The 286,558-nt window shown below is 41.4% G+C and overlaps 10 protein-coding genes and 1 long non-coding RNA gene across 25 annotated transcripts; 7 read left to right on the plus strand and 4 right to left on the minus strand.

Annotated features, from left to right (window-relative positions):
• Positions 1–12,604: 12,604 nt before the first annotated feature.
• CHAC1 (ChaC glutathione specific gamma-glutamylcyclotransferase 1) lies at positions 12,605–15,140 on the plus strand. The gene is made up of 3 exons (XM_087746231.1): positions 12,605–12,922; positions 13,017–13,052; positions 13,313–15,140. The coding sequence occupies exons 1-3, from the start codon at positions 12,659–12,661 to the stop codon at positions 13,742–13,744; spliced, it is 732 nt and encodes a 243-aa protein (XP_087602357.1). The 5' UTR covers positions 12,605–12,658; the 3' UTR covers positions 13,745–15,140.
• Positions 15,141–28,148: 13,008 nt separating this feature from the next.
• Positions 28,149–96,232, minus strand: INO80 (INO80 complex ATPase subunit). Of its 2 annotated transcripts, none has more exons than XM_087746233.1 (36): positions 95,699–96,232; positions 87,263–87,448; positions 86,222–86,388; positions 86,046–86,113; positions 84,391–84,552; positions 82,512–82,632; positions 81,006–81,220; positions 79,905–79,958; positions 78,124–78,327; positions 76,645–76,840; positions 76,381–76,448; positions 75,847–76,056; positions 75,175–75,255; positions 73,833–73,928; positions 71,125–71,184; positions 70,365–70,507; positions 69,205–69,289; positions 68,691–68,808; positions 66,737–66,822; positions 65,571–65,738; positions 64,994–65,127; positions 64,102–64,169; positions 62,537–62,630; positions 61,223–61,400; positions 55,583–55,723; positions 50,302–50,527; positions 44,536–44,663; positions 40,332–40,426; positions 37,332–37,404; positions 35,529–35,687; positions 34,686–34,788; positions 34,025–34,113; positions 33,000–33,155; positions 31,849–32,008; positions 30,823–31,041; positions 28,149–30,207 (listed from the first exon to the last, which is right to left on the minus strand). In XM_087746233.1, the coding sequence occupies exons 2-36, from the start codon at positions 87,403–87,405 to the stop codon at positions 29,990–29,992; spliced, it is 4,686 nt and encodes a 1,561-aa protein (XP_087602359.1). In that variant the 5' UTR covers positions 87,406–87,448; positions 95,699–96,232; the 3' UTR covers positions 28,149–29,989. The 2 variants fall into 2 exon arrangements, with proteins under 2 accessions (XP_087602359.1, XP_087602360.1); XM_087746234.1 differs by lacking the exon at positions 95,699–96,232 and adding an exon at positions 94,789–95,288.
• A 113-nt stretch (positions 96,233–96,345) lies between these two features.
• Positions 96,346–97,809, plus strand: LOC148057138 (uncharacterized). The gene is made up of 2 exons (XR_015701929.1): positions 96,346–97,031; positions 97,577–97,809. It is a non-coding gene; the product is annotated as an uncharacterized LOC148057138 (long non-coding RNA).
• A 50-nt stretch (positions 97,810–97,859) lies between these two features.
• Positions 97,860–122,222, minus strand: EXD1 (exonuclease 3'-5' domain containing 1). Of its 5 annotated transcripts, XR_015701928.1 has the most exons (13): positions 122,096–122,222; positions 121,822–121,986; positions 120,162–120,213; positions 118,744–118,886; positions 118,508–118,638; positions 117,190–117,257; positions 115,848–115,934; positions 114,630–114,734; positions 114,424–114,504; positions 110,172–110,315; positions 107,068–107,259; positions 101,757–102,818; positions 99,674–99,812 (listed from the first exon to the last, which is right to left on the minus strand). XR_015701928.1 is itself a non-coding variant. In XM_087746235.1 (12 exons), exons 2-12 carry the CDS (start codon positions 121,884–121,886, stop codon positions 99,477–99,479), a joined length of 1,404 nt encoding a protein of 467 aa, XP_087602361.1. In that variant the 5' UTR covers positions 121,887–121,986; positions 122,096–122,222; the 3' UTR covers positions 97,860–99,476. The 5 variants fall into 5 exon arrangements, 4 of the variants coding, with proteins under 4 accessions (XP_087602361.1, XP_087602362.1, XP_087602363.1 ...); XM_087746235.1 differs by lacking the exon at positions 101,757–102,818 and having other exon boundaries at positions 97,860–99,812; XM_087746236.1 differs by lacking the exons at positions 101,757–102,818; positions 118,744–118,886 and adding an exon at positions 121,252–121,320 and having other exon boundaries at positions 97,863–99,812; positions 122,096–122,221.
• A 125-nt stretch (positions 122,223–122,347) lies between these two features.
• Positions 122,348–143,698, plus strand: CHP1 (calcineurin like EF-hand protein 1). Its single transcript, XM_087746239.1, has 7 exons — positions 122,348–122,547; positions 127,827–127,899; positions 135,431–135,511; positions 136,829–136,956; positions 137,842–137,903; positions 138,951–139,073; positions 140,382–143,698. The coding sequence occupies exons 1-7, from the start codon at positions 122,481–122,483 to the stop codon at positions 140,433–140,435; spliced, it is 588 nt and encodes a 195-aa protein (XP_087602365.1). The 5' UTR covers positions 122,348–122,480; the 3' UTR covers positions 140,436–143,698.
• A 187-nt stretch (positions 143,699–143,885) lies between these two features.
• Positions 143,886–160,937, plus strand: LOC148057139 (uncharacterized). Its single transcript, XM_087746673.1, has 4 exons — positions 143,886–144,192; positions 144,605–144,753; positions 150,132–150,168; positions 151,851–160,937. The coding sequence occupies exons 1-4, from the start codon at positions 143,886–143,888 to the stop codon at positions 152,018–152,020; spliced, it is 663 nt and encodes a 220-aa protein (XP_087602799.1). The 3' UTR covers positions 152,021–160,937.
• A 682-nt stretch (positions 160,938–161,619) lies between these two features.
• OIP5 (Opa interacting protein 5) lies at positions 161,620–168,206 on the minus strand. 2 transcript variants are annotated; one of them, XM_087746245.1, is made up of 5 exons: positions 167,804–168,206; positions 167,519–167,585; positions 166,420–166,542; positions 165,795–165,876; positions 161,620–164,384 (listed from the first exon to the last, which is right to left on the minus strand). In XM_087746245.1, exons 1-5 carry the CDS (start codon positions 168,198–168,200, stop codon positions 164,226–164,228), a joined length of 828 nt encoding a protein of 275 aa, XP_087602371.1. In that variant the 5' UTR covers positions 168,201–168,206; the 3' UTR covers positions 161,620–164,225. The 2 variants fall into 2 exon arrangements, with proteins under 2 accessions (XP_087602371.1, XP_087602370.1); XM_087746244.1 differs by having other exon boundaries at positions 167,519–168,206.
• Positions 168,207–168,272: 66 nt separating this feature from the next.
• On the plus strand, positions 168,273–182,503 carry NUSAP1 (nucleolar and spindle associated protein 1). 3 transcript variants are annotated; one of them, XM_087746241.1, is made up of 12 exons: positions 168,273–168,589; positions 170,060–170,125; positions 171,207–171,398; positions 172,490–172,664; positions 174,421–174,510; positions 175,237–175,349; positions 176,078–176,143; positions 176,331–176,518; positions 178,689–178,876; positions 179,906–180,016; positions 180,597–180,708; positions 181,189–182,503. In XM_087746241.1, the coding sequence occupies exons 1-12, from the start codon at positions 168,497–168,499 to the stop codon at positions 181,274–181,276; spliced, it is 1,482 nt and encodes a 493-aa protein (XP_087602367.1). In that variant the 5' UTR covers positions 168,273–168,496; the 3' UTR covers positions 181,277–182,503. The 3 variants fall into 3 exon arrangements, with proteins under 3 accessions (XP_087602367.1, XP_087602368.1, XP_087602369.1); XM_087746242.1 differs by having other exon boundaries at positions 178,689–178,864; XM_087746243.1 differs by having other exon boundaries at positions 168,458–168,589; positions 170,064–170,125.
• A 575-nt stretch (positions 182,504–183,078) lies between these two features.
• Positions 183,079–192,112, minus strand: NDUFAF1 (NADH:ubiquinone oxidoreductase complex assembly factor 1). 5 transcript variants are annotated; one of them, XR_015701930.1, is made up of 6 exons: positions 191,799–192,112; positions 189,544–190,169; positions 187,430–187,615; positions 186,094–186,168; positions 185,061–185,215; positions 183,420–183,539 (listed from the first exon to the last, which is right to left on the minus strand). XR_015701930.1 is itself a non-coding variant. In XM_087746250.1 (5 exons), the coding sequence occupies exons 2-5, from the start codon at positions 190,051–190,053 to the stop codon at positions 183,399–183,401; spliced, it is 912 nt and encodes a 303-aa protein (XP_087602376.1). In that variant the 5' UTR covers positions 190,054–190,169; positions 191,842–192,112; the 3' UTR covers positions 183,079–183,398. The 5 variants fall into 5 exon arrangements, 4 of the variants coding, with proteins under 4 accessions (XP_087602376.1, XP_087602372.1, XP_087602373.1 ...); XM_087746250.1 differs by lacking the exon at positions 185,061–185,215 and having other exon boundaries at positions 183,079–183,539; positions 191,842–192,112; XM_087746246.1 differs by lacking the exon at positions 185,061–185,215 and having other exon boundaries at positions 183,079–183,539.
• A 214-nt stretch (positions 192,113–192,326) lies between these two features.
• On the plus strand, positions 192,327–226,169 carry RTF1 (RTF1 homolog, Paf1/RNA polymerase II complex component). Its single transcript, XM_087746251.1, has 18 exons — positions 192,327–192,460; positions 195,163–195,273; positions 205,590–205,737; positions 207,259–207,463; positions 209,585–209,699; positions 211,350–211,461; positions 213,427–213,562; positions 214,175–214,352; positions 215,266–215,348; positions 216,532–216,619; positions 216,706–216,813; positions 217,380–217,457; positions 218,668–218,789; positions 219,161–219,218; positions 219,786–219,863; positions 221,025–221,120; positions 221,410–221,521; positions 223,350–226,169. The coding sequence occupies exons 1-18, from the start codon at positions 192,383–192,385 to the stop codon at positions 223,454–223,456; spliced, it is 2,013 nt and encodes a 670-aa protein (XP_087602377.1). The 5' UTR covers positions 192,327–192,382; the 3' UTR covers positions 223,457–226,169.
• Positions 226,170–266,928: 40,759 nt separating this feature from the next.
• Positions 266,929–285,581, plus strand: LOC104020356 (carbohydrate sulfotransferase 9). 3 transcript variants are annotated; one of them, XM_087746252.1, is made up of 4 exons: positions 266,929–267,089; positions 277,539–277,649; positions 280,491–280,638; positions 281,094–285,581. In XM_087746252.1, exons 3-4 carry the CDS (start codon positions 280,545–280,547, stop codon positions 281,942–281,944), a joined length of 945 nt encoding a protein of 314 aa, XP_087602378.1. In that variant the 5' UTR covers positions 266,929–267,089; positions 277,539–277,649; positions 280,491–280,544; the 3' UTR covers positions 281,945–285,581. The 3 variants fall into 3 exon arrangements, with proteins under 3 accessions (XP_087602378.1, XP_009472047.1, XP_087602379.1); XM_009473772.2 differs by lacking the exon at positions 266,929–267,089 and adding an exon at positions 268,365–268,468; XM_087746253.1 differs by lacking the exon at positions 266,929–267,089 and adding an exon at positions 268,366–268,473.
• Positions 285,582–286,558: the final 977 nt, after the last annotated feature.

Below are 286,558 nucleotides of genomic sequence, written 5' to 3' on the forward strand. Positions count from 1 at the left end.
CAGTTTGCTCCCCCTGCTCGTTTAGGCTGAAATGCATACACACAAACCTGCCAGCAGGTCTGGAGGGGCAGTGGCAAAAAGCTGGGACAGACCGAGTGCAGTGAACTTTCCCACCAGCTGGATCTAGAATAGAAGAGTCGTCCACAGCCTTCATTCAAGGAGATTTCATATTATAGGCTCCCATTTCAGCACAGAAGTTAATGAAGTGGGGGATAGGAGAGAAATAGGTGGCCAATGATTCAGCTAGAGATGCAGCATTAAACAGTGCCTGGACAACAGTTTGATCACCACAGCCATCTCCAGGATTGGAGACAAAAGGCACTGGCAGGTTTGGAGGGATTCTTCATGCCTCTGACGGCATCTGTTATGCATAGACTTAGACTCAAATTAAAGGAATCACTAACTGCTTAATCTTAAGCACATGATTAAGTTCAGCATCAAGTGATTTAAACACATTCTTAACAGTCTTCACCCAGGAACCTCTGGTAATTTTGATTGAGTCTTGCTTTGGTAAGATCCTTAGTTTCTCGTGTAAGCTTTAAAACATAACAGGGTCTGATACTAACATTATACATGCAGATGGTCAGTCCATGAGTGGGCAGCACTGTGACTGCCCATTCCTGTTTGAAGCAGTGGAATATGGAATCAAGCTAAAGATTCTGGCATTAGCCTGCAGTGACAGATTTAGGAATAAGCCTCTGCCAACCAAGATCCTAGAGAGCAGAACGCTACTGCCCTCTCACCCTGCATCCACCCCCGCATTAAGCCTCTCTGCCCCAGACAGTGCCCAGGTGCTCCAGCTGACATGGCAAGCTACCTGCTGCTAGAGGCTGGGGTCTTGGCAGGTTGTAGCCAAGCGCTATGGGATTGGAGGTTGTGAGATTAGAGGGTGATTTAAAAAAGAGAAAATGATTATCCTAAAGAATCATTAGCCTCTTAAAGGGCTATAAGGCAACAGCCTTCCTATCTTAGCTGGCACAGATTTCCTAAAATGGGACTTCTACTAGAGAAGACTAAAATATATTGGAACGTTCCCACTGTACTGCAACATGACATGTGTGTGTACCCCACAAAATTAAGAATGGGCTGTGCATGTCCCAGCACTGCCAAGAGCAATTTCACATTCATCAGAAGCTGGAAGGCAAGCAGCTGTACAACCACTTTGTTATAATTGTCTGGGGGCTCTGGGTAAGAGTTTATTTATTTTCTTACAGGGAAGATGAACTCAAGGAACTGGTTTCTATCCAATACACACAGGTAACAGAGCGTCTTTCCTCAACAGTGCAATCTGTACCATGGTGGGGTTTACACATCTTTGACGGTTTGAAATACATGTGTTAGCTGACAGTTGTGAAATCTTATACCAAGGATACCATCAAGGGAATGTTTCAAGGCTTTTCCTTGAAATGAGAAGAGGAAAATACCTATCAAAAAAAGCTGACATTTTCAGCTGTTGTCCTGGCACCAGTCACACCTCACAAAAATCTGGCTGTGCTCTCCTTAGCCTGATGTAACCTCAGGCTATGTGTAACACCAGAGTTAGTAAACAGGCGGTGACGATGCCTCTGCTTGTGTACAGCATTCCAGTCCAATCATTACATCATGTACCAGTCACTCAGGTTATGACTTTGATATTCCACTGACACACCAGTCATCAGCCTCTAGCATCTGTGCGACCAGAGTACCCACAGGTTTAGTCTGCCTCAGGAGAAGATTCCCCACAGTCAGCACTGTACAGCTCACTGCCAGATCTCACGCTGGCCATTAAACAGGGTGCCCTGGTAAAATCTGGATCCAGATTCATCCAGACTGCATCGTACTTCACCCTGTGTTGTTATGCCTGGCTGGGTGGGTGGCTCTGGGGGATGAGTGCTGCAGTTGAGGTACAGGGATGCAGGTGGAATTCAGACTGGATTAATTTAAGTAGATTACTTGTAAAAAGCACGTAAGCCACATCAACCTCACTTCTCTCTCTTCTCCACCTCCCCTCAAAAAAGTCCCATTGTTTTTCAAGAGCCCAGTAGGCCCAGATGTCTGCATCCCTGCACTCACACTACCCTTTACTCCAGCCAAGGCAGATAAACTGCACTTATATTCTGATCTGGTGACATTGTCACTGTCACCATGCACAGACAGACACAACTAGGCAGGGTATTTGGCACTGGGAAGATACCACAGCACCTCGAAAGAGCTGCTGAGAGCTGACATTAGAGGGGGAAGAGGGACAAGGAAAATTCTGGCCTTGGTATAAATAGATGAAGCTACTGAATTCAGCATGGCTAAGTTTAGCATCTGCTCCTAGGTCAGTTCCAAAAGGCTCAGCATGCAGCAGGGTCTGAGATAAGACAAGGTTAGGAACACGAGAAGAATTAAAACTGCAATGGAGAGATGTCATGGCAGAACTGGAAAAGGTTAGTGCCAGGTCAGGATCAATAGCAGAACCAGAGCAGATGAAAAGAAACAGTCTCATAGGGAATATTGATAGGTCAGAGTCAGCCAAGAGAGGAGCAACATCAGGACATAGTCAGTGAGCCCAGGAAAAAGTTCAGACTATGCCACTGCAGCTACATGTGTGGAGGAGTTACCCAAGCAGACACGAGAACAGGCTAGCAGTAAATACCTTGTTCTGTCAACACTGGATGCTGTTTTCGGCCACAGGAATTAAAACACTGGCAAAGTATGACAGCTCTTGATGGAGCAGAACTCTACTTGCTGGTGCCCACAGGTCATTGATAGCTGAGGAACTCCTAAGCGGAGCTCAAATGCCTTCACTAGTGATCTTAACCAGCCAAGAGCTTGGTCACTGCCAGCCTCTATCATTTTGCCGTCAATCTCACAGCTACTGTGTGGCCCAGCGCCTGTCCCTCGAGTCACCATGTTCCCTGCGCAGAAGGGGATGCAATGTCACATGAGTCACCTTCCTGTTGCCTCCCCAGTAGCAGCATGGACCACAGAACTGCACCGTCAACACTTCCCACACACAGCTTACATAGTGAGGAGGTACAGCGGGAGTATCTTCCCTGCACCTAGAAAAGCTGTCAAGTTACCCTTCCTTACTGTGCATTCGACTAAAACGCTGGCAGTGGCCTTCTCACATTTGCACTGGGAGCAGGGAAGCTGTAACTGGTTAACGGACTGGCTGTTCAGGGCTGCAGGAGCCCTGCTGGCTTAGGCATTCAGGCACAGCATGGCAACACAGGTACCATTTCATGCAAAATGCACCTGCGCTGCCTTATGCCCAGGGAACAAAAAGCAAAGGACACCGCCTCTGGGTAGTGACTTCTTGTTTCTGCCTGGAGAGGGGAGGTGAAGTCAGTGCTTCCAGGTACAGGCATCTCTAGATGACACAACGCTAGGGCAGAAACACCAGCAATCACAGTAAGCCCAGCTGGTCCAGGCACGCAGATCAAGGCTCTTTGCGCTGGCAGCGCCATGAGTCATGAGCAGTAGAGGTGAAGCAGCCCAGCAGCTCCCGGTCTTCGTACGTGCCCGCAGTCAGCTTCCCTGAAACACACCCCCTTGCACAGTGCAGCCACAGGGAATTCACCCCAATTTATCCTAATGCTCTGACTCACCCTGTTGATCAGCCTCTCTCTTTGCAGCCACTACAACAGCAGTCTTGGCCAGGCAGTCAAGTGCCTGAAGCCTGGCCACTGGTGTTCCTCCTACCTGCCTTCTGTTACCACCACAGCCTGTGACTTGATGCAATATGCCCTCACAAGCCTTCTGTTTCCATCTTAGTGCAGGACAGTACAACCGTTCTGCCACATGGCCCAGGTTTTTCATACCGGGCAGAAAGGAAACATTCCCTCCCCAAAAAGAGCACAGCAAGACACACGTATGGCTGTTTTTCTTTTTAAAGCCAAACCCAGATTTCAAAGAGGCTGCAACCAGAGCCATTGCCAGTCTGGTAACAGACCACAAAAATCATGACTTCTCTTAAAAAGAGAATCCTTTTTATTTCACTTGAAAAATTCTGTTCCCACATGGGATACAGCTGCACTTTCTGACCTCTCATTCCAGAGGGCTTGGAAGCATCATATCTCTTAAACTGAACTGAAAGAGGTTTAATGTTGAAATCATTTTATCTTCATCATCTTTAATAGTTTTTAAGTATTTGAGAGTCACGATATCCCCATGGTGGAAGTGATAACACCCAGCTTTCAAATGCTGCTATAGTGAACTGCCACAAAGGTTATGAAGCGTGGAATGCACCAGGACCACCCAGGACAGGTCACAGCCAACACACACAACAGCTCCGTCCAGACGCTTTTCCTGTTTTGATCTTGTATGTGGTTGAGCGTAGGAGGACAATGCCCATTACTGGCCATACAGAAAGTCCAACAGCTACTGATTACTTTTGAGTACTCTCAGCTGTCCAGCCACGCAAGTTCTGGCTGTCCCCACGTGCAAGAAGGCAGCAGGCACTTGACTTCACAGAGCAGCATGACTGGCACCCAGGTTACAGGCAGGTGCATATCCAACTTTGAAGAGATGCTGAAGAACTAACCGCTGGCTCACAGCATGGAAAGGGTGGTCTGGACAAGACTGCTGGGCAGCACGTGTTACTTATGCATTTGTGCTCCAGGCTGAACGAAGGCGTTTCTGTGGAACCTGCACGTATTCACACGCAAGTCCTCCGTGCCTGTTATCCTGGCACTCAGCTTTGTCTTCTGGGGCAGAGAGACAGCCTGATCTGACACACAGATGCTCTCTCTGAATTAAAGAGCTGGCAGAACTTGCTTATCACACTTGCCAGGGCACCACAAGGAAGACAGGCAACGCTTAGCAGGTGTGCGAGTCATTTCTTGGCTTATTAAGTGTTTTTTCCATAACATTTTGTTCTAAATAAATAGCATTGTGCTTTAAGGAAGGTGGTGATCATTGGTGCATTCTGCTCCTTGTCTTTGGGAAGAGCACCTGTAATTAGTAAGGACAGATCTTCAGATCTGGTGGGCTAAGCACAAAAAGATTCGGCAAAGGAAACTGCAGATCTAGATTACCAAACTAAAGGGAGAAGAAAGCAGGGTTTTATTTTGAGACAGCTGAGAACTAAGGGCCCAAAACCTAAGCAGACATGATTTAGGAAATCACAAAAGGAGTGGAGTTATTGTTGAGCCAGAGTCTGTCCTATTAATACCACAAAATCAAACACATTAGCTCACATACAACACATCTACAGCTATTTTTCAAACAGTTCACAATATAGGTGCCAGAGGTACTAAAATATAAAGACAAATATTTTCAGCTGCTTCTTATAGGAATTCTCCCCAGGACTGCAAATTCCCTTCAGACAGAGATATCAGAGCACAACGTTCTGCCCAGTATGGCCATGTTTAAAGCAAAGTCTTTCAGTATTTGTCACTAACGATAATCTGCTTGGTACGAGCCGCAACTTCAGGACCGTTTGAGGGTTTTTTTTGTCACAGCAACCAGACTTCTAGCAATTCTAGAAATAAGCAAATCTCATTTGCCGATACAACAGCATAAAACATTTTGTCTTCCTCTGCATTAAGCATCATGTTAGCTAGCTCAGTTGCTTGCAGCAACACGCAAATGTTCAAAAGAGTGAAATGCAATGTGAGTGAGGCATACTTACGCATTAGAAACTGTAAAGGAGAAAGGATCCAGTGTAGGAGCAGCTTCTTATCAAGATAGCTACTTATCTCTCTTTTGCCACACTGATCCGTCAGTCCCACATGGTGAGTGGTTCGTTTAGTGCTTTGATGGGATGGTCAACACACACATCTTCCTGCCTTGGAGCAATCAAGCGTCTAAACAAAAGCACTGTTACTATCCTCCTTTTTTGCTTGATAAGGATTTGGATGAGTGGGTAGCAGGTGGATTTCCTTTCTCTCTCCGATGAAGACCATTAGTGACTGCTGCAGGTGCAAATCCTTCCCTCTGGCCACAGCAAGGAGGGGTAGGGCTGCTGGGGGACTGGCTGCCCTCCTTACAGGAGGGCATGCTGGGCTCTACCAGCTGGCTGGTAGAGGGAGGATTTGGTCCCTCTTTGTGCCGCTTTCCAGCCTTACTCTCTCTTTATAGGCCTTTCTCACATCTCTCTAGCTGTGTGGTTTATGGGCTTTGTTCCCAAGGAGAAGCCTCTTGTGCTGTTATTACACTTGGGAACCTGTGGCTTCTTCAGAAAGCGTGCTGGCTAGTTCTGGTCCTTTCTTAAAGCTTGGTGACAAACCTTGCAGCTCCCTTCTCTGTTAGCAAGTAGAACATGAGTTTCAACCTCCTTCTACTCTTCAAAATTCCAGATGATGCTGTAATGTCTCCTCGTTTTGGGTTTCTCAGTAGTCAGGGAATGAGACGGTGCTTCAGGGTTTGCATTTGTTCTGCAGCTCTTGCTTTGCTGTTAGTACGTCAGTCGGATATTTGAGAACTTTCTGTTTGTGCCTGTCTGGGGCTTTGGGGTCATCCTCTAGCTAGCGGTGTCTTGGGTTTAGCAGAAAATGAATCCACAACATCTAGGCCACACAGAAGCAAGGCTTGTTATGAAGACGCTGTGATGGTGTGGGCAAGAACAGCTGCAAGCAAGTCAGGACAAAACCTTATCATTGCAAACTGATGAAGCCTTTCCGACAACAGAAATCTGTGGAAATTCTGGAGCTTGGCTCCAACTGACTGAGGCTACGCTCCGGCTATTTCCTGTGATGCTCCTGAAATGGAAGCTTTCTGCTCCTCAAGCAAGAGCACTGGATGGAAACGTACTGTAGGTAATAGATCTAATGACGTTACAGAATCTCTGTTGCAGTGAAATCTACATACAGTAGTTATTTTTCTGTTACTGGTTCTTCGTCTGGAGGAGTGGGGGGTGCAATTTTAAAAATTTGTTGCTCTGCAGGTTAGGATATTCTTTTCAATCTCCAGTCTATGCCACTCGTGTCTAGTTAATGCTCATATGCTTTTGTGCCAATTCAGTTTGAATAACAGCTCCCTTCTCCTCTTTCCCCCAGTCACCAGGATAAAGCCCATGATGTAAACCAGTCCTATTTCCCTGTTTACATAGGGCCTGACTGAGCAAGTCCAGCATCCTCAGGGAGGGACGGAGGGCTCTTCATCTCCTCGATCAGCCTAATAGCTCTTCCCAGTTCTGTCCATGCTTTCGTCTTTCTTTTGAACTGTAAACAGTCTTTCAGTTGCGGCTTCAGCAGGGTATTGTGCAACAGCATTAAATCGTGTTGATTTGGCAGGTGTTCCCCTCATGCAGCCTGGAACCACTCTGGCGTGTCTCAAAACAACAGTACCCAGTTAACGCCCCCCAGTTTTCCTCTCTTACCCAGTGCAGTCATCTCCCCTTTAACAGTTCCCGTCTGCCTCTCACCTAACGACTTGTCATGCATTGCCCTATTAAATACTTCGCTGAAGCGCAGACAAACTACATCTGCACATTCTCTTCTCTGCAAAAGTCAATTATTGAAGACAGCTGTGAAGTCAGTCTGCAGTGCAGTGTTTTGCTAAGCCCACTGTGTATTTCAACTGTATTTGCATCCTGAGTTGTTCTTTCTGTCAAAGCACATAATAGAAAGATTTGTGTGTTATTGAGGTCAGACTAACAGGTCTTCAGTTTGCTACATCACCTTTTATTTTTCATGTCTCAAATACAGGCACTGCTTGCTATTTTCCAGTCATGTGGTACCTGCCCCACTTAGATATGTTTACATTCCTTGCTAATAAACTCTTGGTTTGTGTCTGTTCTTTCACCTCCCTTGACACGAGCACCAGGAGTTCTTAGAACTGTGCTTTTTCTTCAGATGTAGTAATTTTTTTAAAGGCCTCATAATAATCACCATCTTGCCTTTTACTGGTTTGCATCTAAGCTATTTTTAGTCTTGACAGCCATATCGCTGCCTCTTATCTCACTTCTTTCTTGATCCTCTTTTTATTTGACTAGAAAGCTTCTTACTGAGTTTTAAGCTCTTTGCAATGTGTAAATTACCCCTAACTTCTGCAGCTCTTGCTTCATTCCATAGCAAAGTGCCAGAACAGAGGCTTCTCTGTTGCATTATTCCTTTTCCGTCCTGTATGAGCTCCCTATTATCTCTTAAACCCTTTTTGAAATCAACTGGTTACTTCCCTAAACACTTTTCCTTCCCTGCTTAGGATGCAAATCGTAGATTGCTTTCTACCTTTGACTTAGAATTCTGAGGATCTTCCACAATTCTGTCATTGGACTCTTCAGTCTACCTGCTTGTATCAACCAGCTTCTTCAGGTTTTTTGCAAATCGGCTTTGCTAAAATTTTAGCTATAAACCCAATTTTCTTCTCCTTATACCAGAAGTGAAACTAAATCACCTCCTGAAGTGAAACTAAATGACAACACTAAATCAGCCCGGATAAGGTGCTGATACTTACAGGCAAGGCTGAGGTTCCCAGCCGAAGCCATGTGAGCCCATTCCCCCTCCGTCTGTGTCCCACCTTAAAGCTGCCAACGTGGACATCCATACGACTCCTCAAAGTGCCCTTCTAGGTGTCAGCGTAGTGTCCGGGCAGCAGAGTAAGGCCATGGGGGGCGAAGAGCAGGGAGTTACGCTGCACTGAGGGATGAGCCAATCTAGTTCACGGCTCACAGCCTGGCACTCGGATGAGCTCCTAGGCCTGGGACGCTACGGGCTCAAACAAAATGGGTTTCCAGCAGGTCTGTTCTCAGCTTTCATGTTCAGTATCCAATTTGCTCATCCCTCAAGCTGTACTAGTAGGAAGTGTTTGAGTTTCTTTCCTACCCTAAAGGAAGAAAAGACAAAATTCCCTAAGCTCCTGCTACAGCCTTCCACACCGTCTCCTCAGTCTCTGCTCACCATGTCTGCCTTTAACCAAGATAAAATCCAGTCTCAAACTGGAGTTCTGATTCTTTAGACAGACATTTAGGCAGACATTTGTTTTTCAGGCTGGTGTACTTACAGTACTGTATCCACTAGAGTTTAGGGTTGTTCTCTTTAAAGTACCGGTGTTCACATCTAGAGGAGATTTGCAAATGCCATAAGAATTGAATTCCACAAACAGAAGTAAGACCCTTGGTGATGCACATGGATATGGCATTGTGAATATCAGGGTAACGTTACTGATTTACATTGCTTTAAAATGCCTGTGGCGTTGTTTTAACCTCACCTCCAATTGCAGTAACTGTAGTCTTTACTGAAGCCCTAAGGAAAAGGGGCTGGTTTATTTTTTAGATTCTGCTTGCTATAGAGAGTCCAAAGCAGTGCCAAGCTGTTGGAGGAAGATGTGGTGGTACCTGGAAACGAACTGGTAATGCTCCTGTCCCCAGTCGGTATTTGCTGAATAGAACAACTTTTGGTTGAAACAAAAGATAAAGCTAATGACAGTTTCAATCCACTGCTACGTGTCATGCCAGCCCTGTTGTTGGTTCCTCTGGCTCTGGGGTGATTCACCACTATCCTGAAAAACAGGCAGGTCTGGCACTGTTAGTCACCCGGCACTAACATGGGAACGCTCACTCTGGGGAAGCAGAGCATATACTGCCAGAGAGAAACTAGCTCCTCCTTTTCCCAAAACCTGGAAAAACTAGTTTCAGGATGTAACAGATAAAGCTACGATTGTCTTTTTCTCCTTCCTAAAGGTTTCCAGGCCAAAATAAAAATTCTTACTGCTGTTAAGCATTTTTTTAATTAGAATTACCAGAGTATGACCACTTTCTTCCATTCCTTTTCCCCTTACTCGCTTTTAAACTGTTGAAGTCCTATGTTTTTTTTCCCTCTCCTTTTGTTGTACTCCTGAATCTACATCATGTTCCTTAACAGCTAACTCCATTGCCACTCCACATCCTCCTTCGCACCTGTTTGAGCATTCCTGTGGTTTAGTTTGGCAAGCTGTTCTCCTTGCCTTATGAACACAAGCTCCAACAACACTAACAGACACTAAATCCTCTCCTTAGTATCCACCTGCTTTACCTGCATAGCTGCATCTATACCATCTGCAAGATACTTCTGCTCGGCCCTTCACCCCTGGTGATCCTCATGCCTTCTGGTTTATTTAACCAAAGTACAATGAAGGTACAGTCAGTAACAAGAAATGGATTAATGAAAGCTTGAAACCAAAAAAAATTCTTAACCTCTTGCTGTATATGCCACAACTTCAATAACAGTCTTTCCCCAGGCTGTGCTCCTAATGAGGAGCAATATCCCAATGTTTTTACACAAGAAAACCAGGGACTTGACTTCAAAAGGAATTTCTAACCTCACACTTAATTGATCAGGGTGTAACAGCACTGAAGGGAGCAGAAATCCACAGCGTTTAACTGGTGCGGGATCTGAAGCTGATCCCCTACGGCTTTAGGCGCTAGCTCTCCGTTGCAAATCTGGCCTAGCTATGTAGCAGAGCCTGTTAGCAAAGACAGACATACAGTTGAGACAGCTCTGCAATGCAAAGGAGCAGTTTTCCTCCCCTGTCAGCAAGCATGCAGTCACTTCACAGTAGCGTATTTTTTATTTCTCAATCCAATTTTCCTTAGCTTGTACTAGCAGATAAGATACCTAGTGCTTCATTTGCGAGACATGCGTAATCCAGTGCATTTCTCAGATGGATAAAATTCACATCCTGGAGAAAGCTGAAGAAAGAGACTAGATTTTTTTTTTTTACTGTTATCACTAAGACCAGAACCTAGCAAGAGCTTCTTCAGCTTATCTTTTAGACACTGATTTGTCTGTCACTGTCCCCTTGCTTGATGAGGATGATGCAGCTACAGCCAAATGTTTTAATGCTTTTATTAACTACATATTGGGGTTTTGCTCAAATTTCCTTGATTTTAGCAGGAAAAAAATAAAGAACTAGATATGAAAAATATACACTTGCTGCAATGGGACACAGAGGACTGGTTTAATTCCCATATGAAACTGGTTTAATTTGATTGAAAGGCCACATTATTTTAGCATTGACAAACTGCACGCCTAAGGCAGGAGTCTTGTATCTTAGGAGCCAGGATCTACAAGACTGAAAATGTAAGACTAGACATTTATTTCTTGTTTTGCCAAGCAGAGCTTTGATACAGACAGCTGCTAAGAAGAACACTTTCTAGAGCACTTCCGTGTCTGTGACTAAGACCTCCGAGTACAGCAGCTGTACAAACAGGGGATGGATTCACATTCTATGGAGAGGGACAGGCGGGGAAGGAATAAGAGGCTGCAAGCCTGTAACAGCATGGGTGTGCGGTGTGGAGGGCTGGGAGGACGCAGCGCCGACTCCATACCTTTGAGCCTGAGTAAGACAGAGAAGGTGACTGGGAAAAGTGCAAGTGGAGAGGAAAATTAAGGAGCTTTGGGCTCTGTTAAGGCTGACCTTGTGAAGGGTCATCCAAGGTGACGAGTCGGAGAGTCGGTCACGCAGGGCAGGAGAGAAGCGCATGGCGTGTAAGGCATGGCACGGCAGGACCGATGCGAGAGCCATGCAGGCTGTTGATGTCACCCGGGATGAGTGTGCCAAGGTACAGGGAGCACCCACCACAGTCTGTGTGCAACGCCCTGTTAAGTGGACTGGAAAGGTGGGTGCCGGTTGGATGGGACCCAACAGGAAACTAAAGAAAAGACTGTAAATAGACTGTTTGGAGTGATTAGATGCAGAGGGCAAGAACAATAATGAGAAATACTTCTATAAAAATATCTCAATGGTTTTGCTTCGCATTCTTTCCCCCCCTTCTCTCTCCTGCTACGAAAATGAACAACTTTGTAATGTGAGCCCACCTCTATAGCCAGGCTCTTTAGCCGTCACAACCTGCTTAAAGCTGATTTACAGCCGGGTCTCCATCTCATACGCAGACAGCTCTTGGACCCATCCACATCACAAATGTTACGTATTACAAGCCCACACTCCAGCCTGGATTGAGTACAAGGGAAAATGCACTCAGCTGCCCGGATTCAGCACCATTTCCTTGCATTTGTGTGGATTTCATTGCTCTCTTTCACCCATGTGCCTTACGCCTCAGCTCTGTTGACAGTGGGAGCTGCCACTTCACCCAGTTTAATATTAACTGCTTGGCTTTCCAACGCCGCAGCTCACGTCCTCGGATGAAGCCTAGCCCGTGAGCGCGGCGCCGGCGCCCGAGGAGGGCTTGCCCGCTCCTTCCACCCCAGATTCTCCCTTTTGGGCACGGCGCAGCCTGCTCCATCCGCCCCAGGACGGCGGCACCGGCCAGGGAGCCTCGCCGGGGATGCGCAGCCGCCCATCCCTGTGCGCGGGGGGCTGACGGCGGGTGATCCCCTGGGATCACCAGGCGGGAATCTCGCAGACGCCGCCGCGTTCCCCCGGCAGCTTTCACCGAGCGCTGACAGAAGAGGCCGACCCTTCAGCTCCCACCAGGCCCCGTCTCCCGCCGCGGGTGCCTCCCGCCCTGCCCCAGCCGCTTCGCCCTGCCAGCGGGCCGGTGTCTCCTCGCGGCGGCATCCACGCGCGGGCCGGGGCTAACGGCCGCCCCCCGCCCCGCCCCGCCCCGCCTGACGCAACCCGCGCCCCGCTTTGCCCCACGCGCGGGGCGGCGAAACATCCCGCCCTCCTTGCATCACCCGGCGCGAGCCGCGCCGCCCCGCCCCGGTGAGGGGCGGGGCGGGCGGCCCGCCCGGCCCTTTAAAGCCCCGCGGCGGCGCGTGCCGCCCCACGAGCGCCTGCTGCCGCGCCCCGCCGCCCCAGCGCCGCCGCCATGAAGCGCGACCCGCAGCGCCCCGAGGAGTCCCCGGGCCATCCGGAGCCGCCGCCGCCTTCCCCTCCCCTCCCCTCCTCCTCGCCCGCCGGGGAGGCGGAGGGCGCGGTGGTGAAGCCGGCGCCGCCGGTGTGGATCTTCGGGTACGGCTCGCTGGTGTGGAGGCCGGGCTTCGAGTTCACGTCGCGCAAGGTGGGCTTCATCCGCGGCTACAGCCGCCGCTTCTGGCAGGGCGACACCTTCCACCGCGGCAGCGAGAGGACGGTAAGGGCGGGGGCGGCCGTGGGGAGGGGGTCGTTGGGCGGCCGTTGGCGCGGGCTCGGCTTCTAACGGCTCTGCCCTTGCCTCTCCCTCACAGCCCGGGCGGGTGGTGACGCTGCTGGAGGACTGCGGGGTGAGTACCGGGGCGCGGGGCCTGGGGCGGGCGGCGAAGCTGTCCCGGGTGGCGGTGCCCCCATCAGCAGCGGGAAACTGATGTCGGCAGCCGAGCGCTCTTCTGCCCTCCCGGGAGTGCGAGCGGTGTGGGTTATCCTCCTCTGCCCCGTTATCGGTTGTGCGGAGACCCCAAAGCAAGGCAGGCTTGCTTTGAAACGTTTGTGGACTTGTCCGCTGCAGTTAGAGCATCCCATAACCACCTTGCTGTTTCACTTCTAGGCATGCACGTGGGGTGTAGCCTACGAAGTCCGTGGGGAACAAATTGCTGCATCACTCCAGTATCTGAACATGCGTGAAGCTGTCCTGGGAGGCTACGACACCAAGTTGGTGAAGTTCCACCCTCAGGAGAAAGATGTGGAGGAACCCATCCAGGCTCTTGTTTACATTGCAACACCCCAGAACCCTTCTTACCTTGGCCCAGCATCTGAAGAAGACATTGCAGCTCAAATCATTGTCTCAAGTGGTTGTGCTGGTCACAACATTGAGTACTTGCTGAGACTGGCAGACTTTATGCGCTACTTTTGTCCTCAAGCAGAGGATAAACATCTCTTCTCCATTGAAGAGGCTCTTATTTCCATCCTGCCGTGCCTATGCTGCACAGAGGAGTCTCTAGAGGAAACTGCAAGTGTCCCTCAGAAGTCTAAGGGCTGAAATGCAAAATTTTTTTTGCAGGGTCCCAGTAGAAGGGACATAAGGGAGAAAGCAGTGGGGACAATCTTAACTCTGATAAAATATACTGGACTGAGTGAATAAAGGGAGAATTAGCAAGTAGTAGGGGAGGGAGGAAGTGGAGTAAAACATGCTTGCTGTAGGACTTCCAATTAGCACCTGTTACACTCCTTACCTGTAGCACCACGATAGCCATCACTGCTTTCCAGGTGGGGAACAGGGATCTTTGCTGGAACTTCACTCTGCAAGACTTGCTTCCAAGGGTCAAACCCGAAGCACTTTCCTTAGAGAAAAGGCTTGTCTATTCTGTGCACTTTTTTCTTCTTTGAAGACTAGTTGAGCAGGACTTGACTAGGTTTATGCAGTATATATGTAATTCTACCTCAGGCTGGCAAAAAGCTGTTTGTGTGGTGGTGGAGACTTGGGCAGATTCTGCCAAATAAGACACACACCCCCCCCCCCCCCATGTCCCACCTCCAGTACAATGACTACAAAAAAGTACAGAATCCTAGAACCTGACACTAAATTTCAGGACTTCTGTGCAATATTAAGTGAACTGGCCTCTGTAGGCTCTTTGGATCCTACTTCTTTATGTTGTGAAGGATCACAGTAATGCACTTATTTTCTAAAATGTCGTATTTTATTTATTGCGTGTTGTATTTCCCTTTGGGAGGGGAAACTGCTCACGTGCCACAGTGGTATGTAGCCCACATTCAACCTTGCATTTGTGCCTTCTAGTTTTAAATCAGTTTTCTGAGGAGCTAAGCCTGCTTTAATGACAGCAGCTTTTCTCCAAGCTTCACTGACCTTGTGCTGCTACAGACTTAACCGACTCCGTAAGAAATGGTCCCGCCTGCGTGGGAAGTTTGTGCTGTCTGCAGGAACGCTGTCTGGATGCAGCAGCACTTTAACTGGCCCTGTACTGGATAAACCTCTGGTGCTTCAGGACAACGTGGGTTTCTGTAGAAGCGTTTGAGGGTTCTAGTTCCATACCTGGGTGTCTGTCTGGTGCAGTTCTGTTTGACTGCAAACGACCATAACTGAGCATATTTGCAAGCCTTTGAGCTACTGAAAAGCCTGCCTTGATTGTGTTAAGCAGAGGCACTGCTGCAAGCTCAAACTTTTCAGCTTCACATATTAACAGCATGGAAACCCATAGTATTTTGTAAGAAAACTGCTGCTACTGCAACTGCAGCAACGTAGCTCTCGAGAGCTGACCCCTGGGACATTTGACTCCTCCCAAATGTCACGTGGTTTTTTTATAATAAAAAAAAAAGGGATAGGGACTGTTTGTATTACTGTGGCTTGTATGTATATGAAGTGGTAGGGTGCTGTGCCCAGTAATAAAACAAACTGACAAAGTTGTTAGTCTTCTGTACTTTGGTGTTGGTCTTTTTCATTACTGACTTAAAGTTCAAACTGATCCTTCTTTTTTAAAAATTTTTTTTTTTGGTTGTTTAAAAAAAAAAAACCAAACCCAAAACCTTACCTGGTAATGCTGCTGTAGTTCTTTCCCCCCCCCCCCCCCCCCCCGCCCCAAAAAAAACCCCACCAAACCACCTCACTGCTGAGCAGCTTGCCTCTGCTGGATCTCCTGGAAGACACCCATTGACCCTTTCCCTTTGAGGAAAGGGGATTCAGCAACTTTCCCTTCCCAGCTTCCAGCTCTTGTTGACTCCAGAGTGCTGGTGCTGACAACAGACACGAGCCAGCCCTCCTGACTGTACAGGGCAGGCACAGAAATTGAATTCTCCCTTGGCAGGCTGAAGGATTCTTGTTCTGAGTGCAACTTGGCATTGCTGTTTCCAAGAAGTAAGAGTGGAAGGACAAGAAACCGCCACCCGCAGCCAAGTCTGCCGGCTGCAGTAAGGGAGACAGTTCTTTCTCCGCTGCCTTGGGCACAGTGCGCTGTGCACAGGGGAAACGCGCGGCTGCCTGTCTGATTCCTCCAGTTACCAGCTGCCTCAGCACTAGCAGATCACTGTACCTATCAGTGCTACCTGCCTCAAGACTTGAGTGATGGAGTGAAAACTAGTTGAAGCAACAGAATTTACCACTAATTAAAGGCAAGTGCATGTTTCAGGGATAACAGATGAGAAAACTATGCTTTCCCTGTTTCGTGGAGGTTCTCACTTCAACTGAGCAGCTGCATCTCCCCATGGGGGCTCTATCACCCAGCTGGAAAATCGAAGCGTTAAAGAATCAACTTACGGGCAGGGGTTATTCCTGATATTGTCCCTTACTAGTACAATACTGGGGTCAGATACCAAAATATCTCCAGATAAAACAAAAACATCACACCTCTCACATTTTCAAAGGCACAAAGATGCCACTGACAGGCGTTAATGGCGGGTGTGCACTAAGCAACCTGCACGGCCATTCGCATGGAGAGCCCCTTGCCTTGCTCAGCCTGGGTTGGCCCCACGGTCTTTCACGTTGCTGGTAAAAGACAAGCAGTGAGTGCTTGTGAACAACCCATCAGCACTAGGAATGTGCCTTCAGCTGCTGTTTCTTCTTCCTTGAAAAACTAAAAGTATTTTAAGCACAGATAAACCACTGAACTGCCGTTTTCTTCCCAATGCGTTCTTTGCAGTGGACTTCCAAAAAAAGGACCCCATTTTCTTTCCAGGAGTGGTGAATATGGCAGCTTGCTGCTGTCACCCTGTTGCTGCATCTTCAAGTCACTGAGACAGACAATGAGGTGTCACGTAACTTGTTTCTCCCGAGGCTTTTATTGTGTCCTGTGAGTCTGGGAACTGGTCACGTTTTGGTCAGTTGAAGAATTTAAAAGGTTAACATCCCAGATTTGAACTCTGGCCATGTGAGTACGGCGAGACGGCACCCTGCAACATTTGCTATAGGCCCAGCTGATGTTTGTGCTGCTCCCGAAAGACGGGGGACCACGGTGGCTTGCCTCTGACGAACCAGATGCGAGGAAGATCGCCGCTGCTTGGAGGCAGTCATACAACCATGGCGCTTGGGAGTGCCAGGCCAGCGGTGACACACAAGGACCGTGTCCTACCCCATACGTGTTTCACTGCAGGTTTCCTCTCCCCGTGCCATGACTTGCCAGCCCAGGTGAAGCAGCAGGCTGTGGGCGCAGCTCCAGCTTCTGGCAGCTGCACCGCTGGCCTGATGGCTGGCCTGGGAGAGAGCACTCGTCTTGTCAGAGGGTGAGACAACTGCTCTCATTTGCAGAGTGCTGCCAGACGTTTCTGGAGATGCTTCCCTATCTAGTGGCTTTCTCTCGCACGTGCAGTTTTCTCCTCCCTGGCTTCCCTATGACAAGCTTGTGCCTATGAGGTCACTTCACATTAGAAACATGCTTACAAGTGCTATCAACCTCGTACTTTCCAAGTCTAAAACCAGCACAGTTCACATGATTTCAGTCCCTTCTTCACCCTTTTCCATTTTCCTGCCCAGCAGTTCCCACACAGCCCTGCAACACGGGCCTGAGTCACCATTTCCTTGAGTACATTAGGACAGGACCTACCCAGCTGGTTTGCAGGGGCACAGCCTGCTAAATAAAGTACATGACAGCAGTTAATCCAGCCCTGGCCTTCATATGTGTCAAACGCTCCTGAGGGCACGTGGTCCTTAATAGGGCAGGAGAAAGGATAAAGTAAGCTGGAAATGTTAAAAGGATTCAGAGAAGACAAAACCAGAAGAATAAGTCTCTGTTAGGTGCTACAGTATCATCTCAGTTTCAAGGTGGAGTGTTGAGAACTGAGGAGACTTCACACAAGTAAATCTCTACCAAGATGATTCCAGCTTTAGTAAAAATGTAGTTTAAATATAGCATCACCAAAGTGTGAACTTACCTGTGCTTGGTGTACGTTTCTAGATGAGACGCCAGGTCAGAAAATTAGTGAGACCAAACCTGTGTTTGTGGTTGATGGCAATACAGGCACGCAGCTCAGTGAGGGCAGGAGCTGCTAGGAGAGGACGGTGGCCTAGGAGAGGGGTAGGGAACAGACCAGCATTCCTCAGCTGGGTGCAAAAGTAGCCAACAGCTTGGTTGAGTCTACCTGAGGAGAACGTATGCTTGAGCATCCAGAAAGCGGGGCCAGCACAGACTTTGAAGGCTATCGAGGAGCCAGAGTGGGATCTCAGTCCCAGGAGGAGCTGAAGGGGAGAGGCGCAGCTCTGCACGCGTACCCGCAGTCTCGGAAGGGGTCCCTGGGGCTCTGCCATGTGTGGCGGGGAGAGGCTTGCAGGCAGCGCGCAAGTCACAGGGGATGGCACATGCTGGAGTTAGCAGCTGTTACAGGAGCGGCAGCTGGTTGTACGTAGCACGTGTGTTATTCCATATGTGTCTGCTTGCTGCTCAAGAGACAGGCTGAAATGTGGATTTAATTACCTACAGATGTTTCACAGGCAGAGGAAAAGCAAAAGATAAAAAAACCAAAGAATGCTTATCTCGGCTCCTGGACAGCCTCTGCAGCGGTACACGGGCTGACTGGCAGGTGCAAGCGAGAGAGCAGACCGTGCTCTTCTGTTACGGAGTCTGCAAAGGCTGTGCTCTGAGAAGCGCTCCCCTCTGCAGCAGAGGCTGGACAGCACTTCGTGCACACTCTGTACAGAGTGGATGTGTCCAGAAACAACGTCTGGCTTGGTAACAGCCCGTTCTTCTGCTCCTGCTACCAGGAAAGTTTGGATGGTGAAGCAGGGGAAAGAAGGAGGGTCTACTGGGTGTACAGCTGCACCAGGACAAGTGAGACTGACTTTGCATAAGATATCCAGCACAAAACACGCAGATGTGGTCACCTGTGCGCTTCAATGCTTCTCCGTATAACACATTGCAGATAGTTCAGTGCCAGAATGGTAGCACTGCCAACATGTGCCAAAACCTGGGAGTCAATCTAGGCCTGGAAGTCCTTCGTGAAACTTTAAATCGGCTTATACCACATTCAGCTCATTAACCTCATCCCAAAGGCAGAGGGGAAAATGAATGAGCAGCATTTGGATGGGAGATTTTCCCCGACTCAGACTTCTTGCTTTCGCACTGCCAGTTTTCACAACATGGCACATACTTCAGTAGCACCAAACCCAAAGAGTTTTTCAGAACTCAAGGACAGACGTGACATAAAAAAGTGCAGTCCCAGCGCAGGAGCGGGCAGCGATGTGCCGCCGGCACGCAGCCTAGCTCAGCACGGCATGGTTCCCCACGCACGGGAGGAACAGGAAGGGATAAAAAAATAGATTTACAGTGAGGCTATGGAAAAACTACACTTGCAGAAAAAATAGCAGCCACTCAGCGGACTTTGGGATTTCCTACTAAATAGTTGCCTTGGCTTAAGTGAAAACCTCCCTAATTTATATGCTGTATTAAAGTTATGAGAGAAGTCCTGTACGGCTTTGAAAGAGCCCTGGGCCCGGGAGGGAAGGGAGGGCGGAAGGAAGCGGGCATTCTGGGCAGCACTGGGGAAACTCTACAGGCTTTGTTTACAAACCCTGTACACTTTTTGTTTGACTTTTGGATGTGTTTTATTCTTTCCCAACTCCCTTTTCATCTCATCATAGTGCCAGCCACACTGATGAGTGTTTATGCTTGCGAATTCCTGAAGCACAGCCAGTACCTTGAACTCCAGAGAATGAGACTGAAATAACGTAAAAGGTCAGGGAAGTTCAAAGACAGAGAGGTGCCGTTTTCCTAGCTGGGGACACCACACTGTTCCCAGACCACGCTGGGCTGCTCTGGGGACACCAGAACAAAGACTTCTCTCTTATGTCCTCCTGTTTACGCTGCTTTTTGTCTCCCTCACCTCACTGTTTTAATGGGACTCATTTCCATCAAGCTTCAATGAAAACCACCAGGGATCAGTTTGGCCTGAGCCTGACAACTGAAGAGACACCTGATAGCTACTGGCGCTTAAAACTCCTGTCACCAAAGGAAAGGGGAAGTTTTTATCCCAACTGCTCGAGCCCTGCTGGCTTGCATAGTAGGAGTGAGCCCCAGAGCGCTGCTTCATCTGCAAGCATATATCAGCTATAGCAGCACCTGGAAATCTGTAAGCACTTCACCCAGGGGAAGACACGTCAGGGGATGACTTTTGGAGAGGAGAGGTTTCATTCAGCCTTGCTGGTTAGCGAGCCTGTCCTTCAGAAACATGACAAACACGCGCCTGGGCTGACCGGGCACGTGCCGGGTGCACGCAGGTCAACTGTGCCGTGCAAGTAGATAGCGTGCAGAGCGACCACAGACGGCCTCCAGCACATCAGGCACATCGCCCCACGCTCTGCACGAAGCCGTTGCTCATACTTCCAGCTGCAGATTTCTGCAGACCAGGTTCATCAGCACATGCACACATACAACGTGACGTGCTCATTTGCACAGCGCTGCACCTGCCCCATGCACCCTCATTCACAGGTGGAGGGAGGCTAGGGAACGGTCCAGGCTAACGTGAGCACTGGGTTTCACTAGCTTATGGCCTCAGCGATCTGCCTTGCCTTGAACTGGAGCTATGGACCGAGCGACAGCAACAGCACAGACAATATTGAAGTCATTTCACAGACTCGCATCCAGCCCGCTTACAGCAATTATAACCTCATCTACAAACAAACTGCCTCAGGGGCAACCACAGCCAGCTTGCTGATATTAAACTGTCTACGCAAAGCCTATGTGACATTTGAAAACATTTAGAAAACACACTAAAAAAACAGCCTTTTATCCCCTCCTTGTCTAGACGGCACACCAGCCTTTCCAAACTGCAAATCGGCACCGATGAAGTGCGTGATGCCGAGGGAGGGAGGGAGCAGGCCCTGCCCTGGCCCCCCGGGACAGCGAGGAAAGGCAAGGGCTGCCCGCAGATGTGTTTACGTTACCTCTGCTCACCCCGCAGGCACCGCGCACCGGGGCAGCGCTGGTGGGTGCGCTTTCACGTGTCGCCACAGCCGCCAGCGCTGCAAGCGACCTCCCAGGACCGCAGCTGACACGTTGCTGAGCAGCCGGCGGTGCGCAGGGGTGGGAGATACTGTTACAGACAACTGAGGTCAGCAGCTTTGTCCTCGGGATGCTTCTACGGACATCATGGGCTGAAATCTCTCACTTATTTTGTTTTCCAGTGAGGTACCCATTTCTTTAAGTAAAATTGAGCCAAAAGTATATTTCAAACAGTGAGCGGGTTTGTAGATTACATATAAATCCATTTTAGATTATACATACATTCGTTCTTTTGGTGTGCTTTATAAGGGTGTGTTTTTCTCCAAGACGTTCCTCTCCACGAACACACAATCCCATTTTTAGAGAGGGAAAAGAGCAGGAATGCCCAGCTCCCCGCGGCCATGACAGACGCTGCTTTTCATCTTCCCTTTGATAGCGACTGCTAGAGACTCGATTACCTCTGGACCCGTTAGGCAGGTGCAAGATGAAACCGTGCCTCTTGTTGCTGCACAGTGCAGTCAATTCTGGCAGAATTTGTGTCTCTAAACTACATATATATTGAATCTATTCCTCGAAATAGATCCTATAATTTGAGGGAAGATAAGTTCAGGACTGAGGATAAAAAGTAACTGTGGGACTAGCCTCATTCAGAGTAACTATCCACTATTTTTTCCCGGAGGATTCTTGCCTCATTGCACTTGATGGGAGGATGCTAAAAATGAGCAGCAGTTCAATTCCTTTTTCTCCTCTATGGTCCTGTATTTGTTTATGCACACCTTGCTCCAAATACAGGGGGACCGTTCCCTATTTTGACTTTTCTCTGGCAAATCACTGTAGCACCTTTGCAAACTTTAATTCCTCTTCACAAGACCTTTGTGAAGAGGTATTATTTCCATTATACAGAGGGGAACTGAGACGTCAAGAACATGGTTTGAAAAGCATACGGCAACTCTGAATGCACAATGTGAAACATTGAGGGATGATGTTTTTCGGTGTACTTGGAACTGTACGCTAGGTATTCAGGAGGTACTACGTTGGAAAAAAGATAATGTGTGCTCATGTAATCAGCGCTAGATTATGATGGAAACATGCGAGAGTAATCTGAAATTTTCATGGATACCCTCATGTTTGCCATTGCCCAATGAGGATGGTGTGCTCGCAAGTTTAGTAATTTGCTCTCAGAGTATTCTTAAGCCTTCATGTACCTAAGCTTGCACGATATTTATTTGCCAAGTAAAAATTAAGCTCAACAGAGAAACATTTTTATATAGCTTGAGGTGGTTTTGTTTCACGTGCATCACTCAAATTTGTTGCAGTCCCTCAAGCTTTTTCAGCTCACGGCTGAGGCTCACAGCTGCTGGCAGTTACAAACTTCCCACGTGTTTATTCCTGTAACATCTCAGACATGAGATCTGTTTTAAATTAAAAATTTAAACAACATTACTTTTCTCATTTGCTATCAATTATATCACTGCAAGGAAGGGCTGGGCTTCTCTAATCTGTCTGTGAATATTCTACCAAACCAGCTCTCACTCTTTAAGATTTAGTTATTTGATTCCAGACAGACACAATGATACATAGCTAAGGACAGCAAACCGCAGTGTAACCAAATTACATTAATTACACAATACATACCTCTGATTGCATATGCTAATAGCAAGTTATCAAAGCTGGGGAAGCAAGTCTCCTCCTGCAAAAAATCACTCGGGGTTATAGCAGCCCACAAAAAGAAATCATCATGATTTCCAGTCCCAAATTAACACCGTGTTTAAAAACCTACTAGCCCTTTACAGATTCAGCATCACAATGTCAGTAAGATTTCAGCTAGTTGATAGGAATTGAGCTGAGTGGCAAATTACTAAAGAACTAGACAGCAATTATTTTTTTCTTGTTAACCAGATTAAATATATATAACATTAAAATTATGACTACAGGTTACAGTAAAATTATGAACACAAGTTATATATAGTAACTTCTTCCAAACTCTGAACATGATAGAGAATGATGAAATGCAATCTTCTGAATGATGACTACAATCACCTGGACAAACAGACATCACGAAGCTGAATTACTCTTTCAGGAGCACTTGAAATCCAGAGATTGAAATTGTACCATTACGCATCTTTAGATCTATTTCAAGCGTTACCATTTCAAAGAAATACTGTATGGCTGCAAATAAGATTAAATCTAAGAAAAATCTGGATTAAACATCAAGAAAAGAGAGGTCTGAAGGAATGCAGAAGTTGTCCACAAAAGCGTTCATGTGAACTCTATGGAAGGAGCAGGGGCAACAAGAAACAAGATGCAGAAGAGCCCCCACATCAGCACCTGCCAGATGCATGGAGTGACCAAAAAAAAAAAAAAAGAAAAAGAGAGTTTTTTGGATGTTTATTGTCAAGATTCTCTAAAAGTTCATGTAGTCTGAACATCTTTTCTGTTTCCTCTGCTTGCAAGGAAAACCCTGGAGCTTCGTCACAGGCAATGAAGAGGCATTCAAGGGTGTGTCCAGTGGCGTGCCATTGCATTTACTGGGCAGCATCACGCTCCACTGATCAACACGTAGCTTATAGCAGTCAGGTGCCAAAAGCTAAATATAGTTTAAAAAAAAAAAAAAAGAAAGCAACATTCAGCCAACTACATGTGAAATTTGCTGAGTATTCCGTTCTTAAAAACCCCACAGCGTTCTATAGGCTGAGTGAAATACAGGCAATCACTGTGCACTGCCATTTAAGACTGACCGTGGCGAGGACAAGGGCTACCCAAGGTGACCGCTTTGAAGACGTCCGATCGTTACGGAGCAACACATCCACGCTTCTGTGAGAAAGTTTGATGGTTTTTAGTGCTACTTTGATACAAGTTTAGGCTCGTCTATGGAGAAAAGTTACTTGAGTTAAAGAATGATGTGAATTAGAGAAGAGTTTTTCCCAGTTAACCCTTAACGCAAATGATCTTTTTCCACAAAGAGCCTACCTAGGAGGGGAGTTATTCGGGAATATCGTTGTAGAGTAAGCATCATAAAACTGCTTGTCCACACAGTAGCTGTAAAATTCTGAAATGCACTCACTATCCTGAATACAAACTCTAACATGATATTAGGGGAAAATTGTAACACCAGAATTAAAAGAAACCTGAAAGACAGACACCTTAAAGACAGACGACATCTTCTCACGGTACGGAGAGAGGGCTCCTGCCTGTGACTCCTAGAGGAAGGCCCAGAATGGAAGTTAGGATGTAAGGATATATCAGGGGAACTGTAAGAGGTGAGGTGATGAGAGGTGAGATAAACAGGAATGGCTTCTCCTAGTAGGATAGCATTTGTTAAATACATCTTGAGAAGAAAGCCACTAGTTTCTTATTATTAATAAGAAAATTTGAATAAATTTAACAAATAGTCTGATCCTACACATCGGTTTTGTGTGACAGCCCAAACCAGTAGTAAATTTCCAAATAGGTTCTTCTAATCTCTGAGCAACAATAACAGTTTTTCTTGATTTTGAAAAAGTTGGTGAAGCACTCAGGGTATCAGTGCCCACAAAATACATGTAATGCTTAGCTTTATCTTAATTCACAGTTCTCATAACGCTCAGATGCAAGGCTATGAGGATCGTGCGTTTAAAAATTAACACCTTTAAACAGAAACATTTCTCCTGCCAACCAAAAGCCCTGAAGACAACACATGGGTCTTGACAAGAATTGGGCAAGGCTAAGGGGCAGGGAGGCAAAACCAGGTGCTTGCAAACAAATGTCACAGAGACAACAAGGGATACTGTAATCCCTGGGTGCTTGGAAGCTTACATCATACTTGCCTCCTGTTAAGTATGGCGGACTTAACACAACCAGCAATACCGTTGGAGAAGGAAGAGACAGTCCACAGGGAAACTCAAGAAGGCACAGAAGTGGCCTTTCAATGTTTTCCTCCCCTACCTCATTCTATCAGTGATGCTCATCAACTAAGGAAGGAAAGAAGTCATCGTTTCATACCTGAGCACTGAAACACTTCCTCATGCCTGGGATGCAAATGAATTCCCTCCTATGTCCCTAGAAGAAAATTATGTAAATACAGTTCGGTACAAAATGCCTGGAAGACCCATTAGCTTTGGAGTAACTTCACTTTCCTGAGGGATGAGGTAGGAGCTAAGCAGAGGGTGAAGCTGGAGGAAACCCGACTCATCTTATCATGCATTTCTCCATTTCATAAGGCATTTGTTGCAGGATTTTCGGAGGAGCAGATGCTAATCTGAGTGCTACAGGAAAGACTTGTTTACAATACAGACCTGCTGGCTGAATCTGAGAGCTGGGCCATCTATCATCCTAGTAACGATGCTCCTGAGAGAAAGGATGAATCGTCCCTTCCCCTCTCTCATTCACCGCTACGCACCTGGTGCAGGCTGCAAATCAAAAAAAAATCCTTCACAATTCAGTGAGTGCTTACACCTAGGAGCACAAGATGCGATTGCCTTTATTTTAGTATATATGTCTCAGTTATACTTCACATGCAAGCAGCATCTCTTTGGGGAGTGAGCTACAAATTGTTTTTTCTGGCCACTCGAGCAGACATTTCCAAAGGGCAGCATGGAGCGCATCACCGTCCCTTCCTGAGCAGGAAGGGGAGCACCAGACATGCCTGTAAGGCCCCTTCACAGTCAGAATGTGCGTTTCAGACTGAATCGTGCACAAAAAGGAAAGACGGAGGCTGAAGTGAGAAGCTGAGGAGCCCCTAAGTGTATCCGGGAGCAGAAACAGGCCGGCTCACTCCACGGAGAGCAGGAGATCAGGACTGGCAGTGCAGTGGTCATAGGGCAGCATTTCCCAAATTACACTGATCCACATCCGGCCCACAAGTGATTTTATCAGTTGTGCTCTTCCTCCTCCCAACTGAAACTCAGCTGTTCCTGAGCTATGATCAAAGTAGTGCAGATCCCTATTCCTTCTGCTCGGAGCTTTTCCCACTGAGCTTTGTGTGCCTCCCCCACTGGGAAATGCTGCTAAAGGAAATATTTTGGGAATATGGAAATAAAGCAAGATATAGCCCCGAGGCAGACAGAAGGCTTTCCACAAACAGAGCACGCGACAGCAAGGAACAGATACACTGTGGTGGGGAAAGCATGCAACAGAAAGGGGAGAAGGCATGGAAATAACACTACATTTGGACAGTGCAGTATTAATATCCCGAAGTTAAGAATTAAAGCAGTTCTAGGTGAAAACCCTCCTGCATTAACCTGTTTAACTCTTTGCAGAATAGGAAGAGGAGATCTAGTGACTGATGAGGACAACAGACTTGACCCATGATAGAAAGAGAAAATGGCTTGTAGGCTAATCTAAATCAAGGGTAGATTAATGAAGTGGACTTCAGTTGATCACAGAATAATTAAAAAACAGAAGTTAGAAGAATTCTGAAGACTACCACACAGTCAAGGAACCAAACCATTTTTAAGAAGCAGTAAGAGGTTGTTTGGAAGGGGCTGCACAGTGAATGTACAGCTAAATAGGAGAATTTCTGAGGACAGTGTGATGCAAGGCCCTGGCTATCTGATATATATGATTTTGAAGAGAAGCTGAAAGGATACTGGAGTGCTCTATTTTTATAACGTCATAATCCTACATGTTGGCTTTCACAACCTGTCTGTGGTGAGCAAGGAGCTCTTCTCTCGCTCCTCTGATACATAATTTGGCTTCTGGTTTTTCGTTTGTATTTTTTCCCCAGCTTTTTTGCCTGGTTTTGCCATCCTCTAGGGTGCTGACAATCAACCGCATCCAGAGAGAAGATGTAAGTCAAACTGCACTGGTGCTCATAATGTTGCATTTATCAGTGGCCTGACTGGTATGTTCTGGCCACACGCTTAAGGGTTAAATTCAGCATTAGAGGTCAGAAGGAAGTCCCTTTCTCCTGTCTCCAAGTACCCTGCAATATTTTTTCAGAGAAGGTAATGGTTTCAATCACTCTTGCTTTCTTCCAAAGGAATATTGCAGTTGCAGTTTTTGGTCTTTAACTATAAGACTGAATTTTGTCACTGCTTGGGAAGACTTTGTTGACCATGTGTGGCAGTGGGAAGAATGGGTGTTCTGGGGACCCTTCTGAACTAGACATCCCTTGCAGGCTGAACTACAAAAATGTGTGTGAGGGTGGGACACGACAGCACCTTTTAGTCCTGACTTCCCAGAGGACCCAAGAAAACGATCACCTTTAAATGTCTTCAACGGTAGTATTGATCAGTGAACTGCACTGAACAGTTTCGTAGTAATTGGTGAGTAAAATGCTATAATCAAATAGCATGAGGAATACACAGCATTCCCAACATCCCCCAAAACATACTGACATCTGTTTCACCATTCCAGCTTAAAACACAAACTCAGTTCATTCAATATTTTGTTTCTGCCACTAACAAATACCTTGATCCCTCAAAGGAAAGTGACTTTCTCTGCCATTAATCCATAAGACAAGTGTACAACACAGCAAGTGAAAAGATGCTCAGACTGAAACTTCAAAGAACAAAGCTTCAGTGTGCATGTCCATTTTACTCACTTCAATAGAAGTGTTCCCCATAGTGTTGATCACAAAACTACCTCCACCTTCTTAAAAAAATTCCCACACTCTGTCTTTCTACCACTACTTCCTTCCCCAAATCAAGTAACTAGAATAGAATTGTCGTCACATGAATTCTTCCTAATTCCTTGATTGATATCACAGAATCTCAGCTCTCCTATGATTCATAATACAAAGAATCCATCTGTTTAAATTTAACTTTTTACAGAAATTGAACTGGATACATTCTAGCAGTTCATTTACTTTACTGCTACATTAGATGTTCCTAAATTTGTTAGCCTGAGGCATGTTTCACAAGCAGATAGGCTACCACTACTTTTGCCACAACTTGTGATGTCATTTGGTATTTTGAAGATTAAATTACTTTAAATATATTTTTTATATTATCAGTTTTTAAAACATAAATAATTTAATCTTCCAAAAGTATAGCATGCAACAGTACATATTACATTCGTGCAATCTTTTCAAGTTACAAATTATTTTTTTTTCTCTCCACTTTGGATTACAATTGATGCAACTGTCTAGCAGTTTGAAAATCAAGACTGCACACAAAAAAGTCCTTTCAACTCCCACTGGAAAAAAAAACGGGAAAAAAAAAAAAAAAAGGAAAACCTGTAAAGAATGATGGCCCAAAACGATCAACTGTATTGAATTCAACCATCATAGTTCAGGTACTATGTAATTACACATATTATACTTGCTTCTCTTTTCTTGTGATCTTCTGCATACCTACTCCAAAATAGATTACAAGATAATCAGTGAATACAGACATGTGATAAGTGTACAATTGTAATTGAAAAAGGTTACAAACGTGACACTCGGAAGAGTGCAGATGCTGTAGAGCATTATATTGAGCAGCATGTGTCTCTAGATGCATTTCCAGGTGCACACCCTCCATGTTCTCTTCCCTAATCCTCTCACTCGTACAGCTATATGCATAAAAAACACAAAGACACTGATTTACATAAAATTATCTCACTCCATTTTATTTAAGATTTTCTTTTCCAGTTAGTAAAAGAAAGATGTCTCTCTCTTTATACATATGTACAAGTTCAGTTATAAAAATAGACAGCACATTCAAAGAGAAAAAAAGGCTTGGCATTTGTCTGATTCCCTCTAAATATCATATATACATGTGAATAAGAGGGGCAGGGGGAAGTCTTCATGAGTTAATTAAACACCACTTCCCCCTCAATTATCCCCTGCAAATCTGTTTAAAAATCAACCTAACTAAGCTCAGTTCTGCTATTTTCAGGTGTGCAAATTAGAGGCAGAGCCAACAGGAAGCACTCGCTCCACACTGTAGGACGCCAGGCAAAGGATTTGGGGTTGGAAAAAAAAAACAAACAACAAAACAATAAAAAAAGTCATCTTCCGCTGTCACAGCCCAGACCTGCAACTCAACTTGCTTCTCTCTCAAGGGATGAAAGTGCCCCGGCAGAACAGCCTTTTAATTCAACGTGTCAGACAGAAGAACTGCCCCACGCCTAAATCTCAGTGCAATGCAGACAACGCTTACAGCAAAGCAAGGGGCTATGGGGGGGTTTGTGCATTGAGAACAGGGAAGGAGCAACCAGAGAATGAGAACACAGATGGGCACTGGCAGCACTGCCTTCTATCAGCCTTATGGGACACGGCTGCTGGTACCCGCACACCGCAGTAACTCAACCAAGCTAGTATGTGTGATGATCACAGAGACGAAGGGAAAACACACTGGAAGAACAGTCAATGGATGGCTGGGATACGAGACAATTTTTTTCCCAGGATTTGGCTGGAAGGGGGAATGGCACAGTTCTCTCTCTCTCTCTCTCTCTCTCTCTCAGGACTGCTTTTCATTGCTCCCCTCGCAGCCTACAAGCTACAGAACCACACTCTGCTATGGCACAGTGAGAGGAACAGCAGCAAACTCTTCCTCGGCACTGCAGCTTTCCCTCTTCTTGAGATTTGTACAAATAGAGCCTTACTTTGTTTCTAAGCTTTTACGAGTTCTGCACATCTCAAAAGTGAGAGAAATCATTCGCAACACAGGAAGTGCTCGTGCCGATGAGAACTCTGAAATGTAAACTAAACCACAGGCTTGTGGTTTCATCCACTGCGTGAAGCAGAGGCAGAGCTGTTGCTCTCACTCGGCCTGTCAGTGCTCTCTGTATTCTGCAGCTCTAAACCTGTCCTGACAGATGGTGCTGAAAAGAGTCCACTCCCTGGAAACCACCTGAGACACCTTCCTTCGCATTTCAAACCTTTAGAGAACCCAGAGGCCGACACTAGAAGAATCCAAGATTTTTTTTGATCACACAACATATCTTCAGCTTAGCCCCCAGTTACCCCCACATGTACACTGACCAGCTGCCAGTACAGAAATGTCTTCTGACTCTACAGGGTACTCCTGGGTTTCAGATACTGATTTCGTAGGATAAAACTAACGCTGGGTTCCACCCCAAGCTACAAGAGAGAAAGTATATTGGTGTGACTTCAAGCACACACAGCTGCAGGATATTCCATGGAGTAGCTGGATGCTTTCTTGGGAATCTTTGTCAGACGTGTCAATAAAACACAAGCTGACACTCTCCCAGTTACCCCAGACTCCTTTCCCTCCTTCTCGCAGTGTCTGCAAAGACAGTTTTTTGGAATACACATAATCAAAGTGCTCACATAAACCACCCACTCCCATTGTGCTTTGATTTTCTTTTCACACACGTGCTGGACAGCAACAAGGCATTCGTTTGCATGCCTTAACCTGGCAGGGTGGTCTACTCTGAAAGCCAACGCAGTTCAGACAAGCTTTGGGGGTTCAAAATTACTACCGACCACCTGAGCTGTGGGCACCTTTGCTTTGCTTCCGAATTGGAGTTTCTGATATGAGACTGCTGGTCAGGTTTAAGCTTTTGGGGGTCCCACAAACACTGTTTCCTTTGCTCAAAGGGGAGCTCAAGGGAGAAGAGGCGCTTGAAGGTCCAAAATCTGCAAGTCCAGAAGGCCGAATAATTGCTGTTTGTAGAGGGCTACTTGCAGACATACCTAGCAATGGAAAAGAGAATCAAATGCCATGTGAGCATATTATTCCACTTGTGGTTCTTCAATAACAAGCAATATACTAACAATCAGTCCTAAGACCAGCCTGTGTTCATCATTTATGAGAGTTTAATGAAGAGGGATGTCCTTAATATACAAATCATCTTGCAGTTATACCCTGGGCACCTTCAGCTGGTGTAAAGCTGAAGCTCCATCACCATCAGTTTAGCAGATTTTGGAACCTGATGCTGTAACTTCAATGTGACAGCAGTATAGGAAAGCCACAGCCATGCCCATGGGATAAACAACACTATCCAATTTGTCGGACACCAAAATAAAAAACAAGAAAGAGGAAAAATATTTGGTATGAGATGATTCAAAGGGCAGATGAAAATTCTGCAGGACTAGCCTCTCAAGGTCATCTGCGGTGAAACTGGCTATCCTCTCACACCATTACCATGTCATATTGTGTATTGCCTGGATCTCAAAATATAATGGACAAGCAATACCAACAATACACCACCTTTTATCTATTTTTTGACAGGCCGTAAACAACAATCACCCAAATTCATGTGGCTGGTTCTGCTCTGGATAGTCTGCTGCCTCCCCTTCCCCACATACCTTTAGAGACATTGTACCCGTACGCTGCGTATGCCGCTGCAGAGGCTGCTGCTGCCCCTGCTTTGGCACCTGCCATTGCAGCTGCACTTCCTGCTATCGATTTCCGGCTTCTGCCTTTCCCAGTGCCGCCTTTTGATCCACTGCCCGAACCTTTAGGACGACCTCGGCTCCGACCTGACTGGCCTCTCCCAGTGAGAGGTGTATCTTGCATTGAAACACCTTAACAAAAAAAGAATGTTAAAACAATAACTGCTATAGTATTTCTGCCTACTCACGAATGAATACAGCATCAGAACTACCTACCATTTACATTAATACTGTTCCTATTAACTGATACTGTTCATTTACATTAATATGGACACTGTTAGCAAGCAGTGATCCCATGAAAAGCAATTATGTATACAAAACTTCACTCTTCATTAACCACATCTTATTAACTCCAACTATTATTATTACAAATCCAACCCATAAATAAGTGGAGGATTCTGGGTTCTAGTTCAGGATGAAGCATTTTCTTACTTGAAGATAGATATGAAGTTTCTTCCATTTGCTATCTCTAAAGAAACTCGTCAAGAACTATGGCTCTACTTATTTCAGTGTAGAAAACTATGGTAGTTAAAAACATTCACCATTATTTAGAATTACAGCTGCTCCAATCACCCATTGGAAATAGAGAACTGATTATTAGCCCAACAGCAAATCCAAGGAAAAGCTTAGAGATTAATAGTTCTATGGTTGTCTGTAATTTGGTAATATGGACATAATGGAAGGAGAGCCCTCTATAACACAGGAACAAAGGAAAAAACTTTTAAGAGTAACTAACACAGAAAAGAGGAAAAGTGGGGTGAATGACAGACTACAAACAGATTTCCTATCAAATCAGAAGTAATTTCTCAATGAAAAGGCAATTTTTTCCCCAAATCTTGCCAACTATGCATATACTTTGGTTAAAACGCAGAAATGTATCACCTAGCCAAAGTCAACATTTAGTAAATCTTAGTAGTAAGTCAAGGCAAAAGTACTGACCATTCATGGTATCTGAAACTGAGCCAGTAATGGAAGCAGGAGAGTTTGTTGCCCTTGACTGAGGTGCTGAAGAGGCTGGATCATCCACAATCACAAGCATATCACTGCTGCTCTCGTCGGGAGGGATAGAGCCCATATGTAATTCACTGCTGATGGATATCTAAACATGACAGAGAACAAAGCCGTTAGCTTCTCAGGTTAGGGTACAAACATAGTAAGATCTTTAGAAGACACAATCACAGGCAATTAATTGGTACTTGTTCTGTTCTCTCTCGTTTTCTCTATGTGAGACTAGCAGCATGATACATAATCTGCCTAATCACACCACAGCCTCTATTTACATGCTGAGCAGCAGTAAAGACCTCCAGGAGCTACTTAACATCTGCTGTTCAACTGTGCATCTTCAACTGCAAGGGAGAAAACAATAGGATTCTTAACCTACTACCACTGCTAATGAAAATCTTTGTCAGTAAGGGAACAACACAACATAGAAATCTATAGAACAGAATATATGTGCTGCCAAAACTGGTTTGCAGTTCTTTGCAAAAAGATGAAGGAAAAGAAGATGTGTGCCACTGAGAATTTACAATATAAATTCCAGAGAAAAACCACACTAATTCAGAATCAGAAGCAAAGAAGGAAGCAGAGAAGGAGATGTAGATGAGACTAGTGAGGAGTATTTGCAAAGAAACTGAATGCCAAGGAGCTATTTGAGGGATACTGTTTGGTTCAGGAGCAGAAAGAGACTGTTCTTGCTATGGAAGGTATTAGCATGGAAGAAGGCACATGGTTATAAATGTGAGCATGACAAAGGCAGGAAAAGGAGAAGAAAGTAGGAAGAAAGTAAGTGGAACTGCAGGCAGGAATGGAAAAACTTCAGGGGCGTTTCAGGAGGAGAGTCAGGGCATGAACTCGCTGTAAGAAACGGGAGGCAGAGAGCAAATGAAGAGGGGAATAATGGAATTTCAAATAACGTGAGGAGCTGTAGGGCAGCTTATTAGCAGCTGTTATGTTTTCAATAAATTATTTTCATTTCCATGTCTCACCTTTAAGACACCTCACTTCCCCACATACTCAAAATTCTACACTAGCTACAGGATGCAAGGCCACAACTGAAATAGTATATAGTTTGAAGCAGCAGTGAGTCTTACCTCACTGAAAGGGCTGGGCATGGCAGAGTCTACACTAATGAAAGAATCATCCCCATCAGCAGACAGGTTGGAGTTATCAGCTGAGGGAACAAATGGGATCACAAGGTTCACGCCCTCTTTCTTTCTTTTCCCATCCAATTCATCTTCCTTCTTCTTCTGAAATAAATAAAACAATACCAGGAATGAAAAAGACAATAAAACAGAAAAAAGGGAATAAGCAACCCAAAATCACAACATGCAATACAGTATTATAACTGAAGGAACACCATGTCCAGAATTTCCCAAAACAAGTTTCTGAAGGACACAGTAACAGATCCCTTAAAGGCTCCTTCTTTAAATTTAAGTAGAGTGGTTTTTTGTTTTTTGTTTTTTTTTTCCCCCTTCCTAAAATAGCTGGAATGATGGAGAATTACTCTTACAGAATTACTTTGATTTCCACTACATTTTGGAACGAGCTTGAAATTCTTTACCATTACACAAAATTCCAATTAATTAATGCAAAGCCTCCCTGTCTCAGAAATTCAGAATTTTCATAAACTAGTTTTAAGGATCTTTTTTAAACAAACTGATCTTCCCTTGTTCCACAGAAGCCGCATAGCTATATGGGTTTTATCTATGTTTGGTGCTTCATTTACACTCCCTTTTTGTCCTTGCAGAACAAAATCTTAAGTCACCATTTTATATGCTACAGAATGATCAGTTGATCATTTTGTTTTTTTCAAGCATGAGTCCTCAAATTGCTGTCTGTAGGCTACTGGCGATCTACAGTGTTGTTTGGGTATGCAGTACTTCCTTATTTTTCAAGTTGGTAATGGTATTAAAATACAGATAACCATGCACTACGTATTTTGTAATATCCCTCTTCTGTGTAAGGAAGTGCCACAGATTGATGTTCAATGGTGAAGGGAAGAAGGCTTTGCACATTAGACTGCCTTTGCACAAAATGTTTCCACACCACATCATAGTGACCCTGAAGCTCTTCTGGCTCTATCACTGACACAGGCAACCTCTTTGCATCAAAGTACCTTTTCAGCATATTTTTCCCTTTTACGTTTACGTTCCTTCACACGATTTGTTTCTTCTTGCTGTCGCTTCTCTTCTTGACGCTGGCGCACTGTTGGAAAAGAAATACAAAGTTGTCACCACTGGAAAGATATTTCATATCCTTTTGTGAATCTTACACGAATTTCTAGTTCTAACAGAACTGTGAAGAAAAGTCATCTGTATTAAAACTAAAACACATTGAAAACACTATTGTCTTAGAACTATTTGTATCCAAATTACTAAAAAGTCTTACAGTGAAATTCTTCTTTCAAGCAACATAAAAGCATATACCTCTAAGACAGCTTCAAAAGTATGATGAAATACAGCATTTTTACTAATACTTTTCTTGTCATGACCTACATAATTCTTGTCAAAGCTCTGTCATTCAGGAACAATGTAATGATCCTGAATGAGTGCCAATAAAAACTTTATCACATCATCATGTCTCTCTTGCACAACTTCATCTTCCAGCTCAGCAGTGATATGAAACCAGCTTGTACTAAGAAGAGTTGGCAATACAAAAAGAGCCAGGAAACAGAAGTTGTTATCAGCAATACATGTGTTTGTAGAGATAAAAACACAGATTTCATAAGCTAATGAAGTGGAAGATGGGGAAAATGCTGCAACACAAAGTTCACATACATTTCTTTTCTAGTTCCTCATCATCCAGCAGAAGGCTGACTACCTCTTTTGGCTTCAAAGTGTCAGGTTTGAAATTGCCACCTGAAATCACCATTCGTTGGATCTAGAAGGAAAAATCGAGAGGAAAAAAAAGGAAAAATTACTCAAAGCAGCCATGAACCATTCTCACTACCCTTCACTGAAAGCCAGCCAAAAAAAGATGCCAGCGCATCTGTTTAAGTCAGAATTGATTCAACTTCTCTATCATACCAAAGTTAGTAGCAAAATTTCAGGGAAGATTTATTAAGAGTATAATTAAGAGTATAAAATATGAGAAGCAACCAAGCTAGAAAGCAGAAAATTGCCATCCCTTGTGCAAAGTTGCACTTCTTCTAAAGCACCATGTAATAAACAACAAATGATAATAGTATTAATATACTGCTGAACAAAAAGAAAAAACACAGCAGTATTCCTGTCAGATATAAATTGCCAGTCCAATTTTTCAAGTAATCTGCACAGAGGATCATGAAGATCACATTCTTAAAGGATACAACATTTTTAGTCTCCCTGACTGAAAACTAGATCTCCATATTGAGTCAGTGTCTCAGTTTAAGCCATTCACTCAACCTCTATTACTGCAACTATATTAAAGAAAACAAAACAAAACAAAAAAACAAAGAAGAGTTGTAACGTAGCAAAAGAGAACAAGCTTTAGCAGATTTGTTTATTTGAACAAAGACATTCCCTTTTGGCTTCTCTTCTGTCTCCCTGCAGATACTTTTTCTGTTTCTTCATTCATTTTGATACGTGTTTTCTGATACTGTTTCTGTAACTTCTTGTTCCAGATGATTTCTTTGTTCTTACCTCACTCTTTTCCTTAGCCCTTTGTAAGATGCGCTCCTCAATGGTGCCTTTACATATCAACCGGTACACAGTGACTTGTTTTGTTTGACCCAGCCTGTGTGCCCGGTCCATGGCTTGCTGGTCTACTGTTGGGTTCCAATCACTGTCATAGAAAATTACCTGCAAGAGAACACCAGAAGAGAAACGATTAAGTAAAGCCATACATTTAGAGCACATGGTGACTAAACAAACAAAAATCTAGTATACTGATAAAAGTTCTGCTATACGCCCCACAGAATTACCGCCCCACTGCAGGCTGTATTAACCTAGCTTTGCCCAGTCCTATGAAGTCTTTTCCATTGCATTTCAGATGAATTCAAACTAACTGACACTGTGAATGTTCCAACTTCCACAGAATGTCTTCAATATCTTCTTCAACAAATCTGCTTTGGAGGCACAAAATTCCTAAGTTTGTCACCATGTTAAATCAGCGTCATGTAATTAATGATAGGCTAACCACATCATGAACCCATTTTAGTGTTACTTGCCTTAAGAAGAAAAAGCTCATCAAATTAGAATTTCACATGAAAGGGAATACTCCAATTTTTTTTTTCTTTCAAACCTGGATAAAGTCTAGTCTAGTCTAGTGCTTTTACTACAGAAAACTGAAATGCCACGTTACAGTCATATTGCCCTATCATTCCAACAGTACTTTATGCACAGTAAGCATACAAAAAAACATTGAAAAAAAACTTAAGACAGCAAAGTATTCAGAAAGTTACAAAAACACAGAACTAAAAATGCTGGTGCAAGGAGCCTGCAGGAGCATGCCTGTGCTTCCATCTGTTTATTTCCTCTGTTGAAGCAACTTCAATCAAGAGAACTTTTCAACCCTGAAAATCCCACAGACACTTGCTTTCTTCCAATTTCTTTTAAGTGACAGCAAGATATGATGGGGTATTTAAAAAAAAAAAAGTAATATTTTTGATTCAGAGATCTTTGGTTTTCTCTGGCTAAGGATTACAGTCTGTCTTGGGGTCAAATCTGCATGCACACAAGGTATTGGGTTAGAAGCACAAGAGTGGCTGTTAGTGAAGAGATAAGTGGTTCATGTACGTCAGTATTCCTTCCCTAGTCATTAGTGGCAGCTGCTCCAGAGTGCAAATCCTTGCAATTCACCTAAATCAGTATGCCTTTACACCTTGGGTGAGTAGGGGGGAAGCAATTTATCCTTCCTGACCAGATGAATCACAACTACAAATGACTTTGTACTTTTAGAGGCATTGCTTCATTCTTCTGTGCACAGAAAAAAGGGTAACCGACACCTGTTCTACTGATTCCTTTGCAGCTGAACCTTAAGAGCAAACAGTCATACATGGAACAGCGTTCACCGTATGAAAGCACCATTTGCATCTGTAGACCCCTTCAGTCATCCAACTCCTTTCTAGACTCTGGTAATAAAGTATGTAGGGAGAAGGAAGAAGTTTCCAACTGCAACCAAACACCATGTACCAAGTGTCCAATATTCTAGAACTTTATCATCGAGGTAATACTATATCGTAAATACAAGGTTATGCAACTTCGTGATGTGAATGGCAGTACTAAAAAATATTGATCAGCATGGCTAAGAGAGTGCCAACTTTCACACAGACAGACCAATTTTCCTACATAAATTGTGAGGCTCGGAGGCAGGAGTTGAGCAGCTTAGGAAAAACGGTGGTTGGAGGCATATGAGGCTGGAAAAGCAAAGAAATATTTATACTGAAAACTAAACATCAGTAAGCCAAGATTTTATTCTGTATTACCTTACCAAACTTCACCTACCGTATCTGCAGCTGTAAGGTTAATGCCCAAGCCTCCAGCTCTTGTGCTTAACAGGAACACAAAAATATCATTCCTGTAGAGGAAAGAGATTAAAAGCCCATTATTTTGTGCATGATGAAAAAGAAATAACCACAGAAGTAAACTTTTTGACCCATATAAAGTAATCAGGGCTATTTCTATTACTTGAACACTTCAGAACATTTTGTACTGTTCATTCATGGTCAAGAAAAAAAAAAACCATACGATTGAGTGAGAGAAGTTAATCTACAAATCAGGACTGTCGGAACATGCAAACATTCAGTTTGCAATAGCAGCTTATTAATCTCTATCAAAACAAACCAGGGCTTATCTTGCCTACATTGGAAATTAAGATTTCATACGGACAAAGAACAATTTATTGTTTCACAGAACTGACCAATGTTAAAAAAGTCTTGCCTTAACAATGCTCAATTGATAAAAAAAGAAAAATAAATGTTGGAACTGCAGAGATGCAAGTTTTGCTCTAAATTTGGTGCTTTGAACAGAACAAACAAGGAGACAGGTCTATACGCAGGATGACCAAGTACTGATGAAAACTCAAATGGTAACAGCGAAATCAGGATTTCTGCTAAGGCTGTGAACATCACTAGTGCCACTGGGGGGTCAGCAGTATTTGAAAGTGTTTAACACCGTACGGATCTGTGAACAGGTTGATGCAAACAAAGCAGACAGTACTAGTAAGGACTCCAAAGAGGTTGACATGCTGTCCTTTGACAGTGACAGAGCAAGGCCCTCTGCTTACGAGAAGACACCCTGCAACGCCACGTCCTTTTGGTACCACACTGTCTGTATGCTAGTGCATGCAGAATTAGTAAAGCACCAGAAACTCTTGCTGCATGAGCAGCATGGGACATTTCCTTCTTGACTAACTATGTGTAAGCAGTCTGGCCTTGAAAGTCCACTCATCAAATCTAAAGGGTCTTTCTTGCCCTTCCTGGAGGAAGCGTGGGTGTATTGCAGGCTATTACGCATATGCTAGTACAACTCAACAAATGTAAAAAACTAAGGGTTTTGGAATCCATATCCTTGAAGGTCAAGTAGAACTGACTCTTTTCGCAGGACTCAAACTTCAAGACATTCACAAGTACCTGGCAAGGCTGTATCATAAAAAGAGACTCTCACAGAACCCGTTCTGGTCCAAGGTAAGATTTCCCCCCACCCCCCCAAGGAAACTGCCAATAGACAACAGAAATAATTATGAAAACTATGAATTAACACACACACACAAAAAAGTGCCCAAAACTCTAAAATTAGAAATAGAATGTTTCTGGCAGTCCAAAATCTAAAAGTACAAAAATCCACCCTGAGCTATGGACAGCTGGGAGGAACTGAAGCTGAGCTGTCAGTCTCTAGACTTTATCTTGCAGGTGCAAAGCCAAAGGGGTCAGCAGGTGCCTCATCGCCGTGTAGGTAATCCTTGGCCAGGAAATCTTTTCAGTCTTGTAACAATAGTGGAACGTGCATATAGATAGTCACCAGAACATCCAGCTGTGAAATGCTTCTGGAAATGCCATATGGGAAGGAAAAAGTGGACAGTGCCACAGACTACAGGAACAAATTATCATTCCATAGCTATATCTTTTCAGCACCCTGCTAGGATATCCTGCAGGATAGTTTAGTCTCAGTCAGGCTTTTTTTCCTGGAAATACTTCTCATAAGTAAATCATGTATAAGAGGTACTCAACTAACATTTCAATAGGAATTCTTGTTTAGACTGGCTGACCTATATTTCAAAGGGATTTCCTGCTGAAATGATGATTTTTTTTCAGCTGTTCTATTCTTAATAAAACCAAATTCTGTTCATTAATAAAAACAAATTTCTTCACTTCTTTTGGCTAAAGGACCTTACAGGAAGCAGAGTCAGGATTCCAGGAAGACCTCATAACCTGCAAGGAACCTGTTTCTGACACCTGGAAACAGGCAGAACGCTACTGCATGGTCCTCTCACTTCAGGTATGTGGCACACATTCTTTTCACGTTTTATCACTCTGAGGAGTTCACTAGAAGACTCATCTTTGCACCACAGTCCTTCAGGTCTTTAAACCTCATGAACCAGTGGCCTGAAAGGCTGTATTTGGCTTCCCCTCCTATCTTCAGCTATGATACCTTGGGACCGCTAATGCAGGGACTATTCTCTAGTCTAGAATGTTGCTTTCACCCTGCAATAAACAACAATCTAAGAACCTAACTCCTCTGAAAAAGAAAAGTGACCTTCTTACAAGCTCACATCAACATCCAGGAAGGATATCCTTACTGTGAACTACCATACCAAAGTGACATCATATCAAGCCATATCCCATGATTAAAGGAAAACTTAATAACCATAAATTCAATCATCATAAATAATGAGCCCTAGTGGAGACAAATTAACTTATAATACAATGATTACATACTCGTCTTTCCTGATGCATTTGTAAAAATTGCAAGAATCCATTTTGGTTTACTAAATGAAAAGGGTTAGCATATCTTACTATCTAATAAAATCCCCATTTTATCACTTGTGTATTAGTTTAAGGTTTCTTAATAAAACATGCTTAAATGGTTTGTTTTGCAGAAAATTAGGTCACTTTCAAAGCTCTACACTACGCAAGACTTTCAGTCTCATCTTTACAGTGTCAATTATCAGAGCATACAATAACCAACAAACATTTGCTGCCTTTCTACTGAGCTTCTTTAAAAGCAATAGCATATTTCAAATGGCAAGAAGCACGATAGGTGGGTACACTAAAATTGCTTCCAATACTGTTTCACAGATGACAAATTCCTAAATACAGCTGGGTTCCATTCAACACCAGTGATTCCTGGTCAGCAAACCACCTAGAAGCTGCTTAAGATAAATGAGGTCCATTTGATATCAGGAAAGATAATTTAAGTGCAAATTTCACTTATTTCCATTACATCTTATACCAACTCTCTATGTACACACAATTTAGCACAGAAACACCTTATAAAATATATTACCTGTTCTGAAAATCTGCTACCATATCCCTTCGTTCAGAAATCTTTGAAGAACCATCCAATCTCATGTAGGTATGTTTCCTATAAACCATGTATTCCTGCGAAGAACACACACCAGAAAAATATAGTTGCTCTTGAAACAGTTCAATCTTGATTCTTCCAGAAAAAAATAATAAAAGCAGAATTGCTACTTAGAAAAAAAAAATTTCCCTAAATGTCACCAATAAATATTCTATTAGCAATCTTATGTTAGCAATACTTTATAATAATAGAAATTCAGAAATTAAAGCTACTCAATCATATGTCAGTTTTTGCATTTCATATAAGACATAAATAACGATGTCAGTTCCGAGTTGGGGACACATTTGCTGCACTGCAGACAAGGATATGGTACATGCCTTTTTCTATAAATAAATAAGTAAATAAAAATCACTAATATAGGAAGTTTGTTTTCACAAAGTCTAAATTTTTACTAAATCCTGAGCTTTCACTGTATAAGCAAACCTTTCCTAACAAACCAACTGTATCTGCTCCCTGTCAATTTTAAACCATTTGACTAGTGGTTTTAAAAACCCGGTACTGTACACTAACGTCTGTCCAGGCTTTATCTTGCTAGTAATGAGCCTGTGAATCTCACCGCATACAAGAACGCTCGGAACATTACATCGGTGCATCAGCCCACAGCTCATGCCAGCAGCAGAACTGAAACCATTGCCTGGGATGCAAATCAAATGGCATCAACCAGGAATGCTGTAGGCAAAGGCTTTTACCAGTGAGAGACATTTTTCATGCTCGAAGATACTCAGCATTTTCTGATACCTGTGCAACTATCAATAAAATCTGAATTACATAGAAAGCTCTTCAGGCTATACAGACATCCATAGAGTTTCTCTGGAAAGACACCCTCTGGTATTTTAACAATGTGATCCTTGGCTGATGAGATGCAACTCCTACTAGTTACATTCATTAGATTTAACCCTACTAGTGCACGTGTCCTTTTGAGATGCTGTGACTGCAAATGAAGACAGAAAGGAAACAGATGGCGCTTTAACAGCAAGAACTATTGGATTCATTTTGCTCCAAGCTGCAGTGTTCAGCACATCCAGAACTGATGTCCTGAGAGAAGCCATGGCAGTGCTTCCACTCTAATGAACCTCCTGACAGTACCATGCTCAGCTCTCCTTTTCACTTATCCCTCAGGGCTCCTGCTCCTTTTTTGCTCTTCTTCACTACTGCAGAAGAGGTGAAAGAGCTGCTACACTATAAGGAACCCGGGAAAAAGACTGTTGTAATGGAAAGAAGCTTCAATGTATGGCAGATGAAAAACAGGTAAATAAAACTAATGTAGAAATGGCCAAAGTCACACTTGGTCTACCTCTACTAAACAGTGCTCATGGCTAGTATGATTTCTGGAGTACAACAACAGAAGTTTAAAGCAGAGAACAGCTACTTCACCATACAGACACTCAAGCCCTAATTTACTATTGATTTATTCCATTTCTATGACAGGTTCCTGTCACAAACTAAAACCAGAGAGATACAGTGGTCAATTAGGCACTATGTGACCTTTTCTCCAGATTTGACCAATCCTATTACCACAAGGGCCTTTTCCTTCCATTTCTTAGTTACGGTCTTTATCTGCGTTTATGATGATTCAACCTTTCAACATCTTGATTTAGTCTTCCCTCATCTCACTACTAACCATCTCTTCATTAGTGGCTTCTAAATAAACTTCAGCACAAATAGAAAACAACTTCTTCCATTCCATCAGGTGCATTTATCCTTATCCAGACGTTACACATTTCCACTAAGGCACAAATTACAAAAGAATAAGCTATTCTACACCTGTAATAACTGGCATTCATGGGTTGTTCCTCCCCGCCCCGCAAACTAGCTTAGTACTAGCCTTTAGCTAATCGTCTGTTCAACATTCTGCTTAACAGGTTCTGGTCTGCCTCCATCCACCTTCCTTTGATCAAGAAGGATACTTCACAGTAGTGTAAGAGTGCTTGTATGAACACCGTTTTTTGTGAACTGTTTTTATCCAGGATTTTTCCAAATACTAACAGTACACTCTTTCAATTCAGAAGAAAGGAAAAAAAAAAAAAAAAAGACATTGCAACTTATACTACACTTGTCAGCAGTTTAGTGCTTTGATCAGTTGCAGAAATGGCACACTTTTAGCTTAAAAAAAGAAAAAAAAATAGAGAGTGTACTCTGATGGCAAAGAAACTATTTAAGTAGTAATATACCTGGTATCTACCATAATTGTGGAAGGCACTTGATGACTGCTGAGTTTTCTAGTTCCCACAAGGAATGACGGGATGGGGTGGGGGAAGCCTCAGGGGGAGGCTTTAATCTCATATAGGGATAGTTATACGAGACCTGCTTGAAAAATCTACCTGCCGATCTTGTTTAGTGTAAGGGGTCACCAAGCCACCAGAAGTATCACTCTCGGGAAAATAATGAAAGTGGCCCTGGCAACAGAGTGCCTATGCAGGAAACGAACAACCAGAATGACTCAAGCATGGTGAGAATGCAGTGCCGTGAAAGTCAGTGCTCTTCTGGGCTTCAACACTGATACTTTCTCAGAAACTATAAAATGTTTTCCCCTTCATGTTATTTCATAGTCCAAAGTGGTGTGCTCCCACGCTTTTAAAATGGAATGCTAACAGAAAAGACAGAAGCACTGAACACTCAGCTTTATGAGCTTCATGGTGTAATGCAGGGTGTCAACAAACCTGCACCATGTGCAACGTTTGCAAAAAAAAAAAAAGAAAAAAAAAAAAAAAAAGAGGGATAGGAAGCAATGCTGGGCAAAGAGCCAAAATACAAAATTGCAACCATGCAAGTTCTGTTTTTCCTGACAGCAGCAAAACCAAAATTCAGCCTGTGATTTGTTAACAACCTATTAAGTGCTGACCTTAAAATGCACTCCTGCTCATACAGGACTCATGATTTAGGCAGCTATTGCTTCAGGCTTCTCGCTTTTTCTCTTCACTGTATTGTGGAGAAGACAGTATCCCACGCCAAACACTGCTGAGGAAGCCCTTGTACACCTAGGACTAACGGCTGAAGGATCATAGGATCTTGATGTTTTAGTAGTACTGTAATTATACTGCCAAATGCAAATATTTTCCCACCTACTATGTATTCACAGTCAGAAAACTTTATCAGGATTGCCTCTTTGAAACTAATGCACATCAAGTCTCCTGTTTTCTTACTCAGAATTAGATAGTCATAAAAGTTATTACTACTAGTCCTTCACTGATAAGGGACAGAGGCATTGTGACACAAGATACTCCTTTTTTTCAGATCCGGCCGAAAACTCAAACTTCGCTGTCTTCAACAGAAGCCCAGAGAAATAAAAGTATTTATTTCTAAGCATTTTAAGTATTACCAATGGGAAACCAAATTAATAGTTCTCCTACTAATGTCTCTTCAGACTAGCTCTTTGGTGGCATGGTTGCTAATCAAATACAGATTTATTTTTTTTTTTCTTCTGAGGCAGACTGACTATTTAAATAACAAGTAATGACTTAATTCCCAATTTCTTTCTTATTGTATATGCCAGAGAACCTCTTATCATTACTGTCTACCAAACTTTTGCACAGGAATGAGATGATAGAGGGAAACAGTAAAAGTCTGAAATTACAAGCAACATAAACAATGTAAAATTAATCACCCTTCTCCCTCTTCCTTCCAATAAAAGGACACATGGGCATCAAATGAAAATAGAAGGAAGCAGTTCAAAACCAGCAAAAGAGGATAATTAAGCTACGCAACTCCTTGCCACAGGGCAGTGCAAATGACAAAAATTTACAAAGACTCAAGATGCAACTGAACAATTTCATGGAAGAAGAATCCATTTAGGACTACTGAATATAGGGAAGACACATCTGGCTCAGAAAGCCCTTGAGCTGCAAACTTCTGGACACTGAGAGACTAATTGTGAAGTCTGTTCTTGTACATTTTCCCCATACCATCTGCTGTTGTACACTGGTGGAAGCGTGACACTAGGCTGGACCTTACGTCTAACTTTGTATGGCAGCTCTTACATACTCATATTAATGCATTTACGGGGTATCCTTCAGTATAATAATTTCACATCAGGTTTGCTACAATCAAATTATACTATTTTCTCCAAAACATTCTTGCTAAATCTGCATCTTCAGAATTTGTCTTCTGTAGGCTATAGCTCTCCTACCTCCAGTAAATCAATCATCCGCGTCATCTGGGAGTAGATGAGAACTCTGTGTCCTTGAGATTTCAGCCGTGTCAACAGAAGATCAAGAGCATGAAGTTTTCCACTGTCAGTGATCAGACTCTCTTTGTCTAAAAAGAAATGGAAGAAAAACAGATAACTAATAAAGCTGAAACAGCTACATGCAACAAGTTAACTTCTAAGCTCTCCTAGCTCCTCACTGCATTATAATCCCTGAAGTAATGAGTTGTGATGGAAGAAACTGCAAGGTCCCTCCTGGCTGACACTTACAATCACACTGGTAACAGTAACTTCTGTTTGCTGGGATGGGTGTATACGAGTAAAATCTCATCACAGATTGTTCTCCTCACAAGTATGGACTCAGTCCTTTTTTGGACAGCCATTTCCCTCATCTAAGGATTCATTCTGACCAGATAAACAACCACAACACAAGAATTTTTTCTCCACTTCACACATTAAAATGCTGTCCTTTGAACATTTGCTGCTACCTGCTGCTGAGCTTTAGACTTATCCTCTACAGATCTAGTTTGAAGATCAAACCCTCACCAACATAGAAAGCGAAGAACAGTTCTCTAGGTCACTGTAAAATAACAGCCCCTTCACAGCACTGCCTTAACTTTTTTTTTTTGTTGTTGTTTAAGAAATGTTTCCAGATGGCAATCTTTTAAGTCCCTTCAGATTTTATACCTCATGTCCTCTCTATTTCAGCACTGCTCATGAAGTATTTTTCAGGAAGGAGATCTTCCTGTTTGTACATTCTGTACGTAAACTTCAGTAAACAATACATTACTGTTGAAAGAGGATGAAGAGAAATTTTCTTCCAAAAAAATTATCTGTTGGAAAGGCTACTGATGATTCTTTATTCTTTGGGATGTCTGAATTTAGGTTTACAGCCAAAACGGAAAGTTGACAAATGCAGATGGTGCAGGCTAGTACAGAACGCAAATATTTGACAGGTCTAGCAGGTACCATTCTCTAACATCTAGCAGGTAACACACTTCTGCAGGCTTCTCATTGCACAGAATGAATTAACTGATGGGCTGAAGAAAATCCAGCTTCCTGTAAGGCAGTTAACTGTCTTGCACAATATTCCAATTAAAAAAAAAAAGGTATGTACAAAAATTAATTCACTCCTCTGAGCACCATGCATTTTAATATAGCTAAAAACAAGTTAATACTAGTGGAACAGAGAAGTACAGATCACACAACAGCGCTCCTAAGAAGATCTTACGAGCATGGCAGGCAACACAGTCCACGAGTGCCCAAGTGCAGTGGCGTGGCACAGAGGGCTAAGTTTGATTCTTGCATGTGCAACCAGGGGTTTGCTGAGAAAAGCAGGAATGTAGTTGCTGTTCTGTACTTAATTCAAAAGATTATTTTGAAATAACATGCCTGGGTTTAGTACACCTTTCAGAAAAGGTGTAGAAACCAGAAAGTGTTCAGGAAAAATCTCCAAGATTTCAGTGTGTTAAAAAACTTTTCCTGCAGTGAGGAAGTTCAGAAACTTGATCCATTTCAATTTTTCTAAGAGCAATTGGCACTACTCAAGGTTCTTCTTTTGGACAAAGGTTTTTAACAACAGAAGAGAACTTTATACTAGCAGAGAAAGGCACAGTATCCCGTGACTTGTTAAAATTGCAAGAACAAGGCACACTTCCTTCTTATCCTTCCAATAGTGAGAAAAAAATAGTCAGCAACACTTCTATCCAGAACCATGGTAGATTCTTCATCACTTTAGTATTTCAGTCAAGATCTCTTTCAAAAATACCCTTTAGCTTAAATATAAATAATGGACTTGATGCTGGAATTAGTGGGATCTACATTAGGACATCAGAAGATGCAGCCAACAGTCCTGCTTTCTGCAATTAAAAAAAATTGAGAGTTGTCAATATTGCCTAAAATCATTAGCCAATGCTGTGAACACTCTCTTCTTTGGTAAGTTTAGAGCCATGCTCCTGCAATTCACTAGCTAAGAATTCGAGACAAGAGACCTCTGCTCTTTCTTGCCTGTCTGCCTGTCTAGATAGTCACTTTTTCTCCAATTTGCTCTCCCTCTTGATGGTGATCTTGTTGCTTTGCCAGGAGCAAGTGCCACATCATTGCTTGAATTGTTAGCAACTACCTTAGGGAATCCGTCAACTAGAGAGCCAAGCCAAGGAGATACTGTGAGGAAAACTCAAGACCACAGCTCAGGCTGGCATTTGTTCTAAGTGCAACTTAATGTATAATGATGCACTCATCTCTAGCACAGAACTTGGTCTCAGTTTCACGCATTCTTCTAAACTTCTAAAACTTTGAACTTAGGCAATTAAGTAAAAATGGAAATTACTTACGGTTATTTGCTTTTAAAATACATCTATGTAAGTCAAAAACTCTGCACAGTAGGAATGTTTACTCTTTATACAACATGTTATTCTTTCCTTCAAATCCATACAGCTGTGACATTCTGCTTTTATTCTAATTGGTCAGCGTGCTATTTCAGAATGAATTGAGTGAAGCAACATGAAAAGTCTAGCTATACATGATAAACTAATACGATTATTAACCAAAACCCATCTGACTGGAAGGAAGCTGAGAGAACAAACAGGGTCTGTTCAAAAGTCAACCTCGACTGACTCAGATTAACACATTAGTTTCCAAAAGCAAAATGCTACTGTTTTTCTCACACAGGCATGAATAGGTAGAATTAAGTTTTGGTAACTGGAAATGATGCGTGTCCTTTTCTGCTGGCTCCTTAGGTCTCCATTGTGTAAGTTACTATTTTTAAATAGCAATAAAATGCGAATTACAAGTAAAGAACTTATTTGCAGATGGTCTTACAGTCTGAAAAGTTAGCAACTTGTTAACAGTTCATAATTTGTCCAATATCTCAGTACCAAAGCAGACTGCACTGCTGAGAAAGGTAGGTTTTTTTAGGAAAGAAAAACAGAACTAACAAAAAAGATTTATCATCTCTGGAAGAGAAAACCATTTGACTTTAACCTGGCATCTTTAAGCATGCTATCTTGATACCATTGTGTTTTCCAAGATCAAATATTTTTGCATGCTTAAAGTCTGCCACCTAGTGCTTCAAAGGACAAATTCTGGAAAGTTGTAACAGAAAACGTACTTCTTTATTCATGCCATCTTTGAAAAAACATCACAATTACTCAAAAGAGAAGAAAAAAGAAAAAAAAAAAAAGGTATTCCACCTCTAGTTTCTCTTGCTTCTATTTCTCATTCCCTTTTACCCTGGGGGAAGAAAAAGGCAGTTTGCTTCTTTTTTAAATGGGATTTCCAAAATTTGCAATTCTACATTTTCCATTTTTAATGAACAGTGAAAACTTACAATGACAATGTATTTGGAATTTTTTTTTTAATTTATTTTTTTTTTAGTTGCAAAGGAACTTTTTTTTAAGCCAGTCAGGAGATAGAGGACCTGGACTGCACAAAGAACTCTCCCTAGGACGCAATGTTTGGGTTCTTCAGCACTGTATGAAATAAACAACAAAAGAGAACCAGACCAAAAAGAAAGTAACTGTAAAATCATACCGTGTGGCTTTCAGTCTGGAAAAAAAAAAAAAAAAAAAAGAGTCCCTGCCTCCAGCCATGCAGGGATATGGACATAAGTTATCTACAAGGCGATACAGTGGGATCCTATGGCCTGGGAAAAACAGTTGCAAATGATTATGACTCAAAATAACCCCAAGTCAGGAGCTCTGGCCGATGACTGTAGCTGGGCTCACCGCTCTCTGGAGAATGAGGAAAAGTGCCTCTGGACATGCAAAAAGCAGAGGAAAGAGAGATAAAGTCTGGGTTCCAGTTGACACCCCTGGTTCCCCTCCCGACAGTCTGCACGGCACAATGGGGTCAGTGAGGAGCTAGCTGGCTCTCACAGTAAACAGCCAGTGAGGCCAGTGCTTTTTATCGATGCTAAAAGGACTCAGACACTTCCTGCCATTTAATCCAGGACCATTTTTCTTTCAAAGAACAGGAAAAGCCTCAAGAGATTCCCACAGTGATCACAGCTGAGCCTGCTGCCAGGGTACTGGGAACGCCGAGTCTGGGAGAGGATAGATCAGGGTTAGGAGAGGTATACCCTTTTCTTCTTGTCACCTATTTACCGTAAACCTTCACACCTACTGTTCCATTCAACACTTGCTAGGCTTCAGCCTCGCAAATGGCTCCTTCAGCACATCTGTCACTTTCCACAATGCACTGTGCCTGCTCCTGCACGTATAACAGAGCTGTCCTGCTGTGGTATGTGTCCTCTTAGAATAAGTTTAGGTTTGAATGCTACTTTCCAACTAATTAAAACACAGCAGCGCAAAACTACTTTTTTTTAATCCACTTCTAGCTCCAACACCTTCTAAATTAAGCCAGCTTTACGTAACACACTCATCCCAACCACCTTCTCAGCCAAATTCTTTGTTGTGCTTTGACAACAATTTGCCTAACCTTGCACCTATTCGCTCACTCCTGTAAGCTTGTTGTACCCCATCTTTATTCCTCTACAAATTTTTGCTGATGACAAAGTCATCAGCTTAAAATGGAAGTATTTTCAAGAGAGTGCAGCCCTCTCTCTATTCTACATTGGCTACTTTTCTTTATTTCTCTATCCATGCCTTCTACCTTAATTTATCCCTTTACTATTCCCCTCCTTTCTGCTCCAGCAATTCATTTTCTGTTCCCAAATAATTGATAAAAAATTCAATGAATTCCTGAGGAAACTACAAAAATCATCAACTGTCATTGAATATTAATCTAGTGCAAGCTCATAAAAATGGTTTCTCCGTTACATAGGTACAAATGTGCATGTGCTTCAAATGACTCCAAGTACTTAGGAGGTACCTTCTTAAACCGGACTGTAGCAAGCAAAAGGCCATTTTCCTTTTACTGTACTAACTTCCCCTGCCAAACATCCTTGACCCAAAAGGGTCTGGGAATAACTTAGCATCTGGCAGTGTAAGCTGTTTTTCCTCTTGGCTATCTCTCAGATCTCTAGTACTTTCTGCAGAACTCTGTTCACTGCTCAGGACCATCTTCCGACAGCTAGTGTGTCCGGCCCATGAAAGTCACTGAAGTATTGGCAATCAAATTCTAGCAAATCTTGGATTACTTTAGTCTAATTCTAGGAAAAAATTAAGTGCATTTACTTCACTAGTACACTGGTACCTTTTCCTCACTTTACCAAGAAATATGAATAAGTCTTCCTCATTCCAACTGAAACTCAGTAAATCCCTCATGCCTCATTTTCCAGGCCTATTTCCTCTGAACTTGGTCCCCAAATCCATCCCTTCCATGGTAGACTGCTACAAGTAATGTTTATCCTTTCACTGGGAAGACCAACAAAAGATCTCTTAGGTCAATACAAAGGTCTTCCAACACACTAGGAGGCAAGGTATGACTGTTACTCTTCCTGCAATCTTCCTATCTCTAACCTCCAAATAGTATTTGGTTGTGAGAGTGGACTGCTTTAGTAAGCAAATCCATCTCTTTACAGTCATTTGGAGGGCTGACATGCTAAGAGAGGTTTGTAAGCGTTAGAAAAGTTTGTATTAGACTTGTTGAGTATCCATCGACAGCTTTACTCCAGAGGATGTGAAATCACAGTGTATTTTAAGATACCAGAGTTAACTTTCACTCAGGAGGAAAAACAAATGCACAACCACCACCCCCTCCAAAAGCCCATAACCAAGCATAATTACCACCAAGGAACAGATGTCCTTATTTATCTCATCTCTGTTCCATGATAACCTCCAAACCTACCTGGTATCCTGATGAAAGACCAGCCGTTCTGAGGCCTGATCCCTAACAGCCCTCCTGGATACTCTGGGAAGAACTGGGAGCATTGCTTCAGCCAGTCAGCTGCTAGCTCAGGGGCTCCATTGAGTACACACTGCTTTGCTTCAAGACTTCCTCCTTCCTTTAGCGCCCTGCGCTCGTATTCTGCACTTCGGTCATTGCAGTAGAACTCCAGTGGCACAGCTGTTACCTACAAGTAAAATAATAATCAATATTCTTGTTCAGATTTCCCCTCATCCCCAGGTACCTTCCCACAGGATCAAATTTTAAAGGTCAAATCATTACTGACATGTACAAACATAAAACAAACATTACTGACATGTACAAACATAAAACAATCTTAGGCTGGGCTTAAAAGAAGCAAAGATGCAACAACTCCCCACATGACAAAAGTAGTACTACGAACAACCAGGCATGGACTACTTGCCTTTTGATAAACAATGCCTTGTGCCAATTGCTACACAACTGGTAGCAAAGATGAGAGTAAAAGAACAATATCCTTGCTGCACTTCTCCTTTTGCCTAGATTTCTTTTTCTGAATTTTTTTTTATTTTTATTTTTGCCCTTCACAATCAAGTATTCACCTAGCAGAGATTAATTTCTGTTAAGGATGATATGTAAATCTCATGATAATTTAGAGTTAAGAAGATACATAAATTAGAAAAGAAAAAAAATGAACAGGAAAACAGCCCCTTTTTGGAACAGCACATTTCTTGGGCTTGACAGCCAATTTGAACAGAAGTGGACCACAGAAACAGAGCAAGTGAGCACAGGATGATCTTTTTTTTCCTGGCCATTCTGTGAATCCCTTGCCCTATTACCTGCTTCAGTACATACAACACAGCTGGACAGACCAGTGTTGCAAACACAGGAACTCTGATTTCATGCCATGTGAGCTATTCTGGAATGGCTTTTTTACTCCCCCTGCTCTGCCCCATCCACCCAAATCTGGACAGAGAGTAGAAGGCCCACGTTAGCCAAACAGCTCTATGCCCAATGGCTGGAAGGTCCTCGAGTGAAGAGTTCATTCCAGCAGATAAGGCTGTCCTTCTTATAGTCTATAGCTCTCTCTTACCTCTCCCTTACCAGGGTAAGGGGCAACTTCAAGATACTGAAGTAATAAAACCCAAAAGCATTAACTGAGCCACGGTGCATACCAGGACAGCCTACTCTGCCACGTTTTTCTTTAGATACCTCACCAAGAGTTAAACTACATGATCCCAAGCAAATACAACAATTACAACACTTTCACGCAAATATAAACACACAACAGTTCACTATCTAGCACAAGAATCTTTCCAATAAAATGCAGATTGCCAACTTCTTCCTATCTTTTCTGAATACAAGTCTGTTCTGGGCCAACGTTCTGGGGTAAGTGTTTCCAAAAGCTATTTATAACCAAGTTTACAAAAGAAAGCTAGTAGAAACTTTCACATACTATCTAGAGACTTTATAACGTGTTGTAAACTCACTTAAAAATGAACCTAAAATTTAATATTAGACAATTAACCTTACAGTATGGGCTTATAACAGAGAGAAGTTATAAATTTGCAATGCTTTATAGGTTTCTTCACCAATATAGGACACAAATATATCATTACTCTAGAATTCATTGTTGCTTTTATTTCAAAAGCACAATTAAAAAAATCATCCATGTAATTCAGGCAGGTTAAAAACATTCTCATGAATCCTAACACTGTGCAAGATGACATTACCTATGGGACTATGAAAACCAATGTAACAAACAAAAACAAACACAGAGGAAATCAAACTTGTTAAAGTTTTCACATTTTAAAAAAAGGAGGCAGTGCTGCGCAAGAAGAAACAGTACGGGAGTCTGTAGGGTTTGATGGTGAACAGTAAGCAGCGGAGTATCTGGAGACTTGAGTAGGGGTGGGAATTAGTGTGATAATGGGACAACTGAAAAAAAAAAAACTATCTTTGTATTGCAGATGAAAAGCTTTTATGTATTTCAATGGGTTTTAATTTTTTGTTCCAGCTTACTCTAGCGTGACATAATTAACTGCTACATATTGAGAATTATATATATATATATATACACAAAAACATTATATCATGCAAATGAAAATATTTTAATGGCTTAACTAAATGATAAGCAATAAAACAGTTTAAACACCCACAGTTTTAAATATCGTACTTTAGAATTGTACGGTGAAGGGAGCAACCCGTATCTCAGGACAGACTGCCTGACATCTTAGATGCTGGCTGCTCCTCTCTGAGCATTTACCAGCTAACTCAAAGTAAAAGGTATTAAGCAAGATCTGGGTGGACGCCTGTGGTCCACTCCTGTTATACAGGAGCTGCTCTTATAGGAACAAATTCATCTCACAAACAGAGACTTCTGTTTGCAAGGGCCAAACAATTGCTTAAACAGATTCATGAGCACAATTATAGTACATATCAAAATAAAACCAAAAAAGCGTACAAAATCTTAGCAATAATGGCAAAGCCATTGTTTTGCAAGATGCCAAGAGCTATTTTTAAACCGAACTGGCTTACAGGTCTATACACACAGCCACATGAAACACTGCGAAGTGAAAGAGACTGTCTTAAGACTTTGTACACGTTTCTACTACTTAAAAATACTGTTAGAGTTGATGCTATCTTGTACTGCCACCTGCAGTCACAGCACAGGACTGACTTTTGTGGGAGAGGGCAAAACCTCTCATTTCAAAATGCAAGCAAGTTGCCTGAACACTGATGTACACCACAAACGATGGTACAGACAGGTTGTTTAAGGGACACTACTAACCACCACATTTCAGTTCATAACTCTACACTGGATAGACTGGAACAAATACTCTTTCAATCACACACAACTTGTCATATTTATTTCCAGGACACCTAGGACAGGCAGCCACTATACACAAAACAGAGCAGACTAATTTCTGACACATAAACATGGCTTATCTACTGAAATCAGTATGGAGATTCATACACTAGGATTTTTAAAAGAAAAACAAAAGTCACATCATAAAATTCTACAAGCTATATTTCAGTAATACCTCACCTAAAGGAAGAGCTAGTAGGAGACAATTTTGAGATGAACTCTGTGTGTGTCTCAGTGCAATTTCTACATTCACAAGAACTAATCTTCCCATGTAGCCTGTGTAACACTGACTGACATCTGAGGACATAAGACTATCTTTACTGTCAGGTCCACACTTTTTTAAATGCATACACACTCTTCCAGTGTAGAGCTCTGCATCTTTTACACGGCCTTACAAGAAAAAACAACACATTTCTGAAACCGATCAAAAAAATCTTCCATTCAAGCTTGTTCACGCTCCTCTTCTCTCCTTTTTGTTGTGGTGCAGTTTTTTAAGTTTTTTTTTTCCAGGTTTGTTTTTATGGTTTTACTTGTAACAAAAGGTAGGATAGTCCTTAGTACTAAGCCCTCCTTTGTCAACACATTGTTGTCAAACTGATTGAATGTAACAGTCATAGTTCAGAAATACATAAAAAAAAATATAGTGACAGGGATATATGAATGCATTGTCACCTTAAATTCAATAACCTAGTTTAGTTAGGGTAACTGTTAAATTTCTTCCTGCATTTATCTCCGTGCAAAGTTAACCTTTCAGACATTGTGAGATGCCTAAAACCATGTCTCACCACAATACCTCTGGCACACTGGGATCTACTGAAATTAAACCAAACAATATTACTCTCAACTGAATTAATCAGCTTCTTAATGAGAATGCAAGATCCATCCTCCAAGCTACTTTTTTGTGATTGCGACTTATCTGTACCTCAGGAAAATTGCCTGCATAGAAAGAAAACTACAACACTACCCCCCCCCCCCCCCAACCCATAGCTGCTACATAAACATACGCTCCTATTTCTATCATTCGCTCCATTAACTTCCCAAAATTCATCACAGGTCAAACAACAACAGAAGGCTATCGTTTCTGAGAACATATGTGCTCTTTCTGCTGTTTCAGGCCTTCTACACTCCTGCCAAAAGTTTCTAACAAGCGTAAAATTAAGTCTTTGTATTCCTAGAAACAAAAAGCCATGCCTCCACTTAATCATTTTTATACACCAGCCAAGCCAAAACAAGTAACTTTTATTCACTAGAATAAACTTCAGATACGATCTCTCCTCGCCTTTCCCTTCCCCTTCATATGCAGCCTTCTAAGCCCCCCTCTCCTCCCTTCGTGATGTAGGGGAAGTATGCAACATATTCTTCATCTGTAATGCAGATTGAGGTACAAAGAGTGACAAAACAAAGGAATCTGAAGGAGAAGTGTTTTTCACAATTTACTCTCAGAATAACTGCTTGTTCTTAAAGCAGGTAATACGTTGTGACTGGGAGATGATATGTGACTTTCAGATGTTCAGTTGGATTTCTGGCCCCTAGAGCTGCAGGCACAAATGAATTCAGCTTGAGCAGTAGTGTGTAGCTAATAAGCAGAGTCCTACTTGCCATCCACTCTTCTCCAGATGTGAATCTATAATTGCACATGCAGCCCTATTTGATCAAGCCTACAGCAATAACATCAACAGTGACTAAAGAATATAACATCTGGATGGTCTGGTAATAAAAGTACATTTTGTCCAGCTTTGTCAAGTTCCAACAACATGGAATACAATAGCTATAGACTTATGAAAGTCTCTCGTGTCAGCCCAGGAAACTTCAGCTAAAGTAATTTCAAACTTCAGTTAACAGATGACAGACAATCCCAAGCAGTACCACTTAATAACCAAAAGATTTAGAAAATGCCAACTCGAGTAATCCTTCTGTATTGCAATTTTGTGTTTCCTTTTTGGAGCATAAGCTGAGGCAATGAGAGAAAATGAACATCCTTTTCAAAAAAAGATTTGCTCGTCAGCCCCCTTTTGTCAGAGTTGACCAAATGATCACCCCAGTCTGTTCATATCATACCTATATCTCCCCCTTAGATTACTGGGGAATAATCTACTTGACTATCTCTTCTATAATTTCACTGCTTTTGGTATTAGGAGAGAAAGTGAGATCTACGCATCTCAGAATAACTCCTGTTGGGTGCATCTTGCAACTTTCCTTTTCCCTTCAGTACACATTACAGCCACTTCCCCTGTGAAAAAAACCCACTATTGAATACAGTAGCAAAAGGATATCCTCACAACAGTTTTACCCAACCAAAAGAAAGTAATAGATCATCCTGTTCCTAAGACATAATTCTAACAAGACTTAAAACACAATAGAAAATACATAATTTACAACTTAACTTGGACTTACCCGTGGACTGGCTATGCACAGGAAGGACGGCAGCTCAGTCACCTGGCAGCACCGTACACATGAGGTAGCGGATCTCCTTCGATGTATGACATGATCTGAATAGCCAGTAACTGCTTTACAGTGGCTACTGAACACAAGGTTCTGAAAACAAAATTAAAATTAAGAAGTTACTATGTCTGTAAAGAAAAAAAATCTTAAATCTTGTAACCACCCATGAGAAAGACAGACAAAGGAAAAAAGAAACTCTACACATCTGCTGCAGTGACAATGTACAGATCTTTGTGTAATTATCAGAACATTCAAATCCTGAAATGGTTGAAATCAGGATAGCTCGTATCAATACTTGCCTTTACGCTCAGTTCAAACCAGAAACAAGTTTTTCCTTCTTTGAACCTTCTGACCTTAGCTTTTATAATGAAGGAAGTACGGGAGTATTCTAGTAGATCTGACCTGCAAGCTGTTTTGTAGCTACTCCTTTATGTATTCTGAAGCATGGGTAAAATGAAATTTGGCAAAGAAAAAAAATAAGACTCCAAACGAGACTGAATTGGCATCTTCAGACTTTCACCTTTTCCAACCTTTTCTTCCTTTCCTGTGCAAAATGGCTCTGAACTTTATCCTGAAGACTTTCAAGGTGCTAGCGTGGTTAATCACACACATGAACACACCCATGTGTAAAACCTGGAATTTGCCACAAGTGTATCAATGTCCTTTTGATACAGAAAAATATATTGACTCAAAAGTGGGGGCACTGAGATGACACTGCAGTTTAAAGAAAGGAGAGCTCTTTGAAGATGCTCAACTCCATGCAGAAAAACAATAGAAAAATTTTCTTTGCTTGCATCAGTTGTTATATTTCCTTTTTTATTGTAAATATCTGCATCAAACAATGAAATAAACTGCTTATAGACTAAGCTTTTTTTTGTTACTTAGTTTTCATTCTGACTTTTCTATATCCATAGGGACCAATTGTTTTATATTGTTATGTATAATTGTTTCCTATATATAGTATGCAGAGCATTATTCTGCATACTATAGGAAACAAGCAACAAAAAAAGGAACATTAAGAGGTATACCTCTCACTGCCACAGGATCACAGGATGTGCCCTCCTGACAATTCTAGCAGTTCACTTCAGTAAAATGTAAACAGTATCTGAGGCTTTGGCATCGTTCTGCCCCAGTTCCTAATGCATCAAAATTAACTGTGTGCTACTTTTATTTTACATAGCCTCCCAATTTTCTAAAATCCCAGCGTCTGAAGTTCTAAACATCAGGGTACATCATAGAAGCAGACACACTGTATATCATGTCATAGACTGGATACAGGCATTCCTACATATGTCAAAAAATGCTGGAAAACATCCACAGCAGTAGTCTATTATGGATCATGCATTCTGGGCCCTATTTCCAGATGTAGCTGCACTGGGCAAGATGCAGATGGCTAGCATATATAATTTGGAACCTGCTGACAAGGGAGAAAAATTGTCTTACTGTACATAGGTGCTAGCACTCCCTAAGAAATACAATCAGTCAATCCTACTGTACATAGGTGCTAGCACCACCTGAGAAATACAATCAGTCAATCCTAGCATGTAAGTGGGTCTTTTGGCTGCTACCAGTGCGACTCGTGCTCTGGAGCTGGCAAAAAGAAAGTTCATACTCTCTGAACATCTGCTCCTCTATATAAAAGGTGAGAATAGAAAGAGCTGACAATAGCCTTTCACTGACACTCAGCAGGGCTAAAAAGCACAGGTCAAAGCTTGGGCCACACTGGATAATGTGAAGTGATCCCAAAACCAGGCTCTTACTCAGCTGGCAATTCTTTATCAGTAATGCTAGCTTAAGCAACAACTGCTTCACATGTTCACTCCTGTCCCCGCAGAGCCCCTTCTTGTTGGCCTAGCTGTCTGTAATCATTAAGATGCTGATCAAGATGAAAACAAACCCTCCACTCCACTTAGTTTTGTGATGCGTTTCACCGCCTGGTAAAACAGGCCATGTGCTGAAACAGCAGAGTGGGCAATGCAAAGCTGGGAGTACATGGCTGTGGAGAACAGATGCGAACGCTGTCTTACTCATCTGAGGACCAGAAATGGTGGCAACAAAGCACAAGCACTGCTGTCGAAAAGGGGGAGTCCCCTCCCATGACACAGTTGTGCCACTTCTTGTGCTAGTTTATCACCCATCACACCCCTCCACAAGCGTATGTAGCTACCCATCTAAGCAGAGAACAAATTCAACAGATATGAAAATAGCAAGTTTTCCATCGTCAGCTCATGCAGGGATGTGACAGTACAAGCCCACATCAGCAGAGGCAGGATTCAGCGCCTGGGAGTGATGAAAGGACAGCAAGGGTCAGAGAGAAAGAGTGACTTCTCTCAGCAACCGCAGGCTGCTAGACCGACTCAGAACAACTGCTTTAGCTCAAAGCCCCTGTCTTCCCTGCCCCTGGCCCAGACACTGGGAGTACAGCGGATTTTACGATGAGCGATCAGCATTGCATACAGCCACAAAAGGTTTCCAGTAAGTCTTACGACAGCAAGCACTGGCATACTGATTGTGGTCTGGTCATCAGAGGGGTTCGTTAACTTTATTTCCTGGAAAGTGAAAGTACAAGAAATGGATAGAGAGGAAGCTAACAAACTGTAATTCCAAACCTATGCAAGTTTGTTACTTAATTATCTTTTGGAAGCCAATATCGAAGAGCCATAGAAGATGGCTTTAGCCCAATTAGAAGTACCCAGGAAGAAACAAAGGAAAACTTCCAAGAAGGTATCCAAAGTAAGAGAAAAATATTATTTTTGTATACATGCAGTATTAGAAGTAGGTCTTGTACACAGGCATTAACCTGGTTTTCAGCACCATCCTTCCTGTGTACAAATTAGGATCCGGTCACATAAGAAACATCCCCCTCTGAATTCCCTGACATATGCAGCCATTAAGTATTCATGAACAGAGCAGACACCAGATACAACAGTGGAAACCAGCTTCCCATCGGTCACATATGTGGAAAAGACCGGGTAAGGTTACAGAACTGAGTGCAGCCACAGCTCTGAAATGGATCAAATACCTTAGTACAACAAGGCCAAGAACCAAAGAGGAGGACTGTTAAAAAATAAGAATGTACACATCTACCGCAACCATGCAATCCAAAGTAAGTGTTGAAAGAGGCTTTCCTATATTGCAAACAGAGCTGCACATAAATATGGGTGATTGCTACTAGCACCTTAAGCTCTTTAACACTCCTGACTTTTTTATAGGAAGAAAATTAGGAAAACAAAGGACAAAAGGGTTCATCTCAACAGATCAGATTTTATATTAATTTAAATCAACATATACAAATTAATACCCATGTTGTGGAGGCGTGGAGTAAGGGGAATGAACAGACCTTCACATTGCAAGGGATTTCTGTGTTTACATGAAGAAACTCATACTATCTTTAGACAGATGTTACCTCAATTTCAGAAAGATCCATTAAAAATAAATGTGTTTTTTTGTCTACTGACTTATTTTCATAGTTTGCCTCTTATATCGGAAATGCTGATCTGAGCAGTTAAGAAAAGCCTTTCCAGATTTATACCATTTCCTTTTTCCTCTGTTTCTCCCCCTCCTCACTCCCTGCATGTTACTATTTTATGAAGCCCTAGAGGAAGCCTTGGGGAATTTTACATTGAAAGTTTCTCAAATTTGGGCTAAGATAAAAAAAAGTGAGTTCATTTTCACTCATGATGATGCATGGTGCTAAAAGACAGGCATGTAAAGGGCAGTCTGTTTTTCAACTCTCCCTTTGATTTTGAGCTTTTTTTTTTTTTTTTTTAAGATGTTCTATATGTAAGCTGTGGAAAAAAAATTCTGCAAACGTAGCTTATTTTAAAGCGCCTTTAGGTGGTAATTTGTGTAACATGCAGGTTAGGAAACAGTTCTACACAATCTGTCATAACTGTAGGGCTAAACTTCCTTTAGATTCACTGAGGTTATCACAAGTGCGTTGTATTGCACAGACTGATGAACTTTGCTCCTCAGCTTGCTGTTTTCTGTGTAAAAGGCACTAGTTACACACAGTCACAGCACTGGGACGCCCCAAGACACCAGTAATGACTTCCTTGAAGAACAGAAATAATTTGGAGAAACCAAATTATATGTTTAAGTCTTGCCAGGTTGTGGTACAGGTGGGTGGGTCTGTAGCCTATCCAAATGCTTTACATTTCATTGTTAATATTAAAACCTACATGTGCATATTCCACATCTCATATTTAATACGTACCTCACCTTCTGTTCTTTAAGAAACTAAACCGACTTTCATTTTAATATTTATACACGCTAACCCTAAGGCTATGTAAAAATCTATATTATCTTTCTACATATGTAAAAATGAATGCTACCTTCTCTAAGTGCATACAACTTCTGATACCATCTTCTACTCCTTTACTGTTAGGCTGCAACATTTATGACACCATGCAAGTTTTCCTTAACTGTACCAATGAGAGGACAGAGCTACAGTATAGTTTCAGGTAAGTATTACACAGTCAGTATACAAACAGCTGAATGTAATCTTAAAAAAAAAATAACTGAAAGCAAATCCACATAGCATAGACATTTTAGCAAGCTAGACATGGAAACACAGAATATTTAAACACCAGCACAGCCAGAGTTAACTGGCATACACGCTCAGTTGGCTTGGTCTTTGTTTGATAACTAGGACGACTCATTTTGTTGGCTTTGCTGTTAACGCTGCAAAACATGACACCAAGCCCAAGGTTGATTTCCTACTGCTTATGCGTCTTCAATTTCAACTTCCTCTACACGCTATTCAATTGAATTCTGGCTATCTCCTTTCCCCTTCCACACTCATGAACAGAAGCAATATTCCCTAGAGAAATTTGGCACAATCTCACTGTTTCAGAAAAGATTTTTGTACTGTATATCTGCTAACTGGCCTAAGATGCTTTCCTGACTCTATGCTAGGTGAACTTATTTCCTAGTGAAACAAATGAATGGAACTATAACCTAACTCAGGAAATCAAGAGCAATTTAGTCATAAAAAAGACAAAACCTTCACACACATCCCAGGCAAAAGATTAGAGAAAATGACCTTACATTATACAGCAAGATGAACACATTTAGAGTCTACCAGACAGCAGCAGAAGCAAATTTCAGGGTAGAAAGACACCAGTGATAATGTTTGTCCACCAACTCTGAAACACTGCTAGGCTGAAGACTCTGCTTTCCTCAGTTGCTACAGCAATGTATTGAATTTGAGGAGAAGAGAGTTGGTTTCAGTCAGAAAACAAGCATCTTACATGTAGAAAAACATTACAAAACTCTTAAGCTTACATGTAGAATCCATCCCTGACAAATCATGAGTCTAGTTCTGTTGCTCCAGTAACATTTTTAAGACTTCTAATTCAACTGATTTATTTTTTAGCAAGTTTTGAAATGTATCACCACATGGGAGAAAGCAGTCAAACTATTTTTCTGTTCAGCACTCTGAACTTTATTAACTATATGTAATAAAGCAGATAATAAAGTCATCTTGTTTCCAAGTTTGTTTTCCTCTGTTTTAGAAGGATAGAAAGGTTTTCATCATTTCTCACTTATGAGGATTTGCTCCCATCTCCATATCACAGAAATTTTGCTTACCTGCAGCAAAGTGCAGCTGTGCAAGTTAGGGAAAGACAGCGGGAAATTTACATCAAGCAAGAAATCCCTGTTTGTCAGACAATGTGACCCCTGCTGTTTCTCCCCTTCAGTCTCCATCCAGGAACGCATGTGATGGAGCCTGTAGGATGCTTTCAGAGACAGGAAAAGAGCTAACCATCTGAAACAAAACACAGTAGATACATTTATTCACTGCTTTGTGAAAGAAAGGCTTGAGTATATTTACAACATAACTCTATTTAACACAAATGTTTTTTTCAGAATTTGAGGCTTACAGTGTCCTAACTTCAAGGAAATATTTTTTGCTAGACATCTTCCAAGTATATTACTCTTATTTTCATTTTTTCTAAGGTGGCTTAAGTGAATCTAAATGATTAAATCAGAATACGCTTTGAAGCACTTCGTTTAAAAGGCTCAAGCCTGAGTTAGCCACTACTACTTCAAATTGCGCTCTGACTTCTCTGTAAATTGCTCCATATATAAATTATTCATAACAACCTGCACAATGAACACAGAATTTATCATAAAGATCATTCAGATAGATCAAGAAAAATTTGTATTGTTACTGAAACACAGACAAGAAACAGTGATCCAAAATAACCACAACAATAAAATATTACACTTACAAAGCCCTAAGCAAAACACCTTTATTTATTAATAAAGACCTACTTTTAATCTCAGTTTCTCACAGACACTATCTAACTTCAGTCAGAGTACTGTCCGTTGCGGAGTACACTATAACTTAAACAGATCACCTCCCTTTCCAAGATAATACAGTTCACGGTGCTAAAAAATCCATTATCCTAAGCCTACGCCTTGGAATTCCATTCCATATTAAAAACAGGACATGTGGAAAGTAGACAATGTAGCCTGGAGCTGAAGAACAACTATCACAGCACAAGTTTATTCCATGTGTGTTAAAACATATGCTCAAGTGCAACTGATAAGCATTGCAATAAATCAGCCTTCAAAAGTCTGGATTTTGCGCTTGATAAAGCCAACAACCTACAGTGTGATCCTAAGCAAAGTCTTCGGTTGCCCTTTGACCATCTTGTGTATTTACAACGTCAAATGTTTGTGACAGAGGTTTTCTTTTGACAGAGGCATAAAAATTGCCTTGCATAATGGTGCCCTATACCTGGAGGAACACTCTGGAAGTTGCTATATTAGATAACAATAGACAAATGATAATATTAGGAGGCACAGAAAACACAGGTTTACAGAGAGGTGCCTCTAACATCACCTGTACTTTTCCTATAATTACTAAAAGAGGAAAAAAAAAAAAGTTGTCCTCACCTGGCTAAATGTCCCTGATTCATGAGGTTTGCCATTTCTGCTGGAGAGACATCAATAAACCGGAGGAAAGAAAAACAGCTTTCTTCATTGATGCCTATGTCACAGAAATACTGAAGTTAGGCCAACACATTTCACAGACACTCATAGCTGAAAACAATAAATTTACTTCATCGATTCAAGATACACATTCTCTGACATATGACAAATACACAGGAGATCCTAATTTAACCTAGATCTTTTAGAAATACTGAAAATTTAATCTGAATTGCTGTTGCCTGACTCCAAGTTCCAATTCATTTTCCAGTCTGGGCAAGAGAAGGGCATTTACCAAGAAAGACAAATTCGTTCTAGGCCAGAAAACCATGCAGCCAGTAAGGACATTGATTTCACCTACTACGAATCAACAGGCAGCGTGCATATTTGTGAATCCAAACACGTATCTGCCAGTTGGCTGACCAGAACACGCATACCTCAGGATGCCTGCCAAACATGCTCCCTCTCACCCAGCCAGCCAGTCAAACAGGTTGGAAGGAGATGTAGGAATTGGTAGGGCAATGTGAGTATGGGCATAAGGATGCAACAGATACGGTGAGGGTGATGGATACACTGCAGTGAAGGGTGGGGACCAGAAGAGGTATGTTTCACTGCTAATGAAGAAAGCCTATCAGGCCCACCCATGTGCACTGCGTATCCCCAATACCATTCATATCTTTTTATTTTTTAATTTTTACACAAAAATTACATTCCCAAAATGATTTTCCTTTTAGGGTATGCCAAAAAGGGTCCCCAAGAAAAAGCCTATTATGAACACCAAAACAAACAGAAACCTGAATAATCAGCAAGACATACAGAAGTTAGAGAGTTACAGACAAGTGCAGACTCCTGTAGCTGCATCTGGTTCTTCTTACTTGAAAAGGGTTTTGCGTAGCTGAACAGGTCCATGCTAACAGATTTCAGCATAGTAATGCAGCCAGTATTTCTCTTGCTTTTTTCTCCCACCCCAGCGGCTGCGCAATCTAGTTAGCTCTTTCTAGCAAAAAAAATTCAATCATCTATAATAATAAATTGTATTTGTCAATATAAGAAGCTTATGTGGTTTTTTTGCTCATTGATTAGATCCTGGGTCACTTGCGTCTCATCTACTTTTTACTTGAAAGAGAAGTTGGCAGTTTAACATCTAATACAGAACGTACTGAAATGAATCCAAGACTTCTCTGAATTGAATCTGTGAAAAATTCACATTAGAGTAAAAAAGCAGCATTAATCCCTTGAAGCAAGTTAAAACAAGAGAGCAGGAACGGAACAAGAGACTGCAGCAGGATTAAGCAGTGATTAAATAACAAGTTGTCCATAGATTATTCTTCCAGCTGCTTCCATCCTTTCCTCATTGATTAAATGAAACATATGTATAAGTACAAATGCTAACAGAATCCTCACAAGTTCTAATTAGATTATTTCAGAGGACTAACTGATCTGGCCTCTCAGTCCTTCCTCCTGAATAAGACATATCACAACATCACATGCAAGTGTGCAACCCAACTTGCTTCCCAGGACTGTAAACCTACCCTTCCTATGGAAGAGAGACTGCTGGATGTGGTCTGGTGCAAATGGCGAAAGTAAAACCCGTAACCACCTGAAAATGAAAGCAACAAAACCAAACAAAATCACTAAGAAGGTGTTAACACATGCAACGTTCAATCACACAATCAGCAGAAAATGCAGAGTAACCATTCATTTCTTCATTGTAAGTATTTCAGCACTCTGGATATCTGGAATTGCATGGCAGTAAGAGAAAAGCATCATCAGTCCACATGCACTACTGTTAATTCAACACTGAGACACACCACTGTTCTGGAATTGCATTTTATGCTGTAGAACAGTTAGTCTCATCTTCAAACATGACTTTCTCATCTCTGCCCTAAGCATTTCTCATAACTGAATGCAAACAAAATTAATCAAGAATTGCCACAGTCAGAGAAAACAGCAAACTATACTCGGGCAGCTTCTATTCATCCACGGTAAGCATTAAAAGCTGTCAAGGCACTAGTAGATGCTCACAATATACCATGTCACAACAGACAGATACTGATAGCTTCCTTAACATGAAAGCTCACTGAAGGGAAACCAGGTGGGTTTTTTGGTTTGGTTTGGGTTTTTTTAAGAATTCTTTTAAAGTTTCATTCTATTACACATCTTTAGCAACAACTCTAAATTCCTTTTCCTGACTTTCTTATTCCATCAAAGGGATATTTGATGATCAGGATTCCACCAAGAAAGAGCATCAGATATCAGATGCTTAACAGCTGAATGAATGAAAGAAAACTAGGAATGCATTGCTTGATCAATGTCATTTAAAGTACATCAGGTAAGGCAGTTAATTACCACTTACAAAGCTAAAATAAGTCTAAGTAATAATACTCAATATGCTAAGCTGGAGAGGAAGTGGAGTAGGCTTGCCTGTCCCGTGAGTGGTTAAAGACCCTGATCTGTCCATGACGGTAGATGAACTTTGAAATCTGGTATGGCTTTAGGGAGATGTGAAATGGAGACCAAGTTTCTTGTCGCTCAAACAGCTCTGGGTGATTGCAAACCTGTAAGAAAGAGAGCATGTCAAACACTGGGAGGAATTAATTTAGTCCAATGCAGCATTTACATCCCAAATCAACTCGGACTATTGATCACTAAAACTTTAATATTGATTAGTATGTCACAGCTATTTTAGTACATCTACTCAAATTTGAATACTGCATCATATCTTTTCCTATTCACATAACAGCTATTGACTTTTCTTCTCAAGTGAATGATTTCCTTCAACAACCAATTTAGAACCAAAGCAGATCGCAGATGCATGCACCATTTGGCTAAAGCTCTTCTACCCCAACATCATGCTATGCTGCATCAGAAACACAACTGAACGGCATGCAAATTTGCTTGCCTATGCCAGAAATCTTTTTATATGGTGTTTTCAAGAAGCCATATTTTAGTTCTGTGCTAATGAATACTTTTTTAAAATTATTATTTAAAATAGCCTTACCTTCCTGAACTGCATGACTAGATTCATGAGACTACTAGTGGTGGTCTGTGCTTGCTGAGTAGTGCCCATTGAGGACTGCAGGAGGTCATCAATAGAGATTTTGTTTTTCAGAGCTTGGTACAACAGCTTCTGTCGACTTGTCTGCTGGCAGTACATAAGAATTTCAATCTGCAAAATAGCAATGAAGATTTAGCCTTTTCTACCTCTGAAACGGAGGATGACCACATCAGTACACACAAAGCAGCAAGAAACATATCTTAAGGGAAATGTAACTTTCTCAAAAAAATACATATATAGGCAGTCGCATTCATATCTGTATTTCAGGAAGCAACCTGGGAAGGACTTAACCAACATGTGTGTTTTTTGGAAGGCTTAGGTAATGATGTAGGAGACAGACCTTTAATAGTATGCGAGCACAACTAAGTAAACAGATAGATCCTTAAGAAGCTCTGAAAACATCACATCTGCAACTGATCAGCTTAAAATCTGACCTCGACTCTACTATCCTACTGTTAAAATGCTACCCATTTAGAGCCATCTTAAACAGGTGTCAGGAACCCATGATAAGACAGATGCATCACATAACAACAGTGTCTGTGGGAAGTTCTAGTTTTGAAATTAATAAGCACATCAGAACAAAGTAGATGCCTCTTAGACAGTGGTCCCAAAACCTGGGGACACATTGACCACAAGATCATCCAGTATTGCTAACATACACATGAAATTAAGAGACTAACAATAAGAGTATGATATTACCACATATCATACATTTCTTATTCTTTACAAGCAAGCAAAAAGAATCCTCAATCCATACCAAATCCTTCACAAAGGTAATTGGAGATGCTTATCACCCAATCGTCGTATCAATCTCCTTCACTTCCATTAGTGATACTTCTGTCAACTTAATCAGGCTTAAAGATTTTTTTGTTTCTAAGTTAACAAAACGCTTTCCCTAGAAGAGAAGTTTATTAATTAGGGGTTCTTCAGTTACATTCACATCTAATGAGATTGCTGGGACACGGTGGCAGAAACTGAAGGTCCGTGAAAGTTCTACAATCAAATTTCAGGTATGCAGACTGACAAGCAAGTTTGCAAAAACCAGATTAGAGAATGGAGCTATGACAATAAAGTTGAAATACTCATTCTAGATAAATACTTTTTCTCACCTTATCTGACAGCTCATTTTCCACATCCTTCTTGATTCTTCTCAACATGAAAGGCTTCAGGATCATGTGCAAGCGGGACAGCTGGTCTGAAATACAGGGAATGGGGAAGAAGGAACAATTACTTCACCAAAGAAGAACACTATATGGTGTTCTACTACAAATTAAGTCCCTTACTGCTCAGCCATTTCCCCCCATATGAGTTCTTACAACACAGAGCTGGCATTTCTCTGCTGATTTTTCTTTTTTTAAATGAATGCCAAGCTACACTCTTTAAGTTATGAATCTAAAGATCTACTTCAAAGAATGAACTTCTGAAGTTCATTTTGTGTGTTCTATACTCCTCTGGGCTGACCAATATGGGCTTAAATTTATCGCTCACTAATAGTGAAGAAGAAAGTTTCAGATGAGACATTGCTAGTTCAATAAAAGAGATCATTACAGTTTTAAGTCTCGCCTCCCAAAATTAGACCAGCACAAAAACAGGGCATACTGCATTGACAGACAACTGCAGTCTTTACAACAACCTGTAAAAACAAAGTTCTGGATATTTGAGAACTCTTAAAGCCTTTACTTTTGTGAAAAGTTCCAACTGTGCTACGTTCTACTCCCATTACAAATCAGCTATTTTACCTAGCTAGATTTTCCTACATAATTATCCCCTAAAATTTACTGTGAAGATTTAAAAAAAAAAAAAAAATTATGCTTTTCTTCTGGAGCTCAAAAGGTGTTTAGTGCTTTGTGTCATAAAATTTTTATGTCTAGAGCTTGTAACACACCCAGGAGATCACCAAGATTATGTGCTCTGTAGAAACTTACAAATATTTAAAATATTTGTATTACTTATAATATTAATATTATAATAATAATTTAAAATATTTAAAATATTTGTTCTCCTGTGTTTGGGAAGGGGGAGGACTGGAGACAACTAGCAAATCAACATTTTCCCTACATGTTTTTCTGTTCACCACACACACACAGAATCATAGAATCACAGAATCGTTAAGGTTGGAAAAGACCCTTAAGATCATCGAGTCCAACCGTTAACCTATCACTGCCAAGTCCATCTATACCATGTCCTCGAGCACCACGTCTATCCATTCTTTAAATGCCTCCAGGGATGGAGACTCAACCCCTTCCCTGGGCAGCCTGTTCCAATGCCTGACCACCCTTTCGGTGAAGAAGTTTTTCCTAATGTCTAACCTAAACATCCCCTGGCGCAGCTTGAGGCCGTTTCCTCTCGTCCTATCACTCGTTACTAGGGAGAAGAGACTGACCCCCACCTCGCTACAACCTCCTTTCAGGTAGAGAGCAATAAGGTCTCCCCCTCAACCTCCTCTTCTCCAGACTAAACAACCCCAGCTCCCTCAGCCGCTCCTCAAAAGACTTGTTCTCTAGACCCTTCACCAACTCCGTTGCCCTTCTTTGGACACACTCCAGCACCTCAATGTCCTTCTTGTAGTGAGGGGCCCAACACTGTACACAGTACTCGAGGTGCAGCCTCACCAGTGCCGAGTACAGGAGCGCTATCACCTCCCCGGTCCTGCTGGCCACACTATTCCTGATACAAGCCAGGATGCCATTGGCCCTCTTGGCCACCCGAGCACACTGCTGGCTCATGTTCAGGCGGCTGTCAACCAACACCCCCAGGTCCTTTTCAGTCAGGCAGCTCTCCAGCCACTCCTCCCCCAGCCTGTAGCATTGCATGGGGTTGTTGTGACCGAAGTGCAGGACTCTGCACATGCTACATTACAGTCAGAAACACAAACCTTGACATAAACTATGGACAACAACCCATAACATTCCAATCCCATTACACACCCTCTGCTTTAGATGACATTTCTCATACAAAAAATAAGAGATAAAGTTTACCCATTAGTAGTTGGAAAAGGCAACAGATTTTTAATATAAACAGATTTTTAATATAAAAACTACTGCAGTTACACACTGCACTCACTCTCATCAATGGCGGATTTGTTCTCTGCATGGCTCTCTATGTCCTTAGAAAACCACTCATTGAACTCTTCATGGGAATCAAACAACGTCGGCATGATAAAATGCAGCAGGGCCCACAGCTAAAAGGAGAGGAGAAAACAGTAGATCAGCAAAAAGTCACCCTACTGTGGACAAGGTAATTGGGGATCCTAAACCGTTGCAGCTCTTTATGAGCAAAATCACTTTACTGTATCATGAGACATGGCAAAATTAAACAAAAACCCAGCCGCATCCTCTTCCTGCTCCCCCCAGACAAATGCCAGATATATCAACTGAACAAAACACCATTAGAAAGCAGTGAGAAACACAGCACAATGATTTCAGCCAACAGAATGATTCCATGTTTGTTTGCCAGTGGTTTGCTACAAGCATGATCCCACAACCACACAAACACAGAAGGTTTCTCAACTGTTCACATATATTTAGTATATATTCTTGTTATAAATAAAAGTCCACTGTTTTGAGTTCCCGAATACCTCAGCCATCGTGTTCTGGATTGGGGTCCCAGTCAATAACAATCTGTTTCGACACTGGAACTGTAGTAGGATCTTCCAACGAACACTGATGAATAAAATTAAGAAAAGTCATTATAACTGTTTTTTGTAGAAGGATATGAAACATAAGGTACTGTAAGGCCAACTGCTTCCAGTGACCTTCCCAAATGATTTTTGGAGGTCATTGGGTAAAACTGTCACAGGTACTCCCCAGTCTTTCATAAGACAATTACAGGAAGAAGTAGCCTTTTACAAATTACAAAGGAACGTGCAGAATTTCTTTTCTTTTTCTAGGTATATTTTTACTCATTTTTAATACAAATGCTTGGATACTAATAAAATCTCATAATCGGAATAATTAACTTCCCAAAAGAAACAGTTATTATGAATCAGAATGTCATGTATTTTTCAGACTTTACAATACTAAGTGTATGGGCCACTGTGGCAGGAGTGCTGAGCTATGGATTACAGTCCTCTTGGAGGGGCAGTTTCCAAAGAACACTGAAGGGACAGACTTCGGTCAGAATGAGTCGGCATCTAAAGCAGTCTTTAACTTACTGTGTACAGTGGCAACTTGGGCAAAGGTTATGGGAAAGCAATTACAGAAGTAGAGACGGACAAATCTATTACTTGAAAACAACCAGAAAACTTTCTGGCACAGAGTCTTATGACAAGGATTGGGCTTCACTGCAGCCAACAGTATTCACAGGGTTCTGACCTTCATTTGTGTCTGGAAGTGCCACTGAAGAAGGAATCAAAATAATGCCTTTAATAGAGCCAATAAAAGCAATACACACTAAAGACTACAGACTGTTCACTAGGCAGAATTCTGTGAGTAGTCAGGAAAGAACGTGAACAGCACTCCACACTGTTTTGTTTAACTGTCCTGTACTCCATCTAAGTTCTGCTCCACAATTACTTTTTAATTACATTTTACATATTTGGAGAAGGAAAACCTCAATGCAGAAAACTAGTGGATCAATCCAGTGTCACAGAATCATACAGATACTTAGCTAGGTTAGGCCTTAAAGGGTCTTATGTGTGTCAATTTTAACTTCTATCGATTTCTGTAATCTTGATGTTTTCTTGATATTCAAGAGGTTGATACAGAGGGAAGATTTTGTTTTCAGTTAATTTATTACCTGGAGCTACTCTTGAGGGCTTGCGCTTCATCCAGCACCATATATTGCCACTTCACTCGCTGGAAATACTTCACATCCTGTACTACTAGCTGATAACTGGTAATCACCACGTGGAAAGGAGCATCCTGAGTATATAATGTCTTCTATAACCACAAAAGAAGAAACAAACGTCCACATAATGTAAATACATTGTGAAGAGTTCACTTGTGTATACTGTAATTTCAGACTTCTGTTTCATAATCTTTTCTCATTATTACTGCATTTTTCCCCAGCTGACTTTTTTAATTACTTACAGAAGGGTTATTCAACTGTGGATCTGGACTTCAGCCCATTAGTCCCTGAACAATTTCAGATGTTTCTTAATGTGCCAAGATAAGACCCAGGCATTGAATCCTACAAAATGCTGTAGTTAAATCAGGAACAATCTGACAGGCCTGCAGGGATGCTAGACTTGGGCATCCTGAGTTAGGTTACTCAAGCAGAATAAACAGTCCTTGACACTGAAATTTCCTGCTTTATTTACAGAGCTCTAGTTTCTTCAACCAAACTCCATACTGCCCTGAATTGCCCTGTACTGTATTGCTCTCCAGCGCAAGAGAAGCCTTCTACCTCATTCTCCTAATGAAAATGCTACTATATGGATGAAGACACAGAACTCTGTATCTACACATCATTTAGCTTGGTGGGTGTAGCAACAGTTTCTGGTTTAGTCTTCACAAATAGCAAAAACAGTCGCAGCACATGGGCATGCCAGTATTACCTGACTCCAGAACTTCCTGATCACCTTTCTATCATGAGGATTTCCCCAATAAGGTAGCACCTGGAACAGCATAAAAGTAGAAGGACATTACTTTCAAACAAAGATATACCTGCTCTAGAATTTTATACTATGTATTCCACGAAATGAGAAAGACAGACTTCTTTCTCCAAAACAATGAGAAGGAAAATTCTCGTTCTTAACACAGAGAAAAATCAGAAAGCACTTAAAAATCAGAAACAGAGCATTCCAGGCAAATGCATCAAGAAACTTACACCTAGTACAAAGACTAGATCAAGCTATGGTGAGGATCTCAAAATGCCCAGTAGCATGTTACGCCTTCTAGTCAGGTTTTTCTAAAAATTAGGAATGATACTTTGCTTATGGCAGAAACAGGTCTGCCCTCAACTACTACAGTCAACCCTACAGGACTAGCGGGCTCGTTCTTCTGTTTAATGTTCCCGGTTGTCCCGTTGGTTTTGTATTCCAGAACTGTCCCCAAAAATCGGAGATAAAGTTAAAACATCTGGCTTGGATATATTTAATATAAGAATTTTAAAAAGTAAGCACTACTGCCAGAGAAATCTGTTAATCCATTTGTAGCTCAGAATTTCATGGCTCCTATGACTCAGATCTTTGCAGTGCACTGAAACCAGAGTTAGTCGTCAATAATATTGTACTGCCATCTTCTGTCTGATGGAAGGACTACACTCAACTAAGACTGAAAGTGAGGAATACGGGTTTCTGAGGTTGCAAAAGGTCTTTAACATCTCCATCCTCCAACTCACAAGCTTCAAATTTCAAAGTGCCTTTAGCTGAATATTCTTCCAACTGTTCTGAAATAAGGGTGCTAGTAAAAAACCATCAGACTAACCAAAAAGGTGATTTGCCTTTTAGTTTACATATTCTGCCATGGACCCAAAGACATTAATTCACTGTGACTGACTACAAGCATGATTGACTACATACTTCTGTATGATTAGAAGCATTTGTGTATGATTAGAATCAGGAACAGAACTGGCTGAAAAAGATTGATCAAAGTTGTAAACATGTAACAATTGTAAGTTTAGAAAACTTTTTTTTAAGAAATACTCTGTTCCATGGATGAGGTAAACATTATTACAAAATAAACCCAAAGAACAGCTATATAATGACAGAAACAATTTTTTTTTTAATCAAAAAAGGGAAAACTATCTTTTCACAAGTATCCTGACTGCATTTTTGAAACGTTTTCTGTATTTCATTCATGAGAAGGAGAAAGCATAAACAGTTGCTTGTCATATATATATATTATACATACACATACAATGAGCTGATTAAAGGAAATGAGAGAGTAAGTAGGTAGAACGGCCAACTGCTCTAATGTTTTCCACTCCATGGTTTTTCATCAGGGCCCCTACTGTTATGGGCTATGCAAATACATAAATGGATTATTTTTATTTTTTTTTTAAAGTAACTCCTCACTATCTTAAACATTTCTATTTCTTCATCAGTTTCTTTGAGGTCTCAGTAATCCCAATTTATCCCAAAATATAAGTCACTCGAATCATCCAGTACTGAACTATGTTCTAGCACAACTTCCCCTCATATAGATACCTCAAACTATACACAACCATAACCAACATATGGTCTCATCAGGGATCTGGCAGAGCAAGCTATCTGGTAAAAGGCAAGTCCTTTAATACTGCCCTACCCCAGATCAAGAAATCAAATATTACTTATAGTAATACTTCCAAGTCTTTTCCTCCACCTTATTAAGTAGCCAAGAGATTCAAACAATTAGCCTGGATGTTACTGGCATACTGGTTACTTATAACTAGGTGTCTTTTACTGTTCTTACATGTTCTCTGTAAAAAAGAAAAACAGATGTTTTTAAAAGAAAAAAGCCAATCGAAACCTCTTATCAAAGGTTACTACGTTAACAACTCAAATATTTAAACTATCACCTATTCTTTGCAGATGTAATTGCAAGCTTCTGACACTTTTGTCTCTCTTTAATTCTAAAATTTCAGCACTGTTACAGCAGTACACATTCTTTTCAAACCTTCCTTTGCAATACTCCAATGTTTTCCAGTGGGGGACATGTAAGCAGCTTGTTTTTCAGTAAGCGATCATTCCTTGCTTTCTACCTTACTATGTTTTCACATTGACAATATACCTGAAGAACTCCATTTATTTTCTTCTAATCTTTTTGTTCTTATCTATTTGTGCCTCACTTCTCTCCTTCTTCTTGATGACTGGTTGTATGTTTATGGTTCTTCTATTTTTCTGTAATAACAACTGCATTCTCTCTCCCTCTCATCCATTGAGTTCAGTTTTGTTCACATACAATCTTTATCTTACCTAAATTGATATGAATGACTGAAAACATTGCTCTCAATAAGGCTGAAATATTATTCTTGTATCTGCTGCCAGGCCCACACATTAGAACTCCACTCCCTGCCCTGCTTCAATTACTCACTGAAAAGGTGTCTTCAAGCTGTTGCAAAAGGAAAGTCATATGATTCAAGTAAGAACATTTTTAAACACTAGATAATTGAATGCTCCAGAAAAAAACAGGATGACAGAAAAAAAAAATATCAAAATCAGGCCCATTACAGGGTTTCGAGATACAAGGTAATTAGGCATCCAGATGTGGCAAAGAACTCATGATAACAAAACAGTTTACTTTTGAGAAAAACAGAAGTAACTTTCTTGGACATGCTTATTACCTTAAATTTAGGTACAAATCTTGCAAACTCCTGGTGCCAGTTGTTAAGAGTAGAGGCAGGTGAAATTATTAAAAAAGGTCCCCAGATGTTCTCTCTCTGGAATATACAAATTTTAAAAAAAAAAAAAAAGACACACAGAAATTAATTGGGGGAAAGGGACACAGAGTTTGATACAGCTTTACACCTATTAAATGACAGTGGCTACATAAGAGAGAGAACTATATGCAACATAAGAAAACTTCCTCCCAGCACAGCAAGGCGATACAGAATCAAATAGAGCAGATCTAATGTTTAACTAACACTTATTTCATAACAACAAACCAGAATGAGCACTGCTGTTTCAATCTAGCTCAATCCTTTGTTTCTGAAAGTTGCCACCTTCGCATTGCTAATAGTCTCTGTCATTTTGGGGAGGAAAAGAACTTCAGGTGGCACTGGCAAGCTTTGCTCCATCACATCACATTAGAATGCCCTCTGGTGAATAACAAAGTTGGACCATTAGTGCATTGGTAGTTACAAGCTGGCCCGCAGAAGGGAGAGCCAGAAAAAGTAAAAGCCCTGTGTAGGCTTCCAAAACTCTCAAGCTGCAGTGCAGCAGGGAGACAAGCCTATCTGTTATCCCTTCCATACAGATGAGCTTAAGAGCCTTTGGCTCCACACACTCTTCCACTATTGTGGCTGATAGTGCCAGTGAACTGGTATCAAAAGGAACATAAACAAATGCGTAATTGTCATTTGGTCACTACTGCAGCTAGTTCTGCTTTCAGTATCACTTGGTTGATATCTCCTATTTAAGGCAAGTGACTGGATGCCAATCAAGACTTTTTTTTTAAATAAAGATATCTATTTCTGCATAAAGAAGTAAGCTCCTGTTGCCTTTTTCTGTTTTGTTTGTCTGCCCTGGCACAGAAGAATAATGATGCTTCCTGAAAACAACCCACAAATACAGAAATCCACGCTGATTGCCACAGAGCTCAGGATTTGGACTTCATTTCTACACGTCTCTATGATTTGTAAAAGTCAGTGAACCATGAAGTCTACAACTTGTTCTCTTATCAGGCTTTCACATTAAGTGCAAATGAAAAGATATTACTCTGTGAACAAATGAAAATTCTGGTTTTATTTATATATATACACTTAAATATACATACACAAACACACAGAGGTATCTACATATACACACCCCCTTTCAAAGGCATAGCTTTAAAACAAAGGGAAATGCCATAGCTAAAATGCCTTTTAAGACATTTCAGCTTTATAATCTAGAATTCATTTCAAGTACGTGAGAAGTATGCATCTTCTATCAAGCACGCTGACCAGGAATAAGCTATAATCCACCTACCTCAGCCAGATGTGCAAGGAGAGCAATACTTTGTACTGTTTTACCCAGACCCATTTCGTCTGCCAGGATTCCATTGATGCCCTGCAAAAGATCCCTAAATGAGCACATTTCATCTTACTACTTTTTAATCCATACAGGACTAGAAGAATGGTTGCCACTGAATTTAGAGGGAGCAGCCCCAGTGTAACAACTTTGAAACACCTTATTGTCTCATATGTCTCCTACTAAGAGATAATTTATCTCAACTGCACTTGCATTCATTTCTCAGGCTGATTTTTTTTCCTCAGCCTGTCTGCACTTTGCAATCACATTACCAACTGGGTACACACACAAGGACAAGGCTGCCTGCAGTTTACCAGCTGAACAAAGCCTGAAACAGTATGCAGCTTGAGCAGCAAAAGTTTCCTCAGTGTGTAATCTAAGTGATAAACAAGTTGTATAAACATCCACATAAAGAATCTTGAACTTAATGTCCCATTTAAAGTTGTTATTTCCTCAATAATCAAGAATATAGATAGGTGGCTTACATAATGTTTTCCTTTCTTCTGAAGACATTACAGATATAATATACACAGTTTATTCTTAAAACAATTAAATTTTTTTGACCAAGTTTAATCTAATGACTTAAACAATCCCACAAGTTTTAAAAATTTGGAAGATGTACTAAGATACCTGCTCATATAGGTTGGCCAGCCAATTCATGCCTTTCAGTTGGTAACCTTTCAGTTTGCCATTAAAAATAGTAGGCTGTGGAATATCTTCTCCTGCCCGGATAGATGGGTTTGCTAAACTGTAGCTCTCTCCAAAGCCAGTACCAGACTTGTTAGCAGCCCGTAAAGCAGCTGCTCGGCTCTCCTTTGCATCTTCATCAAATGACCTGGTCTAAACAGGAAGAAGAAAGTATGCATAAGATGATGAACATATTAATTTATCAAGAAAATGTACAGTAGAAGGCTTTACACTTCACATTAAGACATAGGATGTCTGCCAGAAACTAATAGAAAACAGGCCTGTTCCTATAGCCCAAATCTTTACATTCTGGTTTTGTATCTGTTTAGCACAGAAAGTGGCAATGGAATTAAATTCAAATCTCGCACCCAGCACTAAACAAACCTACTTGACTTGGCTGCTATGAGATTCGGGTTCTGTGCCCTTTACCAATTACCCTGCTTTCTCTTCTACTTCATGGATCCAAAAAATACATACCCGGGCCTGATGAATCTGGTAGGCATCCTCAGCATTCTTCAGAGCTTGGGCCTTGTAATAGTTACTATCTGAAAACAACATCTCCATGTCAGAGGTCTGCAGCAGTAACGACCCAAATTAACATACAGGTAAATCCCAGTAATTATAGCAGTGCTTCTTACATAGATAGATTTTGTGTTTAAAATAGTAAGTCTGCATGATAATGTGCAGAGTACAGTAAATTTCAAAAGCGTGCACAGGAAGGACAGTAGATGAATCGCTTACCATAATCTTCTTGGGTGATGTTGACCACTACGCCTCCACCAATATCAATCTGCCTTTGGGTAGAGCTGTCTTCCAGTTTGCGTAAGATTTCCTCCTGTATTCCATCATGTCCAATATCTCGTTTACGACTCATGAAATGGGCATATAATTCAGTTTGTGTGATCAGGAAGTTAAGCTTTCGCTGCTGCCTCTTAGCCTAAGACAAGAGCATTTACAAAAAACAGATGAAGGGGGGGAAAAAAAACAGGACAAAGGTTTAACGTTTAAAATATAATTAAAGAAAAAAATTTAATCTAATAATATATCAACAACTAATCTATCTAGATTATATTATGCACATCACTGTGATACCAAAATGCTAGAATACTAGCTGCATATAAGAACACTGACCACCACCATAAACACCTATATTAAAATAGAAAATTGTTGTAAATGAAAAGTTTTTAAATTCAGTAATCATGGCACAGAACACCATAATCTAATAAAAGGAAGTTTAAAAAAGTTTTGTTTACACTGAAAAATTAAAAGATTGACAAAAATAAACAGGATTTTAGTTGTCTACAGTAAAAGAACTGAACAGTTAAAAAAAACCTCTCATGACAACCTAACTCCAACATTCTGTTATTTACTAGTAAAGAGAATTATGGTAGAATATGTGAAATGCATCACTAGGTAATACAGCTGGGGTATTATCATGGTTCGGGGTTCAGCAAGACACTGTAGAAACTCTGTTCATTCTCAGGCTCTGGTTAAAAAATGCTACAGTTAGAAGTTGTCTATTGATCTAAGTCAGCTGAAACCTTCACAAAATGCTTATGAACTTGCAAGAATGAGAGTAATGCAATAAATAAAAGCATAATTTGAGCATAAAACTAAACATACGGTATTCTAAAGATTCAACCTTAGCTCATCACCAAACATGTAAGGTAACAACCATAAATCCACTAGAGAGCTTTGGCAAGAAAGCTTTTTCTTCAATTCAACCCCTATTACTGTGTAAGGGAGTCCATGAAGCTGTCACTTGGCCAACAGAAAAGCAATCACAGAAACATTTCTGTGCCCTATATATAAATTATGATACCAGTTTACAGCAAGGGGGAAAAAGAGGAAAAAAAAAAAAAGAAAACTCAATGTGAATGAAAAGGTGGCTTGCCTTCTGGACCCAGAATGATGTACAAACCATCACAAAAGCCTGGCCCTTACTGAGTTATGTATGTCTGAGATATGCTGCTTGTCTAATCCCTTCCTCCATTTCATTCACTTGTGAAGAACTGACAAATTTGAAGGCTTTTTTTATCAGCTCTAGCTAACATTAGAAGAACTATGTAAAGAATTTTAAGATAGCAGTAGAAATACATGGAACACCACTGAAACAGAACAAATAACTGAATTTCATGGCCTGGATTTAGAAACTCAAATTATCCGGTCACTTCTGTGTCTCAACAGATAAATTATCAGCAATCTGTGGTTTTGCCATACCTCTCTCATCTCCTCATCCAGTTTGCGTTGCTCCAGAGCCTCTTTCTCAGCTCGTTTGCGATGTTCTTTTTCTACCTTTTCATACTTTTTCCAATAGAGAAGCATCTCCTTGGTAAGACGACGTGCTCGTGGTAGAGTTTCCTTACAGTTTTTCTGGGCCTGGATAGCAGCTCGACGTACCTCCCTCATGCACTGATGGGCAAGCTAGAGCAAAACAATGTTTTGAAAACAGTGGTAAAACAGGCAGATTTTAAAGGAAGGCAGCAATAAGCAACATCAAATCTAATTACAACCAAGTCTGACCCTTCAGAAGAGAAAAACTGTGGTACTTTACTCAGCAGTAATGCTTTTGAAGTGGCATGAGAGAACGTGAACTTCCAAAAACCTCCTGAGATGGTAGAGAAGACAAAACCCGAAGAGAGTTTCAGCATGGCATGGTACTTAAAGGATTGATCTGGTGGGTAGGTCCTTGAAAGGGACTCAGGAGACCAGAGTTCAAGGCCGGTCTGCAACTCTGACTCATCTATTCTAGACACTTTTCTGCAGTACGCATGCTTTCTCACTGTTTTAATAAGGCTGCTACAATAGCACTACTGGTGGAATACAATCCCATTCACATGTTAATACACTGAAAAGTGGGAGAGTATCCTACAATTTTCCTACCACCTCCTGAAGAAGCATAACACAATGTAATTTCTCATTCTAGTATAAATAAATTAATGCCATTGTCGTAATGGTCAGAATTGCTGGGTTTCATGTTTGTGTCAGGTTTTTTTCCTCCACTAAAATTTCCACATCAATAATTTTAACACAGATTTCAAATGATCAAACAAAACAAAAACAAAGGAAAAAAAGGGGAATTTCAAAACCTCTAAGTCTGCTGCATCACTCGCTTGCTAAATTGTGGTTTGTGCTACCTACAAATACAATAATCGCAGACTATTTGCCCAGACATCACAAAAATCCACTCTCTGCTAGCTAAGGAGGACCACAGGAGAGAACCTACCTACAGCAAAGTTTCTTAACTATATACATGCAGGTCCTGTTTTCTGCATCCCTTACACAGAAAACGCTCCCTTTCTTGATAATATATATACAGAAAAGAAAATTTCCTACATCATCTTGTCTCTGATGATTCTCAGCCATATATTCAATTACCTTTTCATTAGCCATATAAATGAATCAGACACTTGAGCGTAACACTTGAAAAATGCTCAGAAAGCAAGTGTTCCTAAAGTAAAGTGTTCTAGGTAGAAACAATGACACTTCTCAGAGAAGACTCTGATGAGGAGATAAATTCCTTTTGCAATCACTTAAGCAGAAAATTGTTCTATTTTTATTCTCAGCTCCTATATATATTTATGTAAATTAACACATTTAATATTCCAAGAGCCCCTTTGATTTAAACACGAATGCTTAAACCAGCAAATTCTAGCTAGTGGATAGATGGGCAGTTCAAAAGCCAACCAAGTGTACTGAAGTCATTAACTTATTGTATCAAAGATCAGTAAATTAAAAATTAAAAATGTACAAACTAAATCTTACCACAGCCAAAAAGATCTCATGCCCGTTTCATCTGTTGCTTATGAAATACGCCAAAATGACACATCTAAAAAATGAAAAGCCTTATACTAAATGACGATTTACTTCTATATAGTGCATTCTCCTATACTGCCCTGGTAGTACCGTCAGTATTAGAAGAAACAGAAGAAACATAAAGAGGTTACAGTTTGCTTATTGCATCCAGTACAAATAACAGCATAAAGCTAAACAACACTTACCTTTTTGCTGTTGGTCAGGAAAAGGTTGCGGGCTGAGGCTTTTTGTTTGTATGCCTATAAAAGAATACCACCTTAAAATTAGTTAAAGCGTAATAGCTTCACAGTATTATAAAAGATCACTATCCAGTCTTCAGCAGACATACATGCCAGTGTCAGCCATGCACACTGTTGTATAATTGGGTACAGGTACTTTAAGCATTTTTTTATTTTGACTGAAACAGCCTTTTGTCCTTAATTATTGAAGGCATACATAAATGTATTACAACTTCTGAAGGAAGCATGTAAAACACCTTTTTCAGGATCATTTCTTTAATTGCTACTATTGCAAAGCAGGGTTCTCGTATTCCACTGTTATCACTGAAGTAAACAACAAAAATTTCCACTGTTTCCCAAAGATGTTAAGAATTAATGTAGATCCTATGTTCTTCACACGATCAAAATCGGTCTTTTGAAAAAAATAAGGTCTATCACACCGCACATATCCTTTGCCTGGCTTATAAGTTCATAAAGGATGCTACAGTCATCGCTCATATTCAACTTCCTAGAATTCAAAGTCTGTTAACTGTGAACTGCAAAAAGCAAGTTGTAAGGTCCGCTTTGATCGCATCTCAGAAAACTAGTGACAGTGAACCCAGCTTTCTATTTCAAATGTGCTTGAAGCTCATCCTGTAAATAATACACACACTTTTCCCTAGACTGTTTCTGAAATAAGTTTCAAAAAATACACGTGCTACAATGATTGAAACATTCCTTTCCTGAACTTTATGTAGAACCTAGATATTGGTTTGCTTTACATTGCTATCCTGTAGATTAGTAGGAATACCTGCTAGAGTTTACTGTACTATCCATAGAAAAGGGTTGGATAGCCAAATGAAAGCAGTGGCAAAGCACCGCATGATCCACTTAGATATCATTGGTGATAAGAAATTCGAACTACACTTTGCTTACAGATTACAGAATATCGGTTTGGTTATTAATGACCACCAGAAAAATCAGGTCTTACTTCTCTCTGTTTTTCCAGGTGTCAACTTCCCACCAAGTTAATTTTCTATTTCACTTTCTTGTCATCATCACTGATGTAGTGCAATTAACCAAGCTCACCTTTGGCAACTCCTTTTTAACAATGCTAAGCCACACTTTCCGCCGACGTGCATTAAGTTGCTCAATAGTCAAATGCTTTTTCTTGGACCCAGGTGGTGGTGTATCATGAGAAAACTTGGCAAAAACTTTGGTCTGGTGATGGTGGCGTCGTGGTGACTCCTCTGAAGAGAGCTCTTCATCCCGTCTCCTCTTTTTCTTTACTTTTTTCAACTTGCCTGCATGGCAACAATGATCGTAAATATCAATTTCTTTTTCTATTTTTGGGATACATTTAGTCAGGTATCTCTCCTGAGTAAACTATCCTCGTCAATTTATGTGTGGAACCAACAAAAAAGCCAAACTTATCCATGTTTGCCAATTCTGGTACCATACATTTATCATATTAGGTATTTCCTCATCACCTTATAATGGAAAGATTTTCCTGTTTAATAAATAGAGTGGTGAAATGCAATTTTTCCACCCAGTAAAACGTGCCTTAGGAGTTAAAATATCTTGGACCTCATGCAATGTTTCTTGCTTTGTGGTAAAATTCCACTTAAAGACCTGTAAAGGGAAGACCTTTAAAGGTAACAACATTAGCATTTGGTAGGATAAGTCTCAAACCAAACTTCTCAGCAGTTGAAAGAGACTGGCATGTTATCATGCATTACAGATACCAGCTTTCAGAGGAAACCGATACTGGTATCAGATATTAAAAATATTCTTTGTGAGTATGCAAAATCATGGATGCTGCAAGATTAGCGAGGAAAAAAAAATACACAGTTAAAGGAACTTGCAGAAAGATAGGAAGGAAGGAAGCCCAAAATAGCCCCCTTAAAACACAGCTCAAACTTAAGTACTTGTACTAGCGAGAATTCACCTTACGCTGACAGTTCATAGACTTCTCTTCCTGCTTCCTTACAGATTTACAGCTGCTGCCAGCTCAATCAAGAAAGGAAACTGCGCTTCCTGACAAATATGCATCTGAGAAACTCCAGCTGAGAGCTTACAGAAGTAATTCTATTTTAACTTACATTGGACATCAATTCTGAGTTCCCTCTAATTTCCAGAAAACACTCTCATTCCCTGTCATTTCTTGTTCACTAGAATTACATATTCAGGAATAACTGCATCAGGTACTGGACAAATTCCTACGTTTCTCAAGGAACTATCGTGTTTTCAAAAACTGAGTAAATGGACCATGACACACAATGGTATTTATGGATTCTGAAGCAATGAATAAAGCTGTAAGGTACTTGCTGCATAGCTCTTTCATTCTAGATTCAGAGGTCTACAAAGAAAATCTAAAGCCATGAACTCTCAATTCACATTCCTTTTTTTCACCCTAGCTTTCTAGAAGCCAGAAGATAAAGCACAGCATTTTCTGAAGATTTTTTCTTTGACAGAACTGGATATTTCCATGCAAAACCCAGAAGTTTTGAATATTTGTGTTTATTCAAAGGAAATAATGTACGAAAGAAGTTTAATCACAGAAGCCATTTAAAAACACAAGGTTAGTGACTTTACCTTTTAATTTTTTCTCTTCTTTAAACTTCTTTTTCTTGGGCCCTAGCAGGTGGCGCTGCTGCTCGTAGTAAGGATCATGTGTAGACAGCAGTCCTGCACTGTAGTACTGATATTGCTGCAACTGAAGTGGATGTAAATGAGTGCAGTAATGGAAAACAGATATAGCAGATAACAGAGAGTTAGCAGGTAAACAAGTTCAGATCTTGATCATAAATAAGAGATCAGAAACATGCACTTCTCCATATTTAGCATTGTTATCAAGGATCATACACTGTCCAAAGTGAAACCACTGCTCCCAGAGGTGGCCTCCAAGTTCTACACAGGGAGGCAAGCCCACCCAGTTAAGTAAGACGGGAAGAGCGGGCAGTGAAGCTTACGCTTTCAAAACACACTGCTCTATCTTTTCCATACAGGTGCTGCCCAGCAAGACAGCACATTACATGAAGTGGCCCAGTCATTGACCGCCTATTTGTTTTGCTTGTATTCCCAAATTACATACGTGTTCTACTTTATCATCCAAAAGATGGAAAAGGACAGGTTCAGATAAAAGGCATTTAAAAGATTTCCACGAGGACAACCTGAACATTCAGAATGTCAAGTAAAAATATAGCTGCCTCAGCATTTTTTCCCAAATTATCAAAAAAGTCAGTATATTCCAAGCATTTTTCAACTAAAACATTAAAGAACTATACACAGGTTATGTATAAACAGGCAAATTAAAGACAGTACAGGTTAGAAATTAACTGTTTAAAACCTAAGCATACTATTAAGTTAATAAAAGATTTTTGAAAGGTGAGAACATCAGCATAAACAAACTTTTTTGGACAGATGTGTCTCCCCCCTCATAACTGTGTACTGCTGATCTGACAATACACTGGTTATTTCTACTGGATAATATTTCTTACTAGTCTGGAAATAAATATTTGTGTAAAATCTAACAAAAGTTATGACCTGTGTAAAAATTGTAAAAACTTAACAAGTAAACAAAGGAAAGAAGTGGACGGAAGCAAAGGCCTGAATGGGAAAATATTTCTTCACTCTTCTGGAGAAATTTCAAAAGAATATGAACCAAGAAGACAAATTTTAATTTCAGACACATCCTCTGATAGCAGAATAGGGTGACTTCCTTCATCTGAGACTACTTTCTGGTGCAATTTGAAAGAGCAATGAAAATAATTTCTGCAAAAGCCCTTATAATTTGAAGAAATATATTATTAGAATCAGAACAGTCATAGAATTTGGCCCAATATTAAGAAAAATGCAGAAATGCAACAGACTATTTTCTTGTAAGAAGAGAAAAAAAGAGAATATGAGAAGAAAATACAAAATAAAAAGAAAGGTGAGAAAGAAACAAAGAAAGCCCCAAAGAATGACAGAAAACAGTAAGGAAGAAGACCAGGAACTCCCTTTCAAGAAGGTAAACATTGCCTTACTACTCGTCACCTCAATGATGGTGCAAGTATACTCCTTCAGGTTTAAATATACCATTTTAGTCTTGAACAGCAGCTACTACCTGTGTCAGAATTTAACCCACAGCACCTCAGTTTTCACTTATATTGTCTTGCATTCTAGCACCTTACATTTTCTCTAGTGACTGCGACAAAGCAGTGTGGAAGCTGTAACACATGTGCCAGTACTACCTACATAAATTATTGACAGATTCTCAGCATAAGGCATCAACAACTTTTCAGTCTGTACGTAATTAATTAAATAACCCTTGTCTGAAACTGATGTTAGATTGTTCTAGTCTACCAAACAATAGAATATTTTCCAGTCCACAAAATATTAAGGTTTTTGATAAAAATGTTAGAGCAATTAAAATAACTCAGTTAAAGGAAAGAACAAAAATAAAGGAAAAGTAAAAATTCTGGATTTTTACCTCCTTGTCTTTGCTGTATTTACTTTGATGGAGTTTCTTATATTTATGTAATCGCAGCATATTGTGAAGTTCCTCCCTTGAAAGAGAAAATTCTTCTTCCTCCTCTCCATCCTCATCACTTGGTGAATCTGTATCACTGGAGTCATCACTCAGAAGGATACTCTAACAAGAATAAATGGAAACTAATGTAACAATCACAAGTCTCTATACTGAATTGTTTATTTATGCAAAGCACTCTTGAGCCTTTACCTAATAAAGGGCTGCAGTTCTGGCCCAACAACAATACTTAGCGTTTACCAAGTGCCTTCCATCTGAAATGCCTCAAATGGAAAACAGTTTCCCGAGTTACAGCACTGTGTAGCAGTGAATCCAAGACGTATTTTCTGATTTGTGGGGAGGTAGTTTTCTGTTAGTTTGGTGATAGTTAAGTCATTTTAGAATCCACTTTGTCTGTCTGTGGTCTCAGAAAAGCAGCAGTGAAAAAATCCAAGATACCAGTAAGGGCATTTTGTGATGTATGGTTGCAGGTACTTTCCTACCCCATTTGTAGTTTGTCCTGCTATTCTACCACTTCCACCTGCATCAGCTGCAGCAGGTTTGGCTCTTGTCTGACCTCTTGGCAACCTGTTTGTGCTAACTAGAGAAGGCTACAGTACAATGAAAATGCAAAAATGGCATAAAGCCACCATTCTACTCTCTCTTTATATCCTCATTCGGACTTTGTACTGAGTTCATCTTAGAAACAAATTTTCAGCCGAGTCCCAAATGTCCATTTAATATATTTTGTAATAGCTCATTTTAATTTGGACAGTGTACTAAAATTACTTCAAGTTTCTGAATGTACACTCACTGTGAAATTTAACTAAAATGCTGCTGCTCATCAAAACTGAAATGCCTACTGTCCATTTTGCTACACGATGAAAACAAAAGCCTCAAATCTATGGAGACTATAATTCTATTCTGTTCTACCCAAAGTCTAATACAATATTCATTATCAACTGTTCATATACTCTTCCTTCTTTCCACTTCCAAGATCAGAAGCCTCTGTAGAATGTATTTTTTTGCCTTGGTAAGTGTTTTTTCTTAATGTAAGGAAAAAAAAAAAAGGCAAAAACCAAACAAAAAAATCCCATTCCTTTCTTCTTAGCAAGGACACTGGCTCCAGTTACCCCCAAAAAAATAGTGCGGCAAACAACAAGCCAATATAGAACAAGACTAAAGAATTCATTTGGAGACCTCTTTTCAGCAACACAAAATATTACCACATCTCCGTATCACCTTATGCCTCTTTTTCAGTGTGAGATTTCTGCATCAATTAAATTGCATCACATGATTTAGGACAGCTCTTAAAACACATTAGTCTAGCTTTCCGAGTTCTCAGTAGTACATGTAAAGTAAAATTAAATGGACTACTGAGATGAGAACAAACTTACTGTAAACTTGCTGTATTTGGAAATTGTATTTGTGATAATTTGTGATAATGCTCTGACCGGTGCTCAACTTATTTTCTTGTTGCCGTCTGCTTGCTTACATGTTTCCACACCATGATCTACGTCAGATGACAAGATGGAATCACTCACCGCTGTCTACAGGGTGTTGACTGGAACTCTACTCAAAGATTTCATAATAGCTCCATTTCTTTCCAATATTCTTACCTTCAGCCACTTTCTGCTTTTCTTCAGTTTGGAAAAGTTATACAAGCTCCCTTTTTCAGACTTTGGTTCTGTTTAGCAAAAAAAAAAAAAAAAAAAAAAAAAAAAAGTTCTTAAGAAATAATGCTTTTCCCAGTTTATTCCGAAGAAAGCAGAGATTCAACCTAGTGCATGCCTACCTGGCTGCAGTACTCCATTCAGGGAATGTGTGTTCAGCATCCCGGAATTCCCTGCTCCGGAAGACTCCCCAAGCAAAGCATTTGGAGGCTCTTCCTTAACTTGCATCAGGGGATCCCCAGACTGAGGCAATAAAGGATTGTCATCCAATCCATCCTCACTTTCATCGCTGCAAGAAGATACATAATATGGTGACAATGAAAATATCCAAAGGCAGATACCCATGCAACTTTCTTACATGTGGCCATTTGTCTAAAGGTTTGAGAATGGAGACAGCTTCAGATGTAATTTTACACATTAGAAATACTGCTGTTAATAATTTCCTGTTAATCCCTCAGCAGTAGTTAATCATCAGACCAACCTGGCTATGCTATCAACCTGCACCTTCAATCTTTAGGTATCTAATTTGAGAAGCATGAACTAAGCAAGAAACTAATATCAAGTCAAACCAAAGCACAGTATTGTCATCCTCAGCACTACTGTACCTGTGAGAAATATAAAGCTACACTTTTTCTACTCCTTGTGTGGGTCTTACTGCATGTTTGTAAATATGCCTGTTATCTATCACCCATACAGTTATCAGTTCTGTAACTCTACAATTCCAAAACACTGATGAAATGAAACATAAATTGTTTTGGGACAGAAATGTACCCTGATGACTCACTTCTCATTGCTGCAACTTACCTACACATAAATTCTGCATCTCACAACAGTCTTTGCATTTCACTTATGGCTACAGGACATCTCCCTGAAAAATCAACTTAGTGCTTGTTCATCCTGCTTTTTGCAGACAAAGAAAATTTTGGCCACTCAGCTACGAAAGAAAGCTTTAAAACATTGTGCTAATTTGTACGTGGGCTGGCAACACACTGAATTATCAGTGTGAGCTAAGAAAAGCACAGTGCAAAATCTTTAAAGTAGAAGAGTTTATAATGAACAAGTCACCACTAAATGCTTAATATGGTGTTGCCTGGGAACAATATAATAAAAAAAGCTTGTCTTTCCTTGGTATTCCCAACAGAAAATGGAAAAGGTTTTGGTACCTGGATATACTCCTGTTAAAGATGGCAGATGTCTGTCGTAAAAACTGATCCAGTTGCAGAGCTTTCTCCAGATATTGCAGATAAAGGGGTTTTGCCAGCTCTGAGCAGCTGCCATCCTCTCTAGCACTCAGCTCTGAGGCCATAGAACAAACTTCTCCTCATGCACAGATGCCTCTGAACACACAGCTGTTAAGAAGAAACAACAGTCACCACCACCACCTCTGAAAGGAACAAACTCAGTGAGCAGGCAAATCTACTGCACGCTACACCAAATGCTAATATTTCGCAGAACACGTTAACAAAGGTAGTTCTGGGCAAAAAGCTTAGATTGCAGTTAAAAGGTATATTAAACAAACAAACAGAAATTCACACTAAACTTTCCACCACAATATTACCAAAAACTGTTTTATGACTTCATGGATGCCATTTGATAGGAACGAGCACTGCACTGACCCAATATGATAATCCAAGTGGTGACACAGAAACATAGAAAAGTACAATGAAGCCCGTTCTTGAATATCTAAAGTAAACTTTCATGGCTATTAAAGATAACATGCTTCACTCTGAACAGAGGGCAGCTATGTATCACGAAAGTTGAATGGAAGTAATTAAATTATTATTCTTAAGTTGAATCATAAACTTTCTCCAAAAAGGAAGAACTACTGAAAATATTGTGCTTCTGTTGTTTTTACCATTCAGTTCACAGCTGTAGTCTACAGAATACTTGTAAGACTTCTCCTTTAAAGCAATGCTACTCTTGCAGCACTCAAAACAGAGCTGTTGCTTGTTGACAAACAAGCTACAAATACTTGACCAAAAAACCCCATTCTAAAATTCAACTGTTACCGTTATGAAAGAAAAAGTAATACATAATTAGCAATTTATTACCTACTTTTTGTATTTACAAATTTAGAACATAGTCTAGCTTCATGGTTTTCAACTAGTAAAAATAGCCTGCCTGATTTTCATTTTGTATTTGTTCTCAGGATTTTAGATTCTTAAAAACACAAACACATCCCCTCTGCAATATTTGCATAATACATACTTTAAAAGCAAAACTACCCAAATATTTTATTGCTCTGTCAACTGCAGTTTTATTTTCCTTCAACTACAAAAGATGTCATAACAACTGTTACAGTAATAGCTCTGTCAACTGGAATTTTATTCTTCTTCGATTAGAAAAGATGCCATCATTGTTATCATAATAGTGAGAAAGATAATTTTAAATTATTTCCAAAGGCACAGTTGTTACTGCATAAACGAAAGTGCTGTCAATACCCTAAATATGATAATATTTACTAATAAATAAATGCCTTAAGCTTTTGCTTCTGGTGGAGGACAAAAATAAAGCCAGTCAGCTTTTGAAAGACTTAGATTAGTTGTTCTTCTGAAGGATTCTTCTGGTTTCTGTCACTTCTTAAAAATACTACAAAACCTGAAGTGAACTTCACATTAATTTACTGCAAAACATTTTATATTTGTTCAATTATTAAACTGTTAATGGCTAAATTGTTTTAAATTTATATAAGTGAAAACAGAGATTGAGTATCTGGTCTTCAAATTGTTCTCTCTTCACGTATACAGTCCAAAAACCAGCATCTAACTTTTTCCAAGTCTTTTTTCCTCAAAATTACAGAATAGGTTCAGAACTTCTAAAGTTACAAAAAACTATGATAAGCGATTACCACTTTGAGACTAATGGCTGTGGTTGAACAAGAGCAAATTTTATTTCTTAATAGACATCTAGCCTTGAGTTAACATTTTTACCCATAAAGAATACATAACAGCGTGCCAGAAATTGTTAAGACAGGATAAGAGCCCTCATTTAAAAATTATTTTTAGACTGAAGCTATCCAGGTTCAGCTTTCTATATGCTAGATCTTCATACACCTGACAGCAATGGAATGATTGACCTCTGTTACCAAATACCCATTTCCAGCAGAGTTTAACAGACAGAATAAAGCACCTGAAAGCTTTCCATATGATAAAGGTATTAAGATTCATGTTTTCCAAGAAACTTTCATCCACATATGTCATATTGCTTAACAGCCAACTGAACAAAAAACAACCTTAAAATCAAAAACTGCCTTCCAAGAGACAGGGTCATGAAGAAAGTGAAGAGGTTAGAAAATGAGAGGAAACACGAAACTTGTGTCTCTGATGGAAGAAATCATTCAGAAGGAGATAGAAAAGGACACTGAGAAGGTGAAAGTAGTTTTCTTTCAGATCGCAAATAAAAATGATATATATTATAGGAGCAAGATTCAATCCCTAGTATCATACCAGAAAAAGTACAGCGATTCCTTTTATCACTCCATTTCAAAACATATCTGTCAACAACAGTGTGTGTTAAGTGAACATGGTATTATTTTACTTTCCCAGCCAAAATGTCACGTGCAACCACTGCTTAATGATTTTTCTCAGAACCACAAGGCATCTTTCATCTCTCTGCTCTTTGCAGAAAACCTGCTTCCCAAAACTCAACATCTGGTAGCACTGCCTGTCCTCAGGGTGCTGCAGGAAAGAAATGTGCCCCAAGGGGCACAAAACACACTGGACTTCATTTGGATTCCCTGTCTCCGCGGAAGCTAACAAACCAAATGTGCTCTTTTGCACCCCAATGAGCCTTGTCCTCACAAAGCTACAGGAGCTTAACAGCAAAATAAAGGGAAAGAATTAAGATAGATTTGAGGTCAAGTTTTTAATTGCAGGACAGAAAACAGGCCAGATGCAAAACAAACACAATCATATTCCTGATCTAAAATGAGTAACTGGATGCTTTCCTAGCTGCCCAGACGCACTTGCCTAAGTGCTGGTCTAAGTGGATCCACCAGACTGGACCAGTGCCTCTCCTCTGCACAAGCACTGGTGCTCATCTGGCTCCACGCTCACACAGCTTAGGAGATAACCCCACAGAAGACTCTTTCTTTACTTGTAAGATAAATGACCCTATGAAAAGAAGACGCTATCAGATGTGTTTAGTAACTAGAAAACCAAGCTATTTTCTCAGGAGTGGCTCATTCCTACTGCACAGAGTTCCCAAGCAAGTATGAAAGCAAGTGGTAATACCCTGTCTGCAATGACTGCAGTAACTGCGAAGAGTAGGTTTCATTCCATATTTAACACATTAAATCCCCCTGTTGTGTACACTATGCTAAGCATCTACACTTAGCACATGTACATGCTACGTACCTGTCTGATCTGTACTTTTTTCAGATACCTATGTTCTTAAATATTACTTCCCAGATCAGGAAACCTTACGTTTCCACATTTAATAAAGTCCTCCGTGTGCTGCTATAGTGTAAGTACTCCACATCTCACCCGTAGAAAAAGACAAGCTTTTGCTTGACTTCCTATTTTAATTGTCCCAAGAGGCTCCTGTACATACAAAGTTAACAACTCTTGTCCTCAAAACAGTCACTCATCTGTATCCCACCTACCGGATAAACAAATAAACAGAGGCGAGCTAAACAATATTCTTAAATGTATTAACAATGCCCAAAACAAATTTAGTAAGTGTTACACAGGCATATTGAATAGAGAACAGCTCAGCCATTGAATCCAGCCTTTCATTTATTCATATGCTAGGAGTGCCACAGTGCTTCTCTGCTGATCAAAGTAATAATACGGGAAGCTAATTGACAGATTCTCCTTTATTTTCTCTTCTTTTGTTCCCACTCTAGGTTTTAAGAAACAAAGATTTCCAATGGCAAAAACTGCTTGAATACTGAAGTGAGAGAAGCTGGGAACAAACAAGTGAGAGGCACACAACAGCCTGATCCACTACAGTAGGTAACAGTGTTCAGGACGTCACCAAGACATTGCTTCGGTGGATCTACATGGTGATGACATTCATCCACTTTTCTTTGCCATTTTTGAAACAAATCTATCCTTTTGCCTACTCAGTTCAAGGAATATTGCAGAAATACAGATTTTTCAAAATGTTTTCATTTGGTGGTAACATTTAGGTAAATACTCATGTTACAGGTGGTAAAATGACTGGATGCTGCAGAGTAATCCTTCTGCCGTCACAGCTTTCTTACTGATTTATGCCAATTTTATGTTGTTTCAATATCAAATTCAGTAGTTATTTGCTTTCTCCCTTCATGTCCCCTAGAGTTATAAGCGTTTAGAAAACTGACATTTAGAAATAAATGGCTGCTGCACTGCCTGTCTGGCACTTTGAATCCTCTAACATTCTTACTTAATCAGAAGCCCACACTGAAAGCATTTAATTGTATAATATGGCCCTTTGAATTATTAAAGGCACAAGTAAAATACCACCAGCAGGATCTGAATTTGGGTTTATATATACACCAACTTCATACAAATAACCTTCATAATCATATATATTTTTAAAAGATCTAAGTTCAGTTTTGAAGAAGCCTTCCTTATCCTATTTTAAATCACATTGCTTATTTCAATGTTAATGTAGGTGTGGAGTTTCTTCACTCTGTTTTTCAAGTCTGCCCATTACAATGTCTAGTCAGTAAGTAAACACCCAGCAACGGAGAAGAATCCTCCAAGGACGTCCTCGGACAGCAGTTATGTTTTATAACAAGGTTTCTAAGTTTTATACCCACCGACCTGCACCAACCAAACAGTGAAAACACTGCTCTCATGAAGCAGCTTAGCTTTAAAAGTAGATTCTCCCAGTTTAAACAAATATCCACTGGCTATTTCTGAATGAAGTCCACCAGGTTTATGCTACTGATATTAATTTAAAGCAGGAGCCCCATAGATGGCAAGTGCAGAGTTTGGCACTTGTGCCTAGCTGCAAGCTAGAAAGGATTTGCTTTGTACAGCTGTTTGAAATAGTACTTTTTCCTCCAGGAATCTCATTTTTCTTTTCTTTTTTTTTTTGCTTTCCTTCCATTGCTGGCATCCCTACACCTCAGGTAAGGCCCAGAGGATTACTTTTTCTTCTCTTTATGCCTAACCCTCACATCAAACATTATAGTAAATGACGGTAACAACTACACTCCTAGCTGAGGGCACATACACAAACACAAGCTGCCATGGAGGTATAAGGTACAACATAGCAGCTAATCCACAGTACCCCTTCTTAGCCTATGACAAACACAAGGCAAATCAGCAAAGTAAAACTAATTCAAATGGTCTCGCCTGCCACACACTAAGTGCACGCACATGAAGTGTTACCAGCCAGCAGGAGAGCACACTTACTTGTTCAAGTATTTCAGCCCATAGTAGCAGAGTTTCTCACCTGTCCTCCATCCAACTGGTGTAAGCACGCTGACAAAACATTCAAAACATTCAAGGGGACAAAAACCTGAAATCCCAGTTCACACGGAAAGTATGTATTCCTCACATCCCTATTTACAGCACTGAAAGCAGGATTAAAAACTGGGAGCAAGATACAACCTTCCATGCTATTTTAGTTCCCTCACAATTTTAGCAGTTTTCTGTTTGTTTCCCACACATGGTCTTTTCGCGCTTTGCATTTGGACACCAACTTATTAAAAAAGATTTTCCAAACTGATACAAACACCTAAGAAACTTTTCTTTCTTGAAGAAATTTACAACTGAGGCATACCACTCTCATCAGAATAGCAGAATACTGTGAGGATTTCCTGTAGTAAACACCTCCAGAATAACTCCTGACACAAACATACATATCCACACAGAAGATTAAGTCGAGGTCTATGTGGAAAACTTACATTAGTACAGTAATATCAGTTAGGTATTTCTTCACAAGCATATAATCTCTAATACAGGCAATTGTGGTGGCATAAAAAACCCTGAAGGGGTATTTTGCTTGTAGGAGAATTCCATGCTCTTCTTTCCACTCTCACATTTTAGCTTGCTTTGATAAACGTACAGTTACACTGACAACCATTTTCCAGAGTACACTATATGCCAGGTCTTAAAGCAAAACATAGTCTTATGGCAGTGTCTTGAATATAACTTTGATACATAAGAGATTACTGCTTTAAAAAAAGCAGATAGGAGGATATTTCATATGAACTTAAAGCCCTCGTCTCCACTAAACTCAAGTTGAATGAATAAAAGGCATGTACATACAACTGAAGCATGAGTTCACACCATTTCAGTTTGAAATTAAAAAGAAGCCATTTTAATTGCTTTTCTGAGTAATGAAATCTAGTTAAAACTAGATACTGCCCTAGATACAGTACTTTGCTGTTTTGCTTTTACTGTAAGGTTTTATATTGTTTTCCAAGGAACGAGATGGCATTTCATTGATCTCTGTTCCACCTTTTAATTGCTTTTAAATACAGAGAAGAGCCAGTGGGGCACAGCCTCTAAATTTTCTAATTGCCGAAATAACAGTCACAGATAGAGCCTAATCTATGATTTAAAAAAAGGAAAAAAAAAAGCTACACAGCTCTACAAAAATTTTATCAGAAGCATATACATAAGTGAATGACAGAATACCTTAAAACACACCAAACGCAAAAGTTGGCACGTCACAGCTCTGCTTCCACGTTTAAGCTAGCAGAAAAATGACCAGCAGAAAAACAAACCTAGAGTATTTAACTGTTCAATTCAAGTAAGTCTCGTGCCCAAAAGGGCAGTTAATGGTATTTATGGAGACCTCTGACGATGCGTCCATACTCTCTGCACTACATAACAGCACCACTACCCTCATACGTTGCCATTGCTTCACTCCTTCTCTCTCTGCACATGCAAAATACAAACTGCATGGATGTTTTCGGTTTTGTTTCATTTTTACTCCCCTCTACCCCAGACCACGAAAAGGGAACTATGTCCAAGAAAGCTTTAAGAGGCACATTTTCTTCTTGCCATCTAAAACAATCCCTAGCCTGTAATTTAGCTTGTCAAATAGCATGCTTATTACAGAATTTACAGCTTATTACCTTATACCCAAATGGAACAAAACTTGCTCGTTTGAACAGTCAAGAAATGCAAGGCAGTATTTTAAGCAACTTTAACGATATACGTGCGAGAGAGGGACTCAAAGTGAATTACAGAGAATATCCTTAAACATTGGGCAAAGGTTCAAGCTACAGTCCTACTTCTTGTACTTTTCCCTCACTATCTTACCAACCTCTGGATGTCATGACTTCCTCTTACGCGTACACATTAAAGGAATGACAACACAAATACATAATTTCTGATTTATGTAAACTGAAAAAAAGATGAGTGTTGGTCATATGCAGGCATACTGTAAAAATCCATACAGTAGATTTGTTCATATGAGAGAAAACTAAAATTCTAATGATGCACATAAAGACATTTCACTATAAAAAAGGAACTTGACTTGCACCATTTTCTTCATACAGAAAAGAAAATAATCTGAAGGAATTGATTATCATCACCTATGACGCTGCTGAAAGGGAAACAAAATCGGAAACAGGGTAACAAAAAGAATGCATAATGCCAAATACTACTAATCACGGCAGAAATTAAGCTACGTGTTTGCAGTGAAAACAGGATCGGACTTTATAACACAGCTTTACAGAGGTATTTTCTGGTGCACGTATCCACCAGGGCACACGTAACATTAAGCCCTGTTTTATGCACACCTGGTGGGCACTTTTCACCAGCAACGACACCGATCTGGCCGGCAACACCCTCCCGCAGACACCGGCCGGACAGAGCCCGCTGCGCGCCCAGGCCCCCGGGGAGCCGGGCGCTGCCAGGCGGGAGCTCGCACCGAGGAGACGTCGCCGAGTTTTAGCGGCGGCAGCGGCGGCGGCGTTGCATCATGCGGGCGGCCGGCGCCCAGGGCTGCCCGGGCCGGCAGCGCCCCGGCGCCCAGAGGCCGCCCTTCGCCCGGCAGCGGGGGGCAGCCCAGGCCCAGCTCCCCGCTCTGACATCGCCGCACCCGGTCCCCCGAGGGGGCCGGCGGCTCCCGCCCCGCGGCGGGGCGGAGGGTGCCCATAGACCCAGGCGGCGCCGCCCCTGCTCCCGCCGGGAGGACGGCGGGTCTCAGCGCGGCGCCGCCCCGCCCCGGCCCGGGGGAAGCCGTGCGCTCCCGCCGGCGGCTGCGCTCCCCGTGACGCGGCCCCGCCGCCGCCGCCGCCGCCCTCGCTGCGCGCACCCCCCCCCCCCCGCGCACGCGCCACCGCCCCCCGCGCGCACGTGCGCCCGCAGGTGCACGGCGGCGCCCCCGCCCGCCGCCGCGCGCCTCCCCCCCCTCCCCCCCCCCCCCCCCCCGCGCGTGGCGGGGGGCCCGGCGGCCGCTCCGCTGCGGGCGGGGGGTGGGGGGTGGTGGGGGAGGGGCGGCTCCGCGCCGGTATATCGGGGCGCATCCGGCGGGCAGGGCGGGGAAGGGGCCTGTCCCTTTAAGAAGAGGCCCGGCTGCTGCGGCCGCCGCTTAGCGGGGGGGGGCGGGGGGGAGTGTGAAGCCGCGGCCTGCCCGGGCAGGGCTCCGCTACCGCCTCTCGTAGCGCCGGCCCGGCGTGTCCTTGCTCGGTCGCCGCGCTGGCTCACCTGGGTAGCGGGCCCGGCCTCGGCGCGGCGGCCGCGGCGGCGGGGGGCTGGGGGTGTCTCCTGGGCTCGCTACCCCGCTCGCTCCACCCGGCCTCTCGCCCCGCGTTGCCGGGGCTGGCGCTGCCTGTCTCCTGTCGCGGGGCGCTCTCGACTCCTGCCTCGCCAAGATGGCGCCCGCGCTGCTGCTGAGGAGGAGGCGGCGGCTGCGGGCGCTGGGACGGCGGCGGCGGCCACTTTCGCTCACTGAGAGGAGAGGAGCAGGGACACGGGGAGCCATGGCGGGGGGGAGGAGAGGCGCCATGGCCAGGCCTGAACAATCGAGCCCCGCATACCTCCCCGCCGCCCCGGCCCCGCGCCTCGGCCCCGCCGCCCCGCTGCGTCGCCCCAGCCGCCGCACGGGCCCCGCGGCCGCACGGCGGGCGCCGTCCCCACACGCAGCCCGCGGGGGTCCGCTCCCATCGATGCGCTCCCGCGGCCGATTGGTAGAGTCTGGCGGTGACGGAAATTGCCGAAGGGACTCGGCCGAAGCGGCCGGGTGAGCTAGGGAGTCTCGCGTGAGGCGGGGTGGGCTCTCGCGATGCGCGGCGGCAGGCGGATGTGCACCGGAAGTGACGCGCTCTCGCCCTTGAGCCGCCGGAAGGGCGGCGGGGAGCGGGGTGGGCTCGGCCGCCCGCCCTGCCGCCCCCCCCCCCCCCGCCGCGCCCTGCCCCGCCCCGAGGGCACCGGGCGCCTCTCGGCCCCCGCGGGGTCAGGCAGGGAGCTGCCGCCCCCTCCCCGCCCCGGGAGCGCAGCGGGGCTTCCTCTTCAAAACACGGGGGAGGCGGCGGGTGCCCGGCCCGGCCGCCCCCGCCACGGAGGGGAGCGTTGAGGCGCCGACGGCGGTGGAAGCAGGGCACCGTCACGGTGAACAGCAGCGCGGGGGGAAAGGGGGCGCTTGGTGGAGCTGCGTGCGTTTTACCGCGTTCCCTCCGTCACGCAGGGAGGAATTGCATCACAGGAGCTCGGGACAAAACAGGCCCGAAAGTTAATTGTGAGGGCGCTTTGCCCTGTAAGGACGGTGGGGCCGGTAGCTGTTGAGCGCTGCTGTCTCTCAAACCCCATTAAGCAGTACATTTACAGGAAATCATTAAATGAATGATTAATCCGGATCACTTACTGCCTGGAGACAGAAATTTGTACTTCATGACTAAGCTGTCTGGCATCGGAGCACCACAATTACTAGGAAATAAGACCATTGCTACTACCCCAGTAAAACTTCACTACAGAGTTGTCCTTAACTAGTGCCGGTACTTCCATCCCTAACTACAACCAGCAATTACACCATTTAAGACACGTACGTAATGTTGTCGCACATTGTTACCGAGCTTAGGAAACAGAGTGCTAGCGCTGAGCTGCACGACAAGGTCGTATGGATCATTTAAAAAAAAAAAAAACAAACAACTTTTTTCTCCTTTAGGAAAACTGTAATTTTCCATCTTGTGCATCAATGAGTGATGACTCCATTCCAGTATTTCTTTTCTTTATGCTGTTGCCAAAAGAGAATAGGGGAAAGCTGCAGCCCCGTTTAGCCAGGAAGGTTTTGCTACTCAAAGCAATATAGTGACAGAGATACAGTTACACCGTCGAGTCCCTGTCTGGAAATCCTTATTCCATTAGAATAAAGTTCCAGCCAGAGATTTACTTCTTGAAGAGGCTGCGAATGCAGCTCAGTCCCTTACTGAGAAGGGTGCCTTTAGCAGTTAGCTTGTATCCTGCACAGAGACGCACTCGAGACCACTCCTCTGCATTCCAGACTCCCCGATGGCTTCACATCCTACCTCCTCTCCCCTCCCTCCTTCCATTATCCGATGTATTGCTGTTGTCTCTCTCTGCTGACAGGTCTGGATGGACCCAGATGATGTCAGTTGTGGAAATACAACGTAAGCGCTCCTGAGCTGTCTCCGGCTCAGAAGAGCCTGCACATTCCACACCGTTCACTGCTTGGAAGAACCTTGCTGCAGATGAATGACGTGAGCTTCAGTGCTGGAGAGGTGCCCAGCCCGCTGCCAGCATCTCCTAGCAGACCAAATGAAACACAGGCTCAATTTCCAAATAAAAAGTTGTAAGACAAACTTGTTTCAAACCCGTTTTATTTTTCTGAAGTGAACTGAGACAAAGGAACTATACAGTTTAATTACAGAATACTGTTAGGTGTTTACAAAAAAAAAAAAAATGTACTGACAAAGAGCAAACCTTGGAAGTTTTTCTGCCACTCCCAGAATTGAGCAAGTCCCACCTGTAGTTTCAGAGAGACCTATTTAAGTACTGCTGGCCTAGTACTCTTTGTGGAGAGGGGAAAAAAAAAAAATACAAAAAACCCAACAAAACCAACACACATTTCCCCTAACAATATTTAAAAGAAATGCACAGATACTTCATAAGCATCTAGTCACACCAATTTACAAATTCCAAAGAAAAACAGCTCCAACAGGTATCGGTACGTACGCACAGGCAGATGTCACGTCCCTTGCAACCTGGCGTCATCACTATTAAACCATTTGCAGCCCGATGCCCAGACTGGTTTTGGACTGGAGTCTGGTTGGGACAGTGACCGTTACCTCTTCTGTTCTTCCCTATCTCATGTTGCTCATCAGTGTTCACCGATACTCAGAGCCACAACCCTGAGAACAAAACCTTCCCTATACTTGAATAAGGTGTTCCCCACCCTGTCTGAAGCATTTGAATGGCAAAACATGCAGTATTTTTTATGTATTTAAATACATCAATGTGTATAAATTCAGAATTTCAAAGGCAAAGGATTTTCAACAGTCCTGTGCTTACAAGTCAAATATAGCGATATGCCAAAAAAACCCCGTTCCAAGACTCAGGCACGGCCTGCATTAATTTTGTCACGTGGTGGAATACTACTATCACTTGGAGGAGCTTTACTTCTAGTGAATACCAGCCAAAGCAAGTATACTGGAAATAAACTGGGTTTGCCTTTGTATCTTATTTTGCTTGGGAGGGAATGCTATACATCTTTCAAACTAATTTAACTGCTTTTGTCCCCCCTTTATATACACTTGTCTATACACACACCACATTAGTGTTACACAGCCTTATCTACACGGGCTTGATACAGTAGTGCTGACAAACAGCGGTGGCGTGCAACCTTCAGCAGGAAGCTTCTTTTCTCGGTTAGCCTAAAATAACTCTGACTTGGCAGAAAAGTCCTTTTTATCCGTACACCTCTTTGCTGTTCTTGCCAGCATAGTGGTTCATTAGGGTGTGATCTTTTTCACTCTCCTATGAAAGACTGTTGTATAGCTATGCCAAGAGACTTATCTGTATATAAACCAAGCCCACATGGGTTGGTCAGAAGGTTTTTTTAATTTTTCCAAGCAAACCCTTTCTAATCTCAATGAACAAGCATCTTATAAGCTCCCCTGTTTACATATCTGGATTGGATGAGAGTTTTACGTACCTGCAACAGGTAACAAAAGAACCAATACAATTTAAGACATCGATCTGATAACAATGCAAGAAAAACAGAACTCACTGTTTTAAAAATCAAAAATAGCTCTTGAAAAAAATGGATCTCAAAAATAGACCACGAGAAGAACAGTCAGGCACAGAAGGAATTTCCTTCGAAAGACAGACCATCATTATTTCCATTCAACAATGGGTTTACCTGTCACTGTAAAGAAAGGAGCTTTTGTTTGACACTTCTGCATGGGGAACAGCCCCTTTTTTCATCTGGATGTCTTCAAATACCCAGTCTAAGCTCATCAAGTCACCTCTATCGGAAATCAGATTCATACGGCCAGCCTGACGTCGGTTTAAGGTTCTTCCACAGATTTACTACTTGATTTTGATTTTCAAGCTTTTCTTGACAACGCACATCCTGATTGTAGAGGGATGTAATTTGAGACACCGCTTTAATTGTGGGAAAGCAATCCCTGTCATCTCTGTAGTCTCCATCCTTCTGTGGATCGTTTCTCTCTTTTGATTCCATGGCTGGTCTGATCAAAAGACCATCCTCATTCAGTCTGTAGTCTTTTATTGCTTTCTCCCTTCGTAGCTTCTGGATCCGTGCCAGCTGACGCAGCTCCTCTGGCAGCTCCATGCAGGTGGGCTGATAAGGAAAAAAGAAAAGAAACGGAAAAGAAATCAAATCAATACATATGCATACACATGCTCTACTTCTGTTAGTACCAGATAAGAGCTCCCTCCATAATTAGCCAATGGAACAGAACAATCAGATCTGTGGAACGGATCAACTACCAGCTTACACAAACAATACCTCAGGGGGAAAAAAGCCCCCCCCCCCCCTTCTTTTAAAGGCAACCCAAAGGGAAAAATATTAGACTTGCATTTATTGTTTATTCCTTTATTATGAAGATCTTAAATCTTTAAGTGATACTTCACATATGGGATTTAGATGTGTCCTGGAAAACCGTTTGCACTATGAAGTTGTTGTAAACCCCCAAAAGAGGCATAACCAGTTCACGTTTGCTTGTAGGAGCCACTGCAAAGGCAGCTTTCCCAGGCTTTTCATTTAAAACCATGGTATTCTATCCTATGGGTAAAAAAACCCAACCAACCAAAAAAACCCAAAAAACACTTACGTGGAAAAAGCCAACACAGTTAACAAATCAATGAAACGGCTGTCTAGGAAGTACATGAAAGGAGATACACTCCTCGATTTGGTCCCGAGCAGTGCATGGGACACTGTTCAAAATACTACATTCAAGGATCTGCTCCTTAACAAGGACTGCAATGCTCACCATCTTTGTAGGAACAACAACAACAACAAAACCCTCACAGTTGCGTTCAGCTGTAGAAAGGGGAATTACACAAATAAGGAAGCTTGATTAAAAAGTAGTAAGAGGCAGCCAAGCACATTCAATCCTAGCAGGTAGTACGGAGACAACTTCAAGACAATGTACAAGCAGCACAGAGTAAACATTACCTAACAGCAAAAGACCACAGAAAGAGTGAAAGGAAACTGGCAGGACTGCAGGTCAGGGGAACGGAGACTATGAAGTAAGCATCCTTCAGGAAAGCAAAGCCACATCCACGTGAAGAAAATGGTAAGGATGAAGTTACAGAAAAAAAACAAAGGGCAGGCCAGAATAATTTTATTAATATTTAACAAAAATATAACAGAACTAATAAAACAATTTCTTTAAACATGAGGAGCACAAAATGTCAACCATGCTGCAGGGCCAAGTGATGATCAGAATACAAAAGCAGCACAGTAAAAAACCAACATTTTTTCTCTTCTACATTCAGCATAAAAAAAAAAAGTGGAGATTCCCATACCAAAACCATTCATTATGTACCCAGAATCTGTTTCAGATTGTCCCATAAATACTTAATACTGATACCTGAAATACAAACAGCAAGGTGGATTTCACCCAAAATTCCTGAACAGTGGAAGATGAAAAAACTGAACTAGTAACTATAGTATCTTGCTTAAAACCTGCCTTGATAGCCAAGGATTGGAAGATGGTAAATGTTTAAAGAAGGTCCTGGGAAAGATACAGGAGGCAACATGCTGGTAAGTCAGATGTCTGTATGAGCATACTGGTAGAAACACTAAGAACAGAATGAGTGGATATACAGATGTGATGCAGTGGAGAAGTTACCATGGCTTTTGTAAAAGGAAACCATGCCTCACAAAACCTACATCTAGAAGTCTGCACAGATCCAGAGAAAGGCTAAATAATTCAGCTGGGATTACAGAAAAAAGCAGAGCAAGCACTTACTTGAAAACACCCCACTTTCCATTCTGTTTAACCAGAAGAATTTACATCCAGCTTCCTAACTCCTACAGTATCCTACAGTGAGAGGTAATCCACGCCCTAAACCACTTAAAACCAAGTTGCATGAAAATTCAGGCTGTATGTTCATAACAATTAATATGCATTGTGTGCAGCCCCTACTCATCTGCCAATTAGGAAAACTTCTGGCTCAGGCATGCAATTATATTTAAACAGAGTTTATGCCATCATGTGTCATGAATGTGTTATCTGGTATTATACACTGCGCTGCACCTTATCTACTGCAGCTTTACCTTAAGCGCATTGGGAAATCCACTCTGCTGCACAGGCGTGTGCCACTCCCCTATGGTACCAGGGCTCTGCTTGTGAACGATCACCACTGAAACAAGAAAGCACTGCACTTCTAGGAGAACATTTGCTTCTTTACACTGACGGGTTCCCAGGCTGTGTTCGCTTCTTTGAATCTAAGTCCTAAACATCAGAATGCAGGTACATTTCCAAGTACTTAACAACACACATGTAGCTCCTTTGCTAGCTCTTTTCTAGTGACAGAGCTGCAGGGGCACAGAAAGCCATTTTACTTGATGTCTGCATCCACAAGAAGAACAATTACTCCTGGCAGACAGTTATGCTGAAAATGCAGGAAACCGCAGAGACCTTCAGGGTGGGAAGTTTGTGTTGAGTTCTCCCCTCAGCAGTAAGGAAGATTATCAGATTGAGAAAAATGCTGAAGAGGGAAGCTGAGGGCTTTGATAATGAAGCGTTGGGGATCAGAGGTTACTGTTTTGCATCTGGTTTGTGGCTAAAAAGTCAGTTGCTTAGGAAGGAGTGTCCACTATTCAGAAGACTCAACTACTACTCGCAGGCGACGACACAAGAAACCACAGAAAGTGTCAACATACATTTTCAAAACTGTCAGGATCAATGAGATGCCTTTCTTTTTATTTCTTTTTTTTTTTTTTTCTTTTTTCTCCGTTTTCCTCTTCATTCTCTTCTCCCAGTACTACATCGACAAGGGTGCTGCATTACCATTTTTGGCTGCTGTGGACCACTGGCAATACTTTACTGTTGCTAACAACTGCTAGGATGCATGACGCCCATCTTTTCCGCAACCCTTTCCTGAAGGAAGCTCTAATCCATGGAGTTGCATCCTGCCACCCTGACAGCATGTCTCCCATCTGGCGTACCAGCTCATGGGCCAGCTCCTCAGTACATCTTCTGTTACTGCTGAAACAACTACCAAATGACAAAAGAATGTGTTTGGCTGTCCAGAAGCAAGGTGGAAGTCTTGCTGGAAGGGCTGCCCACTGGCTGACCGTAAGGACTTTGTTTCTTTGCCATTTCCAGCAAAACATCTGAAAGACCAAGGGGAAGAAAAGATGGCTGAAACCTCAGGTGAAACCAGGATTACCACCAGTGACTGCTGCAATTGCTCATGAGAATTATGATATCCAAGTCAAAGAGACTCAAACATACTATTTACACAAAATACGTAACTGTTGCTTGCTCTGCTCTTACCAGTTTATTGCTATGAAAGCAATAAACTGTCATTAATCTCCATTTCTACCAGATTATCTATGGCCTCTGACAACCTAGGACTTTGTTCCCATCAAATTATTTGTGAAAACTTAAGTAAAGGGAAAATACAAGCTTCTGTTGAAATAAGCAGGAATAACCCCCCCCCCCCCCCCAAGCCATGCATGTTCAAGAAACAAGGCAAAATTAGACACAGTACATACAATTATGCATGTCTGAAATCAAGCACTCCTGAATATGTTGAAGGCCACAAGGATGATCTAACCCTTGTATGAGCTGTGCATTTAGCCAGAAAGTGATTCTTGTATTCTGCCACTAAGGGGGGCCTGTTAGAGCACACAGAAACTTCTCACTGAGGAACAAGAGATGCATGTGAAAAACTGACTGCAGAGACTGGGCATACAGAGCCCAAGGAAGCGTGGTGACAATTACATTCATCAGCCTTATTCACACTTGTCCTTCCTCAACGCTCAGTGGATGCAGTGATCCATAAGGGCAAGTGAACAGGCTTGGCTTTTACTTCATGATTATGCATATTCACTTTTCCTTGCTGCTGTTTCCAAGAGGAGAAAACACAGAGTCTGGTCCAGATCTGCTCCCAGAGGCTGAACCCTCTGATTTGGCAAGAGAAGGATAGAGTAGGTAACTGCCCCGATAGTCATTATTCAACATTTATTGGTCATTTTTTCAGCATTATTCAATTCACAGGCAACCTCAGACTGGGAAACCAAAGCATCTTTTTCACCAAGTATATCCTGATACTGTTATTACACACAAAAGCCATTGGCATTATGAACTTCCAGATGTGGCGGTGACCCAGGAAAGATTAGGAGGATGCTACCATGCTAGTCCAAGCTGAAGTTCAATGTTGTAAACCCTGATCCAGGAGCCGAGATTCAACATGTGACAGCCAGAGGTGGGAAGGAATGTGGCTATGGATTCCATCCAGCTTCAGTACTTCATTTTTAATGAAGTCTCATGATTGAAACTGTGTCTGTAGGTGCGTACTTGTTTTGCAAGTATAGCTTCCATGGGAGTGTCATAAGTTTGGGGGAATGGGAGAAGGAAAAAAAGCATTCTTGCGTGTGACACGACAGCACTCAATAAGATCAGAGGAAACAAGAGCAGGCCAGGGAAGCACGGCTCTGTTCATTGCTCTAGTCAGGTATGACGTACTCAAACACCTCTGTAGCCCAGGGGCACAACAGAAGGCATGTCTACATAACTAACTTTCCCTTTGTCAAAAGGCTGAAGACCTGGTGGTTGTGTTCAGAGGGCACAATCCAAGAACTGAAACAGAACAATAAGGGTCCAGAAGAGGATTCCTTATTTGGATGACGGAAATCAGCCAGTTTCCAGATCTGGTCATCTTCTCCAAGTGCTTGTAAATCAAAGAGGCCATGGTAACTTGGAGACTCTCTTGCCTAGTGCCTTTCACTCCCACAACTTTCAAGTAAAGGCGTGATATACCACAGGTGGTTCCTGTTCACTCAGGAATTACGTCCACCTTCCAATTTGGAAGCTGAAGTAGCGCAAGATATCTTTATGGCCCTGCAGTATTTATTGTCTTTGGCTTTGCTGCAGTCCTGCTTCAGCAACAGAGGAGGCCTCTCTTCCAGTTCTCCAGCATGGAGAGAGCATAGTAGATAACATATTTCAGGTTTCCAAACTGTTTCCCTGGCATGGGTATTTACTTCAGAATCCAAGGAGATCCATTACTTCTGCCGAAGTAGTGTTGGAACTGCACCAGATCGTGTCTGGGGAACAGAGTCATCACACACAGGGACTCCAGTGTTGCTGTTGTTGGAGACTGGCTGCTAAATGAAGTCAAGCTCATTGTACCAGACTGCTGTTCACCAAGGGTCCAAGGTGGAGCACAAGTGTAAATTGTAACTGGTCAGTATAAAAAGTAAAATAGTCCAGCAAAACCATTTTCCAGGTATCTTTCAACTGTAGCTCCACAAAGTGCACAGAAGGCATAACACAGACCATAGTGATGGATAACCTTTACTTCTAAACATCCATGAAAAAGCACTAGAATAAATATGGGGGAGGGGTAAATATCTTGACTATTACTTCATTCTGAGAATCAGATCTGAAGAAAGGCTTTTTGATTCAGGGAATTAATACAGACTTAGCCAGAAAACCTAGAAGTTGCACAAAGGGTTGTGGGTTTTTTTCCTCTCTCCGCCCCCCGCCCCCTCCCCCTTAAAACAGATTTAGCTGAACTCATCAACTTGCAAAGAATTCCCTTAAAGTTAACTTTGTTTACTTAGTGAAGAAACTGAAGCAACAAACCACATTTAACTAAACCAAATTCCATATTTGGAGTTTAAATATGTATTGCAAGCAGATTTTAAATAAAATAGAAGAAACTTTCATTTGTGTGATCTTCTCACAAGACGTAGAAACAACAGAAAATGATTAACAGTGAAATGATGGTGAAAAAGGCTACTTTTACTATCCATACTACAAGATTTCTAAAGCAACTGCAAGAAGTATGATTATCAGATGTGATATTAAATAGATCTTCAAAATGCCAGTTGAAATGCTCAGGATCAGATTCATTCCTTGGCTAATCTTATAGAATTAAATGGATTTACAAAAGGATTGCCTTCAGCAACCTGAGTACCATTTTAAAAAAATTCTACAAACAAATAGCCCAATGCAAAACAGAATTTGTATTCTTTTCACTTTAACAAACTGTTCTTTTCCCATGTGTCATGCCTACTTTTGCATGCATTTCACATTGGAAATTCAGATGTCAAGCTCATTTTTTTCCATGAACTATGAACAACTTTCTTTTTTTGGCAGCTCTCCTCTAAAAAGAAAGGTTTTCAGATATGACCTCTTCTCTTCCCTCTGTGAAGCAACTATGACCTCTTGTGGTTATCTAAACTAATCTCCTCCTAAATCCTCAATAATGGGATTTACTGCTCTGAGCCCTTAAGTAATTCCCAAAGGATTCAAGTCCATGCTTGAGTGCTTTGTTAAATCAGGGCAAAGAAAAAGACAATTTCCTCCATTAAGATGGACCTGCATTCTCTTTTCCTAATAAATATTTCAAGACATTTACATCTGCAAAAATGAGGTGGTAACAGGATTTAATGATGTTAGTTCAGTCTCTTTGTGATGAATGAGGATGTTTGACCATTCACTTTTCACCCGAATTTAACACCAGCAATATCTTACATAGTTATTGCAAGCTCTCCTAAGATTACTCAGTTGAGAAGACAGAAAAAGACCACACCAATACCGCTGCTTGTTTGGTTTGCATGGACCTGTTCTTTCCATTAGTGCAGGAAGTCAAACTCCTTAACCAAAATTGTTTCACCCCTGCTTTAAAAATTAACAAGCAATTACAGAAGTGTCCACCATACAAGGTATCTGGGCATGCAATACTACTGGTTCTATGTAACCAAAGATGCAAAGTGTTACTTGACTTGACTTTTTTTTTTTTTTTTTTTTTAAGATAACACAAGTAAGAATAAATTAGGAAGACAAGATAACTGAGAGATGCTTTTACAGAAATAAAAATCTTTGGCCAACAAGAGACAACACTTCTCAGAAACAGCCAGAATATGAAAAGCAGCTCAGCACTACAGATGACAGAACAGGAGAAAAATAGAACAAGATTTGGAGACGAAATCCAAATTTGCTCTTACCAAAACAAAGCAACTCTGGCAGCTCCAGGTACCAACACTTCACAACTGCCTGTCCCTCTTCATGCCCTCGCACATACACAGCCCCTACTGAGCCCAGAGTTCTCAGTCTCAGATCAGAGTGAACAGAAGGCACATGTGCCTGTGCCCATGCCTCAGCAGCTGCAGCTCACCATGTACAATACTAACTTGAGGTGGATTTGTGCTAATGGACTAACGTGAAATGCAGCTAGGTAGATACAGACACCATCACTTCTGCTGCTGCAGACAGGAAACAAGGTATGTGGCATAAAGTAGGGCGTACAGTTGCAGAAAAGGAAGCTGCTGTAGCTAGGTCCTGCAGAGTTTATCCATCAGAGCCTCAGATCACATCACTAACCAGAGACACAAGCAAAGACATACCTACCTTCGTGCTCCCAAGGTGATCTCCAGACTCAGTCCGATATGCATTTAAATAATCATGTACTACAGCTGTTAGGTCAGACATCAAATTATCCATTAGAGATGAGTGAAGCAGCAGAAGGTACATAGCCTTCAGAGCAAGTGCTTTAAGCAGAGAAGCTGGAAAGGGTCTCAAGAACCACGTGTCGGGATTCTCCTGTGTATCCCAATGCAAATGAAAACGGTTATTTAAGTAGCAAAAATTATAACAAAGCTTTTCATCACATTCTTCTGCAGTTTACAACATATCTCCTGATGCTGATCTCTATTTTCAGTGCTACTGAATGCTTGCAGCTTCTAAGGTCATCTGTGCACAAGCCTGTGGATGTTAGAGAAAAGGGAGTTTGGGAGGAGGGATTGCTTCTCAAAAAAACCCCCAAAAAACCCACAACAAACCAAAACCAATCCAAAAACAAACACTGACCTATTCCAGCATTTAATACTAGGTTCTCTCTCACCGGTTTCTGAAATTAGTTTGTATTCCTAAGAGCTGAGCTTAAAGATATAAAGGGAAAAAAAACCCTCCCATCAAGGGAGCCGGGGAAGCAGCTGGGGATAGTAACATATTCAGCCATCACAACTGGAACCAGAAGAACATGAAAATAAGCCCCAGCTAAGCAGCGTGACCATGATACCCTGAGCAAAACTGTTACTACAGAGTGGCTTACACTGGTATACTTACTACATACATATTACACAGTCATTTTCCACTTTTAGTCATCAGACCAATAGGAGGATTTGGTTTGCTAAACAAAGGAAAGCATGTTGTCATTTTTTGTGATTTGCGATACAAAATTCTCTAAATTGAAATTTTGAGAGACACTATTACAATTCCAAAACTTACATAAAAATAAAGCTGTGTTCAAATTAGAGGTTTCACTGAGTAGCTATTATAGCAATATCAAATAACATTTAATCCAGGCTTCCGAGAAAGGTTTTAAGACTATGAACAGGCAGTGCAAAACCCCTCAGATTTACTCAGCAAGTTACAAGACCAGTACGAAGGGAGAAAAAATGCTCTGGTAGGAAAGAGATTGCTCCTATTCAGTAAAGAAATCCTGCCTATATAGTGAGGTCTCATTAAGTACCTAGTTCCCATATTTAATAGCTTCTTCTGTCATCTTTTAATAGCTTCTTCTGTCATCCCTGTCCCCCCGTCCCGTCCCCCCCCCGCCCGCCTTGAAAAAGCAAGGTCAGGTGATTAAAAACCCAGCAAAAAGATACCACAACTGGCACGAGCATATTTATATACTATTTGTTTAACTAATTTGATATCCTTCTATGATAAGGTCACCCGCCTGGTAGGTGAAGGGGAGGCAGTGGATGTAGTTTTTCCGGATTTTAGTAAGGCTTTTGATACTGTCCTTCACAGCATCCTTCTGGACAAGTTGTCCAGTGGTGGGATGAGCGGGTTCACGGTGCGCTGGGTGAAGAACTGGCTGAAGGGCATGGCTCAAAGGGTTGTAGTGAATGAGGCTATATCTGGCTGGCAACGGGTCACCAGTGGTGTTCCTCGGAGTTCAATTCTAGAGCTAGTTCTGTTCAATATATTTATCAACATCTGGATGCAGGAGTTGAATGCACCATTAGCAAGCTGGCTGATGATACCAAACTGGGAGGTGCTGTTGACTCTCCTGAGGGACAAAAGGCCTTGCAGAGGGATCTAGATAGACTGGAGCATTGGGTTATGATTAATGGGATGAAATTTAACAAGTCCAAATGCCAGATTCTGCACCTAGGATGGAGTAACGCCAGGCACAAGTATAAATTGGGAGAGGAGTGGCTGGAGAGCAGCTCTGCAGAAAGGGACCTGGGGGTGCTGGTTGACAGCAGGCTCAGTGTGAGTCAGCAGTGCGCCCTGGCAGCCAAGAGGGCAAACCACATCCTGGGGTGCATCAAACACAGCATAACCAGCCGGTCAAAAGAGGCAATTATCCTGCTGTATTCAGCTTTGGTGCGGCCTCACCTTGTGTACTGTGTGCAGTTCTGGGCCCCACAACTTAAGAAGGATGTGAAGGTCCTTCAATGCGTCCAGAGGAGGACAACCAAGCTGGTGACAGGGCCAGAAGGAATGCCCTATGAGGAGCGTCTGAGGACTTTGGGCTTGTCTAGTTTGGAGAAAAGGAGGCTAAGGGGCAGCCTCATTGCTCTCTACAGCCTCCCGAGGAGGGGAAGTGGAGAGCGAGGTGCTGATCCCTTCTCCCTAGGATCCAGTGATAGGACACATGGGAATGCCTCAAAGCTGACCAGGCGAGGTTTAGACTGGACATTAGGAAGCATTTCTTTACCGAGAGGGTGGTCAAACACCGCAATAGGCTTTCTAGAGAGGTGGTTGATGCCCCAAGCCTGTCAGTGTTTAAAGAGGCATTTGGACAATGCTCTTAATACCATGCTTTAACTTTTGGTCAGCCCTGAATTGGTCAGGCAGTTGGACTAGATGATCGTTGTAGGTCCCTTCCAACTGAAATAGTCTATTCTGTTCTGTTCTATTTATCAAGCTTATGTTCCCAAAATCTTAGGAGCTCCTAGCCCATTAAGTTTTCCTTTGCTTGTCCCCATCTGAAAGATTAACAAAAACAAGGACAATAGAGAATAATGATTTGGCAAATGCTGCTGAACTGCACAAGCAAGGAAAAAAATCGCTACTCTCATTTTTTCATTCTAATAGTGCTGGCAATAAAAGTTTCCTCTTTCCCTACTTGACCCAGGATTCATTTTAACCAACTTGTTCTGTTGGAACTGGGTTTCAAAATTAGGCAAATATATTAAGATATCCAGAACATTTTTTACCCGAGTTATATATATCCTCTATTGTACAAGCTTTGCGGTTCTTCAAAACCTCAATTTCAAATGAGCTATTAGGAAATACCAGCATCAGCACTGATGCCAACTAAAGCTTGCATCTGTCTCCCAAGTCAGTGTTACAAAATGTCCTTAACAATTGACCTTCGCAATTTGACCACTGCATAGTGCCATGCTCTTAAAAAAAATGACAAAAAAAACATCTCAGGATGGGCAAAGCACAGCTCACAACTGAGTCTTCAGAAAGTGCCTCACTGAATCACTTACTGAAGCCATCTGCTGCCTGCGCTTCATGATGGCATCCCATTTGGAAGGTATCTTCAAGTGCTGCATCAAACACTCCTGTAACGTGCAGACACGGTGCGGAAGGAAGCCGCCTGTTGCCATTGAGAACTGCAGAGCGTCAGCAACCTGTGATGGAAGGGATCAATATGCCATGACCAGCATTTGTTAACCCAAGGCAAAGAATGTGGAGGTTTGACAGCGGGGATGCATGTTAGAAGTATGCTGCCAACAAATTAATCCTCATTTTGACTGCATACAGTTGCAGAGCTAGTAATCTGACTCCTTAAAGCCGTTAAGTTACACAAAAGACTAAATTAAGTTTTAAGAATGACTTATATAAGTTATATGCTGTATTAGTCTAAGGCTCTTTCTAGCCCAGTAGCCTTGTCTCCAGACAGCAGGTGGTTAGGAACAGTATCAGAAGAGAGTAAACATACCGTGATACTTCCGCAGGATACTTATGGTTTTGCCTTTTATCTAAAACCTGAAATAGTGATGCAATGTAAGGAAAACATGGTGAAAGAATATGTAAGCCTAAAACCTGATTTTGCCAGTAAGACTCATCTTTGACAGTGTACAGAGCCAGAAGGGAAGCAGACAACAACCTCCAGCAGCGACTGCATTGCATGGTGTTTGCTTGTTTTGTATCCTGGTTTCATCCCTTTTACCCTTTTGCACGAGAGCAGGAACAGCCCTGACTCTTGTCCCTAACCAGGGAACACCGAGTTGAGTGGGACTGTTGCAGCAGGTACAGAGAGAAGACAATGGAAAAGAGAAGCCTGGAAGAGAGTCCTCTCACCAGGGGAATGGAGAGGAAAAAATAAAAAGCCTGTGTCCACACTCAAAATCTGAGACTGAGCTATCTGTCATTAAAACAACCTACCCTTCAGACTTCCTCTGCTACTCAGAAGCCCAGATTCCCACTCTGGTTCCCTGAAACCCCCACTGACCTCTCACAGCCCTTTTCTCCTTACTACTCTCTCCTGAGAAACCTTAAGCCAACACTCAACGCAAGCATCCGCAATCCCACCAACAAAACCCGTGAGCTCACAGGGAAGCCCAGTTTTACTGCAAGGGTTACAGCTGAAGCCACTGTTCGAGCTGTTCTACCACACGCTGCCCATGTGCTACCTAGACCAGACCACATCATGCTTGGCAGCACCAGTTCAGCCCCTGCAATAGCGACCACAGAATTGTAACTGACCTCTTCTGGCCTCTTACAGAGAGGGTAAATTTCAAGACCAAACCCCCATTCCTAACTTATCTATAAAGTCTTGGGGGGGGGGGGGCAGGGATAATCTCTTCCTGTCCAATAGCAAAGGCAAACAAGCTGGTATGATTTATCAATGAATACAGCTGCCTCTAAGGCATCATCTAAATACCTAACTGCTGCCTTCTCTGGGAGAGAAGCCATGTGTTTGCTAAGCCTACCAGAAGAAAGTGCTAAGCCAATCTATTTACTGAATTTCCAAGGAATAAAAGATTGTATGAAGATATTACGAAGAAAATGCAGAACATTAGAGCACCACAAGTAGAACAAGCAATCTGGGACTAAGGAAAGAAATGTGAGACCTCCTATGCTCTGTGGTAGGACAGAGTATCTCGGACTGCCTATATTTCTGCTAGGCCCACTACATTGCTGAAGGCCAAAGAAATCTACAACCACTAGCTGAAAAGTGGCAGGAAGCATACCTGGAGAAAGGAATTGCAACAATGCAAACCGATGAGTTCACTGAAGAGAAGAAAATGGAGAAGACCCAGGTGAAGCTGACCTTCACTGGATTGTAAGCACAAATCCCCAGGTAAAGAGGAAGTTTCCGTCATTCATTACTGAACAGTCCTCTGTATTGTACTTCTGATTGCTAAAACCTTCTCTGGCTTTGTGCTCTCAGTGGCCAAACACAGATGAAAAGGAACCTCAGGAAAGACCTTCTCAAGCCATAAGTTACTTTTACTCAAAGTCGAAACAAAGATGATGTTCAAATCTATGGAAATATATTCCAGTCTTCTAGATGGTTAGAGGGTTTCTAGTAAAAAATTTCAATGCTTTCCAAACAAGGAGAGAAAGAGACTTAAATATTTAAACAAAAATGAAAGCGTCTTTGCAATCAATAATCATAAAAAGTCTAATCTGAATGAACAAGGTTATAGAATTACCTTGCCCACAATGAAAACAATGTTTTACCTTTTACTGTGAAAATCTTTGTCCAAAGTCATTGCATGCTAATGGCTTGGATTCAAGGAGAAGAAAAACTACGACACGCTAAAGAGTAGCGTATGTGCATTGATCTGTGGAACCAGACAGCAACAGTGACTTCTTCACTTGTACATATTATGATTAAACCTTGCACGGACCTCTGTCTTATGCAAAGTCTCAAGCTGACAAATTTTCTTTATTCTTTCAGCACACACCTCTAGGAAGAATTGTATTATTTCTTTTGGTAGTACACAGATAGGCAACTAACAACATTTTACAACAGACATGGAACTCCGAGCGTGAGAATGCTCTAGCCTCATGATGCAGCGCTGAAGTGTCCCAGAAGGCAATGTCAGGGATGTAAGCACTGACAACAGCCAGTTGTCTGCTCACTATGCAGCTTTTTAGGCTGCTATAGCCCAACAGGGACAAATGCACACACACCAAGGCAGTCAAATGTGAAACAGCAGTATCGGACTTCCACAAACATTATCATTAAAAGTTACTTCAACAGGTGATGCTTAAGTAATATGAGAACGTCAGTGGGGAAGACAGTCAGTGAACATCAGAAACTTTTCACTGCCATCCTCTACATATTGTGTTAATTATATTAGGTTACTTATTGCAAGGAATAAATAGTTGCAGCAACTGGCCAAAACCAGGGATAAATAACACTTTTCAAATTATGCAGACGGGATCCCATCTAACCCAGAGTTCTTCATTCCATTGCTGTGTTTTTTAAGCAGAGTCTCACTTGTGCGCACAGCCTGTTCCAATTTTAACAACACCGAGAAGCTGTCTCTAAGAAGCGCTTCACAAAAAGCATCTATGAGAGTTTGCTCAGAGGTATCTCCCAGTTATTTGCTTCAGTAGCACAGAGTAGAAGACAAGACAGCTTAATGGCTTAATGCCACAATATCAGGTACACCGCAAGGTAGCCAAAACCAGACTACTTCACTAGCTTACTTACATTAGAAGTACGATTCAGGCCAATGAATCAGAGTAATTGAATCTAAGCCTAGAGATCTATCACTGCAAGAAAAGCATGCATGTCAGCTCATACCAAGACAACAGAACGATGAGTGCAATTCTCTGTACCTCAGACCCTAGGGTGGACAGTTCTGGTTAGTTATTTCCACTGTATCAGTTACATGTTCCAGCCAGTACAGTTGGGAGCACTGATGGGAATTTTCACCCCTACCTTTTTCATGCAGTCAAGACTTAACACTGACACTGACTGATATTTGACCTGTAATGGAATAACATAATTTTTAGGGGCAAAAGGCCAAACTATGATCAGAAAGGGACTGAAACCTCTGCTGTATAAAGCTTACTACTTAGCCCAGATTAGGGCTTTAAAGCATCACTATAGGCAGTCATAGATATGACATGAAAAGTCAGTATATAGGCAAGGACAAGTCATACGTAACTATGCATAACATCCATGCCCATTATGAAAGATCATAGCCATTATGTTATTTTCTTCGCTCTTGAAAGGCTCCAGTTCTCCTGTTAGTCACACAACATTAACTACCACAACTACCAGGGCCAGCAGCAGCAAAAACAGATTTTTGTGGTAACCTGGCCTGTTCTCTCACTTCCACCACTGCTTTTATTGGCGAGTGCTTCCCAGTGCTGGATACCTGTAGTCTCAATCTGTTTCTACACTTGTGAAAGGGGCAGAAAGAGTAACAAAGAATATAAAGTACAAGCTGACTTGGCTCTCCTTTAAGTCACAGTAGCCTCAGGTTGTGCCAAGTTTGATCAAGACCAGTTAATACATCTTAAAAAAAACCACATTAAAACTTGCTGCTAATATTAGATATTAACTGCCTTTTAAAATGGGTTTACACAAGACTCTAAATAACAGTCAGCCTTGCCTGCTGGCTCGTTTTAGCTAAAACAAAAATGCTACATTTACATGGTTCAACAACTGTCACATTCTAGTAATGTTAAACCTTCTCTGAGAGAATGCCCTGAACGAGGCTGAAGTTTCTCTTGAAACTTTTGTTCCCAACCACAATATTTGAAGGGTACCTGTGTATCAAAGACATTGAAGAGAAGGACACCGTACTGGTGAAAGAGGCAGTCTGAGATCCAGCGGCAATCATGCATGACCTGAAGCAAGAAAGAGCTGTCAGACAAACCTGTGTCCAACTGCAAGTTTTTTGGTGCAGCTAGATCACTATATGTGTATATGACCTCTGCCACCACACATCTCCTCACACACCCTGTACTCTTACCTTCAAGATGTTTTTGTCTTCCAGCACCATTTGTAATCCATTTTTGAAAGCCTGAGGTCCCAGAAGGAAGATATCAAATAGAAAAATACGGCTCTTTGTTGCTATCTACAACAAATTCAGTTGCAGAGAAAATGAGTGAGGGACAGAAGAACACAGGATTTGAAAGTAGGAGAGAATGCATTGTGGCTTGTCCACAAGCCATAATCACCTACATACAGACTTATGTTGGGGAGAGCAGGTTCCATAAAAAAAAAAAAAAAAAATCCATAAACAAGTCTTGTTTTTTTCAGAGATGCTCAGAGACACACACAATAATTAGAAAGAATGACCCAGTAGTCTACTATACACAGTTATATGCAGCATTTTGAGACCTATCAAGAGCAAACCCTATGCATAGTACTTAAAATACATTCCTACAGCTATGACGATGACATTTTTAAAGAACCACTTCCAACAAAACTCTTGTGCCCAAGACATTCCTTTCATTGTCAAAGACCACTACCAAAGAAATAAAGGACATTGTTTTCCATCCTAGCATTTCAAACAGGATATAAAATTTAGGTTTTGCCTATGTTCAAATTCATAATGGTTTAACAAAAGCCGTTATTTAAAAGCAATTTAGCCATACCAAAGCAAACATTTTGCGGACACTTACTTCTGCATAAACAAGTTAAGTTTGAAGCATGAACTCCCACAGGAGTTTTTGCTTCAGATAAGCACGCTCGCTTTTAAACCAATTGAAAAATAAACTAAGACGATTTTGAGCTAACATATTAAGCTATTCTCCTTTCTGTCCCTTCCTTTATGGATGTTGATAATATCACAGTTAATTAAGATACTGTATCATCTTTAGATGGATTTTACTCCTTCAATTATATTGGCATTGTGATTAGGCCTTGCAGTTTTTCAATAGGTAACAGCTGTACTAGTGTAATACCTCTACCTGTATACAAGTATACAAAAATGGCAAAACAAATGTTACATTGTTATATACAAATGTATATAGTACATACAAGTTAAGTAATTATTATATTGCCTTATAATGGCATAATTCTTTCCATAAAAGGTCTTTTACGAAATACCTGATCTGTCTTGAAGAACATCGTATCTCTTACCAAAACAGTTACATGAGTAAGTCTTAAACACAGGCTAATCCCCAAATGTTTCTCAGTTATGCCTCTGTTTAGTGGCACATTTTGGGACATATCTGCCTCTTACCTCAAGCCATGAGAGTCTTCCGTGACGACACAAATTAACACCTTCTCCTGCTACACTGACAACACACTGCTGTTTCAGGTGCAGCACCTAATGAAAAAAATAGGGATAAAATAAATAGTGCCAGAGAATGATAGGCAGAGGGACAAATAGTAAACTGTGATTTTTCTGGTCATGATCCATATTTAAAAATGTAAATACAGATCAAACCCACAATGAATCTCAGGTATATAGTGATGCAAGAGAAACAGACATGGTATCAGTCCAGTTACAGATAAGACAGCTGGAAATTCTGCAACTAGAAACATCAATGATAGATTTAGCAGAGATTATGGATAACTAAAGAATACAGACTCCCCGATCTCCTCCCAAGAAACTCTCCTAAGTAGGTTTTAGGAACTTGCTTAAGATCACATAAAGAACATGTCCCTTTCAGTTAGAAAGGAGAACTCATTTTCTAAGGTATAAAAGAACTCTCACAGACACAAAAAGTTTTCAAACAATTAAGATAAAGCAACCTGTAGTGCACATGTAACTCAAGAGTAAAAGGCATAAACAGAAATAAAAAAGCCATCTTCTTTTTCAAGCAACAGTTAAGATTCCTCTGTAAGAAGGGAAATCTCTTCCTGTGTGCAAAAAGCTTTTTCCTCTGTATATGCAATAGATTTACCATAATAAAAGCCCAAATCACAACTGATGTTACTGCAAGACAAAATGGCATGGAGGACCTATAGTATTGCTGGTCTAATTCAGAATCTAAAAAAAATGCTATGAAATTTAATAATAAATCCATCATTGGCTCTGAGTTCTGAAACAAAGCCTTTCTACCAAGTCCACTTATGTTGTTATACATGGTTTAAGAGGAAAAGGTCCAGGCACGTCTGGAGTTCCAGACACCTACAAAAGCAACACAATCAATTCCCTCTCCAAATGCCAACAAATCCTCATGTTGTTCCCTTCCTAAACAAAATAATTGTTCACTAAATAGTAATACTGACCCTTCACCTCAGTCACTGGGGATACAGAGTCCGAAAACAGCAACCAACACACACTGATGTAGACTCACATCCACCCACTGCAAACTCACGTGCACTGCACTCTTTCCCTGCATGTATGCACACTTTAAATATATTTTGATGCCACTAGAGATACCATTTCTACTTGACTTAAAGAAGCCAGTTACTGCCTATTACTCAAATGTCACTACAGTCTCCAAAAGTGATTGCCAGTATAAGACGTCATGAAGCAATGCTCACAATCCTGCCACCTAACGGATCTACTGACAATTAGAACGGAACAGGCTTAGAAGTCTTATATGCAGCACAAGAGCTTTCATTGTACTTACTGCTGGGCCAAATTTCTGCTGGAAACAATCAACAACTGTGTAGTCCACATTCTCTTCTTCTTTCTTCTCTAAAGGGAAGAAAAAAAAAATCATTAGACACTCCCTCTACTTGAATAAACTTTGTACAAAGTATGTATTTTAGTTGTATAATCACTCTACTTTTCTGGTTTAGCTGTTCAGTTCTTCCCTCTCTACTTCCTGTACACAGCCAAACAGATTACTGAACCGTCTGATTCAGATGCGTACAGTCTAGAGGATGAGCCAAAATTCTGTTTTTTTGACAGAAAAACTGGCTGTTTAAAAGTGAGTTGCAGCATTACTTTTTGTCATTATGATGCATAAAGGAAACAAAAAAGTTTCAGTTTAAAAAATTACATCCATTTAAAAAAAGGACCCTAATTCCCAGGTTTGTCCAGGGAAAGAAAAGTATTGTAACAAAGACAAAACTAACAGACAGTGACACCACAGAACACAGACAACTAAGTGATCAAGGGGACAAAGAGAATTTAAGCCAGATTTTAATATTTTTAACACCTGCTTAACAATGTCTAATGAACAGGTAAAGAAGGGTTCTCTTAAAGATTCTTCCTTCTCTTTAGGTAAGATGAAAATGTTAATAATACGCATCTATGACAACACAAGGACAATCTTCTAAACTCTAAAATAACAGTCAATTGAAAGATCATAAAAACAAATTTTTAAAGGCTCTCCCAGATCACATCAACCCTTGCTCATCTTCTCCCCTGCTACCCAGGTAAATGCAGCTAACCTTCCTTTAGCCCATACAGGTCTTGCACTCTTGTCACAGCTCTATGAGAACAGAACAAGCTGATGACATTTTGGATCTGTACCTGCGTATGTGTATACAGCAGGACCCACACAATCAAATCAATGCAAGCACATGACAGCCAGCACAGAACCAAAGAGTCTTATTGAGCTCCGAGTTATCTATCATGTCACATACATTTCAGGAACAAGTATAAGATTAAAGCAATCACCAGAAAGCAATGCTCACTGGCTGAAGCACTTTCATTTATCCAAAAGATCAGTTGTGCTGCTCAGCCACTTTTACAGTTGATGAGATCTATGGGATAAACATTCTGGAAAGCAGATGGGTTTCCTTCTGATGCTGTGAACGCATCTGCCGGCAAAGAGCATGTCTGCAGATAATGAGCTCTGTACCTGTCTTTCTGTGACCATTGTTCTTTCAGAGTACATCCTGTTCTGATACAGGCAAACCAAGAGCTTACAGCCCCTGGGAAAGATGTTGTCTGACAAAGACAAACTAACTACATTGCTTGACTAATATCCACATTACCTGAGAAGGAGTATTTTAAGCCATTTGAGGCTCTGAGCTGGCTCTCTAAGGAAACACAAGGAGAACTCCGTGGGCTACAATCTGCTGGTCCTGTGTCTGCTTGTTTGTTCCTTTCAACAGCTGAAGTGCACCTGCACAAGCAAGGGAACCATATGTAGCACAGAAGTCAAAACATCACACATTCTACCAGCATGGACATTTTAATAAAGAAAATTATTTCATCAAATGCCATCTACCTGCATCCCGACAATGAACTGCTGCATGTGAAGCAACTTCCCAATCCAATGTGCATGTTCTTAAAGAAGATCTTGAAGCTACCCAACAATAAGCTTATTTTGCACAAAAGGGCCTTTATTTCAGATAAAATTTCACATTTATTCTGAAAGTAAAAGTTGAAAGCAGAACCTGAACAGTTGTTCACTGCAAAGGTCAGCAATGGTTTCAAGGGAGGAAAGAGTTCAAAGTATAAAGAATGAAGTACCTGACCTGAGCCCAAGAACCACGCAATTTAAATATCTGTGAGTTTTTGATCCATTAGTTAGCTACTAGTAATTGGAGGGCAATTTTACAAGTTCACCAGTACATAAAACAGTTATATGCACTGAAACTTTACTGTAATTAAATGGAAGTTATTAAATCATATAAAACGGTAGCATCTCAGGACCAAAACAAATAGTAAACATTCACCTGACTGAAAGATGTCACATGTAAGATGCTTAATTTCCACGACAGGACAGTCTGAGGTCAAGAATACTTCACTAGGAAATATGACTTATTAGTATAAATTTCCTTATATTGATATAAAACCACCCCACTATGATTACAGAACTCCAATCATGTACTTCTCTATCTCAATAGAATAAAACATCAAAAAAACTTTCTGATCAGCCTTTAGATGTAGCTGAAGAATCTTATATCTGAAATTGTATATTTAAAGGATTAACACAGGAATTTGCTACCGAGGTGAGCATATTCAAGTATGTGTGAACATAGGCTTGCTGAACAGGAAGAAAGAAAAGACAGCAGCCAGCAAGAAGACTGCTGCTAATCACAATTCTACGTACTTTTTAACTATATTTTAAAGACTATTCAGTAGACACCACTTCATTCCTACTTCTCTTAAGAGGAAGAATAAACTATTCAAATGTGGTGTTGTGAGGAGACTCAAAGCAAAGCCACCTAGGAGCATGGGTCTGCAGGAGTTTGAAACGTATTTTTACCAGCTTCCCAAAGTCACATTTATATATGCTTTGAGAGCATCTGTATAAACCTAACCTTCCCTGTGCAATTGTACTGGAACTGTTCCACCACAGAAGAAATGCTCATGGGAAATCCTCCCTGAAACCACAAGTTGACAAGGAAACAAACCAAGCAAATTCTTCTACCTAGGAACACTAGTGGGGGAAAAAAAAAAAAAAAAAAAAAAAAAAGAAAAAAGCAAGAGAGAGAAATTGTAAGCAATAGCTTAAAAGAACCTTTTACACAGTGGAGGTCTTCCACTCACCAACTTGTTCACCTCTTTAGAGCAAAGAAATACAAACTTGGCGCAGCTGAGTCTGAACTCAGTGTTATATTAGACGTAAGTGGTGGCTCCCCTAGCAAGCACATCCCACCCCTTCTCCTACCGTGAAAGGAAGGAAACATTTCAACATACTCGGAGAGCATTGCTGTTCCCTTCCCTGAATCTGGTTCGTCCAGCAATTCCACTGCAACAGAAACAAACAATTTATACTCTAGTGCTGACAAGCAACATTTTGACACTTGTTATCTCCCAAAAAAAGGAGAATCATAACTGATAATAACTACCATAGGATATGGCCATACATGCAAAAGAAGAAATTTAACCCAAAGTATAGTTTAAATAATTTTAAATTCGCTCTGATGTACAAATCTATATAAAATAATTTACATCGATAGCCTAGATAAGGTGCATTTCAGAACTCCAGCATTTAAACAAGACTAATGGCTAAGCATCCCACCAAAAACAAAGTCAGTATCAAACTACAACTAAATTACTTTACAGACTATTACATATACAATAAAGCAGGTGCAAGGAAAAAGGCAGAATGGAGTCAGTCACTTGATAAGTCCAATAGCTGCCTTCTAGCTATTTCCTCCTCAACACTGTGCTCTTTGTCTCCAAAGCAAAGCAGATCCCCCAATAGAAAAGCACAGGACCTTTATACACCAGAAATGTTTTTCTTAAATAATCCCATATTCTTTTCACTAGTGAATCATGGAAAGAGGCTCAGCTAAACAGACCATTTCATAGAGATGCTTTTGCCTGTGCAAGAGTATAAAAGCAAAATCAAGTTAACTAGAACTTTAAGCAATTTAAATTCCCCGCAGAGTCCATTAGTCAAAGTCTTGCACATATAAGAACATACACAGTGAATGTAACTTGCCTTCAGGACGTAAACAGGGCGCCTGCTTATCTCAACTGATTACCTTTGGAATGGTTACTTTCATTAGCAGTCTTATTGGACTTTATTCATTATTTAACTAATGAGCTTTAATGCAGTACAGTCACAAGACCTTCACAAAGTGGGGAATTATTATTATTTCACTGATAGATAATTGGGGAACGAAAGTTGTGTGATTTATACATTCTGATTCCTACAGATTTTAGAAGAAAGATATGCAACTGAAGAATTCAGCAGAGTGACCAAAAAATGGATTTAAAATGCTCAACTAAGAGTGGGCATGATCCCTGTGCCCCAAAACTGCAGTAAGAAAAGCCTCACCATTGACTATTTCATGGCCAAAAAACATCTTTACTCCTGGACTGCTTCTGCCCGTTTCCAAGTTCTTCACTGAAATGAGGGGAAAAAATACAGACATACATCAAGTTCCACTGTTTGGGGTAAAAGCTTATCATTTGCAGAACAAAGCAAGACCACAGGACCGGGTAGCACTATTAACTGGGGGGGGGGGGGGGGGGGAAGGGAATCAAGCAATGGGTTATTTATTCTTTCACGCTGAGAAGAGGCTTTCCACGAGATGACTGCTCACCGAGCAGGGACAACTCAGGGCTGCTGCACCTACACAGCCTCTCCGCTGAGAGCACAGGCAGGTGCTGCTAACTTCTACCCTGAGCACCTGTTGCATTCACCCCGGTGCCGGCTTTAGCTGCCGGGAAGCACCCGTGGGGCGCAGCGGGCAGGCTCGGGGTGGGAGGCTGCCCACGCCACCCGTGACACAGCGCCCACGGCGGAGCCAGGCGCCCCTCCCTCAGCCACCGGTCTCACAGCGCGGGGCTCGCCTGCGCCCCTCCCGCTCCCCTCGCAGGCGCTGAGGCGGCGCAGGGCCCCCACCTGTCCGCAGGAGGAGGCTCCGGTCGGGGTTCACGTGCTGCAGCACCCCCTGGAAGACGCCGCATTTTAAGGTGACTTTAACGGTTCTCCCTAGAAGGGCACCGAAGCGCTCGCTGCTGAGGGCCATGGGGCGGCGGCGGGGACGAGGCTCCCCCGGCGGGACGCCTGCGGCACAGAGCGACGCGGGGCTGCGGCGGGACGCCGAGAGGCCCCGCGCACCCCCCCGGAGGCGGGACCGCCGGAGCCCACACCCAATCGCGGCGGGGAAACTTACCGCCACACGCGGAGGGCAGCGACCGCCGCGCCGCCTGCTGGGAGCCGCCGCTCTGCCTCGGCGGTGGCGGCCGCCGGGACGGCGCCTGCGCCCTGGCGGGGCCTGCGGCGCGCGTGCGCGCGGGGGGTCTGTCGGCGGCCGCCGGGCGGCTGAGGGGCGGGGCGGGGCGAGGCGGGCGGCGAGGGCCGGGCCGGGCCGGGCCGGGCCGGACGCGGCGGGCGGGGCGATAAGAGTGGGTGCGGGCCGGCCTTCCGCCTCAGTAGGCTGGGCGGCCGTCGTCGGGCCCGTGCCGGGGGTGGCTGTGGCACCGCTGTCGCTGTTCGGCTGCGTAACTCTCCCCGGCGCGGAGCACGGCCCTTCCTTCCCCTCAGGCCCAGCGGCGGCGATGGGTTCCCGGGCGTCCACGCTGCTGCGGGACGAGGAGATCGAGGAGATCAAGAAGGAGACGGGCTGTGAGTGCGGGAGCGTGGGGCGAGGCGGGCCGGGAAATGCTGCGGGGGCTGGGCGCCCGGAGCGGGGCAGCGCCCCGTCCCTCCAGCCGGGGAGGTGCCTCGGCCAGCCGCGCCGCCGTCTGTCCCCTCGCGGCTGCGCGGCGAGCCGTGCCCGGGGCGGCCGGCCCTCCCCGGCGGGGGGAAGGCGAGCGCGACCGCCGTGGGCAGTGCCTGGACCGGGGTCCCCAGCGACCGGGGGCGGAGATGTCTCGGAGGCCTGCGGAAACCTGGGAGACGCCTCTTAGATCGCCCCCCCCCGGCGCTGCCGGTCGCCGCGCAGGAGCGGCCCTGAGGGGACGGCGGCCGCCGTCCGGGGCTGGCAGAAACCCGCGGGTCTCCTCTGGTACTCTGCCGGTCTCCCTCTTGCTTGGCGCTGGCAGCAGCCGCCGGCTGTAAGTACAGCTGCTGGTAGCTGCCGTGCTGCCTGGGCTGGCCCGGGCGGCCCAGGGGCGGCTGCGGGGGCCGGTGTTTGCTTGGCGCATCAGGCGGCGAAAGCTGTCATCCAGCCAGCCGGCATCTGCGGGCCCCCTCGGCTGCTGGCCGCGCTGGGCTTGCGGGGGAGCCCTCGCCTGGGAGCCATTGCTGTGGCTTAAGGAGGCGAAGATCGGCCGTACGGCGGCAGCGGGATCTGAGTGGGAAGGGAGAGCAGCCGTGCTCTTGGTATCTGCAGTGCTGCGTTTGGCCAGAGATAACCCGTTGGCTTTGGAAGAGTTGCCTGTCTCTCTTTCTGGTGCTGCAGTCTTTCTCCAGCAGCTCTTTTTAGCCTGAAAAAGCTCTCATTGTGTCGTAAATTTTTTCTACATGTTATTTGTCTCGTAGGCTATCGCTAAAGTTGCCTTAAGGGTATTCAGCATGAATGCTGAGTGCCATTTAAAACATAAAGGAGATAGAATAACTTGTGAAAGTTGGGTATGGTTAACTAAAAAAAGTGAAAATTCCTGCACTAGTCAGCAATTGGGAGAGCATTATTCAAGCTGGACTGTAGTATATAGCTGTTTTACCTTGTAGTATTTGATCGAGTTGTTCTCCATAAACACAAAGTACCTTAGAAAAGGTAAAACTCTGTGTTTTTAATTTGGCTCATAGCATGGTTGCCTGTCTGAGAATTCTAGTAAATACTGAATGATAGTAAATGGAGGGCACCCTCCTAACTAGTTGGAGAGGGGAGGTCATAATAGCACAGGTATCACTTTGCTGTTTGCTCCCTGCCCCCTTCAGGTAAACAAGGTCTTCCCAGATCATGTTTTTTTCCTGCTTATGCTTGCTGATCTGTTCTTGTTACAGGAAAATACTTCCCTCAGTTTTCTTCCCAACAGAAATGGTATCATATATTCATTTTAGGTGATAGTTATTTGTGTCAGGAAAATGAGTGGCTACAGAAAAGGAGTGGAAGAAAATTGAGACAGTACTGGCTAGTGTAATGGACAGCTGAGTGAGTTAACATAGTTTCCATGATCCTTTTTCCATCTGTCAAGGGAACCTTCTACAGGAAGGCTATGATAAACAAGTAGGAATGTCAAAGTCTGCTTATCAAGCAAGAACTTACTGTTTGTTTTTTTTTTTTCCTTTTTAATCACAAAGATCATAGAGTAAAGGTAGCCTCACCTCCATTTATAAAGATGCTTTAAAAACCAAATCCCAAATCTGGAATGTTCTTTGAAAAGGCTTTACTTTTTTCCTAGTGCCAATATTTGATTTATTGTCAGTGGTGTTTTATTCCTAGAATTTTACTTACATGATAGTTATTTAACTACCATTAAGATGGCTATATAGGCATTCTAAGCAATACAACCACTTGGCCCTAGTTAGCCTCTAAAATGCTTTTTTTGTATCTTCAAAGGGGGGGAGCTTAAGGTTGTGATCAACGGGTTTAAGCTTTGTGGCCTGAGTTTAGTTCATTTTCCTGTGTTTTTACTATTCAATTTTATAAGTAATACCACTTTGTTAATCAAGCATTGCTAATCTCTGACTCATGCTTGCTTGTAAGGCATCACAGCATGTCTCGTTGACTTTATCAAATCTTCCCCCCCCACACCCCCTCCCCCAGCCTGTAACCACAGTCTAGGAATGTGATTTTCCTCTGCCTCTTATACTTCTCTAGGTAGATGGAAAATTCCGCCAAGCTCTTAGCACTGTTATACACTTCATATAGGTGCAAATATTTATGCAAGGTTGGAAAAAAAAAAAAGAATGCAGGTTTATCTGGAACAAAGTTCACTAGGAGAATGCTAAGTTAATGTTACTGAATAGAGTGTCCTGTGGTTTGTTAGAAGCTTGATGCTGATGATACTTTACCTACTAAACAGTTAGAGAAAGGGACTTTGTAGATGTGAAACAATTTGGCAGTACTACGTGTCCCTTTTGAACTGATGTTCTGGTAAGTGCTCCTAAGGATTCTTTTTTTGGCCTCCTTACTGTGAGACATGACTTCTTCAGTTCATCTGGAATAAGTGTGAAGCACTGAACAGAACACTTAACCAATTTGATTGAGTTCAGATTAAAAAGGTATCTTTTAGGGGACTTGAAGCATTGTCTTTCAAAAGCCATACAGTGACACTTAATGTCTTGAATGAAATCTAAGTTTGGATTAAAGTTCTATATTATTTTTTTATATTGTGGTGAAAAACACTTCTTAGCATAATAAGTTTAGAAACATCTGCAAAGGTAATGTTTCCAAGATCTGAGGAATAATGTGTCCACAAGAACATCTACTTAGTGACAGAAAATCTCCATCAGGTTCTCAGTAACAGGTGCTAAGCCTGAAGTTGACAGTCCTAAATCTTACATGATGTTATATGGAAATTGTTTGCTTTGCATACAAACATTTTGAAATTTGAGTTTGAAAAAAACCTTCAAGTAGTTCTAATTGCTTTTGTATTTCAGTAACAACTATAAGAAGCAGATGAGGGGTCCAAGATGTTGCATGTCCACATTCTGTTGCAAGCTTTTGGAAAGCCATTGGAATGTAACAGTATTCAAACTATTTGGTTCACACCCTTTGTTCCCATGCTTTGAAGGAGTCTACCTAAGGATTAATAATAAACTAATGCTCAATCAGAGTTTAGGAGAAAAAATATTTTAGTGGTAACAGGTGATGGATTTTCTGATGGATATTTATATGTTTTCTAAGTATAGAAATATCATCTATTTATATGAGTTTATGCTAATGTTTTAGACAAGAGTTTCAGAATGTCTAATTGCAAAAAAACTTTCTCATGATTTAACAGAAGTAAAATAGAAGGTACAGCTCTAGGTCTTGACTTAAACTTTTAGAAGGACCTTAGTGGGATAGCAGTATAGATAAAATCGTGTTTCAGCTAGCTTTAAGCCCTGATTTTTAACAAGCAGTCATAAGTTGCAGATTTTGTTTCTGGTTCTCCTACGGTCAGCAGGGAACGTCAAAATCTTTATTTTGCATGAGAAGGCTCTGAGAAGTGTCTAGTGATGCAGCTCTCATGAGGGATGAGAGCCAAAAAGGAAATTATGAAAGAATACAGCGGTGGACCTGAATCATCTTCCTTTGCCATATAGCTATGATAGGCTTTTTGTCTCGTATGATGTTAACAGAAACACCTCTTCTCCTGTCAGTAGCTACATACTATTTATCACATACTAGCTGTTACGGAGGTGTTCCAAAGATGGAGTTGCTGACATTAGTTTGGAAATGGTATCTGAGTAGAATTCTCATCACCCTCTTTCTTTCCAGGGAGGAATGGGAGTAGAGGGCTTCTTACCAGAGATGTAACTCCAGGCTATTCTTTTTTCATCATCAGTTGGTGTTATTGCAATCATATGTAAAACACTAAATCAGAAATGCAGAAATTCGAAGTCTTTAAAATACTGGTGCCTGCTTTTTATGTGTCTGTTGCTTAACTTGAAATTGAGCAAGCTGCCCAGTCTGATTGTAGAGAAGTTGCTTTAGGTGGAACTGAGTAAATTGCCCAACCCTGTGCAAAGAATGAAAGTTGCTGAGGAGACAAGGGGAAGAAAAAAAAAAACAGTTGCTGGCAGGTCATCCTAAAGGAGGGAACAGTTGAACCTAAACAAATAGCCTGGAGGAAGAACAAACCTGAAAAAAAAATTTCCTCAGTTGTCACAGATCAGACAACTGCTGTGCAACCTGTTCCCAAATAAGTTTTAGCAAGTAACAAAAGCATTGTACATGTACTGGTGAAGGCTTTTAAAACAATTGAATCTGAAAATGACACTAAGTCCTAGTTTAAAATTGTAGAAAATCACACCTTTACTGAGTAAACATTAAAATTCAGTTCAGTCTTATTTCATGTATTTATTAACTTCATCTGAAGAGGCTCTGAAAAGCCAAGATCTTCTGTAGGACATTCTTTCAGTGTTGAAGGAATTGTTATTCTAGATAGGTTTAACCCACTCCCATCATGGACTATTCTAAAGATCTAGATGTCTAGTATCTTGGGTTGTCTAATATCTCGGTAATGTTGACACCATGATGCTGAACTTAATACTGGCTTTGGAATTTCTGTTTCAAATTGCAGATTTAAAAAGTATGCACTAACTTTCTGCTTGCTTTGTCCCAACTCCCTCCCAAACTTTTTTAGAAATAGGCTTTTAAATTTTTAACTTGGTGTCCTAGAAGCCTGGAAATGACTTTAGTGAACCCCAATATGAACAAACTGTTTAGATTCGGGCAGTCCTGTAAAGGAAGAAGAGTGATCAGATGTAAAGTCTCTGACCACTTTCCAGATGCAGAGAAATAGAGTACACTTTCCATCTTTAGGTGGAAAAAGACAACAGGAGTAGAGATAAGCAAAAGAAAAGGGAAGATACTACAGCAGAGGTCTGCGGTGTCATGAATAATGTAGAGGTCATCAGTGGAGGCTGTGTCCAGATTATTTCTAGCCATAAAGGAATTAAGGGAAATAACGTGGAACTGTGAATCAAATAATTTTTTCTCTTTAATTGCCATTTATTGAATCAGATAACCAAAGAATGTTACAGTCAAAAAATATAAACAGGTAGAAGTCAGAGTTAGACAGATTTTTGAAGAATGGGCTTATTTGTAGATTCTTGACTTTAAGATGCAATTTACAGCTCATGAAGTCCCTAAACTGCTGATTGCTGTGTGCTTCCAATGTAACTTGTTTTGTGCAATCTTTTTTTTTTTTTTGAACACAGCTTCTGGCAACAGGGTAGTTCAGTGTAATGAGGTCTGTTCCTATGAGGAATCATTGACATGCTAGTTTTTTTCTTTCTTTTTTCTTCAGTCTCCCACAGTCAAATCACCCGCTTGTACAGCCGCTTCACCAGCCTAGACAAAGGAGAAAATGGCACTCTTAGGTGGGTATCTCACCAATTCAGCTGTCCTTGCTTAAACATATCTGTAATAGTGGCTTGCTGTTGCAGGATGCCTGCATGTTTTCCTCATATGGTGAATCAGTGAGGCTACTATACAACAGGTTCTTTCATACCTACTGTTGACACGGACATTCAAGTTTGTTCCCTTCTATGAAAGGTCAGGAGAAATCTGATTGTTGAACTGAAGTGCTCTAAATACCAATTATCTTTACTGTAGTGCTGAAGGTTTGTAGCAGTTAATACAAGAAAGGTCAGATTTCATGTTCAAGGTCTTACAACAAATGTGTAGAAATGTTAAAGCATGTGTTTAGGTTGTTCTGTCTTACCTTTCTTTATATGTTGCTTCTAATAAGTATTACAAGAATGGTTCCACTATGTCCTCTTCATCCTGGCTTTCGTAACAAAAATATTCTGTGTTTTTGGGAGCATGGGCTCTTAATGTGTCTTTTAACACTACTTTGATCTGTAAGCCCTTTACTATTTTTAACTTTGCACCTCTTGTGGAACACTCATGTCTACTAGTATGCTCAGAAATAAAAGAAAGAACAGGAGTCGAGTCACTGTGACTAAACAAATGAACATTTTATTCTTTAAAGCAGTAGTGCAGGATATTCAAAGACTTTTAAAGTGTTTGTCTTCTATCTACAATTTGAAACTTGCAGAAGTGAACCAGTTTCTTACAACTTAATCAGTTAAATAAAGATGAGGCTTAAACTTCATCTGCAAAACATTTTTCTCTTTGATGGACTGAGTCTGCTGGAAAGAGTATTCTCAACTGAAAGGTAAACTGTAGTGGGATGATTGCCTGTTAAAATATGTCTATGCCTGCTGTCTTTGTTTCCAAAAGCCTTCCTCACTCTGTTTTTTGTGTTGTGTACTGGTACTGGTTTGCTTTTTATTTACTGAACTAATTGGGAATTCTGATTGTATTAAATTGCTTATTATTACTCTCTTTTGATGTTGCCTACAGATTACATTAGTATTGTGGAAACATGACAAATAAGAGCTGTTCATGATTGCACCAGGGGCGCAATTTTGCTACCAGCATAGTTGGTCTAAGACCATACTGCCATTGAAAGTCTGTTGCTTTTCTGTGTTGATGTTGGTACTCCAGGCTCATCTTTGGAAACTAACCTACAGCTTTGAAAACTTGCCAAGCAAAACAACAAAAAAGGAATCTGATCAGTTTTCAGGTAGATATTGTTTCCCATTCACCATGTAGTAGCATATGCCAGAACCAGTGCACAGGGAAGCTGGAGAGAATGCAGGAGAGAGTAGGAAGGGGAAAGGGACCTTGTAGCATAGTATATGGGGTCTGGCTGAGCCGGAGTTAATTTTTTTTCATAGCAACCCCATCCCAATCGAAGCCAGTGAACATAGATTCAGGGATCACCTGGAGTTTTGTATATGATCTTGCATAATGTGATCATAGGATGCACTATAAACCTATAAAAGCTAGACCTGCCTATAAAGCAACCTAACTATAAAGCTAGAATCGCTGCTTAGAAGTTGAAGGTGACGAGTTGTAAGATACACTCTTTGGCAGTACCGCTGGCTTCCTGCAGCTTCCTTTCCTGAAGGAAATATGCAGTTCCTTCTGGTGCCACAAATTGCTGACTTCTCAGTTAACATTTAAGTAATTGGTTGTGGAGTTGTACTGTAAACAGGACTACTGAGTGATTATTTTTGGTTAAAAATACTCTCCCTCCCCTTTTGGTTTGTGTAGGTATTTTTAAGCTGACTCCAGTGATTTGGACTGTGGCTATACTGTAAATACCTGGACTTGCACAGCTGAAGGGATGACAAAATGGATTGTGGGTGTGGAAACAATTGGTTTGGGATGGGATGGGCAGGAACTTCTTAAGCCCACTCTGTCACGGAAGCCAACGTATCATATAAATTGCAGCATTGGCTAATTGGCAATTGTGACATACAGGTCAGCTGATGATATTGTAGGTAAGGTTAATACTGCTTATGAGTCAAAATTAAGTTGCTTAAAAGAAAAACACAACAGCCTCTTCAGACTTTGCATGTGGGTTTAGCCTTTGCTGATGAATAAAGGTGATGGCTGCCAGACTAGCACAATTTGAACATAGCCCATGTTCTTCCTCAACTCCTCCCTCCAACTTTAAATTCACCTGTTGAGTCCATAACGTTTGTATAAACTTCAAAGTGATTGTACTGACTTTACCTAAGAGTAATTAATTAAATATGCTATGAATGTCTGTTGCACAATGCTTAGTTTCATAGCGTTACGTATCAGAAGAAGTTTGACTTTCATTGTCGATAATCATGTGGTACTTGGGGAAAGGAAGTGAAGTTTGTTTGGAAAATCCCAGCAACTGTGCAAACTGTGATCCATTAACTTGCAGTCTTGGCCTCTTAAGCATAGGCTGCTCCCAAATGTGGCTGGCTTAGAGTGGCATTCAAATTTTGAAACCTGTCCTGGCACCTACAATATGTGGAAACCATTAAGTTTATGTAATGGAAAACTACTTCCTGAAAAAAAAAAAAAACCAATGAGGGAAGAGTAAGAACTACAGCTTGGAAGGTCATAAATGTTGGTTTCTGAAATACTGATCAAAGAGAACTTGCTACTTTGAGACAAGTAGATGAGATGAAGTTATCACTTGCTTACTACTGCCAAACAGTTTAGAAGACATGTCTTCTTTTTGTTTCCTGTGAGCAAGAATGATTATTTCCATAAGGATGAGTTATATCTTTGACTTACAAAACAGACATGACAGAAATCGCTCATGTGACTATGATCAGGAAAAGAAGTGTTAGGCAGTTCTTTATGGCATGAAATAAATCTTTAAATGTGTACCACCCTTCTGAAGAACGGGAAAAGCTGTATTGTCCTTCTTATCTACCCATTAAAAATGGGCAAGGTAAAGAGCACTTTGTACAGAAGATCTGGTAGATGATGATTAATCCTAGTGGTTAGAGAAGACAGGTAGTTAATTCTGGAACTATAATCAAAAGCTGAAATCTTTCCTAGCCAGATGTTTCTATCCAGTGTACCTATGTGCACTTTCAAGGCACTTTCTTTTTACAGAGTTACATAAATGAGATGTAAGAGAAGGGCATTGATGGAGACAAAACTTCATGTGCCTTGTTTTGGCTTCCCCCTCCCCCGTCTTATCCTCTAAATGACTACAGCCATGGTTACTGATTAATTCTTATAAACTCTTTAAAAGTGTAGAAAAGTGTTATATTTTTCCTAAGCTTTACTTTTCCTAAACAAAATGAGTAAGCTCCGTCAGACTTGCACCATCTGAATTAAGCCAGGTTGTAAAAGCCAGGACAAAACTGTTTCTTTGAAAATTTTTTTGTCATCTTTGATTTCAATATTGTGACATCCTGAGTTGCCAAAATAACAGGTTGATGCCCTTGAATGTGCATAGCTACATCTACATTGTGAAATCCGAAACATAACTTGCTCTGCCTACATCCTAACTATAGGTCAGGAGGAAACCAGTGTGCATGTTTTCTTCTTTACATTCTGATTTCCAAGATGAGGAAATTGAAGCATGGAGCAGGATAAGTATGTGCTCGCTTCAGTAAGTCTCCTTGTTGGACTGGTACTGAAGTGCCACAGAAGAATACATCTGCTCCAAAATTCATCTACTAGTAAGTAGCTCTAGACAGACATGTATAGAGCTATAAAAAGGAGATACTTGTCTGAACTGCTACTTTTGCATGTAACTTTTGCATGGATCCTCCCACTTACAGTAGTTTCTCCTGCACTGGGGAAATGACAGGTTAAGCACTTCAGATGTATTTTTTACTGTACAGCAATTGGTATAGCCTGGTGAGTGTGGAAGAAGGAAGGGAGGGCAAGTATTCTGAAAGCTGATACATGAGGACAATAGACACACTGAGCTGTTTATGCCTATCTCATGCTTATGAAAGCTGTTCACAAGATGGTGTCTCCTGGAGAACTTCAGAAAGCCTCTGATCCTGAGAGAAGGGTAATGACAGCTAGCTGGGCCATCTGTTAATCTTTGTCAGTGAATTGAATCATCTCAGTCTGGAAAGATTTCAAAGTAAAACATAAAACCTAGCTCTCTGAACATGGAATTCTTTACCTTTGCTTAAGAAAATGCAAAGGATTTCTAGCTTTATCTGAAACAGACAAGACAGACAGGATATGGGTTTGGATTGGAGAATGATAGGGTAATAAAATAGTCTATACTTCTGTTCTCGACCATGTTTTTTTTATCCACACTGCTTGCCCCCCCCCCCGGTTGCTTATCTAATTATCACCTTACCTTTAGTGTACTTCTTGGCCTAATGTTTATAAACCAATTACTCCTCCAATGGTTAAGTGACTTTTTAAATTTGTGTAGAGCATGTGTAAGGTTGAAATTAGATGAGGTGGCTGACACGGCTGTGAAGGAAGAGGATATCCATCCTCTTTACCTGTCACTTCTCCAGGCTCCCAGTACCTCTCTGTCAGCCATGGTGCTGTTAGGTTTTTGAAGTTTTTTGAACTGGTTCAAGTTGCTAATTCGACAGAAAGATAACTGGGAGGATGGAGAGGAGGAAGGTGGGGAGCTTTTTGGGGGGTTAGTGGGATACATTAGGCCACCAAAAGGTCTGATGAATGACAAAGCTAACGTTGGCAAGGGAAGGGAGCAATGAAACTCCTTCAGCAGTAACCTGTTAAATCTGTTTGACCATCTTGCATGATACACCCTACTGCTTTTAATTATTTGCCTTTCTCAAGTAATTTCCTGTTGCTTATATCCTCTGGACATTTTTCTTCTCTGCCACTTCTGTTTCGCATATGGTTTGTTCTCTCCATTGTTTTACACTCCCTCAGCTCTAGATAGCCCTACCCTCTTCATCCTTGTTGAGGGATCAGTACTTTCTGCTACTATGTAGAAGTAAAAGAAGGATGAACAACCAGAAATAATGGAAGAAAAAAAGGGTCTAGTAGGTTTCTTGCAGCCTTTGGGATAAGGCAGAGCCACCTTTATGGTAGGGATCTGCTATGTGCCTTGGAGGGTATATTCATGCTTAGAAATACTTGTCTGACTTAGCAGTAAGGAATTTGTAGATTCTAAGTATGTCTAAGTGTGAATGCACTGGCATATATGTTAAATGGTTGGCCTGCATAATGATGACATGCAGTTGAAGGTTGCTTTGTATGTTATGTTTAAGCAAGGATTTAATAGATGCCAGATTTCTGGAAAGATGTGTTAGAAGAGCCTTGTTGCTATGGCACATGAACACAGAAGTAGAGGGCATGGCATTTCCTGTAAGCTCCAGCCTCAGCCAGGTGAAGTTGGTCCCTAATGACTGCAGGAAGCCTTAGTTTATAAAGTAGAGAATAACTTGGATCATGCATTCATTTACTTTTATGGCTGTTGCAGCTATTTCAGTTATAACATTCACTCATTAATGTGCTCTTAATAAGCAAAAATAGTCTACTGCAATCCTGATAATGACAGGGCAAATAGATTTGAAACCTGGGGAGTTATATGTGGTTAATTGTTAATCTGTTAGAAAGCAGAACAACTGGAGGCTGAAATGCTGAGTGTAAATTGAGGCTCAATACTAAGAAATAGTGATACACAAGTAAAAAATTCTGAAGCATTAGGATTTTGCCTAAGTGGAAGAGAGGGCAGTTGCTGCTTTTAGTTTGTAAATGTTAGCACTGACACTGAAGTCCCGTTGTTAAAATTTTGTTACTAGGACATAGGTTTTCCACATCAGTGCATCTCTTGCCTAAATCACTAATGCATACTTTGCCCTTCAGCGATAGCTTAAAATGCAACGGTCCTGAAGGGTCTGGTAACAAGCTGATCATGTTATACCTGTTAACTTTGCCCATTAAAAATAATTCAGACCTGGTCAGAGGAGAAGTTTGTTGGAATAGCTTAAATATATGGTCAGGTAGCTCTATTAGAAGGTCAAACAGTTTAACCATGTTGTAACAGATACAATATAATTGGGACTCTTTAACAGTGCTGTGGTGTGACTGGGTGCAAGGAGTGCTTTGGCATGCATTTAAAACTAGAACGCCTTGCTCCTGTGCCTTTCCCAGGCTAGACTAGTAATAAGGTTAGCCAGTTCTTTTCTTCCCCTGTCTTTAAGATCACAGTATTATAAAAGGCCAGTATACTTAAATAACCTCAAAATCTGTGTTTACTTTACTCTGCCAGTTTTTTTTGTGTAATAACATCATGAATCAAACCTTGTTGCTGATTCATTTAGTGAGCATAGGTTTCAAAAGTAACAAGCATTTAGTAACCAAGTTTGAGACTTTGACCCAAACTTCAAAAACAGCAGGACAGCATTTGACCTGAAGGGAATTGTCAATGTTTCTGGAGACTGGGCAGGAAATGTCAAGTTATGCATCCAGACAGAATAGATTTTTTTTTTTTTTTACAGCCTTACCTCATTGCTGTTATCTTTGCAATTTAAAACCTAGATGATTACGGAGTACATCTTGTACTAACTGATAAATTGCTGTGCTCCATTGGGGACAACGGACACGAATCCCAGAAAACCCAAGCCTATTGACTGAAGTATTCACTAAGACACACTTAGTGTGTCTGCCTTGTTCACACCAAGGTTATCCCACTTCCCTGTTAGTGACATTCTATTAGGTTGAAAGAAATGAAAAATTATTAGTGCAACTCTAATAATAGAATGAACCCTATGTTCTTGTCATACTGATCTAAAATGTGTTTACATCAGTACAGCTTATGATGTCTCCCAGATCAGAAAAAGCTATAACAGTGTAAGCATAGCTGTGCTTATACTATACTGTGTACATATAATCATAAGCAGAAAGGAGAATGGATGGCAAGAGCGGTGAGTATTTGCAATGTACTGGTGAAGTTACATGTGGTGTACAGGCCCCTGTCAGAGTCTAAATTTACTACGTTAAAACAGGGGCGCTGCTTGGTTGAAGCAAAAATGATCTGAAATTTGGCATTTATAATAAGATACAAAGTTGTTGCATTAAACAACAAAAAAAATCTATTAAATATGCAGATCACCTGTGGTATGTTTGTAGGAGTATGATATTGTCCAAGGAGCTGGAATGGGGTAGTCTGGAAAAATCATACAGACTCAAATGATTCTGTACAAAAATAATTATTAAAAAAAAGTTCATTCAAAAATTTCATTTTCATTTTGAAGCCATATTTTCTTTCAGAGTCATTTCAGAAGCTTTCCTTAAATTGCGAACTAGTTGGCATCATTACAGGAAGGTTTGTAGCACAAACAATGTTAGCATCTGAGAAGTGCTGTTAACATGATAAATGAACACTACTAGTCTGTAATGTAATACAGGCTTGGCATTGTCTTTTTGCTTTGTTTTGTGCCATTAGTCATAGAGAAAACATAATTTAAAGAATTACATTTTAAAAACCACCAAGTATCTTGCTGCAGAAATAGAACCCAATGGATGTTTTACTGTGAATTCTTTTTTAAGCCACTTTTTATCCTCTGACTTCAACTTTATGCAGATTTCTTGTGTTCTTGCTTTACTTAGCCGTGAAGACTTCCAGCGGATTCCAGAGCTTGCCATCAATCCACTGGGAGACAGAATTATCAATGCCTTCTTTCCAGAAGGGTGAGTTCCAATGGGCTGAATTTGCAAGCAGGCATAAAATTTGTAGTTCGTTACAAGTTTTGATAGGAGTGAAATGCTGATAATTAAAGCACAGAATTTGAATTTACTAATAACTGAACACCTCAAACTTGTCATGAAATGTGTGTGGGTATGTTGTTTCCTCAGCATGTTTTCATTCTGTAATGAGAAATACTTCACAACCTTACAAGAGTCTTGTGTGCTTTATTCATTGACAAATTCAGGATTCATGTCAGTTTTCCACTCTTCTTTCTATGCCGCTGAACACTTCTAAAGAAAGTCAAGGGCATGTATGGACTTTGGTTCTTAAAGCAAACTTGTAGCAATACTATTTTATGCTAAGTAGTATTGCAGTTAACTAATTCAGTCTAGTTTTTCACCTTTTAGCCTCTAAGTGTACGTTTGTTATTAGATCAGCTTTTTTTGTTTGCTTGTTTTTAGTTTCTGATCACATTTAAGACACAGCTTATGGCACTTCTAACATAAATCCAAAGAGATGATCAAATTTGCAGTACTGTCTCTCTTCATTATACCTCTCTAGATTGTTCTATGTAATCTCCTGCTGTTCTTGAACACATTTGTCATTACTGACAGATGAAGATCAAATTTTCTAATCAAGTCATAATATCAGCTAATACCAGGCAGGGTTTCCTGAATAGAAACCAGGAGCCCTGGAAAGTACTTACGTAGCTGGTTCCCACAGAAACTGTAGAGAAGAGAGCTATTTGTCAGGGAACAGTGATCGATGGCTGCCCCACAAGCAGGAGGCAAGGGTGACAGTGGAGCTGGCAGGGGCGATGTACTCGCTGACAAAGGGCATAGCACCTGAACAAGAAAAGCAGAGCAGGTCCAGTGACTGTTGTCCCGTCAGCCAGCAGTCCAGTGGTTGCCAGACAAGTTGGCAGTGGTGAAGCAAGTCTCAGGTCAATCCAGGGAATCGGGGTCCAGATCAGCAAGATACATTGCCAGACTCAGGCATAGCTGTGGGATAGCTCAGGCAAGGGCCGAGGGTGAGGGCTTGAGCTTAAATAGAGCTTGTAGGCAGGGGAGCCCTCAACAAGACTTCTCACTGCTGCTTTTTTTTTTTTTTTTTTACACATCATACTTCACAACAGCGCGATCCCAGGTTGCCACTGCATTGTGTCAGAGCTGCGTTTGAGCGTAGGGAGCCAAACCCTGGGGAGGTGGGAGTGAAGAGTCTGTATGGTGTTAATGCTTTAGACATTCATACTCTTCTTTACTGAAATAAAGAACTTGTATAAGCTAAGCTAAAACTGACCTGCTGAAATGCTTACCCAGAGAGGACCAGGTGAATTTCCGTGGATTCATGAGGACACTAGCCCACTTCCGACCCATAGAAGATAATGAAAAGAGCAAAGACCAGAACGGACCAGAACCACTGAACAGCCGAAGTAACAAGCTCCACTGTAAGAAATGTGAACCTTCCTGTAGAAACAATTACTTTTCTTTTTTTTGTTTTTCTGTGAAGAGAGTGAAGGGGCTTGGGGTCTTCTGTACAGTCGTTCCCTGTGGAATGGTATTGACTAATACCTGATTTGTTTTTTAAATTAACTTGCAAGCTTACTTGTTCAGAATGTCAACAATTGACCCATTCTTGTATTGGAATTTGATGGAATTGGTTGAATCTTGAGTAACGTATATGCTTTTTCCAAACATCTCGTAACAGAGGTGTTGCAAAATGGTTTGCATCCAAAGTTATTTCAGATTTAGAAGCCACATCCCATACATGAATGGGCTTTTCTGCTTCTTTATCCAGTCTTCTATATAACACAGGGCTTTTTCCTTACCTTCAGCTGAGTACTTTCTTGAGTATTTGGACGTCTGCCTACAGTGTGAGCAGAATGCTCTTGCTCACTAATCAAAGCTGGCAACAGTCCTCAGAGCACTTAAAATTTCTGTCATATCTCATCCAGAATATAGTCAAAGAGAATGAATGGTAATGTAAAAATGGTTGGCTCTGAAGTTAAAGGATTGAATGTATCTTCGTGGTAATTATACTTCCATGACTTGGGGCTTTGAAGAAATACCTCTGCAAGCAGAGTGCTTCTGGAAGCACTCATACTGAGTGCTTAAGTAAGATTTTTTTTTTTCACTTCTTGGCAATAATGCTATTCCTGTATGTGGTAATAACACTTTATGGAGCTGAACATGAATTTTATGGTGAATTGAAATTCTAAGCTAATTCTCTTAAAATGATTTATGAATACCATTTTCTTTTTTAGATAAATGTATTGTTATGAAGAAAAATAATGGCACTTGAATTAAGCTGCTTGTTATTTTCTTCCCTGTAGTTGCTTTTCGGTTATATGATCTAGATAAAGATGACAAGATTTCCAGGGATGAGCTTCTTCAGGTAAATAGCACAGGGCTGCTTTGAATGACTCCATCATGACCTTCTCTGTGACCTTACACCCATTTAGAATGAAGAGGGGAGTTACAACAGTCTTCTCAAAAGAACTCCTGAAGGAATTTGGTGGCTAATTGCTTATCTCTGGTTTAAAGCATTAGATATGGTATGAGACTTTAATCTCATTTGATAGGCCAGGCTGTTCTGTCAGACTGGGAATGCTAGATTCGGGTTTAAACCAGAGCGTTAGGTTAAGCAGATCCTATTGGAAACAATACCTAAATATCCAACAAATACACTAAGCGCTTTAAGAACTACCTTCTATAGCTTTCAAAGGTGCTTCTAACAGGGCTTCGTAGGGACAGTCCTTGAGCTGGATTAGGTTGTTTGCCTGATCCTCTGTGTATCCTCTTGATAGAAAAACACTTCTTGAAATTGCAGCAAAGGTAATCAAAGTTCATCAGTGCTGCATATATATGAAACTAGTCTTGAGCTAGGAGTAATTACATACTACTAATCCTGGGAAGCAGACATGGCAATTTGTGGTTCCTGATGCAGGACAAGGATTTGCTTTTCACTGAAACTGCCCTCTTCTACTTGCACAGAAAATGCTTTACTCACTGTAGAGAGTAATGGCAGTTATCACTTGACCATACACTTACAAGATTCCCGTAGGCAACTATCTCAAACAGCAGATATTCCATCAAATGTTGATATGTTTTGTGGGGAAAAAGAGACAAAAGCATTGGAACAAAACATACTCATTTCTAGTTCCAAAAGCTTTCTCAGACTTCTACCTCTTCCTGCTGCCTAGTGAAAAAGCAGGATTCTTTGTCAAAAGTGGCAAAAAAGGAAGCTGTCTTTCCTGAATGCCTTGATGTTCAAAGGACAAATAGAAGTCTGTCTAGAAATTACTTCCATGGAAACCCTCCAGGGTTGTTCTTGTATAATGTTATTTTGACAGTATACATGAGAAAACAGCATGAAGAATACTTCTGTTTGTGTGGGGTTTTTTTTATTAAAAAAAAAAATTGGGACTTCTGTATGTTACAGGTATTACGGATGATGGTTGGTGTAAACATTTCAGATGAGCAGCTGGGCAGCATTGCTGACAGGACAATCCAGGAAGCTGATCAAGATGGGGATAGTGCCATCTCCTTTGCAGAGTTTGTAAAGGTTGGTGAACTACATATTTAATGACTGAATGAAACTGCTCAGTAATGGGCAAGTCATTCAGACTTAAATGCAAATGGAAACAGACAGGAAGTCGTTCAGATAGTCCTGCCTGCATTTGGGCAGAGCAAGCCTTCTGCTAGCTCTTTTTCTTCCCTTCTTTATCAGGACTTTTTTATACTGTCAGGGTACTAATAATTAGTCCATATGTTTCTTCATACTCTTACATGAACCATAGCACTTGAATATACTGCAGAATTTTCACTACTTTTGCAACCACTTCTTTCTACAGAAGTAGCCTGGCTAGCACAGTTACAACAGAGTAATTCTGCGGCTGTAATTGTGCTGATCAGTTTTCACTTGTAGGTTTTATCCGTTAGCAACACAACTAATATCAATATTCAAATTCCTAGCTCTAGTCCTTTGAATTACATCTTTTGTTAGTCAGAAATGAGAAATAGTAAGGAGCCGTGTTATAGTCAGTGGAGAAAGTTGTCCTATAGCAGAACAATTCAACTACCTAATGGGATGGTATTGACAAGAGGAACCAGACTCATCTTGGAGGTGGACAAAGATAGGACAAGAAGCAACAGAAACAAGTTGCAACATGGGGAATTCTGGTTAGCTATAAGGAAAACTTTTTACCAAGAGGATGATCATAGGTGCTGAAGATGTAGAACCTCCTTTCTTGGAGATATTTAAGACTTAACTGGACAAGGTCCTGATCTAGCTGGCCCTGCTTTAAGCAGGAGTTGAGGGAGTTGGACTAGAAGACCTCCAGAGGTCTCTTCAATCTTAAATTACTCTGATCTTGGAACACTGAAGTCTACTGCCTGAAACAGTCTGGAGCAGGCTAATGTCTTTGTTCCTCAGTGTTAACAGCAATTCAGTGAACGAAGTTGCCACCCCAGTTTTACAATGATCTGCATTAGTGATGCTGTCGTCTTGATTTTAGCTCTTCAATGACTGCTCATGCCCCTTCCTCTACTCCATTCTCCCTTCTGTTTCCCAGCCATGCATTCCCACACAATCTAAACTTGGGAATCCAAGCCTTTCTGGGCTGTTGGCAGACTGAAACTGCATTAGTTACGTTTTGGTTGACAGCCTTCTTCCAGCTTTAATGGCTGAAGTTTCCTTCCTTGGAAGGACCTTAGCCCAGAATGAAAAACAGCAGTCTCTAGATGAAAGACTGGCATGCCAAATTGAAGACATCCCATGTTCCTGCCCATTTCCTGTATACTAGAGTAAGAAACCTTGTAGGAGAGAAGTATGTACAGTAACTTAAGTAGCTGTTTCTGAATTTTATTGCAGGTTTTGGAGAAGGTGGATGTAGAGCAGAAAATGAGCATTCGATTTCTTCACTGATGGATGGAGAACCTATTCCTTTCTACCCCTACTATATAATGAATAGAACTTCATTTTTCTCCTTAGCACCTTCCCCCAGAGCATTGCTACTGGTGCATATACAATACATCTCCAACCCCTCCCTGATTTGTTCTACCAATGTGAACATTCCTTGTGCATCAGGAACAAAGGGAAATGGCTGCCATGCAACTTGGAAAGGAGCATTTTTTTTAATTGTTTCCTTCCATTTTTTTTACCCTTTCTCCCTTGTCTCTTTCTGCACTACTGTTTAAGCAAAAATGTCTCTCCTTATGTACTGCTGTTTAATCTACAAACTGATTCTTCTGAGCTCTGAATCTGAGAATGGAAAAACAGGAACATGCCACAGAAGCACCCTCTGAAACACTTTGGAGACAAGCATCTACTCAACTACTAGGTGCAGTGATAATGATTCACTCTTGCTTCCAGTAGCAACACCACACTACAGCTGCCTTTTTTTTTTTTCCTTTCCCATTTGGCTCTTTACATGTAGATTTTTTTTTTTTTTTTTTTCCCCTCCTTACTTCCAAATCTGCCTTTTACTTGAGGACTTCTCAATTTCTATGGCTTCATTGTACAACTAGCACTGAATGCATGATGATAGCCTAGAGTACTTTAAAGTACTGTGAATAGATTTTATTCTTTGTGGGATGAATTCACAGGGACAATAGGAGAATCTATGGTGGAGACAGGCTGTGGTGTCCTCAGAAGGAACAGAAATTCTGCACTAAGTCACTTAAATTGTTCCAGCAGCAGATGCAGAAATTTGTTTCCTTCCTTTGAGTAGCTTGCAGGCTTGACAGCCAGTGGACCATGAAGTGCCATCTCCAGGTTGCTTCGCTCTAGGATCCCTCCGCTCATCAAAGTGGTTTTGCCTCTGAAAATGTAAACTTGTTTACCAGTGTACATAATGCAAGAAAACTAGTTATGCCAAAATCTGGATTTGTAGTTCTGTCACTGGCCCCTGGTAATAGTGTCATGAAACATAGTACACTTTTTTTTTTCCCTCCCCTCTTTTAAATCATAGTGGCCTGGATAATCAGTAATTATTTACATTTTCCAGTATGGAAGTCCTGGTCTGTTAGATTTGTGTTGAGGGTGGTAGCTGTATTTACGAAAGCTCCAGCATAAGAATATCATTTGCGGAAGTACGTATTATCCCAAATATTTCAGAATATTTTTCTCCACCAATCTCTTTGCAAGTGTAAGATGATTAATACCATTAATATAATGCTGATAAATTCAAGAGATCAATAACTTTGATAATACAAAACAATTTTCTGTGGCTAGATTGGCAAATAATCTCATCTAGTTCAGCTGGAGCATCATATAGTCTGGGAGGTCCTTCCAATAAAACCAAAAATCCCTGGGAGCTTCTTCATTGAAGAATCAGTGTTAAAACTGCTTCTCTATGTCATGTGTTAACATTTCTATAAATACTGACCAGTATCAAACTACCCTCAAATGTGCATTTCCTTTTTTCTCAGTTCCTTTAATCATTGCTTGTGTTAAAGAATAACATGCAAGTCTCTGAAGGATTTTTGATTTGTTTTAAATTAAGGAATTGCAAAGTGAAATGTTGCACTTCATTGTTTTGCAGAGTGCAGCACAATTCCGGAAAAAATGTAAATCGAAAACCTGTACTCTGTATGAGAAAAACATTATAGTTTTATGACCATGTCATGTAAAATAGGAATGTAACATTGTTAACAGATTGAAAAGTAAATAAGTGTTGGTAGGCTTTGTGCTCTGCTTAAAAGTAGGTGTTGCTCTCTTCTGGCTCTATAGTTGTAACCTACAGTTGTGCCTTATTGTCCCAGTGAGACTGGATATTGTATTTATCAGTCCATAAATAAACCCTCCACTGTATTAAAAAAAAAAAAAAAAACCAAAACCAAAAACTATTCCTGTATGGTAATTGACTATCCTTTAATGATTGGAAAAGTTAAATACCAGTAGAATGGTGCTAGCAGGTCTTACAGATCAATTTTTTTATTGTTTTATTAGTTATTAGTGCAAAAATGAGCTCCAGAAGAGGACATGCACTTGTAGTACTACATTATGGATCCCCCCACAACATGAATTTTGCACCTTTCCATGGTTCCAAACTAGGCTTTTTTTTTTTCCCCCTCACCATAGTGTTCTAATTAAAGGGTATGTAATACTAATGCTAGTTTGTGACCTTATAAGCCCCACCTTAGAAATCAGGTATTTATGCTAATGTGCTTTAAGGTGAACACAAACACTCTAATAGGTGCACAGCAAAAAAAAAAAAAAAAAAAAAAAAAAAACCCACAACCAAACCAAAACCCAACTACCCCCCCCCCCCCGATAAACAAAAAACAGCCCAGTTATCAGAATCTAACTTTGCTGTTAGCTGTATAAATCGCATGGCAGCCATTAAGTATCATATTCAGTGTTCTGAAATCTACATATTTAACATGTAACTTAAAAGGTGGTAGACAGTAAGAGAAGTTTTACAAAGCTGAGATCTTACATTTATCTTAAATTTAAAATTGTCCAAAACTAAGCTGTACAGATATCAGCAGATCTCCACAAAAGTAGTATTTTTGGCATACCTGATTGCTTGTAGAAATTAAGTCTTCTTGAAAACAAAGGTCATCTTTGAAGGTTAAAGTCTGGAAGAGGGATGAGATCATCAGCTCGAGGGCAGAACTACTTAATATTTGATCTTTGCCTTTTGAAAAAGCAGTGTATGGGATAGGTATTTAAGTGCAGATGAACCATTTTCCAGTCTACTGGCAAAGAGGAAGTAAAGTCTATTTCCAAATCCGCAGACTCAAGTTATATGTTATTTTGAGAATTTCTGGATGGTTGGCTGCATGCAGCCAATTAGTTTTCATTAACTGTTAGAGTATTTTGAAGACAACAGAAAGCAGAAATAGGTTTGATAGCTAATCAATAGTGAAAGGTGGCAAATGAGTTGACTTAAATAGCTACAGGCCCATGAGCTTGGCATCAAGTCTGGGCAAAAGAAAGGAATCTCAGTGCAGGGTTTGACTCATGAGGAGCAGAAGTAAAAATAATGTTGGTTTCCATAACTTTACAACGGGAAATTACTTGAAAGGTCTGCTTTCAGTTCTTTGAAACTACGACTTTGGTTGTAAGTACTGCATTGATGTCGTCCTTAGGTTGGCAGAAGTGTTTCATTTAAGCTGACAGTCTGCATTAAAACACTACATAGTAGAAAAGTGTGCATTAAATGGATTAAGATTTCAACTGAAGCGGCTTGTAGTAGTTGTCTGTGATGAATCACGGTTAAATGGGGGTGTTTCTCGAGAGTTTTCTGAATGGGTATCTACTCCTCTTCACGCTATTGAATACACTCACCCGTCAGCTTGAAGTGTAAAATTACCGCTGCTAAAAAAAAAAAAAAAAAAAAATTTTGCAGATGACACAAAAACTGGCAGAATGAATAAAGGCAGTTATTCAGAGCAATCAAGATCCCTTGATAACGGCGGCCGGTGCGGGCGGCGGTGCTGCTGCAGCCGGGATTTCACACACGCCGACCGGCAGCGGGGGGGGCGAGGCCGTTGCCGCGCGGTGAAATGGAGGACGGGGGAGCGGCGGCGGCACCCCGAACGGTCACCAGCGGTCACTAACGGTCACGCCCTGGGGCTCTTCGGAGGCATCCCCGGCCGAGCGGGACGAGCCCCGTACGAGTGGCGGCCACACGGACCTGGACCCGCTCCCCGCGCCTCGGGAGCCGGCCTCCGCGGCAAGGTCGGGGCGGGCTGCGGCCAGCCGCGCAGCTCGTAGGCGGCTGCTGGCAGGGCTGCCGGAACGGGTCCCCCGCGGCCCCTCCACCCCCTCCTCTCCTGGGACAGGCAGATCGCCGGGGCCGGCGGGCCGGGGCGCCTCACCCCGCGGGCGGGCGCCCCCCTGTCCTGCCGCCGCCCCCCGCTTCGCGAGCGGCTCCTTTAAATGCTCGTGGAGGTCACCGGAGGATTCGCCCCAGGCCAGCCCTGCTCGCGCGGCTTGAGCCAATCCTTTTCCAGGCGTGAGCCCTCCCCGGGGCCAATCAGAAAGGAAAGCCTTGGAGGCGGGAGGCCAGCCCCCGTGATGGACGGCGCGGGCGACCAATCACGGCCGATACTGGACGGCTGATGCATATGAGTGGCACCCAATAGGCTTGCGGCCGAGTGGGCGGGCTCGGCGTCGCCGGGCGCTGCGAGCCCCCCGCCGGGTGGCCGAGGTACGGAGGGGAAGATGGCGGAGTAAGAGGAAGAGGCGGAGAGGCCGGGGCCGGCCGCGGCCCCGCGGCCTCGGCCGCGCTCAGGTGAGTGTGGCGGGGAACAACGGCCCCCGGCGCGGGACCGCACCCAGCCCGGTGCCTGGTGCCCCGCTCCCTGATTGGGCTGGGCCCGGGCGCCCGCGCACCCGCCTCTCCGTCCTGCTCCGTGATTGGGCTGGGCCCGGGCACGTTCGCGCCCGCCGCTTCCTGAGGACCGGGCCGGACCGGACCGGACCGGCGAGCGCAGCCGGGCGGCTCCCCGCCCGCCTCACCCGGCAGCGCGGCCTCCGCGCTGGGGCAGCCCCGAGCGGGGCAGGGGGGGTGTCCGTGTGGTGACGGCCGGCGCTTCCCGGGGACGCCTGCCGGGAGGCGCGGGTGACGGGGTGGGAGCCGGGCCGGTTCGACCCGCCCGCCGCCCTGAAAAGTCTGAGTAACTTCGGAGCTGGGGGCGAGGGCGTGCCGCAGCTCCGGCGGGAGCGGGCGGGCAGCGGTACCGGGCTGCAGCAGGTGGCTGGGGGGGAGCCTGTTTCCCGCACGGCAGTACCCTGCAGCCGAGTGAGGAACGGCCGAGAACAGCTCTCGGTGAACAGCTGCAGCTGACGGCGTACGTGGAGAAGAGAAACCAAAATGTATCGTCCGAAATTGGGCTTTTCATCTCCGGCGACAAAAATAGCACCGATTATCCTCGCTCTTCGGTTACCGTTGTTATTCGTGGAATCTGTGTGCTAGAATGGGTTTTGCTAATCTGAACAGTTATGTCCTTTTCTGATGTCTTTATGTCATACTGACACAGGAGTGCACAAAGGGGATGGCTTCCAAGTCATTTGACAAAACCAGAACGTACGAGTAATCTACAGTGCAAAATAAGTTTTATGGAGAGTGGAGAGATTATATTGATAGTGGAATTGATTGCAGCCTTATGAATTCATGTGATTGTTGATAATAAGGTAAAAAGGACTTCACACATGATGAAATGTGAAATTATTACTAAAACCACTGTCCCTCCTTTCCGTGTTAGTGACATGCAGGTCGGGTATGCCCTAAATTTTTTAACGTTATTGGAGGTATTTTGTACTATAGAATGGTACTTCGTTTAAAAAAAAATAAAAGTAGGGGGACTTCTAACTGAAAGCAAAGGGATTACAGTCACTAGCATGAAATTCCGTATGTTCTATATTTGACAACAATTCTTTAAATCTTGAGTTTGTCATAGAATGCTAAGTGACTGCATTTTCAACGTGCATGTCAGGTAAAAGTAAACAATTGAAGTGGTTAAATGAGAAGCACAGCTTTAGATCTTGTGGAGACATGGCGTGTTATCTTAATCGATCTAATAATGAAGTAGTTGTTGTAACTGCTGAAGTAACTCAAAAGGAATAAAAGTGTGTTTGTCACAACTAGTTCTGAATGCAGTAGCTACTTATGAGAAAAATTTCCTAAGGAACATTTTACCAATTTCATGGGCTATATTATTCACGTAGTAACAGTTATAGCAGCTTATGAGCAATGTAATATTAAGGCACAGTACAACGCTATTGATGAATATTCCTACTTATACATGTCAATGTGTGAGTTGTTAAAATATGCGAGGGGATTTGCCTTTGGCATATTACATGTAAGGATAATTCTGCTTTATATTACAATTAAAAGAATAAGAAGCGATCAGCTTTCTTTCACGTGAAGTTATATGCTATTTTAGCAGTAAGTACATTCATTTGGATTAATATTTGTTCTTAGTTGCTTCGACTCCACAAGAGCTGTGAGAAGTAGTATCTTAAAAAAAAAACAAAAAACCAAAACAAACAAAAACATCAGAGTTTTGTGTTAGCCTGGTATATGTCAAGTCAACTATATGCACTGCTTTACAGTCTTGCCCACAGTGCTGTGAGTCTGCAGTGTGAAGATTTGCGTGAACAGGCTATGCATCTTACAATTGTGACCTGTCATTCAGAGGTGTCAAAAATTGTGGGTCAACTAAGGCTGAAAGTTCTGACCGAGTCTGTGAAGACTCTGGAGTATCACTTGAACACCTCCCACGTTCATTCTTAAAACTAGAAAAGGAACAGTGTTTGAAACCATTCCTGACATGCTGGAGGTTATGTGAATGAATGCAAGATGCGAGGGCCCGCAGTCTTTGGAGGATTAAGTTAAAAAAAAAAAAAAAAAAAAAAAAAAAAAAAAAAGAGGAGGATGGGATGTGGAAGAAGGGATGATTCTTTGCTTAAACAGTATTCAAGGAGCACATTACTTTGGGGTGTGTATCATGGAATACAAAGCTCAGCTGTAAAACAGTCTATTTTCTCTGCTGCTGTAGGAAGTACTGTTACAACGTTGTACCAACCATGTACCAAATGTGCATTGGAAACCTCATAGGAGAGGAAGGTGATTATATTGAAAATATAAAGTGAAACAAAACAGTCACTCAGGCCTGCACTCTCATAAGCAGCAGAATGTGTGCAGGGCCTGAGATGCTTGTCCAGCAGCCAAGCACTGTAGCAGGGGTGTTTAAGCTGTGCGTCCAGCAGTCTGGCTGGACAGACTTGTGTCCAGATAGTTGCTTGTGTCCAGATACTAAGTCCAGGATCCCTTGTAGAGGATAAGGGACATCAGCTGGCAGGTCCTTAGGTCTTCTGGGCTCTTCCTAGGTTGGCAGCCGTTCCATTCTAGGTTGCAGATATGCCTTTGTGTACCCTTTTGGAGGTGGCAGTGGTCTGTGTCTCTACCCTGTCCAACTCTGTGAATGATCAGCGTTCTTTGTCTCTAGATCTGGGTGTCTTCTGAAATTGTAGGGGGACGTGCTGGGGGCTTGATGACCTGCTAACCTGGGTGTTGTTAGCACAAGCCCTTCTGAGAGCCCTCTTCCTGCTCCATGTTACTTTCCGTGCCTCCGCAGCCAGACACTCCCTTTCTTTCTCCAGTCACACCAGTCTTAGCCTTTCTTATTACAGTTCTCTGCATTGCCTCATAGATTGGGTTTAGATGCCTTTTTAAAAGTTACCTAGAAAGTGAAAGGAACACAAAGGCAGCTCATTTTTTGCAGGACTGTCAGCTACGTCTGTTGTATTTTGTATTTATGATATAAGCTTTTGTCATTATCAGCTTTCCAGGTTAAATGTGACACTTTTTAAGCCATTGGGAAGGCCTCAGTGGGCTTGCAGTCTGTAGTGCTAATTTTGCTTTCTGTATCTTCACACACCTCCACCACATTTAACTTTCAAGTTTTCATGTCTTGGTCTTTCTACGTAAACCTGGTTCTAGATCTTTCCTTCCTCACCTACTTCTCAGGCTCTAGGGAAGAGGAGAGTAATCATCTGCTACGTGCTGTTAATTCTGCTCGTCTCCTGGAACATTTGTGTGCGTGTATGTGTGTCTGTGAGAGAGAGAAAGGTAGTATTTTGGAAGCCGGATCTGATGGATCTGAGTTTTTGCCGACCAATCTAATTAAAACTAAGGGTACCTTAAAACAGAGTGTGAGAGGTGGGGTGAAACTTGGTAGCATAGCTGTACACTATTCATTTTAGCATAGTTTCCAATTCCAGTGTGCCGATTATGTTAGAACACTGACTTCTTTTTTTCCCATTGGTTCATTGCTAATAGGGCATGTTGATCTATATGAGAAGACAAATACTACAATTTTGTTGGTAAACTTATTTATGAGATGTTTCTTCAGCTCTTTTTGGCCTGTATCCACAAAATTGTCTATCTGAATATGAGATTTAAAGTTCATGGAAACTAACCTTGAGAGCAAAAAAAAGAATGGGCAATAGATCAAAACTTAATAAAAATAATATTTTCAGAATTTTTAGCAGAAAATGATCAATATATATAATGTTGAGTTTTCACAAATATTTCTTGCTCCAGATCAATTGATTGTATGTTCAGTAAGTAAGGTGTGAAACAAGAAAAATAGTCTTTTTTATTTTCTTTTTCATAATTTCCACTAGATTTTACCTGTAGAGTTGATATTGTCACCATCAATTTCAGTGCCTGCTAATTTTCAATAGCCTTGATTTATATCCAGTTACATTTGCAAGTTCTGTTGGTACTAGTGTGAACGCTGCTCCCACATAATCTATGAAAGTCGGATAGAAAGTATATCAAGCAGTGCAGTTAAAAACTGAGGCATTCAAAGTTGGTGAACTTGCTAAAATAAAATAAAAAAAAATTGGTTAAAGCAAACTGGATTTCAGTATTGGATGAAACGTTCCTTTGTATGAGTTGCTTTAAGTGTCACCTGCTGTTTTTTTCTAATAAGAATTACTTTATTATTTAGTTTAGTTTATTTGTAGTTTTAGAATAAGTGAAAGAAAACCCAACTTTTCAAAGATTGGCATTGGAATTGTTTCCGTTATAGTAAGTTTGGGAGAGTTCCTTATAACTGTTCTTACCAAATTAATTGTTTTGTGAATAATTTGCTCGTGGTTCCTCAGTCTCTCAAAGTCACACAGTGCTTGACAGGTTCTTGAGGGAGGACTTGAATAGGAAGGGTCAGAACTGACAATGTGAGAATGGAATAACTACCCTGAAATACAGGGCTAGGGATCGACTGCTGACTACAGTTTTTCTGCAGGTGCAGGTCCCTGGTGCTTGTAGAAATGCTGTGTTGTGCGGGAGAGTGGAAGCTAGTAATACTTTGGTGAGGATACTGGGAGTTTTTAATAATTTAAGTTCTGTGTGATGAGGTAGTTTTGCTTATAGCAATGAATTATTCTTCCAGTTAGGTTGTCAGCTCAGCATCCTTGAGAACAGTCATTATGCCTCCTTGCTGCTGTGGTTTGTTATTAACATGAAAGAGTTTCTTGCCTTACTGGAAGCTGAAATTGTGTCCATCTCAGTTCCTATGAAACTGGAACATGTGTCTGTTGATGGTAGCTTACCGTAACAAGGTCGTTTATCTTCAAAATATGGACAATTAAAAAGTAGTTTCGGTAGTGCTGTATACTTACTGCTCCAGGTGTAGTGTCGGTCGAGCATGGGCTGTAGGCTTGTTTTCAATAAAGTAGAAACCAACAAATTCCAGGGAAAAAGGGAATTCAGTACTGTGTAAACTACATTTTGTGGAATGAATGACACACATGATCTTACTCCAGGAAACAGAATGGTTTCGAACAAAAGCCTTTCAGGTGTGTTTTGGGTATGTACTTCTCCTCCCCAGCCTGTTGTTAGTTAAAGTTTGCCTGTCCTGGGTCTTCTGTAGTTGGGCCCAGTTTACTTGACCGTACTTTCCCTTAAACTAAAGGAAGGGGGTGGCTATGATCATCTGAAAAGTAACACTAGCATGTTTTATATAGAATGTCTAAAAATGTTAACTAGTTCCTGGAAGAGACAGCTAATCTTTTGTGTCTTGTGCAGATAATCCTGTATGATCTGAATAGCTTCCTAGATGCAAATTTAATTTTATTTGTTCATCTCTTTCTCTCTAGGCTCACTGGAGGGAATGTGGATTGATCAAAAATAATGGTGAGTAAAGCCATAAGGTTATTTAGGTACTAAATATGAGGTACTAAACTTGTCAGGCTTGTTGGTTGATTTAGGGTTTTATCTTTCTTTTTTTTTTCTTTTCTTTTCTTTTTCTTTTTTTTTCCTGTCCAAAGAAATTGGTCATTGAGATTTTAATTTTTTGTAGGATACTTTCAGAGAACTGGACTGTTGCCACAGCGTCAGCTTTCAGCTTGGGCTTTGCTTGAAGGAAACCTTGATTTAACGATACAGTTTAACAAGAATAAATGCTTTTAAAATTATAAAATTCCTGTCCCATGATGTCATTTTGCTCTGCTAAGAGACACTAACTGTGTTATTGTATTAACTTGGAGTAGTTATCTTAAAAGTTGTATTTGTTAAACAGTAGGATTGGAAGAAAGATAACATAACCAAATGTCAATTATCAAATAGAAATAAGTACATTCAAAATTTCTAAGAATGACAATCAACTTTGGAGTTTTGATTTATTTTTTTTTTCCAGTGAACGAAATAAAGATATTCTGGTAGTTAAGATGTGTAACAGAGTGCTATATTCTGTTCTCAGCTCTGCCACAAACCTTTGGCATGTTTTGTTGCAGCTCTCCAGGTCTGTTTTTCCCCATCTTCATAACAAGGATAAGACTTTCCCAACAGTGTGAGCATGGATGGTCAAGCTCATGATCAGCTGAAATATTTGAGTGCCTCAGAGAGAAAGTGATGGTGACGTGTGCTGTATTTCCATTTTCCCAATCTACTCGCTACTTCTAACATAGGAGTTGAAAATTGTCCCTGGATGATTATTTCTGAGCTTGATCAACGAAAGGGTTAAGGTAATTAGAATAAGGTGAGAAATACAGACAGAGACAAGAGAGAAAGGGGTTAGAAAATACGGTGTATCCTCACGTTCTTGTATGTGAGAAAGAGAAACAAAAGAAAAATTTCTCTTTCACATCTCTCATTGTAGTATGGGAGAATGATAATAAACATTGCTGGCACTAGATGTGCGGGAGCACATCTGCATTACCTTCCAATCCAGGCTGGCATCAAACTTAAAGCAAAAAAATCATGTCTTAACAACTACTGTGACTAGATGATACCAGGTGAGTGTCACTGATGAAAGGCCAGGAGATCAGTGAGAAGATGACAGTTGTTGAAGTATGTCTACACTGTGGATAAGTGGGGAGAAATGAGTAAAAGTAAGTACTTAATCTGTGTGATCTTACAGCTATCGTAAGTGCTTTTTTCCTCTACAGCACTGACAGTTTCATAGTTAATTAGGTGATAGTTTATGGTCTCTTTGAATTGTGACCTGCTATAGCAGAATATACTCTCTCTGTGTGCAGTGTGCATTCTGGTGCTACCTCAACATTGTCATGCTCTATGGGGGAGCCACAATTAAGAAGCCCCATAGCTAATTAACACTGGTATATTTTTGGATGCATTGCTTCTGAGTAAGCGTATAGTTCAGCATTTCTGTAGGATTTCCTTAGCCAGTTTATGGACGTCTATAGTTAGATATAAAATCTTACAGAGCAAGGGACTATTGCAGTTTGTGAAGCCAGCTGATTTTGTCCATTAGAGTCAGGCTTTTAAAGTAATGAACCAATGGGCATTTTAACATTGAATGCATTTTATTCTGATTCCTAAACTACCTCTCCTGTGTTTTTATTTTGGGATTCCAGATCCTCTCATGACATTCAAGAAGAAGGTGATCCTGTTGCTTGCTCATACGGTGCGAGGTGTTGATGTTTCTCTTCTAGCAAGCAAAAACCTGTCCATCACTTCCATGGAGCTGAATGAACAAAGATCTCTCTACTTCCTGTTTCAACCATCTCACCCAACATTTGATTGACCAGATGACTTCTTCCACAGAAGTACCCCACCTTTTTATCAAAACTCAAAAGCAGAGTAACAGAAATCAGCATTTGTTTCCCTGAAGAAATGTCTTCTGTGCCAGCTCTTCATCCAGCTTTCTGCATTCTGTTTAAAATGAGAAATACTTTGTAATCCGATGCAAGCGGAAGCTGGTGTTCTTCACTGATTCTCCTTCTTTATTTTAGGAAGGTTAAGTACTTCACTGTATCATACTGGAATTCCTAGCAGATAAAGTGTCTGCATGCATTGCTATGTCAAACTGTCTTGACGTGTACGAAAAGTTGCAGCAGGAAAACCTACGTATTTTCCGCTCTGACATGAGGAAGAAACTTACCAAACAGTTGGGGACATCCCATACAGGTATTTTCTAGTCCAGGACCCAGGCTTGACTTTGTAGATAGATAACTTGATGTCAACTCACATAAAGCAGCTAATGCACAGGAACAAATGCAGAATCACCTTGTCTGTAGTGTGTAAATGCATCGTCCCAGTCTGTGATCAAAATGTATATTTGCATGTGTAAACCTATGTAAGTGCTGGATATGAAGAGCTTTCACCAGAAGGAGAAATTACTCTGCATCATTTCATTTTTAGCAAAGAAAAATGAAGCTTTAAAGGCCTCTGGGGTAACAGGATAATGGTTAGGTTTACATTAAATCATGCCCTCCTTCTGGCTTTTTATGAATCCTTAGCACAAAAAGGAACAAAACCATTCTACAGTAGAGGAGATGGGGCAGAACTTCTTTCTTTATTAAAGAAATCAACTTCTGGCGGGATGGAAGAGACCAGAAGTGTAAAGTTGCAGTTTATCTACTCAGCTTCCTTGGCACAGTTTCAGCTTTTCGTACTGCTGATGGAATCAGCTTTTTCATTCTTCTGTGACTGAGTACTGAGATGACCTGTGTGTTTCCATCATCTAGTTAGAAATAGGCCCAAGAGAATGGACTGTTAGCCACCTAAGAGGGGTGAGTTGAGAGAAAGCAGAAGTACTTAGGATGGGCCTTTTTCTGGTTCCTCTTGTTCCTTCCCAAACTAAGGCGCAATCTGTTGTTCTTATGTTTACATGGGATTCTTTGTCTCCATCATTTGTAATCACAAATATATAGGATGTTTTCTGTCATTCTGAGATGGGAGCGTATATTGTTTACATGCTCCCTGCCATGGTGTTCTATATGGCAAGTAAGATTTCTTGGCAAAAAAACCCCAGAACTGGGATATGTATTCTATTCCATTTCAAATCTGGAGCTCTTCTTAGTGCACCTTATTCCAAGCTTGTGATTTAGAAAATGTGACTAGCTTAAAATAATATTTTCAAATCTGGATCAAATAAAGGTATATAGGTTCTGTTAATAGGTTTTGGGAGATAATAGCATGGTTGGGGGGGGGGGTGGTTTAGATTTCTTGTTCTGTTTTTCCTTTTAGATAACTGCTGGAGAGAGCCAGACAGCCTGAAAATGGCTGAAAAAGCCAACAATTGAAATCCTTCTTAAATCTTAATGATAGATTGCAAGGGCAGCATTCTGATATTTAAAATGTGGTGACATTTTATGGGACCAAGTTCCATAGCAGAATAAGGACAAGTGTTGATGTTGATCCTAATCTTCAGAGTAGAGTTAACTCTGTGTTTAGACTTGCATTGTAACAATAAGATTTAATGACAGCTTTACCCATTTTTTGTTTCGATGAAGAAAAGATCAGACACATAAGCTAAAGAGTGGTGGACAAGACACTGTGTTATCAAAATAATGCCAACTGTAATGAGCAGAGAGGTGCACTAAAGTCGTGTTTAACATTGTGATGAGCTGTGTGTAAGAGTTACGTTGATCTTGATGAGGCAACCACCAGCCTGGCCTGACTTCTTTTAAGAACATAGGATTTCTTTGCTGAATATGGTCTGAATTTTCTGGCATTGGAGGCAACTAGAAAAGCACACTTCCTTTTAGGGCCTCCTTATGTTGAAACCAATGGGATTTAATGTAGATGTCTGTAGAAGCAGGATCCATCTCTAAGTGATGGAAAATACTGTCAATATCATAGGATTATAAGTGGTTGGGAGGTATCTGGTATAAGAAACATCTGATTTTTAGATCCGGGAATTTCCTTTTCTTCCTTCTGCCCATACTTATCCTTCTGATGTTAGAGCTAGCAGTTGTTTCTTGCATAGCCTGATGACAAAATACTTGGGGGACAGGAAGGTATTTTTTTTTCTGTGGACATGTACAAAAACTAAGAACGTGTCTGACTAGAGAGTAGACACTTTAAGCTCTTTGATTTCTTTTTTCTGTAGGAATAACCCTCAACGTTTTGTAACCCTGCATTGTAACAACAAAAAAAAATAGAATTGCTGATTTTCCCTGACTCCTATCCGTGACAGTGTAACAACATTAGTTTTCAAGTTTAATTTTAGAACATAATAATTTTAGTAGGGCTAAGGATCTGTGGCTTTCACAGAAGTAATACTCCAATAGTGCATGCCCAGAAGACCCCCATTGCCGTACCTTTCCGGCCAGCACCTTTATAAAACTGCTGTGTTAGGAAACGCTGCCTCAGTCTACTTACTTTTTCTTGCTCCACTTTTTCTCTATGTTGGTTGGAAATCTTCCCATGTGAAAGATTACAAAAACAAGGGGCATGTGCAATAGATCATATATATATACATATATATATTTTAATACTTGTGGACAAAATGATGTTACAAGTTGTTTGAAAACAACAAAATCACCAATGTCTTCCATTTTGAGATGTGTATAGTTCCATAAGCATTAGTGCTTCGTAGCAAACTGTAGTGCCATGTTAGGATCAGTGCATGAGCCTAGTAGTATTTTTACAATTTCAGAGTGACAAATTTATTAATAAACAGTGATGATAATGTAATTAACAATAGAAAGGATACAATAGAAATGTCACAAACATGGTCTAAACATGCAGTATCCTCCCTTTGACAATGGCAATGCTATCTTTAGAAATGGAATGCATTCACTTAATGGGCTTCATAGAATCGTAGTTGACTTTTTGTTTTTAGTCTACCTGTCCAACTGCAATAGTAAGCTAGTGTATGTAAGCGTCCAGAATTCTCATCTCTGTCAGTGGGGTTCTTTTCTTCTTAGTCTTTGTTGAAGATGTTTTCTTCCATGTGCAGCATTTTCAATTTTATTATTACCCATCTTGTGATAAACTCAGAAAAGTATGAATATGCTAAGGAGTTTGTGTGCATTTTGTACACATCTCTGCTACCTTAAGATCATTTACAAAATCTGTTAATTGATTTATTATTTTTTTTTTTCAGATCTGGCTATGTAATTGCTATAACTAGTTAAACATTATCCTCGTTATATAATAAGTCAATGGTTGCAAAATGCTATCTGCCAATTATGCGTAGAAGACTTATCCATTATTGCAGGAATGGGGAACCTTTTTTGGCTGAAGTCCTATTGAATCTTTTAACACTTTTGGTGGATCCTGCATTTACATACATCTTAATAAGAGAGAATTTAATAAGGTCAAGGGCTGTTGAAAAACAACATTGCAGACTGTATCTGTGCAGCAGGCTATCTCTAGCCTATGGATCAGAGATTCCCCACCCCTGTATTATTGAGAATTCAATATCCTGTATTTTAGGTAACTTCCAGTATTGCTTTCCAGCTCTAAGCTCAATTTTAATAATTTCTCTCTCTCCCTCTGCTTTTTTCAGAAGGAAAGTTTAGACCAGGGGAAGTCCAAATGATTTAGCACTCAATGGGCAGCTTGGACTGGTCAAATAAGAGACTGGTATGATTCCTGAGATGTGCAATGCTCTGTGGATGGCATCCTCTGATTTCCTAGGAAAAAGTCTTTTATTTGGTGCCAGTGTTGCTCTTCACCCATTTCTCTCTTTTACAAGAACAAAATTCTCTTTCAACTTAGAGAGGATACTGCATCTTTTTTTCCTCAGACCTGCCTGTAAATGGCCATTAGGGGGAAGGGAGGGAGTGGGTAGCTTGGTTTTGTAATTTTGATACGATATATCTCTAAAGTAATGAATCAAGAAGCATGTACTTTGGTGCAAAACCAGTAATCCATGCAGAGTTAATATATGTAACAGGGAAAAAAAGAAAAAACACCCAAACAAACAACCCTCTGCATCTAATACATTTCCAAGAAAATGGGACAGATGGGCCATTTACGGCAGAGCTCTGGGGGACCTGTGCTGAGAGTGAGGTTCAATTCTAAACGGAAGTAGCTGTACCATTGAATAAAGTAGTTTAGTGCTTGGGAGAATCAATTGAAAAATACCTCTGAAACTGGAATGCAAAATAGCACAGTATGTAGGGGGAAGAATCCCTGATGCAAACAAAGCCATAAGATGATTTAATAAGAAAATAGAACTTTAGTAGCAATAACTGTTTTGCATGTGATAGTAAATAACTTGCATTAGCAAGACTGTACAGTAGAGTAAGTGGGTAATAACCAAATAAGTTTGTGGCGCTCTGTGCTGCAGGGACTTGTGTGAAGAGTCTCTTCCTGAGAAGATGGGTGAATTCCTCTTATGTTCCTCTCATTGGAGGGAATTTGGCACTTGAACACTTCATTAATGAACCTGATATATAAAAAAGAATTAGCTTTGTCAAATGTCTGAAGCACTGTCAATGAGTGCTGGGGGAAGGGCAGACAGTTCTTTTTGAAAGGATGGCTGAAGTTTCCCTATTTTTTTGTCTTTTTTGTAGTCTAGCACTTGCTCTGTTTCTCTGAGAAGAAACAACCCTTCCAAATACTGGGCTGTGAGGAGAACCTGATTATGAAGTTAGAAGCTTTTATTGTGGGAAGTACTTTTTGTTTTCTTTGTTTAAAAAGACCAATCTGAGATGGTCTTTAAATAAAAAATTAGAGAACACTTGACACTCAAAACATTAGTACATCCCAAGCACAATTGTAGATTTCTAAAAATGTTACTTTACAGCAAAAAATAATTTTAGCCTTGCTAAACACTCTGTTTCAGACCATAATTGATTTCTGTTGATGCCTGAAGTTTTGCAGAGGCAGGTACTGTGAAGCTTCTGGTAACACAAAGGGTTATTGATCTACAGCTGTAGCCTCTGCACCCAGCAAAGTATTTGCTATCAAAGGGTTACATAAAAGAGCCGCAGGAGTTCTAAAATGTCAATAGTTGACACCGTTTTCAGTGCAGATATGTAGCCTGTAGAGACAATATGGCCCAACAGATAATACTGTATTCCGAACAGAATTACTACATCAGAGGTTTAGATCTTTCTGGCTGGATTTCTTCTAGAAAGATGAAGTAATCTGGACTGAAGGGAGGCTTCTAATGTTCCAAAATTACAGAGATGAAGCCCTTTGGCTCTTCATAAGTTGATAATGGGACTGTGAGGGCTGTGAGCATTTTTTACAGTATAAAGTAACCAAGATAAGCATGAGGATGTCTAAATTAAGTGTTAGCTAATATGTAATATGTGTATGAAAAGCTAATTGATCTGGAAGGTTGTAATCAGCTTAAATTCCAGCTATTGAATTATTGATAGCATTGGAAGCTAGCCATAGGGGACCTTAATTTGATTGTTATCTGATTACATTAGAGAAATTATAAATTTATTCTGGTCTGTGGTCAGCAAGTACATTTACATAATAATGAAATAATAATGAAAACACGGTCGTGTTCATACTTAAGAAGTATGAACTTTGTGACTGAATAGAACTCTTCAACGGTTTATTCATTCAGAGAAGCAGGGGGAAATCAAGACTGATGTAGCCTGGCAAAGCTGTCTGCCTGTTTTTCCCGGTTCAGACTTTCTATAATTATCTGTATTCTGTGGGCTACTAGACCAGAAATTACTATTCCCAGCAACAAAAGGAATCCTTTTGCCTTTCAGCTCTTGTACTATGGCACGACTTTTGCTCCAACCCCCTCGATTTCACTGCTTCTCAAACTAAGTGGAAGTGTTTGATGCTACCACGTGTCAGTGTGGGGTATCAAAGGTGTAGTGACCAGTACTGACATGCCTCCTTTAGCAGTACTGAACGCAGGTGATCCAAGTATATGCTGTTTCCATATCCAGTCGTGCTGCTGCAGCAGGTCTAGCCAGTACTTGTGTTGGGAATTGCACCTTGAGGAACTGCACCTTCTGCACCTGAGGATAATTGTCAAATTTAGGACAAAAAAGAGCGTCTTGCAAAGACTCCTTGATAGTGAGTGAGAAGAAATTGTACCGAGCTTCAGGACACTGACACTTTACGCAAGGATTACATTGTCGAGAGCTGGCAGTGTGTTTTTTGGGCAGAGAAGGGAAAAATATAGAAGAGAAGAACAGTTTTTGATGGATAACCAATCTTAGAAATAACTGCTTCCTGCATCCCTAGGAAACTGTCTGGTCTTCCTCCAAAACTAATAATCCCACTTGCTGTTCAGGTACAGAGCTGCATAATGGCAGTTCAAGTTAGATTCCATTGGATTTCTTTTACTGACTGATCCAGCATTTTGCCCTTGTAGCGCTTTGACTGGCACACAGAAGCCAGCAGTTGAAACAGGGTGTCTCGTTTCACAGTGCAGAACGCTAACCGTGGATTCTGATGTCTGTTCCCTTTCAGTCTGCTCTACGCTTTCTCCTGAGCTTTAGAGAAAGTGTCGGTGTTCATGATGTAAGCAGAGCGTGTTTCTGTCTCTGAGCCTATGTACCAGGTTGTCACATAGACAGATTCCCTAAGGCTTTACAACATCTAAGGTTAAAGATAAGAGGTAACTTACTGTTTGTTTAGTGTGTCCTATGTAAATCCTGTCTGCTCCTCTCCACTTCCCCTCCAAATGAGTGTGTTTGCAGGTCAAATAAAAGGCGGCTAGTTTGTCATGCCTTAGGCATGAAAAACTGCATGGAGAAACTGAAGGAAAGTGGCACAGGCCCACAAACCAAATCTTAGAGCTAGTATTCTAATTATGCATGATTCAAAATGTCTAGTGTAATGTAGTTATTACCAGTAAATCGAGATATGCATTTATACATAATGAAGCAATAGGAATTAATATACCAATAGCTTGAACTTCCTGCTTTGATTCTCAAATTTTGTTTTTTTAGAGAATGTGCTGCCTCTGTAGAGAAAGGGGCAGAATGTATAGTTAGGGACAGAAGCATGGCACCAAAACTGTAAATCAGGAACCAGGATCAGCAGAACTTGCCTTTATAACCTCTTGTCTGGTTCATATTAGTGCCCTGAGCATGTAAAAAGCAGGGCATGAACTAAGCATGTTTAGGGGCGAGATGAGGTTTCTCACCTGCTGCAGCTGTAGCAAGGAAAAGGGTGCAGAGTTTCTTACAAGGTGCAGGGGGGAACAACTGGGGGGGGGGAGGGAAACAAACACAAAATAACACAAAAATCAAGTAACAGAAACCACAGACTCAAATTGAGTGTAGTATTTGCCAGGCAGTAGGTAATAAGCTTGGGTGTGGTAAGAGAAATTATTTGGAGAAGACTGAAATTAATAAGCACAGTACATATATTTCAGGTGTTGAATAGCTTTTTAATAGACAGTATTTTCAGGTAACTCTCTAGCCACATAGGCAGCTGTACTGAAGCATACTGGTACCAGCCAGCAATAATGGCACCTGCAGGAATGAACCTGAAAATACTGGTAATCTTGTATATTTTTTTCTTTAAAGAGATTTTTAAAAACAGAAAATGAGATTTGATCACTGAAGGTCTTTATCTTCTGCAACACAGGTTGCAATAGTCTTTTTTTCTTCATTTCACTTATTCAGTAAAAGGGAATTTGGGTGCCATCTTTCTGTAAGCTTTGTGTGTTCTCTGTAATATTTCCCAAGTCTTTTAGTGGATAATTCAGTGAATTTCTGCTGGCAGTTTGAAAATAACATAGAATGTGTGGCATAGCCTATGTCACTAATACTTTTTCCAAGTTTAAACTTGTATTCAAACATGTGGAATACTAGCTTGTTACTGCAGAATTCCATACTTCTAGCTTAGCTTAATTTTGTAGGTGGGCTTAACTTGTGCAGAACACTTCTCCATGTACAGAGGCTCAGTCCTCTTTCTTAAATAGAAAGAGGAAGTGTCTTGGAGGAAGAAATTATGTGTCAAGTTAACTCCTGTTCATACTTCATAGCCAACCATCCATAAAGCACCGTGATTTTGGGTTTAGAATGGGAGTTGCATTTTTCTCATGAATGCTTTCTAGATAGGCAAGAATTGCCAAACGAAGATAGGAGTATTTTAAGAGAAGATAACTAATGTACGGTATCAGAAGTTAGACTAAATGAAATCCGTTGAGCCAACTTCTTCAAGCAAAAGGGGAGTTTGTAAAACAACTTTAGCCCAGCAGTTAACCATGGTCACCTAATTCTTAGTGGTTATTCTTTAGAACACTTTGGATGGTTTTAAACCCTGTTAAATATATTTTCTTTTCTGTGATGAGTAAGCAGCTGTATCCTTTGTTAATGCTTGTTCCCTTCAATGTAAAACCTGGGGAATAAGGTACTTTAGGATGTCAGCAAAGATACTCTCCTTTAGCAAAGCATGATATAACAGCAAAGGAGAAGTATTAGTTATACATTCTTTAAAATTACCTTAGTACTTAAAAAACAGGCTAGAAAAATACTTCTTATACTGAACTTCTGATGGCATGCTCGCACGGATTAGTGGAGGAAGTTATTGGTGTCACTAGGAACGATGTACTCCCATTGCACACATTTTACATGGTAACAGTGAAAGAATGTCTCCCTGCAAATTCTAATTTTTCCAAAAGGCAGCTTGCTTTTATATCTATGCATCTTTGAGGATTTCAAGATAAGATTTTATTCTTTTGACACTGTAAAGAGGAACTGTTTAAAAATGAACTTGGAAACTCTGCACCTGTATACAAATTTTTTTAGCAATAAAGCAGCACAGGCTGAGAATGCACTAAAACTGGATGTGTCGTTTGTTCAGAAGACAAATTAACCAGCTTACTATACACTCCACTTCTGAGATGTGCTTGTACTTGTACCTTTGTCAAAACTTAACACTTTGAGCTAAACTCACATCTGCTGGATATCTGCTTTGGGTCCAGCTGTTCCAGCAGACTTCAGGCACAAAAGCCTCTGACTTCTTGGAAGGCAACTAAAGAGAAGTTGTTACTCCAGTCACATTAAGATGGGCAACTTATCAGATAAAAGCTTCAAGGGTTGTTTTAGATGGTAGCATAAAGCTTCTGTTGCTTGTATAGATGCCTATAAGTAATAAGCCCTTCAGAAAACTGTTTCATCTATGTGGATCATTTATTGTTTTGGCAACTACATTTCTGAAAAATTCCTTCTGTGGCTGGCATGTCACAGCCTGCAGGGAGGCACAATTTTCCTTGCAGTTGCTGCTGAAAGCAGTTTTGGGAAGTGCTGTAACGCTGCAGCACGACACCACCGTACAAGGACCGTGCTGAAGAAGCCACGGCTTTCCAACCCTTCTACAAGCTTTCCAAAACCCATTACGGATTGCTAACCCTTAGGCTAGCTTATAGAAGATTCACAGTATGATTGTTACTTCATTAGCCTGTTCAACCACCTTAATGTGTTTCATTTTCTAGTTGTTTTTGTCTTTAGATTCCAGAGAAGACAGCTGCTGGTTAGCTAACAGAAGGAGGCCTGACCTGGAGACTTGCTTTCTAAGTGGTTGGTATTCATTTAGATAGAGACTCCATCCTTCCCCAGCCAGACTGGCCCTGGCTGCACTTAAAGGGAGAACACACCTCTCAAGATGCTTGGTTAGAGGAGATGAGGTTCTACGCTAGAATAAGAAAAACAAATATTCACTGATCAATTGTAGATTAAGAGGAATTTCAATCTGGGACAGCCTGTGGGATCAACAGCTGAATCTTTCAGGAATAAAAGTTTATAAGCGTCACTTAAATCAAAATGCACACATAGGTTTAAGTTGGTATCTCAGTAAATGTTCATCTCAAATTACTGAAGATAATGCATTTATTTTATGTTTTGCAAATTAAGTTGGCTTGCTTCTTAAAACAGAATTTACTTGGAACACTGTACTGCTGTGACTGTCAGCAGGTACATCAGGCGATAGTCAGTGCCAAGAAAAACTGCTAGTTCCAAAGATGAGAGAAATGTCGTTTAAAAATTTACCAGCTATTATTTAGCACATAGCATGAATTTAAACAAATAATGAGTAAGTAATATGAGGAACCATTAATGTAATGCTTCATAATGAACCAGGACCCAAGCAAGAAAAACTGATGGTCTTTTTCTGCAAACATAATCTAAGGAAAAGAAGTGGGCTTATGACCCACATGATATTATGTGTGACCTGCGCAATATGTATTTCTGAATTTTAGCTTTTTTTATTTAAAAAGTTTCTTCTTTACAACTGTAAAGATAATATTAAAAAAATGTAACTGACAGCTTTCTCTTCCTTTTAGGGGTGGACACAGCGAAACGAAGCAAGACAATTTAGCACTAATACAGACAGTATAGATGTACATAGCAAGAAACAGTCTCAATGCAGAAGGCAGAATGAAAGGGCAAAACTGAGTAGTCCCATTATCAGTCGTGTTTCTTAGACTGATGCAACAACAAAAGGACTGTCACTTAGAAAGTAACAGAAAGGTGAAGTCATACAATGGAAAACATTTACCTGAGATGGGGAGATGCTTGCACAAAATGAGTTTAGTCACAAGGCCCCAGTTAAAGACCAACAGGCCCTTAAACGTAATGCAATAGTCACCGCACAACACAACTTCAAAAACTTATTTGTTCTTAATAATGGAATAACCAAATACAGCAAATCCAAACTTTACATGAATATGAAGTGACAACTGTTAGGAACAGCCTTCCTGTTAAGGGTTCAGGATAGAGCTCATTTTAGCAAAGATAACATCTATCACTACAGGCAATGAAACAGATCTTGCCAGAGTGTAACATTTACTTCAGGTAGTTACTTTTGACATCCTGAAATCAGCTGCCATTGAAAAGCACTGCATTTTTGCACTTACGCCTGTCAAATCTGTGAAACAAAAAATTAAAAAATAATTTAGATAGCATACAGTATTAGAATTTAACAGAGAGCACCCCTGCAGAATGGCTGTTGATACTCTATGTTATTGCTTAATCCTTAAGAAAAGACCCTTAATCTTCCAACAAACAAGAATAAGGTATAAAGATATTCTGTCCCAATAAGAAGGGGTAAGTAGTGTTCTTTCTTTTCCATCAAATTACTTTCTAGGTGTTTGGAAAGAAGCAGAACCCATTCAAAACAGAGAGATCCCAATGAGTACCCATTAGGTGTTTTTTATGAAACATCTTGACTGGCCAAGGGAAGGCAGCAGGCAGGTCGTCACAACTTCAGCACAGCAGTGTTCCCACGGTTGAGCAGAAGCAAAGGAGAAGAAAAGACTGTTCCTTGGTTTCACTGCTTCGGCCCCAGAAAGAAAGGTTCCAATCTGCTAAAGGCAGTTGCTCACAGCCTAAGTTCCTTCATGGAGCTGCCAGAACTTGACTCAGCCCTGTGCAGCCACAGGGCTGCGCTTCCAGAGGACCTGGCAGGCACGTGGGTTGCTCTTGAATGTGAAATCCAAAACCTCGTGCTCCAGCCAGCGTTGTGCCCTCCAGACGCATGCACTAAGCACGCTGTGCAGCTTCTGTGACGTGCTAGCTTGCTCCTTTTGCAGGCCACATGCACAAGCAAATCTAGAAGAACTAAAAGGCCACTTAGCACTGCCTCACATACCAGATGCAGCTAATGAGCCACTTGACGAACAGCTAGCTGCCATTAACACTGTATCTATATGAAAAGGTAGAACAAGAACTTTAGATCTCTGTAAGAACATTTGATTTATAATAACTCCTCTTGAATATCATCTTGTTAGTATGTTTTGCATAGTTCCAGGAACCTGATTTTGGTATTTCAAAGGCCATTTTTTCCCCCTGAAGTCGTTAGAATCAAAGTCATAGTTATACTGTCTCAGAGAGTGATGTGCTGCATGGGTGAGCTATTCATTTTTCCAAGCATAACTTCAGTATGTCAGATTTTCAGGTGTTCCCCTTAGATTGAAGGGATGCCCTTAAGCATCGGTTCTTTCTATACACGGATAATGTGACAGATCAACAGTCAAACCTGTTCTGGTGCATTGTTTCATCATAATGAACAGACTCAGCAGTGATGCAGAAACAACTCCAGCAGTTCTTTAAAACGGGATATTATTAGTTGACCCTGACTCTTGCATATCCTGGCAGTAGGCTAACTGCATCTGATGCAGAGCTTTGCCTTCCTGCCACATCATTATTCTTTTGTTCCAGTTCCTGCAGCTTCTTCATCAGCAATTCTATGCGAATGTGGACCTCCACAAGCTTCTCTTTCAGCTAGGGAAAAAAAAAAAAAAAAAAAAAAAAAAGAGTATTTAAAACTAAAGAAAAACATCCTAACACTGAATCTTTGAATGATCTGCACCCCACTCTCAGTGGCTAAAGAGCAGCTGACTTTCAAGATGGAAAATTATTCTGGGCTTTAATCTCTATACTGCATGTCCAGTACAGCCAAAACTGGCACCCAAATCAAAGGCTTGCGCTACAGAGAGGAGATAGATGAATGCGTGCCACCATAACCCATTTCAGGGATGTGTGGAAATATTCTACTTAAGGAGACAGAGTTGCTGGAGCCTTACTACAATCAATCCAATCTTTCCTAGTTAACTCATTACAAGTTTTTACACAGCCAGAGACCTTCTTTGACAATATCTGGACAGACCGTTTCATCATCAGCTTAGGAATATACATGGACAGTCCCTCAAAAATGCCATTTCCAGAGTCTGGGGTTTAAGTTAACACATCTAAAACACAAGAATAAAATCCTGCTGGCATTATGTCTCAAAAAGCAAAGACCAGATTCTTGCACTTGCTCTAGTCAACAAGCAAACTCTCCACAGTCGCATAATTTGTGTTTGCAATGAAGTACTACCATTTTTTTTACTTCAGAAAAATGTCTCAACTTTAAAAGTCTTGCCTGGATAAGATTTTTGCATTTTAGCCTTACTTGACCTATAAAAACACTTATCTTATGGTAAGACACTAGAAGATGACTCTAAAGAGGACAAAACTTAAGAAATGTCACGGGCCCATTTCCATGCTTCGAACAGAAACTAAACAAGAAAAAAAAAAAGTAAGTAACAAGTAAGCACGCACATACTGGATACACTGGCTGTCTCCTACACACAGTAACTTTATTTGAGCTATGGGAGAGGCAACTTACTAAGTCAACAACTAACCAAGTTACAGTAAACAACATCCAATTTAAACACCAAAAAAAGGAGGGAGGTTCTAGTGTTGTCTCAGAAACTACAAGTAAATACTGCCATGCTGTTTTGAGCTTACATAGCCAAAATACAACTGTCCTAGTAACCCTTTTAAATTAACAAATTGCTATTTTTTAAGTTCTTCAACAGTGACTTATCAATTCTAGGGACAACACAAGTAGTAATATTTAGATGAAGTCTCTCTAAACAATTCTTGGTTTTTTTCTTTTCAAAGTGTAGAGATAAAAGGATAACACACTTTTGCCAGAATATTAGCTAGAACTGCATGTTTTGCAGATAAGCGGTTCTAGAAAACGTTTTGCGTGTCTCACGCATATAAGTCAGTCACTGTATTATAAGTCAGTATTTTCTCCATCTTACGCACTTAAAAAAAGTAACTGTATCAATATTTTTGGACTAATATCCAACAATATCAGCATTTAAAAAATATTTTCCATACAAATTAATGTAGCAACCTTACTTTCCGCAGTTGTTCCTTTAAGGTCACAGCAGGAAAATGCACCTTAGAAGCTTCTATTATAATTTGGTCTTTTAAGAGATAACTGGAAAACAAAAGGAAAAAAACCAACCAACCAAACAAGAAAAACAGTTAAAAACCCCATAGTTGCATTCATTGTTTAGACAGATTATTTCACGTGATTTTAAAGCAGATACAAAGTTGTTGCCAAAACTAGTCAATACATTATGAAAATATTAAAAACATAACAATGGTTTTTACTTTGAAATCATAAGATCCTCTCATCACCACCTATAAGTAATTTACAGTTTCTATAGTCAAGTCCTCAATCTATCACAGAACTACCTTACATTAGCTAAGCGAATCTGGAACTGAAGGAGATTTCAGTATTGCAAACAACTAAATTTAAACCTTGACATTACATGAGGACACTGAAGAAACAGAAGGCAAATCAAATGGAGTCACGCCAATACAAACAATTTAAACATAGAGGATATTAAAATCCCACACTAAAGTGCTCAGTCAAAAGCAAAGCCACTTTTGTTATCTGTTGATTAGTTGTACACCCTGTTGTAATAACTTACAAATTCCTGTGAAATCATTGGCCATAAGAATACTGTATACTCACCAGAGGATGCTATCCTTGAAGAAACAGAAGAAGCCTCGGAGATACGCCAGGTCACTGGAGGCAGAATAAAGAATGAAGCCCACGATCAAGCCACATGACCGACAGGATAATGCATTATAAGCACTAAAAGGAGAAAGGGAAAAATATTATTAAACAGAAGGTTCTGAAACCATAGATACTGCATGCTTGTCAGAGGACATCAAATCTTCCTGTCTATCAGGACAGCAAAACAAGACACAATAACGCTTTCTCCATAAAGAAATAATACATACAAAGAGAACGTGAACATAAAAAGCTAGGCATGTTGTGCAAGAAATAATCTCTGTAGTAAGTGAAGTTGTAATTAAGGACGAAAATACATGTCTTATTATCACAGAGTGGTTTAGGCTATACTACTCAAACATGATATAACTGGTAGAAAAATGCCTGCGCCAGGTCATAGATGTGGAGTTTCCTCCTGATAAAACAGATTATTGCCTCATGCAGAGAGAGGGGGGGGGGGGAAAAGAAAAAAAAAAAAAGGCAAGTCTTGTATTTAAAAAGTTCCCAGCCATTGTAGTTTGTAAAATAGCCTTGAAACATCATTTAAGCAAACTACTGGTTCTGTAAGCCCTCAGGTGATAATTACATCCTTCCCATTAGACTAATCCCAGAGTTACCAAACCTGTTGCTAGCTGTAGGCTCGTGAATACAGCAGCAGCAGTTGTTCATTTTCAGTACAAAAAAAACCCTCCAAACCGAGATGTTTTAATTTAGGTAACACACCTTTTAGGGACGGAGCAGAAGAAAGAGACGTAAAGGCTAGGCTGTCTTTTACTGCATCGCTCCAACGTTCCTCTCCACCAACAAAGGTCAGAGCAGCATAACGTTTGATTTTGACAGAAATGAAAGCTACATACCTACAAAAGGTTTCTCCATCCGGAACGATGAAGCACGAGTACAAGAAGCACTTCGGCGTTTACCAAGCCCCTAAGCAGCCCCAGCGCACAACCCAGGGGAGCTCCTGGCTCCCAGCTGTGCAGAAGCCCCTTTCTGCCCACGCCGTTTGCGGCGGCGGCCGTGCCCGGTGCCAAAAGCAAGGAGGGGGTGAGCTACGCACCATCCCAGGAGGGCTCCCTCGAGGCCGATCATGAGCGAATCCTCCCAGGCCACATCGTTCGTGACTTCTGAGGAGGAAGAGAGGCCCGCTGAAACCCGCACCCCCCGGGCCGACCCCGAGACGTGCGCAAGGTCGCGCTTCGCCCTCCCACCCCGCCGCCTCAGGACCCCCAAGGCGCAGCCCAGCCCGGACCCCCAGGACCTCCCCGCGGCGCCCGGCCCTGCCCGGCGGCAGGCGGGGCTGGGCTCCCCCCCCCCGCCCCGAGGCCACCAGGCGGGCACCGACTGAAGCAGACGAGGATGCCGAGCCGCCGCTCCTCCTGCGCGCACAGGTGCAGCGAGTCCCCCAGCACCGCCCAGCAGCCGCGGCACTGGAACACGGCGCAGTCCTCCGGCAGCGGCCCCTGCCGCCGCGGTGGCGACGCCGGCGCCGCCCCCGCGGCCGGCGGCGAGGAAGGCGGCGAGGACGGCACGACCCATGCGGCAGCGGCGGGGGAGGGCGGCCGCTCCACAGTGATGGCCCCGCCGAGCTGCGGGTCTTGGAACAACTCCTGCAGCTGCCGGCGCACCGCCATCTTCTCCCATCCCGCGCTCCAGCGTGCCGCCCGCCCTCCCGGCCTCGCAATTGGAGCGCTCTTCACAGATCTGCGTTGCCATTGAGCGACGGACGCATCAATCCTCATCTCTCGAGACTATTGGGAAACGAGCCGCATCGCGTCATTCCGCCGTCCAATCAAGCAGAAGAGGGCAGGGCTCTCCCTCGCCGGGAGCTCCTATCGCGTTTGAAACAAAGCGCGTCTCGGTGGCCGCGCCGCCATTGGTGGTTTCCGTGCCTTCAGGCCCGACCCCTTTGCCTCGTCCAGCCAATGGCCTGGCGCGGCGGGCGAGTTCGAACGGCGGGGGCGGGGACAAGGGGCGCCGTGGCAGTTGAGCGCGAGATTCGAAGCGCGGCGGTTGGCGCCGGTGAGCCAACGCCCCGATGGCGCTCTCTTCGCTCCAGCAGCTGGAGTCGCTGAAATACGTCGAGCTCCAGCAGATCGCCAAGGCCGCCGGCCTGAAGGCCAACCTCCGGGTGAGGCGGGGGCAGCTGCCGCGGCTGGGAGGGAGCAGCGCCGCGGACCTGGGCGAGGGGCGGGTGGGGGAAGCTCTGGGTTCCCGCCCTCCCTCCGAAGAGCGGCCCCGGCTCTGGGGCTCCCTCTCTGCCCGGCCGGGAGCTGAGGGGAGCGGGTGTCGTGTGGGGAATGTGCCCCTCCCGTCCCCGTGGACGTCGTTCTCGTTTTGAGTACCGCGCTGACGGAGCCTTGGGGCCCCGTCCCTTCCTGGGGCTGGCGGCGGTGCTGGCAGGGTCACGGCCCGGGCCTGCGGAGCGGCGGTAGCTTCGCCCTGAAGCGTCCCTTCATCCAGAAAGACGCGTCCCGGTCGTTAGTTCCCGCCCGTAACGCGAGGCGCTGTGCGCCTACACCTTCGTGACGGGCATACACGCAAAGAACAAGCTGATTAGGCGGGGCTCCGTTTTTGGGGAGGCGCGGGGCTGCCCCACGCTGCACCCCCCGGGGTCGGCCCACAGTTCTGCAAGCGCGTCCCGGCCGTGCTCGGCACCGCTGGGCCCGGCCGCGACGGGCTACCGCGCTGGGTGCCCCCCGGTGCCGGTAGTTGGGGTTTGTTTTGCGACTAGGAGTCGGAAGAAGAATAACGATAGGGAGCCTTAAGGGCTAAGACTGCGTGTGTTTGTTTACCGGTCGTGGTTATAGAACGAGAAATTTAAGCATGCGCCAATCTCTTTTGCCTAGAGCTACAGATTTGTGACAGTGGCCTGATCTCTCCTGGTAGGCACTGCCAGTAAACCACTCAGCAGCGGTCAGGCTGCTGCAATACCAGCGGGAGAAGGCATAAAGCCTTAAAAGAAAGAAGATCCACGACTTAGGTGGACAAAGGAACTCATTGTCCTGACAGAACTACGACTTCTGCTTGGGGTTTTAGTTCTGGGTTATTTTTGTTCTTAAACTTATAGTTCAGATTTGATTTTATGCTGACCCTTCCAATTAGGTATTTAACTATTTTTCATAGCCTAAAATATCAAGGACGTAACTTTGTTGTTGTTATTCTATTGCTATTAATGTTGAATATATGCAAAGGATGAGAAGAATGCTTTGCATGTAGTATGGGCATGACAGAGGTTATTGCAGAAATCTGATACAATTTTAATTCATGTTTGGCTAGGCAGCGCTGCTAAAAACAGTCTCATTCATCCTTGAACAATTAAACTCTCTGGAAAATAAACAGACCAGAAGGATCCGAGTCAGGGAAATTTGTCTTTGTGCCTCCGTGGAGAATATGCTATACATTTTTCTGCAGCCTGAAGCACGTTCTCTAATTTGACTGACTTGAATGAAGCTGTAAGCATGCCTTATTCTGTTGGATTAAGGAAATGTTCTGCTTGTTTGTTGGATCAATTTATAGGACACTAGTTGGATTTATGCAGCTTTTTCTATGACAACATAATGCAATATGTGGTTCATATGTTGGTTTGATTTCTCTCCAGGCAGACAAATTGTTGAAAGCACTGAAGCAACACTTTCATGGAATAAAACAAGAAAATGAAAATATGGTAAGAGATGATAAATCAGCCATTCTTTTTAAGAGAGATAGACCTAACTTTGTAACTAGTAGAGCAAGGCATGTACCAAAGATGGTTGTTTTTTATTTTACTGTGACACGAACTGTAATAAAAATACTTTTTTCTTAATAGTGCCTTTAGTTTAATGCGCTCATGTACTGCTAGAAACAGATGTGCTAATATTAGCTTTGAAATGGCCTCCTGTATGATCTAAAGCTGATTTCCTTTCAGCTGCCAAAATTAACAGTGTATTTTTCAGCATCAGTACAAAATTATTCTCCGTGAACACTAACATTTAATTTCCATTGAACAAATCTGAATTCTTGCTTGTTTAGCTTCAGACACTAGTCAGTACCAAATATAAAAATATTTTATTCCTTTTGCATGCCTAGATGAAAGGGACTGGATATTAACTGGAAAACATTTTGCACCTGCTACAATTTACTTACACTGACACTATAATGAAAGTGACACAATTGTGATGTTTCCTCTATTCATCTCTTAATGTATTGTTTTCTTAACTTTTTTTAAAGTTTTCTCCTCTGTAAGCTGAATTATTTTGTTGGGTATGGTGATGTTTTTTATGTTTTTGATAGAAAGTAAATTGGGATCTGCTTTTTTTAAACTCTCTCCCTTTAAGTGCTTCCTCTAAAATCTTCTTTAAAGGCTTGAGGAACTGGTGTAATCCTCGTCAGCTTATTTTTAATTTTAACAAGCATGGAGGAGGCTCTGATTTTTTGGTGAAGAGTATTCCACAGAAATGTACAAATCTGGGAGGGTCACAGCATTCTGCAAGTCAGATTCGAAATAGAAAGTATTCGGGTTTTATAATCTTATTAAAATGCTATGTAATAAAACAAGTGTAGGACTTTAAAGTCTTCAAACAATGAGCTTTGATGTTTAGGGAAATCTAGATATTGCCAATTTCTTGATTGCTATGCTACTAAATGGCATGCTACTTTTTTTCCTCTGTGTGACATACTTTTTCCAGTAATAAAATTGAAACTCTTTGGAGTATCTACTTTATGTTTGTGTCAGATATGTTCTACATTATAGTATTTTTCTGCTACAGGACTCTGAAAAAAGTGCATCTGCTTCCATTGAATTGGATGAACTGAGCAATCAGGAGGAAATTATGGCTGATTCAGTGTGTTCTATTACAAAAAGACGTGGTAAAGAAAAGAAAATAACCAGAAAAAAGAGGAACTCCAATGAGGAAACTAATACCACTGAAGAAAATACAGGGCTTTCTGCTGAGAAAGAGGTGATTTGCATTGCTTGGTTTTGTGTGCTGGCCACCCCCTTTCCCCCAAGCATAATTTAAACACACTCGATTTGTTCTACCACCACTTAGCAAGTGGTATACATTTTTTATATATATACATATGTGTGTGTGTGTATATAAGAATTTCATATGCAAATCTTCCAGTACTGGTCTTCTGTACTTTGTAGCATTGATTTTGTCTATATCTTGACTGTGTGCTATTCCATAGTGAACAGAAATTACTTGTTAAGTCGTTACTTCAAGGAAATAAATTAAATTCCTCCAAGAAATATACAATTCCAAACACTTTATCTGAATGTAAGACTGCTTTCACTAGCTCATCACAGTATTCTGAATATTAGACTAGTTTCAGAATTTATCTAAAATAAGGTTGGTTTCACTTTCTTTATATAGAAGAAAGTAACAGAAAATGGATGATTGCCTAAACTTCACAATTTTTTTAATTCCCACTCCTCTCAGTGGGTTCTTTATTCATGGGTTGTATGACTGAGGGAGGGTAAGTTTCAAGGTGAGGTGGGTGTAGAATTATTTTTTTCTAGAATTACATGCAAGTAGCGGGTGAACTAAGAACTGTGTGAAAGACTTTTACTGGTTTAGAGTTAGAGGAGGGAAATGAGAAGATGAGGAGTGTTAGTCTGTTAGTGTTAGACAGAGAATTGTACAGTAACCAAAGCTACAATAGTAAAAAGTAACATAGCCAGTGAATTTATTTTTACTTGCAAATAATTAACTTCTGTCAATAAAGGCAATTTTATACTGAAATGTTAGAGCTGTGCAGATAAAAGCTTTCTAATATAGATCTGTTTGTGAAATAACAGAGTAAGTATTTCATAGGTTAATTCAGGCTGGACTTCCGACAGTCTCTTGTTCAATCTCCTGATCAAAGCAGGGTCAACTATGAGGTTAGACCACAACGCTTAAGGTGTTATCTAATCTGATATTGAGAACCTCTGAGGATGGAGGCTGCACAACCTCTCTGGGCAATCCGTTGCCCTGACTGATCAGAACAGCAGCCTTTCTGTATATCCAGTTGGAACAAACTATTTAAGTGAAGTGTGTTTAAACTGCAGGAGCATTCTGAAATGAAAGAAAACGAAGTGCCTCAGGGTGAGCATGAAAAGGGACAGAAGGTACTCCAAAATGAGGAACAAGTAACTAAAAAGAGAGCTATTGACAATCCAGGGATGGGTACTGGTCAGAAAGAGCAACCAGAGAAGACTTCTACTAAAAGTAGTGGAGATGAACGTAAGTAGAAAATTTCAAAAAAGTAAGTTTAGTAATTTGTACTACTTAAAATGCACCTTTTGGTTATTTTATTGTGTCTGCAAAGATTTTTGTGGCATGTCTGGTGATCAGTACCTTATTTGGGAACACCAGAAAAAAAAAAATCTGTCTCCTTCGAGTTTGTGCACTTTTTTGTTTAACATACTGTAACGCAAATCCACAAATTCTGCAATGTAGGAATTCTACTGGCTTTGACTTCAGAACTCTGGACCTGATGTCTTTAGTGAAAGAGTTCCCGAAGGTCTGAGTGTGTTTGAGTCTTGCACCTCGTTTAGGATCAGTGCCTTTTGGAATACCCCCGAGATGCTACTCGGCTCCTTTAAAAAGTGGCAAGAAAGGGAGAGCTTCCTTCCTCATGCTTCGTTTTTCTTTTCCTACAGATGAACAAGCTTTGTCATTTTCTTCCCAGGAGTAAAATGAGCAGAAAAGGACATACAGACAGAATCCTTTATAATTTGTTTAAACTGCGTAACAGTATCTGAATGTATTACAGTGGATCATTTTTCTATCTGGTGGCTTTTTTAGACCTTCAAACACGATGCTGCTGAAAATATGAATTAATTTCTCCCCCACTCCTTTGTGCATGCAGCTGACATGAAGAAATGAGTTTGTCTGCCCAGTCTGATAACTTACTGCTATTGTGGGTCTATCAAATAAGAGATACCATTATTTGCTCCTGTTAAACTAAGTGTATGTAGTCCTTGAGCTGTATTATGGGTATTCTTGCTGTTCAGTAGGATTTACAGGGACATTTTTATTGGAGGACATCTATACTTTTGAAACTCATTTAGAAAATTAGGATTTTGCAATGAAGGTTCTTTTAAAAACAGAAGCAATAGAATGTGTAGAGGATGTTTTAGTTGAGGTAGCATTCATCCTGACAGTTGGCACAGTACTCATCTCTTCCTATAACTAATTATAAGTATCTGTACTACTTTCAGGTTTTTTTGTTTTGTTTTTCTTTTTTTCAATGATTTCAGACAGCAAGAGCTGTGTGACAGAAAAATACTATATCTGCATTTAGTGTTAAGTTGATTTTTTTTTTTTTCAACAACCCTCCATATTTACTTCCAGTGAGGATTTCTTTCAATATATTAAGGTCATCCAAGTTTACTTTAAAGGGGATGTGAATGTTTGCTTTCGATGTGCAAATATTGAACTCAATATGAAGTCTTTACCTGATTTTTTTTTTTTTTAAATAAAATTAGTCACTAAAATGTGAACATGAGCTTAATACTATACCTGAGAGTAGAGATGATAAAAAGAACATAGCCTCTGTATATGTGTGTAAGGCAGTGGCAGAAAAGCTGGTCAAAAAGGTATTTTTTTCTTCTTTATCAACATTTAAAAAACACTGGCTTATTAAACAGATCAAGACCTGTGAATTTAAAGTTGTTTTTGCTTAGCACAAGCATAGTTTTATTATTAACTTCCCCTGTAAAATACTTTACTATCAAAAGAAAGCAACCTAGTATGACTGTAAGATTCACTCTGGGCTTGTAGTTTGTCAAGACATGCTGTTACTGACGTACCATTTAAAAGGCTTTTGAGAGACTTAGGACATATCCATTCCAGCTGAAGTTTTTATTTCTCAACACTTAAACCCACTTCGGGGAGATAAGGTGTGTTTTGGAAAAAATACTTTTAAAAAAGGTTGTGATGACGTTAAAATATTTTCCAGGAGTTCTAACAATTTTGTCTAATCTTACTGTACCAGGTGATGCTCATCATGCAGAAGGGAAGATCCCTTTATATGTAGGCCGTGCATCTAGGTCTGGGAAAACAGGAATGAAAGCTACTACACCAAGTAAGATAACCTGCCATCTAGATGTATTGTTTGTGTGTGAAGGGAGACTTGACTTACAGTTTTTTGCAACCCAAATTTTTATTTCTGCTTGAAGAAGAGAACATCCTCTCTTTAAAAAGCAAGCAAGCAAAAAAAATTCCCAAAGGTTACATTTTAAGGCGTATCTTCCAACTTGTAAACTCACAGCAGTAAATGACTCACAGGTATGTTATAAAACTGATTTATCGAACACTTTGATGTCTTTTGGATATAATACTTGCATTCATGATTTTCAAAACAATGAAGAATGGGAAGACACGCTATTACTCCTGCTTGTTTAGTTTTCACTTTATAAATACTACTGTTGTGCTGTATTACTACGTATTAGCTTATTTTCATCACTTCATAAAATGCATTCATTCTTTTAAGTTTGGCAGTATTTCTTTTTTTCTTTAACTGCAGAATTTGGGGGTTGGACTAGATGATCTTTAAAGGTCCCTTCCAACTCAAACCATTCTATGATTCTACAATTCTCCGGAGCATGCACCAGGTGGCTATGGGGCTGGTGAAGTAGATTCTGTTTCACACTGTTTGGTTACCTGTGTATACACAGCCTTTAATTAGAGGGATACATTATATTTTTTCTGAGGCCATAATGACAGGTGTTGCAAGATTCTTCTATGAAGTAGTAAATTTCCTTAGGAGCTTATCAGATATGTGACTCTTGTTATTTTTGGAACTTCTTAGACTTTAAAAAGTTGCATGAGGCTCACTTCAACAAAATGGAATCTATTGCTGACTACATTGAGAGGAAAAAAAAAATGATTGAAAACTGCAGCAGTTCTCTCAATGAAGTCAAGGTAAGTGATAACACAGGAAGATATCCATTGTTCCCGTCTTCATTTATCTCCAGAGCCTCTCTGCAAAAGTCCTGTAGAGTCTCTTTAGAGCAATAAGTAGCTGGTCATGTGTACATGCAGTGGAAGGTCATGATCAGTGAAATTTAACTGCAGTCCTAATATAGCTAGTTGTATAGAATTATTTGTATATAACTTGTATAGTTGTATAAGTTTTTATATATTAACAGCGTATGGCTATAAATAGTTCTAGGAACCAATAAATAACTTGTCAGTTTTGAGTAAAAATAATTGTCACAATTACTTTTGTGAAGGATCTCCTGGAGTTTTTGCTTACAACTGTTTGAATTGCTGCAGAACTTTAACCAAGGGGGTCGGTTACTTTTCAAAGAACAGGAATTAACTATTAAGTTCCTCTTTGTGCCTTAAAAAAACATTGTCCAATGACTGCACATGACTGTTCTTTAAAATATATGCAATGTATGCTGTTTTCAGTGGCCCCGATTCTCAGTTTTTGTATTTCATGCTTGCATGGGTGAAAGCTGCTAATAGGGCCTCTTCCAGAGTGTGGCAGACCTTAGAAAAGTGACAGTAATGTGTCAGTGAAGATATGAATGAATATGTCAATGGACGTACCAAAACAGTAACACTGAAACTCCTGAACATTAAATTTCTCTTCTCTATGGCATGCAGTGTATCAATGTATACTTAAGACAAATTACTTTTGGCAGGTGCTGGCCAAAAAATCGAATCACTTGAGAGCATCAGGAAAAGGCATTCCACATAACAATTCTAAGGTATGTGTTTTCAGATCAGTTTAACAGTAATAGAATTATTTATGTTTAAAATATGCTTTTAAAGAAAAAAGGGAAAAACTGAAGAGACTGTATGCTGCTGATTCACTGTGTATTTTCCCTTCCTCTTAGTTGCTTTTCTGATAAATTTTTAGCAGAGCATGCTAACTCGTGATTTGCTTTTCCCTAGAAACAAAGCAGTGGCAAAACATTTTTATTCAGCCCAAACCCAGAAAGAGGCAGATTCTCCACCACCTATACTCCTAGTAACCTCCGTCGCTCACCACGCAGTTCCCTGAATGCTGCCAATCGAAGCATTTTATCTAGGAAATCTTCATTTAATCCTTCTGTCCTTTCAACAACCAAAATGAACGTCAGGTAAAAAGAACAAACCAAAACTACCAGTGAGCAATTTGATACGATACACATGAAATAATCAACACTGACTGTGATTTGACTACATTATTTCTATTTCAAGCAGGAACTACATGAGACTAATTCTGATTACTAACTTTCAGTCTAGCTTTATGGCTGGTTTAAGCCTTACTGTGCTGTTACTATCTCGATTCTTCATTTTTGATGTCTGATGGTAGAGGAATCTTGCCCCTCCTTGAGCTTTCATTTTGCTAAACCAACCAAGCCAAACTTTATTTTTCTTCTCTTACTGTGTTAGGTTTTCCATTTTGTCAGGCAACCTAATAGGCTCTGTTATATCTGAATTAATTTATCTTTGAGATTACTTAACCAGAACTGTGTGCAGTATGGCAGGTGAGTCTTGCAATGGACTCATCATTTGGGGTGGTTTTGGGTACTCTCTTTTCCTTTTCTCCCTCCTCCCCCACTCCGTGTCACAGCAGAGGCTCATCTTGTGATTGATTACTATAGGCAGATTGTTTCTAGCAGATAGGAACCAAGTTGACACCAGAAAGTCGTGATGAATTGCTAAATGAATGAGCTCATGCTCAATGCTATTAAACCTCATCTCATTTCCTTTTAAAACACCACGTGCACTTCATTATTCCTACACAGTAATCTAATTCACTACTATGTTAATATTTCCTGAACTTCTGTTATCGGTAAATTTTATTAGCTTATTACTAATTTTTATAAAGTCTTGAACAAAAAACCTTTTAAATGAAGGAATCAAAAGGACCGTCCATATGGTACTCCATTGATAAATGCCCTTTTGCCCAGTTTTCAGTGAAAGTCCTTGTCGCTACTATTTCTTTGTTGGTTTCTAACTATTGTACTCATTCCAACTTTATTTAGTTTACTTAACTTTCCACAGTGACTGAAGTTCAGATTTAGACATTCTATAATTTACCCGTATGCTTTTCCCCCTGCTAACAATATCTGGTTAATCTCAGGTCTCAGTTGTGTTGCTTTCTGCTTTTCTGATAACCTTCACGTCTCAACTTTTGCGTGACAAGATGATGGCTGCAGGGACTTTTTTGTCCCTGAATAAAGTGTGGGGGGCGTTGTTACTATTACGTCAGATAGTGCGACTTCTAATATTGACAAGTCCTAATACATAATTATGGGATTTGTAGTTTTTGCATGCAGTTCTTTTGCTATTCAAAAGTCAAGATTACAGATTCCGTGTAAAATCAAGCTCATAATCTTACTGGCTTTGTTCCTACTTTGAATGTGCTATCTTTGATTTCAATAGACAACAAATGAAAATGATATTTGTTCTGCCTCTGGTTTGGATGGTCTTTATTGTCTTCACTGCAGCCCTACTTAATTCTTAGCAATACGTAAACCAAACCAACACTTCTAGAATTTGCTTCCATTCCATTTGTCCAAAGATGTGCTGAGGTGGATCTGCACTTCATCCATAAACTTGCTAGCCCTCAAAACATAGCTTTCTTCAACATTTACTCACTGTCTTTCCATATCTTGCAGGCTTTCAGCTTATTCTCAGTACCTTTTTGATAAGGCTATTACTTCATGCAAGATTTTGAATTTTCTTTCATATGTTTATATAAATATGTATGTACACACATATATATATTAAAAATGTGCGTATATACACACATACATATAGCACACCTGTGTACCTTGGTATGTGGGTAACTTGTGCGTTTTGATTACAATTGCCAGCTTCTTCCTTTTGTAGATCTTTGAGTTCTAGACTTCTGTTAGTTAATTTTCTTTTAGTTTTCCTTAATTTGAATTTTCAAATTAACAATATTTATATATAATGTTTATAATGTTTTACTACAGAATCCAAATCTAAAGTAAATCATATCTGTTGGTGAAGAAATTTACTAACTTATTACATCCAAATATATTTGCTCTCCAAAATAACAAGAAAGTCAGTTCTTTGTAATTCCCAATATTACTGCTATTGATGATGGCTTGTAACTTGAAAACTGACAGCAAAGGTATTTTTTGTGCAGTTTATGCATAAGCTGTGAACATCTTATACGCAGTAGAACTTGCTACCTGTTAGAAAGGTAGAACACAGAAGCTTCTGTATTCTGTCACGTTGCTTACATTCCTTGTAGATGACTAATTTTGTCTTCATGTTTCTAATAATTTTCAGGTTCTCGGAAGCCACAAAAGATAATGAGCATAAACGCTCTCTTACCAAGACTCCATCTAGAATGTCTCCATACTTGGAGGAGATCTGCACACCTGATAGCCAAAAGAGCTGCAAACTATTAAGTCGGAAAAATAGCAAGGGAAATGCAAGAAATAATGACCTGACAGCATCAAATGGTAAAGTGGATGGTAAATATTTGTGTTTTTTCAGGTCATGATCTTTGTCTTGTTGAATTATCATATAATTTTTTTATAACGTACTGTCATGTAGATCCAGGTTTTAATTTCGTTCTCTAATTTATGACTGATTCTTCAGAAACTGCAGTAGTTTCTTTGTTTCCTTTGGTTTCCAGTGTTTTGACTAAAATGGTTATGTGCTAAGACTTAAACATGTGGTACCTAGCTACCTACAGAAAAGCCTAATACGGGATGTAGGGGATAGAAATTGTTCTCAACCTTTAGGGACTACATAGCAAGAGATTCATATAGCAGGTACAGGGAGATCCTGTCTGCGGTGAGAGGAGCTCCTGATGCTTTCTCAGTGGTCTCATTCTCCTTGCGGGATTGGCATGCACCAGGCTTCTAGCTGTGTTTTAGGACAACCTGTTATCATCAGCCTCAGCAACCCTGATTAACTCTGGAACTAAAGCTCTGTGAGAAAAAGTACAAGTCTTCTAATTACTAATGCTCTCTGCACCAGCACAGCTCTGCTGTCTAGCAGCTGATACCCTAGCATCACAGGTACATTAGCACAGGTCAAGAAGCCAGAGTTGCCTGTCCTGCTGTACGACAATATGGATTATTTTTTTAAGTGGAAAGGAAAGTTCCACTGCTGATCAGAAGCTGGTGTGTTCCAGAAGAATGCTGCTTTTTTTAATGTGAAAATCCACTTTGTCCCAAAGAAGCATAGAGACTAGGAAACACAATTTGCTCTGAAGGACTAGAAAAATGCATGGAGCTATATATGCCATTGCATAGCATAATCAGAGCAAAAGGGCTAATACTCTACAACCCTTGCTCTTTCCAGACCCGAAAGCTCCCAATTTCAAGTGAGCTGTGTTTGTGCAATTCCGTCTTTAGAGGCAGCAGACGGTAGCATTTAATGGCTCTTTGGTTTTGATAGTTGTAAGGTGGTCTTCACAGGCACTTTCCAACTTGCGATGTACAGTGATGCTCTTGCTACTATAATTAAGTATGATATCTTGATGCCATTTGTAGTTATCACTCCCTTCAAGTTTGCGGCTCATCCTGCAGAACCCACAAGCACAAAGAAGACCTTTGATCTCAAAGCGAGTCTCTCAAGGCCGCTTCGGTATCAGCCACATAAAGGTACTGTGATCCTGTGCGGTTTGTGTTGGTCATACTTGCTGAGCATAAGGGGTAAGGCATTGATACGAGCCGTGACACAGCGAAGTTTTCAGTCTCTCTTCCTGTCCCTTCCCCTTCCTCTCCGGATTCCCACACAGTCTGTGGACTGATCTTAAATTTCTACATAATACATGCTTTAAGAGCCTCCCTATAGAAGAATAAGTCTTTATGACCAAAAGCCCATAAATATAAGAATAAACATCCTTGTATTTCCTGTACATACGTCTATTCAGTGGAATACAAGATACTGCTTTACAAAATGAGGCGCTTTTTTTTTTTTTTTTTGTAAAGTGCACTGCTGTGTGAGAAGCTGAACTCTGTGTGGTGTTACTTATAAGTACAGTCACCTGTTACTACTTACAGAAAAACTACTTGTAGGGAATGGGCTGGTGACACTGATAATACAACTGAAGAGTCATTTCATGTTAAAGTGAACCAGCAAAAAAACAGGCTAGCTAGTATAAAATTCACGGTAAGATGTTCAGCACACAATTACTAAACTAGTAATTCAGTAGTCTCTCTTTTTGCCCTTAAATTGTAGGACGACTAAAACCTTGGGGAGAATGTAAAGAAAATACTGCCCTCAGTAAGTCTGTCAGTAGCAACATCTCTTCACGTAAGAAAGATTACAAACAGCCGCATCTCCAGACAAGGTTAGTACACCATTAACTTTTTATGAATAGTGTTCTTTAAAATGATATAATGACTCATTTGTCCTCTTAGGATTTAAATATGCAGTTCAGGAAAGAATACTTTTATATTAAAGCAATTTTTGCCTCCAGTAGCCTGTCTAGTATCAGAAAGGCCAACAAAGAGGACAGCTCTGAATCTGACAGACTGCCATTCTATGAAAGCTATCAGTTCTGGCATTTGGAGATTTACCTTCACCTTGGAAGAAGCTGTGAACTTTGACACGTTGTTACCTTGAGTGTTGGCCCTGTACGCTTAAGCAGAAGTGTTTGCCTGAATGGTTGGATTCAGTCCAAAATGGAACCGCTCTCTGCCCGTGGCAGATGCAGCACACTGGTTAAACAGATGTCAAGCCTTGGTCAGCTTCAGATTCCTTTGGTTGCTTGTGTCCCTACCTTTAACGTAACTCGATGTGGTCTGTCTCTCTTCTTTTTCCCCTTCAGGGAAGAAAGGCGTGAGAAACATGAGCAAGAGAGAAAAAAGAAAAAGGCTCAGGCTCTTGGAAAACGTAGAGGACTGTCTGTGGGTTAGGAGGAATAAGAAATATTGAAGAAATCCCTGTAAATACTGTTCCTGTCGTGTAAATATTTGTGCCGTCTGTTTATGGTTTGGCTTGCTATTAGCTAGTGGAATCCAGAGAGCATTGAATGAGACCTTAAAATGTATCCAAGCGTAAGGTTCTAGTGATCAACTCCTCTAACAAGATGGGTTCTAAACTTCTAGGAGCTTAGAACCATCTCTAGTTGCTTAATAATGTTTTCATTTAACTAACTCGTTTAACTAAAAGATGTTAAAGAAGAAAATGTAAACGGCAGAAAGATGCTCAGGAAGCCTCCTTGCAACTTAGGCCAGACTTCTCCACCGGAATGCCCTCGTTACCCACTAGAATGCACGCTTTGGGTAGCGAACCTCAAAATGTTCCACTGGTAAATCACAGGAGCTGAAGACGTCTGCTGGCCCTGTTCTCCAAATTGATCTTTAAATTCTGTAACAACTGTCACAGCAATTATTCAGCACTTCTAGTTGCATGCCTGTGAAGTAGTACGGAATTTCCAAGCAAAGAAAAAATATGCAAGCTCTCTGGAAAACTAAAAGCTTACAGCATAATTGTAAAATACCCTATTTTTAAGACGTCACAACTGAAAAGTGGATGCTTTGAACAGTACAGATTGTTCTGCTATTTACCACGGAAAGGAGCAAGTGTTAAAAAAATTCTGGTTTCCATCTCTATGATGCTTAAAAGAGGTTACAGTAGTGTTGAGGCACATTCAATACCTTAGATTTAAAAGCTGTTGCTACTTTTAAAAAATACATAGAAAAGCTGTCTAGATTTATTATGGATGGAATGGGAAAGGCAATTTAGCAGTTGCAATCTTAGAATTTTGAGCAAAGTGTTTCGGTGAATTCAGTGTCCTATCAAATATATGTTCAAATGTCAAGAACAAGCATTTTTTTATAAACCTAATGGTGGGAAATAAATATTTTGTATATATCCTATTTGTTGCTGGTTGTATCATCTAGTGTACTATGTATAACTACCTCCTTTTTGTGACCAGTTTTCCTTACTGATCAGCCTGCCTACCGCTGTATGAAAGCATGTTTGTTCTGGTATCTTTAGAAATTATAACCATCATTCCTCTTTTGCTCTTAAGTGATTGTAATTCTGTACAAGAGGAAAATGATAGTATTAGACACTGCCATAGAAAATGTAGGTACATTTAATATTTGTGAAGTACACTTAAAGGAGGTCACTGCAGAGGAGGTCAGTGCTTTGATTAGACAAAGTTTGTGACAGCTGAAACGAAACTATTCAGCACTTGGTCTTTAAAGTGTTTCTCAAATTACTGCAGACCAGACTTCTCAGAAAAAGGGAGGTGTTGAGCTTCTGTGCCACCAACTGAGGCTGTGACTGCTTACAATAAGCTGAGTAAACTGATTGTACACATCAGAAAAGCTCTGTAATGGTGCTAAGCAAGCTGAGCTGTGCCTCCTCAGGGACCGGAGAGTGACGGGGGTTTCCCCCCAGCCCAGCCTTGGAGCATTACTTCTGTTCAACCACCCTAGCTCTATAAAGCTGTAGGACTATCATCTGTTTCAATCTTGGCAGCAGCAGCTCTTTCTTTTTTTAGTTATTCAGAGGAGCTAAAGATTGAAATACTTCTGCCTTTTCCACTTCTGGTACTATTCTTTGTACATTTCAGCAGCTGAGTGACGCTTAAGCACCATTCTTCATCATACTTTTTCCAGTTTAAAACTATGGCTGTTTCACAACTGTCTACAAAGCATATAATGTAGAAAGTGAAATTGTTGTACAAAAAAGAACTACAACAAGCTTGTGAAATACTTTTATTTTGTAAAGGTCAGGACAGGAGCCAAAACTTACCCAGTCAACAGTTACTACTTTGTAAGAATGCATCACAACTCTCCTCGGGCCACGTTCCAGTCCGTGTACGCACAGTCCCTCCGGGACTCCGTATTTGGCAGCTCGAAGATGCCAAGGGTGTCGCTCCAGCCAGATTACTAGTCAACGCTTCATGCGCTTCTCTCTAACGTTTACATAGACTCTTCAAGTCGTTATAAGCCACACATTAAGAAGTGTCTTATAAAAATGAACCAAGCATCTGAAGAATATCCCACAGGATACCAGCCCCACTTAGATTTGAGGATTCTTTTCATACATTTCATAGGCAAACTCTTCTTTATGAGCTCTATCGTTTAGCAGGCCAATAAAATCAATCTCCAGCTGGAACGGACCATCTACTTTATCCCCGATCGTGAATCCAAGGGTACTAACCTAATTAAAAGATACGTACATTAGAACAGTTTTATAATGTTACAATCAAACACAATTGTATCTACCACTTCCATATTGTACAAACAATTCATAGCCATCCACTGTAAACAGTGGTATTTGCTCCAAGTGCAGCGTTACTTCTGAAGCCTTGAACGCTCCACTACCAGATTTTCAATGCAGACCCCAGCAGGAAACTACTTCACGTTTGTCTTTCGACCACGTGTGTTGAACCCTTTATTAGAAACAGCCTGAGCCTAAGGCGACGCTGCAATTTTTATCCTTCAGGGTTTGTGTATGAGTAGTTTCATCATGATTGCGTGCACAAGCGCCGTTTCATGAAGTCTGTTATAATTCTTATGTGAGTAGGAAACAAACAATGTAATTAAGGATGGAAGGGGAATTTCATTCTAGATGAAGTCATACACCTGGCATAGTGTGAAAGTGCACCAAACCAGGCATTTTAAAGACACATGAAACTTTGTTACTGAGTTTTATATTAAGGCAAGGCTCTTAGCCACTGTTTCCCAATTAGAAAAATGTTCTTAAATACAAGGACATTCCTCATTCCTTTCTCCTAATATTCACCACTATTCCATTTTTTAAAAAAAATACTTTTTATTCTAACTAATAAATAAATTCCATGAAAAACTGTGCGGCTCAGGCATGTTTCCCATTAGCCTGTGGCTCGCCTGAACGCTCTCTGGGCTCCTACGCGCCACCAGTCACCCTTCAGAGGCTCCGGTGCTGGTGGTCCTCAGGCAAGCTGGGCCACCAGGGGCAGGGCAGCACTTTTAAGCTCCAGCTGCCCCTAAGCCCTGCTACAAGTGCAGGTCCGAGCCCTGCCCGTGATTTTAAGGACTGCGGTACCTGCAGGAAAAGAATGCCTAGGATGTGTCAGATAAAGTTGACTAATTGTAGGCTGAGGCTAAATGTGTGTTGCAAGTGTACGCTACATAAATAACAGAACAAAGGTAAAGAAATGAAACACATCGACATTCCTCTCAGATTGTCTCATGTTTTAAACGCTGTCTCTTCCCCAGAAGCAAGCTCTACCATCAGCCCTCGGCTTATGGAGCCTGGAGAGTTCTCAAAGCTCCATCTTTCTGGTTCATCTTGTTATAGATGACTACGGGAGTCACCTAAACTCTCTCCTCTGAAGAACTTAGGCCTTTGCAAGCCCTAGATACATTGGCTATTTCCTGCCTTTTTATTCCTGTTTAACAATGCCTTTCCTGGGAAAACGTATAGTAGTACCATGAGGGACCAAGACTTCTCAAATATCAAGATTTCTTTTACTGCTTTCACATCGCTTCCCCTATTTTTAGGTTTCTTTAAAATACATTTGTAAAATTACACTTCAGATTATATGCAAGTGCATCGTTTTTACTGTGAAATACTGCACATAAGATAACAAGGAATGAAAATTAAGTGGAGGATGCTTAGATCAAGTATCATTTTGTCCCTTTAACTCCTGGTATATATTTTTAAACACCCCACGTACAACTTCATGTTTTCATTTACCGTTTTGAATGACTGTATATTCCAAATCCTGATAAATTTTTCAGTGTCCCTGTTGAAACACGGGCCTTTTATAATGACTTTCTTCCATGAAGCATATTTTTTCTTGTAGTTGATCCACCTTCATTCGTACTTGCTTTCTACAGCCTCGATTTCTTCTGTTTTAAAACAGATTGTTTTCACGCTGCCAATCACTGAATTGCCCTGAAATTTTTCCTAATTTTTGTTTTTCATTAAGGCAATTAGGAACTGAATGCAACATTCCAGGTAACTAACACTGATTCAAGTAACGGGCCTTTTATTTTCTCCCCATATACATTTCTAACATTGTTTTCCTTTTGGTAGTCACTGGGTATTAAGCTGCCCTCAGTTACATACAGAAGGGTCACTGAAATTTAAAAGACAAAAAAGAAACACCACCAATTTTTTCCAACACGTCTCCCCTCGTGAATCAGTGAATTAGCCTACCTGTTTGAAGAAATAAAATAAAAAATACTCAAACACATTTACTTAATACTTAAACTTGAAAGCCTGAAAAAAGCTAAAAAAGAGCCTATAAATACATCAGTTTACTGCTCACCATCAAGGTCATTGATACAGTACATCCTCAAATAAAACTGCACGATATGATATCCCTTACAGTCTTCTGTCAGGAAGGAAGTTTATAACACTTTTGTTATTACTGGCAGTACTGTGCCAACTGGAACTTTCGATTTTAGTCACTTTGATCATTCCTCAAAGAAAAAAATTTTGTCGTTTTCTTTTTTTTTTTTTTGAAAAGACAAGTAAGTTGTGAGTTGTTTCTTGGTTATCTAGATCTCTTAAAAATATTTTTGGAGCTACTTTGAAGTAAACTGACACCGCTATCACAAATTAGGATCATTTAAATGCAAAGGCAAGCACACAAGTACCTTAAAACAAGAAGAGTCTCTTCAATTTCAAATTCACAAACACTAAACGATTTGTAAATTATCTATATCATGACAATATAATCTTAAAGGATATTTCGGGCAGATAAAGCCTGTAGAAAACTTGCCTTGTCTAACCAGATAGGATGCTGGTCATCCTGGACTCTTCCCCGACTGGAGAGAAAGAATTTGGAGAATGGAATCTAACAGAAACAAAACCAAACCAGACTTTAGTGTCACCAGTACATAGAACAAAAATTTAAGAAATAAAAAGCCTGCATTAGTAAATAAAAAAATACTCTGCTACATCCGGTGCCAGCGCTAGTTGGGCACATGGAACTGGCACAGAGAAATGGGCCACATCAACCCTTTCATCAACCACTCACATCCAGCTCCAGCCCCACGCCGTCCTGTGGCGGCCGCCTGTAGCCGTTGTGCGGGATTGTTACCCACACGTTAGGACACGATGACAGGCTGCAGCACAGGAGGTAGCTGTTTACATCTAGATTATCTCCTTCCAATAACATGTCAGCATAAAATAGAAATGAATGAAAACTCTAGCATGCATGCGTATCCACAGCTCATCTGCACCCAAGCTGTGTATTTCATAGTGCGAACTTCTTACCGAGACATCAGTACTCTAGCAAAGCAATTCAGAATAATGTAAAAATGACTTTGAATGCAGTGGGAGCAAGAAAGAGGAGGGGCTGTGATAAGAGATAGGAAAGAGGAGGGTTAGCTTGCGCGGGCGAGAGGAAAACATGCAAGCCAGCGATGACACGCTGATTTCCATCCTCCTGACTCCTCATCTGTGAAAAAGGGGGCTGTTCTCATATGACTGGACAACGCTATTACAAAGCACCGAACGCCAGCTCATAAGGATGTGCAAACCTCCTTAATGTTGTCATCAGCAAATTACAAAAGTTCCCCAAGCTTCATCAGAAAAGAGCCGAAGCTCCTATTTCGTACAAATATTATTTTGGGTCACAGATTCAAAGGCCATAAATGACAAACCACATCTTTGAGCCGCCGACAGACTCCAGCGAGTCAGCGGGTTACGCAAATCCTGTCGCAGGGTACAAATCCTACACCAACCTATGTCCATTTGTATTACAGATAAAATGGTTATCACAGAGAATATTCTGGCAACACCTGCTAAGCTTCAATTGCTGTACGTATTCTCTTACTCCAGTAACAGCTAACAGCAGAGGTTTAGGTGAACATATGGTGGATCACATCTTTAACACAAATGACACAGTGTGCCCTCCCACAATCCAGTGATTTACAATTTTGGGAACTCCCAAGCCAAACGCACGCGTCTGTGGTATAAGGACACCTAACAGAAGCATTGTTGAACAGACAGCAATAGCAACAAACAGTGACTGTTGAGTGAATTTCCCTTCCACAGAGCCATGGCCAGGACCCCAAGACAGTCTCGTTAGTTTGAAAGACGCGCTAGTTCACCTTTATTTCCTCCCAGTACGGGCCTCCTCGGGTGAACATGAAGTAGTTGTAGAGGTCATCCTTTTGATGAGAGAAGTAAGGGTCTGTATAAATGTTTACCATCCAAGGTCTGCCATCGCCACGGACACGTAAATACAGACTGTTGAAGTTTGACCAGTCGTAATACTTCTTCCTAGCAAAAGATCCCTACAAATTATTAATAAATAGAATTATTCCTCCTTAATAAAGGGAAACTTCCATTATGAAGAACAGAGCACTATTGCTTTGACCACTGCTCTCATTATTATGTCAAATAATATCTACTGCACTGTGGTGAAAACTGGGTTAGCCTTTCATCACACTAGCTGCTGATCTCACTGAATTTCCTTCAGCACTGTATTAGAGCCCACAAATTGCAGTAACACCACTCTGAGGACTCGTGCTTTAATTATAAACCACAACCTTGTAACTATCAGAAATCAGACCTCCTTCCTAGGACCAAATTCCCTACCAGGCAAGTACACAAACACTACAGTGATGGATCAGTAGTTAGGTAGTTCATTAAGTTTAATGTAGTTCATTAAGTTTAATGTTCTGTGGTCACTACTAGATTATTCAGAGGTGAATACAAGAAATTGAGGAAGCGGGATAATTTATCCCCTGTGATAACTTCCCTTACTGAAGACTGACATAAGCACTGGAAGCATTTAATGTTTTCCAACACTTTTTGTCCTTAACTGTGCATAATGATACGGATTGCAAGCATGCCTAATTCTCAACTGCATTTTTTTTCCAAAGATCTTAAAAGTCCCGGTGTTGTGATTTGCACATAGGCAGATCCAAGAGTCTTCAGAGAATTACAGTGAGGTCACTTGGAGTGATGGGTGGCAGGGGTCAGAGCTATTCTTGGCCAGAATTGCTTAAATCAAGCCAAAATTAGCACCAAAAATTCAGAGGTTTCCCCTTTATTTTACAGCACTACTATGGTTACCTATCAACCCTCCTTCTACCAACTCATCTTACAGGTAACAGGATGAGTAGATCATCAATACATTCACACAAGGGCTGTGACTACTTGATTTTACGGTTTTGCCACCTTTGAGCCTTTTTACTTAAATAAAGAAGAGCCTTTGTGTTTACGTTTTCACCCTGTGATTTCAAACTGCCTTATAAAGATGGACTGATACACTCCACTACTTCAGAAGTAGGAGGTGAAAGTCTGAGTCACGTTTGCACAAGCCAGTAGCAGTCCTGGGAATTTAACTCAGGTGAGATGCAGCTCGCTGTTCCATTTCCCTGACCCAGTGTCACCATTTTAATCAGTGTTCATCTGCCTCTCATTTGCCCATTGATTTTTCTCACTCATATTTTCTGCTCTCCAAGTTGCTGGCCCAGAAAAGATTTTACCTGTGTCCTTGTGCCAAGTCACAAACAACAGAACAGACTAAAAAGTTAAGCATTTTATACACTGAATCAAAATGTTCCTTCGCTTTTAAATTTGCTTAAAAATATGTAACGAAACAAGCAGTATCAATAATAACGACATCCATTTCTGGTTCCATTTTGTTCAATTCTGAGCTACCAAAGATTTGTGTCTCACTTTTTCTGGTGTACAGTAGGAGTCAGACCTTTAAAAAGTACATTTCAAAGCATTATTTTCTGTTCCTGTGAGAAAAAAAGATGAGCTCATTCACCTAAACCAAGCCTGATGAATAGGCCAAGTGAAAGCCCAGAAAATTTGTCCTGATAACACATTCAATTAACTTCAAATTTAGAGAGACATCTATTTTAATCACACCAATTTTTGATATAAAGGTTCATTACAGATTCTTCACTTGCAAGGAGGCTGCAAACAAGGCTGTCTTAATGAGCAGATGCCCTATTGTACATAAGTAAATGATCAAACATATATTATTCCTTTCCTAAGAAAGGAAAACAAAATCCAAGACAAAGTTTAAGTTCCTTCCAGGTCAAAGGATATAGCAGCAATTACATCCCTGAAGGAATACCTAATACTCCTGGAAATGATCAGTTTCAACCGCAGCAAACAACAGTCCACTTGTTGTCACTGGGATTACACAAAAATGCTCTCCGATTAAATAACAGAAGCTATGCAAACATGAAGCTGTACTTACCACCGGCGGTTTAGCTCTCATGCTACAGTATCCACTGTATTTTGTCTCCCCATCACGAGGCACCTCCGTATTGAGGGTTCCATACAGCAGAGCAGCCTGGTTATTCCTACCCAATTTGAGGTAAACTTCACTTTTCCCGCCAATCTCTACATCAGAGGAAATAACCCATTTACTCAAATCTTCTTGGCTCCGAAACTCCCACAATACCCTTGTCTGTTCCAACAGGTACTGATTGACTGGATGGCCTCCAGGTCCTATTAAGTAATCTTTGGTCTCCTTCTTCAGCATGCTTAGCTGAGTCTTTAAGACATCAAAGCCCTTCTTAAAACTGAAATCAACATTTTGCCAGGACGGTTTTTTCTCAGGCTGTGACCCTGGCCTCCTGTAGCTGCTATACAGTTTTGACATGGAATCGCTGAGGAGAGGTCCAAGTACGGGGCGCAAAACTTTGTGCCTGCAGCACCTACCACCTAAGTAAGCACTGTTCAGCAATGTAATAGTCAGAGCCATATTGGTAAACTTGAAGAATTCACTTCCAGTAAGGCAATTAATGGGCTTGAAATTAATTTAACAACAAAATTAGTATCCAGAGCTATCTTACTTTAGTTACTGTTGTTTATCTCCACCTTTAATGAAAAAGAGAAAAAGATTAAAAAAATTACATATAGGATGCTTGTAAAACTATTTAGTTTTTAAAACAGATATTAACTAGAAATCTAAGCCATTGGAAAAAGGAATAAAAAATAACACCAAGTATTACACTTCGTCAGAGTTCTAGTTACTTAATGATTTTCACGCTATGTATCTCGCCTCGCTCCACCTCCGTGATGTGAAATACCCATGCAAATAAGAAAAACTAAGTAAAATACTTCAAATAAAACTGAAAACAGAAAAAAGCAATTCCTGTTCATCTCTTTCACTGTAAGTAAGTTGACGTATTATGAGTAATACCAGCAAAAACAACCTCAAGATGAATGTTTCGAAAAGATAGCATCTATATAACAATAAAGTATTATCCCCTGCAAGAAAATCACAAATCCACAGCAGGTAGACCATGCTGCCATATGGACCAGAATGGCAGTCTCGTCTGACAGTCACAGATGACAAGACTTTCCAGCTATGAAGTCCTACAGCAGCCACACTACATGCTTCTTTCATAAGTCATCCAGCCCCTTGCCCCCTTAACGTATCAGAGAGATTTGCAAAGACCAAAGCATTTCACGTGAAAGACCGCAATTTAACAGGTGTTTTTATAAAGTTTTGGAAAAAATCTGAAACTCTCCTCTTTGCTTCTCTGCATCACTGCTGGTGAGAAGGGCTATGCCACACTGCTGTTCTCCAATTCATAAGGGAGAGCCCTAATGTTCAATGCTCTGTACAGAGGCTATTACCTGACTCATAAAATTAGACAGACTAGTTGCCTGTTGTTTTTTTTTTTTCTTTTTTTGCCACAGAATAAATCCTAAAACGATGTCAAATCAGTTCATCTTCTCTGAGCTTTTAAGAACGGAGCCAGTCACCCCACATACGTTCTCTGTATGCCACATACCTTCCTTTATTCACAGTAAAATTCACTACTATTATTCTCATGCTCCGATTAAGCTATGCACCGTGGACTAAAACCGCATTGAAAGAATTCCCATTCTCTCTATCACACACTCAGCAAGATAGAAGGCAAGTTCCTAAAAAAAGAAAACCCATGCACGGGGCTTCCATGTCCCTTAGGACTAAGCACGAAAGCAACGCGACCCTGCACATTGACCCGGGCCACTTCTGGGCCCCGCCTGCAAACCTGCCCCACACCGAGACACAACCAGCAGAAAGGGAAGGTGCAGAAAAGCTGCTGCCCGCAGCCAGGCTGAGCCCTGCTCAGCACAGACTCGTCCTCGCTTCCTCCGAGTACCAAGAAAAAAAATGGTAAATTCTAATAAATTTGACTTCTGCCCCATTTTTGTCCCTACGCAACGTTTTACCAGTACGCCGATCTAACGCCAGCACCGATTCACCGCCCAGCAGTTGCAAAACCTCGGCTTCCAGCGCTTGCACCTCACCGCACCCCCACAGCGAACCGCGCCTCGGCCTGGGCACCGGGCCCGGATTCCGCCCGCCTTCCCCGAGCCCGCAGGGCAGAGGCGAGGCCGGGACGCAGCGACAGGCGGTAGCGGCCTCTCCGCAAAAGCGGCCGCCTCCACACCCCGCTCCGTGACCGACAGACTCCCCGGCGCCGAGGCACCGCCTCACCTTCCCGCCCTTACCGGCGGGTCCCACCGCTTCCGGGCCCGGCGGAGGAACACGCACCGCGCCGCTCTGGTTCCGCCGGCAGCAGTAGCCACCGAACTCCCGCCTTCACCGGCGGCGGAGGCGAAATCTTCCCTCCTCTCCGCGGGCGCGGAGAGGCCGCTGCACGGTGCCGTAGGGGTTGACTCGCAAATATCTTTGCGTTTAAAGAGAGGCTGAGTGGGGGGGGGGAAGATGCCTTGTTTGTGAGGAACGTGTCGGCGGGACAGCTCGAATAAACGCTGATGGGGCCAGTAAAAGGCCCTCGGCGCCGGACCTGCCCGCCCCGTGAGGGGAGAGGGGCGAGGGGGAGGCGGCAGCCGCGCGGCCGCGCTGCTGCCGCCTCCCCCTCGCCCCTCTCCCCTCACGGGGCGGGCGGCCCCGCCTTTCTTCCCGCCCCGGCGCGGTGCGCATGCGCGGTGCCCTTTGTGTCCCGGTCGGGCGGGCGGCGCGGGGCAGGCCGGGCCGCTGTGAGCGCCGCGCCGCCGCCGCCGCTGTCGGCGCCGGGGCGGGGAAGGGAAGGGAAGGGAAGGGGGGTGGGGGGAAAAAAGCCGGCTCCGCCATGGTGAAGAAGCGGAAAGGCCGCGTCCTTATCGACTCCGATACTGAGGATAGCGGTAGCGAGGAGAACCTAGATCAGGTGCGCGGGGAGGCCCGGCCCGGACGCGGGGCCTGGGATCTCCGGCCCGCGCAGGGCTGGGCGCCGCCATCCCACCCCTCGTTCCCTCACTCCCGCCCGGGGGTTGCGCGCCGCCGTCGCTCTCCTCAGCCCGTGGAGAGAGCCCGCTCCCCTCCGGCGGGTCCCTCGGCCTGCCCCTGGCAGGCGGCCCGCCTTGGCGGGCTTCGGGGGCTCTTCGCAGCGGGCCCGGTGCCTGCAGGAGGGCGGCGCTCGGCGGGGCGATGCGCCGGGGCGGTTTGGCCCTGAGGATGGAGGAGCGGGGCCCGGCTGCCGGTGGTCGTCACCCCTCGGGTAGTGGGGGAAGAGGCCCAAAGGGTTGGGCAACTTTTCTGTGCCGCTTTTGCACGCCCGGAGAGCTGCTGGGGAGAGCAGCGTGTCGGGTCCCTGCCTCCCGCCGGCCCGGTGAGCCCCTCGGGGCAGGCGGGCTCCAGGGCGGGTTGTTAATGCGTGTTTAATGCTCCCTCCTCAATCGTAGCGACTGAGCTGGGGGAGCTCCGTTGGTGGGAAACCGCATGGAGTTGGGAGCCTGTGGAGATAACAAGGGGAAGTATTTATTTATCATCAGGGCATCTCTTGGGATCAGAAGTGCAATGTCTGGCATCAGTTTAACAGCCCGTGTCAGGGCTGCAAAGGCGGCATCTTCCTCTTTGGAGGGGGCTGCTTTCAAAGACTCATCTTTCAGCGTAGCAGGTGTTGATGATGTGATTCAAGTGGTACATAAAGACGTTATAGGTGAAGTGTGTTACGGCTTGCATGGCAGTGCTTGTTCCAGGGAGAAGTTCGGCTGGTTAAATATGCTGAAGCCTACGTGTCTGATGTAATTTATGTGCTGGACCTTCAGGGTTTTTAATATAGAAGCTGTTGCTATGTTGCAATAAAAAGCCTTCCCAAACACTCAGAAATATTTTTGCAGCTTGGAGCTTCAGAAAAACCAAATAGGAGGCTCTGTTAGACAAATATACTGGAGCAGAGCGTGCCCTGATGTTGTTGATCTTGCATGCATCTGTATCCCTTAGAGCTGCCATCATCTCACCACTAGTATATTAGTTTGGTGGTTTCTTCCGAGTTTGAAAATAGAAGGAGCTGGACTAGCTCTAGCATAGATCAGGCAATCAGAGTGATGGTGGTAGGAATAAACGCTGGTTCTGCATCTGTTCTGTCGTTCCCTGAAAGCATGCATCATCTGTACCTGAGTAGTAGGTGCTTCCTCCTCCACTGAGCTGTTTGTAGCAATGGTAACAGCAGGGATGTGTATGTGCAAGGATGAAGATGAGATAGCAGGGAAGCAATGTTTTTGTGGTGTGATTTAAGGATGAGAGTATACTGAGTGGGGCCCCTGTAGGTTAAACGTTTGACAGCTTCCCTAGGTGATCTAGGCTTGTTGAATCAAAGGAGTAGAAGCCTTTCTAATATAGTGTCTTGGAAAACAAAACAAGGGTAGAAAGAAAGAAGGAAAATTGCTTGGAATAAAAGTAGTGGTAAATATGCCAAGATATTGTCCAGGGACGTAATCTGGGTTGAAGAACTACTTAGAGACAGTTGTGAGAGAGAAATTCTAGAAAAGATTGTAGAAAACATCAGGAACTTCCTGAAGAGAACTGCTAATTTTACAAATGTGCTCTTTTGACATTGCATGCCTTCTTCAGAGAAAGGTTTGTAAAATGCCATTACTAATGGAAGGTTTCTTTGTTGGTAAGTAGCCTAGGCCATTGGTTTCTCCAGTGTTTATGTTCTCATTTGAGGTGCTAAATTGTAATCCGTTTGCTGTGGAGATAATCTTCCAGTTGTAAAACTAATGCAAACCAATCTAGTATTGACTTCCCAAGACTGCGGAAGTTGGTGTGACTGTATTTCTACTCACAGCTAAGGTTCGTCAGCCCCAGAGCAATGTTTTTAAGACGAAATTATGTGTCATGGACTACAAAGACAGTAATGCAGCTTCAGAAACGTTTGTTTTATACTACCGCCTCTGTCACCTGAACAAGCTATGAACAGCAGATGATGAGATTCTTTGAGAGCCATTTAGTTCTTTGTGCTGGTGTGTGTTGCGTTTGCAAGTGCTTCCTTTGGAGGAGAACAGCTCTACTTAGTTTCAAAAACTTTGGGCTTGATGGCTGCTCTCTTCTGTCTCGCCAAAGCTTTAAGTGCATTATATGGTATGTAGGGACAGTGAAAAGGAATTGAGCAGGCTGACTAAATATTATCAGCCATGACATTGTGGTGATGCCTCAAGTATTTCCCGTTTAAAGTGTATAATTGCAAGCATCTCTTTTGTTTAGAAGAAGGAGCTGCTCTCTAGTGGCATTTGGCTTTTTGGATTAATGCTACACAATGTAGTTAGGGTGTTTTTGAATTATTACCAAATCCAAATAAACCAGGCCTGGACATGATTCTGAAAGTAATTTATCTTATGTCATTTATACCAAGAAGGTAATGGTAGGGATATTTACTTCTTTTAGCTTGTTATCCTCAAAATCCTCTTGTAGCATCTAGTTGTATTAAAATCATGTGTGTATATATTTATGAAACATAAGTAGACTTTGTTCCTTAGTGGGGATAATCATGTTACTGGGATGTGCTCAAGAGAAAGTGCATGTGCACTGACCTGGATTGGTAAAACTAATGACGATATTTTAAAATAAATGTGTGGTTTTTCACGCCAGGAGCTCTTGTCATTGGCCAAACGGAAACGCAGTGACTCTGAAGAAAAGGAGCCACCTGTGAGCAAACCTACAGCATCTTCAGACTCTGAGACGTCAGACAGTGACGATGAGGTGAGTTTGTCCTGTTATTGGTGAACTTACTATGGGTTATTTGTCTGATTGTACGTAAGCAGTGACAGCGGATTTCTCATACCGTATATTTAGCCTGCTGACTTCATAAAGTGGGACTGGCCATCAGTGGAATTGATGGACACCTGTTAAGCCCAGAGGATGTGTACTCAGAAATAACTTCTTTTTTTCTTGTAATTGGTATGCTTTGAATTGTAACTGTAGAGAAAATAGTCTGAATGTCTATAGAAAAGATGACTGCCTTTTTAATCCCATGTTCACATGGTCTGAATGGTCTGGTGATCTGCCTGCTTAAAACTAGTGTTTTTCCTGTGTAATGCTTGTGGTTGAAGTAGCAGTGAAGCTGCTAAAGCTGGACTCTGAATTGAAGGGAGAGAGGTTTTCAGCTTTAGGAGGGAGCTTCCTTCCTCAGAGAGCAAAAGGGTCAAGGCAGGTGGTACTATTTTACAGGTGGTAAAACTGTTCTATTTAGCTACTTTGATTCTCCAAGAACTCTATTGTGAAGTAGCTTGTCTGGTCATTTGAACATGCACCAGAGTGTGTTTTTATTGGCATTTTTGAAGAAAGTGAGGCAGGGAAGAGTTTAGAATTACTTTGTTCTAGGGTTTTGTGAATTCTTTGTATAGCAGTGCTTATCTGCTAGATCTGTTTTTATTATTTATTCTTGTACTACATTCTCAAGCTGGTTAAAAGTCTTTGCTTTCATCTATAAATGAAAACTGAAATCAACTTATTAAAATAGAGGAACTGACAAACAGGCTAGGCAGGTATTTGAATAAGAACATTTTCTTGAAAGGTTACAAATGTCTTTTGCAAGCTTTCTGTGCAATGTAGAGAGGTCCTTTATTCCATTCATTCTTAAAAATGTAACAGGGAGCTGTTTGGGGTGGGGTTTTGCTGAAACTACAGGAAGGATATTCATTGTGACAACTTGAAGACCAATAGTGTAGGCCAATGATAAACTATCAGCTATTAAGCATTTGGTAGTGTAGCAGAGTTCTTCCAATAAGTGTAAAGAATGTGTGGTTTCGTTTTCTTTCTGAGGCATTTTTGAAATAAATATGCTTGGAACTCTGTTTCAATTAATCCTGTTCTTGAAAAACAAACAAACAAACAAACAAACAAAACCCAACCCAACCCCCACCCCAAACCTCTTGTATCTAATATATGCTTAAGATAAAAGGAGAGAGAAAATTATGAATGGACTAGATATTAGGTTTGATATTGGGTGACCACTCAGTTTGTCACTGTGTGTGTTCTGATCTGGTGGCACACAGCTTGCTTATTCTAAGCTGTGTGGAGATCAGCTTGTCTGGAAAAGTAGACTTAGGTGTGGAGAGCACCTCGATGATAAAGTTTTCTGTTCTGTGTTTATCTCTAAAGACTGACAGAATAAATAATATTATTCAAAATTTTTTTTAGCTTGTGTAGCTACAAGTGAGGCCTGCCTGTCCGTTATATGTAGAATATGACAATGTATCTCTTCACAAATTTGCACAGACCTTGCAGGTGCAGTAGTGTCTCTGTTGCACCATGCGCATTTGATACTTTCTAATCTGTGTATCATTTCTAATTGATACTCTGTTCTTTCTGACCTCCATGCAGCAAGAGGAAAAGATTTAGAGACGAGGTAATTAGGACACTTGCTTCTATTCCTGTGCCTGAAATATGCATTCTGAACTGCTGCTTGTCACAGCAGGGTGAGACAGGCTGGGTTATGACTGTTCTGCTTCTGCCAGTCATTCAGTTGCGTGCATCCCTAGGCTTGACTACACTACTCCTGCTTGAACAACTTTGGTTTTAATCTGTGTTCTTGTGGTTAGTTTGACGTTTGCTCAATCTTGGGGGTTGGGAGAGGGGGTCTAAAAGTTGAAATTGTCTTACTGGTCTTCCTGCAAGATGAGGACCTTGAGGCCAAAGCATGGAAGCTGTTTCCCTGGGCAAATGTGCTTAATCATGCCCATTTGCTTCCACGCTGTTTTTGTAGTGTGTACATCCTTTGTGGTTCCTGGCAAGTGCTAAATGTTCCGGGATTGTCACTATGTTCCATGTACAGGAAAGGAGCCTAAATCTCTGCTTCAGGGTCTAACGCTGCATTCTGCATTTTTTTAAAGGGAGGAAAGTTTGGGGGGCATTGGGGAGAGAAAGATAATGCATTTTGGAATTATAGGATAACAGCATGTACAAATCATGCCGCATCTATACAGTGGTGCCCAAGGGATTTCAGTAGATCTTTAACATTATATTTTGTGTGTCTCAGTGAGAATGTGCTTCTTTGAAAGCTCATAGGCATATCAGATGTTCATGGTGCAGATGCTGGGTTCTGTAACATTTTAAGTACCTGTGTGGTCTGAATCAAATTACCTAGCCAAGGGACTGAAGATGAGTTGCAGGCAATGAAATAGGAGGGATGCTCTGAACCATGTTTTGATGGGTCTGTGGAACGTACATGACTGAATTGACTATGAACTGTTGTTCCGACAACTGATAAATAGCAATGACTGCAGGGCTAAGAAGTACCACCTTCGCAAAGAGATATACCAAACTGGACACAGATGTGGGGACAGACAGTTCCTTCATCTGTGGAGCAACGTGTGGCTACCCAAGAACTCGCCGTCCCAAACTGTTGTTAGCCTGGTGCGTGTAACCAGCTTGGTGTTAGCCAAGTTACTATTCAGGCTACTGTGCTAGAGGTATATGTGTCCACAAGGTACCATCGTTGCTCATTGAAGACATTGTGTGGATGGTGTTTCTCACTTGCAGTAGGTTAATTCTGGGTTCTTGTTCTTCCTTTTATCCTGTCATCATTGCTTACGGTAAGAGAATTCTTTCTGTTGCATGGTAGAGCCTGGATGACTCCTGCAACAACTTCACTAACATCAGTGTAGATTAGTGTCCTGGTTTTGGCTGGGATAGAGTTTATTTTCTTCCTAGTAGCTGGTATAGTACTGTGTTTTGGGTTTAGGATGAGAATAATGTTGATAACACACTGATGGTTTAGGTGTTGCTGAGCAGTGCTTACACTACATCAAGGACTTTTCAGCTTCTTATACTGTCCTGCCAGCAAGGAAGCTGGAGGTGCACAAGAATCTGGGAGGGGACACAGTCAGGACAGCTGACCCAAACTGGCCAAAGGGATATTCCACACCACATGACATCGTGTTGAACAAAAAACTGGGGAGGTTGGCCGGGGGGGCAGGGCTGCTGCTTAGGAACTGGCTGGGCATCGGTCATCGGGTGGTGAGCAATTTATTATGCGTTACTTGTTTTGTATATTCTTTTATCATCATTATTATTTTCCCTTTCTTTTCTGTCCTATTAAATTGTCTTTACCTCAACCCATGAATTTTACCTTTTTTCTGATTCTCTCCCCATCCCACTGATGGCAGAGTGAGCAGTGGTGAGCAATTGCATTGCGCATCACTTGTTTTGTGTATTCTTTTATCATTATTATTGTTTTCCCTTCCTTTTCTGTCCTATTAAATTGCCTTTATCTCAACCCACAAGTTTTGCCTTTTTTTCTGATTCTCTCCCCCATCCCACATTGGGGGGAGTGAGCAAACAGCTGTGTGGTGTTTAGCTGCCTGCTGGGTTAAGCCATGAGAATTAGACAGAAAGCCACAGTGCTGTAGGAGCTCCTGTTTGATTCTCTTGGAAGGTTTGCTGTTAGCAATGCTGGTGTAAGTTTGTGCATCCTTCTACGCTCATTCTAATGTTGTGAGGGGTTTGGTTGTGCCTTTAACAGCTCTAGGGTAACAGCAGAAGGTAACTGCAGGACCAGAAAAGTTATATCATGAATGCTTGGTACTAGTCTGGAGTTTAGTGAGTGATATCTGGTTAGGCCTTTATTTGCAAATACGCAGATTTAGTAGGAAATGGCATAGCTGAAGATCTTGTCAAGAGCTATGGGATGGAGGAAGAGGTAAAGAGTGGTCATGCAGCCAGTGAGGAAATCAGTCTCAAATAACAGTTGGCCTAGGAGACTTTATGCCTCTATTACGAGGGAAGGGCTTGAAAGTTTGGATCTACTTACTGTGCTTCAAGTTAGGGCACTCTAGTGGACCACAGGTTGGCAGAAAACTATATGTTCCTTCTGTTCTGGGGGTGTCTTTTGTGGGTTTGTAGAGATTACGATGCTAAATATCTTCCTTCCCTGTGTACTTTTTTTTCATAACACTGCTTAATTAGGCCTCCAAGAATGAGTGGGTTCTCCAGTCCTGTGAGGTCTTTGCCATACATTTTTTTTCAAGCTTAAGAAATTTGAAATGGGCAGTGCTTTAATCTCCTATACACAGCTGTATAGGCTGTGTGCTTTGTAATTTTGACTTGGAGACAGTTTCCTTCAGCTGTTAACAAGTAGAATAGTAAAGCTTTCCTTAAGGAAGAGAGGTGGTGTTACTCCCCCCCACCCCCAAAAAAAGTGCAAGTGCAAATCTGAGTAGCACAGGCTAATTGTATGGAGGCTAGCACGTCCAAAGAAGTAATGTGAACCAGCTGTGGACAAAACAGGTATAACATTTGGTCTGCAAGTAGCTGCTTTAAATTGCGAACTAGCATGGGGATAGCTTCTGGGGACTTGATTTATGTGGTATGAGAGTCTGCAGGAGCTCTGAAGTGGAGCAGGTTGCTCCAGAAATAGACTCATGGAGGTATTGGAATTGAATATGTGATTTTTATTTAACTTTTTTCACTGAATGAACTTTTCCTTTGTACCCAGGGAGCAGTTTTTGCTGAGAACAATCCAGTCATAAGGCACTGTCTAATATCTAGAGAAGTCATTAAGCCTTTGTTAGTTCAGGTGATGCTTGCTGGCTGGTGATGCTAGAACCATGCAAAGCACTCGTTGACCAAGTGTTTTATGGCTGTTGCCATCTCCAGCTATTTGGCCCAGGCTTCCGAAATAAAACATTGCAGGTTTTCACAGCCAGTAGCATCCCCAAGTTTGTTTTGATTATGGAGAGTGCTTCTTTATTGGCATTTGATATCTACCATCTCGATGTTGTCACTCAGTAGTTCTTGCCATTATTCAACATATGGACCCCTCAAAATACTTCTAGAACAAATGTTAACTTGCAGCTTAAACTGAATTTGAACCTACTACTGGTAAACTTTTTTTTTCATAGTTACCCATAGTTACCTTTCTGTGAGCTCCTTTAAGCAGTACTCAGACAATAAGGGTGGATCAGGTGTCTGGTGATATTTTGGCCCATGAAGCCTTCTTTCAACCAGTTCATGGCAAAGCCCCTTCTGTGGCTTCAGAAGGTTTTTCTCTTATTTGCTTATCTCCTTTCCATTTTGGTGTTGACATCGCGAGTCTCCTCCTTGTGTATAAAATGGTCCTTTAAGTTTTCTAATTGCTGGGCTGTTGTCATTGTGAAGGTGTTTGAGGCATCCAAATGACAGGTGCAGACCCCCAAAGGCAAGAAAAGTAACAAGGGCTTTTTATTTACTATTTAGTTTTAACAGTAGTGGTAGAGAGCGTTTTCCTCCTTGTAGCTCTTGGAGTGCTGTCTCTGGAGTTCTCCCAGCTTTGAGAAATCCTGAAGACAGTAGATGCTGCCTTATCTTCATATCTGTGCTGCCTGCTGTTGTCTTCAGACAGGCTGAAACTGCAGTTTGATGACTTACCTGAAGGACTGCCTTTTGTTTTCCCTGTATGAATGGAGGAGAATGGATGAAAGTTTGTAAGCTGGGCTAATGTTATGTCTTGGTGCTCTTAAGCTGTCATGTTGTCCTGGGGTGTAAGTTTATCTGGCCTAGGAAAGGAACACATTGGTAAGGGACCTGTTTTGCTTTGATGTTGTGGCTTGTAATTTGGCTTTTGCTTATAAAAGCCATATCCAGGAGGGAAGGATATGGCAAGGACAGGCTGGTAACCTTGGTTGTACATCTCTGGTTTGAAGGAGAAAAAAAAAAGGCAGGGAGAATACCTATTTGCACAATAAAATCTCAGTGGATAATGCTTTTAGGTACTATGTGAATAGAAGACAATAGCAACTATCTGAGCAGCAAGAGTAAGACAATTCTACTGCATTCTGCACTCTGAGCTCACTTTTTTTTTTTTTCTCATTGATCTCATTTCATCTCCCTAATGGAAATACGTTCCAGGTTTGCTGAGCTATAAATGATTTTCTTCAATCATTTTGTGTAGTTGCTTTTGTAGAAGCTGACTTCTAAATCTGGCTGATTTCTAATGTGTGGGTTTTTTTTTTTTGTTATTGGCAGTCTATTCTGGGTACTGTGGCTTTACTTGGACTTCTTGGGGAAAATATGCAACGTATTAGCACTGTGAATCTGTGAAGCAAGAGGAATGAACTCTGAATGAACCATAAAGCTCTGTTGTTTGATAGTACTAAACAATAAGCAGAAAGCCATGTTGCAGTATGCTTCTGCATGGGTTTATTAACTTGCTGTGTCTGGAACTATGGAGGGTTCCAGATGGTGGCCAAGGAGGCAGCAGTGAATAGAATGGCTGTTTAGAGGAGGTTTTAGTCATGGAAAGCGTGTGAGAAGTGTTGACTGGCTCTGCCTGACTGGAACATGGAAGAGGGAACCTGGAGAAGCTGCAATAGAGGACAGATTTTGGAAAATATGGTTATTGTTTGCTGTTTGAGGTGAATGGAGGTAAGGGAAACAGAGCAAACAAATGCTTCTGACTATGCCTGTGTGTGCATTTTTACTTGATGTTACAGGCAAACGTGTTGTCGCGTTTCTGATCTCTGCTGGTGTGCTAGAGCACGAGGAAGGGGCTCAAGACTCTGGTTTGGACTGCAGGTTGTCATGCAGTTCATGGCTTTCCAGTATTGTCTCCCCCCAGCCCCATCCCAGACCTGCTAATCTCTTACGTCTTCCTCTGCTGTAAGAAGAAACTTGATGTTGGCTAGTGTCTCTCTGAACAGTGCAGAGTGATCATTCAGTGTCCAAATGACAAGGGATCGTCCCTGAGCCTGCAGAGCAATCTGTGAGCCTGAAAGAGCCTCGCACTGATTACGTCCTGGTTTTGATGATTTATTTGTTCTTAAGGTTTGCTCGAACCCTTGTCTTGTCCTGTAGCTGTACCAGGAATGACCAGGCATTCATGAGAGATTGGGGTAGCTGAATAACCCCTGGAGCGCCCGAGTTGGATGGGGAGGAATTTGGCTTTGTGACAGCACTGAAACTGGGAGGTGACAACCAGGTATTGTGACTTGAAAGATGTAGAGGTCACTTGCATAAACAAAAGCAAGATAAAGTGTATCTCCAGGGTGAAATAGAAACCAAAGAAAAATTTCCTAGATTAGGGCAGATTTTTTTAATTACCTTTTTTTTTTTTTTTTTTTTTTTTTTTTTTTTTGTTCAAGAGGTTGTCACACAGCTTTCTCTTCAGTCTCATCTTCCTGGACCCAGGTTCTCTCTACAGTTCTGCTTGTGAGAGTCAAAGGCTGAGAACAGCGATCTGTAATGCCTGTATCTACAGCTATTAAACATTTTATTAACAACTGAAGTCCCGCTGTTTTAATCTAATCTTAAGTTCTTTCATCTCAGCATGACCTCTCAAGGTCTTCATATAACTGTGGTGTATACTATGGCTTTCTCTGTGCTTCTTCCTTGCTGTACAGCATGCTGATGCAAGGTATAATTCAGTGTTAGAACACTGAAAAGAAGTGGCAGAGCTCTGGGAAGGAGGCACCTCTGCTTCCCTGGTTCAGAGGACTCCGCTTCTCCCTGCTAAATGCTCAGTTTCACTTTCTCACTGTTGTGTTTTCACTGGTATGCTGGCAGTAGGTGAGCTCTTCAACAAATAGAAAAAAATGCACTTTTCTGTAATACCTAGGAGATGATTCCTTAACATTGAGGTTTGAGCAGATTGAGGCAGAGTACAAGCTTGTTCTGATTTACATGGGCGTAGTTAACCAGGAATATTATTAGGCAGCAGTATTGTAACACTGAACAAGTAAAGCTTTAATGGGGAAGCCAATAAAGACTTGAGTGCAAGCTCAGGCTGATACAAGGTCAGATGCTTTCTGTGCAGTTTCTCACCTATCCTATGGACCATAACAGACTGGGCTAACTGCATAGGGCTTGGATTGCAATTGGAGGCTCACCACTAAGTAGCTGTACTTTTACCTCAGAAAAGAAAACTTCTGCCTGGCCTTTGGCAGATACTTTTGAATGCACAGCTGATGCTTAACGAAGATGATGAAGCAGGTAGTAATACGGAAGGTACAAGGCTGGGTGTGAGAGTAATCAAGTATTCAGAAGAGAAAGTGTCAAAATTACGATTACCGTAAAACTTACTTCCATAGAATCATAGAATGGTTTGGGTTGGAAGGGACCTTAAAGATCACCTAGTTCCAACCCCCCTGCCATGGTCAGGCACCCCTTCCACTAGACCAGGTTGCTCAAAGTCCCATCCAGCCTGGCCTTGAACACTTCCAGGAATGGGGCATCCACAGCTTCTCTGGGCAGCCTGTTCCACTGCCTTACCACCCTCATAGTGAAGAATTTCTTCCATATAGCTGACCCAAGTCTGCCCTCTTCCAGTTTAAAGCCATTACCCCTTGTCCTGTCACTACATGCACTTGTATAAAGTCCCTCTCCAGCTTTCTTGCAGGCTCCCTTCAGGTACTGGAAGGCTGCTATAAGGTCTCCCTGGAGCCTTCTTTTCTCCAGGCTGAACAACCCCAACTCTCTCAGCCTGTCCTCATAGGAGAGGTGCTCCAGCCCTCTGATCATCTTCATGGCCCTCCTCTGGACTTGCTCCAACAGGTCTATGTCCTTCTTATATTGGGGGCCCCAGAGCTGGACACAGTACTCCAAGTGAGGTCTCTTGAGAGCGGAGTAGAAGGGAGAATCACCTCCCTTGACCTGCTGGCCACGCTTCTTTTGATGCAGCTGAGGATGGGGTTGGCTTTCTGGGCTGCAAGCGCACGTTGCGGTGTCATGTTGAGTTTCTCATCAGCCAACACCCCCAAGTCCTTCTCTTCAAAACCAAGGAAATTCTAAAGATATTAGTAGATCAGGCAGTAGCTTCTAACTACTTGGTTGAGTTTCATTTAGAGTATTTGAACACCAGGGTTCTCTGAAGATGGTGCCTAATCAGGCAGAAGTCATCAAATTTGATGGAATGATTACTGCCTGCAGGGATGGACTTGATTCATGCTCTAGCAAGGGGTGGGTGGGTAAGAAGCCTGAAGTTTGTGTGCGCCTGAGGTCAAATCTAAAGTGTTGTTTTTTGTTTTGTTTTGTGTTTTAACAATTAGAGTAGTTTTGAGTGCAAGATCTCAGTTATGCAAAGGAGTATTTGCTCATTTGAGTTAGGAGTATATTTTTAGTTAGCTGCGTGCTTGAACAGATGGTGATGTACATGAAAGACGAGAGTAATGTACAGGTATGCAGAGGATAACAGTCTAAATATATATACATATATTTACTTAGAAAGAAACTGTCTTATCCCTGAAGGTCTTGCGCCTGGAGAATTTCTAGGAGAGGTAGCGAAGTGCAAAATATTGTAAAGCCTTAAAATAATACACAGGCAGTCCTTACCGGTTCTGCTCTGTGGCTTTACCCAGGTGGCTGGGACAATGCAAAAATTCTAGTAAGAAATCACACTGTAAGGTAAATACTAGGTCTTCTCCTGGGACTTTGGGGTTTAAAGTTGTTACCTCTGTGTGTGTGTGGTGGTGTAAGTCCTGTACTTGGAAAGTGCAGTCTAAGTTAATTGAGGATACGATGTTAAGAGAAAATTAAAATTAAGACTTGACGTTTGATTTTTATTTTTTTTTTTCCCCTGACTTCTGTGATTCTGATTTGATTCTGACTTGTGTATATAGATGCAGGCAGTGGCACTACTGTCTATGAGTGAGTGCACTATTTGTTTGTTGCATAAAAATACAGGTGTGGTGTACTCTTGGTAAAACTGAGATTTTGGAAAGACTGTCATGTGAAATTGGTGTGCCTTCATGAAATCTAAAATCTGTTCTTGAATAAACTAGTTTTGGAAAACACAACTGTTGCTTCTTCTGTTTAATAGTAGTAAACTGAAGCTAGTCTTTACAAATGCAATTGGACAGTTGTTCAGAATTATTTTCCTAGGAAAATGTTTTCAGTACTTCTTTTCTTCCCCAACTCCAAAAAATCTTGTAAAATGTTTTCATTTGATAAGTTTCCTATTGGTGGATCCCCCCCTGCCCCGTGTGATTGATTTCTTGCTGTCAGGTATTGGACTGTTTCTCAGTTGTTTTTACTCCAGTGTTTTGGGGGAGGGAGAAAAGAGGTACTGTTCATGTCTCATGATCCCTTTGGTTCTTTCCTTGCAGTGGACTGTTGGAGGTTCTAAAAACAAAAAAAAGGGAAAAGCGGGTAAGGCAGAGAAGAAAGGAGCCATGAAGAAACAGATGAACAAAGCTGCCTCTTCAGGCAGCTCAGATAAAGACAGCTCGGCTGAGAGCTCAGCACCTGAAGAGGGTAAGATAACACATGCACGTCTACTTACACTGTCATTCCAAGTGAAGTTACTCCTTTGTGCACACTGAAGAGTAATGTTAAATGGTGATGTTAAAGACTACCTTCAAAAGAGTTTCCTTTGTGTTACTGGTAGTCTGGATGACTCTTAAATTTGCCATGGCTTGAAGTGCATATAATTCAGTATAGCATTGCTGTAAGCACTCCATTACAAATGTAACACTAAATACTGTTTCAACTGAAGAATGTATGACATGTTTCATTACTTGACTTTCCTGGAAAATTCTTTTCTTCCTTCTAGCATGTGCCATCTGTAGTGTGGGTAGCATTTCCTCTTGTTCCCATTGATGTATTTTTCCCTTCCCAAACTTGTTGTGATGACAAAGGAAGAGGTGTATAGCGTTGCATGATGCAAATAGGAGCTTATCTTGCATGCATTTGCTCTGAATTGGAATTCTTGCACATTTATACTGACATGGAAGAAGAGACATCATTACTATCACTTTGTCATAATTTTCTTACATGAATATTGAATCTGTTGCAATGCTGGGCAAACTTCCTGTGTTCTTTCCTGTTTTCGTCATGCCTATGAAGTTTTGCAGGTGGTTAGTTGCAATTTCAGTTAATACTAAAAAAACAAAGTCAAGAAAGAATATGAAGGAGCCTACAGTTTCAAGTATATTAAGCACAGCAGAGACAGACAAAGCATGAAGTGACTGAACCTGTATATATATCAGTGCATACAAATCAAGGTTTTTTCACAGTCTAAGCTTGCAAAGCTGGAAGCTTCCAGAAATACTGAGACCAGAATGAAAGTGGAAGAAAGAATCCTAATGTCTGCTTTTGTGATTTGGTGTAATGTAGTTGATTAGGTGAGATAATCACAGCACTTGGACTTGGATCAAGTTTAAAGGTGGGGTTACCCAATATTATTGGGGAGTCAGCTGTTCCCTAAGTCCATGTGTAACTGGGGGGGCTTGTTACAGTAATGGAGCTAGCATCATGGCCTTGCCAGTCCTGAGGGTAGTGTGTTTCAACTTTATCTTGTGATGTAGCAATTCATAGTGTTGCAGACTTCAAATGACAAATTGTGGTTCTTCAAGTTGCTGTAATGAGTATTGGCGGTGATTAATAGTGGCATTTGAGGTGCACACACACACTTGCAAAGTTATGGATGTACAAGCAACTTCTCAGGGACATAAGCCTATAGGCATAGAAATCTAACCTTAAGACCCTAACATACTAACCAAAAGGCCTCCTAAAATTTGCTTGTTCTACTAAGAATTTTTACTTATAACCCAATTTGTGTTCACATGTAGTACCACTCATTTTATCATTTTTTAGCATGCATACCTTACGGTAATAAAGTATTTCCTTCTGGGTTTAGTTTTCATGATACGTATGCTTTTAGTATAATGGAAGAGGAGTTTAAAATTCATTCTTGATATCCTTTGCTAACATGCTACAATAAAATGGTTGGGCTTTGCCCCAGCTGAATCTCACTGCCTTGTATTTTTGTTTTAGGAGAAGTCTCTGATTCGGAAAGCAACAGCTCCTCATCTAGCTCAGATTCAGATTCTTCATCTGAAGATGAGGAATTCCATGATGGCTATGGAGAAGACCTGATGGGAGATGAAGAAGACCGAGCTCGACTGGAACAAATGACAGAAAAGGAGAGAGAGCAGGAGCTGTTTAACCGGATAGAGAAGAGAGAAGTGCTAAAGAGAAGGTGAATTTTATATCTGTTGGTATTTGGTAGCAAATTTATACAGGCTGTATGGAGAGTATGCTGTGCTCTCACATTTGGGGTCCAAGCATTCAGCACTATAAAGTGAATTAAGCTTCATTGTACATTTTTTGTGTAAACTGTCCTTATAGCTAGTTGAGAAGCACACAGCAGGAATTCTGGCCATTCTTGTAAAAGTCAGTTTCTGAAAGTTTCTTAGCTGTTGAATACAAGTGGCTCTGTCAGTTACTGTTGTGGCACGCTATATGCCAGACAGTCAGAAGGACTGCTTTCTCTTCTGTCTTTTTTGTGTTAGCTGTCACACACTGATACTTTGGAAAAAGGCAAACAAAGTGTAAGGTGTATATGAGCTTCTGGAATTTTTCAGAAAACAATGGTGAAGCACAGAGCAGTGTTAGGGTTGTCTCTGTATGGGTGTGAAGCTGGTTGGGGCCCTAACAGAAGAGAGAGAGATTGAAATAATGAGGAGCGATGTTGGATATGTCCTTTTTCAAGGGTGGATTTCTACCTTAGGTGTTGTGGTTTTGTTTGTCACTGTAACACTGTCCTGTCAGGCAGCTTCCTTGTAGGAAAGGTATCTTTCTTCTCATGTGTCTTACAGAAAAGATTTGGCATGTGTGCGGCAAGTTTTCTTCAGTTTCTTCCCTCTTCAGTGACTTCTCTCTTTTCTCACTTGCTGAGAAATTTCTCGAGAGGACTGACATCTGTTGAGTAAATCATGTCAATATAAGCTACTGTCAGACTGTCCGTTTGTCCAAGCCATAGTTAGACCACTGCCTGCCTGCCTGTCTGTGGTTTTAATACTACTTTCAATGTCTTCTCTAGTTTGCTGCTATCCTCAAAGGGATCAAAATGAGTGAAAGATTGGATTTAGATCAGTTAGAAGGACACCATATTTTTTAATTTCATTCAGTGTTCCATGGTAACTGAATGTCTTCTAGAATGAATGCTGGCAAATACTTGATAAGAAAAAGCTAAACAGTCTAAGCTTGAGTTACTGATTTAATCTTTGTCCTGTTCTATGTAAAGGGGTTGGCAGGTAGAACTAAGGAGGTGGTGGCAGGGGTTAGTTCTTTAACTTTTTGGTAAGTTGAATCTTGCAAAATGCTGTCTAGCTCTTTGTACGTACATTGTGCTGTGAGTTCATGGGGATTACAGCAGACGTTGCGTGTGATACAATGCCTGTGCCCTGTGTGTTATGCTTCATGTTAAAGGCATAAAGGGCAATGAGCTCATCTGGCACTTCAGTTTCTTGTCTATAAAATCCAGGTGTAAAGGACTGAAGAAGAATGGACTGTGTAATGTATATATGGATAACACATTTTGAATTTCAGTTATTGGAAGTTATGTAGTTTTTTTCTTGCGTTTGTCTATATGCACACTTCACGAAAGCAATGAGCAGTCCATGGTGCAGTGGAATCTCAGTCACAGGACAATTCCAGTGAAATCACTACGCTTCTGAATACAGTGATTCAGAAAATCAAAAAATAAGATTTCAGGGTGACATATTTCGTGAAGGTAGAAATGGAAGTGACTAAATTGGACTGCAGAAGCTGCCTGAGTCTGACTGGAATATAGCTGGTGAAGGAGGACTCACTGTGACTTCTTTGCAGTCATTCTTATACAGGCCAGTGCCAGTAGGAGGGTCGAGTTTAAGCATGAAAAAGTTGGCATGATAGTGGCTTTAAACAACCGAGTTTTTAGCTGTTGAGATTCAAATGATACGAAATAGCCAATTGTTTTTAGAGTTGGAGGCAGCATGCAATGGTCACTACACTGGCAAAGATGAAGATGGGGTAAGGACAGATTTCTGGGGAGCAGCCGTTATGATGTGGTCTCCTCAGCCTTTTAGGTTAGCTGTCTGTAAGCCTGCACTTTTCTATTCTCAGCTTTTCTTCACCTTATTTTTCGGGGGGGGGGGGGGGGGGATGGGAATGGGGGACAGGATAGCATTAGAAGGTTATCCATCTCGGGCAAGCAGTGGAAGTGTTCCTTACAGCCTAACTAACAAGTTAACCCGAGATAGCATCTGAGTGGTACTTTGCCTGCTCAGGGAGAGAGCATTCTTTCATACATTCTCTTTGTTTCAATATCTGCTACTAGATTTGAGATCAAGAAGAAACTAAAAACGGCGAAAAAGAAAGAAAAGAAAGAGAAAAAGAAAAAGCAAGAAGAAGAGCAGGAGAAGAAAAAACTCACACAGATCCAGGAATCCCAGGTAGGAAATGAAACTGTCCTTGGTAACAAACCCTTTTCCCTTGGCAATAGGAGATAGGATGCTGCCTCTCTCTGCCCCTTATGTTTTCCCTTAATGTCAAACAGTGTGGTAAGCAGGTCAGAATTTAGTTCATTTACATGCTCAAGCTATCTTTAGCCTTTCCAGTTCATTTACATAAATTAACATCTTTGGCCTGCTAAGGGGTGCACTGATAACTTCTTTTAATGAAAAATGCAAAGTTGCAGCTGTATCTAGAGTTACTTGTGATAGTCCTCCCATATGAGAACAGGAAAGCAACGTTTTGCGGTTCCTTTAGCCAAACTTCTGTCATTCAGTCTGAAACATTACATATGCAGTCTTTCTTGCAAGTGAAAGTTTGAGAGAGCAGGCCAGAAACTGCTCAGCTGTTGTCTTCATTATTTTGCGTGCACATACAATGGAAAGAATGCTTAATTTCTTCTGGTAGGGGTGTGAAGGAAAAGCCTGAATGCTAGGAGGAACAGAAATAGTTCTATAGTTTTTTCCACCTCCAGTAGAAAGAAGATAGTACCAGTTTTTGGGGTGAGGCCCCTGTAACTGAACTGTAGTTTCCAATGGTTAAGACCCTACCCTAAACTATTTATACAGTCTGGGCAGATAGGCTCCCAGAATGGGATGGGATTCGTCTTGCCTAACTTTAGCCAAAACCTACTTGATTGTTTGCACTTGTCGTCACTTCTGTCATTGTGGAATAGAGGAGGACATCTCCAGCTGGCAATTTACTCCATGTTATTTTCTAGTGAAACAGATGTTTAACACTTAAATCAAATTGGGTGAGATGAGTTTTCCCTTGGGCACATGTTAAGTGGAGTGAATCTCATCTCCCTACCCTTCTCAACTCCATATATGTAGGTGTGTGTATATACTTATATAGTCCATATATATAATACATAATGTGTAGACTCATATACATATATGTATATATAAAAGGATCTTATGCAGAATTCTTTTACAGTGCCTTCCAGAAATTACTTTGACTTACTTCAAATGACTGTATCTTATGCTTATTATAGAAGCTGCTTTCTGTGCTACCTGCTATTCCAGATAGACCTGTTAGAAACAGAAAATATTAGAAGACTTACAACATTTAAGATTCGGATCCGTATTGCAGACTTTACACACAAGTTTATTTCTGCTTTAAGTATTTTTTAACATAACTTTTGTCTTTGCTCCTGAATGAGAACAATTGCCTTGTTTTGGCCTTGCAGAAGGAGAAGCAAATGAGAAGAATATTCATCCAATTTTTCCTCATTACTTGTTAGTTGCAGAATTACTTCCATTTTATTTCTCTAGTCCTTTTTTAACTTTACAGAGGAGTTTTGAGACTAAAACTTGGTGGCAGAAATGTTCAATAAAGTGTAGAATATGTCAAGAAAGTGTAAATATGGTCATTATTTTTGATACCAAGTAGAAAAAAGAAATATGCTTCGGATTTATTTCCTTCTCCCTAGCCTATGTAAAAATGAACTTGAAAAAAAATTATTTCCAAGTGGAGTTTGTTAGTAGTTTCTATTTGAAAAGTTTTCAAAGTGTGCAAACAATCTTTGTTTTAATGTATTTCAATTTATGGATTGCGCTTGGTGTTGAAGTACTTTCTGTGCATGTTTTTAGGTCATGTCACATAACAAAGAGCGGCGATCAAAGCGGGATGAGAAGCTAGACAAGAAATCTCAGGCAATGGAGGAGCTAAAAGCAGAAAGAGAGAAAAGGAAGAACAGAACAGGTATGAAAGCGTGTTGCTATTGCTACAATTTTTTGAGGCATTATTACAGCTCTTTGTGCTACTTCCTGTTTCTAATTAATGCAACAATCCCACACCTTGGAGTGAATGAATTCTGTGTCTGTGTTTTCCTTGGTCTTTTGCCCAACATGACCACCTGGGGTATTGTTTGGTACCACTGATGCTCTATTCCTCCCCTCTGCCCCTCCCCGGAATGGTCTGAAAACAAAGCAAACTTTCATCGCAGTCCATTGAATGGCACTTAGTAATGTTTAGTTCATGTATTTGAATTGGTCACTTAGATTCTGTTATTTAATCTCTGGACCGTCCAAACTGTATCTATTGTACTTGTGCTACCTTGTCTACACTTCCCTCTTTCTTCACTGGCACATCATCTTGTCTGTCTTGCCGCAGACTTTTGATGCAACCCTTTTTGTTACTCTACTGGGTTTTACTGTGCTCCTGTAGTGGGTTGACCCTGGCTGGATGCCAGGTGCCAACCAACGCATCTCTATCACTCCCCTCCTCAGCTGGACAGGGGAGAGAAAATACAATGAAAGGCTCATGGGTCGAGATAAGGACAGGGAGAGATCTTCCACCAGTTACTGTCATGGGCAAAACAGAACTGACTTGGGGAAATTAATTTAGTTTACTACCAATCAACATCAGAGTAAGATAATGTGAAAATAAAAACCCTGAATCTTAAAACACCTTCCCCGCCTCCTCCTCCCCACTTCCTCCTGGGCTTAACTTTACTCCCAAGTTCTCTACCTCCTTCCCTGCAGCGGCGCAGGGGGACAGGGAACGGGGGTTGCGGTCAGTTCATCACTCCTTGTCTCTGCCACTCCTTCCTCCTCAAGGGAAGGACTCCTCACACTCTTCCCCTGTTCCAGCATGGGGTCCCTCCCATGGGAGACAGTCCTCCATGAACTTCTCCAACACGAGTCCTTCCCACAGGCTGCAGTTCCTCACGAACTGCTCCAGCGTGGGTCCCTTCCACAGGGTGCAGTCCTTCAGGAACAGACTGCTCCAGCATGGGTCCCCTGCGGGGTCACAAGCCCTGCCAGCAAACCTGCTCCAGCGTGGGCTCCTCTCTCCATGGGTCCACAGGTCCTGCCAGGAGCCTGCTCCAGTGCGGGCTTCCCACGGGGTCACAGCCTCCTTTGGGCATCCCCCTGCTCCAGCATGGGGTCCTCCACAGGCTGCAGGTGGATATCTGCTCCAGCATTAACCTCCATGGGCTGCAGGGGGACAGCCTGCCTTGCCATGGGCTGCAGGGGAATCTCTGCTCCGGTGCCTGGAGCACCTCCTCGCCCTCCTTCTTCACTGACCTTGGTGCCTGCAGAGTTGTTTCTCTCACATGTTCTCACTTCTCTCTCTGGCTGCAGTTGCACAGTTTGTTTGTTTGTTTTTTGCCCCCTTCTTATATACGTTATCACAGAGGCGCTACCACCATCACTGGTGGGCTTGGCATTGGCCAGCAGCAGGTCTGTCTTGGAGCTGGCTGGCATTAGGTCTGTTGGACATAGGGGAAGCTTCTAGCAGCTTCTCACAGAAGCCACCCCTGTAGCCCCTCCGCTACCAAAACCTTGCCACACAAACCCAATATAGCTTCGCTCCAAACATGAGATTTTTTTTTTTCCCCTTGCAAAACGAGTTATCATAATAGTTTTATCTTGTATATCCAGCTATGCCCATCTTGTATTGTTATGTGCAGTCAAGTTGAGAGGCTGAAGGTAAGTACAAATGAGATTTAAGATGCTTTTAAATACTTTCGTTTCTCTCTTTGAATATATACAATGGAGCGCTTAGCTTACTAGTGGATTTGAACGTGTGGCACTTGTATCCAGTGTAAAATTAACAGCTATATCTGCCTCTTTTTTTAAAAAAACAATAAGGTTTCAGTCTAAAAGGAACCTCTCAGAAAATTTACAGGTTGCTTTTCCTTGTTCTCTGTCCTTCCTCCAGCTGAATTGCTTGCAAAAAAACAGCCATTAAAAACTAGTGAAGTGTACTCTGACGATGAAGAGGAGGAGGAGGATGATAAGTCTAGTGAGAAAAGTGATCGCTCATCCAGATCCTCATCCTCTGATGAAGAGGAAGAGTAAGTAGTAAACACGGGACTATGATTACTTGTAAGTGTGTGTTCAAAAACAGAGATCCACTTCATGTAGACGTATGCTGTTTTAGAGGATTGTTTGGGGGCAGTTCAGTGTCTCTAAAGTGGTTTTGACTCTGGGCACACTTGCATTGCTCAGATTTGAGTCCTTGGCTTCTACATCATGGCGCATGGGACTGATTTACCTTGGATGGGTTTGCAACTTCAGTTCCCTGCTGTTACCTTTAGCCCCATTTACACTGTCATTTACAGATTTGTTTAGTCCTACAGTTTAGCAGCTGCAGAACCCTGGCATATGAGCAGGGCAAAGATACGTGCTGGCTTATCTTAAAGCATTAGCCTACAAACTGCTTTGGTGTGTGAGTCTTTCTGCTTTGTCATAGCAGAGGCAGTGGGTAGCAAGTCTGGGACTTTGTGTTAAGCTTTTCTCACGAATGCTAAATTCACCTATCTACAGTCAACTAGTGCATGATGAATCATTCCATTTACTAGTAATTTACATAGGTAACACTCATGCTGCACCTTGCTCAGGACCCCTTTTTTGGTGATTATGTCTCTACTTTTTCCCTTTACTCCTTCTCACCTTTCCCAAATCAGGAAAGAAGAAATTCCTCCTAAGTCCCAGCCAGTGTCCTTGCCTGAAGAACTGAACAGAGTACGGTTATCGCGACACAAGCTGGAACGCTGGTGTCATATGCCCTTCTTTGCCAAGACAGTCACTGGCTGCTTTGTCCGTATTGGCATTGGAAATCACAACAGCAAACCTGTTTATCGGGTGAGTTTAGTTCCAAGCGATTTAGTTCTTTTTATAGTGCTGTAATATAATATTTGCAGCTTATCAATTCTCAGGTACCTGTGATTGTTTGAGTGATTAACATAAAAAGATTGCTTATAACCAGAAAACGTAATTGCTGCCAAAGAAGTGGAGGAGACTCGTTTAAAAATAAATAAATCTATGGGACCAGCTAGGTGAAGAGATACATTTAGTGAAAGAGAGGGAGCACTAACAAAGCCTGTTTTCCAGCTTTGGTTCCTGCTGTCTTGTCTCATCATTTGTATTGCAAACTAGAGTTCAGGACTCTGCTTTGACCAAGTAAGGATGAGTAACATTCACTCTGTATTTCGGGGATTGTTCCCAAGTTATTGCGTGGTCTCACTTCTTTTTTTACAAAGTGTTTTTAGTACATCAGTGTGCCTCAGAAGAGAAGGTGACTGAGAACACAATTTTGTTTTTCTATTTCATTGCTGTAACTGCACAATCATAGGATGCAACAATAGTCTCTAAAATTGCATTGAAAAGGTCCCCAGAGGGGGCTGTGAGCAGCATTGGTGTATTTCATTTGGGACATACATTAACCCAAATCAGTGTTAATTGAAAAGGAAATAGAAAAAGTAGGAAAGTGTATGTCATTTGGTCAGGAAGGCCGAACTGAGAATACATAAAAAGTGCATCAAGCATTCAGATGGTATAATTTGTCAGCTCAAAAGTGATGCATGAAGTAACTAATTCAGTACCTGGTAATGTACACTGAAGAATCTTGCTTTCCTTGATCTAGTTAGAATTGTTAGTTAAATTAAGGTTTTTGATCTTTAGTGAAAAGGCTTGAATATGCCAGATACATTCCAGGAACACAAAAAAAAAAACCTCTTGGCGTCTTTCTTCTTGTGTATTTTACTCCATGATATAGGTTGCTGAAATAACTGGTGTGGTAGAGACTGCAAAGGTTTACCAGCTTGGTGGTACCCGGACAAACAAAGGACTGCAGTTGCGGTAAGATACCAAAGTAATCCTCATCAGTTCATGAGTCAGTGTCCTTTTCATAGCAAATAAGGTTCTGTGTGTGGTTTGGAGATGACAGCTAAAAAGCAGACTGGGCCTTGCCATGCCGCTTACTGCTAGAATGTTGGGGTTGGGTTTGTTTGGGTTTTTTTCCCCTTGGGCATAATGGAAATTATAAAAAATCCTTATGCAAGTACTTGTGATTGTGTTAACATCTGAGCAGTTCATTTGCATGAGTAACCCGTGATTGCTTGTGTATGCCTCTTGAGCTTTGCAATACTCTTTTATATCTTTTCTCCACTGTTGTTATAATCAGATATATGGCATATGTGTTACAAAATAAAATTGTACTTTGGGGGGGAAGAAGCTGAATGCAGCATCAGATTTCTCAGTTGTTCTTACAGCCCTTATAAGGATCATGAGGTGAAGATTAACAGTTACAATACAAAACATCCTGGTGAGATAGGACAAGAAGACATTAATCATTTGGGAGAAACAGGAAGGTGTGTGGAGAATGCACATGGGTGCAAGTGTGGAGTAAAAAAAAAAAAAAAAAAGAAATCCATTGTGACATTCAATAAGTTCTTAGGCTATCTCAGGAGAGAGCTCCATGCTTTGAGTAAAATTTACACTGTGGCCATTGATTTTAGTATTGGTTAGTAGCAGTATAGTAGTTTAGCTGGTAGTACCAAAGGCAGTGCTCTGCAGAAAAGCTTTAGGGATTTCTGGCTTTGACTGGCCAACAAATCAAAAATTAGATGGGGGTTGGCTCCAGCATTGTATAATTCAGTACTGCTTAAAGGTTACTTCTACTGGTACAAACATGAGAGCTTTGTATTTACAAAGATCATGCCATGGGTCACCAAATAGGGTACATAAGGTTTAGGTGTGAGAGAGGTCTGTTTCTGTTTTCTCCTGAGGGTTTTACTGCTACAACTGAGCGACTGTTTCCTGCAGACTCACTGTCTAGTATTCCTTTGCATTACTACTAATAGCTGAGGTAGGCTCCTGAACTGTCACTGACCTGAGAGAGGTTAGGAATAGAGAGCATGCAAGCCACAGGAGTAGCCATAAGTGTCTGGTTTTGGGCTTCTTGAATCAATTTACACTGATAGATCCAAGATCACAGCTCTGTACCATCAGAGGGAGATGTTGTTACACTTTCTTGTTGCAGGCATGGCAGTGATTCACGTGTGTTTCGTTTGGAGTTTGTCTCCAATCAAGAATTTACTGAAAGTGAGTTTATGAAGTGGAAGGAAGCGGTAAGTTTGCCAGACTTTAGTTTCTTCTTAGCAGCCTTCAGCCAAGGGTACTTTTAAGTGGATAATACTTTGTCTCTTGTGTTTAGATGTTCTCTGCTGGGATGCAGCTGCCCACACTAGATGAGATAAACAAGAAGGAAGTGTCCATCAAAGAAGCCCTCAACTACAAGTTTAATGACCAGGACATTGAGGAGGTAAACAGTGAGGCTGGGTGACAGGAACTCATGGAGTAGAGCTCTAGCTGTTAAAAAGCAAAATGATCATGGTATTTCCTTCCTAAGAAGAAAATAAAAGGCTCAAAATGAAGTTGCATAACTGGATAGAGTAGCTTGGTGATCCAGCTGTTGTTTGGTGCTCGCTCCTGCTTTACTTCATCCTTTGTGCCCTGTTACCTCCACTTGAACATGTGTCGCAGAGCTCTGAACTCCTAACCTGAGTATGGCAACTTAGTTCTCAAGATCTGAAAAGCTAACAGCATCATGATAGATGCAAATATCACAGTTTCTGCAGTTTAATACTTGCTTAATACTGACCAAATGTGATTAGCATCAGATTTTTGTAGGTCGTAAGTGAGGGGAATGGAGCTGTAACTCATTACCGAGTCACAAATTAAAAAATGCAGCAGAGAAAGAGCATGAGTAAAATTCTGTGGCAGTAAGTACATTTCTTAGGTGATATTGATCTGTTGCTTCTAGTGTCCAAGTATTGAAACAGACATTTCATATTTGCATATTCTTGCTGTTCCCTCTGCGTCTTACAGATTGTGAAAGAGAAGGAAAGGTTCAGAAAAGCACCTCCAAATTATGCTATGAAGAAAACTCAGCTGTTAAAAGAGAAGGTGAGAGATGAGACCTGCAAGCTTAATGCAGTCTTTGATTCTGAAGAACTGGAGCTCATCTGGATTTTGGCAGTAGTCAGCAGTAAGACGACTTTAACTATGCGGCTAGAAGGTGGATCGCAAGGTTCATTGCTGGGTTCAGAACACTTAGAACCCAGTTAAAGCTATTGCATTCTTCTTCTAAGGGCAATTGCCAGCAATTGTAGCTGGCTTTGTGTGTCCTTTAAGCAAGAAGGTCTTAAGCTGTTCTGCTTTAGAAACTCTTTTTCTCTTTTCTTTTTCCCTTTTTTTTTTCCCCCAGGGTACCCCATAATAACATTTGAAAGTTGGTTTCCTATACTTTTTAAAATAGGAAAAATAGAAGTCGTGTTAAATTCTTTTACTGTGGGGTGACTGAATTGTCACTTTATGGCCAGTAATTTATACTGAAAAGAATATGTTGCTGAAAGATTTACTTGCCACTGAATGGTTTTACATGTAGACCTCCTGGAATGAATAGACCTAACAGTGCTGAGAAGTCGAAGCTGAGAAGTTAAGTAAACAAGCAGTCTTAAGTATCTCTGAAGATAGACATAACATGTTTTGTTTGGTTTTATTCATGCTGTCCTTTTTCAAGACATTCGTGCTTCACATACAGTAAAAACAAAGTGGTTTTATTGATCTTTAGTTCTGCATTCTTTGGCTTAACTGTGGTGTTTGGTCATCGTTTTACTATGCACGAATATGTGAATTGTTAGTTTTCCATTGCAGAAGAGTGCAGTTGCTTTTTGTTGTCACCAGGTGGCAAAATAAGCTACTGTTGGTCCGGTAGTGTGGTAGGGGACTCTCCAACTCCCTGAAACAAGTGGCAACTGACAGTTGCAGAAATAATCATTCTTTTCCGAAGCTGGTAAATAGCGATATTAAATTTTAATCACACCTGTAACTTAAATCATCTAACTGACTTGCCCTTCTCATGCTGGGACTAGTGTTCCTACGTCTTCCTTAGTTTAAGGGGTTTCAAAGGTTTTCAAGAGTTCTTCAGAGAAAGAAGTCCTGTTTTGTCTTGAGCTGTAAGGAGAGTTTAGCTCTTTGTTGTATTCTTACTATGCAGGGTAGAAAATTTGCAACTGGTATAGGGTTAGCTGGCTGATTCATCGGTCTATCCCTCATTTCTCTGACTAGCTCTGTGGTAGAGAGTAGTGCCTAATGAGTTACTGTTTGGTTGAAGGCTATGGCTGAGGACTTGGGGGACCAAGACAAGGCCAAACAGATTCAAGATCAGCTTAATGAACTTGAAGAGAGAGCAGAGGCCCTCGATCGTCAACGAACAAAAAACATTTCTGCAATCAGGTAAGAAGCAGATATTGGGAATTTTCTTTCTTAAATAGTATCAATCAAAATATACAGAAAAGAGAAACTAATGCAGTAGTGAATTAACTGCAAGATTTTGTCTCTTCTTTCCTGTACAATATATTGATGAAATGCGTGTCATGATGGCTCTTTTAGTGTTTGCCTATCTTCACTTCCTTGTATCTGTCATTCAGTTAAAACTGTCAAAAATGTAAACTCTTTTCCACATGCACCAGGTAGAAGTTGTGTTGCAATAAGAGTAATTTGTGATCAGGATGAAGCTGCAAGAATTCTGTCAGGCGTTTTGTCATTGATACATGACAGTCACTTTCTTTTTCTTTCCCCCACCCTCCTTTTTTTCCTTTCTGCAGTTACATCAACCAGAGGAATAGAGAGTGGAATATCGTTGAGTCTGAGAAGGCTCTTGTGGTAAATAGTGCTGAATTAATACTTCTGTACCAGTAGAAATGAAATGATGCAAAGGGGGATAATTGCATGGTGAAGTTATTCAATTTTTTAACAACCTATAAAGTCTTTCATATAGGCAAATGACATGATTTTAAAGCATTTTATTCTTTTGATCAACTCAATTATCAGCAGATTACTGACTGTAATAGTGACTTAGTGTATTTTGCATGGGAAAGAAATCAGAAAGGAGACTTCAGAGAATAAAACAGTAAAGGAAATACTCGATTCTCTACAGTGATGCTTCTATTAAGGAAAAGTTAAGCTTGTTAACAAATGGTTAAGCCTTAACAATCCTGAGAGTTGTGCACCTGTTTTCTGTGTTATATTCAGTAAGGACAGTTCTGCCCTGTGAAGCATAGAACTGTGGGTGTGTCAAAATCTTTCTAATCTGTACTGCTGTTGCTAGTTTTCCTCTGATCTTGATATTATATATAGCTGATGAGTGCTTGCATGGATGGGGTGCTGTGGGAGGATTTACACGGGTGCAAGTAGCTAACTCTGCAAAACCACGTGCTTTTTCTTCTTCAGGCTGAAAGTCACAGCATGAAAAACCAACAAATGGACCCCTTTACTAGGCGGCAGTGCAAGCCCACAATAGTGTCTAATGTGAGTGTAATACTTAAGTTCAATTGAGGCAATTTGCAGAGAAACAGAAACCAATGTAATGCAGAGAGTAGGAAGGAAAATGTTGTTTGTATTCATTCCCAACTGTGCCATATGCTATTAACGCTCCAGATGCCAAGGTGAGATATAGTTGAGTGAGATCCTGGTGTCACTATCCCAAAAGAAGGAAAAAGCAACATTTTATTTTTAATGCAAAGTGTGAAGGACATAAGTGATGTGGGTATGTACATGGAGAAGCAAGTGTGGTTTAGACTTCTGTAGTGAGTTCTTCTATGTAGAATTACTCAGATTCAGTTAGCTTTGGGAAGACAGTTTGCTTTAGGTGTGAGTTTTGCTTCTAATTAGTTGAAACTTTCCTGAAAGATCTGTGAAAGGAGAGAGGAGACCAGACATTTGGAGCCTGTGATGGATAAAGTAGTTTAACACAAACTTCCCCTGTGATACTGTGGCAAAACCTGCTATTGCGGTCCCTAGCTATGTCCATGATGGGTAGCAAGGTGATCAGCTCCTACTTCTAAGCAATCTGGCTTTGTTGAGGCCTGTTCTGGAATAGTATACAGTTCTGGTATCAGTACGTAAAAAAACTGGTCAGGTTGGCTCTCATCAGTCTCCACAAACTGGCAAGAGAATAGAAGAGGAATTTTATTGCAGGGCTTGAATTACATAATTATTTCTGAAATAATTCTTTATTAGAAAAGAATCATAACCGAGTAGTTTTATTATGGTAGACAACTATTATGTAAAGAAAACAGTCTTCTACAGATTTCTTCTCTCTAGTAGAGTGTTCCAGCTCGAACTGTAAGCTGAAAGCAAATACATCTAACAACAGTGTTAAGACTAGTCACGGGAGCAAACCGTATCAACAGGAAATGTATTTCTTATTTTCTCAAAGAAAGACTTTCTGAAGGATAACTTTTAGTTTGTTACTGTCAGCTTCATTACACGTGTATCAGGGTGATTTCAGTTGTCTCTGAGATCCTGAAGATTGGGCTAACTGCTCTACAGCCTCTTATGGTTTTAGATTCATGGATATGAGCGCTGTTTTAACAAAATGGCAGTATAGTTTTTGCCAATTTAAATACAGTGATTTTTTTCTTGCTCTCTTTCCTTTTTTTTTTTTTTTTTTCTTTTTCCCCTCCGCAGTCCAGAGATCCTGCTGTCCAAGCTGCCATCCTTGCTCAGCTAAATGCAAAATACGGGTCTGGTGTATTACCAGATGCTCCAAAGGACATGAGTAAGGCAAGTTTCCATTTCTGTCTCTGTTACGTTCCTCCTACTGTCACCATTTTGCTCTAGAAGCTTATGACTAATAGTAGATACATGCTTCAGTTCTAGAAATAGGTATCCTGTAGAGCATTATCATAAAAAAGAAACAGTTTTTTCTTTCTTGGGGAAAGAAAATTAAGTTTCTCTAGCAGTGCTAAAGCTAAACTAGGTATGTTTGTGACAGAAGTGGTGAAAAAGCATTTTTATCTCTGTTTATCTGGACAGATAAGGGTTGGAGGCTTACCTGTAGTTTTTATTTTAGGGTCAAGGGAAAGATAAAGATGTGAACTCTAAATCAGCCAGTGACCTCTCAGAAGATCTTTTCAAAGTGCACGACTTTGATGTAAAGATTGATCTTCAGGTTCCCAGTTCAGGTAGGTGTTGCAGCTGAGTTTGGGCATGTGATTGTCCGGCTCATTATGGTAGAGCTCACTTCTTCCAGAATAGTTCTTTCAAAATCATTGGTGCGCTTTTGAAAATGGGAGCAAGGACTCTATGTTTGTCATCTTGGCAAGTACCTTGAACTGAGGAGGAGGGGGTGTGTGCTAGTGACATCCATTGAGAAAATAAGAACAACCATATTGTGTTAGAGTGAAAGCCTGTTTATCCCCATATCCTTACTCCAAATGCCTAAGGAGAAAAGGAGGTAATGAGTGTTTTCTGATGTACTCTTCCAGTCTACAATATCTGTGACTTACATAATCTTTGGGGAACAGATAAGAGTGTTGTATTTAATAAGCCTTGAGATCTACCTTGATACTTACTGTGTTAATTTGTCTAATCGCCTTTGAGGACAGATAAGCTTTGGGTGTCCGTGATGTCTTGCTCCATAATCTGTCTACATGCTATGTGGATAAAGTATTTTTATCTGATTTTTGAACCTGCTGCTTTGCCAAGTTGCTGTTCCCTAACTTTGGTATTGCAGATGGTATTGAAGCAAAATTTTAGGGGAACCAAAACACTGGGCAGGGAATGAAGGTATGCTTATATACACAAACTTGCTGACCCTTCCTCTTTGTGATCTTGACTTTGAGAGCCGAGATGTGTGGCAAGAACAGTTTAGTGTCATAGAATCATTTATGTTGGAAAAGACCCTTAAAATCAAGTCCAACCATTATCCTAACACTGCCAAGTCCACCACTAAACCATGTCCCTAAGTGCCACATCTACACTCTTTTGTATGCCTCCAGGGGTGGTGACTCAGCCACTTCCCTGGGCAGCCTGTTCCAATGCCTGACCACCCTTTCGGTGAAGAAATTTTTCCTAATATCCAATCTAAACCTTCCCTGTCGCAACTTGCGGCTGTTTCCTCTCATCCTATCAAGCTGTTTTCCAGTGGAGGGAAAGCATGGGAGTGTACCAGTGGAATTTGACTAATGAGGCTTATTTTTTCTTGCATTACTGGAAGGATTAGATCTGAAGTTTCTTGGAGGACAACAATTTAGGAAGTACTGTAAGAATGCACAAAGACTAAAACCTTGTCAAGAAGGGGAAGTAGGAGAGGTTGTTTTTCCAAACTAGGTCAGGATTGGAACTCCAGGCATAAGACTAAAGAATGAGGTAGGATGCCAAGAATAGGAGACTTTCTGAAGCAGATAGTGAGAGTTATGAACTTCAGAGAGTTAGAGAGCGGATGAGGGTAAGGCACTAAAGAACACTGAAAACCAGGAAGGTGACTGAAAGAGAAGGATGAGACACACAGTGTAGGTAGAGGTTTAAGTATGGCTGTTTTGGGTTTTTTTTGCCTCAGGACACCATTGTGGCATCTTGCTTTGTACAGTCTTCTTTCTTAACAGAAGAACATGGGGATTGTTTAAAATGTGTATTGTAGACACAGATAGGAAGTTTGACTTCTGTCTCTTTGTGCTTGTTATTCTCATGGGATAATGATTTATCAAAGATCCCTGAACTGAGCCTGAAGGCTCTGTTTGTATTGTGATTTCAGTGTGCTACAGAGTGGTTTTCTTGAGAAATGAAAGTATACTTATCGGCAGAAAGCTGGATTAACAGAGTCAAAACTGCACATGCTTTATCTATGAAGATAAGTTACCAGATACTGCCTGTATTATTAACTGAAGTTCTAACCTGATGTATACTAGAGAAGCCAAACGTGATTTGTGGTGAAGTTGTCAGCAAAGGCAACGAGTAAAAATCTATAGTTTTCATGTGTTTCAGTCCTCACTCTTTTCTTATCCCCAACAGAATCTAAGGCACTGGCCATCACCTCCAAGGCTCCACCAGCAAAAGATGGTGCCCCTCGGCGATCATTGAACTTGGAGGACTACAAAAAGAGGCGGGGGCTTATTTGAGCATGCCCACTCTGCTGCTTCTGATCCTGCATGCTCCATGACGATGTCCTACCTTTTCTTCCTCCCTTTTCAGTTCTCCCTTCTGGGTTGGAGCAGCAATGGAGCTGGGAAGAGACTCTTTAAAACTGCCAGTCATCTGTAACATAAACCATTCAACTATTTACTGTATAGACCTCCCTTCTTGCCCTTTCTTCCTGCCCCCCTCACAAATGTGGATCTGTGCTATTTGGGGTTTTCCCATTTCTTTTAGTTTGAGTTTTGTTTTTATTTTGTTGATGCAGCTCGTTGGTCCACTCTGTGTTCAGTATTAGCCTGAGGTCTGGATTTCCATAGGAATCTCTTGGTGGTCGCAGAATCAGCACTTGGTGATCTCCCCCTACATACCACCACAGGCACGGTGAATAAACATTGGCGCAAGACCTTTGTGGCTGGAAGGTCATCTGCACTTTCTTCCTCCTCTTTTTCCTCCTTCATCCTAGCTTTGGAGAAGGGAATCTTCAAAAACTGGCTTAGGTTCAAAGTGTAAATTTTTTTGGGAGGGTTGTGTGACTTTTTTTCAGGTGTTTTTTATCATTTTTAAGCTGCAGTACTATTTGTATCCGTCTGTCACAGTTCTTTACGGCTGTTTTGAATTTCTACCAGCTGTACTTGAGCATCTGAAATTGCAAGAAAGAAACTCATTAAATGTGATTCTTCTTACTAAAACGGCTTGGCTGATATAGCTGTTTAACTTCATGTTCCCTTTTTTACTTACATTTATCTGATGAGAGAGAGGTACACAGTTCTTGATGTGGGACTTGTCATCTATAGTGCATCCGGAGTCTCCAGCTGTAACTGAGTGGAGTAGCTTTTTCTGGGATGGCCCTGGGGTGCTCATTGGTTGGGCTTTAATTTCTTCTCCAAGCCTCCAATATTACATATTTGTTAAGTCATCATGTCTTCACTGGGCTCCAGCTCACCTTGTTTCTTGCTTTGTGAACCATTTAAACAGGGCTTCTATAAACAAACAAAATATTAAAAAAAAAAAATCACTTTGTGTGGAAGGGGAAGGACACAGTAAGGACACAGTAGAAAGGTCAGTGGGTGATGTACAAGAGGTAGCTGATGCACATTTTTCATATATAAACTGGTTCAAGTGGAGCGCAACACTAGCACAAGAATTGTATGGCTTTATGGAATATTTGACTGGACACAAGGTGACAGCTAAATTATCGCTCAGGTGTAAAAAAAAAAAAAAAAAAATCAGATTGTAAATATAAGTGACATTTAACAAAAAACTTTTCCAAACAAGATACAACTGAATATATGGAGCTAAGAACTAAATTAAAAGAGAATTAGAAGTCTAAAAGGTTAGAGGCCCTCGTTCAGGTAAGCGTGCAAGCACGTGTTTGTTCCTACTCAGGCCAGTACGTATATAATAACTTAAGCACTGAACTGGATAGGAATGTTTCTGGGGGACCCTGAAGAGGGAAAATGCTGATGCTCTTCTTGTGTCAGAGCATTACTGTTTTTCTGAAATCATACACTGGTTACATTTAAACCTGTGTTTGATACTTTTCTTGTTGGATTCTTAATGAAACTTTAATCTAGTTCTTATTTAACTTTCTCTTCCTTTTTTAACAGTAGCTTTAAAGAAACATCATGTAATTGTGTGCAGATTGATACTATGAACTGTGTATAAAAAGAAAATCAACCTCTGAAGCAGCTCTTATATACCATGTAAACAAATAATTAGGAATCCTTCAATACTTATTTACTGAATAGTCCATAGTTCTAGGACACATGTGGGTTATTCTGTAAATATGTAATCATAGACTGCTTTATTTGATGGCCTATTTTAGCAGCTTCTCTGGAGTTGTAGTAGGCTTTCACATATATGTACTTTTAACTTCTTAAGAGTGGATTTATGGAATCTACCGTGATAACTTCATAGGAGACATCGTGATTCACTGTGTAGATATGCATTTGATATGATTTTGGTTTTTTCAACAGCTTCAATGATGTTACAGATTTGTAATAAAAAAATCTAAACTTATTTTGCAATAGCCAGTTTTCAAAATAATCACTCTCCAATGCTTTGCAGAAATAATTGCACAATCAAGTGATTCAGGATCTGATTTTTCCACAGAAATGCCTCAGCTTTGAGGTGCAGTGACAAGTGGTCTCTAAAGGTAAAGTTAACTCGAATTCAGTGTTTTTAATATGCTTGCCCTTGATGTATTGGTTTTAGATAACTTCTACACTTGGTAACACAAGAATAGTCTATGCTACAGCCAAAATGTTGACGAGACCCGTACAGTGTTGCAAGTAACTTCTAGTGGAGATAACTGAAACAGAGGAGATGCAGTGAGTTTAGAATGCAGATCTGAATTATGGACTATGTCCTAGTTATCTGCAACTATGAAACTGCCACTTACCCTCTCAAAGTCTCTGGATTCTGCTGAAATACTGTTTTTAAGAGAGGCAACAGTCAGTAAATTATCATGCAAACCTCTTATATTGAGAATAATACATCAAGAAAGTACTCTTGAATAGTTACAGAACTGTGTATGAAAGCTGTAATCTTTTTTCCTTTAAGTGCATGTAAAGGTGAGTGACTACACCTCCCACTCATTAGAGAGGGAGAGATTTGTTTGCTTTGTTTCACTGGTGTCCTAGCATAGTTCATCACAATTGTACAGACTTCTATAAATAAACTTGGTTTGTTGGTTTAATAAGGTTGATTGTTTATCCCTTGATCTGAGGTGCTAAGGGTTTCCTGTCTGGAATTTGTATTTTCAGAAACTGACACTTCATTTAGCAGTCTGGATGATTTTATTTAAAATACTAATACTGTAAAACAATTAATGAAAAGTAAGCCCCCTCTTTTGCAAGAGCAGCTGTTGACTCCTGGATCCCTCTCTAATGACTAGAGTTGCTCCTTATCACTAGAATCAAACAGAGCCTCTTGGAAGGTCAGTTCACTTGCACCTCTGCTGCATCTCACTCAAAACCCAGGCTTTGCTCATCTTGTAGAAATCCAGACTAGTTTTGTAATCAAAGATGCTAAAGCATGTAGCTGAACTTAGAGAAGCTACTGAACGAGATGAAGCAAGACTGTTGTCAGGGGGTGCTTGGTGGGAGGATGAGACACAACAGGCATAAGTTGAAACAGGACAAGTTCTGCCAAGGTGTAAGGAAAAGCTTTTTCATCCTTAGGACAGTCAGAGAGTAGACTGTTTCCCAGAGAGATTGTTCTGTCTCTATTTTGGAGGTTTTCAAGAGAAGGCTGGATTAAGCCATGAGTAACATGATCCAACCTTGTAGCTTACCCAGCTTTGAGCAGGAGGGTGGACTGGAGACCTCCCTGAGCTCCCCTCTGACCCGAATTATCCCATGATTCTAGAAGTAATCTCATACTGCTTTCTCCAGTTTTGTCTGTCTTCCCTGCGTGTACTACCCCCTCCCCATCCCCCTTCCTACGTGCAGTGCACAGAATTTGTCTCACAGACATGGTGGCTTACCATGAGCTGTGCAGCATTTCCCAGCCCACATCCTTTCTGAGAGTTTCTGGGTGTATATGTCTATAAAGTTCATGCTAGGGCTGTCTGTGAAACAAAATTGTATAGGTTTAATTTATCACTGAACAGGCTGGAAGACTCAGCCTTTTACACTGTAGAGGGAAGAGCTGTAACAGATTTGGTTAGTGAAGTGTTCCTTTGATGCAATTTGAACAACAAAATACATTTTTGAGTTTTCTACCTCCTTATGAGCTTTTTTAAATGCATATGCTTTTAAGCTGCTGTGCAAGGTCGCAGATTTTCAAGGAATCTTGACAAAGGGTCTCGAGGATGGGTTGACAGTTTTTAACTGGCTTTGGGAAGGATAGTCAACCAAAGGAAAAAATGTTGTGCCTCAAAGGAAAAGGAATGAACTAGCTGTGAAGAAAGTGCTTCACAGCTAGTTCATTCCTAGCAGAAGCTGGAAGCAGAAGATGAGAACTGAAAATGAGGGGTCTGCACAAATGCTTCACTGGTTATGCATGTTGGGGAATAAAAAGGCACAGGGATGCAATCTCAAATTTGGGCTTTGGAATCTTTGTTTTCCCCCCCCATCTTAACTAGCAGTAGTTAAGCTTGTCTAGACCACTTGAAGCTTTGAATTTTGGGGTTCTTAATTGTGGGGAGTAAGTGCTATAAATTTGATACTTAAACTACTGATACATATGCAGTCTTATTACCTTCAGCACAGTAACTTAGTCTTTTAGAGGGAGATGCTTAAGCAGCCAAATAAATGGGTGAATTTTCTTTTTTTATTTTTACCTGGAGTGGTTAAGCACTCACTGGTTCTACCTTACCACCATCATCAACCGCTTAAGATTTTCGCCCCCTCCCCCATGCTCAGCAGCTGAAGGAATATCATATGAGCAATTTCTTTAGTCTCATACCTTGTGGAGTTATCTGGGTCAAAAAAAAAAAAAAAGCAGCTTTATTTTCTGCTTTATCAGGTGGACTGTGGTGGTAGTAAACATGAAGAGAGTTGTGGTGGTAACATCTTAAACATCTTAAACAGCTGTTTGGAAAGCCAGCCATGAGATACTCCCTTGGGGTTCTTTAACATCCAGACAGATGTCAAGGCATAAAGGCTCCTGTGCCCCAGCTGTGTCAGGCCCTAACAAGTAGGTGTTCCTCATGTGCCAGCCTTTGGACACTTGACTATTTTTCTTTAGCGTTTCTCCTTTCTACTGAGAAGAAGCAGTATCCAGCTAAGAGTCTGAGCAGTTAAAGGAGGTAAATTAAAGTAGGAGCTTCCCTGGAGCAGCTAATATATTGCAATTACCTATGAGTAACAGAAGGCAGGGTGAGTGTTGATAGTACTTATGACGGTGTATCTGGCATTTTGTGTTAGACCGTATGTTGAGTACTATGTCCAGTTTTTGGGTTCCCCAGGTCAAGGAAGATTTCAACCAGCTGGAGCAAGTTTAGTGGAGAGCCACCAAGATGGTCAGGGGCTGGGGCTTGTTCAACTGGGAGAAGGTAATGATGTAGCACTGTAATACCATATTACTGTTGTTAGTAATAGGCCATAAGCTTAGTACTGAGTCTGCAAGGCTTCAGTGCTGAGGCTCATCAGGCTTCCCTTTCTGCACTCTTCTTGACCTGCCTGTAGCTTTGTTTTACTTAGCTTTGCTGTAACAACGATTTCTCTAAGTGGCCGGGTATCTGTGGCTAATTTGTTTCGCTTCTGTTTACCTTTGTGTGGTGCAACCATAGTTTTATATATGTAAGAGTAATAAGCAGTTATTTTATGTAGAATGAGATATTTATGACCAAACCAATGACATGGTGGAGAGAAATGCAGGCATGGTGTGATAGCAGAGACGTTTACAAGTAGAAACAAAGGACGTAGCATAGAGAAGTACAGATGGATGATGGGGCACATGTATGGGACTGGACTATAGTCATATATTGGTGAGTGGTTACTCACCAGTGGTCAAGTATGTTTTTGTTGTGTGGGGGGTTCTTTTTGTTTGTTTGGTTTTTTGTTGTTGTGGTTTTTGGGGTTTTTTTTGTTTGGTTGGTTTTTTAGAGGCAGAACCAGAACTGGACAAAACTGTTTAGGGAGTAACAGAACAAAGAAATCGTATCTAACATATGTGAAGGGCACCATATATCATAAATTTGGATGTAGCATGGAGCATCTTTCTAGATGTAAAAGCATGTTAGCAAATATAAAAAGAACCCCAAGTGGATCCTAGAGGGAGGATGAAGAAAGCAGCAGCGGTTTCCTCCCAAGAAAGGACTCCAGATGCTGACAGCTTCATGTTATCCTTTCCAGCAGTCTGGAGCTATTGACTTTGAGACCCGGAGGAGCAACAGAAGGGTGAAAATAACCCCTAGAAAAGGGGTAGAAACTGAGAAATGCATGTTAGAATTTTAACTGTATTACAGTGACTACTTCTGTATAAAAATACTCTTAACTGCATTATTATTCTTTCTTTTCCTGTAAGAATTAGATCTAGGCTAATAGTGATTTAAGATCTGTCTTAACAACTGATAGGAGTTACCCAGGTTGCCAAACACAGCACTTAGCTTTTTCCAAATGAGGATTATAGGCTATTGATTTAGTTAGTCTGGCTTCTCTAAATATACAGTCCATGCGTAAGTGTCTTAATTTGTATCTTTTAATTGAATGGAAAATGTAAAGAGCAGTTCTGCTACTGTGGCCCACTGCTGGGGGGGACAGCGACTCTCTCCTCCTTGGGAAGAACCTGGAATTGAACAACTGGCTCTTCCTAAATTCTAGGCATCCTGCATTCCAGTAGTCTGTGGGTGATAAAGTGTATTTTCTGTAGAGCAAGAGTGTGATTAGGCTGGGTAGAATGTATTTGGGGTAGAATGTATTCTTTGTAGTTAACTTTGCACTCAGTCTTCAGTATTGAAACATGAGAGGAATTATTTGAAACGGAAAAGGACTGTTTTCTCTTTAGAAGTGCTGGCACTCAGTGTCAAAAAGTGAGTGAGCTGAATGCTTTAAGAGACTTAATACCCTTACGCAGTATGAAGTAAGGCAGTGTAATTTCCTTTTTTAAAGAGTAATAGTTATGGAGGGGGTTTTGTTGTGGTTTTTTTCTTTTCTCCATATCAAGCTTAAAAAAAAAGTTGATTGACTTTCCTTATGTTTTTTTGATCCTGACAATAGCTGATATCTTTCTAATTCCTGAAAGCAAGCTGCAGACTGTCTGCTCTACTAAAACTGTTTATATGCCATTCTGAGCTTCCATCTTTCCACACATTTGTAATCCCCTGACAACAGAAGAAACACTGAGCCCAAATGAGGGTGGGAAAGAGTGGTCATAGTCTGGAAAATACTGAGAACATCTGGTCCATGAGGACGAATACTACGCAAACTTCAAGACATAATACGTGCTGCTTTCTGATAGCTAGCCTTACACCTCTGCCAAATGTGGCAACTGGTTTGAGTGAACCACGCTATTTTCACCCATGTTGCAGAAAACCATCATGCAGTAAGTAATTTTCTGAAATTATTTTAAAGGAACATTAAAGTTTTGGAATAGGTTAATTGGGAAATTGGTGGTGACCCATACAAGTGCTTGCAAGCAACATCCCTGGCTTAATTGCATGTGCATAAATTATCACGGATCCTGCACAAGTTAGTTTGGTTTTAGTAAATGTATAAAATTTTGCTATATAAGATTATGTTTTTGAGTACTGTTCTGGAGAAATTACAGTAGGTCAGTGCAGAAACCCATGATCACAACAAAGGAGAAAGGGAAGAAAGCCACTGGAAAAAAACTTGCTGGAAGTCTCAGGTTAATGTCCTAAATGTCATGTTAATTCTCAAGTAAAAATATTACATTTCCTCAGTCTTCCCGGGGCAGGTTTTTGGTTTGTTAGTAAACCTCTGTCAGCTTGTTCTGCAGAAAATACAAGGGTGGATAGGGTAATAAATTACACTGCAGATGAGTAACTTTGTGAAGTTGTTAAAGCCTATTTTAGACAAGATTCATAAATACAGCTTAACGCTGAATAACGTACATGGAAGCAAAGAATACAGGTTATTTTCTGGCATGAGTTTATATACGTACAGTTACCAAAATACACCAAGTCTTTCGGGAGTTTGGATTTGTGATTCAGTGGGTTGGAGAAAGGGGCAGTACTGATTAGAAGCTGGGAGTGATCTGCCTTTGTAAACAGCATGAACAAGATCACTGTGCCTTGTTTCACTGCGCCTGCTTCAGGAAAGAAATTCAAAAGATCTTCGCTTAAGAGCAGGGAAGGGAAAAATCTCAAGAGCTGTAAAACGTGCCACTAAATCAAACAGATAAAATTTTATCTGAAATCCGTGATGATTGTGACTTTGTTCTTTATGAAAGAACTGTTCTCGAATCATCTGTTTGGTCTCCTTCATGACTACGGACAAACGTGCAATTGCCAGATACCCCTCCTGAGTGCAAGAGCGTAAATGGCGGCTACCTCATCCCTTCTCTGTAAGTCTTCCTGGTGGCACGTCTGCCAACAGGTAACTCACTTCCATTATTTTTCAAGGTGAAATTGCTGTGTAAAAGATCAGCTCCTAAAACCAGATGTGTGGCTATCAGTTTTTAGGCCGTTTACTGGAAGCGGTAGTGGAGGAGCACAAGATGATGTGAGGAAGCCATCTGAACGCCAGTGACCTGGCAGCTCACGTGCGGACATTTTCTGAGGTGGCAGTTTAGTGCGCCTGCTGCTGCTTACCTACACCAGGTATTTCTCATCTTATTCAAGCAACAACTGACTTTTTTAAATGATTGATGGTATGGCAATTAGAACAAAGTCACTGCTGGTATCCCAACTATGCTTTAGAAGATTACTATGAAAAATTACATCTTCTCCCAAGAGTGGCCCTAATGCAGCGGTTCTTCTGGCTGCAGTTAGCACAAACACATGCTCAACAGTTGGTTTAATATCATAGGCTTCCTTGATTTGTGAAAACACTGATCTATGTGTCTAGAAAAGCACATTGTATACAGCATAAACACTAAAAAGGAAAAAGACAAATTTTTGTTTCATGCTTTGCTCTTGAAGACTTACTATGAAAAACTGAGGGTAGCTGTTCTTTGTGTAATGAAGCTCTCCTCTTGAAAGTACTATAATGGACTATGGAGCCAAACTGTTTTTTCACTACTAAGGTAAACTTGAAGATTTGAATAAATGCTGTCTTCATCTGAAAAAGACTAGATGAATTTCAAGTGCAAACCAGTCACTTTCAATTTTGAATCAGGATTAGTTGATTATTAATTGTTTTTTATTTCCATTGCAAACTTCCACAATATTTTCCCAGATTATCAAAGACAGGGAGTTGAAGATAGCAAAGTATGATGGCAAAAACTGAAATGAAAAGTAAGCTGAGAACAATTTTAGCATTTTGTAAAATTGTTTTTTAGCTCTGCTCCTAGTAAAGGATCTGCTGTGAAGAGTTCAGCAATTTAGCTTAGCAAGCAAAGTCCGTGAGTGGGAATGAACTATTGTAACAGTGCGACTTACGGACTTTAACAAAAACTTTCACCTTAAGCTAAAATCCCTTTACTGCTTAGCACTGGAGAGTCTTTAATAGTACAGCATTAATACTACAGAATGCACTCCTGGGTTTCCTGTCGCTGTGTTGCCTGTTTCAACTAGCACCATCTGTTCACAGCAGCTAGTACTCTTCCAGAGGCAGGTAAGAGTACTGAGGGGGGGGAAATTATGTTTATAAATTGTATCTCGAAACACTTTAGGGATGAATGCCCGGGAGCCTGAAAACATACAATCCCAAATATTATATAACGGTCTGTTTAGCCTCTGTTGCAGCAGAGGGGAAGACTCTGTGGGAGGCAGGGGGAATTGGACAGAGTCCTCATGAAGAGTATTTTCACTAACAGGTGACCTGATTTGCAAAGTCACAGGGCAGGACTGTTCCCATGGTGATTATTTTGTGTTATTTACTGAAAGCTAAGACTGAGATCTTTGTAGACTGCCACACACTGAAGTTTTGAATGCTGGGCAAAGACAGCCTGGGTAATTCCTCTGGTCCTGCTCTCTTCAAGAAGTGATGTGTAATGGCATCCACTGTAATCCACCCTAAAGTGAGTCACCACTCATGACAAATTTGTTGATGCCTGGTTGCTAACCATAAGTTATGACTATAAAATTAGAGAGCATTTAAATTCTGAAGGCTGCTTATTGCCCCTTTGTTTTTCTGTGTTCCTGCTCATTAACTCCCACCCTGAAATAAATTCTTCATTTTATCACACCTTGCGTATTTATATGATGTATTAGTTCCTATTGCTGCAGTCCCTTTTTAAAGGGAACAATGATGCTAACTTACCCTTGGAGGTAGAAACCAAGTCCCATTAATTCATGAAAGATTTTAAGATACCCCATTTGTCAGGCTGTCTTTACACATATTAGGTCTCAAATAACACTGTTCTTCAAAGAACCTGAGTATTTTTGGCCTGACTTCTCGGGGATGGTAGCAGATGGCCACGGCAGAACAATAGATGTTTTTTTCAGATGTTAAAATAGGGCTGGACTGAAGTGAGAGTTTGTCAGGAATGTAACTAGATATCAAATGTGATCTGAACCTCAACTTTGAAAGGAGAGGCTAGCTGAGGCGCTGAGTGGGCTGTCAGAGGACAGAGCGAGTGGTCCATGCTGCATGAAAGCATTTCTAACTCTTTGGCTGAGTATGGGCTTTCTCAAACACCAAAGGTGAAGTGTGGGGTCTAAGCACTACCGCTCTGCTGCGCTTGTTCACTTGAGTTCTGTGCTTTGGCGAGGTGGCAACAACAGAAACCAGGAAGGAGGCACAGCAGTGGTGTTCCTCGAACAACCCTTCCGACTGTCCCTTTATCCTGCATCCTTCCCCTCTCGGGAAGCATGGGGCTCAGAGAAAGCAAGGTCTGGGGTGCGGGGATCTAGTGATGCTGGGGCTGCGGTGCCTGGGGAGCAAGGAGAATGAAAGGTAGTGCCTCGAAGGCTGACCCATACAAACCTGGGAACTGTTCCTCTGAAGCAGGGCCTGGCTCCATCTGCTCCACTGGTGGTCCCTTGACTTGTTTTCCCGGTCCTCTAGCTCAGGAGAGTGAGGAGGCAATGTTGCTACTGAGCATGGTGAACAACTCCCACAGCTCAGTGGTGGCTCATAAGCACCCTTCTCCAAATGCCTTCACTGGCTTTTTGGCACAAGTTTGTAATAACACAGCTGTACTTGATTAGGTTCTGGAAAAAAATGTGCCTGGAGTTTACTATTGCCTTTGGTTTCTTTATAAAAAAAATATACATATATATATATATATTTATATATATATGTGTGTGTGTGTGTATATATATATAAGTTAAGAGTATCTTAACTTATTACTGTGTCTGAAAAGTAATCCTGGGAAAAGACCAACATGGTATTGTAGAAAGTCATTCAGTATTAAAAAGAATCGATTTGTCAAGTTCAGGGAGGCAAAGCACCATTCAGCCATGGCAGGGAGCTATGGTAACCATCCACTTGGGCAAGCACATTCAAAAACATCACCTTGAGGAGCACATGTTTGGTTTTTTTTTTAATCTCTCTTAAAAAAACCAAACCAAAACAAGAGTAATAAATGGCTACAGCATGCACATTATCCAGGAAATCAACCACATCAGGAAACTCTAGGTTCTTCAATAAAACAATTCATGTAAAATTGATGAAAATATCTTACCTGGTACTTGTCTCTAGAAACAGAAGACAGTTTGAAGGCTTAGCATTTAGAAAATCTGGTGACTCTGTTCCGGAAGTCCTGTGGCCGAAATTAGACTGCTAAAAAAATTTGAGACAAAGCTATTGAGTCTATTAGAGTAGCTATTAGTGAGGAGAGACAGACACACACAAAACCAAAATCTAGGGAGGAGTAGTTTTTTGAAAGTGGACTGAGCTACATGATTTGACCAATCTCCTTTTAATGGATTAGCACTCAGGCTATTGTTACAATTCCAGATGCTTTTTTAGCTCTAACATTGAGCAAAGACAGCAAAAGGTGAGTTTCTGGAGGGGCTTCTCTGGGTGTGGGAGGACTAAGCCTACAGTCTTTCGATGCGAGTGAAATTGTTTGGTTTGCTTGCTTGGTTGTGGAAGGAGCTGGTGGCTCGCTTGCTGAACAGGTTGAGATGGTGCTCCAGCTTACACCTGATAAAATGTTTATATGTTCTTTTTGTCTTTTATGTTTTGATCCCAGACTTTACCTTCAGACATGAACTAAGCTAAGACAAAATGTAATCTAATCAAATAGATACTTCTTGCATTCTCATGAAAAAAAGAGGAGGAACACTTATTTGTAATGGTAGAACACTTAACGTGAAATTTCTTGTTCTAGGCAATAGCAGACCATGAGGCTACAGAGCTAACTCACATCAGATGTGAACACTGCATTCAGTTTCCATGAATTAAATGCAGAGACTCCTGGAGCTGGTAATCAGGCTGGAGGGACAAGAGTTTTGCAGAATAGTGTCTTTTTGGTCTTTAAATTGATTTGGTATTCATGTAAAACGGCAGAAAGCTTGTGAGGATCTCTCTGAAAAAGTAAAGATTTCCTGTGTGGGATGGACATACAGCTATAATAAGCTTTAGTTTCTTACTTATCTGACCAGAGACTGATTCATCTCTTTTCTATCAGGGGACTGAAAGTTTCATAGTAAAATTGTGTGATAAGGGAGAAATATAGTAGGTTTTCTAACAGCTTCCCAACCGGACGGACTTATAAATCCTGCAAATCTGTGAAGTGGAGAAACAAAGATGCCGGGTGGGGAAGGGCTCCCACAAGAAGGCAGTTAGACTGTCAGAAGTTTTGCCAGGGAATGCTCCATCGCTTCTTTAGAGGGAGAAGCAGCATTCTTCTTCTAGGCGGGGAAGGGCTGCCATCAGAGCTGCCCTGCTGAGTCTAATCAAATATCCCTTTGGGCCATTATCCCGTCTCAGATAACAGCCAGTGTGCGATGATTAGGGCAACGGTATAAGAAATAGGCACAAAGAAAGTGCTCTTTCCCCTTGCTATCTTCTCCCAGCTTCTCAGCCTCCACAGTTCAGGGGCATCCTGAGCCAGAGGTTGTTTTGAAGCTATTATACTTAGTAACCACCAGCAGACCTAGCCTCTTTGGGTTTGTTCATGGTCTCTTTTGGAACCAAGAGAAGAGCAAAGTGGCAGAAACCACTACGTTTTCCACAAGCAATAGAAGCCGAGAGATGTGGAGAGGAGCAGTCTCTGAGATTCGCTAGTAAGAGTCTACTGGAGTAGGAGCAAGGGTCAAGGAGAAACTATGATGGTCTTCAGTCTTCATCACATCCAAAATTAGCAGAGGAATTGTGTAGTATGGGTGTGATTGTAGACTTTAAAGTAGCTGACTTGTTGATAAAGATATTGATTTTTTTTTCTTTTTTTCTTTTCCCAAGCAGTGAATAAGTGTGGAGGAACTAACAGAAAAAGCGGTACTGGGGGAAACGGTTGTTCAAGTACTTTTCAGTTTGGGTAGTACAGGTATGTTTGTGGTGAGCAGATGTCAGTGATTACTTTTCAAAGCTTCCACTTCTTATTTGGAACAAGAGAGCAAACTGCAAAGTAAACAGTGTAGGAGCAGAGTTCCTGCCCAGCCATCACCCCTCTAACCTGGCTGGCACCTGGCATGTGCTCCTTGCTGAGGTGTGAGCAGAACCAGTACAGGGTTTTTGCTGGTGTGGGGGAATGAGCACCATTCCTCTGGCAGGTAGCTGTGCTCACAATCTCCTCTGCTGCCAGGGCTCAGCTGGCTGGGCTGTGCTGTCCTGAGAAAAGATTGTGGAGAAATTGTTATAGAGCCTGTCAGATGCTGTTCCCATGACATTGCCATCTTTCTTAATTAATTACAAGATAACTCTATTGAGGGCTTGTCCTAAAATCTTGTTTCTTGCAGTTGGGTTGACAACATATGATCCACTCTCTTTTGATCCCTTTTCTGGCATGTACTTTTCTAATTACATCAAACATTGGCTACATGCCTTCATTTTCAAGGCTCTCTGCTGTTAATCCCCACCCTACTAATTATCGTTCATCGCTAATGAGATGCCAATTCCTGCCTCTAACCTCTATGGCTGACTTAAACGTCTTTTAGACAAGCTCCTTCACGCTTTCTACCATGCTGCTTCTCAGGTTTCGGAGGCACTTTGTGCAAACACTCTCAAGGGTCTCAAATCATCCTTCTGTTTCCTCTGCAGAGCCCCAGTCCCTCACCCTGCCACCTCCAGCCACACGTCCCTCCTCTCCACCTCCCAGCCTGTCAGGCTCAGCCTTCTCCCCCCGCTCTGCCCCAGCCAGGGCACCTTGGCAGCAGGGACTGCAGCTGTCCAGAGGGAGCAAGCAGCAGAGGTTTTTTTTCCATGTTCTTGAGCCCATGTTCAGTGGCAGCTGCCAGTGGCACTGCCTGTAGTGCCAGCACCGGCTCCTGCAGTCTTATTTTGGGCTGCAAGTCACTGACAGACTATTCAAACAGGCTGTTAAAAAGGAAACCATGTTCCAGGCTGGGACAGGGGTACGGACTCACTGCCATTTAGTTCTTCATCCTGCCAGTTGGCAAGCATTGCTGCTCAGCTGCCACTTCAGTTTGTTAATACCTGGTGAAGCTTTTCCTTTCCTTTGCTTTAGTTTTCTGTTTTAAGATAAGGTCAGAAGAAGAGATTAGTTGTGAATTTGCTAGATGAGCATTGCTCAAATGCAGAAGAGAAGGTAACAGAGCGAATAAAGCACAGACCTGTCTTGAGGAGCAGATACGGGGGAAAAAGCAGAAAACTTAATCCTCTGTGACAAGCCATGGTAAGTAAAGCAGAGAGGAAAGATATTTCAAATCCAGCAATATTTCCTGATCCTTTAGTACTGTGGAGCCACTGGCATAGCCTATACGTAAAGGGCGGAAGGCTAAAAAAAGCAGATTTGCTAGCTCAACTGATTGGCTGTTCATTAGAAACTCATGTCCGCGTTCTGTGATCACCGTAATATTCACTGTGACATCCAAGGAAAATATGGGGCCTTGGGACAAGAAGCCAAGCATGCCTCAGGTAGGCTGTGCTGAGTTTAAGGGGTACATCTCAGAGGAGAGAATAAGGGATTGCTCTTCCCCATCACGGAGCACCTTAAGCAGCTCAGTTCTGTGCAAATGCACCAGGGTAAGAAAATGTTCATGAGTGGTATTTTTTAATTTAACTGTTCTTTTAATGTGTTTGAAAAGGAAACTAAACCATGAATCTAAAGGCTCTTTAAGTGTTCCAGATGAAAAGTTTATATCCATATACTGGGTATTCAGAATATTTATTTTTGCACCTTCCATAAAGACAAAAATTGTATTGCCTTCCCCATATTTTCTCCTTCCACAAAACCTTTCTTCAAACCGGTCAGAGATTTTTTTGTAAGGGTATTTGAAAATTTAATTTTATGATGAAAAATGGGAGAAATAAATCACAATTTTTTGTGGTTCTTTTACAGCTTTTTAATAATCTTGTCCTCTCTCCTTTTCACATAATTTTTCCACTTTAAAATGATATGCAGCACGCATTCTCTTTTCATTCAGTCTTTTCCTCTTATGAGTAACTAAGTACAGAGATGAACTGATTAAAGTGTTCTTTGTTTTCCAGAATCTCAGGATATTTTTAAAGGGGATACAAGGAAAAAAAAATAAAGTGTATAATTTCAGGATCTGATTGGCTTAGGAACTGATAGTGTAAATCAGGTGAGTTCATTTTTCAAATACCACTCAAATAGGTAATGAACCTATGGGTTAATTTCAAAGATACTGATCTCTTGTCTGCTGCTAGTGTCAATCCAGTTTGGAGCAAACAAATATTTCCATGTCACATCTTACCAGCACAAACAAGCCCATAGAGAAACTCTTGTAAAAAGCATCAGATCAGTATCACAGAAAAGGCGCAATGACTTGATCTCCTTACTCTGTTCAACGCTCAAGAATTTTTACTGATGTATATATCATCTGAGTGAAAAAAGAAAATGTCTTATGTGAATGTATTTTATGTCAATCCAATCTATGAGTTGTTTGATTGCTCTTACTTACAAGTATTCATTCCAGTACTTCCTTGCGTTAATCATAGGGCTTGAATGAAAACTTTTGTCTTCAAACATTGCTTCTTTTATTGCTTCATTGCCCTCTTCCAGCATGCTGAATAGACATCTTTGTGTGGATAGAGGACATTGTCCAATGCAGTAAAAGTCCTGGTTTTGGCTGAGGTAGAGTTGATTTTCTTCCTAGTAGCTGGTATAGTGCCATGTTTTGGATTTAGTATGAGAATAATGTTGATAACACACTGATGTTTTAGCTGTTGCTAAGTAGTGCTTACACCAGTCAAGGGCTTTTTCAACTTCCCATGCTCTGCCAGGTGCACAAGAAGGTGGGAGGGGGCACAGCCAGGACAGCTGACCCAGACTGGCCAAGGGGCTATTCCATACTGTATGACGTCATGCCCAGTATATAAACTGGGGGGAGCTGGCTGGGGGGCAGCGATCGGTGCTTGGGAACTGGCTGGGCATCGGTTGGCAGGTGGTGAGCAGTTGCATCACTTGTTTTTCTTGGGTTTCATTTTTATTTGTTGTTTTCCTTCTCACTATTATTATTATAATTTTATTTCAATTATTAAACTGTTCTTATCTCAACCCGTGAGTTTTCTCACTTCTACATTTCCGATTCTCTCCCCCATCCCACTGGGAGGCAGAGGGTGACTGAGCAGCTGTATGGTGCTTAGTTGCTGTCTGGGATTAAACCACGACAAGGAACTAAACCGAACTGTGGCATTCTGTGGCCTTAGAAGACAGTGCTGTCCATTCAAACTCCAGGTGCTATTTTTCAGTAGTGCTTTAACATTTCCATTAAAACTATGAAACAGTTAAAAAGTCATAATTAAGCTGTTATGATTAGAGCTCAGAGATTGCTTCTATAACGAAGAAAAGCAGTTCATTGCCCATTGTATCTGTAGAGTTTATATGATGGCAGTTTGGAAGGACTCATGCCAATGCAATTTGTAATTTACTTTTTTTTTTTTTTGACTGTTTTATTGCACCAAAGCCAAAATTCCCCTTGGATTAGCCAGTCAACACTCATCTTCAGTCAGCTGTAGAGTCCTTGTTGTATAATCACAAAACCATAGAATGGTTGAGGATGGAAGGGATCTCTGGAGGTCATCTTGTCCAACCTCCCTGCTCAAGCAGTGTCACCTACAGCAGGTTGCCCAAGACCATGTTCAGATGGCTTTTGAATATCTCCAGGGATGGAGGCTCCACAACCTCTCTTCAACAACCTGTTCCAGTGCTCAGTCACCCTCACAGTAAAAAAGTATTTCCTGATGTTCACAGGGAACCTCCCGTGTTTCAGTTTGTGCCCATTGTCTCTTGTCCTGTCACGGGACACCACTGAAAAGAGCCTGGCTCCGTCTTCTTCACACCCTTGTTTCAGAGGTCAATGCATATTCATATGCATTGATGAGATCTTCCCTGATCCTTCTCTTCTCCAGGCTAAGCAGTCCTAGCTCTCAGCCTTTCCTCATATGGGAGATGCTCCAGTCCCTTAATCATCTTAGTGGCCCTTTGTTGGACACTGTCCAGTATATCCATCTCTCTTGCACTGAAGAGCCCAGAACTGGACACAGTACTCCAGGTGTGGCCTCAACAGTGCTGAGTAGAGAGGAACCTGCTGGCAACGTTCCTCCTAAGGCAGACAAGGACACTGTTAAGTTGGGTTCTTTTGGGTTTTTTTTTGTTTGTTTCTTTTTTTGCCACAATGGCACGTTTCTGGTTCATGTTTGACTTGGTGTCCACCAGGACTCCCAGGTCCTTTTCTGTGAAGCTGCTTTCCAGCCAGTTTGCTCCCAGCATGCACTGGTAACTGGGGTTGTTCCTCCCCAGGTGTGGGACTTTGCACTTCCCTTTGTTGAGTTGCATGAGGTTCCTATCAACCCATTTCTCCAGCCTGTAGAGGTTCCTTGGATAGCAAGACAACCATCTGGTATATCAGCCACTCCTCCCCGTTTTGCGTCAAGGGTACACTCTGCTCCATCATCCAGATCATTAATGAAGGTGTTGATCAGTACTGAACCCAGTATTGACACCTTGGATAAACTGCTAATTACTGGCCCTCCAACTAGATGCCATGCCACTGATCACCACCCTTTGGGCCTGGCCATTCAGTCAGTTTTCAGTCCACCTCACTGTCTGCTCATCCAGCCCACAGTTCATCAGCTTCTCTATGAGGATCTTATGGGAGACGGTGTCAAAAGTCTTACTGAAGTCAAGGTAGACAATATCCACTGCTCTGCCCTCATCTACCAAGCCTATCATTTCATTGTAGAAGGTTATCAGGCTGGTCAAGCATGACTTCCCCTTGGTGAAGCCATGATGACTACTCCAAATAACCTCCTTGTCCTTCATGTGCCTGGAAATGGTTTCCAGGATTAGTTGTTCCATCCTCTTCCCAGGGATCGAGGTGATGCTGACTGGCCTGTAGTTCCCTAGGTCTTCCTTGTCTCCCTTTCTGAAGATAGAACTGACATTTGCTTTCCTCCGCTCCTCAGGCACCTCTCCCAATTACAGTGATTGTTCACAGATAATCAAGTGGCCTCTCAATGACATCAGTCATCTCCCTAGCACTTGTAGGTGCATCCCATCAGGGCCCATGGAGTTATATGTGTCCAGTTTGGTTAAGTATTCTCTAACCTGATCCTCTTCCACCAAGGTTATGTCTTCCTTGCTCCAGACTTCCCCCCTGTTCTCTGGGGCCTGGGATTTCTGCAGCTGGTCTTGCTAGTAAAGACTGAGGTGAAAAAAGCATTCAATACCTCAGCCTTTTCCATGTCCCATGTCACCAGAGCCCCTGCCCCATTCAGCAGCAGGCCCACGTTTTCCCTGTTCTTCCTTTTGCTGCTTTTTGCCAGGGGCTCCTTCTTTATCCATGCTGGTCTTCTGGCGCTTTTTTCCTGACTTTCTGCTCATTGGGATGGACTAATCTTGAGCTTAGAGGAGGTGATCCTTGAGTAGCAAGCAGCTTTCTTGGACTCCTCCCTTCAGGGCCTTATTCCATTGGACTTATTCAAGCAGATCCCTGAAGAGGCCAAAGTCTGCTCAAGGGCAACTCCTCCTTGTCTTCCTAGCCTGTCCTTCTTAAGAGCCTGCATCCCTCTATTGGAGCACTCCAGCCACGTGGGCCATTCCACCATGTCTCCGTGATCCCAAAAAGATCATAGCCCTGCAACTGCACACAGATCTCTAATTCCTCATGTTTATTCCCCATGCTGCATGCATGAGCGTACAGGCACTTCAGAGGGGCACACTGGCTGGTGGGTTTTCCCATAACGGTGCCTTGTAGGCACTTCCTTGCTTACATGCGATTGCTTGTAAGCAATTGAGATGACCTTGCTTAACTCTGTTTTGTAGACTTTGTGTTCCCTTTCGTTCACATCATCCTGGGCCCTTTGCTTGTCAACCCTGTCCATCACTCCCTCACAGGGCTGCTGGTAACTCTCTCCTTTCCCCATCACAATGCACATAACTTTCCGTTCCATCCTCTAGAATAGTTGTTCTGCAGAATTGCTTGTGCCTCCTGGAAAAACAAAACCAAAACAGGTTTATTTTAAGAATGTATGATAGGGACAGAAAATTCTATTCTGTCCTCGTGTATTTATGCTCACTGGAGTTACTGTTTCTTTTCATGCTCTACAGGAAAGACTACACAATGTGTGCATTGGTGCTAAGTAAAGGTAGCTAGGAGGAATTGTCTTTTATCTTTGACATAAACAAATGTTACAAAAGTCTCTTCCAAAAACCTGAACCACACAATAAGCTTTCAGAGAAGAGAAATGGTTTGCTATGTTCACGTTTATTAATATTTTGTGATAAACTCAAAGGTCATACAGTTCTCAAGTGGTCAAACAATGGTATACCATAATGGCTGTTTCATCATCTCTCTCCAAGCCTGAACATGCTTTCAGTTTCGCCCCATGGTCTAAATGAAGACATTAAATGCGTTAGGGTTAGGACTGAATATTTCTGACACACACAATGTGAATTTCACAGAAAACTGAGGAATAAATAAAACTATGACTATCCTCTACAGAAATCTGCCCTTTTGGATTCAAGAGAGTCTGTTGTCCAGGTTCACGAGAATAGATTTAAACCAGTGAATAATTTGATCCAGAAAGAAGGAAAATGGTGTTACAGAAAGATTTAAATTTCACTCAGGAGAAGCTAAAATCCTGGCATTAAAATGCTATGACAACCTCATTTGTTAATGTTACAATCTGCAATAGCTTAGCCTCTGTTTGCTCTGGGCGAGCATAGCGCTGGTGAACGGTGCCCGTCTTGCAGCCCTGTGGGGGAAAGTCCTTTGTCTATTCAGGGAGCACGTACTGTGCTCCCATGGTTGCTTCATCGTCCCGCCACCATTGCCCTGCTGCTGGGTCCTCCTGCCTGCCCTGCTGAGAGAAAACCTCCAGGAAAGATGCGGAGAGACACAGGGCTGCCCTGCCAGGGAGGCTGATGTTTTCTTATTACGGGTTCCTCTCAATTCTAAGCCACCAACTCTGACTTCATTCTAGCTACCATGGAAAAGCGCTCCCTGGTATCAGAAGCATCATCTTTGTTAGCAGCCAAGCACAGGCAGTTGTGCCAGGAGCAGGATAGGATAAAGGGCCTGTCAAGGAGCTGCACAGGAGCTTGTATATGAGGAGAGAGAACCAAGAACCCCGAGTGACTGAAACTCCATAGGAGTGTGGCAGGCAAACTGGAGATGCTCAGGAGGGAGTTGTGTCTCACCCTGAGCGCCCAGAAAGCCAAGTGAAAGGGAAGTAAAGCAGCTGTTAAAAAAGTTGCTGGATCAGAGGCTAGGTATCTGTCAAAAATACAAGGTAAGTTAAGAAAAGTCAATCAGATATCAAAGAACACTGAATTTCCAGAAAGAAGGAAATACAGTGAAAGTCCTTATAATAAAATTGAGTAAAAAGATGTTGGGGAGAGGCTGTCTGGTCCAAGAGCATCTTGCAATAAGATGTTGACATCCAAAATTGAGGAAAACATAGCTGGAATTTCCCAATTTAAACTTAGAAAACAACAATCAAACTGCACCAGGATGCAAAATAAAACCAACAAGGCTCCAAGTGCTGGCAGGCAAAAAGCCGATATTATCCTGGGTGATATTAAATAAACACCAGAAACAACAGCAATGAAAATGGGCAGAGGAGAATGGAAATTAAAAGGTCCAAGGAGGAGTCTGCAGAAGGCAGTCAGCATGCACTAACAGGGAGCAGTATGTAGGGCTGCACGAGGAAATAACAGAGGCTGGCGCAGCTCCCAGCATTTGTAAAGAGACAGTACACCTGTCAGGAGCAAAACTATTTCACAAAAGCCCAAAGACAAGGACCGAAAATGCTTACCAAGAAAGTAAGTAAATGTATTTTGTACAACACAAAAGAATTATTTTGAAGACACTAAAGGGAGAGCTGTGTCAAGAAACTGGAACATCTACTTATTGGCTGAAAACTTAATATGCATTTATCAGGCAGTGAGGTATTAAGTTCATGTGCAGTAAAAAAAAAAAAAACAGAGAAAAGTATTCTTGTTAAACATGATTCAGAATGTACCGCATAGATATAATTTCCCAGGCATAAGTAATTTAGATATAAAGATAAAATAAAATCTTGGAAATAAATAGCTTACAATTGTTTTAGAGAAGAAAATATTTATTTCATGCTTGTAAACATGCTAGGGCTTGTTAGGAGGATGTGTACATTAGATAGACATGCACTCACAGACATGATGATCAATTTAGAAATATTTTAAAGGTGCAAGAAGAAAATTGCTGTAATAGAAGATGTAGTTGTACTGCCAAAAAAAAAAATAATCTACAAATGTTTCTTTAGTGCTTCATCAAAACATAGAGAGGAATTTGATAGAATAGTAAAGAAAAGCCTATTAAATGGCTTAATTCTGTTGTAATTATGGAAAATGAAGGTGTACAAGCTTGCTTAGTTTTAGCTCCAGGGACTAACGCAACATAAAAATGGCTAAAATTGTATACTGTTAGCCTCAAATGAATGTAGATGCAGAAGTATATTGAAGAATGTGAAATGTAAAAAAAAAAAATCAGAAATGCCCAAGAAAAGTTTGTAATGATAACTGCAGAAACTTAAGAACTGCAGCTGAAAATGGCCTAGATTTGCTTGTATGTGCTTGAAAGAAATACTGTACCAGTTTGGATTATTTTCTCAATTCACAGAAATAGTACTGTTCAAGTACTAAATATGTAATCTCATTTAAAAAAAAACCCTATAAATAATATCTGATATGTTTGTGATGCCATACTAAATGTGATAACTGCTTATTAATAGTACCCAATTTGGTTACTAGAAGTTCAAAGGTTTTGCAAAAGGATACGACTGTACCCATTTTCTGTTCAGTATAGAGTATCCATAATCCAATATTCCTATGAAAAAAGTACAGATATTTTAAAAGACTAGAGAGTTAAGCCCAAACTCTTAATTGGCATAGCTAAAAATATTTGAAACTGGGAAGTTTTCGATAAATAGCTGAGAACTGGACTTCCTTACAATATAATGGACAGTATTAAAAATGTGAATATTGTGATCTGTTACTTGTACAAGGGAAAAATAAAACTGAAAATGTTCTAGAAAAAAGCAGACTTGAGACAGTGGTAAACAAGGTGGAAAAGACTGGAGGCTTTTCTAAATTTTCATCAGGTTCCTGCAAGATGATGATTGAACATGAGCAGGTATATAAAAGGAATAGTGAATATTTGAATTCTTACACAAAAAGGGGAAGGGGGGGAAAAAAGAGAAGCAGGAGTTTCTAAGTTAAAATACAGGACGGGCTGTTAAAATTTGACATCTTTGAGGCACAGGAGTGAGATAAACATTGTAGAGAGCAAATCCTAGGAGCTGTTTTGGAGAGTGGTGTAATGACGTTTAACGATGCCTTGTGTAATCTTTTTTTATGGAAGACAGAGTTGTAAAAATAGTTGTCCCTTTCTGAAACTGGTATGATCGTCCTAGATCAGCTGTTGATGTGAGGCAGTGCAAGATATACCGGGTTTCTGTCAATACTTCATTCTGTTCTAAGCTCCTTTTTTCCCGCCTACAGTCTTTTAACTCTATGTTAAAAATACACCTTTCTTATGAGCTTTTGATTCAGAGTGCAGAGTTTTTGGTGTGATAGATTAGAGGGTGCAATAATTTATACAGAAAATAAATTAAGAAAAACAGAGTTTAAAATTAGACCATGTTAGTCTATTTAGATTATCCATGAACTTGTGGAATGATTGTAGCAGCTTGGTGCATGCGTTATTTCTGGCTTAGTTACTCACACTCCTCTTTTACAGTAGAATAGTGGGAGTGAGGCACTGAACAAACAAGACAAGGAACAAAAAAAAAAAAGATTTAAAACTTGAATTACGAACTGAACATTTCAGAGGATTAACTGAAGGTCCATTAGAAGCTGAATGAAAAGAAAACATGCAGTTATGGCACAGCAGTATGATTATTTCCATTCACTGTTTATCCTACTTTCTCCAGCAAATGAGATAAAGCTACAACAGCAGATATGAAATTTTGCGGGGAAGGTTGCTTTTCAAAAATTATTAACTCCATGCGCACAAGAGAACAAGGACTCGTGGGCATTTCAGGGGAAGCCAAAGCTCTGTACACCTCATCAGCGCAATGGTTGCTGCAGTGGCAAGGAAGCTGGGGAGCTTCAGCCGAGCACATTGTGAAGATTGTTGCAGCCCCAGAGAGTTTGCGTTAACCAGGGTTTAGATGGGAGGAGTGGTTTGTCTCCAACACAGGTATGGAGACCGACGGAGAAAATAGTCCATAGATTATTTTCAGCCGTAGATTTAAGGAAGCTGTGGCTCCCGGAGGGGAGCGGGATCCCGCTGACTCGGAGGACCAACCAGCCTGAGCAAAAAGACCAAGTTTAGGGAACTCCACTGAAAATGTTTTTCACAAAGTGCAGCGAACAAATTAAAATAATGCAAAACAAGCATTGCATAAAAGAAATACAGGAGTGTTATAAGCAGAAAGAGAAGAACCTTAACACTGACATTTTTTTAAGTTGCAAGACTGTCAGGTGGCCGATAGCTCAGGCCCACAGCTTGCTGTAAGCACCGATGTCAGGTTAAGGGTTCGCCTCGGACCAGGAGTGCCAGGCCCCAAGGGCACCACCGGGCCCTGATGGCGCTGACAGCCCTGACCAGCCTCAGCTGGACCCTCCCCACACCCATGGGCCCAGGGTTATTTAAGCTCAACCCAGGCCCTCAGCCCCTGCCTGGCCTGGTGGGGTGCTGGTCTTCAGCTCAGCTGTGCCTGTGGAGCACCTTGCTCTGGGCCTCCACCTGTGGGCCAATGCCCTGGCATGGCCTGTCCCCGGGGCCCTGCCTGGCTGTGCCTGGAGCTGACCCCAGCCCTGCAGATTGGCTTTGTGGCCTGCCCTACCCCAGCACCGTGAGCTTGGGCCCTCTCAGTTGGACCCAGCTGCCATCTCTGGCTGGGGGCAGCAGGACAGGCCCTGCCACCCTGGGGATCCCCTCGCAGGCGGCCCTGCAGGAGCAGCCGCCATCGCTGCTCCCTGGCCCGGAGCTAGGAGATTCTCCATGCACACAGGTTTCATCTGAGGAATGCTGCCCCAAGGAAGACTTGTGGTTTAGGTGTCTAATCATTAGTGCAAAGCCATGCTATGACAAACACGTAAGCAGGTGAGTAATGTATTTACTTTGACTCTCTGTTTCTAAGCAAGCCAGGTCAAACCTTTGCCTCATGGTTGTGTTTTGTGGTACGTGAACCCCCCAGCTCTCTCCTCCTGTTAGTTCTGGCTGTGGAAGACAAAATGCTTGAGCCTGTGGTGATCACATTTCTGTCTCTCAACTCCCTCCCTCCCCTTAGCTCTGTTTTGGCCTAGCTTACGTTAAAAGCCTTGATTTGTAAAATTGGTGTGTATACTGTATTTTAAAGATGTAGATGTTTTTTTCCCTGCTTCTTTTATAAGTGATGGGGAGCAGTGATTCCCAAGACAGATTGCTTTGCCTGAAATTCTTCTGCTCCTCTTAACAAGAAACTTCTTGTTTTCTTCCCCAAAGAGTATCCAATATCCCCGAAATTAATAAGGAAAGCTTTAAATCTAACACTTTAGACTCTGCAAAAAATTTCCATCCTTGGTCAGTCTTATACCAGAAGATCCAGCTCAGGTTATTTATAGAAAACCTTGGTGAAATGACTGATTAGTGATCAGCAGAAAGAAGGCCTCATTGGAGTGTAACAACTGCTTCTCTAATTCACTCTCCTAAAAATATAGTGCAGAGCTCTGCATGATCGGAAAAACATGCAGTAGTCATCGTCCCATTAGTCAGTTCTGACCCGTCTTTGTCCACTGGTTCAAATTATTTATTTACAGTACAAAACTTTTAAAAATGATGTATCAGTTTTCTTGGTTACATATAACTTCAGATTTTATGGAATAGCTGGACCAGGAGAAACTGGGAAACTGCAGCTTCTGAACATGTATCAAATTCAGAAGAGCAAGATACCTCAAATTCTCCCTTTTTTGCTCCAGGCAGATGCCAGAGTTAAGAGTCATGTAGGAGGAATTAAAACTGGCAGAAGATCCAGATATGAAGATTGCTTAGTTCTGTGAGTAAGGACATCAGTCTTGCATCCCTGAGTACAGGAAGACTCTCGGGTAACTTTCCTTTTCACAGCTAACATCTTTTCAGTAGGCACTTCCAGTGTTCTGCTACTTCAGGATTTTCCTTAGGGCGGTGGGGGCTATGTTTAGGGTGGACTTTCTCATCTCATTGTTTCTGTATTTTTCATCTGCCTTCCCAAATCAATATTCAACCAAATCCCTGCAGAGTCTGAAATCTCAATCAGACTTCCTATCATTTTTTTCTGGTTGGAAACTTCTTAGGTATCTATCTTAAGGAGAGGGCAGAGATCAAAATCAGCAATGTTTAGCCTGACTTACAGTTATTGTCCCAGAGCTTTCCAAGTATTTAAGCACTTCAATATCTGATGATTGCTCAGATCTTCCACATTAGTTTGTTTCTATTAGCTATATTGCTTCAAATTAGAATAGTATAGAGACAGTGCTTAGTATCAGATACAGTGATTAGCATGTTATCTTGCTCTGTGGAGCCTCAACCCTCACCTTCTAGTCTTGAAGCCAAAATAAACATCTGTTTTTCTTCCTTTAGGAGTACCTCTGGCACTAGTTCTTTGATTTTGCTGAGATTCCTGTCAGGGGAACTAAGAGTACTTCCTGTGCCGAAGACATGCTAAGGCACCTTTACCAAGAGTACCTATGGTAGTAGGAATATCTGGATATCCATGTGTGCTTGAAGTAGTGATGTCAAGGAGAAAAATGAGGCAAAATGGGATCTCCTCTTGTGGAGACCACTAAGTCCTTTATAGCAGTACTTGATGTTGGCAGCTACAAGGACTGGTGAAACTCATACTGGGCTGTATACGCCAGACCACAGCAGGCACTCTGAGTTCATAATGCTTCTCAGCAGCATAGATGCAGCCTTGTTTTCTAGTCCTACAGATTTTATTGTGAGCATCAAAGTAGAAATGATGGACTTCTAATGAATGCCCAAGTGTTGCTTTAGGTAGGGGAATATTAGAGTTTTGGAAGGCCATCCTTGGATCTCTCAGTGTAACTGGGAGATGTGTCTAGAGGGCTATTTCTTTACCTTCTTATAGTACATTGTTACTTTTACAAAAATGTAAGCAAAAATGGGGTGCAGGAAGAAAGAACCAGCAGTTTTTAAAGACAGGTCTCTGCTCTTGTGAAAGAAAAGGGAGGTGATACTGAGTCAAAATGACAGAAGCAGCACACAGCTATAGTGCTCTGCCTGCCAGCAAAAGAAGGAATTTGGAGCAAACAAGTCAAGTGTATGAGGCACAAAATGAAAGCATGCAAACCTGTAATGCTAATGGTGCTGCCTCCGTAAGCCTTAGAATGATCACGCTGGCTCAGACCAAAGCTCATGTAGCTCTGTGTCATGTCCCAAGAGGACCAATAGCTGATCTTCAAAAAAAGACAAAAGAAACAGAGCTGCTTCAAAAGTTGCTTCTGCAGTATAGCCACCTAGATTTCAAAAAAATCAGTGGTTTGGAACTTCTTGAGCTGAAGATGGTGCTGCTTACTACTTCAGAAATGGACTTTGTTTTTTGCATCAAAGCAACAGCAGATGAAAGCCGTGCTTAATCAGCTTCACTATGGAAGGGAAGCTTTGTCTTTAAAAAGCTGAAGAAAACCAAATCACTAGAGATTTTAGGTTTTTTGCAAAGCTTATTTGAACATCTGCAAGAATGCTATGCAGGCAGTAGCCTGAGACTCTTGTCTGCAAAAAGAAAAATACCCCCTGCCCTGGACATGTCAATTCAGTTTTTATTCTTTGAAACTTCCCCAAATGGCTCTTCCTTAGGAGGTTCCTCAAACAGTGCTGAGTAACAAAAGTGATGTTGAAGATTAGAGCAGTTAATACTTTCATGCACAGCATTCAGTAATGTGTTTGATTCCAGTAGATGAATACAACTTGTGTAGTACAGGGCACTTGCAACTCATTTGAGCAATGTCCCATCCCCTTTCTGTATGTTATAGAAAAACATGCTAGACTAAGTAATTTCATCTTTTTGTAGGCCCTAGTTTCCCATTTTATTTAACAAGGTTTTAAAAGTTAATCAGTGCTTGTCAAACACATGAAGATGAAGTGACAAGCAGTAGTAAGGATTGGCCATACCAGTCATGTACATTGTGTAGGTAAATTATCTGGTTTAATGATCACTTCAACAAATCTTCAAGACCTCAAATACGTTCTTGCTAAGTTGTGGGCAAAAGCCCAGCCTATTCTGTTCTATTATGACATACTCAATTATTGGTGCAGGAGGATGCCTTTAAACAAAATCATAAATTTTCTTCTTCCTCAGTTTCTCAGACAGTTGCTTATGTATTAGACTGCACAGTGCTTGTACACCTTCCCCATTCTTCTGCAAAGGCTGGAGGCTTCTGTGTGGCAGAAAAAAGACTACTTTTGTGAAACATTTGGTGATAAGGAGAGGAAATGTTCTCTGCATCTCTTTCTTTGAAGGGATTCTTGCAGTCCCTGCTCCCTGTGCTGGCTTCCAGGGCAGCTCTGAGGTGATAGCCCAAAATATATTAACCTGCCTTTTCTTCAAAATCAGCCTGCCTAGAGCCCTTTTCCTTTCTCCTCAGAAAGCTCCCTCCTCACACTATTGCCAGCTTCCCTTGGGAGGACTGGCTGTGCACACCCAGCCTAGCACTTCAAGAAATCCGTGCTCTTTTCCCACCCAGGAGTCCCTTGCTCTAGATTTTGCCACTTCTCCTCTCTGTCTCCAGCGGGATGTGGCAGCATGCGTAGCAAAACCAAACTCCCTGTAGGTAGTTAGCTTCCTGGTGATCCAGTCCCTGGAGGTGCAGCATATGGTCCAAACAAGCCCCTCTGTTAGCTACTTAGATGGCGCACGCTGTGGCACAGTGGCTTGCTTCTCACTGGAGCAGGCAAAAGCCTGATGAGGAAGGGCCACCTTAACCACAAACATCAGCTGCAGCGTAGTCAAGGGACGCTCCCTAGACAGGGCAGTGGGTAGGCTCACTGCTGTGGCAGACTGTCACGCAGGATGATCTGGGCTGCTTAGCACAAGCCAGCAGAAAGGGTTTGCTTGTATGGTAAGTGCTGGCAGGCCTGAGCTGGTAGGGTAAATTTTCAGTGCTGTTTAAGCACTGTTTAAGGTTATAAACCCACGTCGCTCTTGGCAGGATGTAGTTAACACAAATAACTTAATACAAATCTCTTTTCCAAATTATCAAAAACGTGAGTTGTACATGTATAGTAGAATCTGAGAATGGCTGTATCATACAAGATTGTACTATCATCAGAAAGCTGGTGGTAAATGTACTTTTACTGCAAAGCAGAGGAAAGGAATCAAGGCACACTATATGAAAACCAGTCAACATAGCTGACCATAAGCTCTGGCACTGCACAGTGTAAATACAATTTGCTTTAACCCATCAGTTTGTTCTCAGCTGCACACCAAGATGCTGTGGAAAATGGTCCCAGGAGAGCAAGATGTGCAGATACCCCCCTGCCATGACCACACTGTCGTTAAGGAAAGTGCAGGGACTTTCTGAGGAGATGTCTCTAGAAAAAACCTGCCCTCTCATATGGGGACAGGTGGAGATGGTCAGGAGTAAAGCCTGGATGACTGTTACCTGAGATGGTATGGGTGCACTACTTTCCTTGTGTAATAGGGTTACTGGAAAGACTTCTTCAGGCACAATCCCTTGCTGAACTTGTCTGAATCTAGTGAGTGTGCACTGATCCCTTCTCAACAGGATAACTTCCCATGGCAGTTTCCAAACCCTCTAGATGACAGCCCCATCTTTGATTGCACTTCCAACCTCACTGTCCTATTTTCACAGCTGATACTTCTACTAGCAGTGAAACATTATCTGTGACCCTTCATGAGGCTTTAACTTTTAACCTGGAACAATTGTTTAGGTGGAAACTTTATTATGAAACAAAGAAAAAGATAGCTATTTTTTAATATTGCTTGTCTTAATACACCTTGTTGTTCACGTCAGATTTGTGTTCAATGACCCACTTTGTTCTGGGATTTTGTCAAAGCAATGATACACCTACAGCTAATGCAAATGGTCATTCTGTATTGCAAAAGATAAATAAAGAGATTATTTTCCTCAGCTGTTTTCAAACACCCTTGTGTTGTATTACAAAGACTAAGGAGTAGAAATATGTGTCCAAGGGCTTTTGTCTTCTTACCATTAATACGTCTCAGTGAAACGTTCCCAGTGAATAAATGCAAACACAATGTATGAGCTGTAGTAATACCCTCCAACAGTATACCTTCTGTATACCTTCTAACTTGCCTATGCTTCAGTTTTTCAAGACTTGACAAGGCTGTGGATGACTTGATCTAGTATTGGTGGTTGTCCCACTTTGAGGGGGGGGGTTGGACCAGGTAACTTCCAGAGGACCCTTCTGACCAACTTTTGTTTTGTTTTGTTTTGTTTCTGTTTGTATAGTCTTTGACTGGTTACCTATTAGCACAATGGCAGCATTTGAGCAGAGAATGCAGTATTCCAAGTAAAGCATGCAGACTATCAGAAAACTTTGGTCTCTGTTTAGGCAAAAAAAATGTGGATACAGTTGAGGCAATGAGGAAGCTTGTTTTAAAAAAAAAAAATCAACCGATTTTGTGGGTAGCGAAAGAACTATGATCTGAAGGCTGGGATCCAAGCACTGTTCACTTATGCTATATTCATACTAAATAAGTGAAATGAGCGAATAAAAGATTACACTAACTTCTGACAACCACATTCTTGATTACGACGTTTCTGTCACAGCTAGTAGAGCACTGTCAGAAGCTTTCTAAAATTATTATACTGACTGGTGCCAGCACTATTTTAATTATTGCAGTTGAGCCACAGCTGATTGAACTTTAAGAATTGAACTGCATCCATACCTTTGTGTAACAACTCTCCTCCCTTCACACTGGAGGCCAGGAAATTTCAGAGTGGTCTGATTTCTTAGCAACAAGAGAAACCAAATTATTCATTATTGTAACTTCACTACAGTGAACTCAGTCTGAGTTTTCTGTGGAGTCTGAAGGGGTGGATGTAAGGCAGTTACAGAATATTTATCCCTTTTTCTGTGGCATTTATATCTTGCATGTCCCAAATCTGCCCAGTTGATAAATGCATTTTCTTCACCTGTTGCATAATACACACCTGGTGGTATATTCACATCTGTAGAGGTATGTGACAAGATAATCATCTAGGCATGCTGACAGGTGATCTTTGACATAATTATGACCGCTAACTTGATTGAGAAATGCTCATAAAGCTGGAAAAAAGTAAAGCTTTCTTTTTCTGAAAGCTTAATGTGTGCGCTTCAGGCTTTTGGAAGCACTCTTCTAGCAGTTGTTTGCATCAAGGATGGAAGTCATTGTTCCTCTCTGTCCCTGGCCACTAATGCACACGTTGTGTGGTATTCACAGTCAAGCATGAAAAAGCAGCGACCCTGGTTTATGTGTAGGTGTGCAGAGGCTTCCTACAGCAGAACAGAATTTCAATCCCTCTTGTGGGTTACCAGGGCAGAACAAATCTCCTTTGTGTGGGGAAGTAATGATGGTTCTCCAGAGGCAGTTCTGCTGCTGCTGCTATACTGCAGCTACATGGCTGCGTAGGCTGGGTCTGGGAACAGCGCGCTCTGCAAAAGGAGCCCCCTTTCTCCCTCAGGAAAGTGAAAACCAGAGCTGACCCTCTGATGCAGAGGGTTGGGTCTGCTTTACTCTGGTGCTAGTGGAGGGAAAGCATGGAGAACCAAGAAAACCATATCATGAGAGTCACAGAAAAGCAGGGCAGGAAGACCTGCAGATCAGCCACCAAATCCCCAGCTCCAGTAGGCAGAGAATCTGCAGCCTGCTTGGTCAGTCTCTTGCTGGGGTTTACCAACATTATCACTAGAAGTTTATTTCTAATATCTAACTAAGTTTCTTGCTGTAGTACAGACACGTTATTTCTCGTTCTTTCAAAGAAAAGAGATTATAAAATAGATTATTTCCTTTTCTTTGCAAAAGTACCTTTTACATATTTGAAAACTGCTATGTTTCATCTCTGTCTTCTCTTCTTTAAGCCTAATAACCTCAGCTTTTACATTTCTTTATCAAAGGTCATAGTCTTTGGATGTCTAATCATTTCCACCTCTCTCCTGAATCTTCTTTGGTTTGATGGTGTCTTTCCTGAAGTGCTGTGTCCAAAATTGAACAAAACATATGAGAATCTCAGCAAATCCTGTCTTTATTTTTGTTTGGAAAACAGCTTAAGATTATTTTTCTCAGAACTTTTCTCAATTTTCAGCTACAACAAGGATAAACAGCTTGTCTCCCCAGACAGCACTGTCCAGAAGTATGATATCAGGTTCTCATTCTTATAATGCAGACCGTTCCGTGTATAGCCTAATAACGTAACAGTAGAATCTCCTGTCAGTCCTGGTTTGTTCATGGCACAGTTGCCAAACATAAAGCTATTCTGCGACTGATCGTGGCTCCCTTGGTCCATCTAGACTGAGGAAATGTTCAACTGTTGCTGAATAATATGGGCAGTTCAGCAGCACAGTGACTTCTCTTGGGCATGTAGTCCGGCACTTGTAATCAAGGGAAACTGAGCAGAGCTCCATGTGGATGTGAATGTCTTCCAGGTACACTGGAAAGATCTGTGGAAGAAAAAAGAAACTATTTGTGCCAGAGATGACGAACCCCGTATGGGAATAATAGACCATTGTGTGTTCTTTCACCACTTCAATGAATAATCCTGAGAAATATGATAAAGGAATCCACAGAGTGAAATACATTAATGTAAAACATGTCTCACTTTTCAACTAAGCCACTGAAAATATTACATTTTGAACAAAGGCAAAGTATTAAATTATTGCAAGACTACTCTGACAAACTTTAAAGCGTTTCTGCATACATTGGTATGGAATTTCGTAAGTAATGAAGCTGGTGGAATTTCATAAGTAATCTGTGTGCTCCGACCTAAATCAGGAGTCAGCAGTCAGAAGACTGTTGCCTAGGAAAGTAATGCAGGTGCTCATTAATTGCCAGAGTGATATTTGAACTGAAAGACTGTAGAGAAACACTTCTGTATTGTGTTGCTAGTTCCCTGAGATAATTGTATCTTGGATTTCTTATGTTTTATTTAGCTTATATTTTCAACATAAAATTACTGACTAATAAATCTCAGAATCTAGACAGTAGAATAAAGACAGTAAAAATGTCTTGAAATTTCTCTGTAGAAAGTCTTTCTTTAATCAGTAGGATGTTCCTTGTGCCATGTCCCCATGAGAAGAGTAAACAAATAACAAATAGGTACAATTTTTCATTTAAGAATGTCAAAGTATAACAGAACTGCACAAAAAAGAATTGGAGTGCAAATGTACACATAAATATGTATATATAGTTAAAAACTAACAGAAAAGGTACAGGAACAAATTTATTTCTCCCTAATTGCAAGTTAACATGAAAAATTCATAATCCTTAAAACAATGTTAGAATATAAAACAAAGGTTTTATCGAATGATGCCATGTGGAGGCTTACAGTTCTTTATAGAAAAATGAGGAAAACACAGATTTGATCAAGTTTGCTTAGCCTGTAAGGATTTAATAATGAACTTCTTAAAATTCATCATTCTAGGTCTTTTCTCTGAAACAAACCCTAGCATAAGAGTAAGCTTATCTGATACTTCCTGCTATGTGTTTGGCACTGTTTCTTGCTCTACCTGTTTGTTTGCTACCCTAAAATGTGTGACTTCTTTCAGGAATGAGGTTTTGGATACATACTTAAACCCAAAAACATTCTTCTAACACAATGGCATTAAAAATATCCTAGGGGAACCTTAAATATAATAGTTATTTGACTAGAAAGAGTTTATCAGATGGATATTGGAAAGTATATATTAAGAAGTACAAGTAAAGCAGAGTCATAGCTGCGTATATGATCATGATATAAATACCCAGAAAGGCAGAAACGAAATCTATATGTGAATTCCTGAAGTTCAGGAGAAGTTTGTGTTCAGGATGTAGTTTTCATAAGTCTGCTATATCCAGGCTTGAACAAGATGCTTATACATCTACATGCCTATTAATAAATGCTGTTTATGTACAGGTAAGCAAGCAAAACATTTCACAAATGTTCTTTTGAAAATCTGTGGTGTTCAGCTGTATCCCTTGATTGCTGATGATGTTTTGGTCTCTTTCAGCACACAACAAAGGAGTAAATAGGCCACAGAGATTGCAATTGCCCCGTATCCAAAGGGTTAATTCTTCCAGAGAAAGGAAACGCTAGTTAGGAGACTTTTACCTATACCTGCCAAGGCTGTTTTGGTGCCATTCATCTGTTAGTACTTGAAGATATGAAAAAAGTCTAAGATCCTCAGACCTACTCTGTTCTGCCTCTCTCTTGGGCCTGTAAAGAAAAATGCCTTTTATTCCTTTTTGGTAACATATTCATATACTTTAGCCTCTAATAAAGAAGACTAAATTCAAATTCCATGTAAGGAGAAATACCACCGATTTGTCAAGTGCATATGCCAATTCCTTTAGTATGTGTACACAGAACTTTGGATACAGGGATATTACCCCTAAGAGAATTCATCACTGAGTTAACAAACACACCAAATTGTTTTGAAGATCAATAAAGCAGAAAATCAGAAATGGAAGCATCTATGATTATACTAAATAGTTCAAACGAGAAGAAAGAATGCATTATTTTTTCTTTTCAAGCTAGCCAAAACACTTCAAGTAGTTGAGTGCAAGTCTGTGGAATGCAGGCGTTTTGCCCACATGGAAAATAAAGTTATAGTGAATTTTCTTTGAACAGCTGTCGTGCTGTCAAGGCTTTGGAGAATGATTTGGCTTTTTTTTTTTTATGAATGGAAACTGCTCACTTTGATCAAATAAGCCTTTGAAAAACTGCAGCTTGCTTATTAGCATGATTGTTAGATACCCAGATCCTAGCATACAACTTCTTTCAGTGCCTGTGGGGAATGGGCCATGCTCAAGCCACTGCAGCTCTGGACTGCTTCAGATCGCACATTTTACAGGAGCATCAGCTACTCTTCTAGCAGATATTGTACCTGCATTAAAGAAGGACCAGGAGTGGCAGTAAAACTGATCCAGGCAACAATAGGGCCATTAGTCTGAGTCAACAGTGTGCAAAGCTTTAGAACAGATTTTAAAGGGAAGAAGTAATTAAGGCAGGACAATAAAATGGAACATACGTTTTTCCAAAAGTAGATCATGCTGTACTGATCTGGTATCTTTGATAAAAGGAATAATCTAGTTAAGAGAAATGCTGTTGATTTAATTTGCCTGGACTTCAGGAGAACCTTTAATGTAGTATCACTTTGAAAATCTTGCAGCTGAGAGAGCTGCACTTCTGATGAACCTAGTAAAGACATACAGAGTCTTCAGAGCAAAGACAAGCAATTGATGTGTGGTGTGATCAGTTCATAGGATGGAAAGGAGATGTAGAGAGTGGATGGGACATGACAGACTGTTGAATTAGTGGTTACAGCAAGGTAACACTGTGCTTATTAAGGCCTGAGAAGAGGCATTGCTAATAACTGACGTGTGAAGGGCAACAATCTAATTACGAGCAGGTTTTCTTTGAGCCATATTAACCAAGGGACTGTAGAAGTTTCTCTGCATATTCTCTTTTCCTTTTCATGTTCTTTACTGAATATTGCTTTTTCATGCGTAGCAAGTGTATGTTACTTGCCCTCCTCTCCCCTGTCAGGAGAGAAAATGTATCTCTTCCAAACCCAGATCAGAGCATCAGCAGGTTTTGCTGGGATTTTTTTGAAGACTGTTGAAGGAATTTGATTATAAAATACCCAAACCAAACTTTATTTTGCATTGGTTATTTAAATAATCAAATTTAAATAGCTTTGAATTATGGAACAGCAGGGTGGCGAATCAACCATCCAGAGATTAACAGAGTATATGCAGAGAACGCAGCCCAGTCACTAATCCTGCTATCCAGAGGTCTTGCTGGCCTTGTATTAGGCAACCCTGTCACTTCAGCTATTTGCCTCAGCACTCAAACATATCAGTAACACATACAGGTATTATTGTAATTTTATTTTTTACATGGAAAATCTTATCCTCAGATCAAGTCCTGAAGATCACCCTATTTGACCGTGACCAAGATTTCTCCCTGCCAAATGTTTGTTTGAGACACACCTGTACTTACAAATTTATCTCCAGGAGATTTAAATATCTATAACCCATTTTCATTAGTTGACTTGGGGCAAATAATAGACTGGTTTAAGCGTAACTGATATTATTATGCTTCTGAACTACCATGTCACTATAAACGTTAATGTTTATCCACGTATGGAGGTAAAGGGTGCCATATACAGATGCTCCTGCATTTAAAGTTGTACAACTTTTTTCCATTGTAAGAGTTTTTTACTTATAGTATTTCCCAAATGTAGTTGTTCAGATTGAAAATGTGCAAGTTCGATTTTTACTTGTTACTTTTTGCAATTAAAACTAGATTTTGGTTGATATTTCCAAAGCAAGATCAGTGTATTATGTTGCAGGTCACTGTTTTAGGAGGTAAAGGATAAAAGAGGGCAATAACTAGTGCCTGCTACAAGCCATCATATGACAAGAGAGCATGAAGCCGGCCCTTTAGGCTCCTGTGTGTTACATTATGGGAAAATATGGCATTTCAGACACTGACTTAATGAAACTGAATGTTTTCTCTATGTTACTGATACGTGCTCTTTCCTGGCACCAACTCCAGTACTTCTGTTTGTACTTTACAGATGACATTGAAGATTGGGAAGGTTCATAAGAACAACCAAAATACCCAAAATGTGCTTATGCTGAGGACATTTCAAAGTCAGCGGCTGCTGTTGGCTTGTTTTTATTCCTGTCTTTGTCCCACTTTGCAGACCAAAGCTTGATGGCAGAAGCCTGTTCAGTCTGGTTGGAGAAACATTGAACAAGATTCTGGGACTGAGTTTAGGCAAATTCAGGCTGGGAAAAAGGTGAAAATTTTTATTAGGAAAGATACGAGCAGTGATGAGTTAAGATAGAAGAACTGAGGATGGATTCCATATCATTCAAAACATTTTAATCAAGGTTGGGTGCTTTTTTGAAAAGAAATGCTCATACACCTGTGATGTGAACTAGGAAGGTATCAATGTTGTTCCAAGAATGGGAATAGAACTTCTTGAATACATCCATATTTGGATGCTGTATATCTCTCTAAATAAGTCCATGCTTTTTAGTCATGGAAATTTTCAACTAAATTCTTCAAGAATTGTATGTATGACAAGCAGGACTGTCCAGCTTTGCAGGAGCTGTGGGATGCTGTAATACAGGGCACCACAACTGAAAACACGGGCAGTTTTTTCCTTTGCTATGCCTTCTCCTTTTCCCACCACAGGTGGAAATGGAAGTCAATAAAAAAAAAGCGCTACCAGAGAGAGCAGCTAAGTTTTTTAAAAGACTGAGATTAAAAGATTCTCTTCAGTTTGCACCATGTTATTCTGTAATAACATCAGCATTTGCTGATCTCTCTCACATCTGCAAATGTAAGCATGTTAAAACACCTTTTTGTGATCTGCTTATGCCCTTTCTGTACCATAAATATATTTCCCCATGCTTTTCATAAAAACATGAGAGTAAGATAAAGGAAGAAAAAACCCTTATTTCTCTAATACCAAAGCCACTTATCCTGTTATATTGGAGGCTTCTGCTTAGGCTCCCTAATAATGAGCACACTCCATCAGGATCAGTTTGCTTTATCAGCAGTACTTCTTTGTAATTCAGGCCTCCTTGTTGGGGATTATCTTTGTTATATATGCAGATAAGAACAACGATCTTATGATTCTTCTCTAGGTATTGCTGTCTTAAAACCAGTCATAACTGGTGATTGTTGCCTGTAGGTAATACTTTTGTCACAATTGTTTTGGTTGTTTAACTGATGAAGATATATAGGTAATGAATCACTGACAAGTTTGTGGTTTTAGTTGATAAGGTGTTGCTCTGCCTGACAAGGTACAGTACAAACATTATCTGGAAATTATTCAATCTTAAAAGCTTATTAAATTGTGGTGGCTAAGATAGTCAATAACTGGCCATCATCCATCAGAGGATGAATAAGTCACAGATGACAAACAAATGTATTGAGGAACAACTTCCAGTGAACTTCTGTGGCTTTTTTTCCTCTTTGTTTAAATGGACAGTAGTTAAGAGTGCTATTCCTGCAGAAAGCATAGCATCAGCAACTTTATCAAGAAAACCACTTGCACTTTTGCATTTTTTAATAGAAAACATACCACTTTTAGGGTTTACAGGAATTGAACTCATCAGGCTTGTGCTGTGGACTTGGTTCTTAGGGTGTTGCCTTTCCCTTTGGATAGGTGAGTACCAGTGATATACATCTTGAGGCTGTCAGTGTGGTCTGGTGATGTGGCCTGATTTTCTCCTCCCCAACTAAACACCTAACTCTATTGCAGACTGCAGTCCCAGTTTTGAGGTATGAATGAGGGTGTGAAATGAACTAAAAGACAAGCCTAGGCAGAGCTGCTGATGCAGAACTACAGGGAGGTACCGTGTCCCAAATCAGACCTACAGCTTTCGTGAGCTCAACTTGCTGTTAGTGTCAGCAGGTAATGAGTCAGGTTCAGAAAATCCAGCTTACCTCATACAATCCCCTTCCTGCTCATGACAAAGGTGCAGTTGCAGTACACGGGGTGCTATGTGTAGGATTGGCCCATTTTGTATTTACATATTTGTTACAGTTGAACAACTTTTTTCATAATATCATCAGCGAGCTGCAAGAGAGTTAAGGATGAATATTGGAAAAAGATTTCCAAATGCATAGTATTAAGGTATTGAATTCCTTTTTCTGCCTTCATAGATCCTTCTCTCCTTCTATAAATGTGAATCTCAGGATGAATCCAACGTACACACTTTCACACACATCCCTTTGAATACTTCAAGTATGTACTTTTGTCCATCCTTAGGTCACCAAACCGCTCTTGGCACCCAGACAGGCTAAAAGTGAAATGACTGCATACCACTCCAGAATAGGTAGAAATCAATATATTTGACATCAGTGTCTGAAAAGTCTCAAACAGACTTCTGGGAGCTTTGAATCAGACCCTTTTTGGAGTGGAAATCGATACGTTGCATAGTGCAGGGATAGTGCATGGATGAAGGAAAATGTTTCAAATCGAAGAAAATGCTAAAGATGAAGGTAAAGGTCACTCAGACCAAATATTTTCTTCCATTTTTTCCTAAGAAAAAATTCAAACTCTCTTGCTGAAGAAAGACGACAGTGGGCCGTGCTGTATGTGTAGTATTCAAGGATACACCTTCTTTTTATTTGAGCTAAGGCATTAAGTAAACAGAAAGCAAGCTGGAGCCAGAGTTGTGCAAAGCTGTATCCGGACATGAAGCTCCAGAGGCAGAAAATTTTGTAGAGGTACTTTCTCTTCTTTTTTTCTATTTCTCTTAGAATATTAGTATGATTTTTTTTTCTTCTGGGTGTTTTGCTAGTAAATCAAAGCATTTTTATTCTCTATTTGTGTTTTAAAAGATACTGAGTTCTGACTTTATGTTCAGTGATGTCAAAGGCAATTGGCTTTTCAATTGATCTCTTCAGATCCAGAAATAATTTTGCAGTTGTTAATGCTTTGATGTGGTTTGTTGGTTTTTTTACATTGCCTTAATTGCAGTGAAAAGAAAATCATAAATACACAAAATTTTAGCTAGATATCCAGTGACTAATTCCTATTACCTGAGAAATAGTGTGTAATTATGAGTGTAAAGGAGATGCACGAATCAGGTAAAATGCTAAATATTTTGTAGACAATAGATTTAAAGTAGTAGTATGAAGAAGAAATGTTGATGTTATTTATAGACTATTTTAAACTTCATGGGGTATTACCTTCTTCGTTTTCTGTCGTTTTTTTCACTCTGCTTTCGTTAAAAGCCAAGACACAATCTTATTTAGCATCTTCAGTTTCTTCTTTGATACCTAAAACTTTTAGCTGAAAAACCCTAGAAAATCCTCTTAAGGCACAAGAATTTTTGCCCTTTCAAACTCCTAAAAATTTTTTAGCTACCAGTGTGATGTCGTAAACCTATTTTTATACTAGTGCAAGGGACTCTTACTCATGAAAACATACAGAGAATGCAAAAGCGCACGTAAGTTTCTTCTTTTACTGTAATTTCGTTATTGAGGTTATTTCCAGAATACTCTTTCCTTTTGCATTTTTATGTGTCAAAACCTGAAGCTACTTTGGTAATCTTTCCACAATAAAACTTCTAAACTTTTGAGCACTTTTACCTGTAGTATGAGTTCTACTACACTATTTTGGGAGTAGTAAGCTGTCTTCGTTGTACAGCTCTTGCAGCATTTGAATGGGGGTTGCCAAGGCTTATTGACAATACAAATTAATTACTAGCTTCTATTTCTATTTCACATGCTGCTTTAATCTTTTTTAAATTTTAGCCTTTTGAAAGATACTAAGAGGTCTAAATTTGAAACAAAGAAAATTGAAATGAAGGATCACCTGGTTTTTTTTCCCCTCAGGCTTCACATATACTAGGAGTATACCATATACTAAGGTCTATGCTCAGGCAGGAAGACAGACAGATTGCCTTTAGCTGTAAGGCTATTCCCTGTTTTTATAAAGTTTTTAAACTCTGATAGAACAAATGAATGCTTTAGTTTATTTATTCCTTTGAACAACTTCTCAGCCTTATTTGAGGTGAAATACCTAGGCCTCACCAAAACTTTTCTTCATCAAAGTCTGAAAACTTTGCCCAGAGAAAAATCGTAGGATGGTGAATTCGTGAAAACAATATTTCTATTGTATGACTCCTGTAGTATTCTATATTAGGTAAGCATGAATTTCATGCTAGGTTGTATATTACTCTGAGTTTAAAAAGTATGTCTCACAGAAACAGATTATCTTGTGTGTTTTAGACAGTTGCAGTGTTCAATAGAAATTCAGAAGGCCAGGAAGCAGAATCAAATGAATTTTTCCTGGTTCAAATAGTTTATAAAATGTGAAAAATGTAATTTTTCTGCAAGGTTAAAACCGCTTTAAGGAGTTTTTTTCTGTACAAGATCACCTGAATATGTCTATATAAGTGAATTGCAGAGGCAATACAGGTAATGACCAACACTGGTATTTGCTGGCAATGGAGTCATGTGTCCTAGGAACTCATGTAATGCATTAGTACAACAAACACCCCTCTATGAGATTTTCTTTCCGCTTGTCACCCATATGATAGAGTTCTTTTGCCAAGAAAGTCTATACATTGACAGAGTTGGATCTTTGGTGGAAGGCAGGCAAAAGGAATTTAGTCTTTTCTGCGCAGCAAGGATACTTTATTAAATTAATATGATCTTGAAGTTTGATTAATACAAAGAACAAGCACAGGAAAAAATTCTGAGATGAAGCGACCTGATTCTGCAGGCCTCTAATAAAGTATGTCTCCATATTTTCTGCCCACATCTCGCTTCACTCAGTTTAGTGCTCTTCCATCTCTCGTCATAATAAGTGCCCTCTGAGGCAAATGAGCTCCATGTCTTATTAGCGGTTTGTGGAGTAGCTCACCAGAAGGGCAGGCTTCAGCAGATAAGAGTACTTCTCTAGCAGACTCCATTAGGAATCCCCAGGAAAGAGACAGACACATTTCTGACATTTGTAAAAGCCGTGCACAACCATCAAATATCAGATACTCTAGTCTCTGGAAGATAGCAGTCCTTCTGCCACAACTATTCACATTTCTTATGAGAGCTAAAAGGATGTACAGTAGAAAAAAAATGGCGTCATGCCAATCTGGGCAGTGGTAAGCCCTGTAGTGGCTTCACTGGTTCCAAGTCACTATACTGAAACAACAATCTGGCTTTGTATAATTTAGCATGAAAACTTTGAGAAATGTACCTTCTCTAGAGAGGTAAGATGGGGCTTCTAAATTATACAACAGGATGAACCACAGACTTACAGAAAAGGAAACTGGAAAAGACCTCAAGATGTCATCTTGTGCATTCTGAAGCTCCAAGAAAGAATCATCTGTACCTCGGAAGTGAAAAAGTATTTTCTTATCTCTATTGTTAATATGATTTTCTTAATATAGAACATAAACTTCAGTGTCATAGTTTAAACCCATCACCTCATATCCACTACAGATAAAAAATTTAATCCCTCCTTACATCTTTACAGGTAACTTATGTAGATGATAATTTTCATGTGTTCAGTTGGCCTTCTCTTCTTTAGACTTAGTAACCCCAATTCTTTCAATCTTTCTTTCTTGTTTTTTTCCCAGACAACTGGCCATTTTCTCTGCTCTTCTCTGGACTCTCTCCAGGTGGTCTACCTTCTCTCTGAACAGTTTTGCTTGAACAGGACAAAGTGCCACTGGTTCCTGTGATAGTCAGAATATAATAGGAGGTATTCCTTAATGTATCGCACAAGCAAAAGAGTTTATCTTTCTAATATGCAGTTTGCATTCTTGTACACATATGGTGTAACAGTACTTACTCATGTACAGCTTGTGACTGACTGCTACCCCTCTTATCCCTTTTTTGGCAGAATGGCTGTCTAACTGGTCATTGCCAAGCCTACATCTTTACAAACTGTTATTCTCCCTCAGAATCTCACACTTGTAAACACAAGTGCATTGCAATGTGTTTTCTCCCACAGATAATTTCTCTTATTTGTCAAGAGCATTCTGAATTTAATTGTTATCTGTAAGGTTGAAGGATTGTTCCTTTATCCAAGTCATTAGTGACTTGCACCATTGCCTGGCCAAGAACAGACCCAGCTAGAATCTCACTGATTGTATTTTTTTCAGTTTGATAATGAATGATTAAAAACGAATGTTAAAGTCTGTGTGTTTGGGGTTTTTTTCCTCCTCGGGTAGTTTTGCACTGTCCCTGAAGTAGTTTCACTTCAATTTATTTTTGAAAATGTTATAAGTTAATGTCAATAACATTATTAAAATTAAAACATATTACATGACCTGCTGCTTCTCTATTTATGAGACTTGTTGCCCTGTTACAGAAATTATATTGCTTTATATTTTTGGCATGTTGGCTATTAGTTTTTTAAACTATCTCTAACCTTTTATGAATAAATTATTTTTTCATTTATTTTAGTATTTTTCCAGAATTGGCCTCTTCCTCATTTCTTGGCTTTTTAAAGATGGGCACTGTGTTCACCTCTTCACACATTTCTCACACAACTTCTGAGAGTTTTCAAAGGAAGCTAACAGCTCTGAGCTTGCTTCACTCTGTTCTCAAGGTATCTTCATGTGCACTTCCTCAGGCCCAGGTGTCACTATGGATGGGACTCATTTCACCTAACTTTAGCTGCCTATAAAATAGCCATCTATATCTGTGCAGGGATGTAGGTTCCTATCACAGTCAGGGGAGACTTAGTACAGTCAACGACCAATGGAGAGCTCTTCTGGAGACATGCTGTAGAGGCATACTTGAGGATGAGGTGAACTGCAGTACTTCCAAATTACTCTCAGACCTGTTCTTTTCCTATCTTAGATGAATTCTTTCTTACTGAGTTAGTTATTGGCCACGGAATTACAGTTCACCCTTTTATGAAGAGTGATGGAAAGTGTACTTCAGGCTTCTGCAAGTGAGCTGTGACTAGGTTTTTCTTTTCCTTACATATTTGTTTTCTTGCTATCCCTTATGTCCATTGCTTTTTGCCGTTAAATTTGTGCTTTATCCTTTCTGACTTTGTTTCAGCGTCTTGTGCTGTTCTTTCATACTTGTCCTTAGGAGTTTGACCTGGTTTCCACTTTCTGTACATTTCCTTCTTGTGTTTCAGGTCATTGAAGACTGTGTTGCTTAGCCAAGTTGATCTCTGACCTTACTTCCTATCCTCCTTCTGTATGGGATTGTTTGTGCTTGTACCCTAAACATCATTTCTTTAAGGAACTGCCAACTCTACTGAATTCCTTCTGCTTTAGCCATGTTTCCCATGAGAACTTACCTTCCAGTTCTCAGGGTTTATTGGAGTCTTCTTGTATAGAGTCCATTGGGTTTGAATTGCTCTTTCCTTTTGCTCCTCTTCTAAAAATAATATACATGATCACATCACAGTTGCTCTCAACCAAATTACCTTTACCCTCATATTCCGAACCATCCTCCTTCTTGGTTGCTTAGCAGGCAGCCTCTTGGCAGGCTGCTGTTGAAGCACTTGGCAGGCTCTGACAGCTGCTGTAGACCATACGCAGGGAGTGGTTAAATGCTGCTCATTATACCCAGAGACAGACACAGCACATTGCTTTGTAATGTGCAACTGGAGATGCTCACCTAAACATTCACAGGGAAATACTTGCATCTTTTAGCTGGGCATTTAATCAAAACAAAGACAAATACTACATATACAGAGTGTTTCAGATGCTCTCCTGGGAAACCATCTATGTGGATGCAGAAACACTCCCCAGCCTTGAAGTCCAGGTAAGGAGAAGACAAAAACCTCTCCCCTGTTTCCTTTGCAGACCTAGGCATAAAATTAAAATAATGTGTTTCTTTGGACGGATCTTTCTTTGTCTGAATCTTTAATTTCTATTTACCATCACTCAGACGAATGGGAAATCTTCACTGAGGTTGTCTGATTGGTGAGTAAAATTGGATTGTTAGTAGCTTCTCACGTTACCATGATTTTCACAGTCTAGTCAAATCTCCATAAAGAGAGATTTCTTTGTCACAAAGTAGTTTGTTGTTTTTTTTTTCATTTATATATTTAGAAATTGCCATCAAATCTCTCAAGAAATAAACTGAGACATTATTTAGCTTTTGAAATCTCACCATGATGAAGTGAATCTACAGAGGATTTTTTTGACAGTCTGTTCTTCATTGCTATAGCTCTCCTCAGTTAAGAACAGTGGAGTTTAACATACAGCTAAAAGTTGATGCTACAAGGATTCTGGTGCCTGAAATGAAGAGACAGAGGCTTTCATTCACTTTCTGGCTTTGCTAAGGGTAATGTGCATCTTGACTCTTCTCATTTCAATACAGTTTGCAGCTGCATAGGATTTTGTCAAATTTCAACTGTCTGAGCAGAAATTTTCCGTGCTAGATACTGCCTCAGGATAAATTTTTAAAGCCTTAGAGCAAAAATAGTTTATAGCTTTTTATGCAGGGTATTTTGGAAACGGTGCTCTTTTCTCTCCTGTTAAATGGTTCTGGTGACCTTTCATCTAAGAAGTTCAGGTACTTTGCAGCTTTTGGAAAAAGCATTTGAAAAATGAGGTTAAGGGGATTCCTCTTGTATATTCTCAGTGAAACCTCTGCTGGACTGAGGTGACACAGGGGAGTAAACCACCCATTTTAAATAACAAGGCAAGCATGAGCAAGATTTTTTGGGGGAAAGTGTTGGGGATCACTGGCAAAATAGATTCAAAGAATGAAATCAGCAGGAAGAAACTGTGCCTTGATGAGTAGTGTGAAAATTGATGTGGGAGGGAAAGGAAAGGAAAATCTGTCAGTATAGTTTGGGAGATACTAAAATAGCTAGAGGAGCTGAAGTGCAGAGCCTGGGACTATCTGAGTACAGAGCTGAGAGTGAGAAGCAGTGGGGCTGCGTGGGAGGCTTGGAAGAAGGAGAGACAGATCTGATGAGCTGGGCTCGGAAGTGTGGTTGGTGTGGGGGGCTGTGAGGCTGACTGAGGAGACTAAGGGAGGAGTCTGGCAGTGGGAGCCCGCAAAGAGCTGGCTCGTGCATGGGGAAGACTGAACAGCAGAGTCGGGGTGAGATCTGATGGGCATTTGGGAAGCTGGAAAACAGGATTTCCTGGGCAAGCTGACTGGGAACGATACGAGGATGGCTTTTGGAGGTGAGGTGAGGATTTGCTGGAGACTGGGTGAAAATTTTGCCTGAGGAGTGGAAACAGGGACTGGGAAAGAAGGGGTCACACCTGGGGTGGGGGCTGAGGGAAAAGCACTGGTGCCCATGCAAATATATGTCCAGTAGGAGGGGAACTCACTGTTGGAAAGCTGCTGGGAAGTGGGGTGCAAGGAGGTGGAACTGGGGGTAGCGGGAGTGGAAGACTTTGGGCAGGCCATGCTGATGATGGGAGCAGGGGAAGCAGGGGCAAGCTGTGCTAGGGACCATTCTCCAGTGCCAGGAACGGCATCCTGCATGCCTGAGCCTCGCCATTTTGTTGCTGTCAGCAGGTAAGTCTGGCAAGCTTGGGTCTCATCATCGTTGATGCTGGGTTTGTTCAGAAGATAACAACCCGCTGCCACTATTGGTTATTCCATTAGAGTGAGTATCATAAGATCAGCCAAGGGAGCTAAATGATTCACCACTGACAATGATTTTTGTGCATGTTGTTATGATGCCACATGAATACATTTTTAAGTAGTTTTTCAACATTTGTTTTTTAAAGAAACAAGATATTCCATACAACATGATGCACTCAATTCACAGGATGGACATGGTCTTGAGATGCTCTAGGGTGGTGCAATAGGATCCCCACTATCTACAGCAGATGAGGGAAGGTGTGCTGTGAATCAGGCAAGAGGTTTTAGGATGAGAGTTTGGTTTCTTTGTCTGCCAAAACATTCCCACGTGGTGTGGGGTGCCCACCTTTTCAGAGACTATCATTGGCTGTCCATTCTCCATTTTCTGGTACTTGAGCAGGCTTTGGAAATCAGATTTGCAGATCTTTTAAGTATTCATATCTGTAACTGAATCAGAAAGACTATTTTGAACGTAGAGTGTACTGTAATGTTAAATACTCTGAAATGTCAGCCCTTTAGTTTCATGACTGCTGCCAAAAGCCAGCAGATAGTTCATCTTATACTCTATGTTTAGCTCATGCACCACTTTAATCCTACTATTTCCTAACTTCTTAATATTTGATACTGCATGTCCTATAGTATGATGTAAAAACATGTTTCATAAAAACAGACTTTAAACATAACATTTCTGCTGAACAGCTTGTCCTGCAATACAGAGGAGACCAGAAAGGAAATGAAAAATAGGCCTATATTTGTGTAGGGAGAGAGAATAATGCATGCACACAGTTTGTCAGTAAGCGTCAGGATGTTTCAGGGAAAGAAGTTAGTTCTGTAAAAGAGCAGGCACCAAAACACCGGTGTAAGAACTTGTATATGATTCCTGTACAGGAGTCTTTGGAGGAGTATAAAAAAGAAAGAGTTGGGGGGAATGAGAGTAGAGGTATGATTTTGGACAAAATGGTGTTGGATCCTGAAAATGAGGGTCAAAAGCTGGACTAGAATGATAGAAGAAGCTGGAGCAGATGGGAGTAAAAAGGAAAATAATTTAAGCAGAGACATTTTGTATGCACTGGAGTGTAAAAAGAGAAAGAGAGATCATGGCTGTCATCGGTCATGGCAGAGGTGTACTAGTGGAGGGAATACAAAAAGGGTATAACGAGGTGAACAGAAGCCAGGAGGTTGCCTGGGGGCTGTGTGCTAAGTAACCGGCACTGTTACAGACAGTTCTGGCTATGCTATTTGTTGTGCAATGGCAGGAATGAATGAATCAAGTTTCCACAGGGAGGTGAAAAGCCGGAGGGGGTAGAGAGGATCTAGGGTTGAAGAACCCACAAGGCGGGTAGACCTGACTGGCAAGGACACCATTGCTATTACCGACAGTAACTGAGAAGAGAAATATGGGAGGGAACTGGAAGACAGCCAGAGACCTAGTTATCAATATAATGAGAAAAGCAGAGGTATTTTGTGAGGCCCCATCTCCCATGAAATAAGCCTGCGAGGAGGTCATTCATTGCCACCGTGGTAGGCGTGCATCATGTTCTAAACTTATCTTCCATATTCCCTTTTCTCCCTTCCTCCTTTGCAAGTTTCTTAGGCTCATCTTGATTCCCTAAAAGAAAGTGGTGAAGGTTGCACTCCCATGATTGGTTCTGCAGTGGTTTAAATAGCAGTTGATACGTGCATGGGATTTTGAATTAAGCATTTAGATAAGAAGGCGCCACAGCCCATTACCAGGTAACCACGGATAAAATCATAGAATAGTTTGGGTTGGAAGGGACTTTAAAGGTCATCTAGTCTACCCCCCCTGAAATTGGCAGGGACATCTACGACTAGATCAGGTTGCTCAGAGCCCTGTCCAACCTGGCCTTGAATGTTTCCAGGGATGGAGCATCTACCACTTCTCTGCACAACCTGTTCCAGTGTTTTACCACCCTCATTGTAAAAAATTTCTTCCTTATATCTAGTCTAAATCGACCCTCTTTTAGTTTAAAACTGTTACCCCTTCTCCTACAGCAACAGACCCTGCTAAAAAGTTTGTCCCCATCTTTCTTACAATCCCCCTTTAAGTATTGAAAGGCTACAATAAGGTCTCCCCACAGTCTTCTCTTCTCCAGGCTGAACAACCCCACCTCTTTCAGCCTTTCCTCATAGCAGAGGTGCTCCATCCCTCTGATAATTTTTGTGGCCCTCCTCTGGACCTGCTCCAAGAGGTCCTTGTCTTTCTTGTGCCGAGGGCCCCAGAGCTGGACGCAGTACTCCAGGTGGGGTCTCACCAGAGCAGAGTAGAGGAGCAGAATCACCTCCCTTGACCTGCTGGCCACGCTTTTTTTGATGCAGCCCAGGATAGGGTTGGCCGCCTGGGCTGCGAGCGCACATTGTCGGCTCATGTCCAGCTTTTCATCCACCGGGTGGAGAAGCAGAGGGGATGGACTTTGTTCTCATATTATCTGTCAGGCCCCAAGAGCACTAACAGGGCCCTGGCTGCCCCTGCCCACCTTCCCCCACCCTGTCCACGGCTCAGGACCCTATGGCAGCCCCCTGGGGCCATCAGTCTGCACCAGGGCTGTTTTCCAGCTTCCCACAGCCCAGCCAAGCTGGGCCCACACACAGGCCGATGTCACCATGGCCCTGCCTGATGATATGGTCTCTTGGCTGAACCTGGCCACCATCTCCAGGTCTTCAACCTTCAGGGGTGGTGATGGATCCAGGCTGGTGAGGCCCCTGCCACACTGGCCATGCGGTTATTGCACTTGGCTCCCAGCTCCCCATCCCAAAGGGGAGAGCTGTCCCTCACTGTTCCCTGACAATATCGATGGGAAGTGACCATACTTACAAAATCAAAAGCCCATGGACTTTCTGGCTACAACTACAGGGAGGAAAACAGAGACAAGTTTGATTGCATAGTAAGGGTTGGGTTCCAGTGCGTGAGTGACTGCAGTGCATTTAATTTAATTCCTCTGTAAATGTCTGTGGTAATTTTTTGGACAGTTTTGTATATTCCTTTCTGTACTCATTTCCTTGAATTTGTTCTTCTCCATCTTTACTTCACTGAATTATACTTTGCGTCTTTTCCACTCCCATTCTCAATCTCCCTTTCCCACAGCATCGTTTGAGCAGGCTACACAGCCTTTCTACTTCCCATGGCCCTGGCTCCGCCACTTTTCCCCAGGTTGCCGCTCCCTGCTTCACTGGGAGTTTTTCTGTCAGACTCTGTGCTGCCTTTTCCCATGTACTCTTTTTTTCTCCTCACTTTGGCTCTTTCATCCCCAAATTGGCTCTTTCTTTCGCTTGCTCTTTTGTGGGCTGGTTGGTAACAGTTTTAGCACACTGGCAGCCTAACTGGTGTTGGCATCTCTGAAAAGGAGGATTTTAAGGAGTCATTTTAGGTGGAAAAGGCAATAGCTCTGTAGGTGCTTCAGATACTTCTTCCAGAAGAGGGGGGCAGCAGAGGAGAAAGCAGAAGCTATTTGTTTGTTAGCAGGGGCTAATGGTAGCAGGGGCTAGCAATATGACTGATCAGAAAGTAAAAAGTTGAGCGTTTAATACTGCGTGAGAAATGACAGGTAAAGAAAAACCTTGGAAGGCAAGACAGGGAGATGACATGGGATAAAATAGAGAAGGAGAAGCTAAAAGACAAGTGTAAGAAGGTGGTGTAATGAGAATAACAAGCAGTTTAATGATGGCGATGAGGAAGGTAGCACCGCAGTTGCTGAGACCAGAAAGAAATCTGATGCAGTAATGGAAGGCTGAGATGACCACAGCAGGGAACAAGAGTTTTAACTCATGCCTGTGTTGGAAATTGCGACTTTGTATCCGCCTCACTGCTGTGAAGGGTGCTGTTCTGTAGGACACCCCTGTCAGCCTCTTCCTCAGTAGCCCCCAGCCTAGCCCCTATGTTGTCTCCCTACTGAGCCTGTACTCGTTCTTGCATAACACCTTTCAGCCCTTGCTGCTGCAAGCGAGATGATGTCAGACCCTGGCTCTTGTTGGCAAAATGACCCAGATCAGATGGTTCTTCTAGCCCTTGGCTGTCTGCAGCCTGATGGAGCTTCCTAATCCACTAATGATTTTCCACTTAATGGAGCAGGCCGGCCTGCCTGCTGAGGCTCCAGTTTCTGGGGTGTACCTCCCTCCTGTCCATCCATAGCGAGTTGTGCAGGAACAAGGGGGCTGCAGATTTGGGTGAGCAAGGGTCTTGCTTCTAAAGGCGCAATTCACCCTGTTAGAACAGCACACTCAGAACTGTGTCCAGCAAAGCTTGTTTTTCCTGTTCGTTTTCTATTCTGGCTGTTCCTGAGGGGGTTTCTACACGTCATCCCCTCCTCGCCTTCTATGTACCCATGTAGATATCAGTATGTATGTATTTGCAGTTATCTTTTTGAAGGGATTAACGGGGTTTAAGTACAGAATGAGGCTCAGCCACTGAGAATGTTATCTGTTTCCAGAGATTTTCCCTACCTTCCACTGAGCTGCCCTACTGGTACCTTTTTTTACTTCTTGCTTCAAATGTATCAGGAACACAAATAAGTATTGTTGTAATTTCATTCTTTTAATCTGGAAAGTCCCACTTATCGTCAAGTAGGGTGCAGAGGATCACCCCTTACGCTCAGCTGTGACCAAGGTCTGTCTTTGCAAAAAATTAGCTTGAGACACACCTTTGTATCTTTATCACCAGGAGACTTTAAATCCTTATCAACCTACTTAGTTAGTTTACTTGGAGCAAATAATATACCAGCGTAACTGATATTAATGTGTTTTTGAACTACACATATGTGTGTGTATACGTATGTACACATGCGTATAGTTCAGAAATATATATATACACACACACACTTGAGTGTGTGTACATGTATTTCTATGCTTGGGTAATAGGTGCCATACATAAAGACTTAATGTTATTCAACATTTCCAGTTATAGGACTTCTAATTGTTTATAGAAGTATCAAAATACTGTTTTTTTCAGACTGATTTTTTTAATACTTCTTTAAAAACTGCTGATTTTTCAGTTGCAATGGTTCAGCAGTTCCAGGAGAAGGACTAGGGAATGCTACATTATGAATCATTGTTTTAGCAGTTCAAGGACGGAAGGATGTACCAGTGATACCTGTTAAAGGCAATGCAATCTACTCCTTCGGTGCCTGTGCTAGGAATAAATCTGCATGGCACGAGGGAGAACTTCAATCTAAGTACATGCGCTAGGTCATGTACTCACATGAGTTTATCATTAAAACATCATTGCGCTGTCTAAATATTTCCTAATTGAAAGAGTACTAGAGATTCTATATCAGACCTTGTTTTGGTCAGGGGAAAAGGAACTCATTACAAAACCAAAGTTGGTGGTTGGATAAGTGTGAGTGATTGTGGTGTAGCTACATATGGTATGAACAGTTAAAGTCCAGACCGCTAACAGATATATGGGATGATTGCAGAAAGTCTAGTATCACAAAATGGAAAGCAAGTATAGAATCATAGAATCGTTTAGGTTGGAAAAGACCTTTAAGATCATCAAGTCCAGCCGTTAACCTAGCACTGCCAAGTCCACCACTAAACCATGTCCCTAAGCACCACATCTACACTTCTTTTAAATACCTCCAGGGATGGGGACTCAACCACTTCCCTGGGCAGCCTGTTCCAGTGCCTGACTACCCTTTCGGTGAAGAAATTGTTCCTAATATCCAACCTAAACCTCCCCTCACACAACTTGAACCCATTTCCTCTTGTCCTATCACTTGTTACTTGGGAGAAGAGAGGGACCCCCACCTCGCTACAACGTCCTTTCAGGTAGTTGCAGAGAGTGATAAGGTCTCCCCTGAGCTTTCTTTTCTCCAGGCTAAACAACCCCAGTTCCCTCAGCCACTCCTCGTAAGACTTGTGCTCTAGACCCTTCCCCAGCTTCGTTGCCCTTCTTTGGACACGCTCCAGCACCTCAATGTCCTTCAGCTGGCTGTTGACCAACACCCCCAGGTCCTTTTCCGCCAGGCAGCTTTCCAGCCACTCTTCCCCAAGCCTGTAATGTTGCATGGGCTGTTGTGACCCAAGTGCAGGACCCGGCACTTGGCCTTGTTGAATCTCATACAGTTGGCTTCGGCCCATCGATCCAGCCTGTCCAGATCCCTCTGTAGAGCCTTCCTACCGTCCAGCAGATCGACACTCCCACCCAACTTGGTGTTGTCTGCAAACTTACTTAGGGTGCACTTGATCCCCTTGTCCAGGTCATTGATAAAGATATTAAACAGAACTGGCCCCAGTACTGAGCCCTGGGGAACACCACTTGTGACTGGCCGCCAGCTGGATTTAACTCCACTCACCACAACTCTTTGGGCCCAGCCATCCAGACAGTTTTTTACCCAGTGAAGCGTACTCCCATCCAAGCCATGAGCAGCCAGTTTCTCCAGGAGGATGCTGTGGGAAACAATGTCAAAGGCTTTACTGAAGTCCAGGTAGACAACATCCACAGCCTTTCCCTCATCCACTAAGCGGGTCACCTTGTCACAGGAGGAGATCAGGTTAGTCGAGCAGGACATGCCTTTCATAAACCCATGCTGACTGGGCCTTATCCCCTGGCTGTCCTGTACATGTTGTATGATGGCACTCAGGACGATCTGCTCCATAACCTTCCCTGGCACCGAGGTCAGGTTGACAGGCCTATAGTTCCCCGGGTCCTCCTTCCAGCCATCCTTGTAGATGGGCATCACATTTGCTAACCTCCAGTTGACTGGAACCTCCCTGGTTAGCCAGGACTGCTGAGAGATGATGGAAAGTGGCTTGGTGAGCACTCCACCAGCTCCCTCAGTACTCTTGGGTGGATCCCATCCAGCCTCATAGACTTGTGTTTGTCTATGTGATGTAGCAGGTCACAAACCATTTCCCCTTGGATTATGGGGGCTTCATTCTGCTCCCTGTCCCTGTCTTCCAGCTCAGGGGGCTGGGTACCCCAAGAACAGCTGGGAAGTATGAGACAAATGAACCAAGAGAAAGCAATTTAACAGAAAAAATTATCCAATAACTCAGGCATATGACAATTTTGTGAGCACCCTGGAAAAGTACAATCTCATCATTGAGATAGAGAGCTCTACTGGGTGAAATGATCTAGCCTGACATATAGGGGATGTGCAAGTAGGTTGCCAGCTACTCTTCCATACCTAGTATAGCACATAGAAAAGGGGGATGTTGAAAGTAATTAAAAGCAGAAAATTGTCATAAATTTCTTGAAGGAAACAGAAGGATGGAAAGAACATATTATGGTCAGCAAACTTGAGAACAAAGATATGAACAACGTGATACAACTTTTTTTGGTTTTGTTATGAGGAGTGTGTATATTGGGACGAAAAGAATCTTAACAATGGATTAGTAGAGGGAGATGGTAGAACTATCAGTAATGCAAAGAAGGTTGGAATTCAATAAATATTTCTCATTTTATGAGGACTTCAGACCTTTTTCCCATCTCGCCTGCACATGAGATGGTTGGCATTGCTCTCTCCAATAATCTGTTCCCCATTTGCTGCCACTCTTGGCTTGAGCAATTGCTCTGGTTGCTCTCTCATAGAAACGTTATATTATGTTGTAAGAAATGGATTTCACCAAACTGACTTACTGTTTTCATTTGTGTTTGGTTGATTAAGGTAGTGGATTGATATAGTGGATTTAGAATTGTATAAAGCATCCGACTTGATACTGCAGCATGTTTTGGCTAAGAAGCTACAAAGCCATCAAATCAGCTGGACACAAATTGAAGGAATTAAACACTAGTTAACTGACAGGCTTCAAAAAATCTCATCGTCTGATTGATAGAAATGCTTCCAAAAGGGTTCTGCAAGAAAGGGTTCTGTGAGGATCATTCCTCCTACTGCCTGGTTTACTGTTTAGTAATGTCCAAGAAAGAGTCATAAAATGATTTCTGATGAAATCTGCAGAATCCACTAAGACATGCAGAGTTGAAAATATTAAGCCATAGCTACGTATGGTTGATCTATAATGATGTGATCTGAAGAACAAACAAAAAACAACAGTGCGGTGTAAGGCTGTTATCTAGAAGATTCTATGCTTCATGAAAAATAAAAGACAAACAAAAAAATCCACACATCCCCCCAACTATGTGTAACAAGAACAAAGCAGATTAATGCCCTATATTTAGTTTTTAGTGTTTTTTCTTGTCTTTGAGGATATGTTAGTTCCAATGAGACATTTAGATCTCCGACCCCTTGCTGTGTTACTTTTCACTAGAAGATATTTCTGCCTTTTTTTGAGTCCTATGGTACTGTCTTTCCACCTTGCCTGTGGGAGCCCATTCTGCTGCCCTTTGGTTACAGCAGAACTAGACTATTTATTATGGAGTTTTTGTGTTAACAGACTCACCACACTTTGACTGAGGAATGCCTTGTAGTTACCCAGTCACCTTGAATCACACTTAAAGCAAAGTAGGATGAGGTAAAATGCAAATAGATGTAATTCATTACATCTAAAGTAGACAACACAATTACAAGTATCTGGAAAAGACATCAGTGAAAGAATAGAAGAAAAAGTTCATCTGATCTACTGACACTGAATGTATCACAAAGGTGTTTTTTGTTTTGGCTTTTTTCCACCCTTTTTCATTTCCAGGTGCCTTGTCCCTCTTCTGGCAAAATGGCTCTGAGAATTTTTTTTCCTTCTATTCCTCAGATTACTCTTAGGTGATTTTCATCGTTGGAGACCTTGCATTACACAGAACTGCATATTGGGGTCACCCATCAGAAAACATCTTCAGAAGAAGCCTTTGGGCTTCACCTTCAGGTACTTCTCTGAATTGTCATGTTGACCTCACTTGTTGATGGATGGTTTTAGCTCTTACAGCCAGTCTGCACTTTGAAGTTTTCTAAGGGGTCCAGACAGATTTAATCTGTCACCTTGGAGCTCATTCTATCCCTCCTTATAGTCTGACCGTTGTCCTGAATTAAAATAAGGATTCTTTTGCTTCTACAAATATGTAAATGTCTTAGGAGTGTCTTATGGTGGACCTTATATTCTGTACCAGTAATTTCATTAACAAATATATACGATACAAGTATCTAAATAGGGTAAATAATCTAGTTCATTGTTGTGGTTTAACCTGTCAGGCAGCTAAACACCACACAGCTGTTTGTTCACTCCACCACCCCCCCTAGGATGGGGGAGAGAATTGGGAAAAAAAGTAAAATTAATGGGTTGAGATAAAGACAGTTTAATAGGACAGAAAAGGAAGGGATACCAATAATAATAATGATAAAAGAATATACAAAATAAGTGATGCACAATGCAATTGGTCGCTGCCTGCCAATCGATGCCCAGCCGGTTCCTGAGCAGTGGTCACTGCCCCCTGGCCAGCTCCCCCCAGTTTATATACTGAGCATGACGTCATACAGTATGGAATAGCCCCTTGGCCAGTCTGGGTCAGCTGTCCTGGCTGTGCCCCCTCCCACCTTCGTGTGCACCGGGCAGAGCATGGGAAGCTGAAAAAGCCCTAGACTAGTGTAAGCACTACTTAGCAACAACTAAACCATCAGTGTGTTATCAACGTTATTCTCATACTAAATCCAAAACACAGCACTATACCAGCTACTAGGAAAACAAAACAAAAAAATGCTGTCCCAGCCGAAAACAGGACATTCATTTTCTGATTCCTGAGACAGCTATGATAACAATAACTACCGTGAGGTGACAGCATTTAAGGTACATGAAGCCCAACCTCTTTCTCCTAAGCAGACTCCTGACAAGGAGTCCCTGTACAGAATTGTTCAGTGTCATATTTATTTTAATTATACACTGTGTGAAACTGGGTCTTCAGAGCACTGCAGAAAAAGAATAAAAAGAGATCACTCAATCTTGGACCTCATGAGATCAATGAACAATCTGATTGACTTTAGCTGGCCTTGAAAACAGCCTTTGGTGCATCAGAAGTCAATAGATCGCACACTGAAGGGAGAATTGGCATGCAGTGAAGAAAAGGTTAAAGGCCAAAGATCAACCCATATTTTTTCTTGTAGCCTTTATAATGGTCTTATGCAGCCAAGAAAATGCAAAAATATTGGCTAAATGCCATCATGTGTAAAAATACTGCGTTCATTTGAGTGAGTATTGTAACAGGTTAATGTAAACACAAGTAAATTGTTAATATATGTGACTGCAGGCTTGTTCATAATGATGTTTACAGGTCAGGGATAGTGAACAGTCATCCCTCTCTGTTTCTCAGGTGATGCCTACACTAATGGAGATTTAATAATTAGTAATGCCATTAACTGTATGAGTTTGAAGATATTCTGGTAAAGACGTGTGATGTAATAATGACCTATCAGCCCTGAAAGGAAGAAGCCTTGTGTGCAAGTACATTTTCAGCAATTTAACTGGGGCTGCCTCTACTGCTGTCTCAGAACACAGAGGGAACCAGTTTCCATTATGGCAGCTGGGGTTTATGTACATCCATAGGGATGGGGAGCACCACAAATAACTTCCAGAGTGGTCCTGTTGCATCTTTGTAAAAACAAAAACAAAAAAAAGTTGAAGTTAATCAAGAAATCCAAGCAAAGATGTTTTTATTGCCAGCAGGGTCAGGGTGAAAAATTGAGAAGTGGAAAAAGAAGACGGTGTTGCTTGACTTTTGATGGTGCAGACTTTATCGGACTGAAATAGAATGTCATGTTTGCCAGTAGTTATGGTTTTGCGCTTAATTTTGCTACTTCAAATAAAAAGTGATGAAAAGCATGCTGATGAAGAGCTTTCTAATGGGGGCAACACAGTAAGATTGCACAGAGAACTTCGAGAGCTCTCTTTCCAGGAAGCGCAAGGGGACAGAACGAGTGAGCACAGGAGAGGGAATACGTTGATTGTTGGACTGCGTTGGCCTTCTCTCCTTTTATCTGCGAACATGGAACATCTCCTTTTCTGTTGTTTCCTCTGCTGCTTCTGTATGCTTCCTGCTGTAGTGAACCATTTTGAGGCTTTTATGCTGCAGCAGCAATGGCAGCAAACATATATACACCGCAGTGTCTTTGGGAGAGAGAGAATGGGAGAACTAACCTATTATTAGTTGTTAGGATTCTCTGCTGGCATGTGGTAGAGTTTCTCCTGCACTGAATATTGATTTATTTGTACAAAGTGGAAAGCTTTGGGGCAAGATATGGGAACAATCTCATCCTGAATGCATCACAGGTTTGCGGATAGGCCCGTTGCAGGTTACAGAAAACTTTGTACTCCCAGACTCCAACAAGTAAGGTTATTTATTTAAAAAATACATCTCTCTAATCCTAAATGAAGTTATTGTTACGCAATGTGATGAGACAGATGAGTTTGCTTGGCAGGAACATCAGCTTTAGATGAGGAGAAGGGAGGAGTATTTGCTCATACACAGTTCATTGTTCTGAGAAAGGGGGGAATTTTATAATACTTTGAAATGGTCATATTATTTGTCTGTCTGTTTGGTTTAACAGTATAATTGTGGTGAGTTTTTTTCATAGGAGAATTTTTACTTATTAGCAGAGCCTGTTTTTATAGGTCTTGAAAGGTCTTTCTGTTATCACAAATTCTGTAAGAGAATACCATGTTATCTTTGCTATATCAGTCATACAAAATCTAACTTGTATTATCTTTCCTTGTTGACAGAAAGGCAGATTTCCACTTTAGAGATCACATCATCCTCCTTCCTGTGAAAATAATATGAACCAGAAGGTGTTAGTTTTCCTTCTCCCAAATTTTATTTTTGCGATATTTCTTTTTGGGTTTTTCTGTAAGAGACAAAAAAACCTAACAGGTGAGTAAAGAATTTACCAACAGAAAGACTTAATGTTTTCTGGAACCAGGGACACCTTTCCCAAATGTGTTAGAAAGTAACTATGGAGCCTAAGTGATAAACAATACCATGAAAATATCCAGGGCCCTGTCACTGTGATAGCTATCTTAGCAATGTATGACAGGAAGAGCACTACAAAAGCCAGCTGACATTAGAAGCGTTAGAACATCCATCTTGCTTAGAGTAATATTGATAACGTTGAAAGTTTTCATTTTAACAAACTTTTCACTAAGCAGGATAGTTTATTGCATGTTTGCCACAGTGGAGTCCGGTGACAGTAAACAAAAAATTTATTTTAGCATTTTCATTAGTTTTTGTATGCAGGGAGATAGACTGAGTGCTATGGTTGACACAAAAGAAGAGACTTATATAAGTCTATTTCACACTAATAGTTTAAATTTCTTCCTTGGTTGCAGGTGCTTTTCCTGATCCCACTGAAGATTGGCTGGCAATTCAAAATGATCGCAAAAGCACACTGGCTTCTGTCTGCCTGAAGAATGACCTTCGTAAATTAAGAAGCAAATGGGATTCTCATGTTGCAAACCAGCTCTTTGTGGAGCACAAACATAAATTTATCTACTGTGAGGTGCCCAAGGTAGGCTGCTCCAACTGGAAGAGAACTATTTTTCTTCTCCAAGCAGACTTGAATGCAGAAGCTTCTGAAATTGAGCATGACCACATCCACCAAACCTCGCTGATCAAAAAGCTGGTGACTTACCCTCCTGCCATACAAAAGGAATTTCTGAACAATTACACCAAAGTGATGTTCACCAGACATCCCTTGGAACGGCTGGTTTCAGCTTACAGAGACAAACTTCTGCACTCTGAGCCATTCTACAGTATCACTGTTGCTAATGAGATTAGGGCAATGTTCAGGAAAACAAAAAATTCTTCTGAAAAAGTGAGTTTCCAGGAGTTTGTCAACTTCATTATAGCAAAACCACCAAATACTCTTGACATTCACTGGAAACCAATGTTTCTGCTCTGTGATCCTTGCAACATTCACTATGATATTCTGGGTAAGTATGAAACTCTTGGGTTAGATTCTGAGCATGTTCTGAAGGTCATTGGAGCACCAGAGAGCCTGCACTACCCCAGCTTGAAGAGGTATGGCTCAGAGAAACGAACTAACGGTGATATCACCTTGGAGTATCTCAGACAATTGAACTCAGAACAAATCGAGAAGATCAAAAAATTGTATCAAATGGATTTTTTCTTGTTCAACTATACTATGAAATATGAGGATTATTTTTCCCTGAATGACTAATGTAGGTTAAAAAAAGAACGGTTTCCTTTGTACAAAATGGGCTGAACTTGTCCTCACAGGTGCTTGATAGGTGGGTTGGTGACTGCTGCTGAGATTTTACTGGTGTTTGGAGACATGGTTTATCATCCTAAGCACTCTTATAACAAATCCCTGCCATGATCTGTTGTACTGTAGAGTACTTTACCTATCTGAAATTATTGTCTTTCTGTTGATCATTAATGGCATATATTTGTTTCATGAAGACTGTTTATAAATGATAGATTTTGGTTTGTTGGTAAGAGATAGGGGAAGGATGAAGAATGTTGTTTTTCACAATTAATATTTTTAGAACACCTTTTTCTAATATACATTATTTTAATTTTTTATTAGAAAAAGATATACGAAGCAATAAATAATCTGCTTTAGATTATTTCAATCATGGATCCTGTAGGAAAGGAGCAAATTACTTCAGATGCTTGAAGCTGCATTACACAGAACTTAATGCCTGATTATATTCCCCTCTGGCAGTGCTCTCACCTCAGCCCACCAGTCTCATCCCTCAAGCAGCACAGTTGGCAGCAATCCAGCCAGGGTTTCCCTTATACCTCTTCCAAATCTTCTGATAAGCAGGTCTGGTGTTCACGGTGACTTTGCAAACTCTTTTCAACACCTTTGTGAGCGTTATGGTCTGATTTAAGCAGGAAGGTCTGAAAAATGTATCTTTTTTTAGAGAACTAGTTAGAGGTACCTTCTAAACTGTACAACTGGGGTGGTGCAGGATCTAAAATCTCAGTGGGAAGGTGACTCTCACCTATTCTCCAAAAGCACTTACCACTCAGGCAACTGACTGGCCAGTCTGAAGAGGGGGGACAATGTTTGGGCTTTCCCCATTTGTGCCTGCTGGAGCCCATGAGCCCTTGGGACTTACCTGAGCATGGCACTTAGGTGGAGCTGGGTAACCTCAGATAATACATTTGTTCTACCTGTTGCTTTCTCACCTCATGGGAGATTGAGTGCAAAGAAACTGTAGAATTATGGTGAGGGAAGCAATGAAGCATGTGGGAGAAGCAATTCAAACCATTATCCACTTCTTGTATTCCTAGGTGGCTTTGGTTTTAGATCACTGAGGGGTCTATAACTGCTGCTATATTAACTACGAGGCTTTCCCCATTTTTTTAAAAATCTATTGCCTAGTCACATTGAAAATTAATTTGTGACCATATTAATTGTAGCAAGTTTTAGAAACTAATTATGTACTACCTTTAGGGGATGTCAGTCTCTCAGGAGCTGACTTGAAAATCTGTCAAATGCACTTAGTTCCTATCAGCTATATCTGCAAATGTACAAAGGCTGGCAGGCTAGTCTTGGCTCCAAAGCTGGCTCACAGCTTCTCATTACATAGAAAAGGACAGGGACAAAATAACTTAATCATGCTGCAGTCACCAATCTGTATAGCCATTGCTGCCAGCAGCATGGCCAAGGGAGAGGGAAAAGGGGACTGGGAAAAATGGATGTGATGGGATTTGTTTGAGTCATGAGGGTTGTGAAGAGAGCTCCCAGTGCAGGGAGTGGGATGCAGGGGTGGTCTACCCCAGAGGGAAGATGCAGTGATATATTGGACATCAGCTGGAGACACCGATGAGACCATGGTGGCAGGAGGAGGCAGAGGAAGAAGCTTTCTGCGTCTCTCCTTGACGGCAGATGCTACACAAAGCCAGGACTACTGTTCAGTACACCTGGCAGCTCTTGCACAGCTGACTGTTCCATAAACGGGGCAGCTTTGGCACAGGGAGAGATTCAAAGTGAGAAGACCAAGCAAGAACAGCAAAATTATTATTTTTTTTTTACATAGCTTGTGATTTTATGCAGAGTGATTCATGGTTCTGGATCTTACCCCCACCACCACCATATTTGGTGTCCCCACAGTCCTGCTATCCCCCGACACTGGATCGCTCATGCTGCCCTGGCAACCCTGTAGTTCACATGGATTTTTTTTTTACTTTTTAATTTTGATGAGGCAGAGGAAGCTGGAAATGACTCCCATCAAAGTTAAGGCTATACAGAGGGATGCAGTCTCTCTCTCCCTCTCTCTGTCTTTCCTGAATCAGAGCCATCTCCAGCTACGTGCTTCTCCTGCTTTCTTTGCCAGACCATGCAGAGGAAGAGGGGAATAAGATTTGCTTCATAACTTGCTTCTACGTGATAGATCCCTCCAAAGCTGTAAGCTTCAGCAAAGATACTTTAATTTTCTGGCACCATCAGCCAGCCTAGGAAAACTGAAGAAATGATACTGACAGTGTCTGAGAGGCGTCTTTGCTATCGGCAGTCTAGTGTTAATACTCCTCTCCAGTTTCTTGCTGTTAGATATGAGTGGCTTTCTATTCTTATTTCCTCTTTCAAACAGGATCACATATTTTTCCTATGTTGGTGACAAAAAACGGATGGCTAATTCATTTGTCACAAGCACTAGTCAGTAACAGAAGGCTATCTATTGATGTAGAAAAATCTCTGTAACTATTCATGACGGACTTTCAGATCTGACATTTGCCTATAGGAAACTGTAAGTAGCACATTGCCCAGAACCACTGGCTTCTGTAACGCTGTTTAGCTGATGTGGGTCTCGCACAAAAAACTGCAGCAGACATGTGTGTGCATGTGTGTATATATAACAACTCTTTTAGGAAGTAGTGTCATACAAGAACAGTATAAATTGTGCATTACCAGCGCTAATAAAATTAGAATAATGGGTTGATATCTGTTGGAAAATAGTAAAAAGGGACATTACCTTATAAAGGATCTTGTAACATTCCCCTGCAGGCATCTTTTAATGCTCAACCCAAGTTACTGCATTTCCATTTCTGTGAGCTTGAGAATACTCCCTAACACTCCCCCCACCCACGAGTTGCTGTGCAGTGGCGCAGGAGGACATAAGAGCTCTGCAATATGTTTCAGAGTTAATGAAAACAATGGCAACTTGCTCCATGTTGTAAAAAGCTTTCACAGCTTGCGAAGATGGGCGTGGAAGTTTGGGCTGAGCTCAAAAAACGAGTCTGCAGGAGAGAATTGCAAGGTCTTTAGTACTTGCGTTGAATTGGCTGTATTTTTCAGTGATAGCTGTCAAGTGGCAATGCTTGCAGAAAACTCTGGTCTATAATATTTCCTAACAGATGAGCGACTGCCCATTGCCCAGAGCAGAGTGGGGACTGTACCACCCTGTTTATTCCCCAGGTGAACCCCAAGGCTCATTCCACTGGACAGCATTGTAAGTTCGCCAATGAAAGGGCTTACTGTTATTTCATTCTTGATGTTGTAATGTAATAAAAGTTGATGAAGGCTCTGGACCTTGTCGTAGCCAGCCCACAAGAACAGCAAGACATCTGTAAACTTTGTGATGAAAATGATGACTGTCTCTTCATGGCTTGAGAGAGAGATTTCCCGTACTGCCTTCCCTACAAGTGTACTGTCCGGAACAAAGGCTCTGAGCTGAGCCAGCCTCCCTCCTGCCTTTGCCGAGAGAAGAACCTCCAGTGGAGCTTCTTTAGTTTGGGTGCTAACCCTGGGTGATGTTTTCCTGGGAGGAAAGTGGGTGCTTGCAGTTGGGAGCAGGGGTGGAGGCGACGTGACATGGCACGGCTTGGGGCTCAGGCCCTGGGGTGGATTAGAAGGGGTAGGCGTTGCCATAATTAATCTTCTGATTTATTGTTGTATGCCTGTGATATGACAGTTGGCTATGTTTGATTTCTAATTACTGTAATAAACTGCAGTGAGTTAACACACTAATCTATTTACTCATCCTTCTCAATAACATCTGTTTAAAAAAAAAAAGACTTGGAGCTGTCCCATCAAATCATAACATAGGCCACACGCTGTTAGACAGCAATAAGTACAAAGCCATTTGGCTCTGCTTTGGTACGTTAGTATAAAGCTGTCTCACAGGACTCTTAAAGAATTGAAAGAATTAGCAAATCCTAATGAGTGTTCCAGTTTGGAGAAAAGATGGAGCTAAGGAAAGGAAGAGAAACAAAAAATCGTTCAGTCAAGCTTGCAGCTTTCCTACAACTCTATCTATCAGCAGTGAGGAAATAAGAGAGAATTTTCCCATTCTCATGGATATGCACACACACATCCTTTTAGGACAGGTATCCACAAACCTGACATCATACTTTCTTCGTGAAAGTATAAGAGATGTGATAGTTGATCAGCATATGTCAGCGGTGGAGACCATGTCACCAGTTGTTCCTTGAAGCAGACATTTTCTCCACTTAAAAGTGATGATTCTGCCCATAAGCAGTCCTAATTTTTCACACAATTTTGAGTGTGAGTCTTAACAGGTAAACTGCGATTAGTGGTTTCTTGTTCAGAGAACTTCCCAAAGCAGGACAGCTGTGAACAGAATAAAAGGTGTCCACCGAAGAACAGCACGAGCAATGAAACTTCGAGTATCCGCTGCTCCACAGAGGTGTCCTCTGACCAAGGGGAAGAAGAGCAAACCCCACCTGTGCAAGTCACTGCGCACCGAACAAACTGCAGCCCTCAAGGCTCGCAGCTAGAAGGTGATTCTCTTTCTGCATTCGGACTGTTAATACATCAAAAGCTTTTAGCTCTACAATCTCCAGTGTTCTTGGCTTGTCTGTC

Source organism: Nipponia nippon, unplaced genomic scaffold (assembly GCF_047370975.1).
Source record: "Nipponia nippon isolate SJK-2023a ecotype South Korea unplaced genomic scaffold, ASM4737097v1 scaffold_10, whole genome shotgun sequence".
NCBI lineage: Eukaryota > Metazoa > Chordata > Aves > Pelecaniformes > Threskiornithidae > Nipponia > Nipponia nippon.

Excerpts from the sequence above, each read along its gene's own strand:
- NDUFAF1 (XM_087746250.1), bottom strand. The coding sequence starts at position 190,053 with ATGGCTCTGACTATTACATTGCTGAACAGTGCTTACTTAGGTGGTAGG. Across the intron at positions 187,616-189,543 it reads TGAGAGCTAAACCGCCGGTG|GGATCTTTTGCTAGGAAGAA; the intron begins GTAAGTACAGCT and ends AATAATTTGTAG. Across the intron at positions 183,540-186,093 it reads ATCCTATCTGGTTAGACAAG|GTTAGTACCCTTGGATTCAC; the intron begins GCAAGTTTTCTA and ends TCTTTTAATTAG.
- CHAC1 (XM_087746231.1), top strand. The coding sequence starts at position 12,659 with ATGAAGCGCGACCCGCAGCGCCCCGAGGAGTCCCCGGGCCATCCGGAG. Across the intron at positions 12,923-13,016 it reads ACCGCGGCAGCGAGAGGACG|CCCGGGCGGGTGGTGACGCT; the intron begins GTAAGGGCGGGG and ends TCTCCCTCACAG. Across the intron at positions 13,053-13,312 it reads CGCTGCTGGAGGACTGCGGG|GCATGCACGTGGGGTGTAGC; the intron begins GTGAGTACCGGG and ends TTTCACTTCTAG.
- CHP1 (XM_087746239.1), top strand. The coding sequence starts at position 122,481 with ATGGGTTCCCGGGCGTCCACGCTGCTGCGGGACGAGGAGATCGAGGAG. Across the intron at positions 127,900-135,430 it reads GGAGAAAATGGCACTCTTAG|CCGTGAAGACTTCCAGCGGA; the intron begins GTGGGTATCTCA and ends TGCTTTACTTAG. Across the intron at positions 139,074-140,381 it reads CCTTTGCAGAGTTTGTAAAG|GTTTTGGAGAAGGTGGATGT; the intron begins GTTGGTGAACTA and ends ATTTTATTGCAG.
- OIP5 (XM_087746244.1), bottom strand. The coding sequence starts at position 168,174 with ATGGCAACGCAGATCTGTGAAGAGCGCTCCAATTGCGAGGCCGGGAGG. Across the intron at positions 165,877-166,419 it reads TTCAAGGATAGCATCCTCTG|TTATCTCTTAAAAGACCAAA; the intron begins GTGAGTATACAG and ends TTTGTTTTCCAG. Across the intron at positions 164,385-165,794 it reads TAAAGGAACAACTGCGGAAA|CTGAAAGAGAAGCTTGTGGA; the intron begins GTAAGGTTGCTA and ends TTTTTTCCCTAG.
- EXD1 (XM_087746235.1), bottom strand. The coding sequence starts at position 121,886 with ATGCGGCGTCTTCCAGGGGGTGCTGCAGCACGTGAACCCCGACCGGAG. Across the intron at positions 115,935-117,189 it reads AGCAGAAATTTGGCCCAGCA|GTGCTGCACCTGAAACAGCA; the intron begins GTAAGTACAATG and ends TTTTTTCATTAG. Across the intron at positions 114,505-114,629 it reads AAGACAAAAACATCTTGAAG|GTCATGCATGATTGCCGCTG; the intron begins GTAAGAGTACAG and ends TTCTTGCTTCAG.
- LOC104020356 (XM_087746252.1), top strand. The coding sequence starts at position 280,545 with ATGAACCAGAAGGTGTTAGTTTTCCTTCTCCCAAATTTTATTTTTGCG. Across the intron at positions 280,639-281,093 it reads GAGACAAAAAAACCTAACAG|GTGCTTTTCCTGATCCCACT; the intron begins GTGAGTAAAGAA and ends CCTTGGTTGCAG.
- INO80 (XM_087746233.1), bottom strand. The coding sequence starts at position 87,405 with ATGGCCTCAGAGCTGAGTGCTAGAGAGGATGGCAGCTGCTCAGAGCTG. Across the intron at positions 75,256-75,846 it reads TGGCCAACCTATATGAGCAG|GGCATCAATGGAATCCTGGC; the intron begins GTATCTTAGTAC and ends GATCTTTTGCAG. Across the intron at positions 50,528-55,582 it reads TGTGCATAGCCAGTCCACGG|GTAACAGCTGTGCCACTGGA; the intron begins GTAAGTCCAAGT and ends TTTTACTTGTAG.
- LOC148057139 (XM_087746673.1), top strand. The coding sequence starts at position 143,886 with ATGAATAAAGGCAGTTATTCAGAGCAATCAAGATCCCTTGATAACGGC. Across the intron at positions 144,193-144,604 it reads CTCGGGAGCCGGCCTCCGCG|GCTTGCGGCCGAGTGGGCGG; the intron begins GCAAGGTCGGGG and ends GGCACCCAATAG. Across the intron at positions 150,169-151,850 it reads TGGATTGATCAAAAATAATG|ATCCTCTCATGACATTCAAG; the intron begins GTGAGTAAAGCC and ends TTGGGATTCCAG.
- NUSAP1 (XM_087746241.1), top strand. The coding sequence starts at position 168,497 with ATGGCGCTCTCTTCGCTCCAGCAGCTGGAGTCGCTGAAATACGTCGAG. Across the intron at positions 172,665-174,420 it reads TAAAAGTAGTGGAGATGAAC|GTGATGCTCATCATGCAGAA; the intron begins GTAAGTAGAAAA and ends TTACTGTACCAG. Across the intron at positions 176,144-176,330 it reads TTCCACATAACAATTCTAAG|AAACAAAGCAGTGGCAAAAC; the intron begins GTATGTGTTTTC and ends GCTTTTCCCTAG.
- RTF1 (XM_087746251.1), top strand. The coding sequence starts at position 192,383 with ATGGTGAAGAAGCGGAAAGGCCGCGTCCTTATCGACTCCGATACTGAG. Across the intron at positions 205,738-207,258 it reads GAGCTCAGCACCTGAAGAGG|GAGAAGTCTCTGATTCGGAA; the intron begins GTAAGATAACAC and ends TTTTTGTTTTAG. Across the intron at positions 213,563-214,174 it reads TCCTCTGATGAAGAGGAAGA|GAAAGAAGAAATTCCTCCTA; the intron begins GTAAGTAGTAAA and ends TTCCCAAATCAG.